Source organism: Coregonus clupeaformis, unplaced genomic scaffold (assembly GCF_020615455.1).
Source record: "Coregonus clupeaformis isolate EN_2021a unplaced genomic scaffold, ASM2061545v1 scaf0551, whole genome shotgun sequence".
NCBI classification, from domain to species: Eukaryota; Metazoa; Chordata; class Actinopteri; order Salmoniformes; family Salmonidae; genus Coregonus; species Coregonus clupeaformis.
Window position 1 is genome coordinate 22,475 of NW_025534006.1, and position 288,358 is coordinate 310,832.

General features: G+C 44.1%; 1 protein-coding gene, 1 non-coding gene and 1 pseudogene across 3 annotated transcripts in view; 1 reads left to right on the plus strand and 2 right to left on the minus strand.

Moving 5' to 3' along the window:
• Positions 1-8,077: 8,077 nt before the first annotated feature.
• LOC123485055 lies at positions 8,078-160,303 on the minus strand (annotated as a pseudogene).
• A 3,974-nt stretch (positions 160,304-164,277) lies between these two features.
• trnaa-cgc lies at positions 164,278-164,353 on the minus strand. Its single transcript has one exon. It is a non-coding gene; the product is annotated as a tRNA-Ala (tRNA).
• A 119,394-nt stretch (positions 164,354-283,747) lies between these two features.
• LOC123485054 (soluble guanylate cyclase 88E-like) overlaps positions 283,748-288,358 on the plus strand; it is a 7,319-nt gene continuing 2,708 nt past the window's right edge. For both annotated transcript variants that reach the window (XM_045215911.1, XM_045215910.1), the window contains exons 1-6: positions 283,748-283,818; positions 285,534-285,709; positions 286,013-286,145; positions 286,272-286,446; positions 286,587-286,678; positions 286,922-287,179. In XM_045215911.1, coding sequence (XP_045071846.1) covers positions 285,582-285,709; positions 286,013-286,145; positions 286,272-286,446; positions 286,587-286,678; positions 286,922-287,179 — 786 coding nt within the window. In that variant the 5' untranslated portion in view covers positions 283,748-283,818; positions 285,534-285,581. The remainder of the gene's footprint in view (positions 283,819-285,533; positions 285,710-286,012; positions 286,146-286,271; positions 286,447-286,586; positions 286,679-286,921; positions 287,180-288,358) is intronic.

Below are 288,358 nucleotides of genomic sequence, written 5' to 3' on the forward strand. Positions count from 1 at the left end.
CCACACATGGGTGGAGGAGCTTTCAACGTTGTTAGTTGTAGATCTTAACTTTTAGGATAATAATGATATAATTCCCTTGCTTTACATCCTGCAAGTCACATATGCCATTTACGTGACTCAGTGAACTTTACATACACGTGCACTTTACATACACCTGTAATTTACATACTGCGTGAACTTTACATACATGTGAACTTTACATACACACTCCTTTTTTATGTCAAGAATTCAGACGGTGTGGTATTCCTGAAGAGCTATAACCACATAGCTGCTAGACAAGTTACCCACTGAGCTGGAAGTGGAAACCAATTTCATCATCCATTCCACTTCATCATCCACAACTGGGCAGGACGTATATCTCTGCATTCAGCATTTCAGTGCACAGGGAGAGCCTGTTTTATTGCACCTATCATCTTCAGAGCCAAGTTGAGAATGGGCTCTGTTTAGCACTAGGCTAACGGGGCGCGCTGTGACCACCACTAACGGCCCATGATGAGAACACTCAACCTGTCACTTCCGGTTTCCTCTGGCTCTGATCACCTCTCTGTTTACGCTCCCCGGCCCCTCACAGCACAGAGGCTTTAATGGGGCACCACAGAACCAACCAAACATACAATAATCACGCTGTCAGGTGTCATTATAGGTGTCAAAACCCGGAGTTGTTCACCACATCGCAAGGCAAGACGCTCAACATATTTTCCCTAAAGACATCGATAGTTGATGTCGTGGTATTGGTGTCGGGATCATCGATTTTGGTCCGCTCTCGCCTGCAACAGAAAGCCTTGGGTTTGTCTGAGGACACAGTCTAAATATAGGAGTAGCCTCTGGGGCAGCTGTGGTTGGGGTTATATGTTATGAGTGTGTTTTTCTTTGATAGGTATCAGTGTGGACTGGACTGGATGAAGGCTGTTTAGACTGGTTGTGCTGGGGGACTTCCAGTTGGCTGACAATACTCTGGCAGGTCTGAGGCCAGCAAGTGGTGTGTGTTGGGGGTTGTAACTTTAGCGGGATGTCCTGGTCTGGACAGGTGCAGGGTGAACAGGTTGAGACAGGCAGGGAACATGGGAACAAATGGGAGGGGGCACGAAGGGCGAGGGGTGGGTGGTGAAGGAGGGGAGGGGCAGAGGAGACTCATGGAAACGGACAAGCACAAGTGGCTCCTTGTCTCCGGGTGAAAGTGTCAGAAGTGCTGAGTTGATACCTCTACTGTGCCGTAACGGTCCGGATTGAACCGGCACCAGTCCCCTCCGCCCTCTGCCAACTGTAGCATTGGGGGTGTGCTGCGGGCCACGGGCGCCGGATGTGCCAGGCATGCCAAGCATACCGCATAGCTCTTTACTGACCTAAACCCTTATTGTGGCTGAGCCCAGCGCGACAAGCCTCCTCACCCCACAGTGTATGGGCTACGAAGCGGAACAGAGAGTGTAGCGCTGTGGATATGGGCATATGCTTCACATTCCCCATGGAACAACATACACACAGTCTGTGACTTTCTCAATGGCTAGCTAACAAAGGATGAATGAATAAGCCAGTGAACTTAGCTAAACATAATAACTTTCCTGTAAGCTCATTTTATCCAAGACCATTTTAAATGTGTCTTTACAGTATTATACTGTATGTTCTATGTCCAGGAAATAGGATCTTGTTTTAGGCAATAGTTGAAAATGTTGAAATAGCCCTTGAGGTCAGATTTGTGGGCAGAAAAAAAGGAAAACAATTTAGAAAACCCTGAAGAGAATTATCCAATCAATCACAAAACATGCAGAAACAGAAACAGAGAAACGGTCTGGTAAACCAATACATTTCAGAGGGAGACTTGATGGTACGTGGTTGACTGCTTTGCAGTGGTAGGAGGACAGAGGGTAAGAGAGGACAAGGTTAGTGTGATTGTGTTGGGCAAGCTACTGTAAGACCTGCATGAGTCCAGAGTCAGATCAATGCTGAACAGGGGCCATAAGAGGCCACTATATGGTTAGTATTAGCTCTTTAAAAAGCCTCACCCCATGAGACCTATAGCTTAGCTGATTTCACCCATAATCCATTATAGGTATGCCTGTCAATTACCTTTGCACAACACATTTGTGTTGGTGATAATGAATTTTGAACAGAGAATGGATCCTATAATATCTATGTGGTGTAGACGAAATACTATTACAGCAATTTCCCCCCACATTCTTTTCAGCATGAAAGGGTCTTTCATGAAAAGGCAATAAAGGAAGAAGGAGAGCATGAAAGAGAAATGTACAATTTTTCAGTCAAATTAAATGGTTTTCACCCTAGTAGGAGGGAGACTAGAGGCTGCTTGTCTCTATGTGCTGTTGAAGCTTTGTGTTTCTCCACCAGTATTTATGGGCCATTTAAAAGGCTCCAAATGCGGTGTGGTTTGTGGCCTACTAGTCCTTCCCAACTCCTCTCTGGGAGCGAGGCCAAACTGGGCCTACTGTAAAAACAAATACTGTATAGTGAGGAGTCTGAGTTATGGACACTAGTTTTGTGGAGAGAGAGTTTTTGGCTTATATGTCTGTAAGCGCTTCCATCGTTCTGGCATCCATTTGTACTTGACTGAGTATAGCTTCTACAGAGCTTAGCAATGATCTGGTCAATAAATGTTTAGATTTTTCTGAAGGAAACAATTCTGAGAGCATCTATTGCACATACTCAAGCGCAAGACCAAAACAAGATATTTGAGGATGTGTCCCTCTTCTTCTCAAGCAAATAAAAAAATACTATTCTTATCAAAGAGGAACATGATTAATTATGTAGTTTAAGCTATCTTTACAAAGACGAACATTTTGCATCGAAGACATTTTATATTTTAGTAATTTAGCAGACGCTCTTATCCAGAGTGCATACATTTTTTATACAGGCCCCCCGTTGGAATCGAACCCACAATCCTGGCGTTGCAAGCACCATGCTCTAACAACTGAGCTCCAGAAGACCAACCTATAATAACAAGCATCATAGGGTACTGGACCAAAGTAGTCATTTCAATAACCCCCCTATCTGATCAGATGTAGACACATACTACTAATGCCCTTCAAAGTTAATTCAAAACAGACTTGAAAAAAACGTAACCATGGTTTCCTCATCCCCTTGTGATACATACTGACAGAAGATAGTATGCCGCTGACTTTTAAGTGAAAACTTCTTTACTGTCAACTTCAGCAAGATGTTTCTGACGCCAAATGAGATGAAAGCCTTGGTGGTGGGGTGTAAAACAAGCTAAAATTAATATCCAATTTAATGAGGAGCTTCCTTAGATCATTTCCATCGAGTCTTGGGGGTATTCATAAATGAAGTCCTTGCATTCTACTCTCTAGAAAAAGCACAGCGTTGAGGTTAGCGCTTTTACAGTATTTATCATTCATCAAATAATGTGCAATCAAATAAACTGTGTTAATATTGTAAAGCCTACATTCACATTAGTTGACAACTCAATCAAACGTAAAACAAAACTAGACGTTGAACTGACGTCTGTGTCCAGCGGGAAAAGACTAAACTGTATTTCTTTATTCTGTGGTCATATTTGTTCTATGGACTGTCAAACAGCAATGCTGTGTTCTGTATAGTGACAGCCAGGTGCAGTGAGGGCTCCTTCTTTGTTTAAGGCCAGTGACAGTGATGAATGGGACTATATGAAAGGGCCACAGAAAAACACAAGAAAGGTTGATGGAGGGAAAAGTATGAATACAAGGAAGGGACAAGCAGCATTACATGTGTCCTGAAACCTGGATCAATGTTCTCAGCATCGCCTTTTTTTTGCAGGCAAAACCCTGTCAACTTTTCAGTGACAGTGATTATTTCACTGACAGGTCTCGCTGGTAAAAAATGGCGACTGCGTCTGCCCAGCCTTTCAGACGTTCCATTGGGAGACATTTAATGAATTCTGATGCCAGCTGTCAGTGTGCTTTCGCTAGGGTGGACACATTGGGAATAGGAAGTCATTTTAAGGCGGCGGGGGGGGGGGTGCAGGTAGGTCACGATGGAATAGCTGACAGCATATAAACCTATTTAGGAGGAGAAAAATACATGGTTTGTGAAGTCAACAGTCAGGCGGATTAAGGGAGGTGTGGGACCATGCAAGGTAATTGGAAAATGTATTTTTCTGTCAATCATATGTGGTGTTTTCTTACATCAGTATTCTATTAGTTTTTCTTCGATGTAGAAAGCTGAAGGACCAATCTAGTTCTGGAATTTGCCAGACAGTGACTTATTTCAGGGAATTAGATTTTTCTGATCAGAAGAAAAAGTGTAGGTGGTGTTCTGATCGAATTTGTTTCACATGAACTTCCAGGGATGAAATTCCTTTATTTGAGGCCAGAGGGCTTTCTCATACACCTCAATTCAAAGACTAGACACACAAAAAAACTGTCTTCCCATATGAATTCAAGTCACACAGGTGTAGGCCTGCTTTGTGTCAGATAAACTAGCTTTCTGCGTAATAAACTGCAATTGAATATACTCTTTAGTTTCCCAAAGTAAAATCTTTGCAGTTAAAAGCACCAAAATGTTTATACATTTGAAAGGACTGCTCTTTCATTAAGGTGCAAAGTGGTTTAAGTGATACGTCTCTGATAAGACAAAAAGCCATCATAAGTTATTTCAAGGGCCGTCTACTTATTTGACCACAGCAGTAGACTCCTATTAAATAAATAAACGCCTCACCTCTGTGTGAGTGGGGACTTTTGACTCCGTACCCACACCTCACTCCCCCCACGCTAATGCAGTCATGATTACCCAATAGGCACTGAGGATAATTATATACGCTAATCAATACAGGCTTGTCAGGAGGAGCCAAAGTCAAGCAATTGCAGCACAGCCTTATTGTACCTCATCAACAACATGGAGAAGGTTACAGCCAAGAGGTCAATCCCAGGTCACATCAACACATGTAAACAGTCCTCTTGACTAGGGTTGAATATTTTCCCGGTATTTTACAATGTTCCATCCCTAGAATAAATAACTTTTCTCCTGGGTAACCTGGTATTTCCCGCCAAACAGGAAGTGTCATTCTAAAGCAGGGTTGCCCAACCCTGTTCCTGGAGAGCTACCCTCCTGTAGGTTTTCGCTCCAACCCCAGGTGTTACTAACCTGATTCATCTTATCAACCTGCTATTAGAATCAGGTGTGCTAGATTAGGGTTGGCGCAAAAACCTACAGGACGGTGGCTCTCCAGGAACAGGGTTGGGCAGTCCTGTTCTAAAGCATACAAATACTGTATGTCTGGATTTGATTTGAACTTTGATCGGCATGAAAATTCAAGCCGGATGCTGCCTGATGAACCATACACTAGGGACATTTTATGAGCCCTACATTAAAGACATTTTATGAGCCCAAGCCCAAAGAAGCCCAAGTGATTGTGCAGTCATCCAATACATAACCTATGGTGACTCCATGCTTAAATAAAGGTAAAATAAAATATATAGGTTACCTCACATTACGAACGACAGAAAAACATAAAAGCCCATAGATGTAGCTATTCTGTCTTGGGTAAATAAATGAAACACGCTCCAGTAAGCTACTCTTTGTGTGTGGACTGTATTACTGTACTGTATTGTATTATACGGACTGGAATACGCACCTTGTTCAAACCATGAAGATTGGAGAGAACATGCGATGCTGGTGCAGTACATGCGGCCTACAAAGTTACAATTATAGGCTAGCGAGTTTGATTTTAATTTTGAAATATAATAGGGCCTATTTTACATTTTTATAATTAGTAGGCAGACGCAACGTGTGTATTAGCCTACCTCCTCTTTCTCTCTATTGTTGCTTCATTGCTTTCAACAGTTAAATGAAATATGTTTCTTTGTCCTTATCGTCATCATTTTAATGACATGCTTGAATAATATAGGACTAGAATAGGATACAGATGGCGTTCTTTCACTTCTCTTCCAGATTGGATGGTGAATAAATAACTGCTATAGCCTACCACCATCACGCGTTCTCTCTTCTTTTCTTTCTATTGGCTGCTGCATTTAACATTCAGCAAACAAGAGCTTGCATTCTTCTTCAAATAGTCTATTACTATAAAAAAACAAGCTATTCTAGTCTAGCTTTTCCTGGGACTCCAAGAGCTAAGGAGTGTTTTTTAAGGATAGAGGCCAGCGGAGCACAGGTGCGTATTGAGCAAGAGGATATAAATTTGAAACATATGCATAACCCATCATTCATAAGCTAAAAGGTTATACTGTATGACATTTATTACCTGAAAAGGGTAGGCTAGGACATCTATCTATCTATATATCTATCCATCTATCTATAACATACACTGAACAAAAATATAAACGCAACATGTAAAGTGTTGGTCCCATGTTTCATGAGCTGAAGTGAAAGATCCCAGAAATTTTCCATAAACACAAAAGCTTATTTCTCAAAAATGTTCGGCACAAATTTGTTTACATCCCTGTTAGTGAGCACCTTGTGCTGGGGACAATAAAAGGCCACTCTAAAATGTGCAGTTTTGTCACACAACACAATGCCACAGATGTCTCAAGCTTTGCGGGAGTGTGCAAATGGCATGCTGACTGCAGGAATGTCCACCAGAGCTGTTGCCAGAGAATTTAATGTTAATTTCTCTACCATAAGCCACCTCCAACGTTGTTTTAGAGAATTTGTCAGTATGTCCAACCGGCATCACAACCACAGACCACGTGTATGGCATTGTGTGGGCGAGCGGTTTGCTGATGTCAACGTTGTGAACAGAGTGCCCCATGGTGGCGGTGGAGTTATTGTATGGGCAGGCATAAGCTATGAACAACGAACACAATTGCATTTTATCGATGGCAATTTGAATGCACTGAGATACCGTGACGAGATCCTGAGGCCCATTGTTGTGCCATTCATCCGCCGCCATCACCTCATGTTTCAGCATGATATCATGTTTCAGCATGATAATTCAGCATGATAATACACGGCCCCAATGTCTCAAGGATCTGTACACAATTCCTGGAAGCTGAAAATGTCCCAGTTCTTCCACGGCCTGCATACTCACCAGACATGTCACCCATTGAGCATGTTTGGGAAGCTCTGGATCGACGTGTACGACAGCATGTTCCAGCGCCAGCCGATATCCAGCAACTTCGCACAGCCATTGAAGAGGAGTGGGACAACATTCCACAGGCCACAATCAACAGCCTGATCAACTCTATACGAAGGAGATGTGTCGCGCTGCAAATGGTGGTCACACCAGATACTGACTGGTTTTCTGATCCACGCCCATACTTTTTTTTTAAGGTATCTGCGACCAACAGATGCATATCTGTATTCCCAGTCATGTGAAATCCATAGATTAGGGCCTAATGAATTTATTTCAATTGACTGATTTCCTTATATGAACTGTAACTCAGTAAAATCTTAGAAATTGTTGCATGTTGCGTTTATATTTTTGTTCAGTAGGGGTATATATACATCTTGAACAGGATGATCTATTTGGGATGCAATTTGAATGAAATTGATGGAGGGCGAAAAACACGGAGTGCTCAAGTATCCACTGATTTAAAGCAATTATATTCGAGTGATAGGCTGTTTAAAAACTCAAAAAAATGAATAATCTTTACAATTAAAAAGTAAGGTGAACACCGAAAGATGGAGATATGTAAATTAGACACACATTCAGTCCTTATATTATCCTACTGTAGCATAGGCTATGCTGCAGCAAATGTAGACCTACCTATCACAAGAAAAAAAGTTACCATGATAAGATGATGCATTGTAGACTGCGCTCCATAGCCTACTGAGATGCGCTCTGTCCCCACCCTGAGCGTTGATGATTGATTATGCAGATAGCAGAGACAAGGCCGTAGAGAAGCCAGATTTAGCCAGATATAATTTAACTGTTCCATTTCACGTCATGGTGTTCATAGAAATAATATATTATAATTTACTGCTTTCTCGCATTTATATATCCCGGGGAAAAGGGAGTGGGTTTAGGCGGGAAATCTCAGTAACCCTGTTCCTGCTATTCAACCCTACTCTTGACAATGGTTTATAAAGTTGTTAAATACTTGTGTAATAAAACACAGGTAACTTCTATGTAAGAATAATGTGACACACCAGAGTCAATAACACACTTGCAATGTATTTTCATTTATTTCTATTATAAGAGACATACAATGGTATTCTGTGAGACCAAATTCATAAGAGCCCAGGAGCTTCAGCCCAGAGAAAGAAAACATACTGAATCAACGAGAGCCCACCCCCCCAAGATAATGTATTTACACTCTGTGCAATACTGATAGCTATTAGAAGTAAAACAGACCATTCCCTTTCCCATACAATCTCAATGCAAACTCAAATAACCTTCACTTCAACTCACCAATAAGTACCGTAGCTGCCCTTTTCCTGTTATGAGATATGGTCACATTCAAAATCAAATACTGGTTTCATGTGTAATGGGAGTGATCCATATGGTCTGTGAGGATTCTACTTATGCGTGTGTTGCATCCAAACAACAAGTTTGCCTAAAACGCAAGAATGTAGCCATCTATAACTCATGTTGTAGTTCAGGCTCATGTATCTATCGGTCAGCCCAAGGTGAATTCAAGTGGGAATGGTAAACTTGAGGTCAGACCAGCTTCAGGAATCTAGGGCATAAATACTATTTTCAGATACAGTAATAGTGTTTTTTCTCTCTCAAAGAATTGACCATGAAACCAGCAACCCATGAAGTAGACCAGAAAGTGCATCAGCAGAGAGTTCCAGAGGGAGTAGTATTTCTGAGGCCGATCTGACTGCTTTCCCTCTCTCTCCCTGAGGAGAACGCCCGGCGGACGCTCCGGGGAACACTGGCACCCCGGGCGACTCTTCCCAATGCTCCGAGAGCGTTGATCCAAGGACACGGCCGGCGCCGAGACTTCCGATCCCTTCCAGTCTATGCTCATCGGATCAGGGCGTCCCTTTTCCGCTACCTGTGGTGTTGAGGTTGAGACCAAGTGATATGTTGGGAGTATCAGAGAGCCCGAATAATCTTAACATCTGAGGGACTGATGTCCCCCCCCTTTTAATCTATTGAGTAGCCTGCTATCCATCAAACAATCAAAAGGTAAAGTTAGCAATCAGGGAAAAAGCAAACCCAGTGAATACACATGAAAATATGCAGCCTGAAGCTGTGGAAGTCACTATGCCAGTGCTGGCAGGCTCACAGTTCAGGGATATTAAAAACCCTAGTTAGAAATACAAATCTACAATAGATATGACACATACCGACGACCATTAAAAAAAAAATAACACCTATTATATAGCATCTTGGCGCCTTGCATTTACCCCTACACCCCATACCACATACTATATTAAATAAGGCACACATTTACACATACAATTAACATTTGGCTAGTATTATTCCTTTATTTACAACCAATAGCCACAAAGTTAATAATTATAATAACTGCAGTAAGTACCATGTTAAGAGTGTTTTTTGGGGGGGGATGGCATTGTCTGATTTTGATCCCGATTCTTTGGGGGTTGAGTGTCTGGTCCTCTTTGGGTATGATATATGATAATTGTATTATAATTCATGAGGATCAACTAAGCACCAATGTGATAAAAACATTATTTAGGAATTGTTGTAGACCCTAGTTCATAGACCAGCTGTATTAATGCCTTTCATCTGTTTCTCAGGACTTGGCAGGATAGTAGGGTCTCCATTTTCCAAAAAAGAGAAACGCCTAGCATAGTTGCTTTGAGTAGTTTCCTTTGCTTGTCAGTATCCACCAGCTTGGCTCTCTTTTTGAATGTGAGTAGTAAATTCACCATGAACGTGTTAATATGGTAAATGATTCTGTATTCACCCAGTCCACATACTAACCATGCTGAAACAGGGGCAGGCAGGTCCTTGCCTCATTTGGGGAACTTATTTTTGAGATGCCAAACACCAACCAGTAATGTATTTCAACAGAATGGGTTCAGTTTCAAAGTAAGGCAAAAAGACAGAGCTACCTTTAAAGGAGTTTTGTTGAGGTCGCTCCACAGGATACATATACTGCATATGTATATGTATACATATACGGTGTAGATATAAACACTCATATATATACACACACATGCATATATATAAACACGTTAGGGGGATCAGGACTGTTTGTCAACACTATATAAGAAAAGGTAAGCAAAAGCAAGTTTCATAGGCATCGCAAGAAGCTCTAGATTCAATCTTAAAATGTCAGATGCCAAACCCTTCCATAACTAAGTTGCATTGTAAATCCACACTGAGGACATTGGCAGCATAATATAACGGGGTCACGTTTCACCAACCCCAGTCCCTCACCTTCTATAAGCAAGTAGCTGAGCAATACCAATATGGTACAAAGATATTCATTGGACAAAAAGGGGGAAATAACAAGTTTGTTTGAGGTTTGTCGACAGCAACACGGCTGCCGCATAATCCAGGGCACGCCTTTTCATGAAGGTCTTTCACTTTTCACTCATTGAGAGGAGAGGACGAGGCACTCTTGTCCTGTTCTCCTCCTCTCCTCTTTCTCCTCAGTAGTTGAAGTTTCCCTGTTGGTTGACGGGAGAGGAGGCGGGGATGAAGAGGGGTTTGGGAGGGACGTCGGGTTTGAGGGAAGTGGTCCGGCGGACTATGGCCCCCGGTGGAGGTATCCTCCGGTATCCTCCTGCTGCTCTCCGTTGTAGCTCTGCTGGCGCGTCAGGTACCCATTGGGGATGAGCGGGTAGTGGATCTCGCAGGGCGCTGCCGGTGGAGTTCATTCGAGCCAGCATAGGGGGCGGTTGGTGCTGGTGGCCGTTACGCTGGCTGAAGCTTTGCTGCCGGTGGACCATCCCTCCACCACCCCCTCCGTTGGCAATCTTAGTGGCAGCGGTAATCAGTGAGTGTCTCTGGGAAGAGTGCCTCCGCTCCAGGGTGGACTGGTGGTGAGGGGGCATGTCCGGAGGTACATCCATGCGGCGGGTCAGGCTGTCTCGGGGCAGGGTGGATGAGCTGTAGTAAGGTGCTGACTCCGTCTCGGGGATGTGCGGCTGGACGCGGTTGGAAAAGGCTAGTTGACCCCCATGGCACCCGCCACTGGCTGACAGGCCGGATGAGGTCATGACCTGGGCGTTCTTGCTGGTGTTGGCCTCGTGGATGTGTTTGAGCAGCTCGTCCAGCGACGTGACCTCCATCACCTTCTGCGGGTAGCAGGGGTAAGGCTGCTGGACCAACATGCGCTCGGCATTGTGGATCTTGCGTTCCTCCAGGAGCTGGGGTCCACCAACCAGGGCATGCCCATTAGCCAGAGCTTGCCCATTGGAGAAGCTGTGAGAGTAGGGGTAGATCTGCTGGTGGAGCAGGCCTGAGCTGGGCCTGGAGCCTTGTCCAATGTTGTGGGACTTGGGCTCCTTGGCATTGTTGCAGTTCTGGTTCTTCTCCCACTGGTTCTTGAAAGCCTTCATGTTCTTGATGGGCAGTTCAGGGGTGGAGTCTGGGGTGGGCAGACCCGAGAGCTCCGAAGAGTGGTGTAGGTGATGGGGTGGACCAGGTCTCCCATGGTCATCCCTGGGTGGTGACCACCGTTCCGTCTGGGTGCTCCTTGATGATGCTCCTTCCCGTTCTGGAAGAAGGAGTTGTAGAGCTTGGGCGAGGACACCTCCATCTTATCCTCCTTGTTCTGGCTGTCCAGCAGGCCATTGAGCTTGGCCAAGCTGCGTAGGGACAGGGCGTGAGGGATGGGGGCCTCCGGGTCCTTGGCCAGCCTCTTGGTCTTGTGGCCGGTGTGGTTGCAGTAGCAGGAGACCAGAAAGCCTGAGAGGAAGGCTCCAAGGACAAAGGCCACCAGCACACAGGCGATCAGCAGGGTGTAGTGGACACTGTGGTTGGTCTTCTCCATCTCGGGAGGCCGTCGGACACCTTCACAGAAAAAGAGAGAGAGAACAAAATGGTCTTTAGTGTAATGAAACCAGAGACCTAGAAGAGACTATAATTTATATAAGGTCAAGCAGGCAGCAGCTGGAATAGACTGGTTGTGTTTACAGGAGCTCTACTATGTGGGATGCAGCATTGCAGAGGTGTTAGAACTAGCCTCTTGGCTTGCCTCCCTCTCTGTTAATGAATCAATAAAGTATTATTGCCAAGACCTCAGCTTTCGTCTCCAACTGCAAAGAGTGGCAGAGGGCAAGAGCTTCCCAGTCAGTGAGAAATCAACTCCAAAATGAGTTTGGGCTTTAAATATTGATGGGTGCACTGGCAGAGGTCTGATGTCATTCACACTGGCTGTGCTTTCAAATGCATGGATCAGGGTGAGTGCACCTGCGATGAACTTAACCAAAAATAACCAACTCGACCAACCAGCTCGTAGAATACATCACTCTTTGATTCAAATGGTTGTTTGGGAAAACATCTGAACTGCCACAACTAAGCACCTCAAAATCTCAAGGTTGTTGTGACAAAACACTATGAAAACGCCCTTGGATGGTGTGACCCTGCCACTATATTTGCCTAATGGCATCTGAGATTCGACAGGAGGAGTGATACTTGCCACCTCTCTCGCAATCAGAGCTCAATTACAAAGGCTGCTGCCATCTGTGGTGTCAGGCCCTTCTCCAACCTTAATGATAGTCTCTGTGAAATTGATAAGTCTGGGGAGGGGAATTGGCCCGCACTGGGAGGGGAAATGCAGGTGTTCCAAACAGGCTAATTTTATCCCGTAATGAGAGCTCAGGTTAGGCAGTAATGGGCAATGATAGTGCCAGATTAGACGTAATGGTGGTGATGGAATGTTGAAGATGATGATGATGAGGAGGAGGATGGGGGGTTGAAATGATTGGGCCTAAGAGAGACTTGTCAAGGGTTTTTCTCTTTCGATGAAATTACAAAGAGCTGCCACATGCTTCAGCTTTAACAGAGTGAAGGCACTTGAATAGAAGGGAATTTCACTGAGGGAATTTACAATTAGGCGTTTAGCGGAATTAAACATCTCGTACAAAATGTTTAATGACAGCAGTGTCTTACACTTCATAACTTTTTAAAATGGGTTTTGTTCAAACAGGTTGCCAATACATTATTCTGTCTGAATAAGAAAAATATTGCTGGGCCTTAAACTGGAGTCTGTGAGGGTAAATGCAGGCAGCATACCAATACCATTTGAAAGAAAGATATTAATGAATTTATAAGGGAAAGGGAGATGTGAATAATAACTCACATTAATCTACAGTACATGCAGAACACAGCACATTTTTTAAAAATGCTCTTAGGTCAAGTGTGTGTGTGTGCCTTTAGGTATATATGTGGAGAACAGGTATGCAGTGCACACACACACTGTAGGCTGAAGAAATGAGTAGCAAAGCTCCACTGCAGCTTCAAGCACAAACTCATCATGAATCTATAAAAGTAACAAAAGCACAAACGGGAAAATCTCGATGTGTCAATAGAGGAGCATAGGCATCAGCCTTGAAGCTCCTGGCACTTTGCTAGTAACTCTAAAGGGTACTTGTAACCATTACCGTTTTTCTTTGACAGCCTTAATACAAACAGAGAGAAGATGGGGCAGAATTAGCATCAAACAAGGCTCGGTTCTTTGGTCTTGAAGGAGCTGCCGACACGAGTGTCTCTTTGCCTGGCGTTGATGGAAAGTTATATGTAGGTCACAAAGTTACCGGAGAAGTGTCTGCTCCCTGTCTCTCTCCCAGCGCTATCAGGAAGTAAAGGGTTTTCGAGCACTGCAAAGCTCTCTATCACTATCCATTGGACCATTTGCTCTACATCAGTGAGTAGAATACTGGGTGCCATTCCGCTATAGAGAGATGCAATATACTGTACTATCACATTCTCCTGTCGATAATGTTAAATTCACAGAATAAGTCAGACGTGCTGCTTTGAAATCGCGAGTTCTACCCATTCAAGTGCTATATCCATTGTATTCTATGGCGTTGGTATGGCTGTGCTTCGTTTATCCCATCTGTCCTAGGCCAGTGTGTCAGAGTGAGCCGAGGCAGTGTGGCAGCATGGGGTTTTATGAATAATACAGGTCAGGATGCCCATATCTCTGTGTGGCTTCCCCCAGCCTCCCTGTGGCTCCCAGCTCCCAGTCCTGTGACTCATCTGGGGCCTCTGACCAGGACCCTTGGGGGCCCCTATGACTATTGAAGGGTTCCACATGGCCGAGGAGCTATGAGTCAAGCGTCACAGTGGGGAAATGCACAGCGGAGGTACACAGATCTCCAACCCCACGCACAACCTGTCACAACACGTTTGGGGCTGGGGTGGATGACTCAATTGGGCCGTATGCGTGACATATTGTGGCATGGTCACAGTGAAATTAATACCCACAATCATGGCATGGGGGAGACTGGTGTGCTGCTAGATGGCGCACAGGAGGCAGAGCATGCAGGCAAACAGTATACTGCCAGTTGAGGCTAATGCATTGCCTCAACACAGTGTTGAAAGAAAATACATTTAAAAAGGGTCAAATGAATTATTTTATGATCCAATGTCGTATGACACCTCTGATAAAGAGGTGAGACAAAAATGTTTGAGAGCTTTGCTTTAATGTAACATGTGACCATTAATTGGAGTTGTCCGCACCTGTGTAGTGGTAGAGTTACATCAAAAATGTTAGTAAAATATAGGTGTGTTATATAAAGATATGTGGTGCTGCAGGATAATTGAAGCTACTCAAAGCAACAACAATAACCTCCTCTCAATGTTTATATAATATTAATAAGTGTTGTTCCATGTTTATTTTTCTCTGTTGTCACACTATCTTTAGGCAAAGTGTGGGTTCAGAATGGTCTCTGCTGAACAGAGGCATAATATAACTAATGTGTGAAGAACAGGAACACACACTCACACTCACACATTAAGGACTCTCAGGTCTTCTAAAAGGTAAACACACATATGGTTGAGAGAGGACAGGAGGAAAGGAGGAGAGGGAGGGGGGGGGGGGACAGCTGGAAGTATTCATGCTCGAGAGGGAGAGAGAGAGAGACAAAGAGAGAGAAAATATAACTTTAGTAAGAAACTGCCAGGCAATGGAAAAGAGAGAGAGAGAGAGGAATAGGACAGAAAAGAGACAAGCAAGAGAACTAGAGAAAATAAAATGAAATAGAATGTGGCAGAAAGCTGGGGACAAAAAGTGACAGAAATAGAGTGTGAGAAAGAATGTGCAGGGAGCAGATTGTAAGGGGGAGGCTGGGGGAAGATGATGGAGAGAGAGATGTGTCAAAGTGAGTGACAGATTGTCAGCCTGGTGGGTTTTGAAACCTCGCTCTCAGAAGCAGCTGTGTTTTGGTACGTAGAAGACCCCCGCTTGACGCTTTCATAGCACTGCATGAGAGAAACACTGAGCGATTATATCCATAAAGGCTGTGCATTATGTAACCAAGCTAAAGCTATACGTAACCTGGAGTCTGTTCTGTGTTTCTCTAATTGGGGATGGGTTGCGCGAGGAGCCAAAGTTGAGAATGTGTCGTTTCTGGAGTGTGAAGTGCTATTACGGCAGGTGATAAAATGGCTCCAAAACAAATAAAAACAAAAGCAGTGAAACACAAACAACGCAAGCAGAGGTTTTCACCTTTGACTCACGTCTAACCCTTCTCTGAGATGCTTAAAACCGATAGTTAATGAAACATACAGATTCAATTAGCTCCATAAACGCCCAACTGACCTACTACTGTACATACCTTAGAAGTGTATCAGAGTCTAGCTGTTTTTATATTCTACTGCATGTGCACCATAGAATCAGCTAGCCATCTGCAGTGTTGATGGCCAAATGGATGGTCTTGAGAATCAGGGATGTAGGATAAGCTAGACATCAACTGATTATTTAGCTGGGATACTACGGTGCTTTTGGTAATCCTGATTGCTGATGGCTAACGATGTTGTGGAATGGTGAAATATAGACAGCTCGACTTTGGGACAATTCCAAGGTACAGTATGCAAATGTTGTTTTCAGAGTGAACTATCCCTTTAAAGAGATAACTTTTCCATTGTGTGTCAGTACACTGCTCAAGATCGCACTTACAGTGCCTTCAGAAAGTATTTATACCCCTTGACTTATTGTTATAGCCTGAATTCAAAATGGATTAAATTGACTTTTTCTTACCCATCTACACACAATACCCCATAAAGACAAAGTGGAAACATGTTTTTAGACATTTTTGCAAATATATTGAAAATGAAATACAGAAATATCTAATTTACTTAAGTATTCACACCCCTGAGTCAATACTTCGTAGAAGCACCTTTGGCAGCAATTACAGTCTTTCTGGGTAAGTTCAACACCATCAGCTCAGCGTCCAACACCATAGTGCCCTCAAAGCTCATCACTAAGCTTATGACCCTGGGACTAAACACCTCCCTCTGCAACTGGATCCTGGACTTCCTGACGGGCCACCCCCAGGTGGTAAGGGTAGGCAACAACACATCTGCCACGCTGATCCTCAACACTGGGGCCCCTCAGGGGTGCATGCTTAGTCCCCTCCTGTACTCCCTTTTCACCCACGACTGCATGGCCAAGCACGACTCCAACACCATCATGACGTTTGCTGATGACACAACAGTGGTAGGCCTGATCACCGACAACGATGAGACAGCCTATAGGGAAGAGGTCAAAGACCTGGCAGTGTGGTGCCAGGACAACAACCTCTCCCTCAATGTGAGCAAGACAAAGGAGCTGATCGTGGACTACATGAAAAGGAGGGCTGAACTGGTGCTGTAGTGGAGCGGGTCGAGAGTTTCAAGTTCCTTGGTGTCCACATCACCAACAAACTATCATGGTCCAAACACACCAAGACAGTCGTGAAGAGGGCATGACAACACCTTTTCCCCTCAGGAGACTGAAAATATTTGGCATAGGTCCCCAGATCCTCAAAAAATTATACAGCTGCACCATCGAGAGCATCCTGAACGGTTGCATCACTGCCTGGGTATGGCAACTGCTCGGCATCCGACCGTAAGGCTCTACAGAGAGTAGTGCGTACGGCCCAGTACATCACTGGGGCCAAGCTTCCTGCCATCCAGGACCTATATACTAGGCGGTGTCAGAGGAAGGCCAAAAAAATTGTCAAAGACTCCAGTTACCCAAGTCATAGACTGTTCTCTCTGCTACCGCACGGCAAGCAGTACCGGAGCACCAAGTCTAGGTCCAAAAGGCTCCTTAACAGCTTCTACCCCCAAGCCATAAGACTGTTGAACAATTAATCAAATGGCCACCCGTACTATTTACATTGACACCCCCCCACCCCCGCTACTCGCTGTTTATTATCTATGCATAGTCACTTTACCCCTACCTACATGTACAAATTACCTTGACTAACCTGTACCCCCGCACATTGACTCGGTACCGGTACCCCCTGTATATAGCCTCGTTATTGTTATTTTATTGTGTTACTTTTTATTTTATTTTTTACTTTAGTATATTTAGTAAATATTTCAGTGTTCTGCCATGGCCAGCAAAGAGCCTGGATCTCAATCCTATTGAGCACATCTGGGACCTGTTGGATCAGAGGGTAAGGGCTAGGGCCATTCCCCCCAGAAATGTCCGGGAATTTGCAGGTGCCTTGGTGGAAGAGTGGGGTAACATCTCACAGCAAGAACTGGCAAATCTGGTGCAGTCCATGAGGAGGAGATGCACTGCAGTACTTAAATGCAGCTGGTGGCCATACCAGATACTGACTGTTACTTTTGTTCAGGGACACATTATTCCATTTCTGTCTGTGGAACTTGTTCAGTTTATGTCTCAGTTGTTGAATCTTGTTATGTTCATACAAATATTTACACATTTAAGTTTACTGAAAATAAACGCAGTTGACAGTGAGATGACGTTTCTTTTTTTGCTGAGTTTCGATTGTAGAGCATCAAGAGGTATCACTGAGACTTGGGTTGAAATAAAACATTCAAGTAATTTAGGGAGCGATCGAAATTTACACAATAGTTACCTGGAGGAAAATGGGGGAGGGTCGTGCTTTTTCAATTTCAGTCAGGGGGAGGGTTTAGTATTTTACAAATTTAGTCCAGGAGAGGGTCATGTAATTTGTAATAAATTAAATGTCATATTGCTCAGGGTTTGAGAATTTGTTGCTTATTATAGTATCTCATTTGTGCCCGATGATGCCCCTCATCCCTGATTCTCTACTGGGTGCGCAATATCAAGTGTGCCTAGTGTGGTCTCAATAAAATGATTCATAGCCTATACCCCTCAAACTCAACTCTGGACCTCGAAGCCAGTTCCACTGCATTTTTTAATTGTTCCCCTCTAATCAGGGACTGATTTAGACCTGGGACACCAGGTGTGTGCAATTAATTATCAGGTAGAACAGAAAACCAGCAGGCTCCGGACCTCGTAGGGTAAGAGTTGAGTGCGATGGAGGGCCTAGTGTCCGCAAGTTTTTGGTTTTTACTTCAATGAAGCCCGAGACAACCAGGTGTGGGGAGTTCCTTACTAATTAGTGACCTTAATTAATCAATCAAGTACAAGGGAGGAGCGAAAACCTGCAGAAACTCGGCGCTCCGTGTAATGAGTTTGACACAAGCTATAGGCCTAGGCTATACGAAGTGCATGCTCGGAGAAGCACAGAGCAAAGTTATATTTATAAGAAAATGTACTGCCTTCCCAAGTGTTTGTGCTGCTGGGATGGTATATAAAACTAGGCTACACTGCATTACACACTGCAATGGATAGGCTAGCCCAATCATGAGCCCTGGCCTGCCCTGCTTTTACTGATATAAATAAACCCTTTTGTGCTGCCTAACCAATGACTGTGTTGTGTACGGTGGCACTTCAGGAGGCGAGTCAATTTGTCCCCAAAATTCAATATCTGTGCACCTACTGATGTCGAGGTATTTAGAAAAAAAGTATTCCGGATACCCATTAGCTGCTGCCAAGGCAGCAGCTACTCTTCCTGGGGTCCAAAGCTTGCTACTGATATAATTGATTTTAATACATATTAAATGAACCCAATTATATACAACGATTTAGTCCGCAATGCTTTATGCTAGAAACAAGCTGTAAAATGCCGGGGAAAGACGTGAGTCCGTTGCATATGGGATATCTTTGGTTTGTCTCTGACATTCAGAGGCTGCACTACAACCTTCTATAGCCGAGGAGCATTGGGGTAGTGCTATTTTCTTTAGGAGAGGGAGCGCAAAAATAAGAATTAAATGACATCATTTCTCAATCAGTTTGTACCGACAGATATATCATTATAGAATAGGTGCAGAAAATGCATCCTCCAATTGCAACGTCTGCCTATATGCCCACACATCTTGCCTCAAGAACATTTTCTATTTTTAATACCCTCAAACACCAAGTTAGGCATATCTAATTTCAAAGTAGGCCATTCTCACTGTCCATCGTGAATGACAATTATTCGCATTTTACCACTGCATGCCAATCATTTGATCTCAATCAGTTTCATTGGAAGATACATTTAACTCTTCTTGAATAGATTATTTCACTTATAATTCACTGTATCACAATTCCAGTGGGTCAGAAGTTTACATACACTAAGTTGACAGTGCCTTTAAACAGCTTGGAAAATTCCAGAAAATTATATCATGGCTTTAGAAGCTTCTGATGGAGGTTCTGTTGGAGGTGTACCTGTGGATGTACAGTGGGGAAAAAAAGTATTTAGTCAGCCACCAATTGTGCAAGTTCTCCCACTTAAAAAGATGAGAGAGGCCTGTAATTTTCATCATAGGTACACGTCAACTATGACAGACAAAATGAGAGAAAAAAATCCAGAAAATCACATTGTAGGATTTTTTATGAATTTATTTGCAAATTATGGTGGAAAATAAGTATTTGGTCAATAACAAAAGTTTCTCAATACTTTGTTATATACCCTTTGTTGGCAATGACACAGGTCAAACGTTTTCTGTAAGTCTTCACAAGGTTTCCACACACTGTTGCTGGTATTTTGGCCCATTCCTCCATGCAGATCTCCTCTAGAGCAGTGATGTTTTGGGGCTGTCGCTGGGCAACACAGACTTTCAACTCCCTCCAAAGATTTTCTATGGGGTTGAGATCTGGAGACTGGCTCGGCCACTCCAGGACCTTGAAATGCTTCTTACGAAGCCACTCCTTCGTTGCCCGGGCGGTGTGTTTGGGATCATTGTCATGCTGAAAGACCCAGCCACGTTTCATCTTCAATGATGATGGGTGAGATCTTGCGTGGAGCCCCAGATCGAGGGAGATTATCAGTGGTCTTGTATGTCTTCCATTTCCTAATAATTGCTCCCACAGTTGATTTCTTCAAACCAAGCTGCTTACCTATTGCAGATTCAGTCTTCCCAGCCTGGTGCAGGTCTACAATTTTGTTTCTGGTGTCCTTTGACAGCTCTTTGGTCTTGGCCATAGTGGAGTTTGGAGTGTGACTGAGGTTGTGGACAGGTGTCTTTTATACTGATAACAAGTTCAAACAGGTGCCATTAATACAGGTAACGAGTGGAGGACAGAGGATCCTCTTAAAGAAGAAGTTACAGGTCTGTGAGAGCCAGAAATCTTGCTTGTTTGTAGGTGACCAAATACTTATTTTCCACCATAATTTGCAAATAAATTCATTAAAAATCCTACAATGTGATTTTCTGGAGAAAATAAATTCTCATTTTGTCTGTCATAGTTGACGTGTACCTATGATGAAAATTACAGGCCTCTCTCATATTTTTAAGTGGGAGAACTTGCACAATTGGTGGCTGACTAAATACTTTTTCCCCCCACTGTATTTCAAGGCCTACCTTCAAACTCAGTGCCTCTTTGCTTGACATCATGGGAAAATCAAAAGGAATCAGCAAAGATATCAGAAAAAAAAAAACTGCATAAAAACTGCACATTGGGACAAAGATTGTACTTTTTAGAGAAATGTCCTCTGGTTTGATGAAACAGAAATAGAACTGTTTGGCCATAATGACCATTGTTATGTTTGGAGGAAAAAGGGGAATGCTTGCAAGCCGAAGAACACCATCCCAAACCTGAAGCACGGGGGTGGCAGCATTATGCTGTGGGAGTGCTTTGCTGCAGGAGGGACTGGTGCACTTCACAAAATAGATGGCATCATGAGGAAGGAAAATTATGTGGATATATTGAAGCAACATCTCAAGACATCAGTCAGGAAGTTAAAGCTTGGTCGCAAATGTGTCTTCCAAATGGACAATGACCCCAAGCATACTTCCAAAGTTGTGGCAAAATGGCTTAAGGAAAACAAAGTCAAAGTATTGGAGTGGCCATTACAAAGCCCTGACCTCAATCCTATAGAAAATTTGTGGGCAGAACTGAAAAAGCGTGTGCGAGCCTACAAACCTGACTCAGTTACACCAGCTCTGTCAGGAGGAATAGGCCAGAATTCACCCAACTTACTGTGGGAAGCTTGTGGAAGGCTACCTGAAACGTTTGACCCAAGTTAAACAATTTAAAGGTAATGCTACCAAATACTAATTGAGTGTATGTAAACTTCTGACCCACTGGGAATGTGATGAAAGAAATAAAAGCTGAAAGAAATGATTCTCTCTACTATTATTCTGACATTTCACATTCTTAAAATAAAGTGGTGATCCTAAAACAGGGAATTTTTACTAGGATTAAATGTCAGGAATTGTGAAAAACTGAGTTTAAATTTATTTGGCTAAGGTGTATGTAAACTTCCGACTTCAACTGTATATGCCATTATACTGAACAAAAATAAACACAACATGTAAAGTGTTTGTCCCATGTTTCATGAGCTGAAATAAAAGATCCCAGAAATGTTCATATTTTGTGCACAAATTTGTTTACATCCCCGTTAGTGAGCATTTCTCCTTTGTCAAGATAATCCATCCACCTGACAGGTGTAGCATATCAAGAAGCTGATTAAACAGCATGATCATAACACAGGTGCACCTTGTGCTGGGGACAATAAAAGGCCACTCTAAAATGTGCAGTTTTGTCACACGACACAATGCCAGAGATGTCTCAGCGTGCAATTGGCATGCTGACTACAGGAATGTCCACCAGAGCTGTTGCCAGAGAATTTAGTATGTTCATTTCTCTACCATAAGCCGCCCCCAACGTTGTTTTAGAGAATTTGGCAGTATGGCCTCACAACCACAGACCATGTGTAACCACGCCAGCCCAGTACCTCAACATCCGGCTTCTTCACCTGCGGCATCGTCTGAGACCAGCCACCCGGACAGCTGATGAAACTGTGGGTTTGCACAACAGAATAATTTCTGCACAAACTGTCAGAAACCATCTCTGGGACGCTCATCTGCATGCTCGTCGTCCTCACCAGACTGCAGTTTGGCGTCGTAACCGACTTCAGAGGGCAAATGCTCACCTTCTATGGCCACTGGCACGCTGGAGAAGAGTGCTCTTCATGAATCCCGGTTTCAACTATACCGGGCAGATGGCAGATGGCGTGTGGGCGAGCAGTTTGTGGATATCAACTTTGTGAAAAGAGTGCCCCATGGTGGGTGTGGGGTTATGGTATGGGCAGGCATAAGCTACGGACAACAAACACAATTGCATTTTATCAATGACAATTTGAATTCATAGGAGATACCGTGACGAAATCCTGAGGCCCATTGTCGTGCCATTCATCCGCCACCATTACCTCATGTTTCAGCATGAAAATACACGACCCCATATCGAAAGGATCTGTACACAATTCCTGGAAGATGAAAATGTCCCAGTTCACCAGACATGTCACTCGTTGAGCATGTTTGGAATGCTCTGGATCGACCTGCACGACAGCGTGTTCCAGTTCCCGCCAATATCCAGCAACTTCGCACAGCCATTGAAGAGGAGTGGGACAACATTCCACAGGCCACAATCAACAGCTTGAACAACTCGATGCGAAGGAGATGTGTCGCGCTGCATGAGGCAAATGGTGGTCACACCAGATACTGACTGATTTTCTGATCCACGGCCCTACTTTTTTTTTTAAAGGTATCTGTTACCAACAGATGCATATCTGTAGTCCCAGTCATGTGAAATCCATAGATCAGGGCCTAATTTATTTATTTCAATTGACTGATTTCCTTATAATGAACTGTAACTCAGTAAAATCTTAGAAAATTGTTGCATGTTGCGTTTATATTTTCGTTCAGTGTAGTTTGTCATTCTATAGTTTTCATGGAATTTAAGTGGTAATTAGGCATAAATATAATTGATTTACAATTTATCCTAATTAATTTTCCAGAAATAATTTTACCATGCAGCCTGGTGTATTCTCAATGTGAAAAAAGTGAGGGAGCACTGCAACAGGCTATTAAACAACATACTACCTCGAAATCAGTCAGGACCAAGCCAGGTAGCCTGAGAAGGAATTAAAATGAATTATTTAGGCTATATTGTTATTATTTCAAGGCTATAGCCAGCCATTTAAGAAATCAATTGTGAAGCATTTGTGACATGCTACAGGCTGGCAGGAGCACTCAGCATTTCAACAACACACCAACAACAGCACTTCAACAACATGCCTATGAATTTAGCGTTTAGGCTGTATTAAATTAAATAAAAGAAAATATGACTTAGAATTAAATAATAATTAAAGGAAAAATGCCTTATTACACGAGTTTGGTCAGTCTTTGGTTTGAGGATCATGCTTTGAGCTATGCATGCGTAGTTTTAATTTTCCGCTTAGCATGCCCTAATCACAGTCAACACACATCTATTTTGTAACAACAATATCATGGAATAAAATATAATAAATTATAAAAATGTTAGTTTCCCCAGTCTTTTTTTTTTTACAAGTGCATATAGGCCAACCTGTTTATATGTGGCTGCAGTGTTAAACAATTAATGGATTTTTCTCGAATTCACTGATGGTCAGATACTTTACATTTTAAATTTTTAGTCATTTAGCAGACGCTCTTATCCAGAGCGACTTACAGGAGCAATTAGGGTTAAGTGCCTTGCTCAAGGGCACAGACAGATTTTTCACCTAGTCTGCTCGGGGATTAGAACCAGCGACCTTTCGGTTACTGGCACAACACTCTTAACCACTAAGCTACCTGCCGCCCCACTAAGCTACTTCAGTTGTAACTGGTTCTGTTGCACTACATTTTTACAGTTGATAGACTACTTTAGCAGTGTTCCAAACTTAGACTATCCTCTTTTTTAACAGTAGCCTGTATAGAAATCTAAATGCATCCGGTGCTGCAGCATGCACTCATTCTTTGTCATGTTCTGTTGTGGTATTAAAAAATATTTTACATGACTGGAGACAGTGATGTAGAAATGACGTAGAATTGCGTAGAAATGTGTTTATAAAAGGCACTTTTTTCTCGGACCGCAAATAAGTTGATCATTTCATGCAGTGCTTTTATTATAATTGATATCTTTTCACCCCCTCTTGTCCGCGGTGGTCTGTGAATCCACAACCTTCTGGCTACTTTGCCATGTAATGCTTACAAAATGAAGAACAGTTTCTAACACTGCATATATAAGGCTCCTGTCTGTCCTAGGAGTGAGGGTAAACAGTAGGCATGTTCTCTGCTATCCACTTTATGTTTTAATTATTATTTTGGGTATGGAGGAGTGCGAGGGACATTTTTATTGTCTGAAGACATAGCCTTGAATTGTACACATCATCTCCTCTCACTCTATCTTGGTTCGTGCAGGTGACTGTGACCTCTTCCTCAGACCAATTGGCAGTACGCCCAGAACATTGCTCTGGGAACCACAAGGAGTATCTCAGTTTCAAGGTCCCAGCTTTGAGAGAAGAAACCTCGTGAAGTATCAGTCAGTCACATGCAGGAACCAATGTTAATAATAAATAATTAATAATGTAAATCATGCTTCTATGACTTGTTTGTGTAGCAGTATATAAGGACTGAAAGGGAACGCCCTTTTCAGAGTTTTCATCAAGATTGGATTGAGTTTGTGAACCTCTCCGGCAGTGATAATAAAGGACGAGGAACCGCCTGTAACAGACCTCCACTGTGGGACGCGTCTGGGAGGAAACACCATCTACGAAACCTAAAGGGACAACACAACTGATTTCACTTTTTTTTTTAAGCGTTCGGGGAGGGTCGGTTAAAAATATATTTTACTAAGGGAAGACCATCCATTTTAATTTCAGAGATCCAATTTTCTCCAGGTATCCCTCATTATAAATAATGTACAATCCCTTAGAACCTGGCAAGTAGAGACCAATTTTCCATAATATCTCAGTACAGTATATCACTCAACCCTGACTTTGAAAACCAATATATTATTTGTCAAACCATTAGCGGTAATACAGTACAAAGACAGATTTTCCATTTCAAACAGCTTTGGAACAGACATAGTTCAAGTAGTGTATGATTGCCTCATCATACACCATCAAATCAAGCATGGCACTACATGCATTGTGGGACACATTTTACATGCAGTTGCATCAGAAATAAAATAAAGAAAATAAAGAGGGCATTCACCAATCAGCACCTGGTAAAGCTACTTTATTCCAGAGCCATTCCCTACCTTAACTCCCTAAACAAACAGATTAACTGTGTGGATAGAAAAGCAGCTCTGGAAGAACCATAGCTTTACCAAACAGTGGCCTGAAAGCAGGCCTAAAGCCATAAACAACTGCTTGTAGGCAACAAAATCACACAAAGCACAGTTTCAGTCATAGGCTTTGAAACTGGGTAGAGAGGTCATAGGGAGAAAAGGGGAAGAGAAGCAGAGGAGGGTTCAACAAAGGAGGCAGATAAGGGTTAGTCAGTCCAACCGAAAAACAGGCAGGTTAATAGAGAATTATTCCCCATGGGGTCAGGGGTCGAGGAGACAGAAAGGGGTAAGGTGTTGGGGTTTGGAGTCAGGACAACTGCGTGTGTGGATCTGTACACTGTGGGCCCAAATGTCACTGGGACACTCAACACTCTGATGTTGACTAACACTCTGGTCTCCATGGTGTTAACATGACAATAAGAATGTCATGGTGACACTAAGCACTCTGAACCCGATGGTGACAGTAAACATATAGGAACAGTTTCCCAAACACAGATTAAGCCTGGTACTCGATTAAAAAGCATGCTCAATGGAGAATCACCATTAGCTTTTTTGTCCAGTACTAGGGTTAATCTGGGTATGGGAAACCAGCCCCTAATGTTGACAGACAGGTAAGGATATGTTGTGAACAACATTATTATAGTGAATGTTATAGTTGGGTCTGTTTTTTGTTGCATATGGAAAGATGTAGTATTGTGCACGTACTGTATATGATCCGTGGGGAGGTGTACAGTACAGAGCCCTACAGTGTGTGTTTTCATAGTAAAACCTGATGTCATTCATAGCTGTCATAAAGAGCGAGTGATTCGGGCACAGGAATTAAAGGAAAAAGTGATCTAGTTAAAGTGGCCTTTATTAAGTGTCATTACGACATGACTAAATAGTGACACTAAATTGGCTGTAACAGCTGTGAGTGAGGTGGGCATCATTTTCCTAGTTATGATGAACAGCTTAATGTACACACCCAGCTTGAGGAGGGTGCTGTATGGGATTATTGGTATGCCTAAATGTATATGCCTAAGTTATCCAAGTTATTTGAGTTTATAATGCACAACTTAAAACGAACTTAGCGACATAGGATGACAAATGATGTCGTAATCAAGAAGAGAGGTGATATGAGAGAGTAGTTGTATTTATGGCTAGATGGGAAGTGATGTAACCTGGTGTCTATATTCCTCGGTCCACTGAGATATAAATAAGAGTAAGGATCTGGCACCGTCCCCCCCAGGACACCAACCCCTCTTCAGCAGCAAAGAGAAGTTCAGCCTAAGTTCAATCTCTGCTCTTCTCCTCGTGCTTTAATGAGTTTCAGAGCCCTGCTTGCTTGCCTCTATTATCGAGTTGTCTCCCTGTGATAGCGAGGGTTTTTTCGCGGTACCCACACAGGTTCATTTGAATATGCGGACGACCCCGGAGGAGGTCTGTTTAAAATAAAGCTAAGCAGGAAATAACACTGGAAAAACAAACAGTGAGGTCTAAAAGCTGGGTCTAAATAATGTACTTTTGCAAATGCGTAGGTTGAAGCATTCTGACACTATAGAGAGGTATCCTTGATGGAAACACAGGGTCTAACCGCAGCTGAATGATTGCTGGAAATGTTCATAACAGCGAGGTCTCAAAAGGGGTGCTTGTACTTGTATTTTGGTCGGTCCTAGTCTTTATATAATATATTGCTTCTATCCGTAGCTGGATGAATCATGTCACCTTGTATTTGTATGTGTGTAGGCCTTATATAAAATATAAACAAAAGTATTTGGGACGCAATTCTAGAGGGCTTCAGAATTGCTATTACTGTAGCTTGCGGTAAATTGTTTTTGTTTATTGTGCCAAAGATGTTTCAAACCTGCCTCAAGGCTAGCCTTAAACTTACATCAGAGCTATCTCTTCTCAAATTAACCTCAGTTTACAGAAGTACATTATCAGTTGTGTTGGTGCTGAGCTAGAACAAAACCCCTGTTCTACCTATACTGTATCTCATCTAAAGTTTTTCCATGATGTTCCTTAACTGAAACCAATAGCATCCAATATATATATATATATATATATATATATATATATATATATATATATATATATATATATATATATATATAAATATGTGTGTCCTATAGCTAGTACAGTTTGTGGGTGCATCAGAGAGAGAGAGAGTCCTTTCTGGAACTGCCACGCTGTTACTTCCAGAACAGTTCCTCTCTCGCCTTATCAGCCGGGTCCCCCGTGCTTTTGATTGAACCGGCAGCCAGGCGACACTAGCCCAGGCTGAAATAGATTGTGTCGCCCAAGTTTCTATTACGGTTTCCCCTTGTCCATGCGCTGGCTGCTGGTTATTTATTTGTTACAGGCTTTTCTCATTTGAGCCTGAGTGGCTCATCATTGCAGCCGGAGACTCTGTCGGCCTGAATGGAACCCATCACTACCAAGGATTTATGGACTCCTGACAAGGCGCCAGAGGAGCGCAGTAAGGAGAGCCTGGGCTAAAGGAAATAGCATCAATGAACAGTCTTCCCATCCTGCTGAATATTAAGAGCTCCGGTTGGTTTCCTATTGGGAGTAATCTGGGAATGACATTTAGGAAGCAGCGCTCTAGACAGCGTGAGAAGAGAAGACGTGCTTGGTCGTGTGTGATTGTTAAAGTGTGTCCCACTGGAGAGCGGAGAGGAAGTTACCCTAGTAGATGGACTAAATAAGAGATGAAAGGAGACATGCAGGAGTCATTTTGTTTGGACATTGATTTGAAGAGTTAATTGAAGAGTTAATTGGATCCAATGCAGTATCTATTTAAGTGATTAAGCCTCTCTAACTCATGGTTGCTTCATTAAGTGAGTGGATATATGGTTAAATGTTCAGTGTCATACACAGAGATTAGAGTGTTAGTCCTCAGCCTGATTAGCAGTGTACAGTTAAGCTGCAGGGCCCATAAATGCAATCCAGTGCAGGTCAAAGTTCAGCAGACACAGACACCCCACCCCCTTACCCTCCATCTCCACACTGATTGGTTCCGAGTCAGGTGACCCCTGGTCCCCAACTGGGACTGGAGGACCGCCATCAGGACCTGTACCTCTTTCAGAGTCACCTGCCACCTTTGGGAATGGGGCCACCTGATTGGTTGTGCTGGCGGTTGTTGTGGGTGTGGTCTTCCCTGTTGTTGTGCAGGTGGGGGAGGGGTAACAAAGTAACCCGTTAGTGAAATGGAAAATGCAGCACACAAAAATACCTAAATATGTTGTTTTATGACAAGGGAAGGATTCTTAGTACCTTGGAGAAAAAAATACCTAAATCCAGCATGAAAAAAATATCACTGTCATAATTACTGTTAAGCTGTTGTGCATAAAGTCTTGATGACAGTGAGGACATTAACATAAAGAGTGCATTGAAGAGAATTCAACTTAACCCATGACTGCAATAAATAAAGTAGGTAGCCTATACGTTACAACAAGTAAAGCACTCCTCCATAGCTGCAAGTTTTTCCCACTGTTTAATGACCTTAATAGATAAAACATTCAGGAGTTTCAGCAATTACGAGTCATTGGAGGAATACGCTCAGGCCCAATATGGTCATGATTTGGCTGCAGTATCGGCCTTAGATTTCCAAACCTGCTGCCTTTGTTACCAAACCAGTAAGGAATCTCTTACCCCCGGCACTGCAGCACGTTCTACACAGCAAAACCCTGTTGTTGTGGACGCGACCAGCTGGTGCATGAATGACTCTTCCAGCACATACAAACTCTGTTATACAGTTACCTTCCAAGTCTGATCTTCTTTACTAAGTGGTTTGACAGATGAGTTGAAATAGATACCAGTAGCTGAGGTAATGATTTACAGCAACTTTCGGTTCTCTGCGTCACTAAACTGTTTTACAGGTAGTTACCGTCTAACCTACACAGGGAATGGTCTATGGAAAATGTGACAATGGCAACATATTCAATTAGGATCTGTACTGGTACTGTGGAGGTATGTGGGGTCTGAGTCTGTGGATCTGTACTGTGAGAGACCTGGCAGATGAAAGCATTGTCATCTTCACAACAACCATCATAAGTGTCTTCCTAATTCTCTGACAGTGGATGTCCTTGAGGCCTTGTGTACAGCACGCTGCTATTGACGTGGACATTTCGCTAATATGCCGGCCATAATGTTAGCATACTGGAGGGTGCCAGCCCAGATTGAAAGCGAAAGGCCCGCTCTCGATGCCAGTTGATAGTTTTCACTCCGAATAAGGTGCCCTGTCAGAGCACCATCTGCGCCAGGCAAATTAAAACGGCACACCGGGGGAGTTCAGCCTTGGCATGACAGACAACAGCTCCAAGGCTGCATTATTTGTTCAGTTTATCAACATTGTGTGTGTGCCTGTGCACTGTTCTCTCCTTTACAGTGAGAAAAAAAAGGAGAAAAGCACAATTCGCAAATGTGAATGGTTTGATTGTCCACACTGCTGGGTGTTTGTCTTTCACTGCTCTCTCTATGGGATGGGATTGTTCACTGCCGGGGATTAGTAAGAAAGAGGACTTAGGAACCAATGCACACCAGCGAGAATAGCATTATTCAACATTATGGGGTGTTTTATTGTGGGGAAACCTTGATCTTCAGTTTGGACTCAAAGGCTTTTGTCATTCTGCAAGTTTGAGTCTGGAGTGAAGTACTTCAAACAGAGTACAGAGGCATGGATGGAGTAACCGCCTGGTGGAATTAGCCAGTGGGGTTGCTCATCTAGTCTGAGGCTATGCCGCCGTGCAGACAGTATTGCTTTTGTTCTGAAATAGATGGAAGGGCTGGACACTGGATGGATGGTATTGTTGAGATATAATGGCCAGCAACTCTCACTAAGATGGTCTCAATCACTTCCAAGGATAAGCAGCCACCATCAGTACCCATGGATAATTTTGTAAGGTGACAAAGGGATATATATATATATATATATATATATATATATATATATATATATATATATATATATATATATATATATATATATATATATATATATATATATATATAGTAACGACCTGGTATTGTGTTCTGTGTTCGTGGGTGTGTTATTGTTCTCATGGGTGCTAGCAGGGGTTAAATATGCCAGGACAGATGGAAAGGTTGGGGGGGTATAATGGGTAATCCCGCAGGGTTTTGAAATGCATAAATAGGGGTTACTGTCTCATCTCTCTCTCTTCTGTTCGGGACCCTTAACTTGACATTTTATATTTGTGTACGTTCGGGATTTAGCGGCGTGGGGTGTGGCCTGAACAATAGCCCATTTAGGAATAAACCTGTGTTCTGCCTGTACACCTGGTGCCCATCTTTCTTTTCCTTTATGACCCAGCTGGGTCATTACATTGGTGTCAGAAGTGCTTTCGAACTACGGGATAGATCGAGATTAGGCGAGTTAGCCGTTTCAGTATAGGCCGTGGTTGGCTTTAGCGTAACTCGCATCTACGGTCATGATGCTCGGGGCGAGGCGGAAGATTAAGGAAGAGTCGGACAAAGTGTCCGTTGTGGGCTCGGGGGTACCCGGTCGGGAGGGTCAGGCGACGACTGCTGTAGAAGAGCTGGAGAGCCACATGGTGGAAGTTAAATTGTCAGTCAGCAAGATGGCAGAACTGGCGGGTTTTCCTTCACACCGCTCGACCAGAACAGACGTCACGGCGACGGGGATGTCGACGTCACCGCGTGCGGAAATGGCTGGGCCTGCTTATGTAAACAGAGATGGCAGCGCCCTATTGCCATTGGCCACGGTAGCGGCTAAACTTCCAGAGTTCAATGGACAAGGTAAATGGGAAGTTTTTTTCACTCAATTCGAGTTGTTGGCTAGAGCCGGGAGGTGGTCTGATGAGATGAAAGCGTTACAGCTTGCCCTGAGCCTGGCAGAGGAGGCGTTGGAATGCCTGCTAACGCTAGCCCCGGACAAGAGGGGCAACTACGGTGCGCTAGTGGAGGCATTGGGGGGCCGTTTCGGCAGCGATGCGCAGCCCAACATGCTGCGGATTGAACTGAGTAACAAAAAGAGACTTCAGGGGGAATCATTAAAGGCGTTGGCAAGTGGTATTCTGAGCCTGACCAGGCGGGCTTATGCAACTATGCCGACTGGGGTGCAAGACGAGCTGGCACGGGACAGTTTTATTAGAGCGCTCTCTTCCACCGAACTGGGTAAGCATGTTCAGATGGCGGACCCACCATCTCTGCGGGCTGCAGTGGAGATAGCCAGGAAGAGGGAGCTGATCTGGGGTGAGGGAGTGGAGGTTGCCAATCAACCAGAGGTGAGAGCAGCGGCAGCCGGGGGTCACCAAACCAGAGTGGGTCGACGAGTTGGGCGGGTCAGTCAAGTCCGCTTTGCTTGTCATTGAGAGGGGCTCCAGGCAACATCACAGTGTCAGCTCAACTCCCATTGTCTGCTGGGGTTGTGGCCAGCCTGGCCACATTCAGCGGGAGTGTGGCAGATTCTCCCATCACCAGGGAAACAACAGCGGGTTCTCGCGCAGGGGGCAGCGCAGCCCACCCCCCCGCCACCGAACCCACAGTAAGCAGAAGAGGTACCCAGCAGCGCAGGCAAGAGGGTGGGGACCTGCTTCCCCAGGGTGTAGCTGCCGCCGTGTTTCCTAGTCCGGTAGTTGTGGTGGGACGTACCACCATTGGGGACTTCTGCAATGTCATCGTCAAGGTAGGGGGGGTGGAATGTTTGGCCCTGGTCGACACGGGCTCTACAGTAACCCTGGTGAGACTAGACATACTACCTGTTGGGGTGCGGGTGGAGCCGACCCTTGTCTAGCTACGGACTGTCATGGGGGAGCTAGCCCCCATGTTAGGGAAGTGTCAGCTGTCTGTGACTGTGGGGGGGGGGGGAGAACTGTGGGGTGTCCGGTGTGGGTAGCAGTGGTACAGGACCCCTGTATACTGGGAATGGACTTTTTGAAAAACTGTGGGGCTCAGTTGGACCTAGCTTAGGGCACTTTGAGGCTGTCGGGGGGGCCCACAGTGGGAATGTCGCCTTTGGGAGGGCCAGCAGGGGGCAGGGCTGTCCCTCAGTCTTCCTCCAAGCTGGCCGAAACTCCACTGGCCGTCCCGGCTGCTCCCTTGATCGTTGTGCCATCCCAGCAGCTGTCTCCGGCGGCAACAACCTTCACTGCCCATAATGGTGCAAGCACAGGCAGCCCAGTAGCCCAAAACACACTGGCTCCTTCACCCCATCAGCCCGACGGGGGGGAAGGAGGAAGTTATCGACGCCGTTGAGGCTGTGTGGCTGAAAAACTGTCAAGGTCTGGATGAGAGACAACAGAGACAGTTAAAGCAGCTGCTGTTTGACTTTAAAGATAGCTTCGCTTGGGGGGAAGATGAGGTAGGGCAAACGCACCTGGTTCAGCACGACATCGACACTGGGGACACCCGACCATTAAAATTCGGCCCGTCGTATTCCCCTTGCCAAGAGGGAAGCAGCAGACACAGCTATTGCTGACATGTTGCGGGCTGATTTCATTGAGCCATCAGATAGCCCATGGTCCGTGCCGGTCGTCATGGTGCCTAAGAAAGGGGGGAAACTTAGGTTTTGTGCTGACTACAGGGGCCTAAATTCTGTCACCACTAAAGACTCTTACCCCCTACCGAGGATCGATGAGTCGCTAGACCACGTCAGAGGGTCCTCGTGGTTCTCCTCACTTGATCTGCGCAGTGGCTACTGGCAGGTGCCCCTCTCGCCTGGGGCACGTGAAAAAACTGCCTTCTCCACGGATAGGGGCCATTGGCAGTTCAAGGTGCTGTGCTTCGGGCTCTGTAATGCTCCTGCCACCTTTGAGAGGCTCATGGACAGAGTGCTGGCGGGGGTTCCGAGAGACGAGTGTGTTGTGTACCTAGACGACATATTGGTGCACGGCACATCGTTTGAGGGGGCACTGGGGGCACTTAGGCGAGTGTTGGAGAGGATTTCGGGGGCGGGGCTAAAGTTACACCCGGAAAAGTGCCATTTCATGCAAAGGGAGGTGGCGTTCCTGGGTCATCAGGGCATCAGCACGATGCCAGACAAAGTGGAGGCTGTGAGGGGGTGGCCAGTTCCAGGGAGAGAAAAAGAGGTTAAGAGCTTCCTGGGTCTGGCATCCTACTATCGTAGGTTTGTGAAGGGGTTTGCGGGGGTAGCAGCCCCTTTGAACCACCTTCTCAAGGAGGACACTGTTTTTCAGTGGACCGAAGAGCACCAGCGGGCGTTTGAGGCCCTTAAACGTGCCCTGGTGGAGGCCCCTGTCCTGGCCTCACCAGACCCGAACGTCCGTTTATCCTGGACACCAACACAAGCAATGAGGGCTTGGGGGCTGTGCTGTCTCAGCGTGGTTCTGACGGGGAGCACGTAGTAGCTTATTACAGCAGAACTTTTGATAAGGCTGAAAAACGCTACTGCGTGACAAGGAGAGAGCTTTTGGCTGTCGTGGCAGCAGTACGCCATTTCAAGTACTACCTGGGGGGCCTGCCGATTGTGGTCCGGACGGATCACTCCGCCCTGCAGTGGCTTCTCTGGAGGCGTCGCCAGGAGGAGGACGCAGAGCTGCGTCCTGTGCTGGGGTGGGTGGAAGAGAGAAGACGACCGCCGTGGGGGGAAGTAGCCCCTCTATCACCAGTCACCAAAGGACTGTGGGCTAAATTCTCAGTCCTTAGAGTGGCTGAGGGAGTGCTCCAGAGGGGGTGGAAAAAGCCAGCTACTGGAGAAATTACGTGGCAGGTAGTGGTTCCCAAAAGGCTGCAAGGGAGCGTGTTACAGCAGCTTCACGGGGGAGTAGGCACAGGGCATTTTGGGGTCTCCAAAACGTTAAAGCGCGTACGTAAAGGCTTCTATTGGGCCAGGCACAGGAGGGATGTGGAGGACTTTTGTAGGCAGTGCGACGAGTGTGCTGCTAAGAAAGGACCTCCAGGTCAGTCACACACCCTCCTACAACAATTCCCAGTAGGGGAGCCCATGGCGAGACTGGGGGTAGACATAGTGGGGCCGTTTCCAACCACAGACAGCGGTAACAGGTGGATTCTAACTGCTATGGACTACTTCACCAAGTGGCCAGAGGCTTACGCTCTCCCAGACCAGGAGGCAGAAACAGTAGCTGATGCGTTGGTAGGGGGAATAATCAGTCAGTTTGGGGTGCCACAGTCTATACACAGCGACCAGGGGAGAAACTTTGAGTCACGGGTATTCTCAGAGTTGTGTAGACGGTTAGGCGCGGAGAAGACGTGAACTACTCCGCTTCACCCCAGAGTGATGGGCTGGTGGAAAGATTTAACAGAACATTAGCACAACAGCTGGCCATCGTTACCTCAAAACACCAGAGAGATTGGGACACCCACTTACCGTTTATTCTTATGGCATGTAGGTCGGCTGTTCAAGAATCGACTGCGTGCTCCCCAGCGCTACTAATGTTAGGTCGTGAGTTGCGCACCACAGCCGAACTGACGTTTGGCCACCCTCCTGATAACGACGACGGGGTTTTGCCTGGCCCGAACTATGTTCGTCGTCTGCAGAACCGGTTAGAAGCGGCTCACACCTTCGCAAGAGAGCAACTCGAGAACGCAGGGATGCGCCAAAAGCGGCACTATGACTCACGCGCTAGGGGGAGGCACTTTGGAGCGGGAGAACGCGTGTGGCTTCACAACCCCGTACCGGGTGGAGGTTCCCCCACGGAGCAGGAAGGTGGTGGTCCACCGGGACCGATTGGCGCCCTACAGAGGGAGGAAAACGGTAGGGAATGGAAGTGAGGACTCTGATGTGAGCCCACGGGAACAGTCTAGCGAGGAGACCCTAGCGCAACCTGAGCCTGGGGCGGGGGCTGCCTCTTTGGAGGGCGCTGGAAATGACATTGGGGCAGATGAGTGTTCTGGGGGTCCGCTGGTGAGAGCCACGGGGAGGCACAAGAGACTGATGCGACCTCCGGGTCGTTTTAAGGATTTTGTTTTGTAACACTAGGGGGCTAGGGTTTAGAAATGGGGGGGCTATGTAACGACCCGGTATTGTTTTCTGTGTTCGTGGGTGTGTTATTGTTCTCATGGGTGCTAGCAGGGGTTAAATATGCCATGACAGATGGAAAGGTTGGGGGGGGGGGTATGACAGGTAATCCCGCTGGGTTTTGAAATGCATAAATAGGGGTTACTGTCTCATCTCTCTCTCTTCTGTTCGGGACCCTTAACTTTACATGTTATATTTGTGTACGTTCGGGATTTAGTGGCGTGGGCTGTGGCCTGAACAATAGCCCATTTAGGAATAAACCTGTGTTCTGCCTGTACACCTGGTGCCCATCTTTCTTTTCCTTAATGACCCAGCTGGGTCATTACAATATATATATATATATATATATATTGTAATTCTGCTCTCTGACAAAAAACAATCGTTACGACACGGCCCATGGATGACTTTACCATAATTCATGGATTCATTACCATAATTCATGATTATCATTACCATACTTCATGAGTGACATTACCATAATTCGGAAATAATTATACAGTAATTGTCTAGTAATGCTACGTTAGGCTACATCTCAGCTGAGAGCTAGCGCTAGCACTACGCTTTAGCGCCTGCTGCCAGCCACTGAGCTCTGTAGCCACCGTGCTCTATGGGCAGGCTGTGGGGAGTAATGGAATGTTACAGGGATGATGATCCTCCTTGATTAAGGGAAGTAGGCAGCTTGGCCACTGGAGCTGCTAGCCTGTCAAATATCCATGCTGGTGCTGCTGCAGCGACTAGCTTTGGACAATAGCTCCAATGTTAAAGCTAGCTGTTTGTGTGAGAGAGGTGGTGTTACTGTTCTCTGCAACAAACACTCCCGAACTGCTAAAAAAAGGGGAACAGAGATGCTTACCGGGCTTTGCTAGCATTAGCCTGTTCGCTAACAACCTCAGACAGTTCGGACAAGCTTTAAAAATAGAGGATAAAGAAATGTCAACTGACCATATGCTGAATCAGAAAGAGTGTTTTGCTTGCGTGTGGTCGCCAGGACGTCTAGAGAAGAAAAGGGAAAGCAACAGACATATTGACAGAACAGTACATCGTGTAAGTCTGAGTAGTGGTTAAATACTTAAACTGTGCTTAGTTAAATGTATAATTGACTGCTTGTTTAACATGTGCCCATGTGCAAGGGAAAATTGGGAGAAAAATTCCCATTGGGGTACTCTCTTCAGCTAGGAAATTACAGGCTACTTCAACTTGTATTGAGTTGCTGACACAGTTTATGAAATGAATTAATTTCAATGTACTATCATTCCCCAAGTATGGCAATCACTTTTTCTGTATCATTTGGGACAATTAAAAGCACTTGTTAAGCTTTGCTTGTTATGAAATAGCTTTTATGATGGCTCTGTGCATCTAGTGGAGAGCCATTAAGGACAGATGATTGTTCCACCTTACCGTGGCAGCTATCTGGGTAGTGAGGGTAGCCATTCTCCACATCCTGCTCAAATCCGCCCCTGAGGAAAAACAAAACAGAAGAGGACAAAACGGCCTGTCAGCGTGTATGCGTCATTCCTCTTTCACCATTTAAACACAACCTCCGCTTTCATTAATTGGGTACATTGTCAAGCTTTCCAAAATGGCTCTGTTGATGACAAAGACTTAAATAAATGGTGCTGCAAAAGAAAACCATTTAATTGGTTTTGTCTCTGCAAGGTCAGGCTGACTGTTTTGTTAATGCACTGGAGTCCAAATTCAAATGGATGTTTCGAGGTGCTATCACCTAGCTAGCATAATGTTTCACCACCAGTTGCATCCATGCTGATACTCCATTCTCTGGTTCTCCACTTTTTCTCTTATACAGCAAAAGAAACACTGCATTCTTGTAAGACATTTAGTACCTCTAGTATTAAACATATTTATTTAGGTTTGGTTGTGCTCCAGTGCATTGGACACGTCATCTTTCTTCTATGAATCAAAGGCTTGTACACATTCAGAAATCATACATTCCCCCTGGTGAGTAATGTGATTGCGTTGATGCACAGTGGAGCGAATGGCCCCTTAGTCAAGCAGAACATAACATCAATGACACTGAATCTTCTACGATGCAGTATCGACTGTGCAGGCAATCAAAGAAAATAACAGATATAAATACTCATGAACATTCACACACACATATGCAAACACACATGCACACGCACGCACGCACACACACACACACGTATAGCAGTCACGCACTGGCAATCAAACACACACATCTACACACAGACTTTCCAGGCGCGGCCAAAAACAAATTACATCTAAATGAAAAGCAGGCCTAGATGAGTGAATACAGACCCAGTGAGCAAATCAAGAGTGAAAAAATAAAACAGGGAATTCAGAGGGGAGAAATAATAAACTCAATGAAATAATATCTTCACTTATCTTTCTATGCTCATCAGTGGGCCCACTGACAGCCAATAGCATTATTTGTATTACCACAGCAGAGTGGGTTTGTTTGTGAGTGAATAGGTCGGCCTGGGGGATTTTGTGCGAATGTGTGTCTGTGTTTGTGGACTACAACTAGTAACCAGTATTACCATATGCCTCCATTTCCTTTCTGTCTGTTATATAAACGTATGTATTTCTTCTTAGAGTGTGAGAGAGAAAGAGCCAAGGAGAGAGTCTTAGACTGGCCTCTTTGGCACGCCATGTCCCCAAGCGCTGACGGTGATGGGAGAGAGACAGGAAACCATGGAAACGCTTCACCTCTGGCTCAACCCCCCCAAAGCAGCCGGCAGAATTTATGCCACCTCTGGAGCGAGAGAGTAAGGGAGGAGAGAGTAGAGGTGGATGTGTCCCCTGTTGCTCTCCGGTCCAGCCCCATCACAGCCTTTATGAGCTGTTGCATCTGTTCTGGAGGCATGGCCATGCTCGGGTTCTGCCTATTTCACCTCTCTCTCTCTCTGACGTGGACAGAGCAGGCACAGTGTAATAGCTCTACTGACTGCATGTATAATATTTGCCAATCTCTTCGGTTCCACTCCATTGGCTTGCTGCATGGCACTGTCCCACTGGTTAAAAACGTGATAAATCAAGCCTCAGTCCAATTCTGATTACTTGCCCAGCACGTACGCACCGCCACACGCACATACGCACTTTTTGAATATTCCATTAACCTCTGGCTGTGAAGCTATGGCAAATATAACCCATGGGTGGCCAACCACAGGATATGCAATAAGTCAACCCCCACAGAATAATCCATTTGAAGCAGTCCATATGACTATCAGGACAGTGGCAGCTGCCTTTACTGTGATGTCTGTCCACCTATCCACACTAAGTTTACAGCCCATGTTTGCAGAAGGAAATACCTACAGCAGGTGATTTAAGGCCACACTGAAAATCAGTGGAACAGCGACAGCCCAGTCCCTGAGTGTCAGGAGGCAACATTGGAGGTGAAATAGTACCTTCTACTGCTTCTCCTCTTCTACCTCTCTCTTTCCCTCCCTCACTCCCTCCGTTCGGCAGACAGTGAGGTACACACGACATGATTGAAATCCACCCAGCTGAACATTACTTTCGATTCCATGCGACAGTGCAGAAAGAGAAAGACAGTGGGTCAGGGGGGGAGGAGTCTCAGACAGTGGAATTGATTGGCCTTTTGCTTGCACACACACACCCTGCTTGGCGCTGATGCTGAGCCAGTCGATAGCTCTAGGTGTCAAATGGCTTCCTTCCAGTTCATCAGAATGGATCAGTCAATTACACCGAGGTCATTTTGATCGATGCCTCTCAGTTCTACCCCAGAGTGACCCACGACCCCTCCAAGCGGGTATCTGGGGTTTAATTTCCGAGTGATTGCAGATGTGATGTATGTCCGCCACTTAGAAATAAACAAGATGGATGCTCATCCTATATGTGAAATGGAGCCGACAGACCAATGTTTTTACTGTAATTTAGAGGCCGTATTCTTCACGTTGACAATCTGGGCAAGTCAAACTCCAGATTAGGTATCGATTATTGAAAGCATACAAGGAAGTGGTTTGCAGAGTACTATGAAGCTACTGCTACTTCATTCATTTAGTGTATGTTTCATGCAAGGTCATGTCTATGGCAATTTGATGTTGATAAATTGTCAGTAAAATTTTATTTTTCTGATCGAAGACTCAACAGTAATATTTGACACATAGTACTCAACAAAACAAGGACCAAAGAGTAGGGGCTAGGGATGGTTTGGTACTTGGCCTCTAAACCTGCTCTCTTATGATTGGCTGCGTGGTGGGGTGGTCCGTATGCGACATCTGTGACTCACCTGAATCCGGGCACCACCGTGGCACAGCTCCCCGTCCTCTGCCACACGCAGTAAGGGTCCCTCGAGGACAGACAGCTCCTGCGAGACAGACAGTCAGAGTTCGGTGTGTGAACACTATCAAAAAGTAGTAGAGACCAAATACATATTTTAATGACGACTCTTTCGTGAGGCATGACCTAAAGTGATATGTGATATCTATTCACCTATCAACACCCCCATATTCTGGAGTGTCTCATTAACATCACAGGCCACAGTCACACCAGACTGTCATTTTACCTAACAGAAAAACCTCAACTGCCAGGTGAGCCTAGCTTGTAACTCTCCTATCTAGGAGCTCAGAAAGAGGCAGAGATGAATATGAGAGATGGTCAATGTAGTGTGACTGGCTGTCGGTCTGTTAGGCTACAGACAGCAGTGTTTGTTGAGAGCCCCCAGGGTGTCTGGTAGCCAGAGGCAGTCTTGGACAGAGACTCAGTGACACAGCCCAACTAACAGGCCAGTACGTAGAAGAGATGTAGGGAGCCAGAGAGGAGGACTGAGAGTTAGGTCAGTCATGCTTACAATACGTTAGGTCAGTCATGCTCAGCATGGTTTACAATACAGAGGGCCGTGTAGAGTGGGAGGGCGGAGGGGTCTCCACCAGACCAGCATTGACAACATGTCAGAGTTAAAGGTAATGACCCCCATCTGCAGGGGAGACTTGAAGCATCCCCGCTGGCTCCTTTTCTCTGTGCCTGTCAGGACATGATGAAGACACAGGTGTTCCTCTCACCTATGGGACCACCAGAGCTCTATGTGTGTGTATATATATATATATATATATATACATACACACACACACACACACACACACACACACACACACACACATATATATATATATACACAGTGGGGGAAAAAAGTATTTAGTCAGCCACCAATTGTGCAAGTTCTCCCACTTAAAAAGATGAGAGGCGCCTGTAATTTTCATCATAGGTACACGTCAACTATGACAGACAAATTGAGGAAAAAAAACCAGAAAATCACATTGTAGGATTTTTTATGAATTTATTTGCAAAGTATGGTGGAAAATAAGTATTTGGTCACCTACAAACAAGCAAGAATTCTGGCTCTCACAGACCTGTAACTTCTTCTTTAAGAGGCTCCTCTGTCCTCCACTTGTTACCTGTATTAATGGCACCTGTTTGAACTTGTTATCAGTATAAAAGACACCTGTCCACAACCTCAAACAGTCACACTCCAAACTCCACTATGGCCAAGACCAAAGAGCTGTCAAAGGACACCAGAAACAAAATTGTAGACCTGCACCAGGCTGGGAAGACTGAATCTGCAATAGGTAAGCAGCTTGGTTTGAAGAAATCAACTGTGGGAGCAATTATTAGGAAATGGAAGACATACAAGACCACTGATAATCTCCCTCGATCTGGGGCTCCACGCAAGATCTCACCCCGTGGGGTCAAAATGATCACAAGAACGGTGAGCAAAAATCCCAGAACCACACGGGGGACCTAGTGAATGACCTGCAGAGAGCTGGGACCAAAGTAACAAAGCCTACCATCAGTAACACACTACGCCGCCAGGGACTCAAATCCTGCAGTGCTAGACGTGTCCCCCTGCTTAAGCCAGTACATGTCCAGGCCCGTCTGAAGTTTGCTAGAGTGCATTTGGATGATCCAGAAGAGGATTGGGAGAATGTTATATGGTCAGATGAAACCAAAATAGAACTTTTTGGTAAAAACTCAACTCGTCGTGTTTGGAGGACAAAGAATGCTGAGTTGCATCGAAAGAACACCATACCTTCTGTGAAGCATGGGGGTGGAAACATCATGCTTTGGGGCTGTTTTTCTGCAAAGGGACCAGGACGACTGATCCGTGTAAAGGAAAGAATGAATGGGTCCATGTATCGTGAGATTTTGAGTGAAAACCTCCTTCCATCAGCAAGGGCATTGAAGATGAAACGTGGCTGGGTCTTTCAGCATGACAATGATCCCAAACACACCGCCCGGGCAACGAAGGAGTGGCTTCGTAAGAAGCATTTCAAGGTCCTGGAGTGGCCTAGCCAGTCTCCAGATCTCAACCCCATAGAAAATCTTTGGAGGGAGTTGAAAGTCTGTGTTGCCCAGCGACAGCCCCAAAACATCACTGCTCTAGAGGAGATCTGCATGGAGGAATGGGCCAAAATACCAGCAACATTGTGTGGAAACCTTGTGAAGACTTACAGAAAACGTTTGACCTGTGTCATTGCCAACAAAGGGTATATAACAAAGTATTGAGAAACTTTTGTTATTGACCAAATACTTATTTTCCACCATACTTTGCAAATAAATTCATTAAAAATCCTACAATGTGATTTTCTGGATTATTTTTTCTCATTTTGTCTGTCATAGTTGACGTGTACCTATGATGAAAATTACAGGCCTCTCTCATCTTTTTAAGTGGGAGAATTTGCACAATTGGTGGCTGACTAAATACTTTTTTTCCCCACTGTGTGTGTGTATATATATATACACCATGTCTAATCTCTCCTCTTTCTGTGGTGTAAATTCATTATGTCTCTTCCCCACCTGTGGCTTGTCAGTTTTGCTGACGTACTGTTCTTTACTGAGAATATCACCCCTGGTCTGGGGGTTCTCATTAACCCAGCACTGTGAGGCAAAACAGATGCAAATGTGACAACTTTTTGAAACCTTTGTGCTTTAATAACTAAAAAGAAATAAAAAATGTATAAACATTTTGTGTGGGCCAGAGAGTTGAGAATTTCACACAACTTTTGATATCTCTCTTCGCCATCTTTTTCACAAAATCTATTTTCTCTATATATTTCATTCAATGTGTTTCTGCTGTCTGAACCATATCAATTTCTGAAACCTAATAGAAACAGCAGCGGCAGCGAGAGATAGCGATAGAAAACCGCTTTTTCTTTGTGCAAGATAGAGGCTACAGTAAGGGGGGAGAGAGAGACCAAACCAACCAAACCTAATTTGGAGGCAGACAGATGGGGAGAGTGTGGAGAGGAGGATATGGGCCTGACACCTGACTCCTGCAAAGCATCATGGAGCTTAAGGGGCCCCTAATCCCTGGTTGAGGTGCGCTGGGCTGTTTCAGAGGCATCCAGCGATGGAGGGGCTAAAGTGAGACAGGCCCTATCCACTTTCTCCTCGCCGCGTTGAAACCCTGGCCGTGGGTTGGCCTACCGCCAATCAGCTGGTTCCAATTTGTGCATAAATGCTGTTGAGCACTTCTCTAAGGCTCGCAATGAGGGTTTAGCATGCTATGGGGTATACACGTCCCTGTTCAAATTTTATACAAAATGTTTTTCTTGGTGTTGGGGTGGGGGAGGGGACTTTCCTCCACAATCCCAAAATAGGACAAAATTGTAGAGTACACTAGCTCGGACAAAAACATCAACTCCAGCAGTAGCTCTGACTACAAGGAAGCTATTTTCACTGCCCTCATAACAACAACGTCAGCTTCTAAATTCTTGGTGATTCATATTTTGAAAATAGTCCGTTGCATACAGTATATTTACAACTTGACATAAACGATAGCAACAACATGATTGATTGTAAGTCACATTGTAACTACACATCACCACAGTAGCACTGGGGGAAGGAAGCCTAGAATTCCACTGCAATTCCACTGCAATATTAACACACACTTGGCAACTGTTAACAGTGCAGTAATAGCTTTATATAATAGATGGGGTGTCACTTACTTCTTGCAGGAGCCATAGTCATTGCAGCGGCTCAGAGGTACTCGGATCACACAGCTGGAGAAGGCCACAAACAGGGCGTGATGTTCCCTGTCCAGCTCCAATCCCAGAACCCGTCTGTCCTCTCCGCGGACGTTACATCTAGGAAAGGGGAAACATCAAACACGACTCATTATTTTCCGAAAATTATGCTGATGGGTGGTGACAACAACAGCATCCTGGGAGACTGTATGCAAATGAGAGTGGAGTTGAAAAGCTGTGCAGGACACATACTAACAGCACCACAACACATATCTCTGTCTTACTACAGCGGACTCGGATTGGAAGCATCACATACAATAATCATCCTCTTACAGTGGTAAAAACATTAGGGACTTTTTTTTGTTGCTGAACCAATAGATGTGAATGTTATGAGAGGAGTGCGCTGTATTATAAAACAGATCGTTTGTATCATATAGCTGAAAGAGAATTGAGAAAGGGAGGCTGACTTGGTGGGGTTGTAGACATCGATGTCCTCCAGTAGCTGTGTGCTGAAGGAGGCGTTGGGCTGGGTGCTGGCCAGGATCTTCAGTACCCTGCCGTCCTCGCTCCCCAGGAACAGCACTGTGTGGTTCTTATAGGGCCCAGCTGACGTATCCACTGCTAGCTGGGTCAACTTGAACCTGGATGGACACAACAGGGTTGTGGTTCGGGTTAACATGATGATATCTCCGAAGAGAAAGCATCTGCAATTAAATATGTGAATTATTATCAGAGTGTGTGCATGCACTGCAATGTGACAACACTGTGTAAGATTATGCAGGACACTATTGTTAGTAAAACCATTGTACAGCTGCTCTCAACTTTCCTTCAGTCCCATACAAGTTGGCGACATGTTGTTGTTTACTCAAAACATCACACTGACTGGCACTACACTAGCTAAATGACTCAACAACGTGATGTATTCATCGTTAAAGTTCCGTTCAGCTCGTCTCTGGAGAGTTCTGAAGCAGATGTGACGTTTGAAGGCAGATGTGAGACAGACCGCGTACCCTCCCTCCGCTGTGTGAAGACGCCTGGTTGTCTGTCAGACTGGCTCGACTTCACCATGTAAATCACAGCAGGGGTCCAAGCTAGGGGGCTGTCTGGCCCTCTGACACCTACTCTACCTTCAGCACCACTACATGGCTGGGCTTCTAAATGAGCCGCTGGCGCTATTGCCTGTGTTAGTCTGGTGGACCCCTTCCGGACGTTGTCTTAAATTGATGTGCTTTTCAGCTTTTCACAGACCCCTTTCTGGTTAGATCTATAATTTGGGGAGGCCCTATCCTGCTTGGGTCTATATTTGATGTGGTGTTTTGGAAGACCCCATCCTGACTGCGTCTAACTTTTATATTTAATGGGCTTTTCATGTTGAGACAAGGGACCAACTGTTATCCATTTCCCCAAGGAGATCGATGAAATAGTTTTCCACCCATCAATTTCCCCTTTTATCTATCCATCTTTTCATCCCTCCATCCACCCTGCTGCTGTAGCTACCTGCTGGTTGTGCGTGTGAAGTAGGGCCGGTGGTTGACGGAGGGAACTGCCTCGTCCATCAGGGGGTGGTTCTTGATGAAGGTCAGGGTGTCGTCGGGGAAGGTCGTGGACGACTTGTAGGCAGCGGCAGAGCCGTCGCCGGCACAGCAGCCTGGTCTGTGGGACCGAGAGGAGGGGCAGAAGTTAGTCAGTGGAGTTTCAAAAAGTCAGTGGGATAGATTTGCTAAGCATTCACTCTGAGGGAATATAATATTGTAGATGCAAACTTTTGTTGACAGTGTTGACACTGGAATAAAGTAAATATGTCTGGACTGAGGCTGTCAAAGGTCCCACTCATATGTGTCGGTCTTACCTGGGCTTGGGCACTTGGTCCTCAGGCACGGGCGTCCAGGCTGACTCACTGTTCCTCTGCTCCTTGAACTTCCCGTTGAAGGCCTTCTCAATGTCATCCATGTAGAATGCACACACTGCTGAGCCTGTGATACTGATGAGGAAAACAACAGAGACATCTGTCATGGGAAAGGCCATTATTAGCCCAGGTTATAATGGAATGTATAGCTATAAAAGCTATAAAAGCATTCAAGACTGCTGCCCAAGGTTGTAAAGGACATTAAACAACAATCTTATAAAATAGGCTTTTAATCAAGGGGTATGATTTGCAAATGTGAGCATTATCTTCTGTAAAAGCTTTTGGCTGTTTTTTTCTTTATATTTTCTATAAAAAGAGGTACAGTAAAATCTCATTATACTCATTGTATGAGTATGTACTGTATATCTGTATGGCCGTCTGTAATGTTGCCGCCTGGTACTGTGACTGACCTGTTGGCCTGTGTAGTGAAGACTCCCAGCACGGCTGGTCTGTGATTGATCTGCAGCACGTTGGTCAACGACTGCAGAACGTCAAAGTAGAAGAAGGAATCGCCCGGCACCGAGCAGTTGAGCCGCGCTTTGAGGAACGACGTCCAGTAACGCTCTAGAACCCTGGGAGAACCTCCGTTGTCATTCTTACATACACGAGCCACTCTGGAGAACACAACCTGAGGGGGAGAGAGAGAATGGGGAAAGGTTAGAGGAAGATTTATAGGATTTTCAAACTAATTATTTGATGAAAAATTGAATTTGGCCTTACTGCTATTAGCCCATACAAACACATTGAATTACAGATTCACTACATGGAACAACAGATAGTCCCAAAAAAATAGCAAAATAAAGCTTGCTCTGAAGTGTCTGTCCTATATCTGAGAGGGATAAGAAAGATCAGGAAACCATATATATTTTTTAAAACATGTATTTGACCCCTTCTTTTGGCACTAAACTATCTCCACATACAGTGCTATGAAAAAGTATTTGCCCCCTTTCTAATTTCCTCTACATTTGCATATTTGTGATACTGAATGTTATCAGATCTTCAACCAAAACCTAATATTAGATAAAGGGAACATAAGTGAACAAATAACACAACAATTACATATTTATTTCATAAACAAAGTTATGCAACACCCAATTCCCCTGTGTGAAAAAGTAATTGCCCCCTTACACTCAATAACTGGTTGTGCCACCTTTAGCTGCAATGACTCCAACCAAATGCTTCCTGTAGTTGTTGATCAGTCTCTCACGTCGCTGTGGAGGAATTTTGGCCCACTCTTCCATGCAGAACTGCTTTAACTCAGTGACGTGTGGGTTTTCAAGCATGAACTGCTCGTTTCAAGTCCTGCCACAACATCTCAATTGGGATTAGGTCTGGACTTTGACTAGGCCATTCCAAAACTTCCAATTTGTTGCTTTTTAGCAATTTTCATGTAGACTTGATTGTGTGTTTTGGATCATTGTCTTGCTGCATGACCCAGCTGTGCTTCAGCTTCAGCTCACAGACGGATGGTCTGACATTCTCCTGTAGAATTCTCTGATACAGAGCAGAATTCATGGTTCCTTCTATTAAGGCAAGTCGTCCAGGTCCTGAGGCAGCAAAGCATCCCCAAACCATCACACCACCACCACCATCACCATGCTTGACCTTTGGTATGATGTTCTTACTGTGGAATGCAGTGTTTGGTTTTCGCCAGGCATAATGGGACCTATCTCATCCAAAAGGTTGACTCAAGTTTGCCAAAAAGCACCTGGATGATCATCAAGACTCTTGGAAGAACGTTCTATGGACAGATGATTTAAAAGTATAACTTTTTGGACAACATGGTTCCAGTAATGCCTGGCGAAAACCAAACTCTGCATTCCACAGTAAGTAACATCATACCAAAGGTCAAGCATGGTGGTGGTGGTGTGATGGGTGGGGCTAAAGCTTAAAAGGGTGTGAACGATGCTGAATGGGTGTAGACAAAGAAGAGCTCTCCAGTAGGTACCAAAACATTCAAAGGCCATTTTCTCAAAAGTGAGATTACAAGTTTATCAACTTTCAAAGCAGATTTACTTTTCCATTGTTCCTCAAATGCAGTGTATGATATACCATTTTGTAGCTCTGTGTCTCTGCTTTTAGCCAATGTAAAAAACAAAATTTCAAATTTTGCTACATAAGACCGAATCAAGACAAACACCGCACTAGCTCTGCCACCTTTCACTGCAGATGCGGAAGTGCGACATCAGCGGATACAGTGGATTGAGACGCACGAAATGCAAAAAAAACATATCTCTAGCTTAAACTGACGGATTTGGATGGATATTTTTTTATTATGGTAATTAGTTTTCAGCGGGGCCACAGAAATGGACTCTAGGGGGTTAAGGGCCTTGCTCAAGGGCCCAATGGTAGGGGATTGTCTTGAGGATGTGAACCCAGCAGCCCTCCAGTTGCCAGATCAATTCTGCCCTATTTTCCAGCGCCCGGCTAACGAACCGGCCACCTTTCGGCTACAGGTCCTTAGCCGCTGGGCTACCTACCGCCCCATTCTGTGATATTGAATTACAACTCTCTTACCTTGCCAAGTGTGGTGTACTCCACAGCAATCTCACTGAAGAAGAAGTACACGTAGTTCCCGTACTCAATGGCATGGAGGAAATGAGGCTCTGAGGAGACAAAGGGAGAAATATGAAACAGTAACACTGACTATTTGGTATTCACAACAATATTGCATTAGGCAGTCAGTGTTTTGGTAGGAAACATCACTCAAGTAGGTACCACACACTGATTTAGAATGAGATACCTCTCTAATATGTAACGTACTGCATACAAATAGATAATGATATTTGGCAATGCAAAAGTGAGAAGATTTCAGAAGGAAGATTCTGAGGAAGATTCAAAAGGTAAATTCACAAGTTGGTTCAAATTAAGACCTGAGGCAAAGGCCAGGGGCTCACCTCGTAGCCATTTGGAGTCGTACTTCACGGTACGAAGCACCGGGCTGCTCTCTCCCAGACTACGGTAAATCACTGCATCACTCGCCAGGAAGTCTGTCATGGTGGCCGAGTAGAAATCGCCACCTGAGAGGAACAAAATAACTAACTTAAGAAAGGCGTGCTTTTTTAAAATGAACACAATTGCAATGAAGATTAGGAACCGATGCCACCCAATGTGTATTTTTATCTCATGGCTACACTTGATGTAGGGGCTGTGCTGCTCTCAATAACACTCTGTGAACTACGTCTAAATGTCACTGGCAAATTGGCAAGATTGAGGGCAGGTTTATTGATCAAGTTGCTGCCCCCAGCTGACATTTCGCTCTGTCTCTGTCCAAAGCAACTCACCAGCGAAGAGGCCGACGTTGGATTGGCGAGACTCAAAGGGACAGCGGGCCTGACCCACCACCTCCTCACCATCCTGTTCCAGTGTGGACATCTGGGAGAGAGAGGGAAGAAAGAAGAGAGGGAAGGGGATACTTAATAAAGCTATTTATAGGAGTGTAACTCAAATGCAATTCAATTATATTGAAAAACCTCAACTAAAATAACTAAGTCAGTGTTTGCAGTTGTTAAGTTTACTATTTTCCCCTTACTGAAAAATCGATTTCAGTCCAAACTTGAGTATTGTTCTGTTTTATATCATTTTAGCTTTACTGCTAACTGCCAAGATATAAAGTCGACCCCTTAAAGTCATGGACAGAATATGCCTCTAGTCAATCCTGTTGAATAAATAGGAACACTTGTCATAAAGATACCTTTTATTTGATACGTTTTACATTGCATTGTAACAACAGTGAGGTCAAACGGTCAGGAGTAACACTCCTGTCAGCCTGTGGTATGGCTGCTACACTGGCGGCACTGTGAGGATACAGTATCTCTTAACCACAGATCTTTAGCAGCTATTCCTGCCCCACCGTTAACAAGGTCGTAAAACCTAGGCTCAGACAATACGTGTGAATCCCGCCGGGGTGGGGGCAGAATGCGACCCAGAGGAGAGGTCATGCTCAGCACCTCCAGCACACAGCTGCCTTCACAAACACACACAGTGACAGCCCGTCAACATGTGTGTTTATATTTAATGCTGTGTCACTGCTCATTTTCCCTATGGGTACACTCTCTAAGTGAGAAATCCACCATTGTTACTGTGGTTGTTACCGTTACATCTCTCATCTGTCTGCTAAACCATGGTTCTGGGGCTTCAGTACTACAGTACAGTGTGATTTAGACTAGAGGTTACAGGTTTTCACCTCCTGGTCTAGCTACCACCTGGTCACACAACCTCTGTCTTTGATCAGCTGGCTCATTGGGCAGAGTGTTTTGTGGTGATGAATTTACATGGAAAATGTGCAAACATCTTCCACCCGTCCACACCCACAATCCAATCCCCTTCACCCTAACACCCTCTCCTGACCCCACTGCCCTCCTCAGTATTTCCAAGGAATGATGCAGACAGATTGCGTGATATGATTTACACTTCAGCACACTCTTCCCAGTTCTCCGGGCAGTCATCGCTCCCGGTTTTTCAGAGCCAGGAGGGAACGGGACAGGGAGAGGAATTTGTTCTGGATAAAGTGTAAATCAACGTCTTCCATTGGGAGTCTATGGCGGAAAAGGTAAAGCCTCTGCCGTGGTCTGTATGGATTTAGCCAGCTCCCCGTTGGACTTCTCAGACAGTAGACGTTACGTCCCCTTATCCAAAAAGCACACTGTGAATCATTGCCCAGAACCGTGATGTCATCTCTCCTCAGCTCAATCTGACTTCTTTTGTACTGGTATACATCCTGGAGAGTGAGAGTCTATCTGCGCACCGTTGTCACGATTAACGTATCGCTATTTTCCTATTGTATGTTTCCACTTAGCCGACAGCTCTCTCTGGCACACTTTGGGTTGTTAATCATTTGAGCAGTCAGAAAGCCATGGAGAGTAGGTGGCGTGAGTTACTTTATGGAACTAAAGTAGTGGCTCCCCTGGGATTCTGACTCTAGTGTTCTGGCATGTTTTGTTCTCGCTCTCCCCTCCCCAACTCTCTTTCCCCCACTCTCTTTCCCCCACTCTCTTCCTCGGAGGATGACATGATCTCAAATCATCTGCGGTTGCAGTTTATTCCTCAGATGTGTGAATAAAGACTTATTATCATGCTGGATCTGTGTTCAGTCAACAGACCGCTGCCAACCTCTTGAGTCAACATGTTTCTCCATCAACATCCAGTATAGCAGCACTACTTTGAAGTGGTTCTGCAATCTGGAGTCCTATAGGGGTCCATCTGTGCACATCAATGTCAACTTGATGATTTTATACTGTAAATAAAGAGAGGACACTTTTTCCTCTGAAAGAAGTTAAGAGAAAGTCAGGACGCCCACACCAATACCTGTAGGCATATGCTCTGAAGGCACAACCCTTAACCGCTAAACCGCCCCAGGCTGCAGAAAATAACACTTTGACATTGGTCCAACACTTTTTTAAACTAAGCTTATTTACTCCATTTGTTTCAGAACAGTGCTGGGTATGGGGCTGGAGGCTTTAGATGAAAAGGTGACTGAGGTGTAGTGTCCTACCTTGTAGTTGCGGCAGGTCGGGTTAAAGGCGTTGGTACCGCAGGCAAATAGCGTCTCGTCGTTGCGTGGGACCAGAACTTTGATGTAGTTGTAGCACTCATCCTGTCAAAGGGAAACAGCTGGGTTTCAGGGGACGGCAATGTGACTCCTGGCGTTATCACCCCACCTGCAGTGTCATTGCACAGCTTATTATGCACGGAATGGCATTTTGCTAAGGGTGCACACACACACACCTCTCTGTCATACTTCTGGTTCTATTCTCGTCATTACCATAATCCCTGTGCTGATCTCTATGGTTTCACTAGAGCTCTGGGAGGCTGACGCTGCCTGTGCCAGAGACTGGTTCTGGAACTACAGATACCTGTGGTGCTGATTTTGATAAGCAATCTGTGCTATTGTTAGTGCTACCCTCCCACATCGCAGAACAGACAGTGGGAGAGTGGGAGAGAAACAGAGAGAGAGAAAGGGAGAGAGATACTCACACTGTTCTTCCCCCTCACTGTGCATTTGTCCACGTCCTTTGTCTTCCAAGTCAATTTCTGGAACACACAGACAGACAACCAACTGTCAGAGCAAGAAAGAGACACTTTTTTCACCCAGCCATTCAAGTGCTATTAGCAGACAGCTGTGATGAAAATCTCATCACGTTCAATAAAGCTTCTGACAAACAAACAAAAACATCTGAAACACCTGAGGAGCTGTGTCTAACTCTGTCAGCGTGCAACTAAAGACTGTTGTTCCTCTACAATCCATCTCCCATACAATTCATCACAATCCACCTGTACTTAACAATAATACATCTCTATGGTTAATTAGACCAACAAGAAGATCAAGGAATCAGAAAGGAATCTGCAATGCATTCCTATGGGAAGTGGATTGGCCTGATACTAGCTATCTATGGTCCTCCTGGTCCTCCTCAACGTCCTTATCTCCTAGCATTGGTCCCCCAGTGGGCCTCCGCTAGTTGAGTGAATAGGAAGAGATCCATCAACTTGTTAACAAGGTTGCCTGGTTGAAGGTTTAATGCACTGCCCACCAGTGCAGAGCCACTGTTCCACTACCGACTGACTGGGAGGGTGATTTACTGACTCCGCTGTCCACCCTGCAGGAGCACCAAACTCATCAACACCATGGGGCATGCTGGGAAATAAGATTTCTCCAGAGACTAAGGCGAAATCCCTCTTTTGGCTCAAGACTCAACCGTTACCCTTCTGGGCCTTAAAGTGGAGTGAAATGTCCCCCCCCCCAGCTCTTCACTTCCCTCTTGAAGATCCACCATGATAGGATAGATAGGACGTCAGCAATATGCTAATAGTTCCCCCTTGCCCTCTGGCAGAGTGAGCTGGAGTTAGCTATTTATTGCTTATACCCATCCAGGACTTTGATATACAGTATCTCTGAATGGGGGATCATGATGTGCCTGGTGAGGAGACTGGGGATTAGAACTGAAACTGGGCCAGAGAAAAGGAATAGATCCATGATGAAGCAGACCCTAGGTTTTTGATTATGACTCAGGCGCACACTAATGATCTCACTGAGACATAAGAAGCATGGGAAAGTGAGAAAGCCAGGTTGGTATTATGGCTGATGACCAATGCACTATGTACTTTGCAATGCACATATTCTTAGTTCTCCTAACTTCAAGTTTTTTTTTGAAAATACAGACTTTCTCTTCCAACAATTCTCTGCACTACACATCATTCTTCTCATGTATTTCCACTGCAATCAAATACAAGTCAATAACGTTAGATCTCATTGATGTTGAGTGGGTCCCTTATGGGGATGACTCATGCTGTAAATTAATCTAAATACGATAGGGACAAGCAAACACAAACACAGGCCTTAAAGTGCTTTTTATTTAAGCGCAATCGAGTTTGACAAATGGGATTCAGATGGGAGAGAGAGAGCACAGCACTTCAAAACCAGGAGTGCACGACATAACTTCTATTGGATATCTGTCTGAAGTGAAATGGCTTCGTATCTGCATGAGTGAAGAGACCGGCTGAGTAAGAAGAAAACAACACAAATAAACTATTTTAAAAGATTAGCAGAAAAAGAGGAGCCATTGAACCACCAGTAATGCTCTTAGGTCCAGCCAGCTGCAATGATACACTTAACCAATATACCACAGCTAAGGGCTGTTCTTAAGCACGACACAACGCGGAGTGCCTGGACACAGCCCTTACCCGTGGTATTTTGGCCATATATCCCAAACCCCCGAGGTGCCTTATTGCTATTATAAACTGGTTACCAACGTAATTAGAGCAGTAAAAATAAATGTTTTGTCATACCCATGGTATACGGTCTGATATCAAATCAAATTTGATTTGTCACATGGGCCGAATACAAAAAAGCACACAAAAAAATACAATATAAAATAATACGAAATAAAGGTAACAAGGCTATATACAGGGGTTACTGGTACCCAGTCAATGTGCGGGGGCACCGGTTAGTCGAGGTAATTGAGGTAATATATACATGTAGGTAGAGTAATTAAAGTTACTATGCATAGGCTTTTGGACCTAGACTTGGCGCTCCGGTACCGCTTTCCATGCGGTAGCAGAGAGAACAATTTATGACTAGGGTGGCTGGAGTCTTTGACAATTCTTAGGGCCTTCCTTTGACACCGCCTGGTATAGAGGTCCTGGATGGCAGGAAGCTTGGCCCCAGTGATGTACTGGGCCGTATGCACTACCCTCTGTAGTGCCTTGCGGTCGGAGGCCGAGCAGTTGCCATACCAGGCAGTGATGCAACCAGTCAGGATGCTCTCGATGGTGCAGCAGTAGAACCTTTTGAGGATCTGAGGACCCATGCCAAATCTTTTCAGTCTCCTAAGGGGGAATAGGTTTTGTCGTGCCGTCTTCACGACTGTCTTGGTGTGCTTGGACCATGTTAGTTTGTTGGTAAAAATGTATGCACATATGACTGTAAGTCGCTTTGGTTAAAAGCGTCTGCTAAATGGCATATTATATTATATTATTGGTGATGTGGACACCAAGGAACTTGACGCTCTCAACCTGCTCCACTACAGCCCCGTCGATGAGAATGGGGGCGTGCTCGGTCCTCTTCTTTTTATTGTAGTCCACAATCATCTCCTTTGTCTTGATCACGTTGAGGGAGAGGTTGTTATCCTGGCACCACACGGCCAGGTCTCTGACCTCCCTATAGGCTGTGTCATCTTTGTCATCAGGCCAACCACTGTTGTGTCGTCGGCAAACTTAATGATGGTGTTGGAGTCGTGCCTGGCCATGCAGTCATGAGTGAACAGGGAGTACAGTAGGGGACTGAGCACGCACCCCTGAGGGGCCCCCGTGTTGAGGATCAGCGTGGCGGATGTGTTGTTACCTAACCTTACCACCTGGGGGCGGCCCGTCAGGAAGTCCATGATCCAGTTGCAGAGGGAGGTGTTTAGTCCCAGGGTCCTTAGCTATGGTGTTGAATGCTGAGCTGTAGTCAATGAATAGCATTCTCACATAGGTGTTCCATTTGTCCAGGTGTGAAAGGGCAGTGTGGAGCGCAATAGAGATTGCATCATCTGTGGATCTGTTTGGGCGGTATGCATATTGGAGTGGATCTAGAGTTTCTGGGATAATGGTGTTGATGTGAGCCATGACCAGCCTTTCAAAGCACTTCATGGCTACAGATGTGAGTGCTATGGGTCGGTAGTCATTTAGGCAGGTTACCTTAGTATTCTTGGGCACAAGGACTGCTTAAAACATGTTGGTATTACAGACTCAGACAGGGAGAGGTTGAAAATGTCAGTGAAGACACTTGCCAGTTGGTCAGCGCATGCTCGGTGTACACGTCCTGGTAATCCGTCTGGCCCTGCGGCCTTGTGAATGTTGACCTGTTTAAAGGTCTTACTCACAATGGCTACGGAGAGCGTGATCACACAGTCGTCCAGAACAGCTGATGCTCTCATGCATGTTTCAGTGTTACTTGCCTCGAAGTAATTTAGCTCATCTGGTAGGCTTGTGTCACTGGGCAGCTCGCAGCTGTGCTTCCCTTTGTAGTCTGTAATAGTTTGCAAGCCCTGCCACATCCAACGAGCGTCGGACCCGGTGTAGTATGATTCGATCTTAGTCCTGTATTGACGCTTTGCCTATTTGATGGTTTGTCGTGGGCTTAGCGGGATTTCTTATAAGCTTCCGGGTAAGAGTCCTGCTCCTTGAAAGCGGCAGCTCTACCCTTTAGCTCAGTGCGGATGTTGCCTGTAATCCATGGCTTCTGGTTGGGGTACGTACAGTTACTGTGGGGACGACAACATCAATGCACTTATTGATGAAGCCAATTGGCTGTCAGCCAATCAGCATTCAGGGCTCGAACCACACAATTTATAATAGTCTATGACCCATGAGATCCTGACTCATGTAAACGATGTGTTTGTGAGACAACATAAGGCTTACCTGTTGTGGGACGATCTGCTCAGAGGAGGCGCTGAGACTGACAGCAAACACATGATCCCTGTAAGAGGTCAAAGGTCAGAAAACATTTGAAGATTTCTCGTCTCTGCCTGAAACCCAACCCCACCACACCACACTTAACACCCAAGCTGCCTGTTCTTAGCCTAAATTAGATTGATTAGGGTCAGTCACACAGCTCTTTAACGCAGGCTTATTGATGTAGAATGGCTTCTTGCTGAGCCTGAGGAACCTTTTACATAATGAACCTATAGTATGACAATATGAATGTAAGGGGAGCTATGCAATAAGGTTGATTGATACAATGACAGAAATACTACAAAGGGATTCAAGGAAGAGTTGTCAATACAGGGTTAATGTAAGGCAGTCCAGTGCATAATAATGAGAGGCATGTTGACTGACCTGGCTGCGATGTAGAGCATGTGGTTGATCCGGAGCATCCTCTGGAAGTCCAGGCCCAGTCGTACTGTATCGTTGTCTGACATGAGGCCCTGGAAGCTGGGGTACAGGTAGGAGTCTGCATTGGGAGGGGGAAAGAGTAGCAAGCTGAGTTCCGGGAAAAACTAAACCAGGCACTAAAGAAATCAAGTGTGTGAATCTGGAAATAGGGTGTATTCAAGCACAAAAATAGAGATTGTTTGAGAGCGTGAGTACTTGAGAGCGTGAGTACGTGAGAGAGAGAAAGAGAGAGAAAGAGAAAATACAGTGGGGAAAAAAAGTATTTAGTCAGCCACCAATTGTGCAAGTTCTCCCACTTAAAAAGATGAGAGAGGCCTGTAATTTTCATCATAGGTACACGTCAACTATGACAGACAAAATGAGAAAAAATAATCCAGAAAATCACATTGTAGGATTTTTTATGAATTTATTTGCAAATTATGGTGGAAAATAAGTATTTGGTCAATAACAAAAGTTTCTCAATACTTTGTTTTATACCCTTTGTTGGCAATGACACAGGTCAAACGTTTTCTGTAAGTCTTCACAAGGTTTCCACACACTGTTGCTGGTATTTTGGCCCATTCCTCCATGCAGATCTCCTCTAGAGCAGTGATGTTTTGGGGCTGTCGCTGGGCAACACAGACTTTCAACTCCCTCCAAATATTTTCTATGGGGTTGAGATCTGGAGACTGGCTAGGCCACTCCAGGACCTTGAAATGCTTCTTACGAAGCCACTCCTTCGTTGCCCGGGCGGTGTGTTTGGGATCATTGTCATGCTGAAAGACCCAGCCACGTTTCATCTTCAATGCCCTTGCTGATGGAAGGAGGTTTTCACTCAAAATCTCACTATACATGGCCCCATTCATTCTTTCCTTTACACGGATCAGTCGTCCTGGTCCCTTTGCAGAAAAACAGCCCCAAAGCATGATGTTTCCACCCCCATGCCTTCCACCCCCATGCCCACAGGGTGAGATCTTGCGTGGAGCCCCAGATCGAGGGAGATTATCAGTGGTCTTGTATGTCTTCCATTTCCTAATAATTGCTCCCACAGTTGATTTCTTCAAACCAAGCTGCTTACCTATTGCAGATTCAGTCTTCCCAGCCTGGTGCAGGTCTACAATTTTGTTTCTGGTGTCCTTTGACAGCTCTTTGGTCTTGGCCATAGTGGAGTTTGGAGTGTGACTGTTTGAGGTTGTGGACAGGTGTCTTTTATACTGATAACAAGTTCAAACAGGTGCCATTAATACAGGTAACGAGTGGACAGAGGAGCCTCTTTTTGAAGAAGTTACAGGTCTGTGAGAGCCAGAAATCTTGCTTGTTTGTAGGTGACCAAATACTTATTTTCCACCATAATTTGCAAATAAATTCATAGAAAATCCTACAATGTGATTTTCTGGATTTTTTCCCCTCAATTTCTCTGTCATAGTTGACGTGTACCTATGATGAAAATTAAAGGCCTCTCTCATCTTTTTAAGTGGGAGAACTTGCACAATTGGTGGCTGACTAAATACTTTTTTTCCCCACTGTAGGTGGTTGACTTGATATAACCCTCTGATTGCAGTATGCTTTCTCAGTTTCTTAAAAAAGAAGTTTTTTCCTTTGCCCCACATTTGCTGCAGATGCCCAGATTGCAATTTGTTCTAACTGTCAGCTGGTTGTTATTGTACGCTATCCCATGACTCCATGCTGTGCTGCTAGAGATAATACACTTAATTGTATAACTTTAGATGGGGGAGCGGGAAGCATCTCTAGACCCTAAGTTTATCACAAGATCTAGACAAAACAAAAACACTGCAACAAAATCAACCCGTCGAGGCTGGCCTCTAGACCATCATCTCTCCCATAGTGCTGCATTAACTGCTCAGGCCAGGGGTATCAAACATATGGCCCGTGGGTCGGAGGGGGTCCAATCCGGCCCGTGGTTGGTTTGAATTGGGGGGAAGGGGGGTTGGGGGTGAAACAAACTCAATATACTTTGAAATTACTAAAAACAAATCCAAACTGTATACAAATGATAATGGACCTATATTCATACAGTTTCTTGACTGTCCAGCTCTCTAATAATCACTGCAGTCAATAGACCTACATCCATACACTTTCTTGTCTGTCCAGCTCGGTAATAATCACTAGACAGTCATGGAGCATCGAAAATTTAAAAAACTATGGATAGACTAATTTTTGCATATTTTTACGGATAGGAAATATAACACAAATGAGTTTGACACCCCTGGCTTAGGCCCTCCCGTCCAACTTGGCAGGTGTAGCTGAATTAGAAGACCTCTAAAATGGGGCACTATCTGAAATTACAATCTCCTCGGAGGAAACATCTTTCCCCCAACCAAGCAAATCCGACTCGACTGTTTAAAGATTTTAACTCAGGGGCGATTGGACTGAGTCAAGCAGAGCAGTGATTCGCTGTGGGGCAGAAAGGGAGAGGGATAAGTTCCCCCTAGCGACCACTCAGCCCTTTTATTACTCCTCAGCACTTTCACTTCCTTTAAAGTTTTGGGCGCCGCATTGCCACGGAAACCTCTAACACAGTTCCTCCAATTAGCCTCGGCGAGGGAGATGATTCCGGCGATGGAGCTGGGCACTGGATGTATTACCATACATAATGGACATCCTGGGGAGTTGTGAGGGGTTCTGACGCCCTGTCACCTACAGACCTGCTGACAAATGGCCCTCATTACACCTGAGATGGGCTCCACATATAGAACTATTAGCATGGCTATTTATGCTAATGGCCATGTTACACTCCTCCAGATAGATCAATTAAAGCGCCAGGCCTCGGTCTCAGTCACCTCTTAAATAAATTAATGGGGCTGGCGACTGTAACCGCCAGGACCTCCTCACCACACCTCCTATTGATTAGGTGCCACTGATGGGATGCCCAAGGGGAGGCAACAGGTACCCAATCAGATGCTGTATTATGTCATATAGCTGAAGTCAAGTGTATAGCTATTTTATTTCGATAGTGGTAATTATGTATTAGAAGAAGTCATCCTATTATTGACATAGATCTGTAAGAAGACTGACAAAATATGTGTACATACAACTGACAAGATGCTGCCCTTTAACGGTATATCAGAACTTCAAGCCCCCCTGAACTAAGGACCAACATTGCATCATGACGGGCTTGCACTCACGTTCTCTTCCCACAATGCTGATTGGCTCCAGGTCCTGGGGGAAGGGTGTGGCTCCCATGGCCAGGTGAGGTAAGAGAGCTGTGAGGGCTAGAGCCAGGCCCACCGCCAGAAGGGGGAGGGGCCGAGGCGACCCGGGCACCAGCCTCATGTTGGCAGGGGTTCACCACACCTCACCAGAACAGCATGGCCAACAGCGGGCACATCACCACCTAGAAGAGGCGAGAGAGTGAGACACAGTTTAACATGGCTACAACAAAAGTTAGCTGTACCTCTATCTACATTTTCGTCATTTAGAAGTTGCTCTTATCCAGAGCGACTTAAAACAGTCATACGCTAATGTGAATGACAACAACAGCAGCATCGGCTTAATGCTCCCTATAATTCTGCTATCAAGTTCTACAGTAGCTGTTGGAACTTTCTGAATTTGGATGCTAAGCTCTCATTAGCATGCGATGCTTACTGCCGGTGCGGCATTGTGATTGAGTGTTAGCTGAACTGTGATGGCAGTCTGTGAACACACACACAGAGAGAGAGAGAGAGAGACAGAGAGACAGAGAGACACAGAGAGAGAGAGAGAGAGAGGTGAGGCCACAAGGGCCCTGACTGGGACACCTGGCTCATTTACTCCCAGCCTTCAGTCTTTCACAGGTGACTTCACACAATTAACCACCGCCCACACAGGGGAACGCGACTCCCTCTGTCTGCACCAAGACACCATGCCCAAGGGGAGGCAACAGGTACCCACTTTCACCTAATATACAAAACAAACTATGAATTGTTTGACTAGATGGGAAAAACGAGCGGCTCCTGTAAGGTCAGACTATTCAAGTTCGAGCAAAGTTTGCTCTCTGCATTATTAAATCACTCAGGTAAGCTATGCGTCAGACCTGAATTGTCTCAAAATGCTAATTTCCACATCTGCTTGATTTCTGAGATGAGAGACCGGGACAGATGGATGCGGATGGCGCAGGGATTTGTTAAACTAAATCTCCAGAATGCCGTGACCGGTGTTTTGGCACCAACTTAATAAGGGCAGCGTGTCCTCTAAGGGTTTCAACTCAGCACAGCCCAGATTGATGTACTGTACCAATGAGATCCTGCCACACTGCTGTTAAATGGGGAGCTGAAAACAAAGTCAACAGAGATATGAACCGCCATCAATATTGATAACGGGCTGCCTCATTCTGATTCAGAGGAGACGGTTGCATTTAGCGATGAGATCAAGCGATGATCACGGTGTCATAAATCGAGGGGAGGCGGTGTCTGCTCCTGTTTACTTCATGAATTACTGCCTCCTGCGTGTCCTGCCTGGGCGATATATGAGGACATTACTCCCGATGGATTAACTCACAGGCTTTTCGGCTTCTCAGATGAGGCAGACAGCTTGAGCAAACAGGATATGATGCGGTGGCTTCCTGCCTGAGCAGGACAAACAGCAGGTCCCCCAAACACCACTGTCACCCGATCTAACCTGAATCTATCATTGAAGATCTAAGATCTTTGTACATGCTCTGATGGTTGAGCAATGCCTTCAAGTTAAAAGAGTAGGCTCACATTTATGCTGCTTATGTAAATGCTTGAGGGATCTTGAAATAAATAAAAAAACACTAGGTAAAGTTGCAGTTAAAAATATGCTAAATAAACTCAATAAAACTATGACATTATTTGCATAACTGGCTCTCTGCTCTCATGAATATGCATAGACTAGGCCGACGATCATAAACATGTAGAGTGTGAAAATCAAATCAAAGGTTATGGAGACGGGGCAGAGATCAAATATCGACAAGTGCAGAGTATTTATCCAATGGCTATAAAGCCAGGAAAATGCAAAGATGACTCACAACAAGACAAGCACAGTGCCTGCAGGAGCTTATGCAAGACCGACCACCAGATGAACTGACCCTACAGACCCTCTGAGGCCTCTGGACCTTCCACAGATTTCCACACAAAGGCACTGAGTGGATGAGCTTCTTGGCGTGTTTATCAGCAGCACCCTGAACAGTTGCTGTTTCTGTTTGTGAAGTTCTCCACATGTTGACGAGCCTCACAGCTGGGGATGGATGTGGAGCTTGTGGAAGTGGAAAATGCGACGAAGTGCCCAACGTAATCCAATTCAGTCCTAGCTACAGTAATGTAATGTAAACCAGCATAAATCCCTTTGATCTGCTGCATACACTGTTGTCCTGGGGTTCCCTTCGAGACGTGTGCTGGTGGTGGGGATTTGGCAAGGAGCCTTTATCCAGGGCTTGATGACAGTGACATGGTAGAAAGAACCCTATCATGTAGACTTCCAGGGTACTGTATGTGGAGGCACGTCCAGTCTTTCATGCTGAGTGAGTGACAGATGAGATGGTAAGCATCACTGCTAGAGTAGGGGCTGACTTCTGCCTCTTTAAAATACATTTATAGACAGTCCACAGTGACAAAGTGAACTTCTTTGGAAGTTGCAAAAAGGAACAGACGCTCAGAACCTCACTATGCTCAATCCCCATAAAGCCAATGCAATGGCTTAATTTAACAGTCTTTTAAGATGTGGTTTTACAAATATCTTTAGGGCCTGCCTTCAAATTGCCCTGCATGTAGTGCATCTAATGTGTTCATGTTGTTTATCGCCTCAACCCGTAAATTCTTCAGCTTCTTCTCAATGGGATATTTCCATAGTGACAGGGGCATGATCTAAAACCTGATACCAGGGTCCAGCTGCTACCGCCACATTGAATGCCGCCCGCCAAAACTTGCTATGTCACAAACACACCGCACCCTCCCCATAAACGATGCAGCACCCATTAGGAATATGTGGCTCTTCATTTTCTTCTCTAATCAATCGCCTTTTACAGAGCGAATGGAGAGGCAGGCTGATGAGCTGACAGCTGTCGATGGGAAATAAGCCACTGCTTATCCCGACCCACACTCTCTCTCTGTGTTCTATTTTGGATGGGAGGTGTGGGATCATTTTGTTTTTAATGAACTGGACTTGTCAAGCCATCTGGGAGATACTGGCAGTTGGATCTCTTTGTAGGGTAAGGAATTGAGGGCCGCTGGGGCTGCACATTGATTATCTGACATTCATTTGGATTAGTCCACAGTGCTGGTTCTGTGGTTTGATGAGATGTCCTCAGTCTGGCGGTTTGAGGGCTTTTCACAGCATTGTGCGAAAAGGACACATAATGATGAGGAAATGGGAGCCTTTGTGAGGGGTGGGTGTCATCTTTAAAAAGGATCCATTTTAATTCATACATAAACCTTCACAAGTAAATCTTTATGACCCAGCTTCAGTTTGGCTATGGGACCACTGTTCCATAAAAATATGCACTTAAATCTTAAATGCCAATTGTATCCTCAAATCAACCGCTTTATGCACCTGTCTGCTACGGGGACGTTTATTTTCTGCCAACACCTGTCGTACAAACTAAAAAGAGGCGCATTATCCTAATGCAGACCTATCCCTCTGATATGCTGTGACCTCACAAACTGAACACCGCTGCCGTTTCACTGGGGTGGAGGCTAATCCCTTCATTGTTTTGGATAACAGGGGAATAGCTAGCGACCACCTCTCACATCTGCGCCTTGGGACGCCACAGGGCCCCAGAGAAATAGGAATTGAATGAGCCCACCCCCAGTATACATGGGCCTACATAATGAGGGTGCATGTCCCTGGCCCCCTCTGTCATTTCAGACACGATTAGGCACATTACCCCCTGCTCTCCACGGACCATTACCCACCCGGGGCTCTGCTGGGGACTGGGGACTATCACATCACCATGGCGATGAGCAGGGACAGGGGGCCAGATGATTTGCCACAGAATGTGTGTGTGGTCGGAGTGTGTAGGCCTTTGTGGATGTGTGTCTACCTCATTTGGGAAGGGGAGCACTGCGATGCCTGTTTAGCTCTCTAAGCATTTATCCCCTAGCTATTGTGACTTTTCTTTGGTCATTGATCCAATGATTATTACTGTGAAATGACCATTGTTCTGCCTGATAAAGAGCCAGAAAGTCGTCCATGTGCATGGAGTACACTGTACAGCACATTCATTGATCAATAACAGTTCTGTGTGAAAATCTACAAGTTGGATAGAAGACCGATGCAGTTATAATTTCTCATATTATATTTACTCAATAGACTGATTAATGAAATTATAACTTCACAAATCATAGCTGAGGAAGCACATTGTTTATTCAAGACTGAGGTTACCTCAGGAATTGGCACTCAGTTTTCTTTTCTGACAAACAAGTTTGACCAACACCTTATACATTTTCTGCTGTGCAAAAACAACTTAATTGGAAGAAAACTAACCCGAGACATGCATCTTGTGAGTGACCTGGAGCTACAAAAGATCCCATTGTTAAGCCTGGGCAACATCGTCCTTACCCTACTCTCTGAGAGTTCATTTGACTGTCGATATCTGAACACTGTCCCATGATGCCCCCTCACAAGGCTGACGATTAGCTGCTGCACAGAGACCGTTTTCTAGTCACACACAACTCTCCTCTTACCTCGAGTCATCCACTCCCCCACAGAGTCCTCACAGTGTGGCAGCACTGTATGCAGCTGATGATTCACATAAGGTTTTCAGGAAGTATGATGCTCCTCTTATCACTCTGAATTCTCAACTCCTAGCCTTCAGTAGACTTTGTGTTAGATGCTACTTCTCAACAAGCCCCTCTTCTGCCCGGGGGCCTTTTCAACTCTCTACACGACCCCCTCAGACAGAGGAACTTCGCTAATTAGATTTCCAATGGCTAACCACACAGACGCCGCCGAGGCAAATTGGAATTGGAAACAAGGAGCATTGGGCAATAATTGGGGAACAGCACCCGCAGGATACGGAGGAGATTTCTATGGGTGATTTTCAGACGACTACTACATGCTGGTGGTGCTAGGAGTTCATCCTACTGTTGCTCATAAATTACCTTAGTTTAAGCCCGGAGTCTTTGAAAGCACCTCTACAAGTTCAACCACATCCAGCAAGGCCAGCAGGCTTCAGGCCGTTTATAGCCTCTGCTGGTGTAACTACTTTCACAGTAGTTTTAAACACTTCTTTATCAGTTACTTCTAAATTCTACTTTCAGTTGGGGCAGGAGTGCAACAACGTTCAATGTCAGAGTCAGAGTTGCAATATTGGCAGGCTTTGACAGGCCAAGTTCTGTGAATGAAGTCAACACTTGATCTAGATGAGGGCCAGAAACTTAAACTTGCTGTTGAATAACAACATGTCAGTTGAAGTTGATGGGGAATTTCAGAGGCCCTACCGTAGCAACATGAGAGCGGCTCAAGGGGGGCCTCAGTGACAACATTCTGAAAACTCTATTAGTATGCCGGGTCAAGAGGGAGCGACGGCTGGCTGCTTTCCTTTTGCCCCCCATAGTCCCTTAGTTCTGGGATTTGCATTTCAAACTGATGGTGGCAGTGTCGTGGAATCTCTCCATAGTCTTTATCTGAACAGTTGCATGGGCAGGAGAAAATAGTTTGGGGGAGGGGAGGGGAGATGGGGGCACCATGTCATCCAGGGTGAGATGTGTCTGTCAGCGGAGGTCAGGACCCTCCCTGCCATCACTGCCACTCAACTTGTCCCAAAGGGATGCTGTGATGCCCTCCTCGCCCATAGGGTTCAGACAAAGTGACGGGTCGTCCTGTGAGATGGGCCATCTATTGTCACCCTACGTAAGAGTGCTCTACCCCTTCCACATGGAAGGGTCCCCACAGATTAAAGCCTGTTTGTCAGCCATGGGCAGCCCATCAAGCCCCCAACTCATCCCCACCAGCTCCTCTCTCTAGGAATGATGTTGGGCTGAATCAAGTTGACAGTGAGAGTCAACTAATGTTGTACTGTAAGAAGTTGTGATACTGTTCAAAGTCAGTGCAAAATCAGGTTCAGGAACCCTGGGCTGAGGGCTCTCTAAAAATGAGACTGAAAGGGAGCATCTAAACAGCGGTTTGAAATATCGCACCAGTGTTCAAGGACCGAGAGATGTTGACAACTTAAACAAAAAATAACTGGCACCCATTGCTTTCTCTTTACTGGTATCAATCTCTGAGAAAAGTGCCTCTGCCTCCAGTCTGGGCCTAAACCTGTAAGGCATCCCCGCCACAGTGGGCGAGCTGGCCAGACTTCAGAGAGGGATCTATGCGAGACACAGACACTGAGACGGTCCTCCAATCGATCGGGAGAACCGCAGAGAGCGTTATCCATCGTCTTTGTGTCTACTTGAGATGAAAAAAGCCCCAAAGGCTATCAGTGAGAGAGGGATCAGACACACACTAATGTTATCCTCTTCATTTGTCTGCCTCACCTTCATTATATATTTTCATCTTCAGACAAGCCCTGTAATTCACTGGCAAATCCCTCTCTCTGTCTATCCCTCTCTCTATCCATCGTATCTATCTATCTCAAGTTTCTTCTTCTGTTTCTAGTGTGACATCTTCGGATGAGTGTAACCCCGGGTCACCTCAGACATACTGACAGGAATATACAGATGTTGTTCAAGCTCCCTCTTCAACCCTCCTCCCTTTGCCTCCACCTCATAACTAAAACTGAATGGTATCTACCTCCTCCTCTCAATCGCCCCATCATCAATAATTCAAAGTGTTGTTGAGAAACACTACCTGAACCTCTATTGACAGAAACTCAAGCACTGTCATTCCCTCAAGGGCATCATAATTGGATACCCGAAGTCTGCTGCTGCAGACCCAGGCGGGGGAACAGGAGTCTGTGTTTATGTTTTTTTGTTGAGGCGTCATTGTGTGTGTGTGGTGTGTTTGTTTCTATTTTTACATATTTATTTCAGTACTTCAAACCGGCTGCCTCCAGACCCAACAGCACACAGCAGGAGCCATCCCGTGCATAGAGTGAATCGGCCAGTCTTAGGAACATTCCCCTCAGAGATGTTTTAAAGGTGGGCGGGAAAGTGTTTGGTTATCTAGCACCGTGGAGAAAGGATTGTGGAGGGATTGCGGATGAGTCAGATTGGGAAGGGCAGTGAAGCTCTTTATCAATTGCAGTAGTGCACTTTCTCAAACCTGGAGAGTGCAGTTGTTTGGCACAAGTCAAAAGGTGAGGAGAGGTGCATTGCATGCAGGAGTGGCAGCTTTTGAGAAGGTTAAAATGATGAGAGTTGGATTTCACAAAGAAACCTTCTAACTCCCACAGTACATACTTAAAAATAACAGGCTCACCAGTATGACATACAATGGTATCATAACATGCAGTATGTCAACAGCTTCAATATTTCAGTGTTGAAGTGGGTGGTAGAACAAAAAATGATTCAGCATTCATAGAGCTAGATTAAAGTTTAAACAATAGCAAAACTGTCAAAAACGGAACTACAGTATTCACAGTAAACATATCTTCTACGTCAAAATCAGTGGTACTCAAAGCCTCGCTTTTATGCACAATATAGAAATATGGCTAACTCAACGCTGCTGTCGTGCAGTGTTCTCTCCTCTGACTGCTAAACAATAGGAACAGAGATAGTGCTCCCTCCCCCTACGCTTTGCAGACTATAGTACCAGCATAGCCTATCATTATTTCACCAGAACTGCCGACCGCCCGGAGGGGAGAGGAGAGAGGAGCGAGCAGCCAGATGAAGACGATATTCACCACACTCCTGCTGGGAAAGATGAAACGCGCTGCACCGATAGACAGTGCGAGGGAGAGATGGAACGAAGGAGAAGAGGATGAGGTGAATAAGCAGCGCTGTCAGTGCTCATCAGGCTGCTGTTCGCTCAGCATTCTCCAGTGGCTCTTTATTACCACCGGGGGGGAGGGGGGGCTAGCCCTGGACCCTCCTATCACTTAAGACCCACTGAGTTCAACCTAGGAGGTACAGTACAGTGCAGCAGCGGGGTGGAGATGTGTGTTCCTGCTGGTGTCAGGGCCCCTTGGGTGGTGATGTAAGCTAATGGGCGGGGGGACCGAGCTAAGCGGCTGGTCTGACTCCCTGTGATTAGATTTGGGCTCGTTGAGAGTGAGAGTGAGAGAGGGAGAGAGAGGGTGTGTGTGTGTGTGTGTGGTGCTGATTCCCCTCATTACACTGCTCTGATTAGGCACTGCGGTGCTTCTCTGGCTTGGCCAGTCCTCGTTCTGCTGCCAATGCAGAAAGCGAGCGCCCAAAATAAAGCCCGTCTATCAGCGCATCAGAGCCAGGCTGATTCTGAAGGACAACAGTAATTATGCACACTGCAGAGCGATGAGAAATATAATAAAGTTTACTGTTATGGCCCACCTTGGACTGTTAAGTAGGTTTAATAACCAATGATCTAACATGAAGCAATTCATGAAGGAGACTGCGTGTTCTTTGATATTATTATTTCTGTAACATGGCCTTACAAGGAGAGGTATTGAGACTGAGCCCCATAGAAACAGGGACAATTAAGTAAATAAAATGTTTTAAAACATGTGGAGAGCAACCTGTCTTTACCGCCCTGAAGGGTGCTTGAGCTGAGGACTGCTGAGATGATGGTCTCATGACACCTTTGTATCCATCTCTGTATTTAAGGTGGGGAACAATGAGAGAGTGCGACATCTCTATTAACAAAAAGCTCTTTGATCTCCATCTCTCGCCATGCTCTCCAGCAAATGGAACCTCCCTAGGCACCAATTAGATGGGTGCACTGTTTGCACTTCAAATCTCCGCGTTCCAATTCTGAAAGTTGGAAGACACATTAATTATCGATGTTGCAGAACTTTTGTTCCCCCTTGATAAAAAAGTGCATTTGGAGTGTCACGGTGTTCCGGAGTTAGGTTTCATTTGCAAGTGAACTTTAGAGATAGTGAAGGAAGATAAGTCAAACCCCTCAAGTTACTCATCTCATCCACATCGTGCCCATTGAATATCTTTCTTTCATTATGTTTGAAGGACCTGTATCATGTTCGTCAGAGCCATAGATAGAGCCCTTATGACGCAGGACAAGCACACAATAATATGTGTGAAAACATGTAGAAAGCACCTAGTCAAGGACTCAGGCGTCACATTAGAGACAGAATAGTTGTGAATTTATCAAAGGAAGATAAATGTCGGAGAGGATCTTTCCATTGCCTTTTATCCCTGTTTAGCGTCTGCAATCACGCTGCCGTCACCCACTAGATCCATCCTTGTCACATTACCCAAAAATATAATTTAAAAAAAGGTAGCGGGCACGCAAGACGGGTTGGTGACAGCAGTATGTTCCCAGCATCTTTAGCAGCCGGTGCACAAAATGGCCGACCTCTTTAATAAATGAATGATTTTCCAATCTGAGAAGTCGATGCTGATGAAGGGACATATAAATCAGGTGAGGAGCAGTGGAGGGGTTCTGGAGAACGCTCCTCGCAGTAATGGTATTATCATGCCCTCGTGCTTCACTGTTCCTGTGGAGATTAAACGCTTTATCATTGTCTTGGCTACAAACAGTCCCCATTCCCAACATACATCCCATAATCAAACACCTTCCCATTCAGACCCACCAGGCTGCCGCTCTTAACAGCACAATCACACACTGCCTGAGGGAGAGTCAGGAGAGAAAGAGAGCAAGAGAGAGCACTGGTTTATCAGGGCATCCCTACGTTCGGGTTATGGCCTAGTGGATGAACCTGACATCATTAGCGCCGTCTCACAACTGATGACATCATCGAGAGGCATCTGAGTCCCCGGGGGCTTTTTGCTCCATTTATCTCATGTTATTGCTGTGGCACTTCTTTCTCAGCTCAAGAAAGTCCATGACCATGGGCTGCTCGTACACAGAATGTGAAGTGAGGCTCTTCTCGGTGTGCTGAAGGCTACATTGTGTCAGTCTGAAGTACTATCAAATTGCTGGGGTTGGTAGCGCAGGCCTGTCTGACTAGACTATGTCCTGGGGACATGTAGTCTAGCCGTGTTGTGCTGAGAAAGAACCAGTTGCTGTAAATGAGGATGATGTCTGTGACCTCGCAGTGCACTGATCTGGAATCAGCCAGGAAATCAATCCTCCCACTCATTCTCAGTCCAGCAGATCTACTGACAGCTCCACACAATATTGAGACATTAAGGTGTCAAAACAACAACGGCTAACAAAACAAGCACACTAGAATAACACTACTTGCTGAACAAAATCTATAATATTTATTTCAGGACATATTTTATATTTTATGTATTACACAAAACAATGGATCTCATTTCTCTATGAGCAGACCAGAGCTAGAGGTGCACCAGACCAGAGCTAGAGGTGCACCAGACCAGAGCTAGAGGTGCACTGGAAGACAAAGGAGTCATTGAGGAGCAGGACTGGCTTCTCCATGAAAACACACTGAGCCCTCTGACCCCATTCCTCCTCCATTAGGTGTCAGAGTGACCAATGTGATCCTCCTGACCTTGACGCGTCACAGGGCACTGGTCGCTGTGCTCTGTAAGTGAATGGGGCCATGTTGCCAACACTAGTTGCTAGGGCCGGGACGATACCAGTATCGCGATACTCGTTAGTATCGTGGCAAGGAAACAAAACATGAAGCGGATTTAACTTCTTTAGGAAAACAGCCCTAATGTTGAAAACAAACATCATTATGTTGTCATCTAGAGTCACATTTATTTATTTCCCAAGCTATAGCACACGTTTTACATACAGCAGGTTTTTAAAGGACCAAAGAGTTTGGTCTGCTTGGTGTTTTCATTTTTGCCATGTAAAAAATATTGCGATACTGGTATCGTCCCGGCCCTACTAGTTGGTGCCAACAATGCTCTCTCTAGTCTACAGATTGTTGACCAAGGTTAAGTATGTGTATGGAGACTGACGGTTGGAGTGTGTGTGTGTGAATGTGTGTCTGTGTGTGTGTGTGTGTGTGTGTCTGAGCTGTTAAAGTGAGTCTCTGATCACAGTGCAGATACTGTAGATCCTGCAGCCCTTAGGGAGGATAAGCTCTTATCTTTCGGCTAAATCCCAAAAGTCGTTAAGGGGCTCCGGAGCTGCTTAGAAGTCCAACTAATTAGAGTTCAAATAATTTTTTATAATAATTCTTTACTTGACACCCAGCGTCATAACACGTTATGACACGGCCATAACCATGTCATAATAGCTGACATAACCTGTCATAATATGGACATTACACTGTCATGACACATATTTGGACTGGTGACATATATTGCGTTATTTTATGGCTGGCTATGACACCTACATAACAAGGCAAAACATTCCATTACACCATAGCCTACTTGTCAACAGTATGTTAATGTCATATACAATTTTCAGAAATTGACCATATTAAATTATCATTGTAATTGCGCACACATTGATGTCAGACATGCACCTAGCCCAATACGCTGTTGCTGATGACTGGGATGAATGCAGGAGTAGGTTTCAGGAGCAGGACAAGACACCCTCTTTTTGACTGATGACTGACATAAGGGCATGCACGTGATAGGCCTTTCTGGCTTATAGGATTATGATGGTCATAATGCTTCTTGACAGTGTCATAAAGTGTATTTTCTACAAGTTAATTAAAATATGATGGAAAAAATGACTGTAAAGAATTCATTACAACAACAAAGGATTTAAGAAACAAACTTTCAAATGAAAGGACACTTCTTGGCAGGGAAAAAACACATTTTAATAAATGTGTGTTTTGACACTTATGTAGATGTCATAACCTGCCATAAAATAATGCAATATGTCACAACAGGTGTAAATATATGGGTCATGACAGTGTTATGACCATATTATGACAGGTTATGACAAGTTATGTCAGCTGTTATGACATAGTTATGACCATGTCATAACGTGTTGACACTGTGTGTCAAGTAAAGTGTTACCAAATGTTCTCCTCCTAGATTGATTTCTATGATGGACATACAGTATAATACAGCTAGTGTATCCAGCCATTCTACCATTCTGTTGAGACACTGACTGTAGTTCACAAAGCACGATCAATTAGTTATCAAGCTAGCTAAATACTGTACACTGCAGAAACCCTTTGTTTCAAATGTATTCAACTAACTGGCTGAATAAGTTGACGACGGACTCGCTCAAGCTGTCGGGACTAACCCACAACGTTAGACATGGACACGAATGATCTGCTTGGCGTGTTGACACACTGGTGGTTTGTTGTGGCCGAGTATTGGTGCTAAACTGTGTTGTTGGAGCCCGGCATGCTAGTTGGCTGTGGCGTCATGACTAGGTGCCCTGGACGGTTTTCACGAAAGAATACTGAAAACTAGCTGAATAAACTAAGTTAGTCTATTCCTAGAAAACATTGAACCGCTGTAGTTTACAACAATTATAGTTTCCGAGGTGGAAGTTGGAGAGTTATATTTGGGTGTTTCAGTGAAACGTAAGTGAGGGAGGCCCCGCTTTCTCGCTTTCCCAGATGTTTAGTTCATTTCATTCCGATCTCCTTTGCATTATTGTAGCCATTTTCTGTAGCCTGTCAACTATGCATCTGTCTATCCCTGTTCTCTCCTCTCCGCACAGGCTATACAAACGCCTCACACCGCATGGCTGCTGCCTCTAACCTGGTGGTCCCTGCACGCACGACCCACGTGGAGTTCCAGGTCTCCGGCAGCCTCTGGAACTGCCGTTCTGCGGCCAACAAGGCAGAGTTCATCTCAGTCTATGCTACCCTCCAGTCCCTCGACTTCTTGGCGCTGACGGAAACATGGATTACCACTGAAAACACTGCTACTCCTACTGCTCTCTCCTCGTCTGACCATGTGTTCTCGCATACCCGAGAGCATCTGGTCAGCGGGGTGGTGGCACAGGAATCCTCATCTCTCCCAAGTGGACATTCTCTCTTTTTCCCCTGACCCATCTGTCTATCTCCTCATTTGAATTCCATGCTGTCACAGTCACTAGCCCATTCAAGCTTAACATCCTTGTCATTTATCGCCCTCCAGGTTCCCTTGGAGAGTTCATCAATGAGCTTGACGCCTTGATAAGTTCCTTTCCTGAGGGATCACCCCTCACAATTCTGGGTGACTTCAACCTCCCTATGTCTACCTTTGACTCATTTCTCTCTGCCTCCTTCTTTCCACTCCTCTCCTCTTTTGACCTCACCCTCTCACCGTCCCCCCCTACTCACAAGGCAGGCAATACGCTTGACCTCATCTTTACTAGATGCTGTTCTTCTACTAATCTCACTGCAACTCCCCTCCATGTCTCCGACCACTACTTTGTATCCTTTTCTCTCTCGCTCTCCTCCAACACTACTCACTCTGCCCCTACTCAGATGGTAATGCGCCGTCGCAACCTTCGCTCTCTCTCTCCCGCTACTCTCTCCTCTTCCATCCTATCATCTCTTCCCTCTGCTCAATCCTTCTCCCTCCAATCTCCTGATTCTGCCTCCTCAACCCTCCTCTCCTCCCTTTCTGCATCCTTTGACTCTCTATGTCCCCTATCCTCCCGGCCGGCTCGGTCCTCCCCTCCTGCTCCGTGGCTTGACGACTCATTGCGAGCTCACAGAACAGGGCTCCGGGCAGCCGAGCGGAAATGGAGGAAAACTAGACTCCCTGCGGACCTGGCATCTTTTCACTCCCTCCTCTCTACATTTTCTTCATCTGTTTCTGCTGTTAAAGCCACTTTCTACCACTCTAAATTCCAAGCATCTGCCTCTAACCCTAGGAAGCTCTTTGCCACCTTCTCCTCCCTGCTGAATCCTCCTCCCCCTCCTCCCTCTCTGTGGATGACTTCGTCAACCATTTTGAAAAGAAGATTGACGACATCCGATCCTCGTTTGTTAAGTCAAATGACACTGCTGGTCCTGCTCACACTGCCCTACCCTATGCTTTGACATCTTTCTCCCCTCTCTCTCCAGATGAAATCTTGCGACTTGTGACGGCCGGCCGCCCAACAACCTGCCCGCTTGATCCTATCCCCTCCTCTCTTCTCCAGACCATCTCTGGTGACCTTCTCCCTTACCTCACCTCACTCATCAACTCATCCTTGACCGCTGGCTATGTCCCTTCCGTCTTCAAGAGAGCGAGAGTTGCACCCCTTCTCAAAAAACCAACACTCGATCCCTCCGATGTCAACAACTACAGACCAGTATCCCTTCTTTCTTTTCTCTCCAAAACTCTTGAGCGTGCCGTCTTTAGCCAACTCTCTTGCTATCTCTCTCAGAATGACCTTCTTGATCCATTCAACTGAGACTGCTCTTCTCTGTGTCACGGAGGCTCTCCGCACTGCTAAAGCTAACTCTCTCTCCTCTGCTCTTGTCCTTCTAGACCAGTCTGCTGCCTTTGATACTGTGAACCATCAGATCCTCCTCTCCACCCTCTCCGAGTAGGGCATCTCCGGCGCGGCTCACTCTTGGAATGCGTCCTACCTGACCGGTCGCTCCTACCAAGTGGCATGGCGAGAATCTGTCTCCGCACCACGTGCTCTCACCACTGGTGTCCCCCAGGGCTCAGTTCTAGGCCCTCTCCTATTCTCGCTATACACCAAGTCACTTGGCTCTGTCATATCCTCACATGGCATCTCCTATCATTGTTATGCAGACGACACACAACTAAATCTTCCCCTTTCCCCCTTCTGATAACCAGGTGGCGAATCGCATCTCTGCATGTCTGGCAGACATATCAGTGTGGATGACGGATCACCACCTCAAGCTGAACCTCGACAAGACAGAGCTGCTCTTCCTCCCGGGGAAGGACTGCCTGTTCCATGATCTCGCCAATCACGGTTGACAACTCCGTTGTGTCCTCCTCCCAGAGTGCGAAGAGCCTTGGCGTGACCCTGGACAACACCCTGTCGTTCTCCGCTAACAACAAGGCGGTGACCCGATCCTGTAGGTTCATGCTCTACAACATTCGGAGAGTACGACCCTGCCTTACACAGGAAGCGGCACAGGTCCTAATCCAGGCACTTGTCAGCTCCCGTCTGGATTACTGCAACTCGCTGTTGGCTGGGCTCCCTGCCTGTGCCATTAAACCCCTACAACTCATCCAGAATGCCGCAGCCCGTCTGGTGTTCAACCTTCCCAAGTTCTCTCACGTCACCCCGCTCCTCCGCACACTCCACTGGCTTCCAGTTGAAGCTTGCATCTGCTACAAGACCATGGTGCTTGCCTACGGAGCTGTGAGGGGAACGGCACCTCCGTACCTTCAGGCTCTGATCAGTCCCTACACCCAAACGAGGGCATTGCGTTCATCCACCTCTGGCCTGCTGGCCCCCCTACTTCTGTGGAAGCACAGTTCCCGCTCAGCCCAGTCAAAACTGTTCGCTGCTCTGGCACCCCAATGGTGGAACAAGCTCCCTCACGACGCCAGGACAGCGGAGTCACTCACCACCTTCCGGAGACACTTGAAACCCCACCTCTTTAAGGAATACCTGGGATAGGATAAAGTAATCCTTCTACCCCCCCTTACCCCACCCCGAGAGAAAGAAAAAAAACATATTGTAAAGTGGTTATCCCACTGGCTATAAGGTGAATGCACCAATTTGTAAGTCGCTTTGGATAAGAGCGTCTGCTAAATGATGTAAATATAAATGTAAATGTATAGAAAACAATAAACCACCCTGGTCATTCTTGACAGACATTTCGTTAGGGTCGAGATCCGTTGTAAAGAACGCTGCCCACTCTCAAACAAAACAACAGTCACAGTGTGGATCAAAGCAGCGCATTTAGTATTTATCTGTCAAGTCTCCCACTGTTCCTCCGTCGATGCACAAACACTCATCTGCATTTGTTGTCCTGAAGTCAAAAAGCAAAACGCGGCAGGCACAAGGAGAATCAGAGAGAGACTAGACGAATCCACAGGGCGAGGATGAAAGATGGACAGAAAAAGAGAGAGGGAGAAAAACAAAAGCTGTCTGTTGCTTCCAGCATCCCCCCGACTTACCACCACCCACTACTCACTTCTCCTTCTCTTCCTCCTCTCCCTCAGCAGCCCTGGGAAGCACAGGAGGTTGGTGGCACCTTAATTGGGGAAGACAGGCTTGTGGTAATGGCTGGAGCGGAATTAGTGGAATGGAATCAAATATATCAAACACGTGTTCCATGTGTTTGACGCCATTCCATCCGCTCCTTTACAGCCATTATTATGAGCCGTTCTTCCCTCAGCAGCCTCCAGCAGCCGTAATGGAAAAGAGAGGAGACAAACAGGCCCATCTTTAACAGGCTAGATAGTGGTGTATGGGTGCTGTTAAGCCTGGGCGATGGTGTCATTAAGTGTGAGTGCGTGATAAATGCACTCTGCTTGTCGTATTTGAGATTCTCATTAGTCTGTGTGCAGGAGGGAACTGGAGGCTATTGCTCTTGTGGCTGCGGTGACACCACGCCGAGTGTGTGTGTCTGTGTTTCTGTATCTAGTGTTTGTGTTTTGTTGTGTACTGTACGTGTGTACGAAGGGAATGTGTGTTTCATGTGTGTGGCAATGTACAACTGTGTGGGTGTGTAAAAGAGTTTGATAATAATCTGCTTCTGTGTCATGATGAAATGCTCTGTAGGTGTGTACATACACTGAGCATACAAGAAAACCTGCTCTTTCCATGACAGACTGACCAGGTGAATGCTATGATCCCTAATTGATGTCACTTCAAATCAGTGTAGATGAAGGGGAGGAGACAGGTTAAAGAAGGATTAAGCCTTGAGACAATTGTGAAATAGATTGTGTGTGTGCCATTCAGAGGGTGAATGGGCAAGACAAAACATTGAAGTGCCTTTGAACAGGGTATGGTAGTAGGTGCCAGGCGGTTTGGGTCAAGAACTGCAATGCTGCTAGGTTTTTGACGCTGAACAGTTTTCTGTGTGTATTTAAGAATGGTCCACCACCCAAAGGACCTCCAGCCAACTTGACACAACTGTGGGAAGCATTCGAGTCAACATGGGCCAGCATCCCTATGAAAAATGTATGCACTCACTAACTGTAAGTCGCTCTGGATAAGAGCGTCTGCTAAATGACTAAAATGTAAATGAAAGCTTTCGGCACCCTGTAGAGTCCATGCCCAACGAATTGAGGCTGTTCTGTGGGCAAAAGGGGGTGGGGAGTGCAACTCAATATTAGGAAGGTGTTTCTAATGTTTGGTATACTCAGTGTACATAGGAAGTGAACGTGTGTTTTTGCTTTGTGTGTTGTGTCAGGTTTCTTAAATGCTCCCTTCAAGGTATAGACAGCCACAGCTATAGCAGCAGCCAGCCGCAGAACGACCTGTGTCAGTAACTGAGTCGTCTGGACGTCTGCTCTGCTCCAATCAATACTTGGAGAGAGTGTCTGGCCGGGTGTCCTGTTACCCTGTCGTCCCTAAGCCTCCTCTCCCCCCTGCTCAACGGGCAGGCAGCCCTTTGTTGGCAGTCGTTCATATCAGCGCTGGCTTATCATAGAACATCATAGGAAATGTGAGAACAGCCACGTACAGGTCGGTGACACTTTTAATTTGTCTCGGGTGATATGGTTTGTCAAACTATTCCTGGGCCGCCTCATCATCACCGACCTTATTTGGTCACTTAGAAGTTGACTTTCGCCCTCTTGAGAAATGTGGCGTCTCTACCGCTATCTTGACCTTGAATAGCATCATGTTTTGAATTGTATTTATTTTCCGCATAACAACTGAGAAGAGTTTTAAAGAGTTTTTAATATAGATGCCGTTTGCAGTATCTGCTCTTCAAATCATCACGTTACAAAAAAAACTAGCTAAATCTAAATGGAGTGAGATATTTTAAAAGCTATAAGACGACACCCTATAAACAGGTCCCTGCTTTGTGATTGCAGATGTCTAGGGATTCAAATGAACCAATATGGTACTGGGGTACAAATGAACTTTTCCTAAATAGGTGTTCCAAATAAAGGAGTGCGCTAGGATATTATATTTTCAGGTTGTCATTAAGGTGGCATTAAAATAGCTTTTAATGGATTGTGTACTTGAAATAACTTTCTAAATATCATTTTCACGGTTTACTTTTCAATCTGACCCAGGTCTTACATTGAATTACCAAGATAACATGCTATTAGTTATAAGGATGGTTGATTTTACTTTGAAACAAGGGAAATATTATTAGAAAACAACTGAAGCATGAAAAGCTGAGGCGAACTCTGCATGCTATAAAACAGCTCCTTCTGATCGTTTTGTTTATTTACACACCTTTGTCCAAAGTCTACATGTGTAAACACGCAATAAAATGTACATTTCATGACTGCTCCTCCTTTTTTCCCCCTCTTAAACCTTTCAAATTTGTGGTCTGGCATTCATCCAAATCAAAACAATTTTTGTGTAAATTGAAACAAGGAGCAAGGACCCCACCCCCTACTTTCACTAGAAACTGTGCATACATACTTTTAAAAGGACCCGTCAAAACATTCCATACAGTGCAACGCCTGGGCGTTAGGGTTAATAAAAGTGATGCCTTGTAAAGCGAAGGTCGACTTTGCAAGTCAGGTCTCTTACACCATAACCCTACGAGACGTTAAGTGTCAATCAAAACACACTGGCATCGCTAACGAGGCCCACGTATAGTTACAGCCCAAATATAAATGATCTAATGTTCAAATTGTCTTCCAGAGTAAAAACTATAGCAATATTACTTATTTTGGGAGAGGGTACAATTACATTTGAGTCTATCCTATTAAATGACTAATCATACAGTAAAGAGGCAAAAGTAGCTTCCTTTGTGTTGAAATGCCATGCCAATTAAAAAGTCTGGCAGCAGCAACAGTGACGACTACCTTCCGTTACATTACATCCCTGTGCCATCTAAAATTAGCCATGCTCATGGATTTAGTCTCTCGCCCGGGTAGAGATCCACTTTAATCTTTGTTATTTTTTCTTCATTCCTGGGATTGGCGGTGCAGATGTCTTTTCTGTGTGCTAAAGCTCCACAGCCATATGTCGCCGCTGCCCTGTCCGTGACACGCACACTTTTAATCAGCGCTCTGTGATGGAGCACATCATGTCCTTTATGCCCGGAGCTTTGAGTCCTGGACTGATACAGCCGTGCTCTGAGCCTGTTGGCTGCCTGCATTCAGTGCTGAGCTTCAATACACACATTCCTGGGTAGCAAAAAGTTTACAATAATGAATAACTGTGAGTTACTCTGACCCATAGGAGTTTCATTATATTTACACCTTTTAGTGGCTGGCATTTAACAAACATGAATATATAGAGTAGATAATGATAGAGGGAAAGTCCTCTATCCCAGGGATCATCAACTAGATTCAGCCGCGGCCCGATTTTTTCTTCAGGGGATGGTCAGGGGGCCAGAACATAATTACAAATAATTTGTAGATAGCAAATTGACCACAAGAAGTGCAAACAGATACACTACATGACCAAAAGTATGTGGACACCTGCTCGAACATATAATTCCATTAATATGGAGTTGGTCCCCCCTTTGCTGCTATAACAGCCTCCACTCTTCTGGGAAGGCTTTCCACTAGATGTTGGAACATTGCTGCGGGGACCTGCTTCCATTCAGCCACAAGAGCATTAGTAAGGTCGGGCACTGATGTTGGGCGATTAGGCCTCGCAGTCGAATTTCCAATTCATCCCAAAGGTGTTCGATGGGGTTGAGGTCAGGGCTCTGTGCAGGCCTGTCAAGTTTTTCCACACCGATCTCGACAAACCATTTCTGTATGGACTTCACTTTGTGCATGGGGGATTGTCATGCTGAAACAGAAAAGGGCCTTCCCCAAACTGTTGCCACAAAGTTGGAAACACAGAATCGTCTACAATGTCACTGTATGCTGTAGCGTTAAGATTTCCCTTCACTGGAACTAAGGGGCCAAGCCCGAACCATGAAAAATTGCCCAAGACCATTATTCCTCCTTCACCAAATTTTACAGTTGGCACTACGCATTGAGGCAGGTAGCGTTCTCCTGGCATCCGCTAAACCCAGATTCATCCGTCGGACTGCCAGATGGTGAAGCGTGATTCATCACTCCAGAGAACGCGTTTCCACTGCTCCAGAGTCGAATGGCGTCGAGCTTTATACCACTCCAGCTGATGCTTGGCATTGTGCATGGTGCTCTTAGGCTTGTGTGCGGTGCTCAGCCATGGAAACCCATTTCATGAAGCTCCCGACGAACAGTTATTGTGCTGACATTGCTTCCAGAAGCAATTTGGAACGCGGTAGTGAGTGTTGCAACTGAGGACAGACGATTTTTACGCACTACACGCGTCAGCACTCCCATTCTGTGAGCTTGTCTGGCCTACCACTTTGCGGCTGAGCCATTGTTGCTCCTAGATGTTTCCACTTCACAATAACAGTACTTACAGTTGACCGGGGCAGCTCTAGCAGAGCAGAAATTTGACGAACTGACTTGTTGAAAAGGTGGCATCCTATGACGGAGCCACGTTGAAAGTCACTGAGCTCTTCAGTGAGGCCACTCTACTGCCAATGATTGTCTATGGAGATGGCTGTGTGCTCGTTTTCATACATAGCCGAATCCACTAATTTCAAGGGGTGTCCACATTCATTTGTGTATATATAGTGTATAGGGGTGTAACGATCCATCTACTACATCGATGTATCGATTTATATTCCTATGATCCAACTACATCGATCTGTGCTCGGCGAGTTGGCCTTTTGGACAACATATATCAATCTAACATCGTTTTAAAATGTAATAAATCGATTGTATCGATACTAGGAAATAACCCATTGGATTTAAGCACGTCAGACTTTATATGGATGTTTTTTCTTAGCACTTTTAATGATAAAGGCTTTAAACATTACTCGATTCAGTCTGCCTATCCGTGACGTCATCGCCCCGCGCCAGCAGCAGCGCAAAGACAACAAAACATAGCATGGCGGACGACAGAGGAGAAGCCGATGAGCGAGAAATTATCAAGCCACCATTGCGGTCCTTACAAGAAACAGGAATCTAGGAAACTTCACCTGCACTGTCCAGTATCCAGGTATTTATTTCAGTCACACTGGTTGAATTTTTGGCTAAAAGGTTACTGAATCGATTTCAAGTCACTGAATCGTTTCGGATCGTATCGTTCTAAATGAACCAATATCGTCCTTGAATCGTATCGACAACTACGAATCGTGATACAAATCGAATCGTTGTTAAAACGAATCGTTACACCCCTAATAGTGTATAACTTTTGACTAAAATATAATCATTTCAAACCTTGCTTACATTTGTATAGGATCACATGTTTCTCTCTATTATGCAATGGGAATACTTGGTAACAGATTTCTTAAATTAAAATCACTTGGAGCTGATTTCCTTGTGTTTTTAGTCTATTATGTCCAAAATAAAAAAAGAAAGTGTTTACATATTATTATCTATTTATTTTTTGAAAACTTGGGGGGCCAAATAAAACCACCCATGTGCCAAATGTGGCCCGCGGGCCACCAGTTGGGGAACCCTGCTCTAGCTTCTTAGGCTCTTCACAGCCAACGGGGTATGTAGTCAAGTCAATCAGGAAAGGTAAAGTTTTTTTAAATGCTGATGCGGATGAATGTCTACAACATTGACATGTTAATGCAGATGACAACTGAAAGACCTCACCCACACTCATGTTCCACTGTACAACATCAAATCATAATTCCTACTCCCTGAGAATCTACTGTACTTTAAGGACAGTGCAAGGTGTTGGGAAAAGGTGAGTGCGTGCATGTGTGCGCCCACCAATTATGTAGATTTTAAAAGCATTCTAGGTTCACCTCGGTGCCCTGCACTGAAAAAGCACAGACAAGGGGCAATGTCAAGACGACAAGTGCAAACAGCCAAAAGCTAAAAAAAGGACTTCCTATTAAAACTAAAGTAGCTATTTTGGATGACAGCCAACTGTCCAAGTAAATCAATTTTAATTTGTTCAGGAGTTATCTGAAGGGTGAAAGTGATGTAATTTGAATAAGCAAATATGAACTTTAAGATGATTAAATGAATTTATATTTTTCCCTCAAAGTTAACATTATTCAATAGCTGAACACATTTACATACATTAAGTTACGTTCCAAGAAAGCTCAGTAAATGTCTTAAGTCAAACGGCAAAAACAAGCAAGTCCCATTAGCTTACAGTACATAGTTAAAGTCACACCGCATTTATTAATCTACCAAATTTTCTTTCATTAGCTTATCGTAAAACATCACAAAGGCTTTAGGACTTTCTAAATCTGCAACAAAACCAGGACTGCTACTTTTAGAGCCAACTAGCATCATATATCCTTCACCTTCTGAAATGAGAGCACTTTTAGTATTTATTTAGGCCTCAAACCAAGATGCTGGCAAAGAATCACCCTGGGAGGTGGTTTAGTGGGGTATAGCAACACACAATCAGAAAACCTGAAACTCCTTCCTGACTGATGTCTTCATCTAGACCAGACAGTGGGGAGAGGAGAGGGAGAGGAGGAGGACAGAGGGTAGTGGAGGTCAGATAGGTCATACAAAATCAACCTTACTGTTGACATTGTAGAACTCATTCTGTGGTTTTAGAGGCATTTGGTGAGAGGATTTATTTACAGGTCTCTGCCTGCAGCTTTCATTTGGCTAGATTTTACAGAGTGAGACAGTCCAAGGTCTGCAGATAGTCTGTGCTGACAGTAGAGCTGTTATCACAGAGTGAGAGCTGCTTGTCTCCTCACAGCTTAAGTACTTGAGGGTATTTTTGTGTGTGTGTGTGTGTGTGTGTGTGTGTGTGTGTGTGTGTGTGTGTGTGTGAGAGGTTTGGATCGAACCCTACATCCTGGAGTGTCTGAGAGGACACCTCATAAAACATTCCATGCTGTGTGAAGTTCATATTTTTTTCAGAGGAACGTTAACTGGCTGAAGAAGTTGCATCACTTATTTGGCCCCTTTAACTTTCCATGTGGAAGGAAAATGGCCTCCAAGTTACTTCGAACTCAGCAAAGTACAAAAGCAGAGCATGGCCTTAACTACATACGAGGACACCGAGGTCTGGACCTCAATAATTTTTTATAATAAAATAAAATATTTTGTACACAATAAATAAAATCAATTTCGGGTCAACATCTAAATATTGCTCCCAGCGTTGATGGTCCTCTGTAGCTCAATGGTAGAGCATGGCGCTTGTAACGCCAGGGTAGTGGGTTCGATCCCCGGGACCACCCATATGTAAAAATTTATGCACACATGACTGTAAGTCGCTTTGGATAAAAGCGTCTGCTAAATGGCATATTATTATTATTATCAACGCTTATATTCATTATTTGACCGTTCTAATCCCGCCTTCCTTTGCGAACGAGTGGAATCATGAACAGTGGTTTGTTCGTTATGTTCGCCTGCATCCCTCTGATTTGCCTCCCAGATTTGCCTTTTTAGCAGCACATTCACCACTCTCTCAAATGGCTAACTTCGCCCTCTCGCGGCACAGGCCGAGGGGCTGAGTTATTTGACTTATTCCACATTTTGTTGTGTTACAGCCCAAATTAAAAATGGAGTAAATATAAAAAAAAATCTTTCACCCATCTACACACAATACCCCATAATGAAAAAGTGAAAACATGCTTTTAGAGATTTTAGCAAATGTATTGAAAATGAATACAAAAATCTCATTTACATAAGTATTCACACCCCTGAGTAAATATTTTGTAGAAGCACCGTTGGCAGCGATTACAGCTGTAAGTCTTTCTGGGTAAGTCTCTAAGAGCTAGACAACCATTTTCAGGTCTTGCCATAGATTTTCAAGCAGATTTAAGTCAAAATTGTAACTCAGCCACTCAGGAACATTCATTGTCTTTTTTGGTAAGCAAATCCAGTGTAGATTTGGCCTTGTGCTTTTGTTTATTGTCCCGCTGAAAGATGAATTAATATCCACCTGTCTGATGGAAAGCAAACTGAACCAGGTTTTCCTCTAGGATTTTGCCTGTGCTTAGCTAGCTCCATTCCATTTCTTTTTTATCGTGAAAAACTCCCCAGTCCTTAACGATTACAAGCATACCCATAACATGATGGGTCCTCCCGAGTGGCGCAGTGGTCTAAGGCACTGCATCGCAGTGCTAGCTGTGCCACTAGAGATCCTGGTTCGAATCCAGCCTCTGTCGTAGCCGGCCGCGACCGGGAGACCCATGGGGCGGTGCACAATTGGCCCAGCGTCGTCCAGGGTAGGGAAGGGAATGGCCGGCAGGGATGTAGCTCAGTTGGTAGAGCATGGCGTTTGCAACGCCAGGGTTGTGGGTTCGATTTCCACGGGGGGCCAGTATGCACTCACTAACTGTAAGTCGCTCTGAATAAGAGTGTCTGCTAAAATGAATAAAATGTAAAAAAAATAAAAAATAATGATGCCGCCACCACTATGCTTCAAAATATGGAGAGTGGTACTCAGTAATGTGTTGTATTGGATTTGCCCCAAACATAACACTTTGTATTCAGGACAAAAAGTGAATTGCTTTGCCACATTTTTTGCAGTATTACTTTAGTGCCTTGTTGTAAATGGGAAAGGGGGATACCTAGTCAATTGTACAACTGAATGAATTCAACTGAAATGTGTCTTCCGCATTTAACCCAGCCCCTCTGAATCAGAGAGGTGCGGGGGGGCTGCCTTAAAATCGACATCCACGTCATCGGCACCCGGGGAACAGTGGGTTAACTGCCACAACAGGATGCATGTTTTGTAAAATGTGTATTCTGTCCAGGCTTCCTTCTTTTCACTCTGTCAATTAGGTTTTTTCCGATCACAGCCATTAAACTCTGTAACTGGTTTAAAGTCACCATTGACCTCATGGTGAAATCCCTGAGTGGTTTCCTTCCTCTCCGGCAACTGAGTAAGTAAGGACGCCTGTATCCTTGTAGGATGTATTGATACACCATTCAAAGTGTAATTAATAACTTCAACTGTTATTTTTTCTATATATTTATTTTCATCTACCAATAGGTGCCCTTCCTTGTGAGGCATTGGAAAACCTCCCTGGTCTTTGTGGTTGAATCTGTGTTTGCAATTCACTGCTCGACTAAGGGACCTTACAGATAATTGTATGTGTGGGGTACAGAGATGAGGCAGTCATTCAAAAATCATGTTAAACAATATTATTGCACACAGACTGAGTCCATGCAACTTATTACATGACTTGTTAAGCACATTTTTACTCCTGAACGTACAGTATTTAGGCTTGCCATAACAAAGGGGTTGAATACTTATTGACTAAAGACATTTCAGCTTTTAATTTATATTTGTAAACATTTTGAAAAACATATACTGAACAAAAATAAACGCAACATGCAACAATTTCAAAGATTTTAATGAGTTACAGTTCATATAAGGAAATCAGTCAATTGAAATAAATAAATGTGTCCCTAATCTATGGAATTCTCATGACTGGGAATACAGATATGCATCTGTTGGTCACAGATACCTTAAAAAAGGTAAGGGCGTGGATCAGAAAACCAGACAGTATCTGTTATGACCACCATTTGCCTAATGCAGTGCAACACATTTCCTTTCACATAGAGTTGATCAGGCTGTTGATTGTGGCCTGTGGAATGTTGACCCACCCCTCTTCATTGGTTGTGCGATGTTGCTGGATACTGGCGGGAGCTGAAACACGCTGTCGTACACGTCGATCCAGAGCATTCCAAACATGCTCAATAGGTGACATGTCTGGTGAGTACGCAGACCATGGAAGAACTGGGACATTTTCAGCTTCCAGGAATTGTGTACAGATCTTTGCAACATGGGGCCGTGCATTATCATGCTGAAACATGAGGTGATGGCGGGCGGATTAATGGCACGACAATGGGCCTCAGGATCTCGTCACGGTATCTCTGTGCATTCAAATTGCCATAGATAAAATGCAATTGTGTTCGTTGTCTGTAGCTTATGCCTGCCAATACCATAACCCCACCGCCACCATGGGGCACTCTGTTCACAACGTTGACATTAGCAAACCACTCGCCCATGCGACGCCATACACGTAGTCTGCGGTTGTGAGGCCGGTTGGGCGTACAAATTCTCTAAAACAACGCTTATGCTGGACATTCCTGTAGTCAGCATTCCATTTGCACGCTCCCTTAACTTGAGACATCTGTGGCATTGTGTTGTGTGACAAAACTACATATTTTAGAGTGGCCTTTTATTGTCACCAGCAGAAGGTGCACCTCTGTAATGATCATGCTATTTAATCAGCTTCTTGATATGCCACACCTGTCAGGTGGCTGGATTATATTGGCAAAGGAGAAATGCTCACTAACAGGGATGTAAACAAATTTGTGCCCAAAATTTGAGAGAAATACGTTTTTTGTGCGTATGGAACATTTCTGGGATCTTTTATTTCAGCTCATGAAACATGGGACCAACAACTTTACATGTTGCGATTATATTTTTGTTCAGTGTACTTCCACATTATGGGGTATTGTGTGTAGGCAAGTGACCAAAAATCTCAATTTAATCAATTTTAAATTCAGGCTGTAACACAACAAAATGTGGAAAAAGTCAAGGGGTGTGAAAACTTCTGAAGGCACTGTATGTCAGTCAGTCAGGCGGCTAGCTGCCGGCAGAGACTTCTATTGAAGTAACGTTGAAGGGCTCTGGTCTGGCTAGTATTACTTAGCCAGCTAGAAGGATGAAGTAAGAACGTAACGTTAAACGGAGCATACCTCAGCAGGAGAAGAGAATACGCTACTAAGTTCTCATATTAACTTTGCTTTACAGAGAGTAGGCTGAGACAGACAGTGATGTGGCGCTCAGTGGTGAAGCTGAGGCAGGCTGCAATGCTTGCAGGAGGAAGCAGAGGAGACAGAGAGAGAAAGGAAGCAAGCAGAGAGAGGTTAGTACAGTGGCTCCCAAACTTGAGGAAATCTGTACTAATCTCATCAAAAAAGTTAGGAACTTAAAAAAAGAGGATATGTTTCAATATGAACATCTCCACATGGCCTATCTTCCCTATAGGCCTACATTAAAATGCAATCAAAATGCAAACAATACCGTTTTTAAAATGGCATACGTTTTCGTTTCGTCGCTCTTTAATTCCTTGAGAGGAAGAACACACAGAGGAGATATTGTGAACAGTTCTCCAGCCTAGCTCGTTTCTTTCTCATTCATCTCCACCGTGTTGCCTCCCATGGTCTCTAAGGACCACCCGAGGTTGGGGTGCATTAGCATCTTCCCACACAGAAGATCCCAAAGATGCTCAGGGGAAAGTCCCACAGGATGCAAGGATCTGTGGATCAATATCCGGAGCTTAATGCAGTGTGTTCACAGAATATTAAGTCATCGTGGGAAAGTTATCCCATCACGCTCCAGGTGAAAAGAGCCAAAGCCCACAATTATCCTAAGCCAGCCACCCACCCCACAACGCTACAGTTTGAGATTATCAAATGCAAATCGTATCAAAACTACATTCAGGTAAGAGTCTGTCGATTTACAAAATACGAGATCTACATCTGTAAGCAAAATATTGATGCATAAATCAAAAGTAAGCAACATGCATCAACCTGCGTTAAAACATAGAAACTGGATTTATTTGAAGTGTCCACAGGGACTTCGGGCATTCAGACACAAACTCGTTGCTCAAATGTCGACAATGGCAACTGTGTAAACAGAACATCTCGTTGCTGACATCCTATATTCCTATATTGCTGTAAACCCCGGAGTCTCCTAGGCCTGCCATTAGTCTCTCTTGTCTCTGTCAAATCCCTCCTTGTCCCTCGCTTCTTTTCCAGGGGAGCGGAGCGGAGAGCCTGTGACAGCTTACGCACGCATCCACTGCACACATCATTGATAGTAATGGGGAGGGAAAGTAGGCAGGGAGGGGTGTGTGTGAGAAAGTGTGTATGCAGGAGGGTTAGCAAGTCAGGAGTACACAAGCGGAACAAGTGTGCCGCTCCGCGAGATGAATTCATGTCACCATGGCAAACGGCGTGACAACCAGTCCCCTCCCAGTCCCCATCTGCCTTGTCCCCAAGCCAATTTGTCACAGCACATTCATGTGTGGCGATGCCCTCCTTTAACATTGAGGAAGATGGCTGTGGGAAAAAGGAAGGAAGGAAGGAAGGAAGGAAGGAAGGAAGGAAGGAAGGAAGGAAGGAGAGAGAAAATAGCATTGGCAGAGGGTTTAAGCTTGAGCCCTGGAAACCAAGTGTTCAGAACAGGAGTTCAGAACAGTGGGCAAAGGCAAACTGCCTTAGGGATCTTTTGGGAACCACTGGCAGCACACTTATTGAGATACTACTGGTTTGGACTGGTGTCAGAACTTAGTTTGCACCCAACTGAATTAGAATGACCTAATTGAGGTGAACACCCTCCAGCATTGTCTCACGTAAGATGGCATCATTCTAACGTGACACACAGTTGCCAGGAGCCATCTGCCTAAACAAACGTGGAACTCATCTCTAAGAATCATGATTTTGCTAATCCGCCTAACACTAGTTCCTAATTCTGAAAATCACTCCACTCTCCGTAGCTATGACGCATTGGCTACTACGGCAAACCATGCTCGATCAGCTGAGCAAACTAGTGCTACCCTGTTTGAATGGCCATTACGGTAGGTAGTTTGCCAGCTTACTAATGAAGTTGTATGGCACCAGAGTTATGGGACTGTTCTAAGAAATCAGCACGTGTCTGACTCTGACAGCTGGTACTGTGCCTCGCCACTTTGTATCATTTGGCCAATGCCATAACGCCGCAGAGAGCAGTCAGCTGTGCTGCAGAACTCGGCGCACTAATCACGGCAGAACAGAAACTGCCTTATCATGAAAACTCATTAGTGCTATTAGCTAGAATTTCACTACACTAGCTAGCGGGAGTATTCAGCATTGAGTTGTGTCAACTTGTTAGCATCCCTTTAATTTCATATGGATTGATTTGAGACTGCTTCAGCCAGCAAGTATGTCACTAGTTAGCTAGCAAATGTTTGTGCACATTTCGATTTTCATACTGATTCTACAACCACAAAACACCTTAGCTAGATGTAGAATTAGGTTGAGAAAATCCATCAATATTAGCTCCAGGTTTATAGTTTTTGGTAAGATTAACTGACTCGAGGATGAAAGGGGGTTCAGTTGAGAATGAAATGAGTGTTTGCGAGTTATCAGAGATCAGTGAAGACCCTCCAGTGGCAATGGAAACAGTTGGTTTAATGTCTTATATGAGCCGTTATAGAGTAGTGAGGTTTGGGACAGGGCAATAAACTGCTGACAACCAAGGCATTAAAGGAGTGTACACACTACAAATCTGAGCTTATTTCCTACTATCTTTCACTAGAAAAAGCAGTGAAATAACCTTTGCAGCTATGCATCGAAGATATGAATAGAATTTCACACATTTGTGCCAGTATGTGAGGCCAGTGGGACGGGGACAGTGCTTTATTGTGAAGCGAGTGGGTGACAAGGTATGAAAGCAATGCGGGACACAGTCCTCTCATATACACACACACACTGTTTGCTGTGACAATTCCTCCATTCAGTGTTCAGTCTGATCACATTTCATGCCTATGCTCCCACTGACTGGTGTTCATTCCCATTTTACCCTTTGTGGCAGCCATAATGAAAAGCAGAAAATGTCTAACTATATCAGGGCCAGCTGTAGACACCCAACTACTCTGCCAGTGACCAATTGAGCAAAACACCTATATCCTCTTTCTACATGTCCTGCACACCAAACCCTAATGCATTGTTTACCTGCTAACATATTTGACAACAATGCAAGTGGCTGGCTTGCACTGCAACACAATTGCCCGTGGTGTTTGTATACATAGCCGGCCAAGAGGGATAACAGTACAAAGCCAATGCGCATAAAGGAGTATGAAAGCAGAGGTGTCCAATGTGAACCCTCGTCCCGTCAAAAGGCTGAAAATACGGGCAACAGGGAGTGAAAAGGGTGACAGAGACAGAATAGCAGCTGTGTTGTTGTTGTTATATAAAGCATTGAGGGCGGTGGTCCGTCAAAGCCGGGCCTATACAGGTAAGGTTTAAATGAAAGTCCTGAAAGGGCCATTTCCACAGTGGACAACAATCACTTCATGACATGAGGGCTTACATAATCAGCTACGGTTGTCATGCGGAAGGCCATTGAAACATCTACTACAGGCATCATAGCACACCACTCCTGATCATCATGATCATCCATCAAGCTTCCGGGTTGTGACCTTTGAGTTATAGAACACCCATTAGATACGAGTCAGCATTTATTACACCCCACCCAGCATGTTTGACGTCATACTCCATCTAAACCCATGGGTTAGACTACTTGGATCCTGTTTTCAAGCCAAGTTTCTAAAACTTAAGACATGGAGAGAGAAGAATAATGGTGACAGTACTCACTCTCTGTATCAGTACAGATGGATGGTTATTGGTTACACCGTCAAATGGCCCAGTCGATCTTTGGTTCCTCCCAACAGAGGTGAAGAATTCAGAGGGTCTGATCCGATAAGTACGGATGGGGAGGGGTTGTGCAGTTGGGAGAGTCAGGGGGTGGAACCCCCCTCAGATTTCTACCCACAAAAAAAATGCAATCCTCAGCAAACTTCCTGTGAGAGAAAGAAAACAAGAGATGAACAACATGAGCGATGCGCTGCAGCGTTGATGGCCCAGTATGTAAAACAATGGGAGGCAGATTCTCAAAGCACAGCTGCGCTGCAAACACACAGGCTAATAACCTCTGCCTTTTCAACGCACAGCATCGGCAGGATACGGCAACGGGCCGCTGACCCATGACTGAGAAAGAAGTGCGGGGGGCCAAACGCCCTCTTAGCATAATCTCCTCAGTCGCTTTACTGTCATAACATAGCGGCATAACACAAGCAGATGAGCTCTAAATAGAACCAGATGCGTGGGGCTCCTCAGGGGTAGAGGCGGTGAGGCGACAGAGAAGCTGCGGAGCTGCAGTATAGTGTGAGAACTTATCTCTATACTTATCCCTTTCTTAAATAGCCTGTTCCCCCATAGTCCCAAGTTAGTTTGATTATTCAAACAGCCTATTATGGATGTGTAATATAGCCACTAATGAAAAAAGAGCTGTCAATAAACTAAGCTTGTTTATTACAAAGTAATGCTAACAGCCTAATGGTACTTCATACAAAGTTGCTGCTAACAACTATGCTACAAATGGTTATTCCACTAAAGCTCGTTTATGAGCTCCAGAGCTTCACCGGTTCCGAACCATCTGGGGGTTTGAATTATAACCGGCCTTGTCAGCTAACTGTATTGTCATGGTTTTACCATCTCTCCTAAACAAACACCCTCGCAGTGATGGGAACCCGTGACAGATGAACTTCCCTCCAATCCATTCCAGAAAGGTCAGCACCCTGACTGGCCCATCGCTAACGACCAGCGCTGACTAATGGCATGTGGTCGATGCGTCTTGCGCCCGCAAATACGCCCCCGCCGCACATCCATTCACACGCAATCGCACAGTCGCACACAAATGGCTGTGGATTGCAGGCCGTGACCGTGGAGCTATCCCCTACATCCTCAGTGATTACTAAAGTATGTCCACTCACTGAACTGACTCACACCGCCCAGCGGATGGAAGACATCCGTCTCTCTGACCCCCCTGGATATTAACCCAGCTGACTGCAGTTGCTATAGACTGGAGAGTGACTCAGGAGGCTAACCAACAATGGTCTAATGCACCCATGAATAAGGCTATAAACCCAGAACCACCCCAGCATTCTCCATATTAACTAGGCCAGCGTGGGTTCCTTGGCATAATGACCCACAGTGACTAAACCTATGTGGTGAAGAGGGGGACTCACACGGTGTGGGTCAGTAAGTGGATGCATTTTGGTCTACATGCCAAATGACACAGGGTCCCAGACATGGGAAACAGAAGTTTGCTGTATAGGATTGATGTCAGTGCTCAACATTTTTTTAAGACCACCAGGCTCAAATACAAATATCCTCTCCCACTCATTTCCCTTTACACATACTTAAGACCTAAGACCACAGTGGTCACATTTGGCACAGAGCAGCCATTTTGGAGTCACATACACTAAACCATCGCAGAGGCCCTGTCAACATGTGTTGAAAGATGACAACAACAACCATCCTTGATAGCGAGATTAGCAGCCTCTGGCACACATGATAGCTCAAATTAAGGTCAGCTGATTTTGTTGACACACAATGTGTCTTTTCAGAGTAGAGGCTATGAGAAGGCATGAGCGAGGGGTTTTGTTGTTTTTGCACGCTTGTTTTCCCCAGCCCAACATGGAATGACTTGCAGTATTATTGATTTCACAAAACGAAGACTTCTAGAACAACCATACCATGCCCTGGAACCAAAGTTGAGTGAATTCGTTTTGGTGCACACATGATATGGTATAAATAGGGAGAATATAAAGTATTGAGCACGTTTTTACTATTCTGATTTTGTCCAATCATTTCTAAATCTTATTTGCCTGGATTGGCCCCACTGAGCCTCACTTTCCCCTGCCTTGGGGACAGCTTGTCTAACTTGGTGTCATTAGAAGAAAAAAAAAGGAATATTTTCACATGACCCTCCCCTTGTACTGTAAAAGAAAATGTTGCACACCCTCAACATAATTACCTCAAAATAATGTTTACGACCACAAATAACTGTAGTGACCCTGTGTTTATTAACGTGGATATTGACTTTGCCACATCAGCATGCTTTTGTGGCACAGTCGATGCCAAGCAGGGCTACAGGCCAGAAAGTTAAGGGTTTGCCGACCACAACGGACGAGCTCACTTTCCCTGCCTTTCTCATTACACCTACACTACGATCATAGCCGGCTGCAGATAATGATCAGCTTGGTGGAAATCAGATTTTCAACATTTCTATGCTATATTTATAAAATCATATAAAATATATGCAACACATTTTCCACCAACAGGTTTCTGTGCCAATGCACCACAACCAATAAGCAAAGAATGCTTACTTTTGGCGATTCAATGTCATGGTTTGCGATTTCAACACCACAATCTGCAGTTTGGAGGCTGGAATTATATTTTGGACGAACGTGCGCAGGTAGCCTACAGGAGATTTTTTAAGTAGTTTAATCAGATTAAAACATTGTGACTAGGGATGTGATGATACCAGTATCGCATAATTTTTTCCATGGCAAAAATGAAAACATGAAGCAGTCCAAACTATTTGGTCCTTTAAAAATCTGCTGTATGTAAAATACTGTGTGCTATAGTTAGAAAAATAAATAAATGTGACTCTGGATGACAACATAATGATCCCAATGGGCACAGACGTCAGTTCAACATTTAGTTTTGATTTATATTTGGTTGAGTTTTCAACTAATGTGAATTCAACGTGAAATCAACAACCAATATCATCTTGTCATTGGATTTTGGGTATAAAAAGAAAGACAAAATGTTGTTGACTTTTTTGCAAATCCAATCAGTTTTCCACGTTGATTCAACAGCATCCCTTTTAACTCTGCATTGTTGTAAAATGACCCGTAAGTAAGCATTTCACTGTTCGGCTACATCAGTTGTTTATGAAGCATGTTCGAGTACTCACATAATCTTTTGGGGCGTACTCGAGTCAGCTGGTTAAATTATATTGTGGAACACAATCTTCAAAAAGGCACTAACCTTAGCAGTGGCACTAGCTTGTAGAAACCTATGATCGCGATGGTATAGCTTTGCTTTGTTACTTTAGCAAACAAGACGGTTTTAGAGTAAAATAGGCAAGGAATGTAGCTTGTGTATTCCATCAGTTAAATACGTTTTTATAGGCATTTATTTCTGTAGGCCTAACGGGAGCTTGTGTGTGCAATCAGCAGGCATGTGTTTAGGGAGCGGTCGGAACACAATTGAGTGAATAAGACATGGAGGGGGAAAGGGAATTTAGGGAGAAGAACTGTGATGCTTGGCTTGGTTTCGTTTTTGTTGTGCCCTGCAAATGCCCATGTACAAATGTAACACTAGAGTCAAAGCAAATGAACGTAGTCAAGACAAAATTTCACTTGCCATTTTGGGCAGCCACAAAGCACATTCCATCAAATAGTTTTATAGTATTTGATAATTTGTTTTATCTCTGATTAAAGATTGAGCTTTGACGTCCATTCGAGTCCTCACGTACTTGCGTACTCGATTACTCATGCCCATCCCTAGTGGAAACAACGTTGATTCTACCAGTTTTTGCCCAGTGGGAAGTTTGTTTTCCTAAAGAAGTTAAATCCACTTTGTGTTTTGTTTCCTTGCCATGATACGAACGAGTATCGCGATACTGGTATCGTCCCGGCCCTAATTGTGACTGGTTGTGTTTATGCCACACATAAAAGGTAATACATTTTAAAAGTTAAATGACTAATAGTTAGGGTATATTGAAGCTTTATTGGTTCTAGTGCGTAAGGAATATCAGATCGGAGAGGAGGCAGAGCGCGGGTTAAGCTTTCCTGAATAACTGGGCCTGCTGGGAGCATATGTGGCCACATTATTATAGGACGACTTGAGAGAATGATGATTCATAACAGACAGCGCATCTCAGTATCAGAACTTAAACTACAGCCAGACTGGCCTGCTACTGTGCCTTTCTATACCTTTTAAAGTGTTGAGTAGAGCCCTGATCCAAATGGAATGAAATATTCAAATCACAGGGCGCCGTTATTCAAATGACATTTTCACTGCAGTTTACAGCCTACAGTAGAATTTTGTACTCACTTGACAACAATAATGGAATTATTAATTGTAATGTGGTGTTGTAGGCTAGTCTAGGTAGGATAATTATATTGTCCCTAAACAAGATCAATAAGGGAGCTGCGTGTCTCATGTCTTCACTGTTCTTTCCGCTTATATAGAAAATGAGTGCAGCTTTGAATGATTTTGTGTGTGGTATGATTGCTAGTTTGCATATTGCAGATCTGGACAAACTATCCACCTACCAAGATTGTCACTATGAATGGTGGATAGAGGGCAGGATAGACAGACTGGTAGACTATTGACCTGTGTGGTATAGTTAGTGCGGGAAGTACCAAAACACCTTGATATAGGGGAGGCGCATGCAAGCAGATGAGGAAATTTGGCTAGGATGGAAGAAATTATAATAGTAAAACCTGCAAAAGGGCGAATGTAAACCCGGGAAAAAAAGGCACTACCCTCCCCCCGTGCCCAGTTCATCTCTGCCCTCAAATCCCTCCTTTTCTTTCCCTTGCAGGCTCCTCACCTCTCGCCCCCTTTCTCTATTTTTAAGTATTAGCCCTCTCTCTACCACTTTCAACCTTCACCTCCTACCATTTATGTGCAATTCCTCCACCTTCCAAAAAAAGCCTCCAGTGTCCTCCTTAAAAGTCTTTGCAAACCCTCCATCCCTCCTCCACACCTTCCCTCCATCTCTCAGATCATTCTTCCCTCCAGATATTTCCCAGCAGGCATTGCGCAGTGCGCTGGTTCGCTCTGCTGCAGAGGTGATCAATGGCCCCTGGCCGTGGGCGCCTCGGGGCCCCTGAAATTGAGGTATTAATAATGCAGGGCCCGGCTGTCATATCCTCCATTAGCGTGGGGGAGACATGGGGCCCGGACAGCTGATTGATTACTAATTGGATTAATTGCCATATTTTAGGGGAGGAGAATGTAATAGTTTGGAAGCCTAGCTGGCGACTGAGAGGGGAGTGCATTTGGCATGCTGGAATTCAGAGATAGGGATACCGAATGCTGAAACGGGTAGCGTAAACTGTGAGGGGGTTAGGTAGACTGGGGTTGCCTGTTCAGTTTCTTTGGTTTGACGCCAGGGTTGAGAGAGTATGTCATTTGAGATACCGTAACATTTGTGCAACATGCACTTGATAGAAACAAGGAATTTATTAAGCAGCTTATCAATATAGGCTTTCTCCATTATTGCAGTGTGTGTCTGCTGAACTAAATGAACCTAAATGGAATCGACACACTGTTTACCAAATCACCCATCTTGATGATATTGTTACTTTCATTTGCTAGCCATTTCCTCCTCCTATTTCCTTTGGAGGTATCTTGTTAGCCATCGACATCTGGCAACACACTTTGATAAGACAGATATAGATTTGGTATAATACGTGTAATGATAGCATTGTTCATCAGAAACATTCTGTAATCTTCTAACCATCCTTTGAGATAAAGTAAATAAACCACATCACAGCCATGGCACACTGAGATCTGAGCCTCCGAAAAAAAAAAAAACGTATTCTCCATAAGGGCCCATTCACCGCATTGGCAAAGCACAAAACATGCAGTCATGTCAATGCCTTTCCATATAGGATTCTAATTGTTGACCTATCCATCACACTGACCGCAGACGTACAAATCAACGTTTATTTGTCGCATACACAGTTTAGCAGATGATATAGCGGGTGCAGCGAAATGCTTAATTTACTAGCTCCTAACAATGCAGTGAAATGTCAAACAAGTACACAAATAATAGTTTCTCGTGTGTATCAAGAATGGTCTACCACCCAGAGGACATCCAGCCAACTTGACACAACTGTGGGCTAAATGGGGTATACTCTGTGTATACCGGATGAATTTACACAATATATGCTAAGAATGATATGTATAGCAGTGTCAATAATCCAGTATATAAATAAATATGCTGTGTGTATAAACTGTGTAACTACAATGCAATGTACAGTAGTAGAAATGTTAAAATGAACCATGTTGAGAATACAGTATTTAAAACACAGTACGAAACCCCATGGCAAAATGGATAGAATTGCAGGAAATTAGCTTCTGGACCAGATTCCGGAGATATAAATATATACACTCAGTGGCCAGATATTAGGTACACTCATCTAGTACTGGGTCTGACCCCTCTTTGCCTCCAGAACAGCCTGAATTCTTCGGGCATGGAAACGTTGCTCAATTGGTATCAAGGGACCTAACGTGTGCCAGGAAAACATTCTCCACCCCATTACACCACCGCGAACAGCCTGTACCGTTTACACCAGGAAGGATGGGGCCATGGACTCATGCTGCTTATACCAAATCCTGACTCTGCCATTAGCATGACGCAACAGGAACTGGGATTCGTCGGACCAAGCAATGTCTTTCCACTCCTCAATTGTCCAGTGTTGGTGATTGCGTGCCCACTGGAGCTGCTTTTTGTTTTTAGCTGATAGGAGTGGAACCCTGTGTGGTCGTCTGCTGCAATAGCCCATCCGTGACAAGGACCAACGAGTTGTGCGTCCAGAGATGCCTTTCTGCACTGTTATTTACCTGTGTGAACCGCCTGTTAGCTTGCACCATTCTTGCCATTCTCCTTCCACCTTTGAGCTGCTTTTGCCCACAGGACTGCCACTGACTGGATATTTTTTGTTTGTTGCACCATTCTCGGCAAACCGTAGACACTGTCGTGCGTGAAAATCCCAGGATGCCGGCCGTTTTTGAAATACTGGAACCGGCACACCTCGCACCGATGACCATACCACGCTCAAAGTCTCTTAGGTCACTAGTTTTACCCATTCTAACATTCAATTGAAACAGTAATTGAATGCCTAGATGCCTGTCTGCCTGCTTTATATAGCAAGCCACGGCTACGTGACTCACTCTCTGTAGGAGAGAACAATTTTCATGAATGGGACCCTAACCTAATAAACTTCCCACTGAGGGTATGTATGTGAATGGTGTGTATAGACAGTATGGACAGTATGTGAATAGAAAGTGTGTATAGCAGTAGTTATATAGGATGAGCCATGACTAGAATAGAGTATATACACTGTACATAGAAAGTGGGTAAAAAAATATGTTAACATTATTAAAGTGACCAGTCTCTTTTTGGAATTTTTTTATTTAACCTTTATTTAACTAGGCAAGTCAGTTAAGAACAAATTCTTATTTACAATGATGGCCTACCCCGGCCAAACCCTCCCCTAACCCGGACGACGCTGGGCAGTGTAGAGAACCGGGTGGTAGCCGGCTAGTGACAGTGTCTAAGATTCAGGGCAAGGTACTGGGCGGAGGCCGGCTAGTAGTGACTGTTTAACAGTCTGATGGCCTGCAGATAAACAGCTTCTACCAGTCTCTCGGTCCCAGCTTTGATGCACCTGTACTGTCTCCGCCTTCTAGATGGTAGCGGGGTGAACAGGGCGAGGTTTGGGCGGCTAAGGACCTTGATGATCTTCTTGGCCTTCCTGTGACACCGGTTGCTGTAGATGTCCTGGAGGGCAGGCAGTGTGCCGATGATGCGTTGGGCTGACCGTATCACCCTCTGGAGAGCCTTGCGGTGCACTGTTTGCATGTATGTGCATATTAATGCGTCCAATGCTGTGCTTATGTGTGTTTGTATGCATCAGCCCTACGTGTTGCCCTTGGTAACTGGTGGTCAGGCATAGATCATGAGTGGAATAACTAGTGTGTGTATTTGTGTGCGCACACACTGGGGGAGGGAGTGTGTGTGTGTGTGTGTGTGTGTGTGTGTGTGTGTGTGTGTGTGTGTGTGTGTGTGTGTGTGTGTGTATATACTGTATGTTTTGGCTGGTATGACCAAACTTATTACGACACACCAACACCCACAATAGAAACTAATCAATTTCTGCCCCGACACACATCGTGTGTGTGCGCGCGCGCGTGTCCACATTAAAGCATAACAAGTCATATCCTGCCAGCTGGGGCACAGAAACCTCAGGAGTGTGTATACAGTGTGTGAAACAACATACTGCAGTGTCCTACTTCCAAACTCATCAGGTTATTTTGTAGGGAAAATACACATTTATTGGCCAATCCAGGAATCACAAAGGCAACTCATTATTCCTGAATACAGTACAGCCACACTGCCTCATCCTTTCCCCAGTACAGAATGTCAGAGTGATACACTACTGTAATGGGATTTATAGAGGTCGACCTCTGTCTGATCCTTCCTCTTCTCCTCTCGGTCTTATGAATAATTAGAAGACCCTCATCCTTTATCAGGATTTTTGACAGTAACGAGGTGTTTTCAGGATTCCATCCTGGTTTCGAACAGTAAGCCTATCTAAACATCCATCTCTACATTTCACTCTCGAAGCGCATACACACACACACACACACACACACACACACACACACACACTTTGCTTCCAGGCATGCAAAAGCGTTCTTCCTTGGGCAGTTGGGGACAAGCACGACTCTCTCTCTCTCTCTCTCACGCTGTGCTGCGCTGCACCTGCTCCCCCACCCTCTGCTCCCCCATCCTCTCCTCTCCTCACCCCTCAGCCGCCCCGCCACCTCCTCCCGGCCCCTGTGGCTAGCTGCAGTGATGGCACGCTGCGCTAATTGAAAGCGACCCTGACTCGTCCTTTTCCCCAGGCGCTCCAGCCGATGCCCCATTGTTTTCTTTCACTGGTGGTTGACAACTGGCCTTTCAGCCACGGCGCGCTGCAGTGCAAACTCTGACCCTAGCGCTCTGTCCTCTCTATCTAACCCCTCTCCCCCCACATCCCCTGTTCAGGCCCATGGTGAAATGGAGAAACTGCAGAGTTGCAGATTTGGTTGTTGTTCTTCTTCTGTTTCTAAGGTAAGAATGGTTTGTCAAAATTAGACACAATTGCACATAAGTGGATTAAGTCATTTTGATTATGGTCCACTTACTGGAGCCAGCAAGCCAAGAGGTGAAAATGAGATGAGTGCTGATGATGATAATTCATTACACATCTGCCACACTGATCCTCAACACTGGGGCCCCTCAGGGGTGCGTGCTCAGTCCCCTCCTGTACTCTCTGTTCACCCATGACTGCATGGCCAGGCACGACTCCAACACCATCATTAAGTTTGCCGACGACACAACAGTGGTAGGCCTGATCACCGACAACGATGAGACAGCCTATAGGGAGGAGGTCAGAGACCTGGCCGTGTGGTGCCAGGACAACAACCTCTCCCTCAACGTGACCAAGACAAAGGAGATGATTGTGGACTACAGGGGAAAAAAAGAGGACTGAGCACGCCCCCATTCTCATCGACGGGGCTGTAGTGGAACAGGTTGAGAGCTTCAAGTTCCTTGGTGTCCACATCACCAACGAACTATCATGGTTCAAACACACCAAGACAGTCGTGAAGAGGGCACGACAAAGCCTATTCCCCCTCAGGAGACTGAAAAGATTTGGCATGGGTCCTCAGATCCTCAAAAAATTCTACAGCTGCACCATCGAGAGCATCCTGACTGGTTGCATCACCGCCTGGTATGGCAACTGCTTGGCCTCCGACCGCAAGGCACTACAGAGGGTAGTGCGTACGGCCCAGTACATCACTGGGGCCAAGCTTCCTGCCATCCAGGACCTCTATACCAGGCGGTGTCAGAGGAAGGCCCTCAAAATTGTAAAAGACTCCAGCCACCCTAGTCATAGACTGTTCTCTCTGCTACCGCACGGCAAGCGGTACCGGAGTGCCAAGTCTAGGTCCAAAAGACTTCTCAACAGCTTTTGAGAGCTTCAAGTTCCTTGGTGTCCACATCACCAACGAACTATCATGGTCCAAACACACCAAGACAGTCGTGAAGAGGGCACGACAAAGCCTATTCCCCCTCAGGAGACTAAAAAGATTTGGCATGGGTCCTCAGATCCTCAAAAAATTCTACAGCTGCACCATCGAGAGCATCCTGACTGGTTGCATCACCGCCTGGTATGGCAACTGCTTGGCCTCTGACCGCAAGGCACTACAGAGGGTAGTGCGTACGGCCCAGTACATCACTGGGGCAAAGCTCCCTGCCATCCAGGACCTCTATACCAGGCGGTGTCAGAGGAAGGCCCTCAAAATTGTCAAAGACTCCAGTCACCCTAGTCATAGACTGTTCTCTCTGCTACCGCACGGCAAGCGGTACCGGAGTGCCAAGTCTAGGTCCAAAAGACTTCTCAACAGCTTCTACCCCCAAGCCATAAGACTCCTGAACAGCTAATCATGGCTACCCGGACTATTTGCACTGCCCCCCACCCCATCCTTTTTACGCTGCTGCTACTCTGTTAAGTATTTATGCATAGTCACTTTAACTCTACCCACATGTACATATTACCTCAACTACCTCAACTAGCCGGTGCCCCCGCACATTGACTATGCAACGGTACCCCCCTGTATATATAGCCTCCCTACTGTCACTTTATTTTATTGTATATATAGCCTCCCTACTGTCACTTTATTTTACTTCTGCTCTTTTTTTCTCAACACTTTTTTGTTGTTTTATTCTTACTTTTTTATTTAAAATAAATGCACTGTTGGTTAAGGGCTGTAAGTAAGCATTTCACTGTAATGTCTGCACCTGTTGTATTCGGCGCATGTGACCAATAAAATTTGATTTGATTTGATTTACCCCCAAGCCATAAGACTCCTGAACAGCTAATCATGGCTACCCGGACTATTTGCACTGCCCCCCCACCCCATCCTTTTTACGCTGCTGCTACTCTGTTAATTATTTATGCATAGTCACTTTAACTCTACCCACATGTACATATTACCTCAACTAGCCGGTGCCCCCGCACATTGACTCTGCAACGGTACCCCCCTGTATATATAGCCTCCCTACTGTTATTTTATTTTACTTCTGCTCTTTTTTTCCTCAACACTTTTTTTGTTGTTTTATTTTTACTTTTTTGTTAAAAATAAATGCACTGTTGGTTAAGGGCTGCAAGTAAGCATTTCACTGTGATGTCTGCACCTGTTGTATTCGGCGCATGTGACCAATAAAATTTGATTTGATTTGATTTGATTCCCCTTTCTTAGCGAGACTCCCCAAACTTTTAAAGGATAAAACATTAATTGGAACGCTGATACACCCACAACACAGGCAATGTGCTTAGATTAGATTTCCTTCATATGGTACCTTCTGAAAAACCCAGCCATGTCCCCATGAAATGAGGCACGTGAACAGGGAGTTTTCCCATGGTGGTGGGCTGTTCTTATCACCCACACGGAGCAGAGCTGAAGCCCATAATCTAATAGCCTAACAGCACAGCCATAAATCACCCTGAGAGACTGCATGCTGCAACACACTGACACTTCCAATTTGGCAACCTGTGTCTTTATTAAAGACTACATTATAGAGGGGAGACCCCATCTTCTCCCTCCAAACCTCCTCCATTGGAAAAGCATACATCCTGTACACACACACATAAGAACGTTAACACACAAACGCACACAGATGCCATACATGCCGTGTAAATGTATGACCCGCGGATTGAGAGGGGAGGGTGATGAATGCTAGAGTGATGGCTGTAGTTAAGAAGCACATTTCAGTGCATGTGTGTTTTTGTATGTGTAGAAATGCACACAGTGTGTGGTTTGGTGTCGTCCTGGTTGCCTGCCTGCGAGGGTCCATGTATGCATTTGTTTCCTTTCAGTCATTTTGACAACTTCATTGGAAAATGTCAATGTCAACATGCCTTCTGACAAAGAGTAGCAATGTACGATCTAAGAAAGAAATCTTAGGCTCTCTCGTTTCATTTTTTAAGATAATTATAGCACAGTCACACAGAGAAATTACAACATAGTACATCCAAAATGAAGAGAGAACATTGGCCCTGGGACATTATAAAACTAAATTAACTGGCAATTATAAGCCATCCCAACCCACAGGTCTAGCTTATCGAACCTGAAAGACCAGTAGGCCTATTATAAAAACATTCACATTTTGAGAAGGAGACAATGATTTCGGTAACAAGTTCCCAGCTATTCTGTGCTCTTTCTATCTATGGAAGTTCTCTTTAAAGTTCACAGAAACACTTTACTGTAGACACACTGAATCTTTGTCAAGACACTAGATCCATCGCTCATTGGGGCAAATAAAGCTTCCTGTACCTTTACCAACCCCTCACTGAGTACAAGTCGCTCAAGCTGACAAAGTTACATTTTGAGTTGAACAAACTTTGGTAGAGAAGTCTATTAGTCAGTGTCTAATTTTAGAGGCAAAGCCGTTGACTGTATGCACCAACCAAATCAGCTTTCGCTGCCTGCCTCAGTACTCTCAACCAAAATAGTGCACATTTCGAAAGGAGAGAACTCCCAAATACCCTTTTTTCCCCCCAATCTGTGTGCACACATTAAGTGCCCCTCTGTAAACATAACCTCCAAACCGAGCCTTACTGTGGAAAGACATTACTGAAGACCTGATATTTAAAAATGGCAGTTGTTATTCTGTAGCAATACACCGTTGAGGAAGTGGATTCTACAAAGACACGAGTCAGGGCTGTTCTTGGGGTTTTCTTGTAATCCATTCCACTGTAATGTGACCTGTAGTTCTGAACCACAAGAGACAAGTCTCAGAGGACCTCTCTCACACACAGAGCTGCAGTGTAGATCTTTATCACACCCTGACGTGTTTCAGAACCAGACACCCCCCGTCTCTCTGGCAGCAGACACCCAGACAGCAGCCCCCTAACCTGTGTCAATACCACACATCCTCCCAGACCCACTGTGGAAACCTGGGCACTGTGCAGGCTGGGCTTGATGGGCAAATCACAACCAACTACCACTGCTGTGCAGATGTTGCAGAGCCATATCACAGAGACAAACACTCACACAGTGAGTCAAAGTCTGGGCCGGTGTCGTGATCTCTGCTGACGTGGATCGTAGACACAGACGACAGAATCGGACAGGTAATCCTGGATTACGGTCCAGTCGTATCCTATCCTGGATGCCCTTTAGACGTGGGTGTAACCTCATCCACCCTTCCATCCTCTCCTCTGGTGCCCATCAACAGAGCGCCGTGCCCTTGCATAGATGGAGAAATAATGAGCTCTAGTTGCCTTGTCAACGCTGTCCTTTCTACCGCCATGCTCTAAGCTCCCGTTCGCCCATTCCCTCCCCACCAGGCTCTTTCGTAATCATGGGGATCCAGGAGGCAGATGAGATTTCATATTGTCTGAAATCCCTCAATCTCTGATTGGAATCCAGGAATGGACCATGCATCTCCTGGCTACATAACTACGCGTGTAGATTACTTCCACGCAGGTGATGATTTTAAGGGGATAATGTAAAATGCTCCTCAAGGAAAAGGTCATGCTTTGCCTCAGATCTCAAAGCCATCAACCTGGTAATAACAATGATGATAGATGGGGTGTTTTATATCGGAGGATTTAATAGCCCTTTATATTGGGTGGAACGAACTCAACCCGAGCGACAAAAATGATCTCGTGCCCAATTGGGTGACTCACTACAGCCAGTTTACACCAGTAAGCTCACCGCACAATTATCGCTATAGGGTATCCAACAAACTTCTCCTAAAGTCATACATCAAAGGGAAGAGAGCATTGGCTTGTAATTATGTAGGTTGGCTTCTGGTTAGGAGAAGTGGTTGACTTTCTGGTTTTGCTTCAAGCCCTCTTAGGTTCATCACTCTACAACATGACTTGAGAAGACACAGTATACTATGACATTTCCTGTGGGGGAGCATTCTGCTCCTTGCCCATGTAACAACATGGTGTCAACCACACTCCAAAACAAAACTTCAAATTCAGACAAACGGAAAAGTTGTGTTTCCTCATGATGTAGGCAGTCTGCCATGACTAAACAAATGCCTTGAAATATATGTAGAATCAAATGCGTTTGATGTGTTGGTATTACGGTTCAGAGAAAAAAAATTCAGCATCCTCAACCTCTAGGGAACACAAAACGTCCTCACACCTCAGGTTAACGGTCTACCTTTTAACTCAGCTTCTCTTAAGTATTTCATATGCATGACAGACCATTTTTCAGACTAGCTTTTCATATATTCATTGCTTAAGTGATTCTTACTTCTAAACTGCCTTCACCTTGTGAATAAAACATTACTTTAAAAAGGTCAAACAGGAATAACTAGTATGGACTTTCTCAATATTTACTCAACCTATTTGTCTTTTAAAATACTTTTAGAAAGGGAAGTTCTACTAAACCCAAGGGTGTAACTTCATCTACAGTCCCAAAAAGTTATTAGGCTACTTCATACTCTTCATCCCTTCAAACATCCATTGGTGCTTAATGTACAGCTAAGTTAACAGTTACTGTAGCAGAGAAAGACTTCCAGTTCTGGCAGCAGGTTTGAATTTGCTCATGTTTCTCTCCCCATAACTGACTCATTATTTATATTTGAACAAAAAAAGTGATATTTTTTCCTCAACAAAAGCAGCTGCTTCAACAAAGAGGAAAAACACATGCTGACATTCAGAATAACAAAATGTCTCTTTACAGAGCTTGGTTAACTAATGCAGGCAAGCTAACCTCTCACCCAGTAGAGAAACAGTTAAAAGAGAGGACTTGCTGAGCAGTGAAATTCCTACTCAAAATCAATGTAATTGTCTGCATCACTTCCAATCCCCGATGTTATATATATATATATATATATATATATATATATATATATATATATATATATATATATATATATATATATAAAAATACACATACACACACACACACACATATACACATACACACACATATACACATACATATCCTTAAAAAATATATATATTCCCCTTTATTACTTTCCAACCCCGCCACCCTTTCACCACTTGGAGTAAACTAGTGAACAACAACGCCTAGGCCTCTACTTCCAGCCCATACCCACTATACTCAATTTTACAGTAATTACATTTTGTTTGTTCTTTCTCCTGAACTTCTTCTACTCTCAACCTCTCCGATCATTTTCATGATGTCCATCCGGTTTGCTTCTATGCCATATCTTTCTAACTGTGCTCCTTCACAAAAGCTCCCAACCTACAACCCATACACTTATTATGGACACAGCGTGCCTACATTATTAGTTATCTTGTTATTGTTTGTTGTTAGTTGTTATTAGTCCCATCCTTCAATTCCATTTAACACCTCCCATCCATCTTTTAACACCATCCATATAGGATTTCTATTTGCCATATATATTTCAACTGTACTGTGATGTCTTACAAAAGTTCTGAACCTTTCTATTCTCATTGTTTCTACAGATTGTGAATTGAAAATAAACATTTTTGCTAATAATATTATTATGTTATTGATCGATTGACTATGACTTTTCAGATCACCCAGTAGTGCTATCTGCAGGGTTAGTATGAAAAATGTATGCACTCACTAACTGTAAGTCACTCTGGATAAGAGCGTCTGCTAAATTACGTAAATGTAAAATTCTGAAAGCAGAAGAGGACGAGAGGGTTTAGGGCCCCCGCCTTGTTTGTGGTCCTCTGTAGCTCAGCTGGTAGAGCACGGCGCTTGTAACGCCAAGGTAGTGGGTTCGATACCCGGGACCACCCATACACAAAAATGTATGCACGCATGACTGTAAGTCGCTTTGGATAAAAGCGTCTGCTAAATGGCATATTATATTATTATATTATTATTAGCTCCAGGTAAATATTGCAATCCTTTAGGCATTCCTGGACCTGTGTCCAAAAACAAGCTACAAATGGACAGTACCAAAACAAATGATCTAATGATTCTCTTCGCAGCAAAATCTGCAGAGCTGGGAAGATTTATATGGGGGATACAATAACATTCTATTGGTAGCAATAATTTTATATAATAATTTAAATTGAAAGATTCTAAGTTTAGAATCCGGTGTCGTTTTGCGTATCAGTTCATAAACACTATGCCATGGGATTGGTACGTCAAAAATCTCTTCCCAACTATTTTGCAATCTATATGGGACGGCTGTCAATCCTTTGGTCCTTAAATGAAACTGATATACTTTTTTATTTATCACAGTTTTCCTTAACCAATTATGTTCTTTAATGCAAGGCCGACAGACAAGTTCCTTACTTTCTCCTCCTTCCACTTTCCTCTTCCATCTTTGCGGTAAGGCTGCAATTATTTGGTTGTAATTTTGGGTAGAGCAGACATTTCCATATGTTTTTGTTAGCTGCATGTGTGACATAACTCCACCAGTCCTACCGATGATATCATTTACAAAGATTATACCTTTTTTAAATGTTGTCCCCAAAAAGTTTTTTTGTCAATTTGTATATTTGAGTTTAACCACAATATTTGTTGCATTATTTGTTCTGTCGTTTCTGGAGGATTCAATTGAAATTGCAACCAACTTTCTATGGCTAGTTTTAGAAATAGTGATATCTGGGAGATGATTTCCTTTTCAAAAAATTGAAAGTGAGTGGTTGTAATCTGAATAAAGGGAAAAAGGCCATTCTTGAAAATTGGGTGAGACAATCTTACTAATTTGCTAGAGAACCAGTTCGGATTTAAGTATAACTTTTACATTTACATTTCAGTCATTTAGCAGACGCTCTTATCCAGAGCCGGCCAAACCCTTCCCTACCTTGGACGACGCTGGACCAATTGTGCGCCGCCCATGGTTCTCCCGGTTGCGGCCGGCTGCGACAGAGCCTGGACTCGAACCAGGATCTCTAGTGGCACAGCTAGCACTGCGATGCAGTGCCTTAGACCACTGTGCCACTCGGGAGTCCTTTTGTATGACTGAAGCTTTTAGTGATAGATCTAATGCTTTAATAGTTAATCATTTCTGTCCTCCGAATTCATATTCATTATATAAATAGGCCCGTTTAATTTTGTCTGGCTTGCCGTTCAAAATAAAATGGAATATTTTTTCCTCATATAATTTAAAAAACTGTTCGCTAGGCGTAGGCAAGACCATAAGCAAATAGGTAAACAGGGATAATAATAAAGAGTTAAATCAGGGTGATTTTTCCACAAATTGACAGGCACCCACCTTTCCATGGTAGCAAGATCTTATCTATTTTTGCTAACTTTCTATTATAATTTATTGAAGTGAGATCATTTATTTCCTTTGGGATATGTATTCCGAGTATATCCACATCACCATCAGACCATTTTATTGGTAAACTACATGGCAATGTAAAAATTGTATTTTTTATTGATCCAATACGTAATATAGTACATTTGTCATAATTTGGTTGTAATCCAGAGGTTAGAAAATTTATCTAGATCCTCTATGAGGCTGTGGAGTGATTCTAGTTGTGGATTTAAAAGAAAACATGAATCATCAGCGTACAATGACACCTTTGTTTTTAAGCCCTGGATTTCTAATCCCCTGATATTATTGTTGGATCTGATTTTAATAGCTAACATCTCGATGGCCACAATAAATAGATATGCCGATAGTGGACAACCTTGTTTCACTCCTCTTGACAGTTTAAAACTTTCTGAGAAATAGCCATTATTTACTATTTTACACCTAGAGTTACTATACATGATTTTGACCCATTTTATAAGAGATTCACCAAAATTGAAATGCTGCAGGCATTTATATATAAACCCCAGTTGTACTTTATCAAATGCCTTTTCGAAGTCTGCTATGTATAGCAGGCCTGGTTTCTCCGATTTTCCATAATGTTCTATTGTTTCCAATACTTGCCTTATATTATCTCCAATGTATCTTCCATGTAAAAAACCTGTCTGATTAGAATGAATAATATCTGACAATGCCTTTTTAATTCTATGCGCTATACATTTTGCTAGAATTTTTGCATCACAGCCACTGAGTTACTATAAACCATTACTCAAGAAATGGTTCAGAAAAGACTAAATAAACTCTGACCCTAATGTTCTTGAACCATTGGAGGGTGCACATTAATGACCACACTACTGTATGTCAACATGCTGTTTGGATGAATGGATGTAGTGAGGGCCAGGGGGCAGGGGGGTGCCCATATACACTGACATGTCATGGCCTGGCACGAGCCAGTGTTTGGAAGGAGACTCATGGAAACCAGTGGGACATGGTCTGCCAGGCAGGCCCGCTACAGTACTACTCTGGTCTGCTAATGGGCCTCAGGGTTTGGGGCTGCCAATGTCGGCCCCACTGATGTGAGTGCCAGAAGGACCAGCCTCTTTCCATCGCTCCACCAGAGGGAAAATACTGCACTCCCACTGGCCAGCACTGTACAAACACACACCCACTCATAATGATCAAACATATGAATACACAGGCATATACATGGAATACTGTACACAAACGGTGGTGTAGATGTATTGCACATGGAGGAACAGATTTGCAGCAGAACTGTACTCAAACACAAACTAACCCGCATACAAAGACAAAAGCAACTTGGCAAACTCACCCCATACCTGATACTTCAACAGCAGACACAGCCCAAAAAAACAGAAAGCAAGATGGTCTGTTGAGATGGCCTGTTCCGATTCTTGGCGTGTTCCCAGCGCTTTATGAAAAATGGGTCTCTCTCTTTCGACTGATTCGTATTCAAGCCAGGCAAACGGGATCCAAACTGGAAACACTAAACCTCCCGTGAAGAAAAAGGGGGACAGAGAAACAAGAGTGCAAGAGAGGGAGCTAGCTAAAGAGAAATAAAAGGAGAAAGCTAAAGAATAGTGGGGCCCCGAGCGTGCCCCGTGGTGGGCCTTTTCACAGTCCCACAGACTGACTAACACTGACAGGTCAGCTGGAAGACTCGCTGCCAAGAGAAACCCAAAGCAGAAAGAGCCAGGCACCAGGCTGCACACACAGACCACACCTCCCAGCACAGCAAAACAATTTCCTTTTCAATCTGCCACACAATAACTGGGCCGCTGTTTATTGACCTTTTGCATGGGCTTTCATCAGGCAATCAGTTCCCTGCTCCAGGTACAGAAATATAATCTAGGCCCTCTGCCCTCGGCTGTGAACTCGCCACCTTCCAGTTGGATGGAGCTGCTAACCCTGCTTCTCCATTCACATCAGGGTAGGTACGTCAGGGACATGTGGCTTCGAGCGCCTATGGGACTGTGTGTCTCACTACTGCCAGCTGTCACTCCTTTCAGAGTTGATAAAATCATCATGGTGACAATGACATACCATTTCGCAATAATTAGTGGAATAAAAAACCAATTAACTGTAATAATGGAGCTGAAAGCCTCCATACACAAGGGGGTCTGAGAGACAATGTTTGTGAATGCAGTGCACACTGTTTGAGTACTCATATCATGTCCCTTTGATAGGAACACACATAATTAATTTATAGGGTGGATGTCAACATTGCATATTATGACATATTGTGAAATTGCAAGCCACTTTCTGGTCTATGGGATACTGAATCCTTATAAAAACATACCATCAAAAAAAAATACAATAGGACAGAATTTTCCTAATTATAGAACTACAGCGTTTCAGCATCAGCCCTTCTAAGCGTCAAACTTTTGGCAAAGTTTTGACCACAAGCTTTTGGTTTGATAGTTGACAGCAACACAAGCAAGTCCAAATAAATGACAGAATTATTATCATTCAGAAAGTTCTGTCCTATTGTTTAAAGACTCTTAGCAACACAAGCTACTTCGAACATACTATTGCTGTGATTCATAGGATCTTCAGCCATGTGGACAAGGGTTTTATATTTTCTGTTCATTATTTCCATTATCGTCACTGTCTGTGTAGCTGGAGGAGGAGCTGCTCTGTTGATTTGGACTCTCGCCATCTTTCTCTGGGACAGGGGATTAGGCGATGGTTGGTGATGGGGGCTCCTTCGCAGTAGAAACCTGCCTGTCCCGCGTGAATAACGGTGACAGTGCGAGTCCCGTTCGACTGACGAGCGGCAGGAAGCCGGGCGGGCAGGGAGCGGCTTATCTGCCAAAACAGCTGGAGTGCTCCGCATCTCCAGCTGTGAGCGCCGCCGCGACTGAACGACCCCATGCAGAGAGAGAGAGAGCAAGAGAGTGGAAAAGAAAGAGAGAGAGTGGGAAACAGTATAAAAAGAGGAAATTGGAAAGAGTGGTAGAGGGAGAGAAAAACTAGGTGGGAGAAATCACACTTTCTCTCTACTTTTTGCGCTCCCTCACCTGGAGATTAACTAGCCTTGTTCCGCTGTTCACTCTCGGCTCGTTCCACGTCCTCTGCTGCCATTTCAATATAGTCAGCCCGCTCCCAATGTAACACATCCGGAACGCACAGGAATTCCATTTGGGGCAGCACTCTGTGCCAAACTCATCTCCGGAGCCTGTGAAGTGTTGACTAAGCAGTGTGGGGCCGCTGTCGGGGAGCTGTACTGGGCTTTGTGGAAGGTGTGAATGTGAGACCCAGGTATCACTTTAATTGAGACTGAGATATCGCTGTAGGAGCAATACAACTGAATTGTGGGTGGACATTTTAACTTTGCAACAATGTATAACCTTACCGAGATAGTGGAGCGAATAGCTTTTGCCTCCAAATAAACTGAATGTGTCTCATCCCCAGTCACAGCCATAGTCCCAGAGAGGGTTAAGTCCCCAAACAGCAAAAGGAAAACAGCGTCTGTCTAGGAGTCTGTCTGCTGCATCGGCACTCTGGCTCCTCTTTCTGCCATTGTAATGAAATTACAGTGGGCCCCATCTGATTGATGAAAGCGTCATGTTTGCGAGCGCCTCTTTTACATAAAGGAGAGGCTCTCCCGCAGACTGCAATTCATCATCCGACAGTCGGATGGATCCATTCGTCTTAATTCACGCCAGACCTAAAAGCAAGGGCCCGGGTTGTGCAGCCCTGCGTCAACCTCCCTGCTCGCGTTGGGGAGGGGTTGGCGGGGCTATCAAAGGAGTTTAACCTTGTTATTTACTGCCACTCAGCCTCCCTTAAGACAGCTCAAAGAGTGTATGCATTTTTCTGGGTCCAGTAAAAGAAGAGACAATACAAACACATTATTACTCAGATCCTGTGCTTTCTATGTATTCCTATAGCAGTCCCTCCAATATATATGAAGATAGGCCTACACTGTCCAAGGGTCGTGATGAGGGGTCATTGTAATTGAGGCCTATTCATCACTCAGGACCACCCAGACTGCAAGGAACTTTCCCCCAACATCTACCCATAACTCCCCCACTTTTTACCACCACCACACTATACACAGAAATGTACCCTCACCAAATAAACTGCCACAACTGCAAGTGAATCCTGATCCAAATACTCACCGGCAGATAGAGGGTAATATGGTGTGATTACACACTACAGTGAGTCCTGCTATCCAGCGTGAAGAAAAACCCTACCAGCCCGAAAAGAGGAACGTCTCATCTCTCTAACTCTGACGGCAAACTGCCTGTCAGCGCCATCAAGAATCCTTGGGACGTCCTTACCCTAAACCCTACCCTTAACCATTTTAACTTCAATGGGGTAGGGACGTCCCAAGGATCCCGGATAGCATGGACCATAAACTGCCAGCCTTATGCAGTTAGGCCAAGCCACATGTGAAAGAAACAAAGACTATGCATGCAGTCCATAATCTACCATGAAAAAACAAGGTCATTTGAAACATCATTACATTGTGTGACTGTTTCTTGTGACTCATGTAGTGAATAGAAATGGTGCTTTAGAAATCTGTTTTCCTCAGCAAGTGAGCAAATAGCTCTATGTTTTTTCTTTCTCTCTTTCATTCTTCTTGGCAAGTCAGCAGGGGTAATTGGCATGCATGCCCTGGCAGTGCACTAGACGAGCCGGGTCTTGAGTTTGGGCATGGAGCACAACGGCTTCGCTATGCCCACGTAATTTGTTTAAAGCTATGATTCAGCTACAGGCAGCGTCCTATAGGGCTCAACTGATGCAATCCATCACTGCAAATCCATTTCTCTGGGAGAAAACAACCGATCCACACCGCTCTCTCACCACACAACCCCCTGCAGCCAGTTACCACTCCTTACCACTCCTTCAGAGTAAACAGCAGGAATGAGGCGAAGCTAAAGAGGGCTGGGAGGTGGCTAACCAGCCACTACCCCTACAGCCATAAGTCAAGCAGCCATGAGAGAAAACAGTGGCGGTGAAAGGAGGTGGGGATGAGGGGGAGGGTTTCAAGGGGATCGAATCTTCTCATTAACTTTGGCCAGGCCTGGGGAGAGTTGGAGGATGAGGTGGAGGGAGGGATTGGTTTAATGAAGTCTCCTGCCGTGAGGGTCCGTCTCCCAACTGTGCTGCCCTGCGAGTAAGCTTGGCAGACAGATGGGCTGGGGAATTGATCAGTAGAGACTGTCCACAGAGACCTGAGCGGACAGAGACGCTATATATAGGAGTTCATCCACGGTTATAGATACGAAAACAATGGTTTCAGGATCTGCTAATCAAGAGGAAAGGTTGTATTTGAAGTGGATGCACAGCTGAACTTGAGGGATGAGATGTTTACTCAAGGTGCACCACATCAGTAACACTTCTAATTATTTATCAAAACAGAACAACATTGCAACACCCCAGAGCGCAGGAGACTGATGAATAAATATCTCTGTGCAGGTGTACTCAGGTCAATATTCCCAACGAATTAAGAAAGAACTGGCTGCCATTAGTTATCATCCCTGCCCTGGCACTGTCGCGCCACTATCCTTCTGAGAGCTGTCCTAGTTTCAGCCTCTGTGTGACATCCATCTTTCACATAAATTACATCCCCCCCCCTCCCTCACCGCCAGTCTCATTCTTTAGCCGAGATGGAGCCCGGCAATTCTGTCATCTGCAGAAGCTCAATACCAATAGCAGACAGGTGCTAATCGAGGCAGAATTCTACATATGCAGTCACAGGGAGGACTCCTATTTGTTCTATATAACCCAAGCCGAGCATTTTGATTCAAGCCCCGAGGACAGGGAATATGGCTTTTCTTTGATGCGGCCCAGATTTCAAACCCTGCGTGAGTGACCTCTCAGGCTAAAGCGTCCCATATCCCCCCGTGTTATTGCAAATCTCATGCCAAAGGGATATAAGGACAGTTAGGAGAAAGTAGAGCATCTTAAAATGTTCATTTCGTTTAACCTATTGGTCATCTCATTGTAGGTATAATTATAGTGTCCCCTGGACAGTGAGCAGGTGAGATATGCATGCACTCTCACGTCTGTCACTGTTTAAAACACAGGCAAACACAATTAGCATAGCACAGATGGATAAACGTGCTATCGCACTGCTAATTTGCCCTGTATTGTGCGCTTTTGTCAGTGCAGACAGTGTGCTGGTACCTCATTCTTTGTCTGGACTAGCAACTATGAGATGAAAATGTATTTTCTATTGATGTCAGTAGATCCTTTTTCTTACATCTCTACGACCCTTTAAAAAAGTCATTGCAAGGAAACAAGGGCTGCTAGGCGCCCAGATTCAGATAGCTCAGTGGTCCTCCCTGGGGGCTCTAACACATCTAGCTCTTCAGAGCACCGTCACCATAGTTACCACTGCTTGACGCTGATGGCAAATAGACTGACCACAATGGGGCACACGGGAGGGCACTGCCAAACACGCTAAGGGTCTTCACACACAAAAAGCGAGAGGGGACCAGAATCGCCCTTCTAATGCCAATCAGGGAATGCCAGTTAAGGTTAGTACTTTCAGGAAGTTGCCTGAATGCTCTTTTAGGGGAAATGGACAACTACAGGGGAAGGACTTGCAGGCTGGGTGCCTCTGTCTGTTGGCACAACGTGGAATGTTTAATTAGGCCTTGAAAAACAGGACATCACCCTCTTAAATGTCACATCCTGGTGAGGAGAACGGGGACGGTGGCGAGTTAGATTGATGCCAGTATTTATTTACCTTTCCCTTGGCAATTCATGCTCCCCATCCCTGCCTCTCCCCCCCCGCCTCACTCTTTCAGCTCGCTCTTTCAGCTCTCTCTCTCACTCCCTCTCTCCCTCTGCCTTTCAGTTCCGCTGTTTACTCTGATGTATGGCTTCATTTCAAATTGGGCTTTTTTGCCAGAATGAGATTACAATCTATGCAATTGTGCGGAAACAAGATTGATTTTAAAAGTGGAGTTTCTGATAAGATGTCCTACAGACCAGACAGTGCTTAAAACTGAGACCATGGAAGAAGGTAGGAGGAGAGAAGAAACAAATATCAGAGTGGTTTGAAATGAGAGGCGACACTTGAAGAATGCAGCCGGCAGCAGCCTTTTAAATGGCAGGCCTCGTTACCGGGCTGGTTTCATACCGTCAGAAGGGCAGAGACAAAGATAAAGGGAACATCGTTAATGGATGGGGAACACTAAGGGCTGACATGCAGCGACTTGAACTTGCCAAACTCGCAATGTCGCGGAGGATGCCTGACAAAATACAACACAGTCCATGGATATGTAGGCTATTTGCATTCATTTCCTGGTTCTGTCCTTGACATTGCTTTGTAATGGCTCTACTTTTCTTGAGTAATGTCTAAAGTGATACAGTATCAAAAGAGTAGCTTGGGGTCATCATTGAATAATTAAGCAATGCAAAGAAAATACTTGAAATAATAATTGCCTCCCTCTCAATTCCAACCAAATTAATCAAACAGGCACCAAAAAGATTGAAAAATTTACCATTTCTTAGCAGAGGTGAAAAGAGTATAACTGACTCACAGCAATGATCTGGGGGCAATTTAGCTGTCATAATGGTTAATGCTTGGGTGGGGAAACCATTATTTTGGACTAACTTTGAAGAGGCAAATTCATCCCAGAGGTGAGATTCCAGATTGTATGCAATGGCTTTTCATTAAGTGATTACAGGAGTGGAGCAAAGGTAAAAAGCCTGTCAAAGCAATGACTCAGGAGTATGTTCCCAACCCTCCTACCCCTCCCAACAGAGGGAGCTCAGCAATTTACACACACCGAAAACAATGCTTTAACATTCTCAACTAAATGTCATAGAGAGAATCTGAAAAGATAGGGAATGAGAAAAAAAACCCTGTCGAAGCTCTGAGGAGTTGAATGGTTTACATGCTGGCTGCCAGCTTGCGTTTCGTCTTAGTGTCACAATTTGTTTGGAGAGAGTCACGGACATGCTAAAAAGAGAGGGCCCTCTCCGAAAGCCTTCCCAACGGCTGCAGAGTTACTAAACGTCACTCACAATCTTTCAGCCACCAGGGAGGAAGAAAGGGAGAGTACAAGAGAGGGGGAGAGAAGGAGAGAGGCAGATAGAGACAGAGAGACACAGAGAGAGGCTCATGCATCCTAATCCGTGCCTCCTGTGGTGCTTGCGGTATAATCTGAGAAGACTGTAGAGTTCAGGTTTCAAATCTGGGAGATGTTGAGGGATTGGACCCATTTTCCATTCCAGCCAGGCACACAAAAATAACAAGAAAACAGAAGACAAGTGTTATAGAAGTCTCCTAATGTTCACTTTGTTGTTGTAGGTAGTCGATGAGGGGTTTGTGTTGTTGTGGAGGCCTGGTTTGGTTTCTTTAGATTGATTCAGTCTAAACCCTGCTTATCTCCATCTCACCTCCACCAGCAGTGAGGAGCGTGGGAAATTCTTTCCAAACGTTCAGTGGAGCTGGTAGAATGACCCAGAATTATCAACCAGTGCTTCAACCACGTATCTGCATGTCTGCCATGGCCGGCTGCCAGAGAGCTGACGGTTCAGAAGCAGAATCTTTTGACTACAAGTTGTCTCGTCTTTCGCTCTATCCGAACGGATCCCACAGGTGCTGAAAACCACTCTAAATGCTAGACGATGTTCTTCTGTATCGGCGAGTCCACAGAATTGTTTATTTTGATAGTGGATGTTCCCTTCCCTTTGTGGTTGCAATTTTACTTATTCTAATTTTGAATCTAATTGGCTTACATTAATCTTGCATTGCCTAGCCCACGCTGGTATAAGAGCAAGAACCAATGACTGTTGCAAAGTTATCCCTATCTCAGATAAATATCAATCAGCTCTTGGTGGCATTCAGCTGGATCCTATTATTTCAGCTGGTCCTGTAAAAACAGTTTCTGCAGGTGTTTTGGCTCGCTCAAGAACCAGGAGCTAATGTTGAACATGCAATCAAACGTCAATGTGCTTTAAGCATCAAACTCTGTGAATGACAGCACGGTGAAGAGCCCCTTCTCTTCGCTGACATGGCTGATTTAAATATCAAAACATGATGTAAAACAGTGATTAAAACTCAATTACAGCGCACACCGAAGAAAAGTCAATTAGCGCTTCAGAGGCTGGGAACAGGCAGCTGCCAAGGTGAGGATAGAGGGAGAAGAGAAAGAAAACAGGAGAGAGATAAAGAGAGAAGGGCTGGAGGAGTGAGTCGGAGAGAAGAAAAACCAAGAGACAGATACAGCCGCTGAGGGAGCGACGGAGAGCGCAGCAGTGAATGAGTCAGATAAACACAGGCTCTTGAATTCTGGAGTCAGACTGAAGGCACATTTTACAGCAGAAAATGATTTCTGTCAGTCCCTTCACAAACCATCCATAAATTATGACCAATTTGCATTAGGAGGCATTCAATTAAGAGTCCGATCCATTGTGGGACAAGCGGGCCCTTTTCTGATTAGGCCCCCAAAAAACAAAGCCCCCTTATTCAAATAACTCCATGATATAGTCCCTGAGCTTCCCTCCAGGCCAAGTTCCTTCTATTGATCCTGCATTACTTATTTATGCACCCGTAATGACTGTTGAATATAAAAAAGGAAGGGATGGAGAGAGGGAGAGGGGAGGGGGGGGAAAGCTCAGGCATGGTGCCGTGCTGGGCTTGTTGATCACAAGTCTGGAGCCCGCAAGGGAGCGGTGTTTAAATACAGTAGTGGTGACACACCGTCGCAGGAGCCGCACCGCCATGGGAGAGCAGGCTGAGGTGTAACAGCATGTGACACAAATCAGCCGTTACATAGAGCCCCTTTCATGACAAACCAGCCTGGGTCCCCATGAACTGCCCCACCGGAAAATAAATACATAAATGAATATGTAGCAGTAGTGCTGCTTAACCCGTCACATTAATTATTGAAATATGGCTGAAATTAGTGATACACACAAGGCTCTCATGCGGAGGGGTTTTTTAAGAGGGTAATGAGAGGGTTAGGGCAAGAGGAGATCATTTCAGAGCTGCCAACCTGGGGCTGACATGCTTCAAGTGGATATCTTTTGAAGTGTTTGGCTGCCTTTTAAACAGTTCATGGAGTGGAGGAATATTTCAGGAAAGTGTAGAAAAACACAAGAGATAGAATAGCAAGAGAAAGTAAGGGCCTGGTCTTTAAACGCATTGCATTTGCTTGTTACTCAAGATATATGGCAGAATCCTAGACCGCATACACACATACATGCACACAAACAAAGTCCACACAGGGCAATCAACTGAAGCACGCAACCCCAGCAGGACTCCGGCACGCACGCACACACACTCACTCCTCTCCCAGTGAAAACAACCACAGAGTGAAATGTTTACTCTGAGCATTTTTCCCAAGATCTGAGGCCTGGAAAGGTCTGGGAATTCAGACCAGTGTTATCTGAAGAAAAAGTCTACAGGATATCAGTTAGGGTCACAGACAGCCAGCAGTTTCAACTGTACTCTCGCCAACAGCACATCTGTGTGTGTGTGGTTAATAGAGAATGAAACACTCAATGGGCATGAATCAAAAATAGAGCAAGCCTCAAAAGCTGTCCTCCCTCCACATTAGTGTGTGATTGTTTTCTTGTAATGCTGGGATTATTCTTTGCTTCTCTTAGTAGTGTGGGTGTGTATAAGACATGGGAGTGTATTTACATGCAAATGAGTTATTCCCTCCACTCTGTTTTTGTGTGCGCGCACATTTTAAGCCACCACCCAATTACCTCAGGGGATCAGACTTGATGGAGCTCAAAATGGCTGGCTATTGACAAAGTCCATCCTCAAGGAAGAGTCATCCAAGGATTCGAGCTGTTTATATTACTCCACAGAAAATTGCATCAGCTTAATTTGTCATGGTTTGGGCATTAGTCAAGGCAATACCAGCAGAAAGCTGGTATTGCATCAGCTGAATAAGATTCATGGCTTATCTGGATTCTCCTAAATGGGGGTGAGTGCATAGAGGACAACACTGTGCACATGTTTTTATTCAGCCTTCACTTCATTACCGCAATAACAATAATCATAATCATAAACCCTAGGTGCTGTGGTGAAAAGCTGGGGCCATTGCTCGAATGATTCAGCAGAGACCAGATTCTCGGCAAATGGCGGTCAATGCCTTGGAAACCCTGCGTGAGCGTCCATAAAGGAAAGCTTTTAGGAGTAGAGTCAATTCTCGGCCAGGGCGCTCCAACATGTTCCTGCAGCATTACCATTTGAAAGGGAGGAGAGGAACACACCAGTGGAGAAAGAAAATGACATAATAAAAGAGAAAGAGAGACGGAGAAAAGTGTGAGGGGAGAGGGATAAACAGTGTTCTTCATCCCACTGACTTCTGGGAACGTATAGAATACAGGCCCAGTCCAATCAGACATTTTTTACTGTACCTTGTGTGCGTTTCAAAGTTCCGGTTTTAACCCTTTGATACGTACGAACAAACAGGTGTGATCGTTCTACAGTGATCCTTGCAGCGTACGTTCAAACCGGTGTGATTAGAACACTTCTTTAGAACGTCCAGTTACGATTGACGTGACAGTCAGCGTTTTAGCTGGCCACACTTTTTTCACAGAAACATTTTGCACACAGTTTTTACAATGTTATGTCCTCAATGTGAGAAGTTTATTTTTGGATGCAATGTTCATACATTCACAGAAGTAGTGACAGCATAACACAATTCTCATCCAAACCGAAAAATGTAGGCTACATTAGTCCTAGTGCTGAGGAAAGAGTGACCTAACACAAGCGGTTATATTTAGCTAAATCTCGGCTGACAGAAACCATAATATTAATTAGTTAATAGTAATTACTATTTACAATTCATCACGGGTGAGCTCACCAGTGCTCGAAATAATTGAGTAAAACACTTTCTAAAAGTCCAAAGTAATCTGACGATAGGTAGTTTGAGCGCGCCGCCATGTTTTTTTCCCTTCGTGTCGTCTACCATCATTCACTTACGGAAGTTTACTCGAAAGACAAGTGAACTATCCCTTCACCTCATTTTGTTATAACATCTTTAGTCTGACAGACGTTTACGTGACAACCAGAATCCATTGTATGATGTCAACAAACACGGCGCCACACATAGCTGGCAATTAGATTAGCATTATCTCATCATAATCAGTACAACCTTCAAAAAAGTATGCAAGAATCGGAATGCATGATTTGTTACCAGTAATTGAAAACGTGAATTAAACAGTAAATGCATTATGCTCCATATGTAAATACGGTGTGTTACAGTAGAAACAACAACACGATATACAGAAATATAACGATAATGTAATAAGGCACTTACAGTTGAAGTCGGAAGTTTACATACAACTTAGCCAAATACATTTAAACTCAGTTTTTCACAATTTCTGACGTTTAATCCTAGTAAAGATTCCCTGTCTTAGGTCAGTTAGGATCACCACTTTATTTTAAGAATGTGAAATGTCAGAATAATAGTAGAGAGAATTATTTATTTCAGCTTTTATTTCTTTCATCACATTCCCAGTGGGTCAGAAGTTTACATACGCTCAATTAGTATTTGGTAGCATTGCCATTAAATTGTTTAACTTGTGTCAAACGTTTCAAGTAGCCTTCCACAAGCTTCCCACAGTAAATTGGGTGAATTCTGGCCTATTCCCGCTGACAGAGCTGGTGTAACTGAGTCAGGTTTGTAGGCCTCCTTGCTCGCACACGCTTTTTCAGTTCTGCCCACACATTTTCTATAGGATTGTGGTCAGGGCTTTGTGATGGCCACTCCAATACCTTGACTTTGATGTCCTTAAGCCATTTTGCCACAACTTTGGAAGTATGCTTGGGGTCATTGTCCATTTGGAAGACCCATTTGCGACCAAGCTTTAACTTCCTGACTGATGTCTTGAGATGTTGCTTCAATATATCCACATAATTTTCCTTCCTCATGATGCCATCTATTTTGTGAAGTGCACCTGTCCCTCCTGCAGCAAAGCATGATGCTGCCACCTCCGTGCTTCACGGTTGGGATGGTGTCCATCGGCTTGCAAGCTTTCCCCTTTTTCCTCCTAACATAACGATGGTCATTATGGCCAAACAGTTCTATTTTTGTTTCATCAGACCAGAGGACATTTCTCAAAAAAGTACGATCTTTGTCCCCATGTGCAGTTGCAAACCATAGTCTGGCTTTTTTATGGCGGTTTTGGAGCAGTGGCTTCTTCCTTGCTGAGCGGCCTTTCAGGTTATGTCGATATAGGACTCGTTTTACTGTGGATATAGATACTTTTGTACCTGTTTCCTCCAGCATCTTCACAGGGTGCTTTGCTGTTGTTCTGGGATTGATTTGCACTTTTCGCACCAAAGTAAGTTCATCTCGAGGAGACAGAACGCGTCTCCTTCCTGAGCGGTATGACGGCTGCGTGGTCCCATGGTGTTTATACTTGCATACTATTGTTTGTACAGATGAACGTGGTACCTTCAGGCGTTTGGTGATTGCTCCCAAGGATGAACCAGACTTGTGGAGGTCTACAATTTTTTTCTGAGGTCTTGGCTGATTTATTTTGATTTTCCCATGATGTCAAGCAAAGAGGCACTAAGTTTGAAGGTAGGCCTTGAAATACATCCACAGGTACACCTCCAATTGACTCAAATGATGTCAATTAGCCTATCAGAAGCTTCTAAAGCCATGACATCATTTTCTGGAATTTTCCTAGCGGTTTAAAAGGCACAGTGAACTTAGTGTATGTAAACTTCTGACCTACTGGAATTGTGATACAGTGAATTATAAGTGAAATAATCTGTCTGTAAACAATTGTTGGAAAAATTACTGGTGTTATGCACAAAGTAGATGTCCTAACCGACTTCCAAAACTATAGTTTGTAAACAAGAAATTTGTGGAGTGGTTGAAAAACAAGTTTTAATGACTCCAACCTAAGTGTATGTAAACTTCCGACTTCAACTGTACTTTGATAGGAATGCACACATGTCCAAAGTTATTATTAGTAAGGAAAACAACAATGAAGGCCACGCGGGCGCCAGGGGGAAAAATTTTCTGTTCTGACTGGAGATGCGCAAATGTCTGCATACTTGATCTGGGGAAACACTGGGATGTGCATGGGCTCTTGTTGAAGAAAGAAGTTTGTCCGGCTCAGTAATGCCTCAATTGTACGCAACAGTGAAATGGGCTACTTCTATGTGAATTAATGAGGTGGAACACACCTCAATTCAAACTATTATTAAAAAATAAAAGCAGTTAGAAAATCATTTAAAATTGACAAGTTGAAACATAGCCCATAGATAATTAGCAGGCAGCGTGCCTTGGTTTGAGGGCAGCGCAGGTTAACTGTCCTGTTGCGTAACAATCACATTTTGGAACAGTGAGTGCATTCTGACATCACGCACATAAAAAAAAACTCACGCTGGGGCGACCGTTAGAGATATTTGGAACTCACATGTGAAAAGGTGCATTCAAACATTTGACTGGAAATTATGGAGGGCAAATTCAGAGATCTGTAGCTGAACCATTTAAACTGGCTCTCAAACATTCATTGCCTGGTTGAAATGGCACTGTTAGCTGAGCTCTGTTCTGTTCTCCCAATCCAATCTTTACACCGTTCACCACTGCATTGTAGCCAGGGTTGGTGGGAAGTGTTTTGAGATGGAGGTGTGAAGAGTCCTGCATCCGCAGTAGACGAGTGTTATGGATTTCTCTACCTCTTCACCCTCTCTAAGAGACACTGGGAAGGGCGAAACGATGAGAGGAGGGAACTCAGAGTCACACATCTTTGTGTTGGTGTCATCGTTTAGCTAGTTTTTCTGAGAACTGGTTGGTCTCCTCCACCCCAGGGCAGGTGACTGCAAGCAGGTAGTGACACCTGTTTCCACTTGTTTTTGTTGAGCGTTCTCCACCAGCAGTTACACCCGCTTTTCTTTTTAGTTGTTGAATGAGTTCCACCCATTCAACAGCCAGATGCAGGCACCCACACATACACACACTCACACTGACCGATCTAGAACAGCTATTTCACGGCACACTTAAGCACAAACAGTGGCCACAAAGCCATATAGACTGAGTAATGCTGTGGCTAATTATTTCAATGGTCTAAGCTAAACAACTTTGCCTGTTTTTTCCCTTACTGCATATGGTTCTAATCCCTTGGGATGCAGTTCTGGGTACGGCTGCAATGGAAGAATGTGACGTTTCTCACATACAGTAAATAAATACCATTACCCATTCTATTGAATAAGCACAAGAGACATTTCTCAGAAATCATTACAGGGAATCACCTAACCTTGGAGAAAGTGTCCCCTGTCTACCTGCTCTGCCCAATTGCCAACTCTTGACAGCTTGATCCCATGTTCTATAGCCCCATGCGCTGGAGTAGGCCAGGAGTCAAAGACAGAACAAAACCTCTGCAAAAGTGTGCTTGACAGGGCAATCTGAGAGTAATGGAATTTAAGTTCTCCACTTAGAGCACGGAGAGTGCAGAATCACCATGGAAACCCAGATGGTGTCTTGGCAGTTTTGAGCTTTCTGCAATTGAAACCCTTTTGTTTGGAGGACCTTAGGTATGGTGCCATTATGGAAGTGATTTCCTTCAGAAGTGTGAAAAACCCTGCTTACATACTGTACAGTGGGGGTAAAAAGTATTTAGTCAGCCACCAATTGTGCAAGTTCTCCCACTTAAAAAGATGAGAGAGGCCTGTAATGTTCATCATAGGTACACGTCAACTATGACAGACAAATTGAGGAAAACAATTCCAGAAAATCACATTGTAGGATTTTTAATGAATTTATTTGCAAATTATGGTGGAAAATAAGTATTTGGTCATCTACAAACAAGGAACATTTCTGGCTCTCCAGACCTGTAACTTCTTCTTTAAGAGGCTCCTCTGTCCTCCACTGAATCTGCAATAGGTAAGCAGCTTGGTTTGAAGAAATCAACTGTGGGAGCAATTATTAGGAAATGGAAGACATACAAGACCACTGATAATCTCCCTGGATCTGGGGCTCCACGCAAGATCTCACCCCGTGGGGTCAAAATGATCACAAGAACGGTGAGCAAAAATCCCAGAACCACACGGGGGGACCTAGTGAATGACCTGCAGAGAGCTGGGACCAAAGTAACAAAGCCTACCATCAGTAACACACTACGCCGCCAGGGACTCAAATCCTGCAGTGCCAGACGTGTCCCCCCTGCTTAAGCCAGTACATGTCCAGGCCCGTCTGAAGTTTGCTAGAGTGCATTTGGATGATCCAGAAGAGGATTGGGAGAATGTCATATGGTCAGATGAAACCAAAATAGAACTTTTTGGTAAAAACTCAACTCGATCGTGTTTGGAGGACAAAGAATGCTGAGTTGCATCCAAAGAACACCATACCTACTGTGAATCATGGGGGTGGAAACATCATGCTTTGGGGGCTGTTTTTCTGCAAAGGGACCAGGACGACTGATCCGTGTAGAGGAAAGAATGAATGGGGCCATGTATCGTGAGATTTTGAGTGAAAACCTCCTTCCATCAGCAAGGGCATTGAAGATGAAACGTGGCTGGGTCTTTCAGCATGACAATGATCCCAAACACACCGCCCGGGCAACGAAGGAGTGGCTTCGTAAGAAGCATTTCAAGGTCCTGGAGTGGCCTAGCCAGTCTCCAGATCTCAACCCCATAGAAAATCTTTGGAGGGAGTTGAAAGTCCGTGTTGCCCAGCGACAGCCCCAAAACATCACTGCTCTAGAGGAGATCTGCATGGAGGAATGGGCCAAAATACCAGCAACAGTGTGTGAAAACCTTGTGAAGACTTACAGAAAACGTTTGACCTGTGTCATTGCCAACAAAGGGTATATAACAAAGTATTGAGAAACTTTTGTTATTGACCAAATACTTATTTTCCACCATAATTTGCATATAAATTCATAAAAAATCCTACAATGTGATTTTCTGGATTTTTTTTCTTCTCATTTTGTCTGTCATAGTTGACGTGTACCTATGATGAAATATACAGGCCTCTCTCATCTTTTAAGTGGGAGAACTTGCACAATTGGTGGCTGACTAAATACTTTTTTCCCCACTGTACCTCACTTACATACTCTGCTCTGCAAGGTAATCATGGCAGCCACACAGTGAGAGAAAGCCTTAGCGGTGGGTGATAAAGGCTGGGAGATTGTCAGTAGACAGCGTAACTTCCCCGAGCTGCTTGTTTCAGCAGTAATTATGGAAAGTGAATGGTACACTGTGGCTGGTGCTAAAGAGCTCACAAAGCATTTCGCTTGTGATGCAATGTCAACGAACTACTGGAGGGAAGTCAATCGAATAAGTAAAAGTGACTATAAAGCCAAACAAAATGTCTTAAACAAAGACATAAGAAGTGGAAAGTGGCAAGTGTGTTGGAGGGATGCAGAGGGAGGGAGGGAGGGAGGGGAAAGAGATGTGTTCAGAAGACTATGAATAGGGATGAGATTGGAGAGCACACCGCATCAGTGAACCAATCACAGGCATATTGAAAAATCTGGAGAGAGTGAAGATAAGGAAGGAGGAAAAGAAAGGAAGAGAAGATGGGAATAAATAATGGAGTGGATGAGAGGGCTAGCATAGCCACAGGAGCAGGTGATTGAAAATAACCACCAACAGGATGAACAGATTGATAGAGATGGAGAGCAAGTGTGTGTGTGTGTGTGTGTGTGTGTGTGTGTGTGTGTGTGTGTGGAGGGGGTTTCAGGTTGCTCCATCCTAATACCCATCACAAAGTACATGGCATCTATCACCTCCCTCACCCCCCTGGTCTGCCCTAAGTAATCTCCTTTTCCCTCCACCTCTTCATCTGCCCTCCTTGTCCTCGTCTCAGTCTGCTCTCATCCGCCTCTCTCTGTGTCATAAAGGTGCTCGTAAGGAGGGCGCTTAACCCCTCTCTCAGGCTTGACCTGGCAGATATGGAAGGAGGGTGCCGGTGGAGCATGGTAGCAGCGGTAGGTACACAGTGTGCCTATAGAAAGTCTACACACCCCTTGGATTTCTTCACATTTTGTGTTACAAAGTGGGATAAAAATAGATGTAATTGAAAAAAAATTGTCAACGATCTACACAAGACTCTAATGTCAAAGTTTTTAGATTAATTAAAAATAAAACTAATTTGCCTTGATTAGATAAGTATTCACCCCTGAGTCAATACATGTTAGAAACACATTGGCAGCAATTACAGCTGTGAGCGTTCTTGGGTAAGTCTCATAAGAGCTTTGCACACCTGTATTGTGCAATATTTGGCCATTATTATTTCAAAATTCTTCAAGCTCTGTCAAGGTGTTGGGGATCATGGCTAGACAGCAATTTTCAAGTCTTGCCATAGATTTTCAAGCAGATTTATGTCAAAACTGTAACTTGGCAACTCAGGAACATTCACGGTCTGGTGCAGGCTTTCCTCTGGGATTTTGCCTGTGCTTAGCCTCATCCCGTTTCTTTTCATCTGGAAAAACTCCCCAGTCTTTGCTGATGTCAAGCATAACCATCCCAAAATGCAGCCACCACCAGGCAGTTACTCATTGATGTGTTGTGTTGGATTTGACCCAAACATAAGGCTTTGCATTTAGGCCCAAAAGTGCATTCTGTATATTTGTATTCTTCTTTTCACCCTGTCATTTAGGTCATTATTGTGGAGTCACTACAATGTTGTTGATCCATCCTCAGTTTTCTGGAAGGGGGTAGTCATTCAAAAATCATATCAACCCCTATTATTATTAGTCCATATAACTATGTGATTTGTTAAGCCACATTTGACTTCTGAACTCATTTAGGCTTGCCTAAACAGAGGGGGTGAATACTTATGCAACGACTATATTTTAATTATTGAATGTTTATTAATTAGTTTTAAAAAATGAATTGTCTTTTCACTGACATTATGGAGTATTGTGTAGATCAATGGCAAAAAAGTACAGTTAAATCTATTTCAATCCCACTTTGTAATGCAACAAAATATGAAAAAAGTTCAAGGGGGTGTAGACTTTCTATAGGCACTGTACATAATCTGGGAGAAATTGGATATTGAATGGAGGAAGGGACGAAGGCCCTGGTGGAAGATGAATGAAGATGAACTAATTTCGCTCACCCACACATATGCAAGCCGATAATATTGAGAATGGGGAGGGGACTCAGGACCAAGAGGTTTAATGACCATGTCCAATCCACCGGTGTCGGCATCCATAGAGAGGTCATTCATCATGGGACAGACAAACGGCAGTGGGGAAGGGAAGGTTTGTAATAAGAAAGGGGGGTTAAATCTAGGAAGCTCCGGATTGCACTACAAACTCAATTGGCTGCAAAAATGCAAAGTCACGGTTCGGGAGAAAAGGTAAGATAATCACATACATTATAAACACGGAAATAGGAAATGTGAAATGTCCTGGGAAATGTCCTTGAAATGCACAGCCATGTACTAATGGAAATGAATGGGAGGAGTCAAAGAAATGTGGAGAGGTCAAGTAAGGGAAAGCAACTATTTTAGTGTCTGTATTTATTAATGAAATGGGCCTGTAGTACTTCCATATTAATAAACTCCATTAAACACAAGCAGAGTGCATTTATATTCCAGCAAACTGCTTGCAATTACCTATTCAGAAGACGTTGGCAATTAATACTGCAATCCCCGTAATGCTGTACCTAGAGAATTTGTAAACATCAATTATATGAAATAGGAGAGTCAATGAGATAGAACTTGTAGCGTGCTGCAGCAGTCACAGCAGGATACCACTACCAGCAAACATCCCCCTCAACGCTAACAAATGCTTCACTGGACAAAACCATCCAACTCCACCATATAATTTCCAAGCGAAAGCAAGAGAAATTCTGATTGGGGGTTTTGTGTTCTACTGCAAATACTAACAGTCTCCACATTGTAATAACCCAGAAGTCCCTTGACAGATAAAGAAGGGATGAAGGAGGAGGAAAAACAACACAGCTCAGTGGAAAACATGCCACTGTAAATCTCCAAGCCCTGCTCCACTGTCAATATCGCTGATCAGACTGGTTCTTCCACATTATGCAGACAACTCAAAGTCCATGGCTGCTTACAGTACCAATCTTTCACATAAACCATCCGTCTCATGGCCAGATCAATACAATCTGTCTCTCCAGCTCCCTGCAAAGGGTAGGCACTGTTTTTGTGGACGCTGGACAAAATACACTCCAAAACACAGGGCTCTAGAGTGCGACCATTTAACTTGCATATGCGCCTAAATATTTTGCTGTGCGACCTGGAATTTCTATTTAGGAGCACCAGTGCGCCTAGAATAAAAATCACCCAGATGATAATTTTATTTTTATTTTTTATCTCTTTTTTAATCTTTTTATTTTATTTTATTTTTTGGGGGGGATGGATCAGCTTAATATTGCAGATAGATTGTATCTTCTATCAATGTAATTGTCTGCATCACTTCCAATCCCCCATGTTTATTTTTATATATATATTCCCCTTTATTACTTTTCAACCCCACCATCCTTTCCCTACTTGGAGTAAATTAGTGAACAACAACGCCCAGGCCTCTACTTCCGGTCTATACTTACTATCTACACCTTATGGACAGAGTTAATTTTACAATAATTATATATATATATATATATTCATTTATTTTTTTGCTCCTGAACCTCTTCTACTCTCAACCTCTCCGATCATTTTCATGATGTCCATCCGGTTTGCTTCTAAATGCCATATCTTTCTAACTGTGCTCTTTCCCAAAAGCTCCCAACATACAACCTATATACTTATTATGGACACAGTATGCTTACATTATTAGCTATCTTTGTTATTATTTGTTGTTATTTGTTATTAGTCCCATCCTTCTACTCTATTCAATACCTACCATCTATCTCTTAACACCATCCATATAGGATTTCTATTTGCCATATATATTTCAACCGTACTGTGATGTTTTACAAAAGTTCTGAACCTTTCTATTCTCATTGCTTCTACAGATTGTGAATTAAAAATAAAAAATTTTGCTAAAAGTATTATTATATTATTGATTGATTGACTATGACTTTTCAGATCACCCAGTAATGGTATCTGCAAGGTTAGTTCCAGGTAAATATTGCAATCCTTTAGCCATTCCTGGACCTGTGTCCAAAAACAAGCTACAAATGGACAGAACCAAAACAAATGATCTAATGATTCTCTCTCTTCACAGCAAAATCTGCAGAGCTGGGAAGATTGTATCCCCCATATAAATAACATTCTATTGGTAGCAAGAATTTTATATAATAATTTAAATTGAAAGATTCTAATTTTTGAATCCGGTGTCGTTTTGCGTGTCAGTTCATAAACACTATGCCATGGGATCGGTACGTCAAAGATCTCTTCCCAACTATTTTGCAATCTATATGGGACGGCTGTCAATCCTTTGGTCCTTAAGTGAAACTGATATACTTTTTTATTTATCACAGTTTTCCCTTAACCAATTATGTTCTTTAATGCAAGGCCGACAGACAAGTTCCTTACTTTCTCCCCCTTCAACTTTCCTCTTCCACTTTTGCGGTAAGGCTGCAATTATTTGGTTGTAATTTTGGGTAGAGCAGACATTTCCATATGTTTTTGTTAGCTGCATGTGCGACATAACTCCACCAGTCCTACCGATGATATCATTTACGAAGATTATACCTTTTTTAAACATTCTGTCAAAAATAAAGTTTTTTTGTCAATTAGTATATTTGAATTTAACCACAATATTTGTTGCATTATTTGTTCTGTCGTTTCTGGAGGATTAAATTGAAATTGCAACCAACTTTCTATGGCCTGTTTTAGAAATAGTGACATTTGGGAGATTATTTCCTTTTCAAATAACTGAAAGTGAGAGGTTGTAATCTGAATAAAGGGAAAAAGGCCTTTCTTGAACAGTGGGTGAGACAATCTTACTAATTTGCTTGAGAACCAGTTCGGATTTAAGTATAACTTTTGGATGACTGAAGATTTTAGTGATAGGTCTAATGCTTTAATATTTAATAATTTCTGTCCTCCGAATTCATATTCATTATATAAATATGCTCTTTTAATTTTGTCTGGCTTGCCGTTCCAAATAAAATTGAATATTTTTTTCTCATATAATTTAAAAAACTGTTTGCTAGGCGTAGGCAAGACCATAAGCAAATAGGTAAACTGGGATAATACTAAAGAGTTAATCAGGGTGATTTTTCCACAAATTGACAGGTATTTTCCTTTCCATGGTAGTAAGATCTTATCTATTTTTGCTAACTTTCTATTAAAATTTATTGAAGTGAGATCATTTATTTCCTTTGGGATATGTATTCCGAGTATATCCACATCACCATCAGACCATTTTATTGGTAAACTACATGGTAATGTAAAAATTGTATTTTTTAGTGATCCAATACGTAATATAGTACATTTGTCATAATTTGGTTTTAATCCAGAGAGGTTAGAAAATGTATCTAGATCCTCTATGAGGCTGTGGAGGGATTCTAGTTGTGGATCTAAAAGAAAACATGAATCATCTGCGTACAATGACACCTTTGTTTTTAAGCCCTGTATTTCTAATCCTCTGATATTATTATTGGATCTGATTTTAATAGCCAACATCTCGATGGCCACAATAAATAGATATGCCGATAGTGGACAACCTTGTTTCACTCCTCTTGACAGTTTAAAACTTTCTGAGAAATAGCCATTATTTACTATTTTACACCTAGGGTTACTATACATGATTTTGACCCATTTTATAAGAGATTCTCCAAAATTGAAATGCTCCAGGCATTTATATATAAATTCCAGTCGAACTTTATCAAATGCCTTTTCGAAGTCTGCTATGATGATAATTGTTGCAATGATTACTTCACTGTACCGCAGCCCCTGAGTGCCACTGAGAATACACGAGCGCAGATTCATGACAGTCTTGATTGCACCATTACTACAAAGAAAATATTTTGTTACTTCAAATATTTTTCATTGTGCTCCTAAATTTCTTTGTGTGCTCCTAGATTTTTCAATCTAGGCGCACACATGCTCCTTGTTAAAAAAGGTAAGCTTAGAGCCCTGATACAGAATACACCATAGTAACTCTACTCGCTGTTTATTATCTATGCATAGTCACTTTACCCCTACCTACATGTACATATTACCTCAACTAATCTGTACCCCCGCACATTGACTCGGTACCGGTACCCCCTGTATATAGCCTTGTTATTGTTATTTTATTGTGTTACTTTATTTCCCTTTTTAATTTTTTTTAGCAAATATTTTCTTACTTACTTAAAAAAAAAAAAAAATGCATTGTTGGTTATGGGCTTGTAAGTAAGCATGTCACGGTAAGGTCTACACCTGTTGTATTAGGTGCATGTGACAAATACAATTTGATTTTGAGATGTTTCAAGTCATATTTCTGAAATTTCAAAGCTGACCTAGACATCAAGTATTCTTGTCACCCTTCTAACAAAGAGGTAAAAGGTATGTAAATCAATCTGTAGAGAAAGATCTGCACTAAAGAATAGGCTAGGGTTTGCTAATTGAATAAGCTCAATGAATTGCAACATCACATCTACTAATGTATCCGTAGGTAACAGAAAATCCTCATTATTCTACTAAACCTTGCTGACCTCTTATGCAGGGTTAGCCTAGGGCAAAGCTGTCTCAGTGACATGTTTAGCTGGGTTCAGCAAATGGCAGAGAGCATTATGGCTGAATCCCACTCGCCACACATCCCAGCACTTTACTGGTCAAGGAAGGCAAAAAGCATAATCTGGAGCCCGGGGAGTCCACTTAAGCTAATTACCAGGTTGCACGGACATGCTGCATTCGTTAAACAAGCGAGCAGGCAAGTTATCATCAGGAGTAAGGAGTCCTTCACTGTAATTATTCCTTTATTCTAATCAAGGGTTTAAATTGAGTGAGCCCTCTGAACCGTCCAAGCAACAAAGACTTCTGATTAAATTTAAATAACGAGACAAATAACTCAAGAGGAAGACACAAAACGAGGACAAATATTTTAGATAGTTTGACCAAATGGAATGGAAATCAAGCTAACAAGCACATGGGCACAAACATTTGTACTTAAATGCTTTGTATTTGAAGCCCACAAGATTAGTCATGCCAATTGGAATAACCAGTATGTTATTGTGTTAAATCATTTCTAAGAAAGAGCGACAGATGCTGAATATAAAACTATGAAATATTTAAAAAATTACTATCACAGGCTTGTTAAGACAGTAAACTATTGTTGATCACAAAAAATAGAAAGTGCAATGATCCTGAAAATCCTACTCAGCTGGCATGAATCCTTGCTGCTCCAATCAAGCTAATTGTTATCTGAGAATCTAACTGGGTATGAGGACCCAAAAAGAATGTACATGGTAGTAATTGGAGTGATTCTTGGCAAAGGAGCAGCAGTATTCTGTAGAATTATAAACAGTGAGATGTCTCACAATTAACACACCCAGAGCCAAAATCCTGACTCACGATACAGCCTGTACATAGATAGACTTGTTATGACAGTTCATTTAACATGATCTGACAGGATTGGCACAAGGCAAAGGTATCATTATTACTATAAATGATGAGGATCAATCAAAACTTCACATATTCAGAATTAGGAGTTTGTCAGTTCAATAATTAAAAAGACTTAAAGGAAGGGAGGGAGGGGTTTTCAATTAATTTTTTCCCCTGCAATTCACTTGAAATGGTACCTTTCAATTTGGCTGCAGCTCTTCAAATTGGGATAAATAGCTTCACAGGCCCACCATCCTTCTGTCAGGTTTCACAGGTTATGGCCAGAGAAAGCCTCCACACACATCTGCCAAACCAGCTATCCCCTACCCAGTACCCCAATCAACAAAACTATCCCCTCGAGACTGTGAACGCCTCTGTGTTGCCTTGGGGAAAGTGCATAGGTAACGTTTGAGGTGACCCTCGGAGCGGGTTTGCTCACAGCGGACCTCATTCACCCAGCCCACTTTCTCAAGCCTTGTATCGCTGTGACTTTGAAGTCTGGCCAGAGACGGGTTTTGAAAATTCCAGCAATCTCCCCACCATGACCAGGCACAGGATTAGCAAGCCCCTGTAGGATTGGGTAGGAGGACAGGGGGTCGTTTTTTCGGGGTAGTGTGTGCGCAAGCATTTCCCCTCCGGCCAGAGCTGGGGATTAACAAGCTACTAAGGAAGCAGAGAACACAAGGAGCCAGTCTCTTTCTTGAGTTCCTCGGAAACCAATTTGTGGTGGGAGAAACTGAGGGAGGCAGCTAATTCTGCCCGTGACCTCTCTGCATCAACTTTCTCTTGTTTTGCTGTTCAGAGTCTAAACAATTTTCTCAGGAAAAGAGAGCTGTGTCCAGGCTGTCAGTGTCCCTCTCCTTCACAGTGGCTTTGAAAACAAGCCTCTACAGGGCACCGCAGAATAAGAGCCTGAGCGAAGGGGGGACTTCAATGACAGAGTATTAACAATTTAGCATTTACTGTGTGAGAAAATGAAAAACACATTTCTGCACTACATCAAGGTAGTGCAGAACCCCATCACTTAAAAAAGGGTCGCGTCAAACTGGTTTTGAAACAAATAAAAAAGCCCTGAAACTACTGAACACACTTGCATTTAACTAATCAGTCCTTAAACAGAACTAGACAGTAGCATATATTTTCAACTGGAACTGTGTCAGAGGAGCAGACAACCATTTGGACACAGGAACATAGATAGCCTTCCCACTAGCATTTGTAGATTAATTAGGTCTTTGTCTTATCTCTGATTGAAAGGAGCCTGAGGAGTTTGCCCTCTACGCCTTTGTTGAACAGAGTCTCTTGTGGAAATGGAAGATTGGCCTTTATGTGTGGGTGTGTGGGAAAGCGAGGTGGACGGGCCACATCCGAGTTCAACTGACTTAATAAAGCTTCTCTCTATCTACCCCGAGATCTCCTCACCCCAATTATATGCCTGACACCTCTAACCTCACCCCCGGTCCCAATCCGACATCCAGCTCTTGTCATGCCCCTCCCTTCACTGCTCTTAAATCACTCTGCAGGGCTGGTAGGGCTGATGGTGGCAGTCATTCCCCAGGCTCCTCCTGTTTTCTGGATCTGGCTGTTTGAATTGGGTCAGGGTTGGGGCATCTCCTCTGAGAGCCCTGGATGGTCAAGTGGCAGGTGAGATGCGAATTATTGAGAAGAGACAAACTGTTGTTTAAGCGATAGAGGGACACACTCCCCAAAGACTGCATATTTTCAGAAATTGCTATAATGATGCCTCTGTATGTCCTCAAAATGCAAAATAATGTAAATCACTCACTAACAGACACCAAACAATAACAAAGTACTGTAAAATGGGTCTTCGACTGATATTATGGACATGTTTTTTTAAGACATTTGCACTGGTTCTACCCTCAGATTGGTCCAAGGTCACAGCTAGATTGCATCTGGCCAACCATCTGTTTAGACCCATCCCGTGAGATGGCCTGTCACCAGCACACCTTGACCCTGTCCTCTACTGTCCATGGTCATGGTGGCCAGGGACTGTCAGACCAGACAGGATGCCTCTTCATCTAGGCTACGGTCACTAGGGGAATCTATGCAGTTGTTTTTTCAATGACTGGCGGGATGGCCATAATGCAATCTGAGCCACTTTCCACCACGGCCTACACATCAATATGCTATTGTCATGCTAATAAACGTATAACATGATAATATAAGTCTAATCTACTTCTACAAAAACAAAATGAGAGGATAATTCAAAGTTATGCTCATGAAAATTACTCAGCTCTGTAGATTAGATTTGATAAAATATTTTAATCAATGAATAATATAGGTCATTAAAGGAATTAAAAAAGTGGCTAAATAACCTTTCCACGGCTTCCATTTATCAATCTGTCACTGGGTGCCTCCAGCCACCCGACCTTGCACCTATCCTATCAAACCACTCTTATTCATAATTGTTAAAGATTAAACAATAAGAAGAAAGTTCATAGCCAGAGCTACAACTCCCAATCAACATTCATCTCACTGCAATTAATATTCACTGCATTCTTACCTTAACTTTCGACAAATTTGACTGCAGAGATTCAGCCAGCTGACACGGATAGATTATTGGCACTAGCTGGTTAGGATCGCCACCCCGAGTGAAGACATCCACAATCTAAACAAAAACAAAAATAGGAATTATTTAAACAGGGACAAATTCAAGAGTGACGTACAGTTAGACATTCACAATATGTAATGGTCTAGCCAAGAAAAAGAACCTCTGCTCTATGTGGTCATTTTAATCAAAATCGGGCTTTTAGGGCAAATTTTCACACCTCAGAGGTCCTGCATGTCACATCATTTAAATCCCTCTACCTCTGTCATGCAGCAATTCATATATTGTGAAGCAGGGTTCCCATCTAGTACATAAAGTTCCTTAACGAGTGGACTATTTCTTAAAAACAAAATGCAGCAGGTCAATAATATGAGAAGGCGATATGTACCAACCCTGCATAATAATTATGTGTCTGTCAACTTTTTCCTCGCCGTCAAAATTGCAAAAACACTGTCCTCTATAAATATAATTTTCTATGCGCCCTGACTGACTACAAGTATATTATTATAAAAGAATAATGTTTTACTCAAACCATCCGCGGGCCGGATTCGTATGTTTGATACCCCTGCTCTATACTATAGCCAGGTTTATAGTAAAGGAAAGACCCAGACAAACAATAAAATGGCAATGTACTCTGGAAATAACAAGAGCAGCAATGGACAATTGAAGTAGTCAACTCTGGTCAGTGAAAAAAAAGCAAGACATTTAAAATGTCCTGTGCTTAAGATGTCAGAACAGAAATTCCATTGACTAACAAAGCAGAAGAGGACAAGTTTCTTTGCAGGTTCTTCTCTATTCAGAGAAAGGAAGTTAACAAAAGTGCACTTAGTTTACATTGATAATGGGCAGCTTATGAAGAAAATCTGTTGACAAATCCTAGAGAGTTGGAGCTCGCCAAATCACAGGGCATCTCAGAACACAATCTGTTCTGGCAATCTGCTTCAAGAGAATTAGGCTTCACTTTGCCAGTTCCCCTTTCAGCACAGAGTGGTTTGAGAAAGCTTTTTTGAATTCTCCACTCTCTGACAATATGGCAAAGAGATCTTTCAAACAATGAAAAAGAACAATCTGTGGGTTTCGTAAGTGATTTTGTTCCTCTGGATAGCCTGACACCTAGATTTAGGTCCATTTTTTTAAATGGATGTCCATGCTCTTGCCGTGCATGCTTCATGTTGGGAATTATAGCATATTATGAGGGTTATCCAAGTCCTTGGCCAAAAAATGTACACTACAGAAATCCCAAATCGCAACAAGGCCTTGCTTAACATGAGGGCCATCAATCACAATTAACATTTTGGAAACACATTAACATGGTCATTGTTCTGGAAAATTCCTTCTGCCAGTCGATTCAGCAGAGCCTCAAGAAAGTGCATCCCCCCCAATTTATAGTTAGACTGAACTTGGTCGGTCAAAATCATCTGTGATTGAACGTTTTTGGGGCCATGATTAGAGACCATTGACCTAGATCCAACACTAGGTCCTTATCTATTCTAGACAAAGCTAATTGTGACAAATGGTCAAGGTCGGGTATGTGACCTAGTTCTTCGAAAACCCAGCAGGTAGTTCAACCTGTAAAGACTTGTTAAAAAAAGAAGCCCCTGGATTAAAACAAAAAAATGACATGCTGGCAGCCACATGCGAACGCTGGTTCAGTTAAGGTCAAGGCGAACAGACTCTCCATCTTATTTCTTCTTCATTGTCTAAAATTTTATAATAGCTCTGTTTATTTGTACTTTGTTCTAGTTTCACTCTGCCCCCAGTTTGAGTGAAAAAGGCCAAGAGCACAAAGAGAGAAAATCTAAACTACAGTGTATCAATAACAGCCTATTTGTGGATTGCGTGATATGCGTGGGCTTCTGGCCAATATACTATTGTTTTGCTATTTTTTGGTCTGTAGCAAAATGTTGATCGATGAATGCTGGTACTTGCCATCTGTAAGAGCTGTAATGGATCAGTTCAGAATTCAAAGCACAGCCTGGGGAAGAACAACACAAAATAATAACATATTCAACGCTTGTGTGCAGTGGAAACCAAATTCCATTTCAAGTTCAACAGCAAAACATTATTACCAAGGCACTAAAAGGTCCCAGACTTCAAATTGCTCCCAAATGCCCAGTACATTCATTTTTGAGGGTAGGGCTATGTGTTTTATTTTCCTTCAGGAAAGAGGGGAAGGTTGCACAGTTTAATCAACACCACAAATCAATAAGCCACCTGTTAGGATCATGCTCGTACTATCTGATTGGTGCACTGCGATCAACTCGTCAATGCAATTTCAAAAGATATTTGGCTGGAGTAAGGGAAAAGGCAAGCATCTGCTGGGCTCAATAAGCTTTCAAGGCTCTTAACATATTGAATGTGGAGAACAATCTTATTTTCCTTAAAAAATAAGAAACTTGCCTCACTCTAAAAGTATGATACCCAAGCCAAGGCAGCATAAGTGTAGCATAAGACCTAAAAACACCTGAAAAAGGAAAAACATAAATGTAAATTGGAAGGAAAAAATATCTGAGAGGGCTTTGAGATAACGGTGCCAGCATAATCTCTTCTGATTGGGTAACGTGAGTAGAGGGGAATGATTCCACCACCAGAGCTAAGGCAACAAAACTGGCCAGCCTGGGCTTCCTCTAAACTCTGAGTTAACATATAAACACCATTACACAATCCACTGCTCGTAATCACAACGTGGTACTTAATCAAGTACAACTCTGGCCGCTGAAACATTTTTCAGGATTTTTTGTTTTATTTGCAACTTTATTCTACTCTTTTCAGAAGCTTCCATATATGGTTGGAAGGACAAACAAGCAGCTCACACACTTGCATGTTAACATGTGTTGACATGCGCATGTGCAATTCTGCATCGATTCTGAATATGGATCTTCAACAGTGAAATACCACAACATCTCCAAAGAAACCAGAAAAGCTCCATTAAGCAAAATAACACAAATGACAACAACCACAGATCTCAGATCTCGCCACGTGGAGGAAGAGATGAAGGATAGGGTTGGAGGTTAGGAGAGGACAGATTTCTTCCAAACCCTGTGTCCTCTCCACTGACCTTGCAGCAGTTTGATTAATCACAGAGACTAAGGCGGGAAGACTTAGCTGCTCATTATCCTGGATGAAGCCCCAGGGTGCAGGATCAGGACCAGGGCTCGGCATTAAGATATTGGGATCATCTACAGCTGTGGACCACCATGTCACTGCCCGAAGGTTTAATGCAGTCTCCAAAATGGTCGTTGTTCAAGCGTATGTTTGCTCCCCAAATTTCAGTTACAGTCAATATTAGCAAAGATGTAGTAACAACGGTTTGCGGTTCAATGTCATGGACTACCGAGACCGAGAGTGCCAGAATTTCTGGTTTGACAATGTTGATATCTCTGATTACTTGAGGAGACATTTAAATTGTCAACTACAATGTAGACTTTGGAAAGGGACTAACTTTGTGCACATAACTGAGCCCTTTCTTTAAAAATGCATCGAGAACCATCCATGTGAGCTACAAATTGCCACTCAAAGATCATCAAAATATCATCAGTTTAGCTCAAGCTAAACCCTAGAGCTCTCTTGTGCATGTCATTGTCAAAACACAACTTTACTAGGAGAAAATGCAAGGCTAGCAAGGGAGTTTTTCAGCTCTACATAAAATGTTAAAAGAACAGACCACAGAGAGGAGCATATTTATGCAATACTAAGAATGTGTTCATCGGGCACAGAGTACCCAGTAACTGTCTTTCCTCCTCTCAGCTGTCTATTGTGGGTCAGTGTAGTGCTGTGGGTCAGTGTAGTGCTGTGGGTCAGTGTAGTGCTGTGGGTCAGTGAGATCGAAAGCACAAGGAGCACACACACAGTCCAGCAGAAGGGAGAGGCATGTTGTGACCACTCGTCTCTCGCCATTCCTTCACCACATTCCCATACGCTACGTCTTAACAGTGGGTAAAAGACTTGACCCCCCTCACATGGCCCCCTTCCCCAGACAGCCACAAAGAAAATCAATCCGTATTCAGGTCAAGCCACAACTCCACCTTAACTCCTGACCCCTGACCTCACCCGGCTCTCCTCAGACCATGACAGGGGTTTGTCTGTGCTGCCTGTTTCAGGCTTTAACAAAGTCCTTGTGTCAAGGGGAGGAGCAGCGGTCTAACCCTGTCAAGGCCAACACAATCACTCCAGCGGAGGAGTTCAAGGTGGTCTGACCCACACCTGACCCTGATGCTGAAACCATGGCGACAAGCTCAGCCAATGATTTTCCAGTCAAACCCCCACCGCCACAGAGAGCGTCTGAGAAACAGTCCAGGATATGCTCATGTTTCAGGGGTGGCACTGGAGGACTTTTTATTTATTTAAATTATCTACAACAACGTGACATAGCACAGTCTAATTTGGAAGTCTGAACAACCCTGCTGCTGGTATAACTGGGGACCAGGGGGAGGATATTAGCATAGCATAATTACACTGGGGGAAAGATCCATGGAACAATATTGTGGACACCAGGGAGCAAGACATAGCCCACAATTTGCCATTGTTCTCCTTCCCCCTTTCTTAACCCATTGGTATTGGAGAATAATGCCGGAATTCCGACTGTTAGTTTAACCGATGGTGCATTTAGTATAATAATAACTGATCTGATTAGCAACCCTGTGCTGACACCTCACCATCCATCCCCCCGTGGGGTATTATCATGCTAATCTAAAAGAGAAAAAAATTTTTTTTGACTGAATGGAAAATATAGTAGGAGGCAGGGACCTAGTCTGCCAAGGCGAGCGGGTAGACAAATGGACATAGACATAATGCTAGCTGGTTAATTAAAAGAACATAATTAAAAAGGTATTCTGTGTGAATGGTAGCCTCAATGCAATCACTGACCTGAGTGTCCGATACATGTTCCTCAGAGCTCAGTCAGTCTCTCTCCATTACCGACTCCATTAGCACCTCAGAAGTGTTCCTACTGAGAAGAGGGAAAGACGAAATGGGACAAACTACGGGAGATGTGGGGGGCCTGGCTAGTTAGATGAGACATGATTTCCATTAGCCTGGGTCAGGTAATGACACATAGAACTCCCTCATCTCAAATAACTTTTCTTATCAGACAAACGTCTTGAGATTCTGTTTGTTAGAACATTTTGGTGACCATCTAGTCACGGACACTGACTGTGATTATAGTAGTAGGTATGGGAACCATGTTTAGAGTGTGACAGTGGGGGGGGGTAGGGGTCATTTCCGCTGTGGTGGCTATTTGGGTCCTTTCAAATTAGGTGACTAAAGATATACTCTGTTTACTGTGCTTGCTCTCTCTCACTCATGAGGTATTAAAGCAATATCAGGCTCTGCAGTTGGAGACTTGTTTACCTTGAGTTGTTTTTCATACAGTCAGTCACCAGTGATTGCCCCTCAGGGAGAGACTGTCGAGGCAGAGCGATAATGTGGGAAAGGAGTAAAGGAGGATCAAATGAAGCCGCCTAGGATGCACTGGACAGGAGAAAGACAACCTGTGGGAGTGTGTCAACACAAATATGTTTACTATATCTGTGTAAAAGACGAAACATGGTAAACATCGTAACAGCCGATATAACACACAAAACACCCACCACGCACACGCAAGCACACACACGCACACCTGCGTGGATGAGTCACCGCATGGTTAACTGACACAGACCCGTGGAATGGGACGATAGCAGTGAGAAGGGGGGGTGCCCAGGGTAGAATTATATGACACTAACCCCCTGGATCTCTCCCCCCACAGACCGGTTTAAAAATAACTGATTCAGCCAAAAGGGTCTGGAGTTCTGAGAAACCCAGGAAAATAACCGTGCTAGGAGTTTGTTACTGAACTAATCTTGCACCTCGTCCAAACCAAACGACTGATATCATTATCACCACCCAGAGATGTAGACCTATACTGTAAAAACCAGCACATACACCCACACTCACACTCACACATGCACAAATACACACACATCGAAGTTAAACAAAGCGAAGACTAGCAGAGACTTGAATGCGATCCATTGTCACCCATACATGTACAGTACATGCTACAAGTCTTGATAGACTCCAGCTAAGTTTCCAGTAACAAGGTCGAACAAGACTGCTATTTATGGATAGTTGGGAAATTGGATGCAGGGTTTTGAACAAGCTAATAAAAACCCAATTGGCAGTATGCATGTCATATTACACCAATGTGTGACAGACTAGCATATTTATTTTTCAATAGTCGCATGATACCATTCCAAAAAAAAAAAAGCGGTTTAATCAAAACACTTTGTGTAAATGAATACCAGTCACTTTTTGAGTGCGTGCAGAGCCTGAATCGGGTATGATGAGGCATTACTGCATGAAGCAACGGCTTTAAGGGGGGAAAACAATCTTATCTTAGGTTTTTAATTTCCTGCTTCATTTCACGTTTCGGGCCCATAAAAATCCAAAATTTCCAAAAACTGCAATAAGCTACTTTGAGACATGATCATAACTCAGAATAAATTCTGGCGTAGCTAAACTCTAAATACATTTTTTGCACATGCAGTTATTGCTTTACAGTATAGGCTATATCTGTGATAAGACAATAACTGTGCCACAGATATGAAGAACAAAGACTAATAGGGGTAAATTCCGACCAAAGTTAAGCGTGCGTAAATGGAATGGAATTTCCTTTTGATGCACTTTTCTCTCTACGCGTATTCTGACGTTACGCATGAGAATAGCATACTATTCAGCCACTATTCGTTTGGGGTAGAGATCAAAGAAATGAAGATGTGGCGGAGGTGTCCACAGACACACTGTATACTGACCTTGACTTAATTCCGTCATAATTCCAACACCTTTAAGCGCAATGAAATGATGAATAAGGTCGAGCAACCTGTCGGTTCCAAGTGGAACAATATCTTTATTCCCCCCGATAGAAATAACACCATTCTCCAAGCACTGAAATTTACAAATTTACAGAGCTATTTGAGTAATCTGTTTGGATAAGGGAATTGTACATATAAATTACAATTGTTTTAGATTTATTTTATCTTATGATCGCTGGAGAGATATGTGAAACCAGTCATATTTCAGCAAACTGAAAAGCATGTCAACATGACAGATATTTCGGGCTCTTTTCCACAGTGAAGTATAAATATCTGTGCCGTTATTCAGAATTCCAATTGTAGGCCTATGGCTTCATAATTTGTGGGGACGAAATTTGGAGACCCAAGCCGAGGCTGTAGCCTATGGAAACCTGTGCGCACTGACAGTAGCGGTGAACCTACCGAGTTGATGTATGCACTTTAGAATGATATGGCCGGACTTATCCACATAAATAGGGCAGCAGTGCCTTCAGAAAGTATTCACACCCCTTGACTTTTTCTAAATGTTGTGTTACAGCCTGAATTTTAAATGGATTAAATTGTCACTGGCCTACACACACACACACACAAAACCCCATTATATCAAAGTGGAATTATGTTTTTAGAAATGTATAAAAATGTTAAACAAAGTATTCAAACCCTTTGTTATGGCAAGCCTAAATAAGTTCAGGAGTAGAAATGTGCTTAACAAGTCACATAAGTTGCATGGATTCACTATGTGCAATAATAATAATAATGTGTTTAACATGATTTTTGAATGACTACCTCATCTCTGTACGCCACACATACAATTATCTGTAAGGTCCCTCAGTCAAGCAGTGAATTTCAAAAACAGATTCAACCACAAAGACCAGGGAGGTTTTCCAATGCGTCGCAAAGAAGGGCTATTGGTTAGATGGGTAAAACATTTAAAAACAGACAATGAATATCCCCATTGAGCATGGTGAAGTTATTAATTACACTTTGGATGGTGTATCAACACACCCAGTCACTAAAAAGATACAGTGGGGAGAACAAGTATTTGATACACTGCCGATTTTGCAGGTTTTCCTACTTACAAAGGATGTAGAGGTCTGTAATTTTGATCATAGGTACACTTCAACTGTGAGAGACAGAATCTAAAACAAAAATCCAGAAAATCACATTGTATGATTTTTAAATAATTAATTTGATCACCTACCAACCAGTAAGAATTCCGGCTCTTAGCGATTGCTGGCAGGGGACAGGGAGTGGGCGTAGACAAGATGGCGTATTGAATAGAAATCGGTACGAAACACCTCAAGATAAAAACATAATATTCAAAATCAATAAGTTAGACTAAATATTAGCATTTCATATATTCGCAGTTAATATAATTCAATCTGGATAATAACATAAAACAGATCATAAGGCTAGAGAAATATATCGACAAATATTACATCAACACGCAACACCCAAACATGGCGGAAGATAAGCGAGAGAGCCGATCCCCAAAAGAAAACGCGACTCTTCAACTGATACGGATGACATATGCTTTTCACCACTAGGTATGGTAAGTGTGGAAAGCGACCTGTTGAAGTCGATAAATGACAAATTGGGCATACTAGAACTGGTCAGTAAAGACGTAAAAGAGTTGAAAGCGAGTCTTCAAATGAGTGACGAAAAAGCTTTGGTAATGGAGAAAGAAACCAAAGAATTAAAAGTGACAGTCTCTAAAATAGAAACGAACGTTAGGGAACTAAAAAAGGAGAACAATCTTCTGAAAGCAGCCTTACTAGACATCCAAACTAGATCGATGAGGGAAAATCTAGTACTTACCGGTATTCAGGAAAAGGAGGGAGAAATAACAGAGAATGTTATGAAGGACTTCCTGCATACAGCGCTACAAATCCCACTCGAGGCTGTCGATAAAATCCAACTCGAACGTGTACATCGTTTAGGAAAAAGAGGACAGAAATATGAGCGCCCAATCGTTGCCAAATTTGCGTTTTTTAAGGAGAAAGCTATGGTGAAGAGCCTGGGAAAAGACTTGCTGGCACAAAAATAGGCATGAATGATCAGTTCCCGAGGGAGATTGTAGAAAGGCGCAAAGTTCTGTATCCAATCTTCAAGGAAAACAGATTAAAAGGGAAACGTGTTGCATTAGTGGTGGATAAATTATATATTGACAACCAAATGTTCAGAGACACAAAGACTACTCCATGGCTATTCTAAGTGGTAATAGAGGAGTCAAATATTGGAGCACCTGATAGGGATTGTAATATTAAATGACATTTATAGTAAGTATAGTATTGTATAAAACGATATAACAAGCAGAATAATACATATTTAAATACAAATAATTAGAACATGGCTTTTTTTGGCGGGAGGTTGTTGTTTTGGCGGATGGTTGTTGTGGTTGGTCCTGTGTTCTCTCTGGCGTCCTTTCCCCCTTGCGGCAGATGTGGATGCGGGTGCGTTTGCACGCTCGGCCCATTTCTTCCCCAGTCAACCATGTGGTATGCATTTTTGTGTTTGAAAAGGTGCGGCGTTAAATGAGTGAGAGGGGAAATGGTTGCATATCCCGGAGCCGACCGGGGGTCTGGGAGCAGGGGTACAGAGAGAGAGCTGTCAATTTTGTGTGGATGAGGGATATACATTTTTAAATATAGTATACATCTAATCTAATTTTCCATTGTCCTATCATGATGGAAAGATCCCTAACCCTATAACCTTGACACCCACCTGAGCGACCTATACACCAAAGAGAAGTTCCCATCTCTTTTTGGACCTGCTGTGAATATGCAGCCTAAACAGAGAAATAAATACGGTCAGAGACCTACTTGAGCAGCACCGCCCCCTCAAGATTCTGAGCCTGCCTGGCAGGGTTGGTCATACAAAGCCAGAGCCCCTGATGGGGAGAGCATAATAAACAAGGAAATTCTCAAAGCTGCTAATGAGAACCTTGACGACCTTTTACCTAGCCGGTGGGGATTCCGGTGGGGTACGCCCACCCAGGTAGTGGCAGTGCTGGCAACACTGGCTGCAGTAACCCATGGGGAGGGGTCACACTCGGACAATCAGAGAGGGGGTTTATCATTGTAGCCCAGGTGGCACAAAATAATCAAAGGTCTGATCGCATGGAGATGCTTGGGAAAATGGTTAAAACAGGGGATCAGAGTGTTTGTGTCTCAGGTGAAGAGGGTGATCTGATCTCCATCACCTAGGACTGGACATAGATTAAGTAGATTAATCAAATCTCACATTGTTATCAATTTCTACTCAATCTGCATGCTTTCTCAGTCAGCTTTAACTGTATCTGCACTCGTAGATCAAGTTATTTCTCGAGTTGGGCTCTGGGATATAACAGCTGTTGAGTATCTGTTTTTATGGTGGACTGTGGAGGGGAGGGGTTGAGTGTGTTGGAGTATGTGAGTATGTGCGTGTGTGCTTGTCTGACGTCTGTTGTGGGGGTGGGGATGTTGGGGGGGAGGGTATGGGATGGACCGCGGGAATTATTTGCTGGGATAATAATTACTTGTCAATGAATTAAATGTAATACAATGGCAATCCGGGTTATATGTTAGAATCCTACGCGTGAACTGCCGACATTATTACGCATATTAATTGATAATGATGAAAAATAGAATATGCATAATTAAAAAATAAATAAATAGATATATATATATATAGAGGTGAAAGCATTGGAAATGCTTTTGGCGGTTGACCTGCTTTTGTTTTGTGGGTGGCACTATGTGCTGTTTTCGATGGATGGGTCCTGGCCTCTCGGGGCCTTAGGGATACGGAGGGACGTGGGTGGGATGCTGATCACGGCGATGACGGCTCAACTTGGGATGGGAAGGGGCTTTAGCGGGGGAATTAGTGGAGAACAATTGAAGGGCTACTCCGTAGCAATGCAAATATCACGGTACAGCTATATGGACACTCAATCATTACGCTATTTTTTATTGGTAAATTTACAAACATATATAATGATAAATAGAATTGAAACTTGTATCTCATTATGGTGTATGGTGAAATAAGTATAGCCAGTTATAATTGTAATGGCTTAGCTGATAATAACAAAAGAAGAACAATATTTACATGGCTCAAAGAGAAGGAATATAATATCTATTGTATACAGGAAACTCATTCAACAATTCGAGATGAAGTAGCGTGGAAAAAAGAATGGGGGGGGGAAATATACTTCTCCCATGGGCAAAGAAATTCAAAAGGGGTGATGATATTAATTAATAGTAATTTCGATCCAAATGTGCAAATTGTACAAATAGATACACAAGGTAGATGGATTATTTTAAATATGTTATTGGACCATAAACAGATATGGCTCATTAACCTTTACGGACCAAATAATGATGATCCACAATTCTTTGACAATATATATAATAAATTATCAAGCCTGCAAGCAACTCAAGACAATATTATTATGGTGGGGGATTATAATACTGTTTTAAATAGCTCAATGGACCGTAAAGGAAATCACACCACAAACAATCACCCACATGCTCTTAAGGAAATTGTGAATGTCATGGATACATTAGAACTAGTAGATATATGGAGGCTTAAATATACTGATCTAGTGAGATATACATGGCGGAGACTGAATCAAGCTAGTCGTCTTGACTTCTTTCTTATCTCATTCTCGTTGGCACCAAAAGTAAAAAAAGTGTTGATAGGGGACAGAATGCGGTCAGACCATCATGTAATAGGCATATATATTACTCTTACTGAATTTCCACGTGGGCGAGGATATTGGAAATTTAATCAAAGCCTATTGGATGATAATTTATTTATAATTAGAACAAAGGAATTTATAACTGATTTTTTCCAACATAACATAGGTACAGCGAATCCCCTTATTGTATGGGACACCTTTAAATGTGCCTTTAGAGGCCATGCAATTCAGTACTCATCTCGAAAACAAAAGCAATTTAGGTCAAAAGAGTTTATACTAAGAAAGGAAATAGAAAGTCTAACAGAACAGATAGATGGCAATAAAAACTGTAACATAGAGGCTCAGAATAAATTAGAGGAAAAACAAAAAGAAATGGAGAAACTTATTCAAGAAAGATCAAGTGTAACATATTATAAAAATAAAGCAAACTGGATGGAATATGGGGAAAAATGCACAAAATTCTTTTTTAATCTTCAACATAGGAATGCTACCAAAAAGAACTTAATGAAACTGGTTACAATTGACGGAGTCACCCATGATTCACCAAATGACATTTTGAAGGAAGAAACAAAGTACTTTAAGCATATGTTTTCTTTTCAGTCGCCTCCATCTCCTCTAACTGAAGCTAATTGTAGAGATTTTTTTTCTATTGATAATGTCAAATTAACAGCCACACAGAAAGACTCATGTGAAGGTGAAATTACAGAGGAGGAACTTCTGGATGCAATTAAAGACTTTAAGTCTGGGAAAACTCCAGGGTTGGATGGCATACCAGTCGAGGTATACCAAACCTTTTTTGATATACTAAGAGGACCGTTATTAGCATGTTTTAACCACTCCTATGTAAATGGTAGATTATCTGACACTCAAGAAGAAGGACTGATCTCATTATTACTGAAACAGGATACAAGTGGAACATATAAAGATCCAGTCCATTTACAAAATTGGAGGCCCCTTACACTTCAATGTTGTGATGCAAAAATCCTAGCAAAATGTATAGCGCATAGAATTAAAAAGGTATTGCCGGATATTATTCATTCTAATCAGACAGGTTTTTTACATGGAAGATACATTGGAGATAATATAAGGCAAGTATTGGAAACATTAGAACACTATGGAAAATATGGGAAACCAGGCCTGCTATTCATAGCAGACTTTGAAAAAGGCATTTGATAAAGTTCGACTGGGGTTTATATATAAATGCCTGGAGCATTTCAATTTTGGAGAATCTCTTATAAAATGGGTCAAAATCATGTATAGTAACCCTAGGTGTAAAATAGTAAATAATGGCTATTTCTCTGAAAGTTTTAAACTGTCAAGAGGAGTGAAACAAGGTTGTCCACTATCGGCATATCTATTTATTGTGGCCATCGAGATGTTAGCGATTAAAATCAGATCTAATAATAATATCAGAGGATTAGAAATAAAGACCTTAAAAACAAAGGTGTCATTGTACGCTGATGATTCATGTTTTTTTTTAAATCCACAACTAGAATCCCTCCACAGCCTCATAGAGGATCTAGATACATTTTCTAACCTCTCTGGATTACAACCAAATTATGACAAATGTACTATATTACGTATTGGATCACTAAAAAATACAATTTTTACATTACCATGTAGTTTACCAATAAAATGGTCTGATGGTGATGTGGATATACTCGGAATACATATCCCAAAGGAAATAAATGATCTCACTTCAATAAATTTTTATAGAAAATTAGCAAAAATAGATAAGATCTTACTACCATGGAAAGGAAAATACCTGTCAATTTGTGGAAAAATCACCCTGATTAACTCATTAGTATTATCACAGTTTACCTATTTGCTTATGGTCTTGCCTACGCCTAGCGAACAGTTTTTTAAATTATATGAGAAAAAAATATTCAATTTTATTTGGAACGGCAAGCCAGACAAAATTAAAAGAGCATATTTATATAATGAATATGAATTCGGAGGACAGAAATTATTAAATATTAAAGCATTAGACCTATCACTAAAAGCTTCAGTCTTACAAAAGTTATACTTAAATCCGAACTGGTTCTCAAGCAAATTAGTAAGATTGTCTCACCCAATGTTCAAGAAAGGCCTTTTTCCCTTTATTCAGATTACAACCTCACACTTTCAGTTATTTGAAAAGGAAATAATCTCCCAAATGTCACTATTTCTAAAACAAGCCATAGAAAGTTGGTTGCAATTTCAATTTAATCCTCCAGAAACGACAGAACAAATAATGCAACAAATATTGTGGTTAAATTCAAATATACTAATTGACAAAAAACCTTTATTTTTTGACAGAATGTTTAAAAAAGGTATAATCTTTGTAAATGATATCATCGGTAGGACTGGTGGAGTTATGACGCACATGCAGCTAACAAAAACATATGGAAATGTCTGCTCTACCCAAAATTACAACCAAATAATGGCAGCTTTACCGCAAAAATGGAAGAGGAAAGTGGAAGGGGGGAGAAAGTAAGGAACTTGTCTGTCGGCCTTGCATTAAAGAACATAATTGGTTAAGGAAAACTGTGATAAATAAAAAAATATATCAGTTTCACTTAAGGACCAAAGGATTGACAGCCGTCCCATATAGATTGCAAAATAGTTGGGAAGAGATCTTTGATGTACCGATCCCATGGCATAGTGTTTATGAACTGACACGCAAAACGACACCGGATTCAAAAATTAGAATCTTTCAATTTAAATTATTATATAAAATCCTTGCTACCAATAGAATGTTATTTATATGGGGGATACAATCTTCCCAGCTCTGCAGATTTTGCTGTGAAGAGACGGAATCATTGGACCATTTGTTTTGGTTCTGTCCATTTGTAGCTTGTTTTTGGACACTGGTCCAGGAATGGCTAAAGGATTGCAATATTTACCTGGAACTAACCTTGCAGATAGCATTACTGGGTGATCTGAAAAGCCATAGTCAATCAATCAATAATATAATAATACTTTTAGCAAAGCTGTTTATTTTTAACTCTCAATCTGTAGAAGCAATGAGAATAGAAAGGTTCAGAAATTTTGTAAAACATCACAGTACGGTTGAAATATATATGGCAAATAGAAATCCGATATGGATGGTGTTAAGAGATAGATGGGAGGTATTGAATAGAGTTGAAGGATGGGACTAATAACAAATAACAACAAATAATAACAAAGATAGCTAATAATGTAAAGCATACTGTGTCCATAATAAGTATATAGGCTGTATGTTGGGAGCTTTTGGGAAAGAGCACAGTTAGAAAGATATGGCATATAGAAGCAAACCGGATGGACATCATGAAAACGATCGGAGAGGTTGAGAGTAGAAGTAGTTCAGGAGCAAAAAATAAATAAATAATAATAATAATAATAATAATGATATGTATGTATGTATGTATGTATGTATGTATGTATGTATGTATGTATATATATATGTATATATATAATAGAATTATTGTAAAATTAACTGTGTCCATAAGGTGTAGATAGTAAGTATAGACCGGAAGTAGAGGCCTGGGAATTGTTGTTCACTAATTTACTCCAAGTAGGGAAAGGATGGTGGGGTTGAAAAGTAATAAAGGGGAGTATATATATAAAAAAATATATATATATAAAAAAAAAAAAAAAAAAAACATGGGGGATTGGAAGTGATGCAGACAATTACATTGATAGAAGATACAATCTATCTGCAATATTAAGCTGATCCATTCCCCCACAAAAAAATAAAAAAATAAAAAAAAAATAAGAATTCCGGCTCTCACAGACCTGTTAGTTTTTCTTTAAGAAGCCCTCCTGTTCTCCACTCATTACCTGTATTAACTGCATCTGTTTGAACTCGTTACCTGTATAAAAGACACCTGTCCACACACTCCAACCTCTCCACAATGGCCAAGACCAGAGAGCTGTGTAAGGACATCAGGGATAAAATTGTAGACCTGCACAAGGCTGGGATGGTCTACAGGACAATAGGCAAGCAGCTTGGTGAGAAGGCAACAACTGTTGGCGCAATTATTAGAAAATGGAAGAAGTTCAAGATGACTGTCAATCACCCTCGGTCTGGGGCGCCATGCAAGATCTCACCTCGTGGGGCATCAATGATCATAAGGAAGGTGAGGGATCATCCCAGAACTACACGGCAGGACCTGGTCTATGACCTGAAGAGAGCTGGGACCACAGTCTCAAAGAAAACCATTAGTAACACACTACGCCGTCATGGATTAAAATCCTGCAGCGCACGCAAGGTCCCCCTGCTCAAGCCAGCGCATGTCCAGGCCCGTCTGAAGTTTGCCAATGACCATCTGGATGATCCAGAGGAGGAATGGGAGAAGGTCATGTGGTCTGATGAGACAAAAATAGAGCTTTTTGGTCTAAACTCCACTCGCCGTGTTTGGAGGAAGAAGAAGGATGAGTACAACCCCAAGAACACCATCCCAACCGTGAAGCATGGAGGTGGAAACATCATTCTTTGGGGATGCTTTTCTGCAAAGGGGACAGGACGACTGGACCGTATTGAGGGGAGGATGGATGGGGCCATGTATCGCAAGATCTTGGCCAACAACCTCCTTCCCTCAGTAAGAGCATTGAAGATGGGTTGTGGCTGGGTCTTCCAGCATGACAACGACCCGAAACACACAGCCAGGGCAACTAAGGAGTGGCTCCGTAAGAAGCATCTCAAGGTCCTGGAGTGGCCTAGCCAGTCTCCAGACCTGAACCCAATAGAAAATCTTTGGAGGGAGCTGAAAGTCCGTATTGCCCAGCGACAGCACCGAAACCTGAAGGATCTGGAGAAGGTCTGTATGGAGGAGTGGGCCAAAATCCCTGCTGCAGTGTGTGTAAACCTGGTCAAGACCTACAGGAAACGTATGATCTCTGTAATTGTACCAAATATTAAGTTCTGCTTTTCTGATGTATCAAATACTTATGTCATGCAATAAAATGCAAATTAATTACTTAAAAATCATACAATGTGATTTTCTGGATTTTTGTTTTAGATTCCGTCTCTCACAGTTGAAGTGTACCTATGATAAAAATTACAGACCTCTACATGCTGTGTAAGTAGGAAAACCTGCAAAATCGGCAGTGTATCAAATACTTGTTCTCCTCACTGTACAGGCGTCCTTCCTAACTCATTTGCCGGAGAGGAAGGAAACCGCTCAGGGATTTCACCATCAGGCCAATGCGGACTTTAAAACAGTTAGTTTAAATGGCTGTGATAGGAGAAAACTGAGGATGGATCAACAACATTGTAGTTACTCCACAATACTAACCTAAATGTCAGAGTGAAAAGAAGGAAGCCTGTATAGAATACAAACATTCCAAAACATATATCCTGTTTGCAATAAGGCACTAAAGTAGAACTGCAATTTTGAATACAAAGCATTATGTTTGGGGCAAATCCAACACAACATGTCAGTGAGTACCACTCCTCATATATTCAAGCATGGTAGTGGTTGCATCATGTTATGGGTATGCTTGTCATTGACAAGGACTAAGGTGTTTTTTTAGGATAAAAAGAAAAGGAATAGAGCCAAGCAGGCAAAATCCTAGAGGAAAACCTGGTTCAGTCTGCTTTCCAACAGACATTGGGAGACACATTCACCTTTCAGCAGGACAATAACCTATAACACAAGGACAAATTTACACTGGAGTTGCTTACCAAGACGACACTAATTGTTCCTATGTGGCCTAGTTACAGTTTTGACTTAAAATCGGCTTGAAAATCTATGGCAAGACTTGAAAGTGGCTGTCTAGCAACGATCAACAACCAACTTGAGAGAGCTTGACGAATTTTTACAAGAACGCAAATATTGTACAATCCAGGTGTGCAAAGCTCTTTGAAACTTACCCAGAAAGACTCACAGCTGTAATCGCTGCGAAAGGTGATTCTAACATGTATTGACTCAGGGGGTTGAATAGTTCTCTAATCAAGATATATTAGTGTTTTATTTTGTATACATTTTTTACAAATGACACATTTTGCATTGTTCCCTTACATTGTTAGTTTACCTTTCTTTCCTCTGTCAAGTCCGTGTGGTTGTTCCTGAGGGTCACTAGCAATAGTGTTTTACATTAGGCTAACATATTACAAGTTGTGCAATCATTTGGGACATGTAGCCTATTTGAATCATTATGGAACACAGACAATACATAGCGGTTTAAACCTGGAGCCTTGCGCACATTGTCATCACAGTTCCGGGATTAGTGAGGATTATTAGGGTAGATTTATAGGACTACTGTTCAACCCCTATTGTACCCATTTCTCACCTTCCAATATTTCATGGATCGAACAATTGAATATGGAAACTTTCATGATGAATCAAACCGCTGTTGACTCCAATGCTTCCCACAGTTTGTGTCAAATTGGCTGGTAGTGGATCTGCTCTGAATAGCTCATTCCATCTCATCCCACAGATGCTCAATTGGATTGAGATCTGGTGACTGGGCAGGCCACTGCAGTAAACTGAATTGACCAGCATGCTCTTGGAACCATTTCTGGACAATCCTAGCCTTGTGGCATGAGGCATTATCCTGCTGAAAAAAATGAAGGGATGCACCTGATTGGCAATGATGTTCAGATATCCTGTGACATTCAAATGTTGCTCCACTTTATCAAGGGGCCCAATATGTGCCATGAAAACACACCCCACACCATCACAACCAGCCTACAATGTTGACACGTGGCATGATGGATGCATGTACTCATTTGTTTTTTCCATGCCCTAGTCCTCCCATCAGCATGAAACAGCAGGAACCGGGATTCATCAGACCAGGCCATGTTTTTCCAATTTCCCAGTGTTCAGTATTTTCTCTACTTAGCCCACCACAACTGCAGTTTCTTGTTTTTTGCTGGAAGAAGTGGAACTCTGTAAGATCGTCGGCTGCCATACCACATTCGTGTCAAGGTACGATGAGTTGTGCAGTCTTTTATTGGTCTTTGGGCACCAATGTTGTACTGGACTGTTATAGTTGACTAACTGTAGCCCGTCTGTTGCTCTGCACATTTTGCGTCAGCCGCCTTTGTCCTCTTTCATCAATTACCCATTTTTCGACCACTGGCCTGCCGTTGACTGGATGTCCTTTGAGTGGGAGACCATTCTGGATGCACACGGGAAACTGTTGAGCATGAAAAACCCATCAGTTGCAGTTCTTTACACACTCAAACTGGTGCGCCTGGCACCTACTACCATACCCCGTTCAAAAGGCACTTAAATCTTTTGTCTTGCCCATTCACCCTCTGAATGGCACAGATACACAATCCATGTCTCAATTGTCTCAAGGCTTAAAAATCATTCTGTAATCTGTCTCCTCCCCTTCATCTACACTGATTTAAGTGTATTTAACAGATTACATCAATAAAGGATCATAGCTCTCACTGGTCAGTCTATGTCACGGAAAGAGCATGTACACTGAGTGTACATTTACATTTCAGTAATTTAGCAGACGCTCTTATCCAGAGCGACTTACAGTTAGTGAGTGCATAAATTTTTCATACTGGCCCCCCGTGGGAAACGAACCCACAACCCTGGCGTTGCAAGCGCCATGTTCTACCAACTGAGCTACAGGAGGCCAATGTTTCGTACACTGTCGAGAAAATTATAATTAAACATACACTGCATTTAAAGGGATGGCTTTAGGTAAATGTACTGAAAACGTTATTGAATGAAAACTCCACAAGAAAATCTGTTGGCCAGCAAGTGGGAGGGTTTTCAGAGATTTAATTAGATTTATTCAGCGCCCGCAAGGGAACCACAGCTGCTAAGCCCGTTACGCACCTGCATAAGGTAAGTCTGAATACCAACTACTGAAAAGTGCCTAGGAAATGCATGCGTAAGAAAGGCGTACATTTCCTAAGTCTGAATCGGGCCCTAAATGCATAAGGATTACATGTATTATGTGGCATGAATGATGGATTTTAAGATGATCAAATTACATTTTTGTTGATGTTATTCTCCTACTTCCTCTGCCTATTTCCCAATCTCTCTCGCTCTCTCCCTCTTTTACTAACGTCCTCCTCTCACACATTTTCTCTCTACAGAACATGTCTTTCCTGCATGCTAAGAAATTGTGGGTCGATTTCCAAGAACAACACATTCCAGCATGCTCCCACATTTAAATTCCTGGAACGTGGTTAGTAGAGAATTTTTCTAGCAGATTCGGTTTTGTACTTTAATTTTAGCCTAAAAATAAATAACAAATATACAGTGGGGAAAAAAAGTATTTAGTCAGCCACCAATTGTGCAAGTTCTCCCACTTAAAAAGATGAGAGGCCTGTAATTTTCATCATAGGTACACGTCAACTATGACAGACAAATAGAGGAAAAAAAATCCAGAAAATCACATTGTAGGATTTTTAATGAACTTATTTGCAAATTATGGTGGAAAATAAGTATTTGGTCACCTACAAACAAGCAAGATTTCTGGCTCTCACAGACCTGTAACTTCTTCTTTAAGAGGCTCCTCTGTCCTCCACTCGTTACCTGTATTAATGGCACCTGTTTGAACTTGTTATCAGTATAAAAGACACCTGTCCACAACCTCAAACAGTCACACTCCAAACTCCACTATGGCCAAGACCAAAGAGCTGTCAAAGGACACCAGAAACAAAATTGTAGACCGGCACCAGGCTGGGAAGACTGAATCTGCAATAGGTAAGCAGCTTGGTTTGAAGAAATCAACTGTGGGAGCAATTATTAGGAAATGGAAGACATACAAGACCACTGATAATCTCCCTCGATCTGGGGCTCCACGCAAGATCTCACCCCGTGGGGTCAAAATGATCACAAGAACGGTGAGCAAAAATCCCAGAACCACACGGGGGGACCTAGTGAATGACCTGCAGAGAGCTGGGACCAAAGTAACAAAGCCTACCATCAGTAACACACTACGCCGCCAGGGACTCAAATCCTGCAGTGCCAGACGTGTCCCCCTGCTTAAGTCAGTACATGTCCAGGCCCGTCTGAAGTTTGCTAGAGTGCATTTGGGTGATCCGGAAGAGGATTGTGAGAATGTCATATGGTCAGATGAAACCAAAATAGAACTTTTTGGTAAAAACTCAACTCGTCGTGTTTGGAGGACAAAGAATGCTGAGTTGCATCCAAAGAACACCATGCCTACTGTGAAGCATGGGGGTGGAAACATCATGCTTTGGGGCTGTTTTTCTGCAGAGTGACCAGGACGACTGATCCGTGTAAAGGAAAGAATGAATGGGGCCATGTATCGTGAGATTTTGAGTGAAAACCTCCTTCCATCAGCAAGGGCATTGAAGATGAAACGTGGCTGGGTCTTTCAGCATGACAATGACCCAAACACACCGCCCGGGCAACGAAGGAGTGGCTTCGTAAGACACATTTCAAGGTCCTGGAGTGGCCTAGCCAGTCTCCAGATCTCAACCCCATAGAAAATCTTTGGAGGGAGTTGAAAGTCTGTGTTGCCCAGCGACAGCCCCAAAACATCACTGCTCTAGAGGAGATCTGCATGGAGGAATTGGCCAAAATACCAGCAACAGTGTGTGAAAACCTTGTGAAGACTTACAGAAAACGTTTGACCTGTGTCATTGCCAACAAAGGGTATATAACAAAGTATTGAGAAACTTTTGTTATTGACCAAATACTTATTTTCCACCATAATTTGCAAATAAATTCATTAAAAATCCTACAATGTGATTTTCTTCCCTCCTTTTGTCTGTCATAGTTGACGTGTACCTATGATGAAAATTACAGGCCTCTCTCGTCTTTTTAAGTGGGAGAACTTGCACAATTGGTGGCTGACTAAATACTTTTTTTCCCCACTGTATATTTTGAAATCATACAGGAACTAGGTGGTTTTCAGCTATAGTCAAATCCTTTGCATGATGACAAAAATAGACTATAGAAAAACAGTATGAATGCGCCACCAGAAACAAAATCAACTTAAACCCAATATAAGGATTTTGGATACAGCTAAGCCCAAACACCAGCGAATCCAAAGTAAACATTCAGTGAAGTGAAGTGAAGGGACGCATTGCTTCAGTTTCAGCATGAGCAGCTAATCAATGAGGCAGGATGTAGGGGGGCTGCCCTCATTATGAAGTGATTAAGCGATAATTTGGAACACAAACCACTGCACCTTTAGCCCCACTAAGACTGCACCAATCAATAATGTGTATGTATGGCCAGCAGCAATTTACGGGAGGGCTTGTTTCGTTAACTTGTATTCTATGAGAAGATGAGCAATGGAGTTACAAGATTGTGGCAAAATATGTTGCTTCCTGCATTAAGTAACCAATGAGAAAGTGTTTTGATTCAAGTTTACTGATACCTATTGATACTGTATGCATATAATGGTATCTCAATGCCTGAATATTGCCATATAGGCCCTTGAGTTTGTTATGGTACATTGGGGGCTCTGGGGGATTGTGGGTATCGTCGTTGAATTAGAGTTTTAAAAAGGCAATGGTCTTAGTCATCGCTCAGTAATCCTCAGTGATGATGAGACTCAATATGTAAATGAAGAAGTAGCTACCTCCTCAGATGAAATATGCATGAAAGGGGAAGAAGTTTCATCAACACAATGTATTTCTTCCTCAAAACTCTTCTCCCTTACCAGCCCTGAGGGTACCGAGCAAAATCTTCCCGTCACACTAATCAAACAGCCGTGTGTGTGTGGCCAATCTCTTTTGAGGAAGACAAAAGGTAGTGGAATCTACAAGGATTACTCAAATGCAGATTGTAATTCTGTGATTTGGGAAGGTGCTTCAAACAAACATAGACAAGCCACTCTGACAGCATGATTGACATACTAATAGAACACAAATAAAGGATGAATAAACATTTTCACACAAAAACTATTTTAAGGGTTGGGAAACCTTTACTGACCTGAATACATAAATATGATACTCTCTGCTGACACAGGGGTTTACAGGTTATATTCCCCTGTAATTGCTGGAACCCTTCCACTTCAGTTCATGGAGCTTAACCAGACAGTTACCCAGCATTCTCGGCCCGTGGCTGCTGCGGGTTAGCTGAGCAGCCTAAGACCATGTTTGACAAGGGGTTAAAACTGCTGAAAAACGCTTTATAAAACCACAGGAAAACAGCCAGACTGGAAAGGAGGACCGAGGCCTGTCACTTGTCCAGAGTGTGGTCTGCAACCTTTTTTTTCATTCTACCCTTTGGTTGAACTCAGCTCTTTTTCCTCCCAAATTTACACTCATCAGCTCTGGTATAATTACCCATACTGTGCTAACCGCGGCGGTGTGACAGGAGGGCAGCCATCGCTCGCCTGTTTTTAGAATCAGAGCTAATTACTGCCCTGTCAAGGACTCTATTTAAATGACTGCTACTGATGTGGCTAATAGGATAAAACAGTGTCAATATTGAACACAGTCAATTAAATCAGACATTTATTTTGGGCATCCAGGTCCTGGTGTGAGTGCTGAAATGAACACAGTAAAAAAAAATTGAAAAATAAAAAAAACGACAGACGTTTTGAAAATATGTAATATTCAAACCAATAATAGAATATGCATTAAATCATGCGCAATCTATGATGACCAAATACAGTGAAGCTTAGCATTGTGATGAGGACTCAGTAAAACAAGCTTCTGCATTGTGAAAAGCAAACAGCTGAAATACAGTACAGTACATTCCCCCTACTGGTCCCAGACAATGATTGAAGACCCCCTTCAGCAGCCATGCCAAAGCCACGAGGCAGAAATTCTCACTTTCCTCAACCCTCCATTTGTAATGCTTGATGCAACATGTTAATGTGACTTTCTCCCACTGTCCGTTGGTGGGGCCAGACCTAAAGGCCAAGGCCTGGTGGTCTCAGCAGATAACTGGAACAAGCCTGTCCCGTGTCAGCCTTGGGTTATGGATGATGGGGAGGCTCTGGAGCTGACAGGTAATAATTCACTCCCCAGGGTTCCGGGACCTGTCGCTGAACAGAGGCAGGCAGGCAGGGAGGGAGGGTGGGTGGAAGACTACGCGGCCTTGCAACCCCCTCCTTTCCTTACTTTCCCCCCTTACTTTCCCCCCTTCCCACTCCCCCCATCTCCCTGCCTAAGTCAGATGTGGGGTTCCCATTGGCTGCCCAGTTACCATGGGTAACAAACTACCATCAATATGAAATATGAGGTGCCATAGTCCAGTGCTTCTCTCAGGTGCAGGGCCAAACAAAGTCCCATATGCTGGGGGTGGGAGGCGAAGATTAACTGTTGCTTCTTCAAGCCAAACACAGTCACACTGCCCATTTTTTAAACTCCAGGAGCCCTCCAGAGCCGTTGGTAGTACTTCAGAGTCACCTCAGACAGATGGTTACTGTCAATGCTCCACACTTACAATGCCTTTAAAAAAGATACTAGAAAAGTAATATTGATCTCAAAATGGAAGTTAACACAGAAGGGACGGATTGCAGTAATTTAGCCACTGCAATTGATATGTGCCAGGGCGTCTGGCCTCTGTTTCCCAACCGAAACCATTCAGTATAGTATTATGGATAGTATTATGGTACCACAGTCTTCTGCGGAAGACAGTTGCCTCCTAAGACAGTTGCCTCCCAAGACAGTTGCTTCTCTAAACAGTACAGTAACTTGAGTCTGGGCCAGTTCTGAAGTGTGTTGGAACAGTTGGAGACACAGCAGAGTTCGATGAGGGAATATCTGCATCACAGGGGTGACCGTGGGCTGGGAGGTATAGGCTGTACTGGACGACCCACAGGACCATAGTCCTGGGCCCCTGGGACGGAGCCTATTTCTGCCCTCATTACTCCGTGGACCATTAGGGAGACACAGCCATCCACATGTCACAGCCCAGCACAGCCCTGCAGCAGACCTCCCGTCATTTAATACAAAAACTACAGCGCCATCGGAAATTGGAAATAAAATTACACCCTGGTCTAAATGCACCATTAGCCATGCTAACCGAGCGCCGGCTCTTTCAGGGCTGAAATGAGAGCCGGACAGCATGCAATTTGGGAGCCGACGGAGAGGGAATGGGCCGCCGACACTCGCCTCTCTCAGCTCCAGTCACCCACCAGCCGGCAAGACCTGAGTTACTTATTGAATGGGGTTGGGTAATAAGAAAGCGGAGGTGTGTGTTTATGTGGGTAGGAAATATATATATATATATATATGAGAGCGAGAGAGTGCGAGAGAGCGATAGAGAGCTCAGAGGGGGCATACTGGTTGGTTAGGAGTTACAAATAATATGATAAACATATTATTCAAAAACGATAAATCCAGAAAAAGCAACAAACCAGTGGGATATTCCAACTCTGTTGAAGGGAAGCAATATCACCACTTGTTGATTAGGCTATGACATCTAAACCACCTATAACAGTGTTGTCCTTTTCTCTGACAGATCAACCTTGAGGACGAAGCACCAGTGAACAAATATGATACCAACTGCAACTTTGATTTCCTTTTTAATATGTAAAAGATGGGGGTGAATATTGTTTTTAATAAAATACCTGCGGCAAGAAGCATTTAAAAAGGAGAAAAACAACCTTGCTTGTACTGTAAGATAATCATACCCTGGAGCTGGTGAGTTTTGCACCAAATTAACATGAATATTTAAATTCCGTCTAAACTTCGGAATATAGACACAGTAATCACACATCAACATCACCAACATTATTGTGGAGGGGAAACAGTGGCAATAAAGATATGTCTTTATGTTAGTTGTGCATGCTGCCAGTGGCGTCATGCCCATAGAGGGCACAAAAGGCACGTGCCCCCCCCAGCAAGTGGTTGCTTCCAAGGAGCACGGAGCAAAGAGATGCCTAGGCAGGACACTATACTCTGGTGTGTATCGTCAGTGGAGGAGGAGAGAGTGTAGAGTGACACACAGCGTTTGATTTGATTTTAGCTGCTGGTGCTGGGCAGGAGGTATGTTTGGAAATGAATGTGATCAACCTATGTAGCCTATTGATTTCTTCTTCATGAATAAATAAATCAAAAATGTTATGTTGTTTGTCTGTAAAACTAGCCACCTAGCAATTTTATGAAGTTGGCATTAGCTAGCCAGCTAGATACCCAATCTCCCACTCTCATAACTAGCTACCAAGCCATTTCAGGCTATCAATCAAGTTAGATTAGCTTGTCTAACCTGCCTGCTGGCAAGGTTGCTAGACTTTAGAAAAGCAAGCAATTACTAAATGTACTGAATAAGACTTCCATTCCTTTACCCAGATTTGAGCAGAGATGCATTTTTTCTTTTTTAAGAACCACCTGTCAGGAGGATACTGACAGCTCAAGGGGTATGCTTAAACCCCCCCCCCGACATTATTCTCGCTACTTCCACACAATATTGGCTATTATATTTTGGCTAGAGTTTATCAAAACGCATTAAAAACTGCATGAAAAAACTAATATCAACATGTAGCGAGAATCACTTTTATTGATAGCCTCTAGCTGTCTTTTCAGGCTATAAATATAGCATCAGTGCACAAACTCAAAAACCATAAAACAATTTAAGAATCAAGTTTATCAGCCTAAACATACAATCAAAGGCATCATCATTTGTTTCATTGCATTAGGACAGATAACCAGCAGGACACAGGCTGCAAATTCAAAGTTATCCACAACTAAAATCACCCAATGCGCATTTTAATTAAGCAGCTGTCAAAATGACAAGAGATTGGTCTATAATGTAAAGCTGGTGAACCAAATAAGGTAAATCTAGGTATACAACAAGTTTTTGTCACAGCACACAAAGGACTGCGCGCATGCGATTCTGTGAAATCACCCAACTTTATACATCTTGGCGGACGCAGATATGCATTTCAACTGACTCTTTAACTGGCAACAATTTTCTACAAACGCGATCTTGTATTCACACTGTTCAAGATGGCCCAGTAAGATTCTATGACAGTGTTTGAAAGACATGTATGGTTGCAGGTCTATTATATAGCCTATTCAAGTCTCATTTTAATTTCTGTAAACTATAGCCTACACAAAAATACACAGACGTCCGTCTGCACAACGACAAAACAGTCATATCGCCTATCCAAAAACGGATGGAATATTCCTAGTATACAATTTTTTCATATTTCTTTGCTGACAAATGCTCTTATCCCATGCATTTAGCTGAAAAGACGATCGAGCTGTAGCCGATGGTTTAGGACAGGGTTAACCCTGGTACACGTTTGGGTTTTTGCCCTAGCACTACACAGCTGATTCAAATAACCAACTCTTTTTCAAGCGTTGATTATTTGAATCCGTTGTGTAGTACTAGGGCAAAAACCAAAACAGGGGGGCTGGAGGTAGGTGGTCTAAACTTGCCAAACATGTTATGAGTGGTAGGCCTTCCTATAAGTAACGTTACCTACTTAGAACTAGAAGACGACATCGTTTTGTTTTGAATAGCCCAATGTCCTCTATGTACGATGTAGATCCTGGGGCAAACTTCTCCAAATGCGCAAGTTAAATGTTGGTGCAGCAACCGAGGCAGTCGGCTACTGAAGGAGAAAGTGTCGTAGTAGAATTCTTACCTTTTTCTTTCGTTAACAATAATTGGATTCTTGCAGGACAGAGACCAGTGTTACAGAAGCGTTGAGACAAGATTTGTTATTTTTTCCAAAAAGGCTTGTATTCCCAGAGCGCGAAAGAGCGTCCCTCGTCATGACAGAGACCCACGCACGCTCGAGCTGGACTGCAATCACAACATACTTCACCCAGCGAAGAGCAGAAGCGGAGAATACACGCCCTAGTGTGTTGAATTGGCAGGCAGTCGGTCCAATGGCAGGGGAGGGATAGTACCATACCTTGTTTGAGACGTTTTTTATTTTTTAACTTTGTTTGAGACGTGTTTTGTTCAAACCTTTTCGTTTGACTCCTCCCTCCACATCTCACTTTTGTCCAGTTGTAGGATGCCTACACATCTGGATCCTTGAAACCCGAGCCTGCAGCCAGTCTCTCGGCCAATGAGATTTCAGACACGGGCATTTCAATTGAGATATGATTGAGCTTCTTTCTGAAGGGGGTTACTTTGCTCCAAATATAAGATCACTGAACAAAATACTTTCATTCTGTCAACAAGGTTCTCTGTTGCCTTCAGTTATTAATATTGTGGTCCAAATATTAAATTACATGGACCTAACTTACTCCATGTTTTGCTTATACATCCCTTTAATTACATGCATCATGCCATTATAATAGCATTTTCAGTTTTCACATTAAATATGTTTAATAGCGTCCTTTGTATTGTAATAATGGTTAAACAATGAAACTTTTCTTCTTCAGATTATCAACAAAAACAAGCTGAGCACTTAGTGTAGGCTTCCCAGAGCCAATAGCCTATGCATTTCATGTATGTTTTCAGTAGGCCTTTTAGGTTCAAAATGTATGCAGCCCAGCGTACAGTATGTCAAGGTGCTAAGTAGATTTGTCCTATCTATGTTGACAGGCAGGGAATTATACCGGAGGAAGACAGAGCATAATGAGGGAACCAGTAGGGTTAATTGGTGAAGGTAGTTCTACTGTATGAAGCTATTGCTCCCTTACTGGGAGATTCTAATGAGATACAGTGGGGAAAAAAAGTATTTAGTCAGCCACCAATTGTGCAAGTTCTCCCACTTAAAAATATGAGAGAGGCCTGTAATTTTCATCATAGGTACATGTCAACTATGACAGACAAAATTAGAAGAAAAAAAATCCAGAAAATCACATTGTAGGATTTTTTATGAATTTATTTGCAAATTATGGTGGAAAATAAGTATTTGGTCAATAACAAAAGTTTCTCAATACTTTGTTATATACCCTTTGTTGGCAATGACACAGGTCAAACGTTTTCTGTAAGTCTTCACAAGGTTTTCACACACTGTTGCTGGTATTTTGGCCCATTCCTCCATGCAGATCTCCTCTAGAGCAGTGATGTTTTGGGGCTGTCGCTGGGCAACACAGACTTTCAACTCCTTCCAAAGATTTTCTATGGGGTTGAGATCTGGAGACTGGCTAGGCCACTCCAGGACCTTGAAATGCTTCTTACGAAGCCACTCCTTCGTTGCCCGGGTGGTGTGTTTGGGATCATTGTCATGCTGAAAGACCCAGCCACGTTTCATCTTCAATGCCCTTGCTGATGGAAGGAGGTTTTCACTCAAAATCTCACGATACATGGCCCCATTCATTCTTTCCTTTACACGGATCAGTCGTCCTGGTCCCTTTGCAGAAAAACAGCCCCAAAGCATGATGTTTCCACCCCCATGCTTCACAGTAGGTATGGTGTTCTTTGGATGCAACTCAGCATTCTTTGTCCTCCAAACACGACGAGTTGAGTTTTTACCAAAAAGTTCTATTTTGGTTTCATCTGACCATATGACATTCTCCCAATCCTCTTCTGGATCATCCAAATGCACTCTAGCAAACTTCAGACGGGCCTGGACATGTACTCGCTTAAGCAGGGGGACACGTCTGTCTCTGCAGGATTTGAGTCCCTGGCGGCGTAGTGTGTTACTGATGGTAGGCTTTGTTACTTTGGTCCCAGCTCTCTGCAGGTCATTCACTAGGTCCCCCCGTGTGGTTCTGGGATTTTTGCTCACCGTTCTTGTGATCATTTTGACCCCACGGGGTGAGATCTTGCGTGGAGCCCCAGATCGAGGGAGATTATCAGTGGTCTTGTATGTCTTCCATTTCCTAATAATTGCTCCCACAGTTGATTTCTTCAAACCAAGCTGCTTACCTATTGCAGATTCAGTCTTCCCAGCCTGGTGCAGGTCTACAATTTTGTTTCTGGTGTCCTTTGACAGCTCTTTGGTCTTGGCCATAGTGGAGTTTGGAGTGTGACTGTTTGAGGTTGTGGACAGGTGTCTTTTATACTGATAACAAGTTCAAACAGGTGCCATTAATACAGTTAACGAGTGGAGGACAGAGGAGCCTCTTAAAGAAGAAGTTACAGGTCTGTGAGAGCCAGAAATCTTGCTTGTTTTTAGGTGACCAAATACTTATTTTCCACCATAATTTGCAAATAAATTCATTAAAAATCCTACAATGTGATTATCTGGATTTTATTTTCTCAATTTGTCTTTCATAGTTGACGTGTACCTATGATGAAAATTACAGGCATCTCTCATCTTTTTAAGTGGGAGAACTTGCACAATTGGTGGCTGACTAAATACTTTTTTCCCCCACTGTATCTGCATAGGAGAGCCTTGCTGAGCATTAGAAATGTTCCAACTGCAAATCACTGTCTAGTGGAGATAGTAATCATGTAGATAGACATGGATATACTACTGATTAAATAGCTAGTTATCTGTCATTTGTTATCTACCACAGATGTCAGCTGTTAATTACATTGTATATTGTATAGCTTGCCAATCATTTTAGGTGAGTTTAGGGTCAATGCTGATAGATTTACTCCAGTAATTTCTCTTGGCAGTGAAATAGAGTCTGTGAGCCCAGCCAGTGAAATAGAGTCTGTGAGCCCGGCCATTGTGGTAAGGTGCCTTCAGGAGTAAGGAGAGGACAAGCTCCCAAGTCCACAATCTGAGTGGACACAATAAATCTCAGTAGGCGTGTGTTCAGTCAGCTTTGCCAGTAGGGGTTTCCTGGTTTTGGCAGGCTGAAATAAAAGAACTGTTCCACTTCGTTTTCTCATTTTTAAGTTCAATAGGGCACCAGCTGAGTTTCATACGAGTGTGTAATACACATATCCTAAATATCTCCAGAGCAGGACAAAATGTACATGTAAAATAACAAATGATTACCTGCTCACTGACACAGTTTTCAACCCAAACCAACTCACTTTCTTACATGAGTAGGTGACATATTCTGGGTAAGGTTATTAGAGAACTGGGTTAAAGAGATTCAATTAATGATATCATGCTATCTTGCCACACCATGGACTTGCAGAAAACAGACACTGTATTTATCCTATGCCAACAAGCGAAATAAAATAAACTAAATGCCAAGAAGCACTGGCTGTTGTCAAAAAGACAAGCATTCTTAAACTGGTCCAGCAACATATTGACTCTTTTTTTCTCACAATTGCATTGCAGTGAGCCAATGGGTGCTAAGTGAGGAGAAAGCATGTGAGGCCATCAGCACAATAGCTTAATTAATCAAGACTTGTTAGTCCATGGGAATGACTAGAGGACTCTTGTCACCATGCGATGTATCCATATTACCATGAGGCTCTTTCAGAGGGTTGAGAAAGCAAATGGCATTGAAAGTAAAAGTAAAGGGTAAAGCATCTTGAATAATGCTGATAATGATACTCCGAAAGGACACGGTGTTTGCATGCTGTGACGACTGAACACCTAAGGGTCTTCAAATCTGCCAAGGAACAAAGCCATTGGAGTGTCAACTCTGTCGTTAACAGGAAATGGGTGTAATGCAAGCTAGCTTATACTGTCCAGAGCATGTGACAGCAGTGCAAATGGACTGGGTCTCTCTCTCGCTCCCCCCCCCGGAGTATATATAACACATCCTGTTAACACAGGATATACCCTGTTTGTAACACATGACAGGAACATACACACGCACACACACTCCAATCAATCCTCCTGTGGACGTCATGCCTTGCTGTGTGAGTGTCATCATCTTCTCCTGTGCATCATGTGCTCACCCTTCCAGGAGCCTGGTTGCAGTAAACAGCAAGGGACATTGTTGTCAGAGTAGGGAGTGAAAACAAGAGGAAAATACTATCTTTCCTCGTTTACATTTTTGTCATTTAGCAGACGCTCTTATCCAGAGCGACTTACAGTTAGTGAGTGCATGCATTTTTTTTTTCTTCATACTGGTCCCCCGTGGGAAACAAACCCACAACCCTGGCGTTGCGAACGCCATGCTCTACCAACTGAGCTACACGGGACCTCGTTTGTGTCCAATCATCAGAAAAGAGCCAAAACGTATAGTGTCTGTCACAAATATTTTCTCCAGATTTTTAAAGTGAACATGAGCTAAATGAATGTAGTATACGGCCAAACATCTTCACAAACTCACATGTTAAGATGAAAAGCTACAGCCACTGAACATCTATTTAGAGTGTTTACCTACAGAATGCAGTGGTGTAAAGTACTTAAGTAAAAGTCCTACTTAAGTCGTTTTTAGGGGTATCTGTACTTAACTTTACTATTTATATTTTGACTACTTTTACTTCACTACATTCCTAAGGAAAATAATGTACATTTACTCCATACATTCGTGGTCAAAAGTTATGAGAATGACACATATATTAATTTTCACAAAGTCTGCTGCCTCAGTTTTTATGATGTCAATTTGCATATACTCCAGAATGTTATGAAGAGTGATCAGATGAATTGCAATTAATTGCAAAGTCCCTCTTTGCCATGAAAATGAACTTAATCCCCAAAAAACATTTCCACTGCATTTCAGCCCTGCCACAAAAGGACCAGCTGCCATCATGTCAGTGATTCTCTCGTTAACACAGGTGAGAGTGTTGACGAGTTAGAATAACAGACTGGAACCTTGAAAAGGAGGGCGGGTGCTTGAAATCATTGTTCTTCCTCTGTTAACAATGGTTACCTGCAAGGAAAAACGTGCCATCATCATTGCTTTGCACAAAAAGGGCTTCACAGGCAAGGATATTGCTGCTAGTAAGATTGCACCTAAATCAACCATTTATCGGATCATCAAGAACTTCAAGGATAGAGGTTCAATTGTTGTGAAGAAGGCTTCAGGGCGCCCAAGAAAGTCCAGCAAGCGCCAGGACCGTCTCCTAAAGTTGATTCAGCTGCGGGATCGGGGCACCACCAGAGCAGAGCTTGCTCAGGAATGGCAGCAGGCAGGTGTGAGTGCATCTGCACGCACAGTGAGGCGAAGACTTTTGGAGGATGGCCTGGTGTCAAGAAGGGGAGCGAGGAAGCCACTTCTCTCCAGGAAAAACATCAGGGACAGACTGATATTCTGCAAAAGGTACAGGGATTGGACTGCTGAGGACTGGGGTAAAGTCATTTTCTCTGATGAATCCCCTTTCCGATTGTTTGGGGCATCCGGAAAAAAGCTTGTCCGGAGAAGACAAGGTGAGCGCTACCATCAGTCCTGTGTCATGCCAACAGTAAAGCATCATGAGAACATTCATGTGTGGGGTTGCTTCTCAGCCAAGGGAGTGGGCTCACTCACAATTTTGCCTAAGAACACAGCCATGAATAAAGAATGGTACCTCCGAGAGCAACTTCTCCCAACTATCCAAGAACAGTTTGGTGACGAACAATGCTTTTTCCAGCATGATGGAGCACCTTGCCATAAGGCAAAAGTGATAACTAAGTGTCTCTGGGAACAAAACATCGACATTTTGGGTCCATGGCCAGGAAACTCCCCAGACCTTAATCCCATTGAGAACGTGTGGTCAATCCTCAAGAGGCGGGTGGACAAACAAAAACCCACATATTCTGACAAACTCCAAGCATTGATTATGCAATAATGGGCTGCCATCAGTCAGGATGTGGCCCAGAAGTTATTTGACAGCATGCCAGGGCGGATTGCAGAGGTCTTGAAAAAGAAGCGTCAACACTGCAAATATTGACTCTTTGCATAAACGTAATGTAATTGTCAAGAAAAGCCTTTGACACTTATGGAATGCTTGTAATTATACTTCAGTATACCATAGTAACATCTGACAAAAATATCTAAAAACACTGAAGCAGCAAACTTTGTGAAGACCAATACTTGTGTCATTCTCAAAACTTTTGACCACGACTAAATTTTCCCTGACACCCAAAAGTACTTGTTACATTTTGAATGCTTAGCAGGACAGGAAAATGGTCAAATTCAAGCACTTATCAAGAGAACATCCCTGGTCATCCCTACTGCCTCTAATCTGGCGGACTCACTAAACACAAATGCATAGATTGTGAATGATGTCTGAGTGATAAAGTGTGCCCCTGGCTATCCGTAAATAAATAACAAGAAAATTGTGCAGTCTGGTTTGGTTAAAGATGCACCACAGAGTTTCTAAACCCAGAGACACAACATGGCGAGACTTCTGGGAATGCTTGCAAAGCAGACCAAGCAGACCAGGGCCCAGATTCAGAAAACACTTCTTACGCAAAAACAATAAGAAGCTGCTTAAGAAAAAAAATATGAAGTGCAATTCCTCAACAATATCTTAAGATTTAATGATTTTCTTACGAACTCCTCAAATATCTTTCAATGGCAATCATGTTAGCATATTTCCAACTGAGATTACGGTTCTAAAACATGTTCTTGGGTTTAAAATAATCAATACTGAAACTTTCAGATGAAGTTTGTGAGTGAATTAAACATGTTCAATTGCTTTCATGAGCTTATTCTCTCACTGCCCAAAGTTTAAGACAAGGGTTTAGCTATTTTGGAATTAAGAACAAATCCCAAAAGTTTATTTTCAAGAATCTAATTTCTTCTTAACTTTTTGCTTAAGGAGAAACATAAGAAATAGCGCAATAACTTTTCCAAGAACCTTTTTGAGGAATAGCAACTTTGTTTAACTTTCTTCATAAGTCTTTAGTTAAGGACAAAATGGCAGTTAAAAGAACATTTCTTCTTAAGAAGGTTTTGTGAATCTGTGCCCTGGGCCCAGGCCGGGGTTTTAGAAGTCAATGAGAGAAGTGAACAATTCTTCCTTGGCTGTTAATTTTCTCGAAATCTAAAGGCACAACCTAGATTCGAAACAACGTCTTAAGTGTCATGTTATTACTCCAACCTCGTGAAAGTGACAAACTGACAGGTCAAAACCAACTTTATATCGAAGGAGTGCCTTTGATTTGACGGCCTGCACATGCGCAGTTCGGTGCGAGACGACTGTTAGACCCAATGACTTGTTTCTACACATGAGTTTAGCTAGCCAACGTCACCATGACATCACCTACACGTGTGATCGGGAATTTCTATTGGAGAAGCAGTTTTAGCCTATCTTCATACTGTACTGTCTTTGTCTGCACATGCAGAAATCGCTCTGCCATTACCTGGTTGCTAAAATTTCATTTTATGTGACAAAACAAGCAGTCATCATGTAGAGAATCATTGTACCATCTAAACCGCTGTGAAATATTGTATTTTCAGCTGTTTGAATCTGTTGTACAAAACTGAAAGTAAAAGATGCAAAAACAAAAAACGTATGAACGGATACGGGAAGCATAGAAATAGCGCACATAGAATATATCTACCGCTTCTTAGACGTGCTTTCAATGAGAATGAAAGATCTATAACTCACATTTCTATGTGAATTTGGTCAGCCGCCCAAGTTACATATCGTAGCTTAAAAATAAGGAATTTGAAATGATTTACACTTTTACTTTTGATACTTAACGTAATTGCTCAAATCTGCTTAACTTTTTATACTTAAGTATATTTAAAACCAAATACTTTTAGACTTTTACTCAAGTAAAAGTGACTTTCACTTTTACTAGTGTCATTTTCTATTAATGTATCTTTACTTTTACTCAAGTATGACAATTGGGTACTTTTTCCACCACTGACAGAATGACGTACGTATTGAGGTCTTTGGATATCATTTTGCCTGCTCAAAAACCGATGTGATAGCTGTGAACAATCACAATGATCCAGCACTAGAAAACTATTTGGATTGGAAGCACATCGATTGTCATGTTACAATCATATAACTGGGTTATAATCACATGTTCTCTCACTGATTATTTCGCTGAGTAAACATCTCTGGAAAATTGTGGTCCCTTCCTAATGTCCAATTAATTTGCTGAAAAAGCAAATTAGAGGAAAGCAACCAAAAATGTTATTTTGGGGAGAAAAGCACAATGAGAGAATTTGACAATAATCTTGGTGAAAAGTATAATGCCAATTATGCCATTATTGACGGAATAGAATATATGGATACAAACTGAGGATATGGGATGATCTCTGAAATGTCAATGCTTCAGAAAAACATCCACTTTGCAACCAAGAGCCAATTTACGGCTAGAGGTAGAACAGGGATTATAAACCCAGCATCAAGCCTTTTTGTGGCAGAGTAGCCAAGATCACCCTCCACACAGCACAATTACCTTGAGATGAAGGAAGAGTCAGGCCACTGAGGAGAAAGGAGAGGAGGGAGGAGGGGAGAATGAGTAACCAGCTCAGTAAGGACCTGTCTATGATTATGTCTCTAATAGCTGAGATTCATGTGATTTCACTCTACTGCCATTTATTTCGGGACCATTTAGAAAGTTTCAATCGAAAGTGGGCAAAAGTTGTTGGCGCCTTTAGAGAAAATGACCTATTCATATTTGTTAAACCACCCACCCGCTCTGCTCACCACCATGATGGTAGCTGGCTCAGAGGACAACGGAGCAGTCTCCATAGGGCATGTGAATAACAATTAGGGAGGATTTTTTTGGAGGTTGGTGGGAGGTTAAGTCAGATCAGTTGGGCTGCTGAGCCGTGCCATGTGGGCGAAGGTCATAGCTGGGTGAGCACCCTGGATTCCCTGCCCTGGGGTACTACTGGCCAGGCTCCGCTGCTAACTTTGGGCTGACCTTCGCCTGTCTGTTGGCTCCTCTGCTCTTTCACTGGTGGGCAGTTAAAACGCTGAGTCATATTACAAAGCTAGCCTGAGACCCCCTTGGCCCTGGGTGGATGAAGGGCGGTAGTTTAAACAGATCAGGTCACACCACAGCCCTCTGTGGTATTCAGTGAATAAATCTGGGCCTTTTAAAGATCGGTGATTACATGTTTTACTGGGTCCATCTGCCACGACTCAGGAATGGGGACTGGTTTAGTTCAGAGAAATTAATAAAATCCTGGTTTTACTCAGCATTGTATAATGGCTTACAATGTTGATGGCTTTTTACGCTGCAGGTGTCCTCCTGAGATGTCCTCCTGAGATATCCTGAGTCAGTTATTGGCCATGATATTAAAGCCTAATTCCTCCAACCTTCATTGTCTGTTTGTCTTGGAAAGGTTAGCTAAAAGCTCCTATCTGTATAGAACTAAGAGAAGTCCTTGCAGATGAGCAGGGGAAAGTGCTTATTTTTTTTTATGTCAAGAGAACATCGTTTAATAATTTAGAGGACTCCATGGGATTTTACAAAAGATAAATGCCTCATACCCTACAACATGCACTTTTCTCTACTTGCAGCAGCTAAACAGTAGGATGTTTACAGGGAGCAGACAGCAGGAAACAAACAGCAGTTGGTGTGGAATGAGAGAGAGGGCTGTAGATGGCATCGTTAGAGCAACAGTGGCTTGGGCTGGGAGCGGCTGGTGACATGGTGTTAATCAAACCAAGGTGGCAGTATGGGAGCAGGGGGAAAGAGGGGGGAGAGTTAGGGAGGGACAGAGGGTGATTAGTAAGAGGCAGGGCGTTGATGACCCATAACTCAGGAGGGCATTTCCCACTCCCCACCCCATTCTAAGAACACACACACACACACACACACACGTCTGGGTGTTTACTGCTCAGAGCTTGTACTAAATAAGACTAATTAGACTGTCAGAGGGACAAGAGGGGGGCTATACCCCACCCCCCTCCTCCCCCCAGTGAAGTGACAGCAATTAATTTGGTGCTGAATGTGGTTGTGATGGCAGCCTCCCTCCTGGAGGTGACAGGCACACTGACACCTCACTGTACCCAAAGTCTGTTCTGTCGCCCATTGTGTAAAACAACAATAACAACAACAATAAACAGGAAGAGAGAGACTGGGAATGAGGCGTTCTAGGTGCTACATATTCCACTGCTGTAAATATGGTACACTGAATGAGTCCACCCTAATGGAATCGAATTCAAACACCCCACAGACAAAATCTGTGCAATCTGACAAATGATCTGAAATTAGTGTCGCCTGCCAAATGATTATGAATGTCCATACAGTAAATCTAACATAAATCCACACTGTTAAAACAGCTATCATAAAATCTGACAAATAGTCTAACGGCAGCATATTCAGACAAACTGAAATAATTGGATTCTAATTATAACATACTAAAAGATAAATGTAACCTCATCATCTTAAAAAGGTTGGCAGATGAAAACGGCTCGCACATCCACCAGTATACAGTATCTTGACTGGTGCCCTATTCTACTGATCTCCTCTCAGTGCTCCATTGAGAGGCGTCGCACGTATCTTTCCACCCTGTTGTACCTATCGTCTCGTATAATACCTCAGTGACTGTATTACAGCGGGTGCCCTGTGTATCCTATATATCTGCATAACAATATGGGGGCTGTTATATTGCTGTGTAATTTCCGTCAGATCCCTGACCTGATTCATCTAGCGAGTTCGCTGTTTTCCGTAATTGTCGTCCTTGTAACAATTACCTTGCATGAGCTAACAAGTGTAGATAAAATAAAGGTTAGAGAGGAGAGAGGGAGAGAGGAGGGATGGAGGAAGAAATAGGGCAGGCCTACTGTTCATCTCAGCAGGCTCCATCATTGTAATGATAATCAATGCAATCCTATCACGTCCTTTAACTGTAATATTACATCATAAGATGTACTTACTGCAAGGTTTCAAAGCAAAACAACAGTAAGACCTCACCCAGCATTCACACTCATACTATCTAAAGCGCTTGATGGCTGAGAGCATGTAGCTTCCTGTCGAGGCATAATTCAATAATATCGACACAGCAACATGCTACGGCCAGTCGGCCACTCAATCCCCTGCTGCCCATTCTCATTGGGAGATGAGAGATGGTGATTGCACTCTGTCACTTCCAGTTTTGCTCTCTGGAGAATTACAGAGGGCCAGCCAGATGTCTGCGTTTGATCAAATCAGACTCTCGCAATATCCCCGCGCCGCTGGCATTTGAATATTTCAGACATGATGAGGAGGAAAGGGAAGAGGAGTGTCAAAATGGTGACATTTCACTAGTGAAGGTGACGTCCCTCTGCTCACAGCTTTCCTTTCAACTTTCCTGAGGGAATGAGGTGGGGAAGGTAGGAGATATATCATCCACCAGAACAGAAATCAGGTCAGGTAAAGCAGGTTTAACCATAACACTCCTTCCACCTCCACAAACTTGCTAGATTCAGGAAGACAGCAAGTTGAGCCATGATCCCCCCACCTTCACCTCCCTCTGGTACCCTGCTTTGGCCGGTAAGACCCAGGTCAGGTAATGACCTGCTAGGTGTATGTAGAAATATGGATAGAGGAAGATGGCAACAATGACCATTTTATCCAGGAGCCTCTAAAGGCACCCAGGGGGAGAGATAATGACCTGCTAGTCTTATTCTAAATAATAAGGGGGGATTCTGCAGTGAGATTTAAAGACAGGACTTAGACCTGTCTGCATAGGTAAACCTTAGATAAAACCCTATATTGCTATATTCAGCTTTCTATTAATGGTGTATCTAACCGGAGTAACCCAGCAAACAGCTAACGTTCCTGTAAGGTTTCGTGAAGGCAAACAGCTAACGTGGCTGGAAAGTTCTGTGACAGCAAACAGCTAACGTTCTTGGGCCCGGTTTCTCAAAAGTATATTAAGGCTACGTTCATCGTTAGAACCTTCGTAAGAGCATCGTTAGATCTCCGAGCTGTTTCCCAAAACCATTGTTACTAAAGTTGGTCTTGAAAACACTTGTTATTTAACAACTGCCTCAGACCACTCATAGAACAGCTAAGTGCGTCGTTAGATGCTTTAGACACAGAAGATATCCGCAAAACACAATATCAAGATGTTTATCTGTCTTTCTGTGACCCCGATAACTTCAGAACGAATGTGACAGTGACTACAAATACAAAGCTGCCCATTTCTTTGCATAACAAGCGAAGGATATAAAGACTCTTCCAATGAAAACCCAGATGACTGTATTAAAAGATACATACATTATAGGCTACATAGACCCTATATACTTGAATGATATTGAAATTAAATTCATGATACTTCAATTGAGTTTTATTCAGCTATTTGTACGCTACTGTCTGTCGTTTTTGTCTCAATATATGTTGATGTGTAACATGTGCACAATGATGTGCCAAATCTTGATTTAGTGCATTATTATAGCGTAAGCATTAGAATAAGCCGCCTCAATATTTGCAGCCATAGGTGATAATATATCTCTAGGAGCTGATCCGTCATCAGTATTATGGAATAATTCTAATGTTAAAAGTAAGATTGGAAAGGGAGAACGCTGATTCAAGAGCAGTGCTTCCTTTCTTTCAATCCTATCAGTATCGCTACATGCCTCAACGACACACTTAGCAAACGTTCTCTCTACGTGGTGTTTTGGGAAACGCATGTTGCATCTTTGGCCGCTGTAGGAAAGATGCATAATTAAAACAAACGTAAGCCTAAGTTCCCAGCGCTATTGGGAAACCGGGCCCTGGACAGTTCCGTGACAGCAATCAGCTAACGTTCCTGAAATGTTTCTTTACAGAAGTCAGCTCCCATATAACTTCCTGGTCATGTAGGAAATCTAACAGAGGGAAACGATGCCGGTGCAAATGATTATGGGCTTTTGTCTGACCTTTAAGCCTACTGCTCCTGTGTAGCGCAATGAGGATCCCAGAGCAGAGTAGGAGACTGTAGCCAGACTGGCAACGTTCAACACATTACCAATATCCATATTCATAAAGGCGTTCAACCATCACCTGTTTTCCATTGATCTACATTTGTATGTGGGAAGCTGACAGATGTATGAGGATGCGTTTAGTCTTCAAACGACACTATGCTGCCCTGAGGAGGCGCAGCGAGTAGAGAGCAAAACTCTGTCAGTCTCTGTCTGGGCCACTCACCTGGATGTCAGTGATCACTAAACAATGTCTCCACCTGAACATTCATTGAAGTGCTCATTTGGAATGGCTGTATTGTATTGGTGTGTGTTTAGATGAATATCCTATGATTCAAACGCAATCCAGTGATCCTCTGTGGCTAGGATAGTAAGCCACAGTGAAGCTGTTAGATGTTTGACTATTCACCTTCCTGTAATTAGCGATTCTGAAAGTAAATGGGAATGGTTTGATTTATTGCATCCATAGTGATGACAGTCGGACATTTTGACTCTTCTCATGTTCAACCAACAGTGCCTTTGCCTCTGAACTTCGAGCATATGACAAACCACCACCCCGCCCCCTTGCCATCTTTCAACGTCTAGACACCCGCTTCACCTTAGCGGTGATAAAAGTCTGATTAGTAATTACGAACAGGGCCCCATGTATTTGGCCTTAATTAAGAAGAACATACTGTAAGAGGAAGAAGGCAGTGGAAGAGGAAATCATCCCTTCTTGATTGGCTTTTAAGGGCCAATCAGCTGTTGAAACAATAACAAAGCATACTCCCCGCCACTGTTTTGTTAAAAAGCTGAGGGAGAAAATTTACATGATATCAAAATAATATTTTAATTTTTTTGTTTGTTTACATTTACGTTGTATACAAACATTGGAGTAAAACCATCTCATATATTTGGGGTTCTGATGGGGTATGACAGTTGAACTAAGCTCATGAGGCATTTATATGTTTCTTCAAGAATGAATGGGTACATATAGTTAATTTATAAGTCCAAAAATGGATGTAGCAAGTGTAGATTGCCCCTTTAAGTATTTAAAAACTTTAGGCTGTGACTGAGTCTGAGTCATGGCAAACTTAGTGACACTTTACGGTTACTTAATTTTAGCCTGAGGACCGTTTCCTGACAGACATCAATGAGAGTTGGCAGAAAAGCTCTCCCCAACTTCAAGGGTTCACCGGAAGGTCAAATATCATGTTAAATGGTGTACTGGCCTTGGGCAACATTACTGGAAAAAAATCCCTAATTTAACCTTCTGTCAGAATCTGAATCTTTTCAACTCCCCAAATGTGGAAGTGATCAGACAACATCGTATGTGAATCTGCTAACCCCAACTAGACCCTCTCAAATATTACTGGCTTCAAAGAGGATTTGAACTGAAGACATGAGAAGAGAAGAGGGCTCATATCTAATTCACAAACCCAGAAACATACTCAGGGTGTGAGGTTAACAAGAGCCTCGCATGTGTTTTGCTCAGAATAATGAATTCATATCACCCACGCCAACCAAGGTTATAGGGGTGGAATCATTTAAAAAACTATCCAGAGAGTTGGAATACTACATGTACATTGGTACAGTGAACTTTGATACTTTCAATTGATAAAGTACTTGAAGGACATTAAATAATCAAATATTGGGCTTACTTAGTACTCCTTGGTTTTATTCCACATCCTAGTACTGTAGGTGTCGAGACTGATGATTTGGAGACCTGAGATCAACTTTGAAGTAAAAAAAAAAAAAGATATTGCCTTTAGAGAACTTTACCGTTATGTGAATCTCTTCTCTGTTTCATCAATAAATCACTGTTTGGAGAAAATCAGAGTTGATGAAATAATGGGATGTGCATATTATATCATACCGAGCTAATAAAAAGTTACCTACATAAACCAATGTGTCTGACGGTCATATCGGAGCTTTTTGTGATGAATAATCTAATGGTTTGACCTTATTCTTTCCCTTTCAATGTCACTGAAGGCAATAAAAGCAACACTTCAACAACAGACATTCATTTGTTGGTGAAGCAGTGAAATATGTTAATGCTGTTTGTGTTTATGCCGTATGGATGCACTAACCTTTTTCCGCCCACGCAAAGGCTGTTTCTCCCAGCTAATGTGCTTAGTGAGCGCTGCTGTTTATGTTTTTAACCTGCAGGTTCTCATCTCTATATTAAATGGTCTCCATTTATAAAAGAACAAGTAACATTCTTTTAAATGGCAGGATACAGCCTTTGATTTTCAGAAATAGCAACTGATCTATTGACATGCATGTACGAGTGTGCCAAATCCAGCGACACTGAAGTGATAGAGATAGAGAGAGAGGAAACAGTCTTCTCTACCTTTTTTATTTCAACCTTTGAATGAGTTTGAGGTTTGAAGAGTGAAGCCATCATTTATTATACATAGACTGTTTTATTTGATTTTGCGAGGTCACATTTCATTTCATGGTCAAATGTTGATATAGAAAGGATGGTATTACTTTGGGAAATAGAAGTGGAGGAAGTGATTGTTTCAATGGCCAAAAAAAGCCAAGGGATATTTCATAATAGAAGAATGATACAGTGGACTCTCTAAACTGGTAACTAGAATTTACCTATTATACACACTGATTCTTACACACAAGACCCAGTTCAACTCCCAATATCTCCTTCTCCCTCCATAGCTCTCTATCTGTCTGCATCTCTCTCTCACTCCTCTCTGTCTCGCTCTCCCATGGTTGACCACCGTTGCATGTGAATGAGCTGAAGGTGGCATTAGCTTAAATCTTTCCCGGAGACGCCGCTGGTTCCTATTAGAGAGAACATAAATCAGGCTGGCGCTGCATGGCGTGGTACGGAGCCCCTGCGGGCATGGTGCCAGGCTCACGTGGCAGTGGCACCCACACTCTGTGCTCATTACGGTCACCATACAAGCTGTCCTAGAGGGTTCCTGTCTGGAGACAGCTAGGCTGGAACGATGCTGTTAGTCTATTCCCTGACATGACCAAAACTGTGCCTAGGAAACCACTGCAGGCATTATGGTGTAATGTTGGATTGTCACCAGACTCTGTCCACCTTTCAATACCTGGGCATCAGCTTTGATGTTTATCTCCCTTGGATAATATGCACTCAATAACACAAACCTGTAGAAACAGATTTGAGCACATCTGTGCGTGTATGAGACAACATTCCTAAGGAAAGAAAATAATTAGAATTGGAACAGTCTTCTCTGCCTGAGAGGACAAACTGAGATTAAAAGTCAAAATGTCTGAATTAAGATATATAAAATCTATTTTTTCTGCTATGGGCCACATCACCCTGTATCCCTCCGCTGGCTTTCATCTGAAGCTTAGCAAGGTTAGACCAAGCCAACAGTTGGATGGTAGACCACCTGGGAAAATGAGGTTGCTGCTGAAAATGGTGTTGGAGGGTGAGTAAAGGTCAGTAGAGGTTACTCATCAGACTGGTCTGAAGGAAACCCTGAATCACCCAGGGAAGTGATGAGGACCCTGTCCTGCAAAGAACTTTCAGGTCCTGTTCCCAGCCTTGACAAGTCTTGTTGCACATAAAATAGGCTATAGTCCTAGTCAAAATGAGGAGGGTGCATTTTCAGACAGAAAAGTAATGTGGTGTTGAAAGTTCAGCAGACCATACCAAAGCAATGAACCAGTCTCTTTATCACGTAACCTATAGAACTAACCTGAGTAAATTGCTAGGATAATTAATACTAATGCTGTCACTTCTACTGCTGCTGCTAATGTTGATGATGATCATTATTGATGAGAGGCAACACTTTGAAGATGACATGTCTTTAATCAAGAATTTGAGCTGATCCTGCAACTTCTGGGCTAAGTGCACGAACACGAGGGTGATTAAGGCCAAAAGTGAACATCTTAAAAACACTTAGTCTGACTTGTCACCCCTCCAAGTCCCTGCGGAGACTTCCTGGTGAAATATATATATTTTTTTTTTGTCATTTAGCAGACACTCTTATCCAGAGCGACGTACAGTTAGTGAGTGCATACATTTCATACTGGCCCCCCGTGGGAATCGAACCCACAACCCTGGCGTTGCAAATGCCATGCTCTACCAACTGAGCTACACGAGGCCCTAAAAGGTTAAATTGCTAAAGTAAGTAAATAAAAGCCAGTGGTGCTTGGTTTTAACAGGAGGCTACTGCCATTGGCTGTAAACTACGAAAGCTTTTAAACTCTACCCCCTCTAAACCCCTCTCTGGTGCCCCTCTTCTCGAAACTGGGTTTGATTTATAGAAGCAGGGCATTTCTCTCCACAACCCCCTCCTATAACCCTACCACACACTTTTCCTGCCTTACTCTCCCACTGTCAAGTCCCATTAGCAGTGGGGCTTGTGTATCTGTACAGCCCCAGGCCCACCAGTACATTTCTAAATGAAGACCAAATGTTGGTTTAGGGGGTAGGAGGGGGACGGCACAGAAAGAGTGGGACTTGGTAGTTCATTTGGGGAAATAAGCTTGGTGTGAGGGTTAGGGGAGGTGGGGAGACCCAGGGGGTGATTATATAGATTTGGGGATATCGTGGGAGTGCAGGGTGAGGGATTATAGCTCCTAAGTGTTGACACACTGAGAGGCGGGTCATGGGGAGAGAAAAATGTGCCTCTTGTTCAACATAGACGTGTATGTGCTAATTATTCTAAAAGCTGTGTGTGTGTTGCTATGAATGTCTATCTATCTATAGTGTATTCTACATCAATGTATTCTACACATTTATTCAATACACATGATACTTTATCTAAATGTATGTTTCCCCTGTAAATCGTTAGTTGGAGGTAGTTCCCAGAAAATATTTAAGATGGGAAGCTTCATTGCATGCAATCTGCAATGAAGTGTAGAAATTCAATGTGGTCTCATGGGTCCACTTTTATTGAATCGAAAGTTGCCTGCTATATTAAAGAAAAAATGAAGGATCTTGAAACAATTACCGGACCACAACAATATACTGTATGTACATGGTCATCATAATTCATCCTAATTTGTTAGTAGACATAGAACTTCTGTGAAGACATTTTCACTGGAAAAACTGTGCGGAAAAACAACAATTAAATATAATAATACATTAATATCCAGGCATTCCACAAAAAGGAACAAGTATATGTTAAAAAGTATAATTCCTAAGACAGTCAGTAATGAAAAATAGTTTAAATTGGAAGAGATGAACAGTAATGCTCGCGTCGTCAAAGTCACACCACAATTCAGTGCTAATATCTTCATGCCAGCGGGGATGTATCTCTCAGAGGGGCTCCATCTCTGCATGAAATGTAAACTGTGATGACTTCTCTGCTCAGCTTGGGACTGGGGACTGAGCCAGACACCAGACGCTCTGCCTACAGGTTTATCAACCCCGACTATCCAACTCAGTATTTTATTCAATATTATTCAGCAATACAATCCTGCTTCAGGGGAAACACTTAACTCAAATAAGCTCTCTTGCACATTATGGTAACGATAGCTCTAATAACTGACTTTACATAGTCCTGAATGCAAACTAATCAATAGACCATTATATACCAGCCAAGTTCATCAAGTTCTTTGAAAAGCAACCAATTATAATCTCTGCTATTGGTCTAAAGTTCTAAGGAGATGTACAAGAAACCACAAGTATACTTGTAAACTTCTACTTCAGTTACCCGAAATCTGAATGAATGGGCGATGTCACTCTGTCTCACCGTTCCCTGACAGCTTAATCAGATCCACCCCCCCCCCAAAAAAAAAGAATCCTCCATCCGCTGGTCTTTTTGCTGCTCTATCACACCCAGGGCCATTTCCACAATAAGCCACTTTTGTGCTCATGTCAGACTGGGAGCGATAAAGAGTCATTTCTCAGAGCTTCTAGGGAGAGAGAGCAATGAATAGGGGTGACTAGCTGAGCTGAGGGAGAGGCTGCCTCAGAAAGAGAAAGAGTGCATGAATCAGAGAGCACCCTGGGATAGATAGGGAGACATTAGATGGTTGTGGGTGGCGACCGTGCCAGGCTGTCAATTGGTCCACTGGTGTATAATGAAGTCTTGCTGATAAAAAAAAATAATCACACCAGGAAGGAAGTGACACCTACCTGTCATGACAAATTTTCAAACCATGGTTGTCACCGAACCTGGGGCGGTCTAATTTAATGGCGAGTGGCTGGCAATGTGATTCGGAGGGAATTCAATGAGATTGTCCTGACCTTGCAGAGGCTGTGTGTGGTTTCATAGTTGCGTCACTGAGGGAACATGACAGGATTAGTGTCCTAGCGAAACGCAGGAGTCTGTCGGCAGAATGTAAACAGTCTTACCCTCTGTTGGCTACTTAGCCTGCATGACAGCAGTATAGGAGAGGGAGAGACTCATGTGGTAACACATTGAGCCATGAGCTGAATGCACTGCAATTGAAGATTAACTTTCTCATTCAAAGGCAATCAAAGCTTGAGCAAAATATCCACATTTGTAAATTGTGAATGAAACAACGGCCGCTGCCTGGTTTCAGGCAATGAAACATCAAGTAAATAAAACTAAAACTCAAGAATAGGGTCAGCACACATAACAAAACGTGACTTTATTCAAGGTGTCCACACACCACATCTCCAAGGTCACGTGACAGGCATCATAATTCTCAACTTCTGTACTCTAACACTAAGTTAGACTTTAGTTGAGAATCCTGTTACATGTGGCTGAACAGGCAAACATTACAATGACAAAGGTTAACCTGGTCAGTCATTCATCTGTATGGTAGAAACCATCAAAATATTATTTCACACACAACTCATTACAGCTATCCTTTAAATGTCACAATTATCTACACTACCGGTCAAAAGTTTTAGAACACCTACTCATTCAAGGGTTTTTCTTTATTTTTACTATTTTCTACATTGTAGAATAATAGTGAAGACATCAAAACTATGAAATAGCACATATGGAATTATGTAGTATCCCAAGAAGTGTTAAACAAATATGTTATATCTGAGATTCTTCAAATAGCCACCCTTTGCTTTGATGACAGCTTTGCACACTCTTGGCATTCTCTCAAACAGCTTCATGAGGTAGTCACCTGGAATGGATTTCAATTAACAGGTGTCTTCTTAAAAGTTAATTTGTTGAATTTCTTTCCTTCTTAATGCGTTTGAGCCAATCAGTTGTGTTGTGACAAGGTATGGGTGGTATACAGAAGATAGCCCTATTTGGTAAAAGACCAAGTCCATATTATTGCAAGAACAGCTCAAATAAGCAAAGAGAAACGACAGTCCAACATTACTTTAAGACATGAAGGTCAGTCAATACGGAACATTTCAAGAACTTTGAACGTTTCTTTAAGTGCAGTCGCAAAAAACATAAAGTGGTATGATGAAACTGGCTCTCATGAGGACCACTGTAAGGGTAGGTGTGAGGTGTGACCAAGGTGCGGTGCAGGTTAGACAGTAGGCAGAGATGGTGAAACAAGGCAGACAGCCAAAAATACAAAATACAAACTATGACTGAAATAATAAGAGAACCCTTCTCACGTACCTGTCCATACTTCCCGTGATCAGACACTGATTAGTACTGCTTGGCACAGTGAAACTAGTAGAGAAAACTGAGCAAGAGAACACAGGGAAGTGAGGGCATAAATACACAGGTGAATCAGATAGACACAGGTGACACCAATAGGAAGATGATTAGTCCCGACTGTGAGTGAGGAGGTGCCTAAGGTTGTCGGAGATTGACACCTAGTGGGTCGCTCCGGAACTGCGACACACTCCTGTAACAGACCACCACAGGAATGGAAGACCCAGAGTTACCTCTGCTGCAGAGGATACGTTCATTAGAGTTACCAGCCTCAGAAATTGCAGCCCAAATAAATGCTTCACAGAGTTCAAGTAACAGACACATCTCAACATCAACTGTTCAGAGGACACAGTGTGAATTAGGCCTTCATGGTCGAATTGCTGCAAAGAAACCATTACCAAAGGACACCAATAAGAAGAAGAGACTTGCTTGGGCCAAGAAACCCGAGCAATGGACATTAGACCGGTTGAAATGTGTCCTTTGGTCTGGAGTCCAAATTGGAGATGTATGGATCCAACCACCGTGTCTTTGTGAGACGCGGTGTGGGTGAACAGATGATCTCTGCATGTGTATTTCCCACCGTAAAGCATGTAGGAGGAGGTGTTATGGTGTGGGGGTGCTTTGCCGGTGACACTGTCTGTGATTTATTTATAACTCAAAGCACACTTAACCAGCATGTCTACCACAGCATTCTGCAGTGATACAACATCCCATCTGGTTTGGGCATAGTGGGACTATCATTTGTTTTTCAACAGGACAATGACCCAACACACCTCCAGGCTGTGTAAGGGCTATTTTACCAAGAAGGAGATGGAGTGCTGTATCAGATGACCTGGCCTCCACAATCCCCCGACCTCAACCAAATTGAGATGTTTGGGATGAGTCGGACCGCAGAGTGAAGGAAAAGCAGCCAACAAGTGCTCAGCATATGTGGGCACTGCATCAAGACTGTTGGGAAAGCATTCCAGGTGAAGCTGGTTGAGAGAATGCCAAGAGTGTGCAAAGCTGTCATCAAGGCAGTACCTTCCGGTACTCTTCGTTCTCTTTCTCCTTTCTACGCTCCCTCTCTTCACAACACACACAAGATGAAGTGGCAAGTTTCTATCTGTCAGAAATATTTCCTAAATAAGGGTCCTTGACTCTTTCAATGGCATCCTTCAGCCTTTGAAATGGCTTTGATTATCTCACTATAAAGCTCAAGAGATGGTATGATTGCAGTGCAGGTAGGAACCATCCTCTTCACTCTTGATAATCTAAAGGAGATCTCAGGAAGTGAACATTTCCATGGTGTGAATGTACGGTGTCAATGCCAAAGCATGTGTTTGTGCATGTGGTTGTGGGTGGATAGTATATTTGTGTGAGTGTGTGTGTGTGCGTGATTGCACACATTTGCGCGCGGATGTGTGTGTGAGACAACTTTAACATAGTTGTAGAAAGCCAACCCCCACCACCCTCCATCTCCTACCACATCCCCTTCAATGACAGAGGCCATTACTAACATAGAGAGGGTGACAGGAACAAAGAGCAGGATAGAGAGGGAGAGAGAGATTAAGGGGATGAGGAAGCAAGAGAGACAGCAGGAGAAAGAGAGAAGAAAGGAAAGAGTGAAGATGAGGGTGACAGAGTGTGAAGGACAGAAAATGGAGGCAGACTTCAGGAGTGATGATGACTGGGAAATAAAGAGAGGAAGGAAGAAACAAAATGGTGGTGACCTTTTACCCACGCCCAACCATTAACCTCATCAGGCCCAAGGACCCCAGCAAATATCTGCGTTTTTTTCACTACTTTCATTTATCTGCATGTCCAGCATTTATATTTAGCATCACAATTAAGTGTTTTACAATTTTCTTTTCAGGACAACCAGTGCTACAAGTAGGAAACAAAACAATTTGACATAAACAGTTGTTTTACAATTTTATTTTCAGGACAACCAGGGCTACAAGTACAACACAAAACTATTTGACATAAACAGTTGGAGTGTTTCAGGGCTCTACACTGACATTTTTTACAAGGAGCATGTGTGTGCCTAAGATGTAAAATGTAGGTGCACACAAAGACATTTAGGAGCACAATGCTAAATATTTGAGGTAATAATTTGTGGTGCTCCTAAAGAAAAATTCCAGGTCGCACAGCAAAATATTTTGTTTGATTTTAACGAGCATTACTGTTCATCTCTCCCAATTTAAACTCTTTGTCATTACTGACTGTCTTACGCGTTATACTTTTTAACATATAATTGTTCAATTTTGTGGAATGGCTGGATATTAATATATTATAATATTTAACAGTTGTTTTTCCGCACAGTTTTTCCAGTGAAAATGAATGCTGTAGGTACAGAAATTGTTTCCTCAGTAGGAAATGAAAATCCAACTAATTAGTGACAACTGTGTGGAGTTTGGAGTTTGTGACTGCAACTATGTGAGCTTATTACATTATTATAGACACTAATGTATGTCCTGGGATTTCCTGTGATCTTCTATGTAGAAGAACTCCTTACCTTCTAACTACTCGTGTAGCTTGTGAGCTTCATAGAGCAAAACAGATTACATGTATGTATTTGTGAGAGTCTCAGCTTTGTACCTCAAACCATTCAGACTTAATATGTTTTTGTGAGAAGACCCTAGCACTGAGAGATTACCCCCCCCCAAAAAAAATTTTTTTAAAAAAATGGTTGGTTTCTAAAAAACTAATTGACTGACATCGGTTAAATTATTTGAATTCCATTTAGTAAAACATTTTCTGTGAGCTCAATGCACGGTTTCTCTAGATATAAATCAGATCATGCCCGAACTGTGCGATGTTGTAGGGAATTGTAGTTTTCAACAGGACAAGTCACATAAGTTGCATGGACTCACTCTGTGTGCAATAATAGTGTTTAACATGAGTTTTGAACGAGTACCTAATCTCTGTACCTCACACATATAATGATGTGTAAGGTCCCTCAGTCGAGCAGTGAATTTCCAACACAGATTCAACCACAAAGACCAGGGAGGTTTTCCAATGCCTCGCAATGGGCATCTATTGGTAGATGGGTAAAAAAAAAAAAGCAGACATTGAATATCCCTTTGAGCATGGTGAAGTTATTAATTACACTTTAAATGGTGTATCAATACACCCAGTTACTAAAAAGAAACAGGCGTCCTTCCTAAATCAGTTGCCGGAGAGGAAGGAAACCGCCAGGGATTTCACCAATATATTTTTTTTTACAATAAGGCACTAAAGTAAAACTGCAAAAAAATGTGGAAAAGAAACTAACTTTATGCCCTGAATACAAAGCGTTATTTCTGGGGCAAGTCCAACACAACACATCACAGAGTACCGTTCTTCATATTTTCAAGCTTGGTGGTGGCTGCATTGTGTTATGAGTATGCTTGTCATCGGCAAGAGCTAAGCACTGGCAAAATCCTAGAGGAAAACCTGGTTTAGTCTGTTTTCCAACAGACACTGGGAGACAAATTCACCTTTCAGCAGGACAATAACCTAAAACACAAGGCCAAATATACACTGGAGTTGCTTACCAAGATGACATTGAATGTTCATGAGTGGACTAGTTACAGTTTATACTTAAATCGGCTTGAAAATCTATGGCAAGACTTGAAAATGGCTGCCTAGCAATGATCAACAACCAACTTGACAAAGCTTGAAGAATGTTACAAATAATAAGGTGCAAATATTGTACATGTGAACCCGATGTGCAAAGCTCTTAGAGACTTAACCAGAAAGACTCACAGCTGTAATCACTGCCAAAGGTGATTCTAACATGTATTGACTCAGGGGGTTGAATAATTATCTAATCAAGATATATTAGTGTTTTATTTGTCATACTTTTTGTTTTTTTTACCAAAAAATAGTTTTTCTTCCACTGACATTAGAGTATTTTGTGTAGATTGTTGACAAAAAAAGACAATTAAATCAATTTTAATCCCACTTTGTAAGACAACAAAATGTGGAAAAATTCAAGGGGTGTGAATACTTTCTGAAGGCACTGTACATGATCTAAGCCAGGGCAGCCCAACCCTCTTCCTGGAGATCCGCTGTCCTGTAGGTTTTCAGTCCAACCCTAATTTAGCATATCTGATTCAACTAGTTAAGGTCTTGTTGAGCAGCTAATAAGTAGAATCAGGTGTGTTAAATTAGGGTTGGACTGAAAACCCACAGGACGGTAGATCTCCAGGAAGAGGGTTGGGCAGCCCTGATCTAAGCGATTGATAGTTGATATTCAGCAGTTATAAAAGTAGCAGGTTAGTGTTTTTCATCATGAATCTTGTTCTGGAGGCAGCTCTGCAAAGTGGTCACTAGCTGGCACAGCTACAAAGTCATAAAATCAGATTTTAAACCTAACCGTCTCGGATGGTTGAGGAGCAGCTCTCGGGGGAATTGTGGAGGGATCTTGGATGGTTGGGAGCTTGGGCCGGTGGCCGAGAGGTCACTAGTTTGGGTCCCCGATTTGACTTGGTGGGAGATCTGTCGATGTGCCCTTGGGCAGGACGCTTGACCCTGGTTGCTCCTGTGGGTCGCTCTGGATGGGAGTGTGTCTGCTAGATGACTGAATGTAACATAAATGTTGAGCGGCTACACTGCAGGTAGATTCAATTAAAAAATATATCCATATATTTGTAAAAAATAACATCTTTGCTACATTGAACTAACAGAGAGAGGCACTCATCTCCTCCTAAAATGGTGTCTAGGAACATTTACCCGAACAAAGCCCCCACATTGCTACTCAACCATTTAGAAACCCACTCACTCCAAACTCCCCATACTTGGACAGGGAGTGGGAGGACGCATGTAATTGGTTATTAGATAGATTCCCACTAGGTCGGCTCATTACAAGGGGAAATGGATGAACCTAAATGGGCTACCTTCTCGCCCATTCCACAACCCTAAAGAGCTGCTACAAATGCTGCAATTCCAACAACTGGCAATCACAGATGCCTGTCAACATCTAATGGCTAGGGTGCTGTGTGTGGGTGGGTGACTTCTTTTTTTAAACCTACCTAGTGGGGAAAATGTTGTTGTTGCTGGGGTGCTTTTAGAAACCATATCCATAATATGCAAATACTGTAGGTTGTGTCAAATGCATAGTGACCAGGGTACTAATTGCAGCAATTTCACCAACACAATAATGATACTATGATGCCACTCAAAGAATATCATTTGAACAGTAAACAGGGTCTGAAATTATACTAATTACAGCCTGTGGCGGCTTGACAAGTAGCAGGGTTATTTCCTTTACTATACAGTATGTGTGCTTCTGGCTGTGGTCGACTTTAATTCAAATGACTGGCACCAGGTTGTTGCTGGAGGTAGTCGAGACCAGTGTCCAGTACCAGTAAATTAGCATTGATTCATGCACCAAAGATGGGGTGAGCATGCAATACATCAAGCACTTCTCAACACCACTTTAAAAACAAAAATATACCAATCAATCTGTGTTAGGGAACATACTGTAAGGCAAGTTTGCAGCACCACAATCGCACTCCACAAAACATCTATTTACGATAGCACTCGCTTTCTCACACCCACTACAGTTGGTCTGCTCAGGCCTTGGACAAAATATTATTGTGGACAATGTTAGAAAACAGAGAATGTGAATCGTTTCAGTGGCAAACATCCTTCAATGGTCCTAATTCAATTGTTTGTCCTGGCTAATAAACATTTTCAGCTATTTCATTTTATTAGTGGCAATGAAAGCATAATCCTTCTTCATCCTCAGCCTGGACAATTTACTTGTTTCTTTGTTTTATCAATTTATTTGGAATTTACCAGGTAATCTTGCCAGTGTGAAGGATAGAACATGGCAGTGTTTGTGAAGATCTGTTTTTATGGGGCAAGGGGGAATGTTTGTCCGTGTGTGAGTGTGTGTGCGTGCGTGCTTTTATAAATATTGTGATGTCACGAGAGGCTGTGTCCTGGAGGGACGGTACATCCCCCTGAGGTGGCTGCAAACCCAGACAGCTATGGCTCCATCTGCTGGTATGGTCGGGAACTCCACCCCTCTATGGCCAATCTTCCCACGCAGCTGAAACAAATGAGGAGCTGATGAGCTGAAGGTTTGGGAAGGGAAGAGACACACTGAGGGAGTGTGTGGGGGGTGAAGAGACACAGTCTCCAACGTGGGCTCTCTGGAGGACAAGAGTGCTGCACGTCCACTTCCATGAGGAATATAAGGATTTGGAGATACTTACCTTTGGGAAATACTCACCTTTGGATATATGCACCTGTGGGAAATACGTGAGGGACATTTGGAAGGACTTTTTGCTGGGTTGGCCACTAGCTGCAACGTGGACTACAGTAAGGCTGGGGAAAAGTTATCTGAGCGAGTGAGAATTATGATTTTGGATGTGGAAGAGACATCCCTGAACTGTTAACCCTTAAAGAGCCACAAGAGAACAGAATTTTGTTATATTTTCGTTAATTTCCCAAGATCTATAATAAAATCCTTGTTTTGTTTGAACCTTGTCTCCTTGCACTACTTGAGCAATCCCGCTGAAAGCTGTGTAGCCTCTCGTGACGTCACAGATGGTGGAGAATACGGGCACGCTCAAGCGTTAATAGTGCATGTCAGAGGAGGATACCGAAGGTTTGATCACCCAGTTTTCCAAGTTGGCCGTAGGCTCCCCGCCGACTGAAATGGAGGACATATTGAAAGCCCTTGTTGCTGGCCAGCAAGCCCAGATGCAAGCAAACGTGGCTCTCTTGGAGGAGCAAAAGAAAGCCAACCTTCTGAAGGCAGAGGAATTGCAGTTGCAGAGACAGAGGGTTGTCCAAAATACCCGCCCAATAAAGGCAAGTGACTTTATATCTAAGAGGGGAGCTACCGATGACATTGAGGCATACCTGCATGCATTTGAGGCCACGGCCACTAGGGAAGCCTGGCCCAAGCAACAGTGGGTTGGTCTGTTAGCCCCCCTTTCTAACCGGGGAATCGCTGAATGCTGTCCGGGACCTGGGCCCTGACCAGGTTACTGACTATGATGCCCTGAAGTCTGAGATCCTCAGCAGATATGGACTCACAAAGTTTGGTATGGCCCAGCGCTTTCACAGCTGGACCTTCCAACCAGACCAACCTCCTCGGGCGCAGATGCATGAACTTGTCCGAATCGCAAGGAAATGGCTGGATCCGCAGAGGAATACAGCAGCGGCGGTGGTGGAGGCCGTTGTGGTGGATCGTTACCTACGCGCCCTGCCTTATGAGGCAAAACGGTTCATCAGTCAACAGGCCTTGACCACGGCTGATCTGACCGTGGAAGCTGTGGAAAAGTACCAGGCCACAGCGGAGATGCTGAATGCTTCTCGAAAAGACCCCAGGAGTGCGGCCCCACCACAAATGGGAAGAACCCGTCCAAAGGACCCCAAGGTCTCGAACCCAGCCACGTCAGGACTTATCCCGGCTCCAGGGGGAGCCAGAAACCAGGCGGGTCCAAGAAGAGTACACCAGGAGGGGGAAACTCGACAGTGTTACCGGTGTGGGGAGATGGGACATATCTCCTGGCAGTGTGGGAAACCAGCCGATGAACCTATGCCCACTGCGGAGTCCTCCAGCTCAGCACCCACACACCGTTTTGCCTCGCTCTTGGGAGTCGTAGATGGCGGCCCAGATCGACCCCCCACCTGCCCGGTAACTGTGAATCACCATGATGTGGAGGCCTTACTGGATTCTGGTAGCCGGGCCACCCTGGTGCGTAAGGATTTGGTGGGCCCAACGTGTCTGACCCCGGGGAAAGTCCTCCCAGTTTCCTGTGTCCATGGGGACACCAGAGAATACCCCATTACTGAACTTACAATGACCAGCACACGGGGAACCATACACACGACGGCGGGGGTGGTTGATTCCCTCCCCGTCCCTGTCCTAATTGGACGAGACTGCCCAGCCTTTTACCCACTCTGGAGAGAGTCTCAGGAGAGGATAACCCGAGTACCTCGGAAACGGAGAGGCAAGACTCATCCTGGGAAGGCTCCGGTGCAATCCTCCGAGTTACTCACTCCCGCCCGGGCTCTGATAGGGATGGCAGGTGCCCAGACCGACACAGAGACGGAGCTACAGAATCTGGACAAAGAACTGTCTGGTCTGAAGGGGACCGCTGAGAGGTATCGTTTGTTAAAGCAACAGTTAGACATGAAGACAGAAGAGTTAGATATCCTCCAGGCTAAACTCCAACAGAGCTCCTTCCATAAGCAACAGGAGGAGCTGGAGAGGCTGCGCAGGACCATCGAGGAGTGTGAGGAGACCCTGTGCAGTAGTAAGGAGGTCCAGAAGAAGGCAGAGGAGAAGTACAAGGTGTTGGAGAACAAGATGAAGAATGCGGAGGCAGAGAGAGAGAAGGAACTGAAAGCTGCTCAACAGAAGCTAAACTCTGCTAAAACCAAGGCTGATGCGTTCAGTAAGAAACTCAAGGAGAGACAACAGGAGGCTGAGTCCCTGGTCCTAGAGTTGGAGGAGTTGAAGAGAGAGCAGGCTGGCAAGCACCACGGCAATGCGGACGCCCTCTCCCGGCGTGATGCCTTCTTCGCTGCCTTTACCCCGACGAGGACGTCGGTCCCGAGGAGGGGGATGTGTGATGTCACGAGAGGCTGTGTCCTGGAGGGACGGTACATCCCCCTGAGGTGGCTGCAAACCCAGACAGCTATGGCTCCATCTGCTGGTATGGTCGGGAACTCCACCCCTCTATGGCCAATCTTCCCACGCAGCTGAAACAAATGAGGAGCTGATGAGCTGAAGGTTTGGGAAGGGAAGAGACACACTGAGGGAGTGTGTGGGTGGTGAAGAGACACAGTCTCCAACGTGGGCTCTCTGGAGGACAAGAGTGCTGCACGTCCACTTCCATGAGGAATATAAGGATTTGGAGATACTTACCTTTGGGAAATACTCACCTTTGGATATATGCACCTGTGGAAATACGTGAGGGACATTTGGAAGGACTTTTTGCTGGGTTGGCCACTAGCTGCAACGTGGACTACAGTAAGGCTGGGGAAAAGTTATCTGAGCGAGTGAGAATTATGATTTTGGATGTGGAAGAGACATCCCTGAACTGTTAACCCTTAAAGAGCCACAAGAGAACAGAATTTTGTTATATTTTCGTTAATTTCCCAAGACCTATAATAAAATCCTTGTTTTGTTTGAACCTTGTCTCCTTGCACTACTTGAGCAATCCCGCTGAAAGCTGTGTAGCCTCTCGTGACGTCACAATATGTATGTTTGCGGCAAGTCACTGGGGAATTTGGGGACAAGCCTGTCTGTGTTTCACCTGACTATTTCATTTCCTAATCACGGCTTATCGATTGCTTGGCTGCTCAATCAATATTTGTTATCCATGACGTTTTTTCCCCAAGTAAGCATTTCAAGCCATCGGATATGATTTCACTGGGGTTACATCTGCCAAGCAAAGGATTTCTTGTCAAAACTCTAGGAGACATTGGAGAGCAAATTTGTATACATCTGCATTGCTTGCTTGTTGGGGTTTTAGGCTGGGTTTCTGTATAAGCACTTTGTGACATCTGCTGATGTAAAAGGGCTTTATAAATACATTTGATTGATTGATTGATTGATTGATATAGGGAATCACTACTCTGGAACATGGGCAATATCTCCTTCTCAAAGTTGGGTCCTCAAATATCTGCAACTGTTTGGTCATAAATAATGTGATCACAGGTTTGTGTAAGCAGTAATATTTGTCTCAACATCATCCTAAAATAATATTTTTGAGCTGCTTTTATGTTGACAGAGAATCAAGGCCAGGCTAGCTTTTTGGATATCCCACAGAGAACAAAATTACCTATTTTTAGCTCCTGTTCTCCATAGTGGCTCCATAATTTTACTCCTGTGCATTTTCCTACTGACATAACAGAGAGAATAATTACTACACAACGCAATGTCTATAATGCATTATGAAATTATCTGGCTGCATTTGTAAAGTTGCACATCATTTCAAACTGCTGAGTTGTACTGAGCTCTAAATGATCGAGATAAGTTCCTCATTATCAGCAGGGTATCCCGGGTTCTACTATTCCTAGGGGACGGTACTGCTAAATACAGTATAGGTCATTAACATTCCGCCCCCTCCCTATTTCAATATAAGAGGCATCGTCTTGGTTTTCTACAAAACACATTCCCCACTAATCTGTCTCCTGAGCAAATCTTTAGAACTGTCAACAACAACAACCAAATCTTTAATGATGACTAATTGCATCCAAAACTCATATCCGTTTTGCCCCCAAATGAATAGACAAAAGAAACCTTCAGAACAACAAAATTATGATATGCCGCTAATCATTTAGTAATTAGGCAAGATGGATTAATTATAGTACCTGCTGAGAGGGTGAGAATACTAATGTTTCAGAAGAAATCCCAATGCTGTGTTAATCTAGCCACAACAGGTGCTCCAAACTTTGATCCACAGATATCTCTGTGCTTATGGGTTATAGGCCATGGGCTAGATTGAAAGGAAACACCTAAAGGCTTACAGAATAACAGAGAAAAGTGGTGTGGTTAAAACAGCGATTTTCTACAGTACTCCTACATAGAATTCTGGAAGAAAACGGTATCAGAAACAACAGACATTAAATAATTGTATTACAAATCACTTAAATATAATTAAAAGACTGTGAAGACCCTTTCACTGAAATGGTGGTTCAGAAAAATGACTAACCATACTACAAAATATAACATTTATATAGATGTGATATTGACTTGCTGGCTGCACATGGCCCACTCACCACCTTCATAACCACATCAAGCTCTTCAGTATAGCTCCACAACACATTGTATTACTCTACCATTATCTGACAGGAGGCCTTAGAAAAGGGATGGGAGACGTAGTCAGTGACTTTTCCATTTGAAAAGCCTGACATATGACCCAGCATAGCTAGCCCCATATCAAAGAAAATACGATATGATTAATTCTTGAAACTGACAAAGGACCTGAAGAGTAAGGACATGCCACTGTAGCTGTACGCATGTGAATGCAGACAATACCCGCTTTGACCATGGGGAAAACATGGGACAGCTGTTAAAAAGGTATGTCAAGTCATAATCCTCTGCTTACAGTCAGGAAAAATGTACAGCGTTTCTAAGGACTGTAATTTAAGGCTAATGTAGCTTACAGTATAATAATAGGCCTATTCATGAAATTGTCGGCTATGCAGTCCACTATGATTATTTAACTGTGAAATATGCCATGGAACTTCCAAACTATTTAAGATTATGAATAAACTTTTGACTTTTCCATGGAAGCTCCATCAGTACATTGAGAAGGAAGGATTAGAACATAGTAACTTTGCATTACAGTGAAAATAGTATGTACTTAAATCATAGTGCTAGGCTACCACTAATACCAATGGTTTCCTGGACATAGAAGCACATTCAATTCAGTCGGTCAGTCAGTCAGTCAGTCAATCCATTACTAACTCACTCAATCCATCACTTACTCACTGACATAGCACAATAACTCTCCACTAACTTCTGAGCTCATTTCTCCCCTGAGTCGTATGGTTGGCAGGGCATGGTGTGTCAGACAGTGTGGCAGGGGCATGCCCCAGACTGTCACCAGCCTGCATGGCAGTCCCAAGGGACAGAGCCCGAGCTGGAGGGAGAGTGTGTAAGTAAAACGCCCTTCAAAGTCTGTCTGATGATACAGACATACAACACCTCACTACACTCTGTCTCAGAGCCTCCCTGATGACCTGCAGCACCAGATTTACGTACAGTATGGGAGAGTAAGCACAGAGAAACCGTATCAGACTATTGTGATTTGGAATTTTCAGTTAGTGTCATGATAGATTTTATTGTGCTCTTTTACATCTTTGCTTAGTTTGCATGTTATATTGATTAAATGTCAGCCATAGTGTAAACACAAGCAGCCTGGTATCATAGACTAGACGTAACATAGTATGGGAGAGTAAGCACAGAGAAACCGTATCAGACTATTGTGATCTGGAATTTTCTGTTTGTGACATGCTAGATTTTATTGTGCTCTTTTACATCTTTGCTTAGTTTGCATGTTACATTGATAAAATGTCAGCCATAGTGTAAACACAAGGAGCCTGGTATCATAGACTAGACGTAACATAGTGAACAAAAATCCGGGACACTCAAATTAGTATAATATAAAACCATATCAAACGTAACATAAGACAGAAGGTTACTTAAGGCAAAAACAAAAGGAGGGTGGTTGGTCTGAGTAGATGGGTAGGTGTATAACGTGAACATCTAGCAACCCAAAGGTTGCGTGTTCGAATCTCATCACGGACAACTTGAGCATTTTAGCTAATTAGCTACTTACTACTTTTGAGCTACTTTGCAGCTACTTAGCATTTTAGTTAACCCTTCCCCTAATGCTAACCCTAACTTATAACCTAACTCCTAACCCTAACCTTAACCCTTAACCTAGCTAACATTAGCCACCTAGCTAACGTTAGTGTTAGCCACCTAGCTAAATAGCTAACGTTAGTGTTAGCCACCTAGCTAAAGTTAGCCAAAACAAATTGTAATTCGTAACATATCACACGTATTATACATTCGTAACATACTGTATGAATTACAATTCGGAACATATCATACAAATTGTAATTCCTAACATATCATACGAATTGTAATTCGCAACATATCCTAGGAAATGAATGATGGACATCCACAAATTAACACATTCGATACTAAACGTAACATATCATACTAATTTGCGTTTACTATGTTACGTCTAACCCTAGTCCAGGTTGACACAAGATATGCTCCAGGTAATTCAGTGGTGTTCCACTGTTATATCTCTGAAGCATTTAGCTGTATAAAATCAATATGCTCTTGAACCGCAAGTTACCGCTTACTGCAAAGTAAAGTTCATGAATGGGGCTGTTGTTACCATGAGGGAATGAGTTAGGTGACATAAGTAGCTATTAGAGGTATTTAAACAAAATGCTGTAATCTAAAAGACTATTCGGGTTCTTCTGCCCTTTGGCTGTGAACCACTTGGGGTCCCAATTAATTGCTGGATGCCTTGAAATGGGTGTAGCTATGATGTTATGAGAAGAGTAGGTACTGAGAGAGCAGACGTATCAGGGAAATAGCTGGCCCGAGGCTAGATAACACAATTGCAGCACTCTCATTCTCTCCACAGCTGATAAAGGCTTGGGCTGTCTGTGTCTACATAGAGGAGTGTAGCTGCCTCGTCAGAATGGGAGAGATTCTCTGGCATGCAGGCAGGAAGCTGTTCATTAAAAACCATGCAGAATGTAACACAAAGCAGGAAGCTAAATGTGCCCCAGTGGATGGGTGTTGACAATTGAACAGCTGTTAGCTTCATCGTACAATACCAATCGATTAGATGACAGGATATGAATCCCTGTGCCTGGCAACGCTAGGTGTGTATTTTCTCCTGTCTGGTTGAAATTGGATTAGCATTTTTGGAAAACAAGAGTTTCCTGTGTGTGTGTGTGTGTGTGTGTGTTTGAGAGAGGTGTGTGCAATGCATTAGATTAGATGTTGCCCCAGTAACAGCAGGAGTTTTAGCCCTGGCCCTTGCACATCATTGTTCCAATGTAACATTATGGGATGTTATTCCTCCTTTGCTCAGCTGTTGCTCTCTTTTTTACTCAACTGTAAAAGCACTTTAAAATCACTCCATTAAGCTGAACTAAACCCACAGACTATAACAGGGACTTGTATTATCTGTATGATAATTCTGGACTCCCGAAGCGACACACTATGTCACTTGAAATCACTGTAGCATCTCCGGAATACCAACCAGAGGATTAGGATGGGAGAGACAATGACTTTTAATAAATCGATTCATATTTTCCACCCAAAAAGAACAAGTGCTGCAAAAAATCGTCTCAAATCTCCTCTCTCGTCAAGCAATCCACAAGCCCCACAAGATGCGATTACACCAGAGATAAGAGGATTTGGGCTATTATTCACAACGATATTGTGCCTTTTTTGGACTGCAAAAATCAAAATGGGTCTGCTGATCAGAATCCCCTACGTGTGTCTCAGTGGTTGCTAATCCATGATGATACTGAAGATTGCACACTCAGGTGATCTTGAATATATTTCAGAGAACAATGTCAATTAACCATGGGACCACGCGTAAACATGGGGGAAATGTTAAAATGCCTATTGCTTTGTGATCCTGTCTAAATGAATCCCAGTAGGGTTGGCCAGTTCTAAGACAGATGCACTACTAGTTGTCACCACACTGATAAACTGTCTCTGAAACATTCAGCCAAACACTGCCACGTTCACAATCCATCAGTGCTATTTAAAGGCTGAATAAATGACCATGTCTAATGCCTAAGACAACCTCAAGGACTCAGAGCATCCTCAGAGATACAAGCATATTCTAATAAGCACCCAGACCGACAGTCAGGGATAAAATTATAATCATCTGGCCATTTCCATATCTGTCTCCTCATTCTCCATTCATTTTTCTTATGACTGGCCCTGTTTTCTGAATTTGTTTCAGCGATATGAGACAGCCAAAGGACAGACAGTCTTTGAGAGCTCTCTTAGGGTTCCTGCTGCAGACAGAGAAGCAGTCACAATACGGCCATTTTCTTACTGTAGACACTTAACTCAAGTCTAAGGGTGAACAGTTGATTGTGTCTATGGAAAGAGGGGAGGGAAGGGAACGAGGGATGGAGGGAGGGAGGGAAGGAGTAAGGGAAAATGAAGGTGAAAATTAGAGCAGTAAGGAGAGAGGATTGGCAGACGTATTCCTGTAAAATAATTTAACAATGGTGATCGTGGTACGTATCATATTAACAAGAATATGAGGAAAATGTAATTTCCTCCTCTCTGTCAAACCCTGGCCGTGAGAGGCCTGTTGTCTTTAGTTGGTTTGGTCAGGGCGTGAGTTTCTATGTTATATATTCTATGTTTACGTTCTAGTTAGTCTATTTCTATGTTTCAGTTCTAGATTGTGTGTCTATGTTTGGCCGGGTGTGATTCCCAATCAGAGGCAGCTGTCGCTCGTTGTCTCTGATTGGGGATCATACTTTAGTAGCCTGTTTGCCTACCTTAGTTGTGGGATCTTGTTCCGGATAGGCTTGTATGTGTATACCCTGAGGACTTCATGTTACGTTGTTTCTTGTTTTGTTTGTATTGTTTATTTGGGTGAATAAACATGTACGCATATCACGCTGCACCTTGGTCTGACCCGTCTCTCAACGATCGTGACACTCTCTCTGAATGTGTGTGTTTTGGCAAATAATGTTCCCTAAAGACCAGCAACCACTTAACTTTAAACATACTAGGGTCATTCCACCAAATCGGTGCCTTCTGAGATGTGTACTTTGGTGAAAAAAACCCGTCTGACTTCACCAATTTCTTTAATTCTATCATAAAGAGCACGTTCAACAGAATTTTGTGAGTTTAGCAAGTCTTTATTCAAATATAAAATTAGATTTATTGAATTCTCCATGTGGTTTATTTTACTTCATTGACTATAACAGGCTTTTAAAATGCAAGGGGTACTCATTTCGTGGAATGACACAGTAATGTAAAATACATGTTGGGTATTGGTTTCTATTCAGCTCCGATATTCCCTCATACGGAATAGGCGACAGTCAAGACAAATTACTGGCAATTTTATGCTCAAAACACTGGAATGCCGTTCAAAACCAACATTAACAAACACTGCATGCATGTAAAACTGACAGCCATCTAAGCTGAACCCACAATTCCATCAACGCTGGCCTGCTTTCACCACTGAGCTGAGGCAGTATACACCCAGTATCAGACTCCAGTCTGAAGCCAGTAATAGTGGCCATCAAACCACCCGTAAAAAAGAAAGTATCACCAGGCTTATGGTGACACATTGGAGTTTTGAAGCCCAGTTGTGGTTGACTGGATCTGTGTGTAAAGTCAGGAAATCACTCCAAGCTGGTGCTGAGGCTCCATAATGATATAATGGGGCTCTGGTGCATTCAACAGAGACGTTTTGGGCCATGATACAGAGGAATGGAGCCATAAAACCTGGCTCATCGGCTTAACGTACCGGACCAAAGCTATACACTACTTAATCTGAGGAGAACTTGGCTATCACTGTTATGGAGTAGTAGACCTTACAATACTTTGTAAGAGTATAAATCTGGCTGTTTTTCTTTCAAAGAAAAAGCACCTAAAGATACTATGTTACTACAGTACACTCAGAGTCACAATATACAAATCTACCCTATATTATGCAGTCAGGCTTTTGCTTTGCTGTTGTTGAATTAACAGATGTATATTGCGAATAATCATGCACAAATGATATCAGTACTCCATACTGCTACAGTGTGACTAATTACAAAGGTGCACCATGACAGAAGAATACTTGATACAGAAGCTACCCTGCTGCCATTGAAGTAAAATCAAATCAAATCAAATTGTATTTGTCACATGCGCCGAATACAACAGGTGTAGACCTTACCGTGAAATGCTTACTTACAAGCCCTTAACCAACAATGCAGTTCAAGAAGTTAAGAAAAGATTTACTAAATAAACTAAAGTAAAAAATAAAATAAAAAGTAACACAATAAAATTACATAACATTAACGAGGCTATATACAAGGGGTACCGGTACCGGTACCGAGTCAATGTGCAGGGGTACAGGTTAGTCGAGGTAATTTGTACATGTAGGTAGGGGTAAAGTGGGGGGGGTCAATGTAAATAGTCCGGGTGGCCATTTTATTAATTGTTCAGCTTGGGGGTAGAAGTTGTTAAGGAGCCTTTTGGACCTAGACTTGGCGCTCTAGTACCACTTGCTGTGTGGTAGCAGAGAGAACAGTCTATGACTTGGGTGACTGGAGTCTTTGACAATTTTTGGGGCCTTCCTCTGACACCGCCTAGTATATAGGTCCTGGATGGCAGGAAGCTTGGCCCAAGTGATGTATTGGGCCGTACGCACTACCCTCTGTAGCGCCTTACAGTCGGATGCCAAGCAGTTGCCATACCAGGCGGTGATGCAACCGGTCAGGATGCTCTCGATGGTGCAGCTGTAGAACTTTTTGACAATCTGGGGACCCATGCCAAATCTTTTCAGTCTCCTGAGGGGGAAAATGTGTTGTCGTGCCCTCTTCATGACTGTCTTGGTGTGTTTGACCATGATAGTTTGTTGGTGATGTGGACACCAAGGAACTTGAAACTCTCGACCCGCTCCACTAGTGCAGAGGACATGAAGTGTAGTCATCCATATTGTTCCCCGTAAGTGAGGGTTTCATCTCGCTGGGCTGATGACAGGTGGCTGCAGGGAGCTGTTTCCCTGTGAAAGGTCAGGAACTCTCCAGATCTCATATGTGGTGTAGACTCTTCATGTCACAGGGGGCAGCACATAGACATGAGAGGGGAGAGATGTGATGCTATCAAATACAGCCTAGCTTTATGTGATGTTTACTAAAGAAACGTTGTATAATATAAAATGGAATTTATAGTTTAGATACAGTATGTTTCTAAGATGGGGTAATAACCTAATATTGGAGAATGACTCATGTTTATGTAGCCAATACATTTCGCTACATAAGACCGAATCGAGCCGGTCGGTCACAATTGGTCGGTCTCGTAAGCTATCCTATTGCATAATGGAACCCTTCTCTCTCCTGTGCACCCCGTGAACACCATCAGAACCCCTTACCGCCTCACCCAAGCCGAGAGACACTAATTAAAAAAACAGGTATGGAGGGTGGCGTCGCCGCCGAGCGCAACACAGTCACAGCCGTCAAAAACCTCATCTTGGTAATTACAACCCTCAGTTCCGTAACATTGACAGCGTGGCACTAATTGCTTTCTCTGTAATTGTGTTACTTTTTTATTTATTTTTCTGTGAGAGATAATGAAGGAGAAGTCATTGGCCATCTGCGCCAGAGGTACCTAATAGAGCCTGGTAGAGATGTGAGGATCAACACTGTATGTGTTTATAATACATTGACAAATATGGGACCATTTAGCAATGCTAAGCAGCTGAGAAATGACTACTTTATTATGATGACAAGGCGCACAGGTGAATTATGGGTGTTTAGCGCAGCACGCCATGGGTGCGGTGCCTGGAGCATAATTTTTTACACTCGCAATTTAATTACATCCCTGTAATCAATACAGGACTTTTGATGAATGGTTTAATAAGAGAGTAACTTCAGTCACATGCACACGGACGTGCGCACATACACACACACAAGCGCCCTAATACGTTGTTGAGTTCCTTCATACTGAAGTGACATTGAAACGGAAATGTGTAATTGCGAATCACTTTCCTGATAACATCTTTGAAGTGATAAAAGTTCAAAGGGTTTCATAGCAATAAGAGAGGAGCATCTGAACTGAATAAACAGTTCCTTTATATATATTTATAACTCAAATATAAAGTGCTAAATCTGAATGAATATGAGCTAAAAATGAATAATATTTGGAATTCTACCCTTCACGGACAGAATTATTTGGAGTAATTTAGACTTGGGTTTCTTTCATGTTTTGTGGTCATGTCCCTTTTCTTCCTATTCTTCCTATGTGACCATTACAAAATGTGCTGATAAGGCTCTGGCTCTGTGAGCTTATTAAATCGTTAATATTTCAAAAAAGAATCTTAGAGCTTTCCTTGGATATTAAGCATTTCATATTAATGGGAATATCCCACATCAAAGTTATTTTTGGATTGGGGACAGAAATGACTGTCGCACAAGTGAGGTGCAAAGTGTAAGTGAAGTTTGGCTTACATCCTGCAACCATATCCCTCCATATAAAGAATAAGCTGACGGATCATAAAAGGGAGAGGGATTTTAAAGTTCTGGAGCATATCCAGTCCAGGGATTGGAACTGATAAATTAAGTTATAATAAGGTCTTTGAATCCCCTATGGGTCAGGCTCTCTCTCTCTCTCTCTCTCTCTCTCTCTCTCTCTTTCTCTCTCTCTCTCTCGTGTTATGGGACAGTGCTCAGTGTTTTGTGCGGACTGCTGTCTCAACAAAACATTATGCTCAACTCAAATGCATTGTCAGCCTGTGTCAGGCGTAGGGGGGTAAATCACAGAATAACAGGATTTATTTAGAAAACACAGAGTTACGCAGTAATGCGTCAAAACACTCCAGTGCGCAAAACAGACGCACTGGAAACAACAAGGCACACGGGGAAATATCCCGGCGATACAAAATACAAGGAGCTCCACCGAGCTTCTCTAACCTCCACAATAAACAATCACACACAAAGACAAGGGGACAGAGGGAACACTTATACAGGTACTGATGAGGGGATATGAACCAGGTGTGTGTAATAAACAAGACAAAACAAATGGACTGATGAGATGAGGAGCGGCAGTGGCTAGAAGGCCAGTGACGACAAACGCCGAAGCCTGCCCGAACAAGAAGAGGAGGCAGCTTCAGAGGAAGTCGTGACACAGCCCAATAACTCGCACTGATTTTTTACTCAACAAAGACAAGGATTAAACTCATCCAGCGCTTGGCACAAGATGTCAATTTCATCATATACTATAACATACAGTAGCCCACTGTATGTTTATTTGCCATCAAAATATCCATGGTTTAGCTTTCTCACCACTGCACCTGTCACGATGTTGTGATGTAATTTATCACATGATAGAAATTCCAGTTGATGTGCCATATTCTGAGTACTATTCTGTGGATATTTGAAAGCGGACTTTCAACATAAATCCAGTGACATAAATCCTGTGACTGAAAATCATGTGACCTCCACAGAGGTCAAACCGATCTGGAGCGGAGTTTTATCTCCAGTACTAACGGTCAATGGCTTGCGACCAGCAGAGTTGCCATGGAAATAAGGCAGCCTTCCAAAACCTAACGGCTGTTAAGAAGGTCATTGCTTCACACCAAATCCATGTGAAGTCACACTTGAATGTTTGATCTCATTAACCACAATGCATTGCATACCTCATTGCTGGTTTAATGTACCTCAGCTTTTCCTCCTACACATCACTCTCTAGGTAATTGCCGTAGGGAATACAAAATCTGACAAATCCTCCAATGACACAATTAGCGTTGAAGTATTTCTCCCTCTAGAAGGACAGAAGAGCATGTCTGGTAACAGCAACTCAAGGTGATCAGTTACTGATCTTAAACTGTACCATTACATTTGTTGACATGCCAATGAATGCTAATGGCATCCTTACTTCTAGAATTGCCAAAGTTATCGGGAAGAACTGAATTACTACACACATATTTTAATATGTTGCATGTACATTAGGAATAATGGAATTGTTATCATATATAGCCTTGCTGTTTAAGGTATGTTTTATTGTCAATGCTGCAAGGTCTGTACCAGATGTACTTGCAGACAGCCAATTTGTCACCTGTTCTACAGTGATTCAATGGTACTTACCATCTGTGCAGCCAACTTTGTGACAGCCAGTTCTCAGTCAATCTCTTTCTCATAAACAACCAAATAAAATGACCCAGATACATCTAGCATTTAACTTTAGGCGCTTTTGAAAATCAACAAGGAAAGTAGTCTTGAGACTACTGTTAAGAGGCTCATGCTAAGCTGAGAGAGCACTTACAACACTTCTGCTGGATCGCCTCCATTTAATAAACTAGTCTCACCATGGAAACCACAGCACCATACTATAGACCTATTACTGTGCTGAACATTGATATCAATGATAGAGGAGCCAATAAAAACATTACCACAGAACATTTCAAGCGAGAGCTAGCTCTCTGCACCCTTTGTATATAATAAGGTTTTGCCTTTGACTGGTGTAATCATAGAGCACTCTGTAGTGGAGTCTTGACACAGGCGGTGGGCAGGAATCATTATGCCATCTCATCAGGGATTACCCATTTTAATTACTTCCCCCTCTCAGCTATTGACTTCTGCCTCAGTCTGGATGGGCCTCCTCAATCGACATGCTATTCAAATCAATTGCTGAGATCTGCACAATGTTTGCATGATAAGCTACATTGAGGTATTTTCTGGGCTTTGTAATCCAGTTTGCATTGAATAGATAAGGTTTACTGCTTGCCGGATAATCTTTTGATGTCTGGCACCATTCCGATTTATTCCAATTAGTTTGCTACCGAAAGAGCCCAATACAACAAGACCAAGGGATAGAGCAAATAATTAGCGTGTCTTGATATACATGCTAATAATTGTCACACCCTGGCTCTGGGACTCTATATGTTGAGCCAGGGTGTGTATATTCTAGGTGTTGTATTTCTGTGTTGGCCAGAGTGGTTCCCAATCAGAGGCAACGAGTGTCAGCTGTTGCTGGTTGTCTCTGATTGGGAGCCATACTTATAGAGGCTGTTTTCCCACATTAGTTGTGGGATCTTGTTCCTTTTGGTGTGTTCCTTTTGGTTTACATAGGACGTCACGGTATCGTTTATTGTTTTGTTGTTCGTGCATTCATTAAATAAAGAAGTATGTTCGTTCATCACGCTGCGCCTTGGTCCACTCACTCTGACGATCGTGACAATAATATAATGTAATTTTGAGTTACTCTACAATACCAGGTTGAATCATTACACAATTGTATTTTACCCCATTTTATATGCAAAGGACTAAATCAAGAATCTCTATTGACTCTGGGTTTAGAGAGTGGTCACGATAATCTTTTTCAACCATATTTACCGCAATTGATTGACTAAATGATGTCGGCCACAAGCAATCAATCCAATCATTGGCTCAAGGCAGCAATTACTGACGCTAGTGGTAGATTCCACGGGCAGAAAATGTAAGAAAACAAGGCTATTGACAAGCACATGCCCAATGCAAGATGTACTGTAGAAATGCTGAACAGAAGATTTAGATTTTTTAGATTTAGATTTAGAAGAAGAAGAAAGAGGATGAGGAATAAGGAGGAAGAAAGAAGGACGAAGGAAGAAGAAGAACAAGAAGAAGAACAAGAAGAAGAGATAAATAGAGAGAGGGTGAGACAGAAAGTTAGCTTTAAAAAGTGTCAACGAGGTCTAGAGAGTGAGGGAGAATGAGAGAGAAGCTCATCAGTGTTAAGGGTGTTAGGGGAGCGTTATTGAGGGTCACAGCAAAGAGACTCCAGCATGCTAACATCGCGGCTGTGCATTAGTCCAGAGATGGCCTTATTTAAGCAGCAGACAGGATCAATTGGACTCCCTAATGCAGCACAACGAGATGGCCGCCTCCAGCAAGACAGGGTCAAGCACTTACCGCAAGTCTGGCGAGCACGTCTTAATTTGAGTGAATAATGTAGTATGGAGCTGGACGATGTGGAGCCTACTCCATCCACAGATAAAAGCCTATTTGTCTTTGAGCAGTGTTGTCGTTAAGCACAGAGGCTGTTTTCTCAATAAAACACCACTCCATATTAGTCACCATGGAGGTGGGTGCCAGGCAACTGTGACCATACTCGAACATTTACAAATGTGTCCCTTCAGTGTGTGGTTTGACAGATATGCTTTGTTCGTTGACAATTGTAGAGCTCAAGCTAAAAGTGCCAACGTTAGGAATGAGTCACAAAACCTCAAGGTGCCAGGTTCATCGTTACCGATCAGACACAAGTCTACTGTAAGATAACGTCATTACAGTTCCTTCAGGGAACTTAAGAGAATAGTCAGGCTCATTTGCGGCATGCTTTGCTTTGGTCTGCGTGATTTGTGAATGCGATCACTTAGCCTGTGCCTTTACAAGAGCTCCTCACACGACTCAGTGGCTATGATGTCATTGATGACCCATGAGACACATCCGCTGTCTAATTTTCCAATCAAAGCAAAGGCAATGGAACAAAGGACAGTGATTATCATTTTCTTACTAGAATATTGTGCTTCTTTGGTGAACATCAAACAAACAACCTGTACAGCAAATTAGAAGGATTTCACTAGATCTGAATCCCCATCCATTAATGTGACACGAAATTAACAAATTATAAGTGCAGCTTATTCAAATATTTAGACTTTGTTTAAGCATAAATCTATAGTAATTATGTCTACATTAATGTCGTGGGGATTTGCAACTATTTTATCTGTTTCTTAGAAGAGTAGGCCAAAAGCCAAACCCAAAGTTTTTACATGCCTTTCTTGTGTAACTTAATTGTCTGTTATTAAATCTATTTTCTCATCTTTAGTCATACTAGGCCCGCCAAATTGCTTTTGGATATTGTCTTCTCTGATATATGACCCTCATAAGAAAATAGTTGTTTATCCGGTGGTGGGTGATGGTAACTTCATGTAGTGATAATTAATAGATTGTTCTCAACATCTAACATTTAGATATTAAACAAGAAATGAGGCATTACACAATCAATCAACTGATGTAATGCTGACAAATGAAATGTCACAGAAATGCCAGCGAGTAAATATGTAATAGCCACTAAGCCAAATCACAAATAATTCACAAACAAAAGACACCTTTTCATCGTCTGTTTTAAGCACAGACTCCAGTCCAGTATCGGGCTGAAACTGTTTCATGTCACTTAATAATGTCTCCAATAAATCCCTTTGATTAAGGAACATGATTCACAAAATGATTCACAAAGTCTGGCCGATGTCCACAAAACACGACAGGGAACTTACTGGAAGAAGTTCTATCCATATCAGCCCCTCATTTGGTTTCCCAGAATTCACCACTTTTATGACAGCGAGAAGCCTGAGTTAGCGCTTTCACAGAATCTGTCATAATCTTTCAGCAGTAAACAGAACATGAATGAGACAGGTCTCAAAAGCTAGCGATGACAGTGCATTAGAACAGGATAAACCAGATCCTCTGTGGCAGAATGGCCCTGTTGGATTGAATAGATGCCATTGCAGAACAGCGGGATCCAAACCATTACATGTAAGGGGATTTTCTATGTTTCATCTATATGGGGCCTTGATCTAATTCTGTGTTCCAAGGAGGTTGACAATCCAATTACTGAGAAGGGATTCAGAGGAGAAGTGCAGGGATAGTTGGTTATCGCAATAAATAAATATTTAAGGCAGCATTTCAGTTACCGTACAAGGAGTCAAGATTTCACAATGGAGTCAGATTGAACAACTACCATATCTCTGTCTCATATCTATGTTGGATGTTTTCATCTTCTGCACAACGATCATTATGTCTTCCTCAGAGGGACCATTTTGAGCGGTGTGGGGGCGTAATATAATATTTGGAGATATTGAAAAATATTTCCTGGGTCTTGAATTGGGAGGGAAATGTGATCATGGCTCCCTGTTGATGGTCTAACCCCCCTGCCTATCTGAATCTCTGCAGTCGACTACATTAAAAAACAATTTGGTTGCACGGATACACTAAATGTTTATCCCAGTGCGACTCAGCAGCTACCTACACAGTCCAGCTTGGCGAAAAAAACATGCTGCTTTCTGAGGAGAGAGAAACTTCCGTCTGATTGAAGTGGAAGACAAAATGAAGTGGGGTGGTTTTTAATTGCCTAATGGTGACGGCAAAGGTGTTCATGTGTTACAAATCCCGTCGGGAAGGTTATGTAGCTGTAGGTTGTCTAATGATGAAGCCAAGCAGGGAGGGCGACAGACAGACTAGAGAGGCTTGGCTACTGCACTCAGAGGGCTGGTGTAAAGGGTGCCCAACTCAATATTGATTTAAGGGCATCAGAACATTCCCAGAACGTTTGAAAATGTTTTAAGTAAGATAAAGGAAACTTCCTCAATGCAGGTGTTAGAGCTGTTAGAAGGTAATGTTTTCAGAGCAGGAAGAGTGAAGAACAGTGATTTATGTCCGAGTGGCGCAGTGGTCTAAGGCACTGCATCGCAGTGCTAGCTGTGCCACTAGAGATCCTGGTTCGAATCCAGGCTCTGTCGTAGCCGGCCGTGACCGGGAGACCAATGGGGCGGCGCACAATTGGCCCAGCGTCGTCTAGGGTAGGGGAGGGAATGGCCGGCAGGGATGTAGCTCAGTTGGTAGAGCATGGCGTTTGCAACGCCAGGGTTGTGGGTTCGATTCCCACGGGGGTATAAAAAAATAAAAATAAAAAAAAACTATAATAATAATGTAAGTCGCTCTGGATAAGAGCGTCTGCTAAATGACGTAAATGTAATGTCCTGACTGAAGTTTGTACTGCAACTGATGGAACTTAATAGGAACTTTACCTTATGGGAATGTTTGGGGGGTACTTCAGCGCCAACTCTATTCTGCCTCAGTCGTGTTCCTCCATCAGTGGCTGGCCTGGCTGGATAATCCCCACCAATCAATTACCCTTCACGGGCAAAGTCAATCAGGCAACCCCAGCAAGGCTTATTTAGAAAATGAGGGAAGCATTTAAGTGCAACAAACTCATTCCCCAAAGCTGTATAGCTTGCTAATGGAGCTTCGAATACCGCTGAATCCCATGTGACCCTCGCTCAGGAAGTGATGGATTCAGGTGGTTTAATGGTGGTCTCCTGCTTTCATTTGTTCTGTTTTGGCCACTTCTATCCTAAATCGGGCTATTTATTATAAGTGGATGTCAGGCTCGATGCTGTGAAAAAGGAGAGCTATTGCATAGGCTTGGAATAGCAACTCACAAATGGCTGATATTGTCCTCAGTTTTTGGTCCCGGCCTCAGAAGTTTGTGAAGAACTAGTAAATTGTGATTATTACATGTGACTACATCACACTTGATCTTCCTTTAAGTTAACCAGCATCAAAGCCAGTTACTTTTTAAATACAAGAGTTCACTTGCACTATTTGTCTTATCTTCTAAATCCAAAACAAATCCCCCAGTATTCTAGTGGAGTCTACAGGGCTTAAGGCAACACACCACCATAGAAATCTAATGGCGATAACATCTGAGGACTGTGCTCCTTCAGGCCTAGTCGCTCTGTATTTCATAACCATTAAGAAAAAGGATGTGTATTACCCCCATTGTTGGTGTTCAATGCAATCTCTGCCAGTTTAATCTACAGATGATACAAGCACTAATCTAATAATGACAAGAATGGGAAATTGCTACTCTCAAAGACTCTGTTACAGTGACCCCCAAGGATGTGTGTGTGTGTGTGTGTGTGTGTGTTGTTTGTGTTGTGTGTGTGTGTGTGTGTGTGTGTGTGTGTGTGTGTGTGTGTGTGTGTGTGTGTGTGTGTGTGTGTGTGTCATTAATACTGATCATTATGTGAATGGGTGAACTGTGCTCTGAAGGGTAATGAGGAGGAATATACAGTTGGGTCTGAAATTATTGGCACCCTTGATAAAGATGAGCAAAAATGACTGTATCAAATAAATAATTCAAATACTGAGCTATATTGTATGCAAAAAAAAATGTGGAAATGATATTGTGTTATACAAATACAACTGCTCAGAAAAATTGTTCAATTTTTTTCTCAAAAAGATAGGGCTCAAAATGATTGACACCCCTGTTTTCAATACCTTTCAATGCCTCACCTTGCGAGGATAACGGCACTGAGATATATTTAATGAGTTGGAGAAAACATTGGGAGGGATCTTAGACCATTCCTCAATACAGAATCTTTACAGATCCTTGATATTGTTCGTCTTATGGACTGCCCCCTTCAATTCAAACCACAGGTTTGCAAATGTTGATGTTGTGGTCAATTAACCATTTCTTTGTGGATTTTGCTGTGTGCTTGTGGTTATTATCTTGCTGGAAGATCCACTTGCGGCCAAGTTTCAGCCTCCAGGTAGAGACAACCAGGTTTTTGGCTAAAATGTCCTGGTACTGGTTAAAAGTTCATGATGCCGTTGACCTTAACAAGGGCCCTAGGACCAGTGTAAGCAAAACAGCCCCATACCATCAAAGATCCACCACCATATTTTACAGTAGTTACGGGTTATTTATCTGCTTATGCACTCTAATTTCAAAGCCAAACCCACCACTGAGCTCTATTTTCATGTCATCCAAGAAATGTAAACGCCTGGAGTTTGCTAAATGGAATTGGCACTTGGATTGAAGCCGGTGCTGTGGTCAGATAGATTACAGGAAAATAGAGCTCTTTGGCCATGCACACCAGCGGTGAGTTTAGTGTCGATGCATAAGGAGAATAAATATATAATCATCTGATTATATTTGTATTTATTTTATTTTTATTTAACCTTTATTTAACTAGGCAAGTCAGTTAAGAACAAATTCTTATTTACAATGACGGCCTACCCTGGCCAAACCAAACGACACTGGGCCAATTGTGCGCCGCCCTATGGGATTCCCAATCACAGCCGGGTGGTGATACAGCCTGGAATCGAACCAGGGTCTGTAGTGACGCCTCTAGCACTGAGATGCAGTGTCTTAGACCGCTGCACACACACAATATTTGAATCATTTATTTTATACAGTAATATTTTTTAAGGGTGCCAATCATTTCAGACCACACTGTACATTACTTAGAATTACTTAGAATTATACAGTATTGGACCTTTCATCTGTGTCCCACTGTTTACATTACAGTGGAGTGAGTCAGTGATTTCTGTAAAATGGTGCCTTCCACCACATTGCTTATCGTTTTCCCTTGATACACTGCAATCCTGTAAAATCATGTCAAGCAGACTCTCTGTCCTCATGACAAATTATTGATTATGTGTGAATGTGTTCGTGCATGTGAGCCACATGAATGTCTGTGCGAGACATAGCATATGAAATTGTGCGGTGTCCAAAACACCCCTGCTCCCTAGGGCAGAGCCAACATCGCTTCACTAACACCCCCCTGAACCTGCCTGAATGGACCGGACTGCTCCAATGAGGCAGGAAGAGGAGACAAAGCACTCATGTGGGTTGGGAGCAGAGGGATGGAAGGGGTGTGTCACTCTCCTCCGCAAGGGACAACGAGGCGTTTTGTGGGGGCCGGAGGCTAAGAGACAAGCCATTGACCCGCTATAGTCGGTCACTGAGAAACCAGAACTATTGTTCCCAGGTTCGTTTTGGGACGTTTTGTCAGAAAAAGGGATGAGAAGCTCTGTAACAATGAGCTTGATGGATGTCCAGGTCTCTGCCCCTGACAACTGTGGTAAATTATTCTTTTTACAGGGGCTCATGGTTTTGTTGGATAGTGACAGAAAGGAAAGGGTTGATCCTCAGCCAGATACTCCTATTGTACAGAATAAAGTTCCCCAAAAAGTTCTCACAATTAATGGAAAAGCTCAGGATATTTCAACATTGTCATCCTCTTCGTGGCGTTTCAACTTACTGCTTTCAAAACGACAGCATACCAACTAGTCTGGCACAGTAACATTAATAATAAAGCATGTCCTAATTTCACCTCCAAATATCTGAAGTGTTGGTGCTGCCTGCCTCAAGCCAGTATTGGTAACTTTAATTGGTCTACTCTTTGAGATATGCTAATCAGACCAGAGCCATTAATTTAATCAACCATGCTGATGGTTGTGATTGGGCCTACACTCCAACTGATTATGGGTCTGATTGGACAAAAACAAGAGTAGACTTACCGATAGCATAAAAGAGGTAAACATATGTTAATCATACTTTCTGAAATGTGGAACAATGCCTTTGCCCTTGTAATCCACTCTGTCTCTGTCTTTATATCATGAAAGTGCCTTCATGATGTAACAGGTCATCACTGGCCATGTCCAGTTTGTCGTCAAAGGATATATGACTGATATCTAAATCATAAAGATAGGAAGCATATCAAACCTCTTCCAGCCTACTTGAATTGACGAGTGGGTGTCAGGCAGAGACACAATGGCACAACAAGGTGACAAACAACGTCATTGCCTTTGTGACACATCTTACTGAGATGGAAAGTGCTGAATAGGACTTTGTCAGCTCTCCCTTTGTTCTCAAGCAAGTCCAAGTATATGTTAACCCTTTCTTACTCCTTTTTGTATGGTTTTCCCCACTAGCTTGTATTATTAGCATACTGTGTTATATGTATTTTATGAAGTTCTTTACATGTTTGTAAAGCCTTTAGAATTGCTTTAAAGGCACCAATAAATCAAATTTTAGAGATCCTTGGAGATTATTCCACAAGTAAGGTGCAAAAAAACTAAAAGCAGATTCACCTAAATCAGTGGAGATTGAAGGGATCTCCAAATCAAATCAAATCACATTTTATTGGTCACATACACATATTGCAGGTGTAGCGAAATTAGCCATCCCTGAGACCGGCTCTGCTATCTTGTACGTCTGTCTATAAGTTAACAGTGAAGTAAGGTATGTAGGAGGGCTAAACGAAAGAGTGCAATGCATCGATCTATGAGATTTGAAAGAGGGCCAGCATATTCTTGATACAGAATACAGTGATGCGCACTGAGCCTATCGCCCATAATAAAGCGCAGTGCGCTATGATAAACTGCGTCCAATGGCTTCAATACAGTGGCAGCTGCATTTAGGATTCAATTAAAGCTGTACTAGCAGTTCATAAAGTTGCACAGGTCTCATTGTATATTTGTTGAGTTGAGCTTAATATACAGGCCTGAGGAAAGTATACGAAAACAACTATATACAACTTGGCCAAGTTGGTAAAGTTAGAAAGGTTTACGATTGAACAATATAAGTAATCTGTTATGTGCCACATGCCCTGCAACGTACCCTAAATGCATTATCATAAAGATGTATGCATGCATTCTGCTTTGCATTGCAATCTCATTAGCGTCGCAGTAAGACGCGGACATTACCTTCATGCTCCATCGGTGGTGAATGCCACCACACTTAAAGCTAATTGTTTCTTATGCATGTGTTTTGGTTTATTCATCATTTTCAGAGAAACAACACATTATGCAAATGAGGCCAAAAGGATCCATTCAGCAGATTCCCAAAAGCCTTTTCCTGTTCTTTATTCACTGTCCGTTGTTGTGCGTTGTTTTGTGTTTTGATGAATCAAGTGAAGCCACAGGCTATACATCACTCCATGTCTGACAGCAGGAAATGAATGGTTATTTGTAGCTGTACTTAAAGCTTTTGTCTCCCATTTGATCAGTGATATTACAATTAAATGTGCTTTAACACATGGCTGTGACTGTGTATGGCAGTAAAGAATACACTTACATTGTTCGAGGAAATTGTCTACGGAAAAGGTACCACGAGGATAAATCAACTGAGACCACTGAGGTCAGTAACAAATTAATAAGTGCCGAAATAAATGACAAGCTAATTTATTGTGCACTTCTACTGTAGACAGGAAAAACGATCAAACAAAACCATCAGTGTAAATCTATGCTGGGTTTGGACCTATTTTGAGTGCTATATTCCCATCCCTAACGCCACCTTGTCGTTGTCTTCCACACTCTCTTCCTGAAGGTCAGATGTTCCTTGTGTCCATCCCTCCTCCCCAACCCTCCCCACCACACCTCCCCTGTCTCCATCTTGCTAATCTGAGAGTCAACATTAGATGTACAGCCCCTACCGTCTACCTAGAACACAAACACACACACTGGAAGCTGAGAAAGTCCTTCTGAAATGGGAGTGCGACTGCACATGTCTGTAAATATACATTGGGAATTGGGGAGAGATTGTGATGGGAGACAGTTGAGTCCCCTCTCTGCTGCTCTCAATCAAACTTCACTGATGACACGTGGCAACAATCCCAGACGAACAGACAGGCAGTGTATGTGCAACAGTTTCTCAGGCTATTAGGTTGCTAAACAACATTGATATGCTCTTGTTACTCCCCACCAGTATATAAATGAAAGCAAACCTTTATTGTTCTGGATATACCTGTTTTGTTGTGTATTATTATAGAGTGAACATATTGGAATTAACCCAAATCACCTCTGTATTCTCATGTTGCTCTTATTGTAGGACCAGTGGCCTGGATACTATATAATGCAGCAAACATGTAGGCTGCCAGTCCAATGTCAGTCTGACAATGTGTGACACATACAGACTTACCCTGGCTTCACACTGCCACTATGCATAATCAATACATGATATGAAACACAAACAACCATTAATATAATTTCACACAGTCACAGTCACAATATCGTTCGCCTTCTGTCTCACATCAGAACAGATATCAGAGCTTCAAGGTCTCGAGAACGGAATTTCATACATACATAAAATATGAGTACTAATGACTATTCCCTTATTACTGCAATGTTCAATTAGCATTATAATGATTTGCCATTTATTTGCTTTTACAGCGATGTGAAAGAATTGGGTTTCATTAATAATTTGTGAATGTGAAATTAATTGAAAGATACTGCCATAGCAGCTGTGTGTGTCCTGTTTTGCAAAGGGGGGCACAATTAAATGACGCTTCTCTGTGACCTGGGTTTGAAGACCAAGGAGGAGGTGCCGGGATGGAGGGGGGGGTCTTGGAACAGACAAACAACTCACACTGATAGACTAATGTGGCCTGTTAGGGTTGGCTACTGTCATTGTGTCATCTCTCACAGAACCTTTCTGTTGTTTCCCACCACGGTGCTGCATACTGATTGCCTCTCCTGGCTCCCAGAGAGAGAGAGAGAGATAAGGTAAAGTAAAGGAATCACCTGTCCTCTACAACACTGCTGACAGCTGTCTCCGCAAAGACAATCTGTTCCTGTTTTCATTGTGTATTTCTGAGTCTTTCCCTTTAAAATGCCATAGAAACGGCCCCTCTGAACATAGATTGATTGCCAATATAGGCAATGAAAGCCAAGGATCTGGAGATATAAATGATGAAGGCTCCGGCACCTCTCAGATTTGACTTTATTAGTTCCGGCACCTATTTGCCCGGATCCGGAACCTCTCGCGGCCTGATTTATTAATTATTTCACTGTTCGCACTGTAAACATTCTAATAAAAGCGATCAGTGTTAAATCAAGTTTCTCTTCGTTATTTCTCCCGCCCCCAGAAAGACAATGATGTAAAAGCGTGTGATCCTTCTGTGTAATCATGCTATCCTGCCACACTGATTCCAGACCTGCTCTCTTATTTGTACATATAGGTTATGGGGAGGGCCGGTGGGGTAAGTAACTGATCAGGTCTTGGTAGTGGTGGTCAGCTAGTGAAGAGATCCCTATGTAATCATGTCACGTAGCCTAGGCTAGTCGTCTCCCTACGGAATTTGAAACGTGGGAAAGCCAAATAAAAAATGTACAAGAAAAGACTATTGAGTTTGATGAAATGTTTCAAGTCCAGAGAACAGTCAGTGCCGGAGGAGACGAGTGAGGGGCAAACTGTTCCTGATGGCGATGCCTTAGCTAGCAGCACTGCTAATCCCGCCAGTTCAGCATCACCACCGACACCACCACTATACAGTAGACCTACTAGCGAGTCAGACTCAGCGGGAAAGGGAGATGGGGAGCTAGGGGGGGGGACAGTGCATCCACCGACGAAGTGCTCGGAACAGGTGCAATTTGCAGTTCAAGAACAAGCAAACGTATAAGCCCTGGCTTGTCATGCAGAATTCAAAGTTGGGCTGTACAACATACAAAAAGGTAGGGAACTTGGGTCTAGAAATGACTTGAGGGATTAAACTAACAAAAGAGTGGGTGGAATGTACAGTAAGTTAACATCCTCTGCCTCAGACGTAAAAAACAACAATAAAGGTTTTTGAACATGCCCGAACATAGGCGCATTTGTTTGCAGCAAGCCTTGTAGACAAGGCTAAAGAGGACACCCAGGTTACATACTGAACAAAAATATAAACGCAACATGCAACAATTTCAAAGATTTTACTGAGTTACAGTTCATATGAGGAAATCAGTCAATTGAAATAAATTAATTAGGCCCTGATCTATGGATTTCACATGACTGGGAATACAGATGGTATCTGTTGGTCATCCACCGCAAGAGACTCGGTCTGGCTCTGATGCCATGGTGGCTGATAACCTAAAACACATTGAAATGGCGTTAGGTTAGTGGAGGAGTGGCGGAGAGAGTTCTGGGCATATTCGGCCCATGGCAAGAACACCAACCACTCCCCCGGCCGGTCCTGTCAGTAGGACTGCAGGAACCTACCCACATCCTTGATTCACCCGTTCTACCTGCCCATTAGACTCGGGGTGAAAACCTGAGGTCAGGCTGACCGAGACCCCCAGACGTTCCATGAACGCCTTCCAGATCCTGGATGTGAAGTGGGGACCCTGGTCAGACACTATGTCCTCTGGCACCCCGTAGTGCCGTAAGATGTGTGTAAACAGCGCCTCCGCAGTCTGCAGGGCCGTGGGGAGACCGGGCAGAGGAAGGAGGCGGCAGGCTTTGGAACAGTGGTCCACAACGACCAGGATGGTGGTGTTACCTTGAAAGAGGGGAAGATCAGTAAGGAAGTCAATACACAAGTGGGACCATGGCCGTTGTGGAACTGGTAAGGGATGTAACTTACCCACTGGATGGTGCCTAGGTGCCTTATTCTGGGCGCACACCGAGCAGGAGGAGACATACACCCTCACGTCCTTAGCCAAGGTAGGCCACCAGGCAGCGCACTGTACGACCGATACCTGGGTGACCAGAGGAGGGGGACGTGTGTGCCCAATAGATCAGACGGTCTCGGACAAGAGAAGGCACGTACTGCAGCCCAGCTGGACACTGAGGTGGAGATGGCTCTGTGCGTAACGCCCACTCTATGTCCGCGTCCATCGACCATACTACCGGCGCCACAATGCAGGAGGCCGGGAGTATGGGGGTGTTGTCTATGGGCCTCTCCTCTGGGCCGTACAGCCATGACAGTGCGTCTGCCTTCACGTTCTTCGTACCCGGGATGTAAGATAGTGTAAAGTCAAACCGGGTGAAGAATAGGGCCCACCTGGCCTGGCGAGGGTTCAGGGTGTTTCGCCCCCTTGAGCCAGTGCCTCCACACGGTCAGGGCTCGGACAACAGCCAACAGCTCCCGATCACCAACGTCGTAGTTCTGCTCCGCCGGGCTGAGCTTCTTGGAGAAGAAGGCACAGGGGCGGAGCTTGGGTGGTGTGCCCGAGCATTGAGATAGGACAGTGCCTATCCCTACCTCGGACGCATCACTTCCACTACGAACGGTAGTGATGGATCGGGATGGGCCAGTACCAGGGCTGAGGTAAACAGAACCCTCAGGTTACTGAAGGCCCTGTCAGCCTCAGCAGGCCAGCGGAGCCGGGACGGCCCACACTTCAACTGTGATGTGATGGGAGCTGCGACCTTGCCAAAGCCCCGGATAAACCTCCAATAGTAGTTAGCAAAGCCAATAAAGCGCTGCACCTCTTTTACCATGGTTGGAGTCAGCCAATTACGCATGGCTGAAATGCGATCTCCCTCCATCTCCACACCTGAGGTGGTAATGCGGTATCCGAAGAAGGAGACGGGCTGTTGGAAAAACAGACACTTTTCTGCCTTGGCATAAAGGTCATGTTCCAACAGTCAGGCCAGCACTTTGCGAACCAGGGACACATGCTCGGCGCACGTAGCGGAATACACCAAAATGTCATCGATGTAGACCACTACACCGCGACCAAGCATGTCCCGAAACACCTCGTTCACAAAGGACTGGAAGACGGATGGAGCATTCATCAAACCGTAAGGCATCACCAGGTATTTGTAACGCTCCGTGGTGGAGCTGAATGCTGTCTTCCACTCGTCCCCCTCTCGGACACGCACCAGGTTGTACGCACTCCGGAGATCTAACTTTGTGAAGAAGTGCGCACCATGCATTGACTCGATCACAGATGGAATGATGGGTAGAGGATAACCATAACGTATCGTCCCCTTGTTCAGTGCTCGGTAATCAATGCAAGGGCGCAGACCGTCTTTCTTCTTCACAAAAAATAAACTTGAGGAGGCGGGTGAAGTGGAGGGACGTATGAACCCCTGGCGCAGGGACTCGGAGACGTGTGTCTCTATAGCCTCCGTTTCAATCTGTGACAGGGGATACACATGACTCCTGGGAAGCACAGCGTCTACCCGGAGGTTTATCGCGCAATCTCCCGCCCGATGAGGTGGTAATTTGTTCGCCTACATTTTGGAAAACGCGTGCGGAATGGATAGGGGAACCAATGTAATGGCTAGACTATGTGAAAATGACCTGTCCATAAAAGTTCCCAGCTGCGCCTGAATCGACCAGCGCCTTACACTGGGGAACTACAATGTAATCAGGAAAGTGGATAGGTAGGGTACAGTGCGCAGCAGAGGGCTCTGAACGAGTGTGGGTGCTTGATACCTAGGGTGACGCGAGAGTGCCCTGCCTGCCGCCTCCAGACCAAAAAGAATGCTGAAGACATTGTGAAGGAGAATGTCCTCTCGCGCCACGAGAGTGACACTGGCGCTGTCGTCCTCTGCTCTCCCGGATCGCCGCTCCATCATCTCGTGATCCGGGTTGGGGGGTGGGGGGTGGAATGGGCAGGCCCCTTCCAGGACATCCTCTAGCAGCCAGCAGGTTGTCCAACCAGATGGCCATGTCCATCAGTTGGTTGAAGGGCAACATGGTTTCCCGGCAGGCTAGCTCCCTTCGGACGTCCTCTCGCAGATGGCACCGGAAGGGGTCGATGAGGGCCCGCTCGTTCCACCCGGACCCAGCCGCTAGAGTCCGAAACTCCAGGGCGAAGTCATGCGCAGTCCTCGTCCCCTTTCTCAGGTGGACCAGCCGCTCGCCCGCCTCTCTACCCTCGGGCGGGTGGTCGAAGACTGCCCGGAAGAGGTGAGCGAACTCCCCGTAGTTGTCCAACGCGGCTCCTCCTTCACTCCAAACCGCGTTGGCCCACTCCAGGGCTTTCTTCGAGAGACAGGAGACGAGGGCAGCCACCTTCTCCCGCTCCGATGGAGCCGGGCTGATGTTTGATTAATATAGCTCCAGTTGTAGGAGGAATCCTTGGCAGAGAGCAGCTGCCCCGTCGAAATCCCGTGGTCAGGAGATATGGATCCCTCTGGGTGCTGGGGTGTGGGTGGCTGGATCCGGTCGCCCAGCTGGTCCCAACAGATCGGGTCCTCTCCTCTCCAGGCGTTGGACGACCTGGAGAACCCGATCCATCGCTTCTCCCAAGCTGGCTAGCATCGTCAAATGCTCCCGGAACCGTGCCACGACTCCAGGCATGTGCTCCTCTCCTGCTGACTCCATGGCGGGTGTGTGGTTCTGTTATGAGGTGATTTGAAGGAGTCAGGCACAGGAGGGTAAATCACATAATAACAGGATTTATTCCAGAATACAGAGTTACGCAATAAAGCGTCAAAACAGTCCAGTTCGCAAAACAGGCACACTGAAACCAAGAAGGCACACAGGGAAAATAACCCGGTGATACAAAATACAAGGAGCTCCACCGAGCATCACTAATCTCACAACACTTATACAGGTACTGATGAGGGGATATGAACCAGGTGTGTGTAATAAACAAGACAAAAACAAATGGAATGATGAGATGAGGAGCGGCAGTGGCTAGAAGGCCGGTGACGACGAATGCCGAAGCCTGCCCGAACAAGGAGAGGAGGCAGGCTCGGAGGAAGTCATGACCTGTAGCCTACATTGATTTATTTTATTTGAAGTTATATTCCGATATTGTGATAGTAGTTCTACTGCTACATTGATGGCTTGACAATTATATGAAATGTGGGTCTCGTAAGCCCCACAGTAAATAGTTGAAGTCAGAGTCTGTATAAAATGTTAGCAATGCGCTCGTTAGCATTTAGTTAGCATTTTCTATGGGATTTTACATGTACTGTACTTGTTAGCATTGCTAACCTTCATATTATGGTTTGGAAATAGCACCACTTGGGTTCAGTGCCGGTATTATCAAATATCCCGGTAATGCACAAGGTCCGCATGATGGTATGACAATCTGGATACCGCCCAAGCCTACACTGCATCGCCCTCCTCCAGAGGAGATAAATAACCACCCTTTTCCAGTGTACCTTCTCTCTCTCCCTCTCTTTCTCAGGGGTCATATGTCAAGGGCATACACACAGTACAAGCCAGCCCATATATTGCACAAAGATCCCTTGACACAGCAGAAAAAAAAAACAAGACTCTGGGAAAAAAGGAGTTAGCAAAGGGAGAGATCCAAGATGGCTGTCATGAACACTGCATCCTGAGTCGGTTCCTGCCTGTGTTGCCATTTTTCTGCTCGGAATCTCCAGTTTCCTGAGGGTTCGTGAACGCTCCCGGCCTGGTTGCCGGGCGACGTTGCTAGGCGGGAGATCTCCCGATTAACCGCACCTGCATCTCATCAGCGGTCTGCACACCTGGTCCTGATCATCACCCTTCTTAAGCCCTGACCTGACATCCATTCCCTGCCGGATCGTTAGCCATGAACAGTATGTTTGTCAGTGTATCAGCCTTGGAGTTTCTAGCGTTAGTTTTGTTGTTTTGCACCTTGTTGGCTTGCCGTGTACTTACCTCCGTTTTGTTTCTATCTGCAGTCAATCTCCCGGAACCTTCACCCAACCCCTGCCTGGTTGTCGGCGGCTGCCGAGCCATTCTTGGATCTGCCACTGCACCTCCACCAACTCATCTCCGCCGCCCGCTCTGTCCCCTGGATTATTCTACATCGTTTTTTGAATCTGTTAAATAAATACTCACCTTCGTTTCAACTCACCTTGTCCTGGTCTGCTTCTGGGTTCTGGCTTAGTAAACCGTGACAGAACGATCCGGCCAGAAATGAACCCAGCGGACCTGGACTCTGTTCGCCATGCCATTACCCATCAGGAGAAGATGTTGGGACAACATAGCACGGCACTACAGGAGATAGCATTGTCCGTTCGGAACTTTTCTACCAGTCTGACGAAGATCCAGGCTCAGCTCAGTTTGCCGGTGGAGAATCCACGACCGGTTTCACCCATCTCGCCTGCCGCTTCTAGAGCTGTGCCCTTCCGTGAGCCCAAGGTTCCGACGCCTGATAAATATGAGGGGGAGTTGGGAAGATGCCGTTCTTTCCTTATGCAGTGTGGATTAGTGTTCGATCTACAGCCCCACTCTTATGCCACAGACAAGGCTAGGATAGCCTTTGTCATTGAGTTGCTGCGTGGTCGAGCTCTGGAGTGGGCTTCAGCCGTTTGGGAACGACAGGAGACCTGCATGGCTTCATACCAGGAGTTCACGGCCGAGATGAGGAAGCTATTTGACCATCCCGTCCGAGGTATGGACGCAGCTAGGCGCCTGTTTTCGCTTCGCCAGGGAACTCGCAGCGTTGCCGACTTCGTGATCGAGTTCAGGACTTTGGCTGTGGAGAGTGGGTGGAATGAGGAGTCTCTACAAGCGGCCTTTTACCAGGGGCTGTCGGAGCAGCTCAAGGATGAGTTGATCTCCTATCCGGAGCCTAGTGACCTGGACAGCTTGGTAGCCTTGTCTATTCGGGTGGATAACAGAGTTCGAGAGAGAAGGAGGGAGAAGCAATGGGGCCCGTCCAATCAATCAGCTTCTCAGTTCCCAGTCGGGTCAGGGGGTGGACCAGAATACGTCGATCATTGTCCACCACACAGGATTAGTGGAGAGGTCCTGCCTCCAGATTCTGAACCCATGCAAGTGGGGCGGCACGGGTTAACCAAGGAGGAGCGCCAACATAGACGTAAGACCAACTGCTGCCTCTACTGTGGTAGTTCGGGACATTACATCTCCACTTGTTCCCGGCGGTCGTCAAACTGCTCGGCTCGCTAAAGTTGGGAGGACTTTTAGCGAGCCAGTTTCAACCTCTCAATACCTCTGTCAGACCCCGTTTCCCGGCTACCCTCATTAACAGGAATCAGAGTTTAGCGATTAACGCTTTCGTCGATTCAGGTGCCGATGGAAGCTTTATTGATGCCGAAGTGGTGGAACAGCTGGGGCTTTCCAAGGAGCGATTACCGGAAGCCATTGAAGCTACCACTCTGAACGGCAGTAGTCTGGCACGTATCACGATGAGGACTGAACCGGTTAAGATGCTGTTGTCAGGGAATCATTCTGAGGTGATCTCATTCTTCATTCTGCCTTCTTCCCATGTTCCTCTGGACCTTGGATACCCCTGGCTGAAAGAACACAATCCCACGTTCGATTGGGTGACTGGCAAGGTAACTAGTTGGAGCCTTGATTGTCATGCTAACTGCCTCAAGACTGCCTGTTCCCATTCTGTTCCCAGTCAGGTGATTGAGGCTAAACCCCCAGATTTGTCCCTGGTTCCCGAGACATATCACGATTTGGGGGAAGTGTTCAGTAAGCAGAGGGCTCTGTCACTCCCTCCCCACCGACCATATGATTGTGCCATAAACCTGTTCCCTGGAGCTGTTTATCCCAAGGGACGGTTATACAGCATCTCCCGACCTGAACGTGAGGCTTTGGAGACCTACATCAAGGAGTCCCTAGCTGCTGGTCTCATTCGTCCCTCGTCATCACCCCTGGGGGCAGGATTCTTCTTTGTGGGTAAGAAGGATGGCTCTCTTCGACCGTGTATTGATTATCGGGGGTTGAATGATATCACGGTCAAGAACAAGTATCCCCTGCCCTTGATGAGCTCTGCCTTCGACTCCTTACAGGGGGCTACTGTGTTCACCAAGCTAGACCTACGCAATGCGTATCACCTGGTCCGGATCAGAGAGGGGGACGAGTGGTTGACGGGTTTCAATACACCGATGGGTCACTTCGAGTATCAGGTGATGCCGTTTGGACTGACCAATGCTCCAGCAGTGTTCCAGAGTATGGTGAATGATGTCCTGAGAGATATGATCGGTCTCTTTATGTTTGTTTACCTGGATGACATTCTTATCTTCTCGAAGGAACCTTCCAGCCACGTTCAGCATGTCAGGCAGGTTCTGCAGCGATTGTTGGAGAATCGCCTGTTCGTGAAGGCCGAGAAGTGCGAATTTCACGCCCACACTACATCCTTCCTCGGGTACATCATCTCCAGGGGAGAGATTAGGATGGACCAGGAGAAGGTTAGGGCGGTTCTGGAATGGGCCCAGCCCGGTACGAGATTGCAGCTCCAGAGGTTTCTGGGGTTTGCGAATTTCTATCGCAGATTCATCCGGGATTACAGCCGGGTGGCCGCTCCTTTAACTGCCCTGACTTCCAGTACCAGGACCTTCAGTTGGAATCCTGAGGCGGACCGACCGTTCCTGGATTTGAAGAGGCGATTCACCAACGCACCGATTCTCTCTCAACCGGACACGGCCCGTCAGTTCGTCGTGGAAGTGGATGCGTCTGATGTGGGGGTTGGCGCCATCCTGTCCCAGCGATGCTCCACTGACGGGAAACTCCATCCCTGCGCCTACTACTCTCGTCGTCTTTCGTCTGCGGAGAGGAACTACGATGTGGGTAACCGGGAGCTTCTCGCGGTGAAGCTTGCCTTGGAGGAGTGGCGCCACTGGTTGGAGGGGGCGGAGCAACCGTTTATTGTCTGGACCGACCACAAGAATCTTGCTTACGTGCAATCGGCTAGACGTCTCAACTCCCGTCAGGCCAGGTGGGCTTTGTTTTTCGGACGCTTTAATTTTTCCCTGACGTTCCGACCTGGGTCTAAGAACGGCAAGGCGGACGCCTTGTCCCGGATGTTCTCCAAGACGAAGGAGAGTGGGGCCAAGACCGAGACGATTCTTCCCCGGAACTGTGTCGTGGGAGCAGTTATGTGGAGGATTGAGGAGGAGGTTATGGCGGCCCTTCGGACGCAGCCCGGTCCCGGTAACGGTCCACCCGGTCGTTTGTTTGTGCCTGAGTCGGTTCGTTCTGCTGTCCTCCAATGGTCCCACGCCAGCAAGATGGCTTGTCACCCTGGCGTGGCTCGGACGATGGCGTTGCCGCAGACGATTTTGGTGGCCGGCCATGGGAGAAGATACTCGGAGGTTTGTTGCTGCCTGTCCAGTGTGTGCGCAGAATAAGAGTGCCAACCGGCCCAGCTCTGGACTACTTCACCCCCTCCCTATTCCCCGGCGACCATGGTCGCATCTGGCCCTGGACTTTGTCACTGGGTTGCCCTCTTCTGAGGGGAACACGGTCATTCTGACTATCGTGGACAGATTCAGCAAGTTCGCCCACTTTGTGCCCATTTCCAAGCTTCCCTCGGCCTCTGAGACGTCCGAGATCCTGGTTAGGGAGGTTTTCAGGGTCCACGGGTTGCCCAGTGACATAGTTTCCGACCGTGGCCCTCAGTTTACCTCTGCTGTCTGGAAGTCTTTCTGTTTGGCCATTGGAGCTACAGTCAGTCTCACATCTGGTTTTCACCCCCAATCTAATGGTCAGGCGGAGAAAGCCAACCAGAAGATGGAATCCATGCTACGCTGCCTTGTCTCCTCCAACCCCACCTCCTGGGTCTCTCAGTTGCCTTGGGTTGAGTATGCCCACAATACTCTCCCTACATCTGCCACTGGGATGTCTCCCTTCCAGTGCCTGTATGGCTACCAACCTCCCTTGTTTCCTTCTCAGGAGAAGGATCTCTCAGTGCCCTCTGTTCAGGCCCACATTCGTCGTTGCCACCGGACCTGGCATCGGGCCAGAAAGGCCCTCCTTAGAGTTTCTGACCGGTATCAGCTCCAGGCGAATCGTCGCGGATTCCCGCCCCCACCTATACCATCGGAGATAGGGTCTGGTTGGCCACACGGGATCTTCCTCTGCGGACTGAGTCTAAGAAACTGTCACCGAAGTTCATTGGTCCGTTTGTGGTGGAGAAGGTGATCAACCCTGTGGCGGTTCGACTCAAGTTACCTAGAACGCTCAGAGTCCATCCCACCTTTCATGTCTCCTGCCTCAAGCCTGTTCTCCTCAGTCCTCTGTTACCCCCTCCGCCTCCTCCTCCTCCCCCTCGGATGATCGGAGGTGGTCCTGCCTACACGGTGCGCCGCATTATGGATTCCAGACGGCGGGGCCGGGGTTTCCAGTATCTCGTGGACTGGGAGGGGTATGGTCCTGAAGAGAGGAGTTGGATTCCTCTGCGCCAGATCCTGGATGCTGACCTCCTTCGTGACTTCTACCGCCTCCATCCTGGCGCTCCGGGTAGTCCGCCCGGTGGCGTTCGTCGGAGGGGGGGTACTGTCATGAACCCTGCATCCTGAGTCGGTTCCTGCCTGTGTTGCCATTTTTCTGCTCGGAATCTCCAGTTTCCTGAGGGTTCGTGAACGCTCCCGGCCTGGTTGCCGGGCGACGTTGCTAGGCGGGAGATCTCCCGATTAACCGCACCTGCATCTCATCAGCGGTCTGCACACCTGGTCCTGATCATCACCCTTCTTAAGGCCCTGACCTGACATCCATTCCCTGCCGGATCGTTAGCCATGAACAGTATGTTTGTCAGTGTATCAGCCTTGGAGTTTCTAGCGTTAGTTTTGTTGTTTTGCACCTTGTTGGCTTGCCGTGTACTTACCTCCGTTTTGTTTCTATCTGCAGTCAATCTCCCGGAACCTTCACCCAACCCCTGCCTGGTTGTCGGCGGCTGCCGAGCCATTCTTGGATCTGCCACTGCACCTCCACCAACTCATCTCCGCCGCCCGCTCTGTCCCCTGGATTATTCTACATCGTTTTTTGAATCTGTTAAATAAATACTCACCTTCGTTTCAACTCACCTTGTCCTGGTCTGCTTCTGGGTTCTGGCTTAGTAAACCGTGACAATGGCGTAGCAGTGCGGTCGTGTTCTTTGTTGTGTGTCCGTGTAAATAACCAGTTTTTTGTGTTTTTCGTACATATTTCCCTATCACACTTTTCATCCTTCTACTAAATATACTTTCCTGCAACCCGCCTCACTCAATGTGGAACGGATTCTATTATTTACTCACATTTATCTAGAATCTCCAGTTGAAACTAGCTAGACAGCTAACTAGCTACTTGCTATTAGCCACCGTTAGCGGTTTTCACCCAGAACATTGGATTTTCTGCCGGAATAACTGAATCACTGGACCCTAACACCGGATCGCAACTAGCTAGACGCAACCGAATGGATGTTGCTGTAGGCTAATCACCACTGCCCCCGAAGCAAGCACCAGTTAGCCTTGAGCCAGGCCCATATCCCGGCTATCTACCTCTTTGTCTACCGGACGGGATTAGGCAGCTAACTAGCTACTTGCTATTAGCCACGGTTAGCAGTTTTTCACCATTGTCCGTGGCCTGCACTACCTACCAGCCAGCTCTAGCCTGGACTATTATTGGCCAGTCTGCACTGTCTGCAAAGCGCGTTATCGACCCAGAACATTTCGGATTTTCTGCCGGAATCACTAAATCACTGGATCTTTAACACCTGATCATCGCAACTAGCTAGCTGAAACCAAATGGATGTTGTTGTTGGCTAATCAGCCTTGAGCTAGCCTCGAGTTAGGCACATCTCCTGGCTATCTACCTCTCTGTCAACCGGACGGGACCTCCTAGAGTCGACACGGAGCCCCGCCGATCCATCACGACTGGTTTGCCGACGTAATCGTCTGTGGTTTCAACAGGCTTCCCGTTGCCATGTAATCGTCTGTGGTTTCAACAGGCTTCCCGTTACCCCATATGTAACTCTGTGTTGTTGTTTTTATCGCACTGCTTTGCTTTATCTTGGCCAGGTCGCAGTTGTAAATGAGAACTTGTTCTCAACTGGCTTACCTGGTTAAATAAAGGTGGGAAAAAAAATGGAAAAATTAAAGAAAAGAGATCAGTCTTTCAGTGGTGATGTCCAGTGACATGTTGGGATTTGTGCTGTAGCAGTGGTCAGAGCAAGATGGTGGTGAATGTCCAGTGACATGTTGGGATTTGTGCTGTAGCAGTGGTCATAGCAAGATGTGGTGATGTCCAGTGACATGTTGGGATTTGTGCTGTAGCAGTGGTCAGAGCAAGATGTGGTGAATGTCCAGTGACATGTTTGGATTTGTGCTGTAGCAGTGGTCAGAGCAAGATGGTGGTGAATGTCCAGTGACATGTTGGGATTTGTGCTGTACCAGTGGTCAGAGCAAGATGTGGTGATGTCCAGTGACATGTTGGGATTTGAGCTGTAGCAGTGGTCAGAGCAAGATGGTGGTGAATGTCCAGTGACATGTTGGGATTTGTGCTGTAGCAGTGGTCAGAGCAAGATGTGGTGATGTCCAGTGACATGTTGGGATTTGTGCTGTAGCAGTGATCAGAGCAAGATGTGGTGAATGTCCAGTGACATGTTGGGATTTGTGCTGTAGCAGTGGTCAGAGCAAGATGTGGTGATGTCCAGTGACATGTTGGGATTTGTGCTGTAGCAGTGGTCAGAGCAAGATGTGGTGATATCCAGTGACATGTTGGGATTTGTGCTGTAGCAGTGGTCAGAGAAAGATGTGGTGATGTCCAGTGACATGTTGGGATTTGTGCTGTAGCAGTGGTCAGAGCAAGATGTGGTGATGTCCAGTGACATGTTGGGATTTGTGCTGTAGCAGTGGTCAGAGCAAGATGTGGTGAATGTCCAGTGACATGTTGGGATTTGTGCTGTAGCAGTGGTCAGAGCAAGATGTGGTGAATGTCCAGTGACATGTTGGGATTTGTGCTGTAGCAGTGGTCAGAGCAAGATGTGGTGAATGTCCAGTGACATGTTGGGATTTGTGCTGTAGCAGTGGTCAGAGCAAGATGTGGTGATGTCCAGTGACATGTTGGGATTTGTGCTGTAGCAGTGGTCAGAGCAAGATGTGGTGAATGTCCAGTGACATGTTGGGATTTGTGCTGTAGCAGTGGTCAGAGCAAGATGTGGTGAATGTCCAGTGACATGTTGGGATTTGTGCTGTAGCAGTGGTCAGAGCAAGATGTGGTGAATGTCCAGTGACATGTTGGGATTTGTGCTGTAGCAGTGGTCAGAGCAAGATGTGGTGATGTCCAGTGACATGTTGGGATTTGTGCTGTAGCAGTGGTCAGAGCAAGATGTGGTGAATGTCCAGTGACATGTTGGGATTTGTGCTGTAGCAGTGGTCAGAGCAAGATGTGGTGATGTCCAGTGACATGTTGGGATTTGTGCTGTAGCAGTGGTCAGAGCAAGATGTGGTGATGTCCAGTGACATGTTGGGATTTGTGCTGTAGCAGTGATCAGAGCAAGATGTGGTGAATGTCCAGTGACATGTTGGGATTTGTGCTGTAGCAGTGGTCAGAGCAAGATGTGGTGAATGTCCAGTGACATGTTGGGATTTGTGCTGTAGCAGTGGTCAGAGCAAGATGTGGTGATGTCCAGTGACATGTTGGGATTTGTGCTGTAGCAGTGGTCAGAGCAAGATGTGGTGAATGTCCAGTGACATGTTGGGATTTGTGCTGTAGCAGTGGTCAGAGCAAGATGTGGTGATGTCCAGTGACATGTTGGGATTTGTGCTGTAGCAGTGGTCAGAGCAAGATGTGGTGAATGTCCAGTGACATGTTGGGATTTGTGCTGTAGCAGTGGTCAGAGCAAGATGGTGGTGAATGCAGACACACTGGTGAATTTTGTGTTTATTGTTTGAATTCGCCCCTGGTCAAAGATAAAGCACATGCTCAGAGTCTGATATCAACTAGAAGGGATTATGTATACTACACTCTATAATCCATAAAAGGACAAAATACCTGAGGCACTAGCTACGCCTCCACAAAGTCCATAAAGATGAGAATATTTACAATGCTGACTGTCAGTGTGCTCATTGTTTGCAACATAAAAGCTATTTTTTTTTATCTTGTATCTTTCTCAAGGTCGGACATCTCCTCATGGGGAAACAACAGTAACAGTGTTATGGTGAAATAAGTCTAGACCTCCTCCTTAGCCAAACACACAGACAGTTATTTGCATCCAGGCCCAACCTTCTTGGAACAGCATAAAACTTCGATATAAAATGATTTTTTTTACAAAAAGCTTGTTTACTTATTTTTCCTGTTTTTATAGCTTTCTATGTTCTTGAGTGAAATAATTTGACTAGACTCATGTTCATGACATGGTTATTTTTATCTGGTCCTTTTCTCTCTCATTAGCAGTAATAGCAGTAATAGTTGCATTTCAGTTCCAGGCAATATTCTTCCGTTTCTGAGAGGTGGGCATTAGTATTAACCCTGTTAAAGGACATTGATTATTTGGTCCTCTACTAAGATACAGTATTGGATTGGCTCTAAAACCCACAGGCTTACCAAGAATACAAATGACAAAACACGAAAACGCCTCAATCAGACAAGTAGCAAACCCAGTCATTTAATTTAATTCATTTTACACTATTAATTCCCCTGTTTGGGCCAGATGAACCCCTTTCACCTAGATCTGTTCCATTCACTAACACCAGCCCATTAATAATGATTAGATGCTGCCATTTCCATCAGGGCTCTCAGGAGAGACGTGCAGAGAAAGAAATGCTATCTTGCCATGATGATATTTGAGGAAAAGGTTACTGTTATTGCACAAGACAGAACAGGGAAATGGAAGGGGGCGTCACCAAGCTCTCTACTAAGGAACAAGCTAATAAGATGGTCGCAGCTGGTATTTTCTGAATGAAATAAATACAAAGGTCACTTGTCTGAGCCAACCGTGCAAGGCTTCATTGTCCAAAGACTTTTCCATTCTGATGTTGTAAGATGGTGTCCTATGAAGCTTTTGGCATATTTCCAGGTAACATATATGACACATAGGCCTAATGGTTCTCAAAACAATCAGATAAATATCTGTTTTTTAAATTGCTCAATTACTGCCAGGACACAGTCACTTTTCCCCACAATAGTCTAAGGCTAAAGTCTAAGTGCCCCATTTTGACAACACAAAAAAGTGACACTATGTCCAAGATACCATAATACTCCTAAATCCCTAATTGTTCAATCATCCATAGAGGCTGGTAATAATGTATGCACACAATACAACCACAAAACCTAGAATAAATGCTGGTCCGACTATTTGAAGATAGACAGCTTATTTTGATAACAGTGCTACATTGTCAAAATGTAATCTAGTTAAAAACACAGGGGTAAAGAGGAAGTCTCACTCAGCATCCAGATGGCTTTGGAATCACACCCGCTGCTCTCATTTGCTTTTTCATTATCCCTGGACAGCAACACCCTCAGGCCAAAGGCTGCTGCACTCATGCACTATGTTCACCCTCCTAAGATAGACATCATTCTGGGTAAAAGTGGAATAATGTTATCCCTTGCCCATGTGTTTATTACTAAAGAACATGTGTTGTGTCTTTTTGGACACTCAGGTGAGTTCAAAGACTATACCTGGAAATTGGCATTGAAGTAGTGCATGTTCTTTGAAGTAGAAATAATATACCTTTTCAAGGACGTTCCTGGGTGGGAAGTTCACTGATTCATCAGTTGATGTTGATGTTTCAGAGGAGGATGCAGGAGAATAATGCTAGGTTAGAACAAGGCTGTCTTTACCATCCATCGATGAACCAATCATCCCTTTCAGTGTATGCTGTGCTGCTCTGCAGTTTGTTCCAAACAAGCCAAGTTCACCATGTTATTTGTCTTCTGTCACTAAGGTCAATTGGACTTCGGGGAGCAACAGATCTTTATGGACTCAGAGAGGAGGCTGGGAATTGAGGAAACAACATTCCTGTTGCTGCTCTATTGCGATGAAAAGGTGTCTATTTACTTACTCAAAAGTATACTGTAATTTAACACTTTTCTGAGCCTTTGACCACATCATCAAATGAGGTCCAACTTAGAGGGAAGCAAAAAGAAGGAAGGTAATCATTATAACTCTTACTCTGATGGGTTAGTGACAGCCATACAATATGAAATGCTTTGAAACCTACTGAGAGCTGCTAGTTTGAATTCATTAGCATTAGTATCATTTCTCACCAAGGCTCCCTCACTATCAGCCCCCGTCGCCTCACACCAGGCTTACATCCCTCTGTGCATCTATTTATCCATACGTATGGAGGAATGAGCTGGAGCACACTGCCACATAGAGCCCATCCATCCGTAGCCCATCTCCATAGGCCAGTGATGGATGGAAGTCAGCAGATTGTTGCAGCCTTAACCAATTTATCCAGGAATGCTGTGACATCTTTTTCTAATAACTTCTGCGTTCCCTGAGAATCAGCCTAACACACTCTGACAGACACATATGTCAATATTGTGCTTGTGCGATTTCTACTCTCCTAAACCCAACTGTAATCTCAAGAATGAGAAAGAAAGTTGCCCAATGATATTGTAAATTGGGTAAATGGACAGATGAAACACAGATACAAGACATCTACAGTATGGACAGTAAAGTTGTAATGAGTTATTGTGATAATTAAGGAGCGTTATTTCATCAATCTGGGTCAAAAGTTGGCCTTGTAGTGTAATAAAAGGAGCAGACTAATCAACATTTTCACAATAGTTTTGATATCAAGTGAACCGGTAGCAGTGGCGTGTATTCATGGATGCCAAGGGAAGACAGGCTTTCCCAAAGAATTGATAAAAATGGACAAAAAAACATACAAAATAATGTCTCTTTAGTCTCTTTGTGTTTCATACATTTCCTTCAATTCGCAAGAGGCTGAATATATCTCACCGGAGAAAGCATCTGAGCGGACGAAACAGCACCCCTCTGTCTCAGTATGTGTAGCATATCTATCTGATGCTGTCTGGTCAGAAAGAGTATGACATTGTTGCTGCCTGTAGCACTGAATGCAAGGGAAGCCACAGAGCATTTGGCCTCCCTTGATTATTAAAAAAATATAATAATAGCCAATCAGTGTTGAGCTAAAATGAGTGAGCTCAACTGTGAATGATCCTGGCTCACCCAAAAAATGTGTCAAGGGAAGCCAGTTTGATTTGGCTTCAGACCAATCACATCTCAAGCCAAACGTCATTATTGACAGAAAAAAACTTGAATTGGTTCATTTCGTTGTGTTGTTGTCCTCCAGCGGCTAGCTAGCTAGCTAAAATCTGCCCTTTCCTACAGTAAATTAGCCATGGATGGCGATAGGGATTTGGACTTGTGGTTTTACTTAATTCTCTGTACTGGCCAATGATTATAACGGTGATTCTGATCCAACCATAAATTCATACATTGTGCCCCTGGCCTGAGAGGATGGAAGTTCAACATGTAGCTAGATGTAGTAACATTAGGCTAATGTTAACTAGCTGGCCTGGCACATCGTTGCCCATGAAAGGAAGTTAGGCTAGAGAGCAAGTCTTTTAGCCAGTTAGCCTAGGACAACAAAAACAAAAAAAAGTGTGCTGTATGACAGAGTCATAGACCGTTTAGGCAACATGAATGAGGAGGATGGCATTGACGTTTCTCCACAAGTATGGTGAGTCAATATGTTTTTTCTACTTGCACAGATGCATGCACACACACACACATAAATCAGCACCATGGACAGCCACATCATATTTAGCTTACGTTGATTGGACTAAATAGTTTTTGGAATGTTTTAGTTGTCACTGTATTAGACTAAGCAGAGGTGATTTGATGATGTTGTAATGTTGAAGTTGAAATGGTGCTGGAATAGGGGAGGCAGCTCCTGTTTTCTTTGCAACTTCCGGTAATTCTCAGTGGTTCTAAATCAATAGTTGTTTAGTAGTCCGAAAATGTCGGAAACATTACCTTGCTTGACCATGCTGTAGGTCATGTAACTGTTTGTTACATGCAATATGTTTTGTGGACTTCACCGGACAGATGTTGCTCTACGGTTTTGTAATGAAACAAATGTGTGGTCAATTGTATTCTGCCACTGTGTCTTCTTATTGTCTCGGCCTTAGGCCTATATAGTACGGTGCAAAGGCATATTAACAAACAGCTTATAGTGTAAACAACACAATTATCACAACACATAAGTTGTAATATGGCTTTTTTTTCTGTATTGGTTTCCCCAGTGATTTTACCCACGCACAGCTACTGACTGGTAGACACATGAGACTAACCCAGTTAGATAGTGACCATACTGGGGCTTCTCCTTTGACAAGGTCTATGAATGAACTGAAAGGTGTTTCAAAATTAGAGTCTGCACATTTTATGCTTATTCTGTCCAATTCCAAAGCAAAATACATCTCTGGGTCATAATTTTTTTAATCAAAGATTAAATGAAAATCACAGCTCTGGTCAAAGCACATTTAATCACTTTTTTGTCTCTCTTCCTCTACAGTTCTCATTATTGGTGAATAACGCATTTGAGATCAGTCTCAACACTTCCTGCCTCTGAAAAGCTCTTTATTAATTCAGTCCAGAGCCAGCCCCATGCTCCGACTTTCCCCTGACTCGGCAAGGCCGTGTGAAATAACACTGTTTCAATTTAGACCGCTCCTCCAATAACGAGATGGAGTTCAAAAGGTGCTTAATCTCACCTGCCACTCAAGAGACTTGGCAGGAATACTGACAAGAATGGAGCGCAAAATGGTGGCCGGTGTGGACACTAGCAAGAGTGCTTTTTGATGAAACATCTTAAAAGACAGTTTGTGGATTCACTGCAGTCTTGCAGGAACAACATTTTTTTACTACTTCAGTGGTGGTCTAAGCTACTACAGTATACTCTTGATTGGTCTGATCAAATGTAAGCCTTAATGGGACAGGTATCATATGAACAACAACAACACTACAGTGCAACCATGGATAGGTATGGATAAGTATGAACTACAGACGTTGTATTTCAAATGTATCGAGATTGACAAATATAAAAAAAAGTGCTTTCACATGATCAGGCACAGTATGGAATCCATAATGTAGTCCTTATATATCCAAATGGATGGCCCATTATACAGTATATTTCAGGTCTGCACTACATTTCAAGGGAGCCATACATCTAGTGTGACTCGGCTCCTAAAGGCCCATCATTCTCTTTTGTCGTCGATAAATCAGAGCTCGTAATCAGTGTATAAATATGCATGAGTCGTGCTCCAAGTGCTTCTGGAGGTGTAACTCTTCACAATGGAACAGACCTCAGACCTGCCACAAATCCTGGCCAGAAGTCAGCAAGCTGTTAGGTGGTGAAGAAATATGTTTTTGACATGAGGAATTATGCACAAAATAATATGTTAAGCACCTGACCCACTTCTTTAGCATTCCACAAACAACCTAATGTATTTTTTCTCATTCATTTACAAGGGATGAAATATGGGATGCCAGAATGTGAACAATTATGGAAAACTATAAATGTTTGACCAATTTGGACAAGGGTATGAGCATGTCAGGGACCTGAGATGAATGCCTTTTCAATTTGGCGTCTCTTAGTGGCTGCCAGGTTCTCTCTCCCTGCGGTAAAGTGCCATTTCTCCGTGTACTAATTGAATACTCCCCCCGCTCCTCCCACACCATCATGTATTGCTCATCTATCATTGTTTGTTGGGAGCCAGTGTGGCGTCCTTTCCCCTGACTTTGAGAGAGCACTTCATCTTATTTGTTTGTTCCTTGACACAGCCATGATGCACTCGACCAGGCTGGCCATTTAGAAGCTGGGTAGCGTTCAAGAATGGAATACTTAATCATAGAACACAACCAAAGTGTGGTAGCTTTATAGAGGTTATTTTTCAAACAAGTAAACAAAAGCCATACATAATGGATTCGCTTTGGAAACTATAGTTCACTGATAGTGGTGGTACTTGTAAGAAACAAACTTGTAACAGATGGTCATACAGAGAACAATATTGCCAAGAGTACTTATTCATAAATTGATGTAATCAATAGTCTAGCCAATGCCAGAGACTATCCCAAACCCACAAAATCCTTAAATCAGTCAACAATATCAACTGAAAACCAGCAGACACTGCAGGCCTTAAAGACTGAAGCTCCTGAGCTATTATATGAAAGTCACTGCAGCCTCAACATGAGCACACAAGCAGAACCCCTAGGGACCCTGACAACACAGTGTAAATATGATGAATATGTAGAGAGGAGAATCAGGGGGTGGTGAGGACTGGAGGCTTCTGGGGGAGTATGGTTCTGTGTAGTAAACCTCAGGTATAGTAGAGCGATACGAAGGACATGATTTCCCTAGATATGAGGTAACGTTTATTTGCAGTGTGTTTGCCATCACAGAGCCTTCAATTAGATGCAAGTCACTCTCTGGTTTAATCTATTTCCCTGCAGCCCACCTCCGACATCGATCACCCCGCAGTGCAAACTCTGACCGATAAAAACAGAATGAGAGGTAGGTGATTTCAATATGGCCGCCAGCGCTGTTTTCAGAATCCACTTCACACAATTTTGTACCCTCACTCAAAGCTATTTTTCTATTAATTAACTAATGGAGAAGACAAACAACAAGACTCCATATGCTATCAACATATTGGTCCAGCTCTAAATTTGTGACGAGTACTGAGGATACGAAGAGGCAGGACGCAGACGCAGGAATCAACAATGTAAATGTTTACTTAACACTGAGCAAGAGAACAACAAAGAGCGAGTACACAACAAGACACTAACAAACACACAACACAACACTGAACAGTCCAGGGTTATATAGGGGTGGTGATGAGATGAGGTGCAGGTGCGCTGGAGGTGATTAGGGTGCGTTGGGTTTCCATTCCGGTGTTGCCGAGGTGGTGTGCTCAGACCGGTGGCTCAGTAGACCGGCGAATCAGAGCGCTGGAGGGGAGCAACGAGAGGAGACGTGACAAAATTGTGGATTCATATAAGCTTTGATTGTCCTGATAAGGATTAGAGGTCCCACTTATCTCATTTATAATGATGACCTTTATAGGGCTAATGATGATTTTGCTATCACGTCGGGGTCACCAAACTGATGTGGGGAAAACCTTGACATCTATTTGGGCTCTTTTTTTAAAACCTATGTACAGTATGCCCTTCGTGTGCCAAAACCAGCATGTCAACCCCATAAACTAAAGTATTGACAAACCACTGGGTATTGTGATGATAGCCTGGTGTCTTTTTCTACCACTGTGAAAGAGCCCAGCATGATAAAGCACTGAGTAACCTTCCTGTAGCTTAAAACCCACAAATATTTGTACATTAAGAAAAGTTGAAAGAAATGATTTACTTTCTTTGCCTATTTCCAGTTCAACTGAGGCTCTAGCTCCAGGTCCCTCACATGGGAAGTGTATTCAGTCGCTCTATCTCTTTTTATTTCTCTCTCTCTGTTTTTCTCCTTCTCTACTCTCTGATGATATTCATTGTTGCTGCTGGAGGACGGTGGTTTTTCAGGGAGCCGTGGTTTGTTTCTCCACACCACCGGTCTAATTATACCCTTCTTAGGATGGGTTGAGTAGGTAGAGCCGTCTCTAATAAAAACCACAGGGCAGCTTTTTGCTCAGCCCGACTGAGCCTCTCTGGGATGGAGGCCGTATGACCTCAGATGAATCCAGTTCGACCCCTAGCTGTGTCTTACTTTAGATGGTAGTGGGAAATGGACCCACATCAAGAGCAGCAATATATAGTCCGATAAACACTCTGGTGCTAATTCAGAGGTTCACTGCTGTTTAGAAGGAATGGACAGCAAAAGTAAAACAGTTGCATATTTGAAATTAAATAATGATTTAGTCTAAACAGCATTCAGTTTGACAGGCCTTGCATGCATCTTCATTTAGAATTCAAATCAACATCTGTTCGGTACAGTAATTTAAATTTAGTTTAATTTGTGTGCTTGGATAGACCGATGCAGGGATATGACAACTCTCTTTGTGGCAACTTTAAATGTTTGTAAATAATGAGTAGGCTTAGGCTTAGTATTTTCAGGCAAGTAATTCCAATTAAAATGTTGTTTGCTTATACAATCACAGAGATAGACAATGCTGTGAACAATCTCTCTTAAATGAGAGGAAGCAGATCTAGGCAAGATCTAGGCTATGTATATTCTGACGGGTAAACCGGGGACTTTGCTAAGGTTATATGCTTAGGCATTTGGCATATGAAAATCTGTCAACCATTTAATTTCATTTGATTGAATTTCCATAATGCTCAGACAAGTGAAATGTCCTACTTAAACATAAACTCAAAACCCCCTAGAATAATTGTGTTCTACTTAGCTACCCCCCTGTCACACACTCTCACTCGATTGCTGATAATATATCTTAAAGGATGAAAAATACAAATACATTCGTCACTTACCGTAATCTGTGCCTATATGAAAAGAGCGAAAAAGTTACAGGGAAAAAAGTAATTTCCTTTTCTTTTCCTGCACCACACAATCAAAATACAGTGCTATCATAAGAGGCCTACTTAGACTGAAGTCAAAGCGGCATACAACAACCTAGTCTACGACATAGGCCTGTGTCTCATATATTTAAAATCACATGAGCTAATAACATATTTGAAAAAAATATGAAATGATGTCATTGGGCTAGGTCTTTCTTGTGTTTTCTGTTACTCTACTTCGAGCCAGGTTGTGTGTATAAGGACAATATAAATATGACATGCTTGGGAGCCCACCTTTGAGGGTGGCATTTAGGAACACTGTTGATTTAGGATCTTAATTTGAGCCAGTTTGCAACAGGAAATGTGCATTATTATGTGGATGATAATTAATGTACATTTTTGTAGGGAAAATCAAGTCTGAGATTTTTTTGTGGAAATTACAAACTTCAGAAGTCTTTGGAAACCTCAAATACACAAGTAAAAAATGTCCTGCATTGCAGGAAAGTTCTCCTGCAACAGGGTGATGAAATTAAGATCCTACATCTGTATAATGCTATATGAAACGCTGCTTAGGCCTAATGCCAGCACGCCACTCCCTCTGGCATGAGCATAGTTCAAAGGGAGTCCACATAGTCCTCTGACATGTCTACGGTTTGGTTTGTTTATCCTATAATGCTTTATCCACCTCGGGGAAAACAAGATAGGGCATCATAATCAAGTGACTGATGAAGCTTCGAAGAGAGTTTGGGGTGAATTTGGTTGGTAAGTGGAAATTCCAAGACAAGAGTTTACAAAGGTGAGTTTGCCTTGGGTACAGGTATATATTTACATCATATGGTAATGTATATTATGGGCCAATGACTCTACAACAGGGGTGTCAAACTCATTTTGCCCTGGGGGCTGAATTCTGGCTTCAACGAGGTCAGTGTCACCCATTCCTGTATAATTTCAGCCCATTAGCACCGGTCATATGCAGTCAATCACCTGCTGTTAGTAGAAAGTATATACATTTTAGCAATACCATTTATAACCATTACCTTGAATTTGGGATTTAGCTCAATTTCAGTTTTCAAAAACAAGTGTTTGTGCTACTGTTACAGTATGTGTGCTGATATGTCACTAATTGACTATATTCTCTTGGCAGCCAGTTACTTCAGAGAGGCCGTTGTGTGGAGTGCCGTGCACAGATGTGGAGTAGACGGCAATTGCACGTTTGCAAAGTGCTGTGTTAGCATTCCATTTAAAGCTAAGGCGCCAGACGGTGTGGTTTGCTGCTAACTATGTCGATAGTGCTGACACAAGAGAGCTGCAAGACGGCAATAAGAAAACAACAATAACAACTACGGACACTGTCAAAGTTCATGGGGGCAGGGCTAATATCAAACCCTCACTTTACACATGATCTCTGTCTATGCGCAACAAATCCTAACTGAATGTACCCAAATCAATCAAACTCCAATTCAAATCACAACATTCTAAAGACAACAGCAATTTTGGTCATGATGATTGGATATCCCTGTGGAGGGCAGCAATTGTAATCAAATCAAATCAAATTGTATTTGTCACATACACGTGTTGAGCAGATGTTATTGCGGGTGTAGCGAAATGCTTGTGCTTCTAGCTCCGACAGTGCAGTAATATCTAACAAGTAATACAGTGGGGGAAAAAAGTATTTAGTCAGCCACCAATTGTGCATGTTCTCCCACTTAAAAAGATGAGAGAGGCCTGTAATTTTCATCATAGGTACACGTCAACTATGACAGACAAAATGAGAAAAGAAATTGAGAAAATCACATTGTAGGATTTTTAATGAATTTATTTGCAAATTATGGTGGAAAATAAGTATTTGGTCAATAACAAAAGTTTCTCAATACTTTGTTATATACCCTTTGTTGGCAATGACACATGTCAAACGTTTTCTGTAAGTCTTCACAAGGTTTTCACACACTGTTGCTGGTATTTTGGCCCATTCCTCCATGCAGATCTCCTCTAGAGCAGTGATGTTTTGGGGCTGTCGCTGGGCAACACGGACTTTCAACTCCCCTCCAAAGATTTTCTATGGGGTTGAGATCTGGAGACTGGCTAGGCCACTCCAGGACCTTGAAATGCTTCTTACGAAGCCACTCCTTCGTTGCCCGGGCGGTGTGTTCGGGATCATTGTCATGCTGAAAGACCCAGCCACGTTTCATCTTCAATGCCCTTGCTGATGGAAGGAGGTTTTCACTCAAAATCTCACGATACATGGCCCCATTCATTCTTTCCTTTACACGGATCAGTCGTCCTGGTCCCTTTGCAGAAAAACAGCCCCAAAGCATGATGTTTCCACCCCCATGCTTCACAGTAGGTATGGTGTTCTTTGGATGCAACTCAGCATTCTTTGTCCTCCAAACACGATCGAGTTGAGTTTTTACCAAAAAGTTATATTTTGGTTTCATCTGACCATATGACATTCTCCCAATCCTCTTCTGGATCATCCAAATGCACTCTAGCAAATTTCAGACGGGCCTGGACATGTACTGGCTTAAGCAGGGGGACACGTCTGGCACTGCAGGATTTGAGTCCCTGGCGGCGTAGTGTGTTACTGATGGTAGGCTTTGTTACTTTGGTCCCAGCTCTCTGCAGGTCATTCACTATGCCCCCCGTGTGGTTCTGGGATTTTTGTTCACCGTTCTTGTGATCATTTTGACCCCATGGGGTGAGATCTTGTGTGGAGCCCCAGATCGAGGGAGATTATCAGTGGTCTTGTATGTCTTCCATTTCCTAATAATTGCTCCCACAGTTGATTTCTTCAAACCAAGCTGCTTACCTATTGCAGATTCAGTCTTCCCAGCCTGGTGCAGGTCTACAATTTTGTTTCTGGTGTCCTTTGACAGCTCTTTGGTCTTGGCCATAGTGGAGTTTGGAGTGTGACTGTTTGAGGTTGTGGACAGGTGTCTTTTATACTGATAACAAGTTCAAACGGGTGCCATTAATACAGGTAACGAGTGGAGGACAGAGGAGCCTCTTAAAGAAGAAGTTACAGGTCTGTGAGAGCCAGAAATCTTGCTTGTTTGTAGGTGACCAAATACTTTTTTCCACCATAATTTGCAAATAAATTCATTAAAAATCCTACAATGTGATTTTCCGGATTTTTTTTTCTTAATTTGTCTGTCACAGTTGACGTGTACCTATGATGAAAATTACAGGCCTCTCTCATATTTTTAAGTGGGAGAACTTGCACAATTGGTGGCTGACTAAATACTTTTTTCCCCCACTGTATCTAACAATTTCACAACATATACCCAATACATACAAATCTAGTAAGGAATGGAATTTAAGAATATATACATATATGGACAAGCAATGACAGAGCGGCATGGACTAAGATACAGTAGAATATTATAGAATAGAATACAGTTTATACATATGAGATGAGTAGTGCAAGATATGTAAACATTATTAAAGTGACAAGGGTTCCATTTCTTAAAGTGGCCATTGATTTCAATAGGCAGCAGCAGCCTCTAATGTGCTAGTGATGGCTATTTAACAGTCTGATGGCCTTGAGATAGAAGCTGTTTTTCATTCTCTCGGTCCCAGCTTTGATGCACCTGTACTGACCTCGCCTTCTGGATGATAACGGGGTGAACAGGCAGTGGCTCAGGTGGTTGATGTCCTTGATGATTTTTTGGCCTTCCTGTGACATCGGGTGCTTTAGGTGTCCTGGAGGGCGGGTAGCTTGCCCCCGGTAATGCGTTCGGCAGACTGCACCACCCTCTGGAGAGCCCTGCGGTTGCGGGTGGTGCAGTTGCCGTACCAGGTGGTGATACAGCCCGACAGGATGCTCTCAATTGTGCATCTGTAAAAGTTTGTGAGGGTTTTAGGTGCCAAGCCAAATTTCTTCAACCTCCTGAGGTTGAAGAGGCTCTGTTGTGCCTTCTTCACCACACTGTCTGCATGGGTGGACCATTTCAGTTTGTCAGTGATGTGTACGACAAGGAACTTTAAGCTTTCCACCTTCTCCACTGCGGTCCCGTCGATGTGGATAGGGGGGTGCACCCTCTGCTGTTTCCTGAAGTCCACGATTATCTCCTTTGTTTTGTTGACGTTGAATGAGAGGTTATTTTCCTGGCACCACACTCCCAGAGCCCTCACCTCCTCCCTGTAGGCGGTCTCGTCATTGTTGGTAATCAAGCCTACTACTGTTGTGTCGTCTGCAAACTTGATGATTGAGTTGGAGGCGTGCTTGGCCACGCAGTCATGGGTGAACAGGGAGTACAGGAGGGGCTGAGCACGCACCCTGTGGGGCCCCAGTGTTGAGGATCAGCAAAGTGGAGATGTTGTCTCCTACCTTCACCACCTGGGGGCAGCCCGTCAGGAAGTCCAGGACCCAGTTGGACAGGGCGGGGTTCAGACCCAGGAACTCAAGCTTAATGATGAGCTTGGAGGGTACTATGGTGTTGAATGCTGAGCTATAGTCAATGAACAGCATTCTTACATAGGTATTCCTCTTGTCCAGATGGGATAGGGCAGTGTGCAGTGTGATGGCGATTGCATCGTCTGTGGATCTATTGGGGCAGTAAGCAAATTGAAGTGGGTCTAGGGTGACAGGTAAGGTAGAGGTGATATGATCCTTGACTAATCTCTCAAAGCACTTCATGATGACAGAGGTGATTGCTACGGGGCGATAGTCATTTAGATCAGTTACCTTTGCTTTCTTCTGCGCATGCTCTGAGGACGCAGCTAGGGATTCCGTCTGGGCCGGCAGCCTTGTGGGGGTTAACATGCTTAAATGTCTTACTCATGTCAGCCACGGAGAAGGAGAGGCCACAGTCCTTGGTAGTGGGCCTCATCGGTGGCACTGTGTTATCCTCAAAGCAGGCGAAGAAGGTGTTTAGCTTGTCTGGAAGCGAGATGTAGGTGTCGGCGATGTGGCTGGTTTTCCTTTTGTAGTCCGTGATTGTCTGTAGTCCCTGCCACATACGTCTCGTGTCTGAGACGTTTAATTGCAACTCCACTTTGTTTCTATACTGATATTTTGCCAGCTTAATTGCCTTGCGGAGTGAGTAGCTACACTATTTGTATTCTGCCATATTCCCAGTCACCTTGCCATGGTTAAATGCGGTGGTTCGTGCTTTCAGTTTTGCGCGAATGCTGCCATCTATCCACGGTTTCTGGGTAGGGTAGGTTTTAATAGTCACAGTTGGCACAACATCACCAATACACTTCCTGATAAACTCAGTCACCGTTTCAATGTATTCGTCTAAATTATCTTTGCAAGCTACCCGGAACGTATCCCAGTCCGAGTGATCAAAACAATCTTGAAGTGTGGATTCCGATTGGTCAGACCAGTGTTGAATAGTCCTTAGCACGGGTACTTCCTGTTTGAGTTTCTGCCTATAGTAAGGGAGGAGCAAAATGGAGTCGTGGTCAGATTTGCCGAAAGGAGGGCAGGGGAGGGCCTTCTAACCATCCCGGAAGTTCGAATAGCAATGGTCGAGGATTTTAGCAGTGCGAGTACAACAGTCGATATGTTGATAAAACTTCAGCAGCCTAGTCCTCAAATTTGCTTTGTTAAAATCCCCGGCTACAATAAATGCAGCCTCAGGATATGTGGTTTCCAGTATGCATAAAGTCCAGTGATGTTCTTTGATGGCCGTCGTGGTATCGGCTTGAGGGGGGATATACACTGCCATGACTATAACTGAAGAAAATTATCTTGGGAGATAATACGGTCGGTATTTGATTGTGAGGTATTCTAGGTCGGGTGAACAGAAGGACTTGAGTTCCTGTTTGTTACTACAATTACACCATCAGTCGTTAATCATGAAACACACACCTCCGCCCTTCTGCTTCCCGAAGATATATTTATTCCTGTCTGCGCGATGAACTGAGAACCCATCTGGCTGGACCGATTTCGACAGAATATCCCCAGAGAGCCATGTTTCCGTGAAACAAAGTATGTTACAGGCCTTGATGTCTCTCTGGAAATAAATCCTTGCCCGGAGCTCGTCGAGCTTGTTAACCAGAGTGTCACGATCGTGGGAAGGAGTAGTAGACCAAGGCGCAGCGTGTGAAAGAAACATGACTTTATTTAATTAAAGTACTAACAAACAAACAAAACACGACTCGTGAAGTCCAACGGTTAACATACCGACACGGAACAAAAACCCACAACCCCAAGGTGAAAACAGACAGTATAAATATGGCTCCCAATCAGAGACAACGAGCCAACAGCTGACACTCGTTACCTCTGATTGGGAGTCACTCATCCAAACAAAGAAATACAACCACATAGAACAACCCAACCAAACAGAACACCACGAAACGAACACACCCTGGCTCAACATACAAAGTCCCGGAGCCAGAGCGTGACAGTACCCCCCCCTAAAGGCGCGGACTGCGACCGCGCCTCAAAACCCCAAAACAGGGGAGGGCTGGGTGGGCATTTCTCCTCGGAGGCGGCTCCGGCTCGGGCTTGACCACCACCCTTCCACAATCCCCCCGTAGCGCCCCGGTCCGGTCTGACCCCGCTGGCTGGATCTGGACCGGACATAGACGGAGCGGATTGCTCAAACTCCGTAGTGGAGTAGCTGACCTGATCAGGCACCGGACTGACGACGCGCACCCCCTGGCTTGGCGCGTGAGGCAGGAACGGACCGGACCTGGCTGACGATACGCACCCTTGGCTTGGTGCGTGGGCGGAACGGACCTCACCAGGCTGACGACTCGCATCCTTGGCTTGAGTGCGAGTAGCAGGAATGGGCTGGATCAGGCTGACGACTCGCACCCCTTGGCTTGGTGCGAGTAGCAGGAACGAGCTGGACCAGGCCGACGACGCACCCCGTAGGCTTGGTGCGTGGAGCAGGAACAGGCCGGGCAGGGCTGTCGACGCACACCGTAGACTTGGTGCGTGGAGCAGGAACAGGCCGGGCAGGGCTGTCGACGCACACCGTAGACTTGGTGCGTGGAGCAGGAACAGGCCGGGCAGGGCTGTCGACGCACACCGTAGACTTGGTGCGTGGAGCAGGAACAGGCCGGGCAGGGCTGTCGACGCACACCGTAGACTTGGTGCGTGGAGCAGGAACAGGCCGGGCAGGGCTGTCGACGCACACCGTAGACTTAGTGCGTGGAGCAGGAACAGGCCGGACAGGGCTGGCGACGCACACCGTAGGTTTGGTGCGTGGAGCAGGGACAGGCCGGGCCGGGCTGACGACGCACCCCGTAGGCTTGGTGCGTGGAGCAGGAACAGGCCGGGCCGGGCTGACGACGCACCCCGTAGGCTTGGTGCGTGGAGCAGGAACAGGCCGGGCTGGGCTGGCGACGCACACCGTAGGCTTCGTGCGTGGAGCAGGAACAGGCCGGGCAGGGCTGTCGACGCACACCGTAGACTTAGTGCGTGGAGCAGGAACAGGCCGGACAGGGCTGGCGACGCACACCGTAGACTTGGTGCGTGGAGCAGGAACGAGCTGGACCAGGCCGACGACGCACCCCGTAGGCTTGGTGCGTGGAGCAGGAACAGGCCGGGCAGGGCTGTCGACGCACACCGTAGACTTGGTGCGTGGAGCAGGAACAGGCCGGGCAGGGCTGTCGACGCACACCGTAGACTTGGTGCGTGGAGCAGGAACAGGCCGGGCAGGGCTGTCGACGCACACCGTAGACTTGGTGCGTGGAGCAGGAACAGGCCAGGCAGGGCTGTCGACGCACACCGTAGACTTGGTGCGTGGAGCAGGAACAGGCCGGACAGGGCTGGCGACGCACACCGTAGGTTTGGTGCGTGGAGCAGGGACAGGCCGGGCCGGGCTGACGACGCACCCCGTAGGCTTGGTGCGTGGAGCAGGAACAGGCCGGGCTGGGCTGGCGGCGCACACCGTAGGCTTCGTGCGTGGAGCAGGAACAGGCCGGGCAGGGCTGTCGACGCACACTGTAGACTTGGTGCGTGGAGCAGGAACAGGCCGGGCAGGGCTGTCGACGCACACCGTAGACTTGGTGCGTGGAGCAGGAACAGGCCGGGCAGGGCTGTCGACGCACACCGTAGACTTAGTGCGTGGAGCAGGAACAGGCCGGACAGGGCTGGCGACGCACACCGTAGGTTTGGTGCGTGGAGCAGGGACAGGCCGGGCCGGGCTGACGACGCACCCCGTAGGCTTGGTGCGTGGAGCAGGAACAGGCCGGGCCGGGCTGACGACGCACCCCGTAGGCTTGGTGCGTGGAGCAGGAACAGGCCGGGCTGGGCTGGCGACGCACACCGTAGGCTTCGTGCGTGGAGCAGGAACAGGCCGGGCAGGGCTGTCGACGCACACCGTAGACTTAGTGCGTGGAGCAGGAACAGGCCGGACAGGGCTGGCGACGCACACCGTAGACTTGGTGCGTGGAGCAGGAACGAGCTGGACCAGGCCGACGACGCACCCCGTAGGCTTGGTGCGTGGAGCAGGAACAGGCCGGGCAGGGCTGTCGACGCACACCGTAGACTTGGTGCGTGGAGCAGGAACAGGCCGGGCAGGGCTGTCGACGCACACCGTAGTCTTGGTGCGTGGAGCAGGAACAGGCCGGGCAGGGCTGTCGACGCACACCGTAGACTTGGTGCGTGGAGCAGGAACAGGCCGGGCAGGGCTGTCGACGCACACCGTAGACTTGGTGTGTGGAGCAGGAACAGGCCGGGCAGGGCTGTCGACGCACACCGTAGACTTAGTGCGTGGAGCAGGAACAGGCCGGACAGGGCTGGCGACGCACACCGTAGGTTTGGTGCGTGGAGCAGGGACAGGCCGGGCCGGGCTGACGACGCACCCCGTAGGCTTGGTGCGTGGAGCAGGAACAGGCCGGGCTGGGCTGGCGACGCACACCGTAGGCTTCTTGCGTGGAGCAGGAACAGGCCGGGCAGGGCTGTCGACGCACACCGTAGACTTAGTGCGTGGAGCAGGAACAGGCCGGACAGGGCTGGCGACGCACACCCTAGACTTGGTGCGTGGAGCAGGAACAGGCCGGCCAGGGCTGTCGACGCACACCGTAGACTTGGTGCGTGGAGCAGGAACAGGCCGGGCAGGGCTGTCGACGCACACCGTAGACTTGGTGCGTGGAGCAGGAACAGGCCGGGCTGGGCTGGCGACGCACACCGTAGGCTTCGTGCGTGGAGCAGGAACAGGCCGGGCAGGGCTGTCGACGCACACCGTAGACTTAGTGCGTGGAGCAGGAACAGGCCGGGCAGGGCTGTCGACGCACACCGTAGACTTGGTGCGTGGAGCAGGAACAGGCCGGACAGGGCTGGCGACGCACACCGTAGGTTTGGTGCGTGGAGCAGGGACAGGCCGGGCCGGGCTGACGACGCACCCCGTAGGCTTGGTGCGTGGAGCAGGAACAGGCCGGGCTGGGCTGGCGACGCACACCGTAGGCTTCGTGCGTGGAGCAGGAACGGGCCGGACCGGACTGGTGACGCACACCACTTGCTTGGTGTGAGGAGCGGGACTGGGTTTCTTCATAACCCTCCGCTCCCTCAGCTGCCTACACAGTTCCTCTCGCCGTGCCTCTACTCTCACCCTCTCCCTTATCGCCTCCAGTACCCACGTCGTCCATGCCCTGTGCCCCCCCCTAAAAATTTATTGGGGTTGCCTCTCGACCTTCCGACTTTGACCCGTTTGCCGCCGCTGCTCCTCTCTACGGCGCGCCTCCCATGTCCAGGCTGCCTGCTCCTGGACACGCTGCTTGGTCCTTTTATGGTGGGTTTTTCTGTCACGATCGTGGGAAGGAGTAGTAGACCAAGGCGCAGCGTGTGAAAGAAACATGACTTTATTTAATTAAAGTACTAACAAACAAACAAAACACGACTCGTGAAGTCCAACGGTTAACATACCGACACGGAACAAAAACCCACAACCCCAAGGTGAAAACAGACAGTATAAATATGGCTCCCAATCAGAGACAACGAGCCAACAGCTGACACTCGTTACCTCTGATTGGGAGTCACTCATCCAAACAAAGAAATACAACCACATAGAACAACCCAACCAAACAGAACACCACGAAACGAACACACCCTGGCTCAACATACAAAGTCCCGGAGCCAGAGCGTGACACAGAGACTGAACATTAGAGAGTAGTATACTTGGAAGCGGTGGGTGGTGTGTGCGCCTCCTAAGTCGAACCAGCAGGCCGCTCCGAGTGCCTCTCCTCTGCCGCCGATGTTTTGGGTCAGCCGCTGGAATCAGTTCAATTGCCCTGGGGAGAGCAAACAAAGGATCTGCTTCGGGAAAGTCGTATTCCTGGTAGTAATGCTGGTGAGTTACCGTTGCTCCGATATCCAATAGTTTTTCCATGCAGTATGTAATGATACAAAACACTTTCTAAGCTAATAATGTAAAAAAGAATACATAAAAAACAAAATACTGCAAAGTTTCCTAAGAGCAGGTTGCGAGGCCGCCATCCTCATCGGCGCCAAGCCTTTATTATACTAGAATGGATTGTGACATTTTGGTTGTTCAGGGACTAGGAAGCATACATGCCTGCACCCTATCCTGTGAACCGTACATCCAGAACCACCCTCTGGGTCAGACGAACAAACGTCTGAGAAGAAAAGGGACAAGGAACAGTTTGAAGAAACCCTGTCACATCCCAATGTTTTGAATCTCTCCTGTGCCAGTGGGAGGTAGGAGCTGTCTGTCGGTGGTGGAGAGGTGACCTTGATCAGAAGGGAACGAGGCGTTTGGGGGTGCGTGGGGGGGATTGATGCCAGGCCTCGGCCCGCTGTGGTCTGTCAGACTGTTATCAATACGATTGAGCTCTGACGGTGGGAGGGGGGTGAGCAGGGAAAGGAGAGACAGTGACAGAATAACTAGAATCAGAGGGAAATGCAGGGCTGAAGGTAAGGACGGATGGATGGAGGGGAGGGGAGGGGAGGAGGGATGTGCAGGAGATGGTACGGGGTCTGGGGCGTTGTTTGTTCCCTTGCTGGCTGTCAGCCGGCGGTAATGAAGTTAAATGAGGGCAGCAGCTCCGTGGAGAGACGTGGAGGGGGGGATCACCGCTGGGCAGAAGAAAGGAATGTGGAGGAGAAGGAATGGAGGTGATTGACCGTGGGAGGGAGGAGAGAAGGCGGTGCGGTACTGGTTCAGTCAATCAATATCTCCTTTTCTATCCAACTAACCACCTCCACCTCCGCCCACCACCCCCCGTCTCTCCTGACCTGACAGGGGAGGCTCTTTGTGTGTCTGCATGTGTCACCAGGCTGAAAGGGAAAGTCACCTTCTCCTGTCGTTTAATGGGAATCTTTAACAAAAGAAGCCTCCCTCTCTGGCTCTAATGCAGTTCTCCATGTGCTGGGAGCCAGGTGGTTCAAAGTCAGGGAGGACTTTTCTTTTTAGATCATCTCTCAAATGTAGAGACACAGCCCACAGACAATTGCAAAGTGGCTATTGTGTTGTTCACGTCAAACCAAACAGCACTCAGTAAAACAGTATCTACACTTAATAAGCCCATGTACTACATTGATAAGAAGACCAATATCTCAATATACAATAAACATATTTATCATACAAAAGAGGCCAAACTCTGAGTGAAGTTCAAAATGTTTACTCAGCGAAGATGTCCAGCTGAATATATCCATTCAATACAGTGCAGTGTCCTCTTATACCCTTAGCTCTCGCCCCCTCCCTTCCACAAAGATGTACTTCAGTACATTTCCATCACCCAGGATATCTCCGTGCTCCTCCATGCATATCACAGGACTTCTTATCAGTCAGGAGTAGGGCTGTTGTGGTTACCTAATTACCGCCACACCAGCAGTCATGAGTCATGACCGCTGTAAAATTCTATGTGACCGTTGAGTCAAGGTAATCTCCTCTTATGCACTCTGGACATGCTTTGGTAGTACCCAACTTGCTAACGATCATCAGGTCGCCAATGGCCTGGTACTCAGGGCTCTATTGTCCCTCTAACCACTCTGACATCAATGCAAATGATATCGAAAATTACATCCAGCACTTATCATCAAAACAGTATTGCGCTTTTAAAACTCACCTCACTCTGATTGATCTATATATACAGTGGGGAGAACAAGTATTTGATACACTGCCGATTTTGCAGGTTTTCCTACTAGAGGTCTGTCATTTTTATCATAGGTACACTTCAACTGTGAGAGACGGAATCTAAAACAAAAATCCAGAAAATCACATTGTATGATTTTTAAGTAATTAATTAAAAACACCCATTTATATATTAAAACTTATGCATACTCATAGGCCTATATATTAGCCCAAGCCCCCCCAAAAAATTGATTTCAAATAATGATTGTTCCATTATACAATACATAGCCTACTGCATATTATACATACCAATTGTTTAAATGTTTTTTAATAAGATGTCTTTGGTACATAATTGGTCTAGCCTATACTCCAAAATTAAACAAATTCAGAGTTAGCCTACAATTATAGTGAATTTGTATTTGATTTTGAATAGCCTAGTAATAGGGAATTGTTTTATATTTTCATAACTAATAGACTGACACATTACTTTTAGCTACAGAATATCTCACCTCCATGCGTTTCCATCTCCTCCCCACTCTCCTTCATTCCTTTCTCGAGCACATAGAAAGAGGGGCTGTCAACAGTTTATTGAAATACGTTTTGTTGTGAAAACATGTTACTATTGATGTTCCCAAACAGATTTAACTTGGTTTCCCAAATTAAGCACTGGGTAGCTGCAGGAACAGGGTTGGAGAGCCCATGGTACACAGAGTTTGGGCAGAATATCACCTGTTGTGCAGCGAGAGGCTGCATGCTCCTCAAACAGTGGTTAATGTGTGGAGTGAAATAACCGGAGTAGCAAAAAATATCCTTCCTTTTAAGTTCAATTATATTTTTCTTAATATAAAATCATACAGTATAATATAAAATAAGGGCACGGGACTTATAAGCATATCTTGTCTGCTAAATGAAGATGCCTACAGCCTATGGCATGGGCGCATAGCCAGATAACATACAGTAGGCCAACTCATATTCTGTTCTTCTGAAATACATTTTATTCATATCATAATGTTTCTTTAGACCTGCCTAAAATAAATAATGGATTTATTGTGATGGTGTATATTTAATTGATTTATTGGACTTTTTTAAATGTAAATGTGTGGAGGCCTGGAGATGCTAAGTGTTAATGAATGGTCAATTACCGTTAGACAGTCTTTTGCATGACAATAACTGGCTGACAAAATTTCATGACTGCCACAGCCCTAGTCAGGAGGCCTTGAGTTATTGGAAGTACACATTCCTACAGTCCACTGCAGTCCACTATATAATTACACTCTTCAAATACACAAAGAGCTTGAACCTAACACTACTTTCTATCTTTAAGGATATAAAAACAATCTATTCATACTAAGAGGATATAATGATATAAAACAGTAAAGATATAAAACAGTAATATAAAACAGTAATTTACAATCTATCAACATGAATAAGTTAAAATGTCCACCTTGCAGAAGAGCATATTCTTACTCCATCTTGGTCCTAATAACACACCAATTCAATAAAGGGCTGTAACCTTAGGCTTGGAGCTCAGGGTCAGTTTTTCAAAAGTTATCTATCTGGATTTTGGCTATCGGATAGGATTAAATGCATACAAATAGAATGATAGAACAGACAAATCATTGACTTGAATGGGGACTCCCGTTCTATTCATTCTATTTCTATGTATTTAATCCTATCCGATAGACGAAATACAAATAGATCATTTTTGAAAAACTGGACCCAGGTGTTACTTCTAACTCGCTCTGGTTTTGTAACAATGCTACCAGGTTGACATGGCTGTGTGGTATACACGGCTATGCAGGACCTTGGCATCAAGGAACGTTTGTCTATCTGATCAATTTAGCAACAGCGGTCACAAGCCCTGTCATTCCTTCTGTATGGTATTTTTCAATCCAATTAGTGGAACAGGAGATTAGTTTTACAACCTTGTGAAGGTGTAAGACAGAGAAACGGAGCCAGTGGGGGACAGAGTGTACTGCCGGTAGGCTACTCAGCATTCTTCCGATCACGATGGCATTGCAACTTGTGATACACTCCAGAATGACTCAACAGCACACTCTAATCAGAGAGATACTGGAGCTTGTGTTGTTGCTGTAAGAATAGTACTATCACAGCCCTGAATTTAAGGTCCTGAAGTCCTACCATAACGATTGCCAATGACATGTACAGTGGGGGAAAAAAGTATTTAGTCAGCCACCAATTGTGCAAGTTCTCCCACTTAAAAAGATGAGAGAGGCCTGTAATATTTATCATAGGTACACGTCAACTATGACAGACAAAATGAGAATTTTCTTCTCCAGAAAATCACATTGTAGGATTTTTAATGAATTTATTTGCAAATTATGGTGGAAAATAAGTATTTCGTCACCTACAAACAAGCAAGATTTCTGGCTCTTACAGACCTGTAACTTCTTCTTTAAGAGGCTCCTCTGTCCTCCACTCGTTACCTGTATTAATGGCACCTGTTTGAACTTGTTATCAGTATAAAAGACACCTGTCCACAACCTCAAACAGTCAAACTCCAAACTCCACAATGGCCAAGACCAAAGAGCTGTCAAAGGACACCAGAAACAAAATTGTAGACCTGCACCAGGCTGGGATGACTGAATCTGCAATAGGTAAGCAGCTTGGTTTGAAGAAATCAACTGTGGGAGCAATTATTAGGAAATGGAAGACATACAAGACCACTGATAATCTCCCTCGATCTGGGGCTCCACGCAAGATCTCACCCCGTGGGGTCAAAATGATCACAAGAATGGTGAGCAAAAATCCCAGAACGACACAGGGGGACCTAGTGAATGACCTGCAGAGAGCTGGGACCAAAGTAACAAAGCCTACCATCAGTAACACACTACGCCGCCAGGGACTCAAATCCTGCAGTGCCAGACGTGTCCCCCTGCTTAAGCCAGTACATGTCCAGGCCCGTCTGAAGTTTGCTAGAGTGCATTTGGATGATCCAGAAGAGGATTGGGAGAATGTCATATGGTCAGATGAAACCAAAATATAACTTTTTGGTAAAAACTCAACTCGTCGTGTTTGGAGGACAAAGAATGCTGAGTTGCATCCAAAGAACACCATACCTACTGTGAAGCATGGGGGTGGAAACATCATGCTTTGGGGCTGTTTTTCTGCAAAGGGACCAGGACGACTGATCCGTGTAAAGGAAAGAATGAATGGGGCCATGTATCGTGAGATTTTGAGTGAAAACCTCCTTCCATCAGCAAGGGCATTGAAAATGAAACGTGGCTGGGTCTTTCAGCATGACAATGATCCCAAACACACCGCCCGGGCAATGAAGGAGTGGCTTCGTAAGAAGCATTTCAAGGTCCTGGAGTGGCCTAGCCAGTCTCCAGATCTCAACCCCATAGAAAATCTTTGAAGGGAGTGGAAAGTCTGTGTTGCCCAGCGACAGCCCCAAAACATCACTGCTCTAGAGGAGATCTGCATGGAGGAATGGGCCAAAATACCAGCAACAGTGTGTGAAAACCTTGTGAAGACTTACAGAAAACGTTTGACCTGTGTCATTGCCAACAAAGGGTATATAACACAGTATTGAGAAACTTTTGTTATTGACCAAATACTTATTTTCCACCATAATTTGCAAATAAATTCATTAAAAATCCTACAATGTGATTTTCTGGAGAAAAAAAATCTCAGTTTGTCTGTCATAGTTGACGTGTACCTATGATGAAGATTACAGGCCTCTCTCATCTTTTTAAGTGGGAGAACTTGCACAATTGGTGGCTGACTAAATACTTTTATCCCCCACTGTACTTGTAAGGGATCGGGGTTGGCTGGGTCTAGACAGAGTCTGACACTTCCCCGATCTACAGAGAGGGGGAGTCATCAGACTCGATCTGGTTCACCTGAGTTCTGAGCACACCTGTCCGTAATTAGGGTAGGATATAAGGTGTGCTCAGAGGTTCAGTCAGTGCGAGGTATTGTTCCTTTGTGACTTGCTAAGCGTTTTGTTCCGAGAGAGAGAGAGAGAGAGAGAGAGAGAGTTTGTTGTTTTGTTTACCCGTGTATCCGACCTGTGCCTGGCTGTTTGACTCCCCGTATTGCTTAATCCTCTGCTTGTCTGCCCCAGTGATTACCGTTCTCTGATCCTGTGCCTGTGACCTCGACTACGACTAAGCCCGCTCCTTTGGTACCTCTGCCTGTCTATGCCTGGCCCGGTTTTGACCACAGCCCGCCCGACCACGATTAAGCTATTCCCTTGTCTGTACTCTAATAAAGCATCGCTATTCTGCGATTGGATCTTACCACTCTGTCCGAGTATTCATTACAGAATACCTCGCCCTTACCATGGATCCAGCGGAATTACAGAGGCGATGGGAGATACAGGAGAAACGCATGGATGAACTCCTACAGCTACTCAACGCTGGTGCAGCGGAAGGCACCACCCCGAGTACGGTCAGTCCTCGTCATGCACCTCCGATTTCTATACCGACAAGGTACGACGGGGAACCTGGCAAATGTCAGGGGTTTCTACTCCAGATGTCCCTGTATATGTCGTATAATAGTACTATGTTTTCCGATGACCGTAGCAGGGTGGATTTCATTATTTCTCTGCTAACGGGAAGAGCACTGGATTGGGCTACTGCGCTTTGGGCAGCTGAGGTCCCCGAGTTGAATGCGGAAGTTCAGTTCAAGAGACTGTTTCAAGAGGTGTTCGACCACCCAGTATCTGGGCGTAGTGTGGGAGACCAACTATGCGAACTTCAGCAGGGCCGTCGCACAGTAGCCGACTACGCTTTAGAGTTCCGTACTATAGCAGCCGGTAGCGGATGGAGCGAAACTGCTTTGCTCACAGTTTTCCGAAGAGGGCTGCGCAAAGACGTACAGACTGAGTTGGCTTGTCGAGGAGATATCACTGCGCTACATGAGTTTATCAAAATAGCCATCTCTATTGATAATCTTATAGTGCAACACAAGGCATCCACAGTCCGGGAGCCCTCGATCACTGGTCCTATGCAATCGACAGAGCGGAGGAGAGAATCTGAGGAGGAACCTATGCAACTGGGACGGTCACCTCTACAAGGTTCGGTGAGACAACAACGTCGGCAAGACGGACTATGCCTGTATTGTGGTCAGGCGGGTCATTTCGTTCGTCAATGTCCGGTACGACCTAACCGTATCCTAGGATATCGCCTCGGAACTGCTAAACCGGTGAGTGAGACTCCAGTGTTGAACATTACATCTAAACAAATGTATGTGCCTGTTACCTTATCTGTCGGAGAGAAAGTGCGCAGGTTGGAAGGACTTATTGATTCCGGAGCGGCTGCCAGCTTTCTGGATATGGGTCTTGCTGAGGAGTTGGGAGTTCAACTTATCCCAATTCAACCTCCCCTGCGAGTCAACGCGCTAGACGGTGAGCCCATGGGCACTGGGTTCATTACGCACCGTACCCGGGAAATCAAGTTACAAGTGGGCTCCCTGCACCATGAGAACATCATTCTGTTCGTCATCTCCGCTCCACGGGAGCCGCTAGTCCTCGGCCACCCCTGGCTCGTTACCCATGATCCGGTCATCTCCTGGAAATCTGGCGATATCACGGCTTGGAGTGAGGTATGTAGGGCTGAGTGCCTCATTTTACCTTGCAAAACGTCTACTGTGGAGGATGCGAAGGGTGCGGTGTCTACTGTTGCTCCTACAGAGTACCAGGATTACGCGCAGGTGTTCTCCAAGGAGAGGGCTACCGTGTTACCACCGCATCGGGCCTGGGATTGTGCAATTGATCTGCTATCCGGGGCTACCCCTCCTCGCGGACGAATCTACCCTTTGTCTCAGCCGGAACGGGAATCAATGAGCCAGTATATTGATGAGGCACTTCAGCAAGGGGCCATTCGCCCATCTACGTCTCCCGCCGCATCCAGTTTTTTCTTTGTTAAGAAAAAGGATGGCGGACTTCGTCCTTGCATAGACTATCGAGGTTTGAACGATATCACCATAAAAAATCGTTACCCCCTTCCTTTGATTCCAGCGGCCCTCGAGCATGTGGGGCAAGCCTCCATCTACCGTAAACTGGACCTCAGGAGTGCGTACAATCTGGTGCGCATTAGAGAGGGGGATGAATGGAAGACCGCCTTCATCACCCATCGATGACATTATGAATATTGTGTTATGCCCTATGGACTTACTAACGCACCCTCTGTGTTCCTGTTAGGCCTACTGCTGCTAGGTAGCTCTCTCTCTGCTCTCTCCCTCCCCTCTGTCTGTCCTTGATTGCAGGAGTGAAGTCTGGTGTGTGGGAGTCAGGGTTCCAGCTGCAGCTCATTCACCATAATCACCTCAGCCTTTAAGACCCGGTCAAACTTGCCACTCATCGTCAGATCATAGTCAAGACTACCATATTATTGGAACCTGACTCCTGCCTCTGCTTCACTCCTGCCACCACCATCCTGCTTACCACTACCGGACCTTCCTTTTGGACTCACCACGGACACTAGGACGTTACGGTACCACTCCTGCTCTGAACCTGGATCTGTTACCCTCCCTGTTAACCTGGACTTGCTCTTCCCCTATTATTGGAAACCTGGACAAATTGAACTTTTGTAAATAAACCTGTTAAACCTTCTCTGGCTCGGTGTAGTTGTCTGCATTTGGGTTCATATCTAGTTAAATCGTGACAGTATGATCTGACCAACATGAACCCAGCAGACAGTAGCTCGGATACCACCCCAGAGTGCACTCAGATTCGGACTGCCATAGCCAATCAGGGCATTTTACTTGGCCAACATGATACCTTGTTTAAGACTATTTCTGAGAACAGTCAGGTGCTGCTTAATCAGGTTCAATTACTCACCAATCAAGTGTCTGCCCTTACTACTCAAGTTAATAATACACCCCTCGTGCATGGCATACAAACTGCTCCTTCTCCTGCGCCGCCTGTTTTTCTTGCCCCTCCAGCCCAGATCAGAGAGCCTTTTGTTCCTGCTCCAGAGCGCTATGACGGGAACATGGGAACCTGTGGTGATTTTTTGACTCAGTGCTCGTTGGTGTTTGAACAACAGCCCCTCACCTACGCCTCCGAAAGAGCCCGTATTGCCTACCTTATCAACTCTACTAGCGGTTCCGCTCGTTCCTGGGGATCCGCGGTCTGGGAGAGCCAGTCGGACATTTGCAACGCTTACGTTGCCTTCACCTCTGAGATGAGGAAGGTTTTCGACCACCCCGTATGGGGCAAGGAGGCTGCTAAACGTTTGTTGTCTCTTCGGCAGGGGTCTCGCAGTGTGGCGGAGATGGCAGTGGAGTTTCGAACTTTAGCGGCAGTGAGTGGTTGGAATGACGAGGCATTACAAGGAGTGTTCATTAATGCTTTGGCTGAGACCTTGAAGGATGAATTGGTGTCATATGATGAATCGCCTACGCTGGATAATCTTATTTCACTCACCATCAGGTTGGATAATCGGATTCGGGAGCGCCGCCGGGAGAGGAGTGGTAGTTCCAAGCAACCTGTCTGTCGTCAACCAACTCCTCCCCGCCTCTTCCCTAAGGAGAGGGCCGAGTCTTCCCGAGTCGATACTAGGAGCACTGAATCCGAAGCCATGGAGGTGGGTCGTGCACGGTTGTCCTCAGAGGAGCGGGCACGTCGTATTCAGGCTCGGGTCTGCCTGTATTGTGGAGAAGCTGGTCATTTCGTTCCTTCCTGCCCAGTTCGTCCGGGAAAAGGGCCGGCTCATCATTAATGGGAGAAGTTTTGGTGAGCCGAGCAGCGGATTCTTCCTCTTCTCCCCGCATTCTGCTCCAGGCATCCCTCCAGTGGCAGTCCCAGGATTTCCCTGTTAGTGCGCTGGTTGACTCTGGTGCCGATGAAAGCTTTTTGGATCGAGAGTTGGCTCAACAAATGGATTTAGAGACTGTACCTATGGACCATCCGCTGCAGGCTAAGGGTCTAAATGGACAATTGTTGACCCGTATTACTCATCAGACTGTGCCTGTTTGTCTCAGAGTGTCGGGTAATCATCAGGAGAACATTCAGTTTCACATCATTGACTGCCCTCAGACTCCCCTGGTCCTTGGTATCCCCTGGCTCATAAGACACAATCCACACATTGATTGGGTGACAGGTAGAATTGTTTCATGGAGCACATTTTGTCATGTGAATTGTTTGTGTTCTGCTCAGACCCCTGCCAGCACTGTGCCTCAACCTCCACTGGAGTCCATGGATCTCTCTGCTGTCCCTGACGTGTATCATGACCTGGCATCCGTTTTCTGCAAACACAGAGCTACTTCTCTTCCTCCTCACCGGCCTTACGACTGCGCCATTGACCTCCAGCCAGGAGCCCCTCTCCCCAGCAGTCGCCTGTACAATCTCTCCCGCCCGGAGACGGAGGCTATGGAGAACTACATTCGGGACTCCTTGGCGGCAGGTATTATTCGTCCTTCCTCGTCACCTGTAGGAGCAGGATTCTTTTTTGTTGGAAAGAAGGATAAGACCCTCAGACCCTGTATTGATTTCCGTGGACTTAACAACATCACCATTAAGAACAAATATTCTCTGCCTCTAATTAATTCTGCTTTTCCCCTCCTACGTGGTGCAACTATCTTTACCAAACTGGATCTACGAAATGCGTATCACCTGGTGCGCATTCGTAAAGGTGATGAATGGAAGACTGCCTTCAACACACCCTTGGGACATTTTGAGTATCTGGTCATGCCTTTTGGGTTGTCTAATGCCCCTGCTGTGTTTCAGGCACTAGTGAACGATGTCCTTCGGGACATGTTGAATCGTTTTGTTTTTGTCTATCTGGATGATATCCTGATTTTCTCAGAGTCCTCCCAGGAACATGAACTGCATGTGCGCCAGGTGTTGCAAAGGTTGTTGGAGAACAAGCTATTTGTGAAGATGGAGAAATGTGAGTTTCATGTGTCTGAGACCTCTTTTTTGGGTTACATAATAGCTCAGGGGGAGTTGCGGATGGACCCAGCTAAGATCTCTGCTGTCACGGACTGGCCAGCCCCCTCCACCCGCAAACAACTTCAACGATTCCTGGGGTTTGCGAACTTCTACAGGAGGTTCATCAAGGACTACAGCCGCATTGCGGCGCCACTCACCGCTCTCACCTCCATCTCACGACCGTTCGCTTGGAATGAAGGGGCCGAATCAGCGTTCGAAGAACTGAAACATCGCTTTGCCTCGGCTCCCATTCTGATGCAGCCGGACCCCGACCGCCAGTTTGTCGTAGAGGTGGATGCATCCGACACTGGGGTAGGTGCGGTGTTGTCACAACGTTCTCCTGAAGATAACAAACTGCATCCCTGTGCTTTTCTTTCAAGGAAACTTTCTCAGGCAGAGAGGAATTATGATGTTGGCAATCGTGAACTGCTCGCCGTTAAGCTGGCTCTCGAGGAGTGGCGGCATTGGTTGGGGGGGGCGGAACAACCCTTCATCGTTTGGACGGATCATAAGAATCTGGCATACATCCAGTCAGCGAAGCAGCTCAACCCCCGTCAAGCCAGGTGGGCACTATTTTTTGGGAGATTCAATTTTTCTCTGTCTTACCGTCCTGGGTCACGCAACGTCAAGCCTGACGCCCTGTCTCGTGTTCATTCGGCTGTTGATACTGGTAGTAACCCTGAACCCATCTTGCCTCCTACCTGCAGTATTGCGGCCATCACATGTGACATCGAGGGGATTGTTAGACAGGCTCAACATCATCAAGCTGACCCTGGGAGGGGTCCTCCTAACCGGTTGTTTGTCCCTGAGGCTGTTCGCTCCCAGGTACTTCAGTGGGCTCACTCGTCTCCCCTTACCTGTCACCCTGGAGTTACGCGGACCCTTGACTTTGTGCGACGGAAGTTCTGGTGGCCCAGGATGGAGGCGGACACTCGAGCCTTCATTGCTGCTTGTACGGTATGTGCACGAAGTAAAAACTCCACCCAGGCCAGCGCTGGTCATCTACGACCTCTGCCAATACCCAGCCGGCCCTGGTCGCACATTGCCATGGATTTTGTCACTGGACTTCCCCCCTCGTCCGGAAAGACTGTCATTTTTACTGTGATTGATCGTTTTTCTAAGTTCGCTCATTTTTTGGCTCTACCTAAACTGCCCACGGCCAGAGAGACGGCTGATATGTTGGTTGAACATGTGTTCCGCTCTCATGGTTTACCCTCTGATATTGTCTCTGACAGGGGTCCCCAGTTTGTCTCCCAGGTATGGAAGGCGTTCTGTAAAGCTTTGGGCATCACATCCAGCCTGTCCTCGGGATATCATCCCCAGACCAACGGGCAAGCCGAGAGAGCGAACCAGGAGATGGAGACTGCTCTCCGCTGTGTCACAGGGTCTAACCCTGGGTCATGGAGCTCCATGCTCCCCTGGGTGGAATATGCTCATATCACCTTGACTAACGCTTCCTCTGGTTTGTCTCCCTTTCTGTGTGCTCTGGGTTATCAACCTCCCCTGTTCCCTTCTCAAGAGAGGGAACTGGCGGTACCCTCGGTGCAGTCCCACATGCGCTGCTGCTTCAAGGTCTGGAGGAAGGCCAGGGTAGCTCTGTCCCGAGCTTCGTCATACATGCAGAGGCAAGCCAACCGTCACCGGTCCCAGGCTCCCGGTTACTCTCCTGGTCAAGAGGTATGGCTTAAGTCACGTGATCTTCCATTGAAAGTGGAGTCTAAGAAGATGGCGCCGCGTTTTATAGGACCGTTCAAGATACTGTCTATTGTTAACCCCTGCGCAGTTAAGCTACAGCTTCCTGCCTCCCTACGGGTTCATTCCACTTTTCATGTTTCACAGATTAAGCCTGTGTCTGTTAGCCCTCTGTGCCCGCCCTCTCGTCCCCTCCTCCGCCCAGGATCGTGGGTGGGGGTCCTGTCTACACTGTCCGGCGACTTCTGGATGTTCGCCGCCCGGGGTCGTGGTTTCCAGTACCTGGTGGATTGGGAGGGTTATGGTCCTGAGGAACGTTCCTGGGTGCCCAGGAGCTTCATTGTGGATCCTGCTCTGGTCCATGAATTTCATAGGTTACATCCCGATAAACCCTGTCGGCCGCCAGGTGGCGTCCGTAGAGGGGGTACTGTTAGGCCTACTGCTGCTAGGTAGCTCTCTCTCTGCTCTCTCCCTCCCCTCTGTCTGTCCTTGATTGCAGGAGTGAAGTCTGGTGTGCGGGAGTCAGGGTTCCAGCTGCAGCTCATTCACCATAATCACCTCAGCCTTTAAGACCCGGTCAAACTTGCCACTCATCGTCAGATCATAGTCAAGACTACCATATTATTGGAACCTGACTCCTGCCTCCGCTTCACTCCTGCCACCACCATCCTGCTTACCACTACCGGACCTTCCTTTTGGACTCACCACGGACACTAGGACGTTACGGTACCACTCCTGCTCTGAACCTGGATCTGTTACCCTCCCTGTTAACCTGGACTTGCTCTTCCCCTATTATTGGAAACCTGGACAAATTGAACTTTTGTAAATAAACCTGTTAAACCTTCTCTGGCTCGGTGTAGTTGTCTGCATTTGGGTTCATATCTAGTTAAATCGTGACAGTTCCAGGCGTTCATGAATGACATTTTTAGGGACTTGATTGATCGTTTCGTCATAGTGTACATTGATGACATCCTAATCTACTCTAACTCTCTGAGTGAACATGTGTCCCATGTACGACAGGTTCTGGACCGACTCCGCCAACACTCTCTGTTCGTGAAGGCCGAGAAGAGTGAATTCCATGTCACGACGATTTCCTTCCTTGGGGCCATACTCACTCCCGACGGGTAAGACTGGATGAATCCAAGGTACAAGCTGTACGAGACTGGCCTCAACCCCAGACGGTGAAAGAGCTTCAGAGATTCTTGGGGTTTGCCAATTACTATAGACGGTTCGTGCGTAATTTCAGCACCACCGCAGCTCCCCTGTCGGCGATGTCCAGCCACAAGGCGCGTGGTCTGAAATGGACGGAGGGGGCAGTGCGGGCTTTTGAGACATTGAAACAACGATTTACCACCGTCCCCATTTTGTGTCAGCCGGATCCTACCTTGCCGTTCATCGTGGAGGTGGACGCCTCGGAGGTTGGAGTTGGAGCCGTGCTATCCCAGCGCCAAGGTGAGCCGCCCAAATCACGACCCTGTGCTTTTTTTTCTAAGAAGCTGAATCCGGCTGAGCAGAACTACGACGTGGGAAATCGTGAATTGCTGGCGGTGAAGTTAGCACTGGAGGAGTGGAGACATTGGCTGGAGGGAGCAGCTCATCCGTTCCAAGTGCTCACGGACCACCGCAATCTGGAGTATCTTCACAGTGCTAAACGACTGAACTCCCGACAGGCAAGGTGGTCTTTGTTCTTCAACCGTTTCCAATTCACTGTCTCTTATATTCCCGGGTCCAAGAATTGTAAGGCGGACGCGCTTTCCCGACGGTTCGAGCACGCTGACAGACCGGTTGAACCAGAACCTATCCTCCCCATGAGTTGCCGTGCTGGCCCTGGGAGGTGGGCTATCGATGACACGATTCAGGAGAGCCTACAAGCGGAACCAGCCCCTCCAGAAACCCCGGTGTCGAAGGTGTTTGTACCAGCTCCGCTTCGACCTCAACTGATGGAATGGTGCCACACGTCGCTAGGATCTGGTCATCCCGGAATCACTCGAACTACTCGACTCATCAGTCGAAAATACTGGTGGGATTCCCTCACAGATGACGTCCGAGACTACGTATTATCCTGCCCAGTTTGTGCTCAGTCCAAGACGCCTCGAGCACTACCGGAGGGTAAGCTGATGCCATTGCCAACCCCTCAACGACCCTGGTCGCACATTGCGATGGACTTTGTTACCGACCTACCAGAATCAGAGGGCCATACTGTTATTCTCGTGGTCATCGATCGATTCTCAAAGATGTGTCGGTTAGTACCCATGACCCGTTTACCTAACGCCACTCAGATGGCGGAGACTATGTTTAACCAGGTGTTCCGGCAGTTTGGTGTTCCAGAGGATATTGTTTCCGACCGGGGACCCCAGTTCGTATCCCGGGTTTGGAAGGCCTTCTGCGAATGCTTGGGTATCTCGGTGAGCCTCACCTCCGGATATCATCCCCAGGCCAATGGGCAGACCGAACGGCTCAACCAGGAAATTGGGAAGTATCTACGGCAACAATGTTCGCGGCAGCCGCAAGAGTGGAGCCGATTCCTTCCTTGGGTAGAGTATGCTCAGAACTCACTCATTCACACCTCCCTACGTCTAACGCCCTTTCAGTGTGTTCTAGGGTATCAACCACCCCTGTTTCCGTGGGATACCGCACCCGGGATGGTACCGGCGGTGGACGAGTGGTTCCGTCGGAGTGCGCAGGTCTGGGAGACGGCCCATCAACATCTCAGTCAAGCCTCACAGCAGCAAAAGACCTATGCCGACCGATGCCGGAGACCTACTCCCACTTATCAACCCGGACAACGAGTGTGGCTGTCTACCCGAGACCTGCGGTTCCGACGGAGCTGCAAGAAGCTCCAACCCAGGTACATTGGTCCCTTCAAAGTACAGAGACGTATTAACCCTGTCACCTACCGTCTGTTACTCCCTCGACACTACAGGATAAACCCTACGTTCCACGTCTCCCTGCTGAAACCTGTTCATTATAGCCCGACGTATCCACCAATCGCTCAACAACCTACTACACCACCTTTGGAGGATGAACAGGACACCACCTATACAGTCCACGAGATACTGGAGTCAAGACGGAGACGAGGGGGCATCGAATATCTCGTGGACTGGGAGGGATATGGACCGGAGGAACGGTCCTGGGTTCCTGCTAAGGACATACTAGACCCCGTTCTCAAGGCCACTTTCCACGCTGAACACCCAGATCATCCCGGACCCCGACCCAGAGGAAGACCACCCGGTAGAGGTAGAAGGCCGTCAGGAGCCGGCCCTGGGGAGGGGGATACTGTAAAGGATCATGGGTTGGCTGGGTCTAGACAGAGTCTGACACTTCCCCGATCTACAGAGAGGGGGAGTCATCAGACTCGATCTGGTTCACCTGAGTTCTGAGCACACCTGTCCGTAATTAGGGTAGGATATAAGGTGTGCTCAGAGGTTCAGTCAGTGCGAGGTATTGTTCCTTTGTGACTTGCTAAGCGTTTTGTTCCGAGAGAGAGAGAGAGAGAGAGAGAGTTTGTTGTTTTGTTTACCCGTGTATCCGACCTGTGCCTGGCTGTTTGACTCCCCGTATTGCTTAATCCTCTGCTTGTCTGCCCCAGTGATTACCGTTCTCTGATCCTGTGCCTGTGACCTCGACTACGACTAAGCCCGCTCCTTTGGTACCTCTGCCTGTCTATGCCTGGCCCGGTTTTGACCACAGCCCGCCCGACCACGATTAAGCTATTCCCTTGTCTGTACTCTAATAAAGCATCGCTATTCTGCGATTGGATCTTACCACTCTGTCCGAGTATTCATTACAGTACTCTACAGTCCGACCAAAATATTTTCAATTACCTTTATTGCCGGTGAGTTATTTTGTTCTCGTTAATGTCTAGCCAGCGTTAATTAAATCCTTAATTGCATTTTAATTGGGAACAAGGTGCCATTTGCAATAACAGCAAGGGCAAGAGGCTCAGCCAATGACAGGCGGATGACACAAGGTCGATAATGAATTAAGATCAACAATGAAAAGGTCCATCATAAAGAAACCTTGAAACAATAATTTACAGCTGCCATTTTGTTGAGCTCATGTCCCTCATTGTTGTATTTTCTCCTTAATCTATCATCCATCACATTTTGATGAGGAGTCTCGCTTCACTTATTCCATTAACTTTATTACTAATAATATACTCCATTATGCCCATTATTAAATAGAATTGCAATCTGCTTATGATAGCTCGCGTCCAAACAGTTAATTAACTAAATGAATAGTGAAACACAACTAAAAAAACACAAAAATTTGCATACAGTAATTGAATGTCACTCTTAGTTATTCTGCTTTCTTGAAAGGATGGATGGGCACTATATACACACCATGGTCTTCAATGAAGAATGATACACTCACACACACTTGCATGCACGTAAAACACGCATGCACACACACACCACACACACATGCACAAGCATACACACAGACACACCCTGTCTGCAATGCTAAATACAATTATCTCCATAGACTAATCTATAACATTGACTTCGACAGTTCATGTTACGCTTCTGTCCTTGCGGGCAAATTATAACTAACTCTCTGCCTTGGGGCATATCAGTTGTGGTGCATCGAGTCAATCACATGTCCACAAGCTGAATGGTAACGATTCAATGAAATGTCTCATGAGATTAATTTCATAACCATCCACACTTTTTATACCACAAAAGAAAAAAGACAAATGTTGGGATGAATTCAAAGCAGTAAGCATCGTGTCCTAAAGATACTTCCTGATGTAAGCTTTAGATGCACATCAGCACAATGACACATTCAATATTTAGTTCAGACCCAACCAAGATGGCTTCCACTATAAATATCAAGAAATCATATAATATACCCGCAAGCAAGAAAATAATATGTCATTTTCCCACACTGCTCTTGCTATAGCACCTTTTGTTGAGCATCAATATCTCTGGTGAAGATCACACAGCACATGGCAGGAGTTCCATCACTGCCCTGTGTGCCCGCTGCTCAGTAAGGAGACATATTTCATAGACAAAGGCAGGCAGGAGGTCCAAGAAAGAGGATCTTTGCTCGCTCTTAATGAGGCTAAGAAAAAGGATGGGCCTTTTTCCTCTCCTTTCCCCCCCCCCCTCCTTCAGCTCCTTGAGAAGCCTGGCCAGGCACGATAAAGGGGAAGAAATTGAAATTCTTTATGGAAGTGGCACTAGCTCGAGCTCCGGAGAGATGAGGCAGGACTCCAGAAATAGAGAGGGTTAGATGTGCTAACATCATCCTCTAACGACAAATGTGTTTCAACCCTCTGTCGTTTCATTCCTCTTATCTGACTGAAGAAACTTTCTTTCCTGCCCATTTCTAATTTTGCGTGTCTAGCTAGCTACTTCATTTCCTCATACAGATTTGATCTTTCATCAACCTCTCCTCTCTCGGTCCACTCTGTCTTCATCCGCTTTTGTTCTCAACTCCATGGCCTCCTTTCCCCAACTACCCTGTGCTAAATCCCCACACTTCCCATACACATTAAAACTGCAATTGTACAGGGGGCATCCCCTATCATAAAATCTTTACACATTCCGAAAGAAAAATAAATATACTTTGCCTCAAAATCTAATTCCGAAATCTTGATACATTTCTTCGGCATAATTCTCTTTTGAGGGCTTGTGCTTTGGATGCTATCATACACTTAAGATTCAAACAAAGCATAAAGATGCTTTTATTATGAAGAGATATGATGATGTTTGAAGATAACACGCTGTTTGGTTTCTTTTGTCAGCTAGCTGACGGGGTGAGGAAGGGAACATTTTGTTCCAGATTCTCTGCTCCCTGGGGTTAGACAGACCAGCTTCAGCCATGACTGACTGACCACTTGTCACAGGGAAAACAAAAACACACAATTAAGCAAACCAAATCATAAGTCCAGACGGTGTGGCAAAAATAGCATTATTTAAATCAGACATTCACACTCTGCAACCTCCCAATGTAACCTGTAGCAGCCAGGTTAATGACAGTGGGATGGAGGTTTCATTTAATTTCATCTCCTATTAAACCCTGGGCCCATAAAGACCCTAGCCATCTACAGGTGTTGTCCTGTCACTCTCAATTAAACACCCAGCCATCCAGCCATGGCGCTACCAGACCGAACTACACACAACAAGAGTCAGGGCATCATTAGCCATGGATCAAACTGCATTAGGCTCCAACACCCATACCGTCATGGCTAGGTGCACAGTACATTTCGCAGTTCTAAATCAACACTTAAAGAGTCAATTTTAACACTATCTCAGAGTACATATGGTCCCACTCTACAGAGTGTAAAAAGTACTCTGATTATAGTGTTACATTTTCAGTGTTGACAGTTGAAAACGGCGCCGGAGAAGATGGCTGCCGTTTTACAGCCCTCTAACTAATTGTACTATTATGTGTGTTTTTCCGCGTTATTTGTAATTTATTTTGTACATAATGTTTCTGCCATCGTCTCTTATAACCAAAAAGAGCTTCTGGATATCAGGACAGCGATTACTCACCTCGTATTGGACGAAGATTTTTTCTTCAACGAGGCGGCCGCGAAGGATATCCTACAGACACCCGACAAGGCCCAAATCCCCGTCATTCGCATGAGGAAGAGACGGAGATATCGTGGACAAATACTACGGAAGTCTCTAGGTTTTGCTCGCCTGAGGTAGAGTATCTTATGATAAGCTGTAGACCACACTATTTACCAAGAGAGTTTTCATCTATATTTTTCATAGCTGTCTATTTACCACCACAAACCAATGCTGGCATTAAGATTGCACTGAATGAGCTGTATAAGGCCATAAATCAACAGGTAAATGCTCATCCAGATGCAGCGCTCCTAGTGGCCGGGGACTTTAATGCAGGGAAACTTAAATCCGTTCTACCTAATTTCTACCTAAAATCCCGCTATGCCCTCCGACGAACCATCAAACAGGCAAAGAGTCAATACAGGACTAAGATTGAATCGTACTACACTGGCTCTGACGCTCGTCGGATGTGGCAGGGCTTGAAAACTATTACAGACTACAAAGGGAAGCACAGCCGCGTGAGCTGCCCAGTGACACAAGACTTCCAGACGAGCTAAACCACTTCTATGCTCGCTTCGAGGCAAGCAACACTGAAGCATGCATGAGAGCACCAGCTGTTCCGGATGACTATGTGATCATGCTCTCCGTAGCCGATGTGAGTAAGACTTTTAAGCAGGTCAACATTCACAAGGCCGCAGGGCCAGACGGATTACCAGGACGTGTACTCCAAGCATGTGCTGACCAACTGGCAAGTGTCTTCACTGACATTTTCAACATGTCCCTGACTGAGTCTGTAATACCAACATGTTTTAAGCAGACCACCATAGTCCCCATGCCCAAGGACTCTAAGATAACCTGCCTAAATGACTACCGACCCGTAGCACTGACGTCTGTAGCCATGAAGTGCTTTGAAAGGCTGGTCATGGCTCACATCAACAGCATTATCCCAGAAACCCTAGACCCACTCCAATTTGCATACCGCCCCAACAGATCCACAGATGATGCAATCTCTATTGCACTCTACACTGCCCTTTCCCACCTGGACAAGAGGAACACCTATGTGAGAATGCTATTCATTGACTACAGCTCAGCATTCAACACCATAGTGCCCTCAAAGCTCATCACTAAGCTAAGGATCCTGGGACTAAACACCTCCCTCTGCAACTGGATCCTGGACTTCCTGACGGGCCGCCCCCAGGTGGTAAGGGTAGGTAACAACACATCTGCCACACTGATCCTCAACACAGGGGCCCCTCAGGGGTGCGTGCTCAGTCCCCTCCTGTACTCCCTGTTCACCCATGACTGCATGGCCAGGCATGACTCCAACACCATCATTAAGTTTGCCGACGACACAACAGTGGTAGGCCTGATCACCGACAACGATGAGACAGCCTACAGGGAGGAGGTCAGAGACCTGGCCGTGTGGTGCCAGGATAACAACCTCTCCCTCAACGTGACCAAGACAAAGGAGATGATTGTGGACTACAGGGAAAAAAAGAGGACTGAGCACACCCCCATTCTCATCGACGGGGCTGTAGTGGAACAGGTTGAGAGCTTCAAGTTCCTTGGTGTCCACATCACCAACGAACTATCATGGTCCAAACACACCAAGACAGTCGTGAAGAGGGCATGACAAGCCTATTCCCCCTCAGGAGACTGAAAAGATTTGGCATGGGTCCTCAGTTCCTCAAAAAATTATACAGCTGCACCATCGAGAGCATCCTGACTGGTTGCATCACCGCCTGGTATGGCAACTGCTTGGCCTCCGACCGCAAGGCACTACAGAGGGTAGTGCGTACGGCCCAGTACATCATTGGGGCCAAGCTCCTGCCATCCAGGACCTCTATACCAGGCGGTGTCAGAAGAAGGCCCTCAAAATTGTCAAAGACTCCAGCCACCCTAGTCATAGACTGTTCTCTCTGCTACCGCACGGCAAGCGGTACCGGAGTGCCAAGTCTAGGTCCAAAAGACTTCTCAACAGCTTCTACCCCCAAGCCATAAGACTCCTGAACAGCTAATCATGGCTACCCGGACTATTTGCACTGCCCCCCCCACCCCATCCTTTTACGCTGCTGCTACTCTGTTAATTATTTATGCATAGTCACTTTAACTCTACCCACATGTACATATTACTTCAACTACCTCAACTAGCCGGTGCCCCCCGCACATTGACTCTGCACCGGTACCCCCTGTATATATAGCCTCCCTACTGTTATTTTATTTTACTTCTGCTCTTTTTTTCTCAACACTTTTTTTGTTGTTGTTTTATTTTTACTTTTTTGTTAAAAATAAATGCACTGTTGGTTAAGGGCTGTAAGTAAGCATTTCACTGTAATGTCTGCACCTGTTGTATTCGGCGCATGTGGCCAATAAAATTTGATTTGATTTGATTTGATTTGTTACACAAATATAACACTATGGGGTAATTAACGCTCACAGTGTTATTTCTATTCAACACTAGTGTTAATAGAATTAACTCATATTAGCGTTAAACAAAAACTGTTACAGTAAGGGTGTTTTGGGTATTGTTTTAAAGGTAGACTCAACGAAATGACATTGCCATGAGCAACACCGCAGATATTGAGATGAGCAAGATGCAAGACTTCGCCAGGGCATCAAAACAGCGGAGAAGTTGAGCCTTGTGCTTCAACGATCTTAGTTGTTGCAGAAATTGACTCAGTATACTGTTTATTTTCTGCATCTACGTCATATCGCTGAGTCTACCTTTAAAACTATATGGTGTAGCCTAATTTGCATATTTCCCATGGTGCCTTTTCTTTGAGTGAATTGTAGAGTTACCACCTATGACTGTATTTGTTAGTAACAGTGATATGGTTGTTGAATTATTTCCTTTTAAAGGCCTGTGGCTTTCACCAAATGAGTTGCTAGGCGAATATTATCATTTAAATCTTTTCAGTGAGCTGGCTCACTTGGCTCCGTTCAAGTAAAAGAGCCAGCTCCCAAAGGACTCTTCGTTCAAAATGCTTAAAAATTTACCTAGAACCATGACAAAAATGCAAATCTCCAATGTAAAGCCCTAAAGAAAAAGAAAGGCTACCATTATGTCAGATCGTGAAAAGCACGTTCTAATAAATTTTTACCTGGCCAATTATTAGATGGCCTGCAAAATAAATAATGTTTTTTTAACGCACTGACAATATCTGCGTGGATCAGTTTGACGCACTCTCCCCACTATTTATTGTTTCTGCAGTGAAGATTCGCCCTCGTTACAGAATTATTTTGTGATTTATCTGCTCAAAAAGCAGTAGTAGCAGTATGCAAATCAGGGAGCCAAATGAACGGCTCTTGCGATTCGGTTCCCAAAGTTCACCAAAAAGATCCATTCAAAAAGAGCCCTTTGTTCAAGAACGACCCATCACTAATGACAATACATTACAGACACTGAGTGTACAAAACATTAGGAACATGAGTTGCACCCCCTTTTGTCCTCAGAACAGCCTCAATTTGTCGGGGCATGGACTCTACAAGGTGCCGAAAGCGTTCCACACGGATGCTGGCCTTGTTGACTCCAATGCTTCCCACAGTTGTGTCAAGTTGGCTGGATGTCCTTTGGGTGGTGGACTATTCTTGATACACACGGGAAACTGTTGAGCATGAAAAACCCTGCAGCGTTGCAGTTCTTGACACAATCAAACTGGTGCGCCTGCCTGGCACCTACTACCATACCACATTCAAAGGCACTTAAATATTTTGTCTTGCCCATTCACCATCTGAATGGCACACATACACAATCCATGTCTCAATTGTCTCAAGGCATAAAAATCCTTCTTTGACCTGTCTCCTCCCCACATCAATAAGGGATCATAGCATTCACCTGGATTCACATGGTTAGTCTATGTCATGGAAAGAGCAGGTGTTTCTAATGTTTTGTACACTCAGTGTATATCATGAGGCCTTACTTTGATGGCCTAGTGTATCCTAACACAATGGTGTTAGGAAACTCCTGGTTTACAGGCCACATCAGGCCTGCAAGTCACATTATGATGGCTTGCAAAGTGATGTGTAATTCCTATTGGAATCCAGCCAGAGTTAGGCCATCCAACAGTTTGAATTTTTATTCACCGCATTCAGAATGAAATCCAGGGTTAGGAAACTTGATAACAAAGATTACCTAAACCATTTCAACTGTAACAACCCTTTCAGTAAAGGGTGTTATTTATCTTTGTGTAGCATAAGATTAATCAACCAATCAATGTACATGGAAAAAAACACAGATATTTAAAACAATCCTAAAAAAAAAACTACCTGCAGTAGAGTGTGCTGGGAAATATGAGTGGGTGTGGTTTTGGTGGGACTGTTTCACTCTCCACAGTGTAAAACAATAACTCTGGTTATTAACACCAACACTGGCAGTTCTTTTACACCACTGAGTGTTAATTTCCCTCTTACAGAGCGAATTAACTCCTGAATCAAGACTAGAAATGTTACAAAAAATCAACACTGGCCAATTTGCTGTGTGGGTGGGCACACATCACACTGGTGCACCTAGATATCAGAGCAGGTCAAAATGGATACAACTCAAACAGCCATGCTATCCCAGCCTTACTGTCCAGAAAATAATAAGTAACGCTGTAAACTTGCTGCCTTGAATCAGGTCTGAAGGCGAGGAAGAGCAGTACCAACTCATAATGAAAATAACAACATAATGCTTGGTTGAATTAAATATCATGTTTGGCTGTCTGCCCAGCCTCCATCAGATGAAAAGACTGTTGCTTCTATATCCTAACTATGTGGTTTACAACTGTTTACACCATACTGTATATACTGTATATGTTTTGCAAAGGCTGGTTTATTCAGGGCAAAAAATATCATTTGAACCAAGACGATTATGGAGAATGTAGCTACATTTATGCTTTAGTGTAGATAATTGCAGTGTGGCTGTCAAGACTTCGCATCTGACTAAGAGCATAGAGAACCAAGCTAAAAACAGCCTTGTAAGCTGTTTTAAGCCATTAACCATGAACAGTAAACCTTCTCATTTGAATGTTCTGATTGGTTCCTCACGCTTTCATACGTCTTACTGAAAAATACAAAAAACAACATAATTTCATGCAGTGCAGGAAAATATGATAAATACAATGCATTATTTGTCACAGTGTGCATGCACAACAGAAAATAAAATTCCACAGACTTCATTGATGCACAGTTTGTACTCATAATTCAATCATTTCTTCAAGGGTTGGAAAGCATTTTCCAATCCTACTCATTAAACCTTGCAGAGATAATGGTACAATTACTTAATCTATACGTTTTGCAGTTTTGGAAGCATTTCCTTTCACATACAACAACGTTTAAAAGTTGAATGCAAATCAAAATCCATATTCCTGGGCGACTTCAATTTGAGCAGTCTTTGTATACTGTGGGGGTTAGTTATCGGTTTTGGAAGTCTTGCAAAGCCATTATAGCTGTAGTGACCCAAGAGCATTCTGGGAGCAGAATAGACAGCGACAGTGGTGCTGTCAGAATAGACATGGAGATCCCTTGATGTAGCCAATCAAGCTGCAATACAGTTGTTAGTCCCATTGGAGGATATATCATTTAAAATAATTCAATTTTCATTTAAATGTTCCAAAGAAACCTTTATTTAAAGGATTTCCTTAACAATTCAGTCTAACAACAAAAATACATCAGTATCCACAAGCATACTCTCCAATATCGTTTGACCCTAATAGTACACATTGGAGCACTCCCCCCACCTCGAATGCATTACCCGACTATAGAGATATAGTTTATCATCACAACAGGGTTTGAAACAGCATGATGGGTATCAGCAACAACTTAAGCTACCACACACCTCTCGCTGTTACAAATCATGGGATGGGGCACAGGGTAGGAAGGATGAATGTGCATCTAGCGGTATCTAACCTCCCTCGTCCTTGCAGGGGTTGGTTAGGCTGCCTGGGAGGGAGCAGAGCAGCGGAGGGAATGGGATGAGATGAAAGGGATTCATTTTCCAACAGTTTGAGGTTAACAGCCTGTCATTGGGCTTCCTTATCTGATGCCCAAGATCGATGGCAGAGTGGCCAGTGACCACAAACACATCCGTTCTCTAACCCCCCAACAAACAATCCCGCCAATCCCCAGTATATCGGCAGCAGGGGCAAATGGTGATATAAAATCATTAACCACCCTCCTCCATGGCTGTCCGGGGCCTGTATTCTTGTTTTTCTCCCAATACTGCATAGATGGAGGAAATTCATGGGTTTGGCGGAGGACAAATCCAATTAGAAATCATGTTTTTGTTCGTAATGTACTGAGAAATGAGAAATATCAGCACAATCACAACATAAACAGGCTTTCTTGGATAGTGGGAATGGCTGCTGAATGAGAAAGAAGCAGAAACATGGGATGTGATCTGGACAGTCCAATTCAAAGAGTCATCAACTGGTGAGATGCTTTTTGAAGAAGGTTTGATTGATGGAGTGAATGACTGCATATGTCTTTCATTCTTATGAATATGTTTCTATAGGCTACTACTTTGTTGAGCAGGAGGACAGATAAGCCACTGAAGCAGTGAGTGTGTCCAGGTGTCTGTAGAAAGGTCACCAAGGAGTATTATAGCTGTGGGATATCTTAAAGGTTACCGCCATCATGCTCCATCCAATATTAATAACACCAGACTACCCAGCAAGACCCCCTGCAGATAAACAAGACCGTTTAGAAAAGGAGCTGTCATAAGAAGCCATGTACTTCAAGCCAAACTTCTTCTAGTGTTACCTCTGTCTAGTGTAGGAAACAAGTGAAAGCTAAAGTATACCATTGTATAGAAGTGAATATGCCGTCTTTTCAAACCCAGACATTCTTCAGGATTTCTTAGAAAGGTCACAGTCAGGTAGTCGATGACTCTTTGCCCTTGTGTTTCTAGTGTTGCCATTACTTTATCGATCCAGTGACAACATCAAGGAGAGCTTAAAGGTTATAGTCAACAGGCCATCTTTGGCGTTGCCTCAATACCTGTATGGCTAGGTCCAGGATATTATAATGACTGGCTTTCTTAGCAGCCAAAACACATATTTTGCTATTAAAAATGTTTATAAACACAAGGCCAGTGTCCTCTATAAGAATTTGGCAGTCTTTCTCAGGCTAATATTCTAAAAAGGTGCATTGCTCAAACCCCTCCCAAAACTGAAATATTTGCCTGTTGGAAGGGTGATATAAACAATGATGAAGACAAATATCAGAATGAATCTGTGAGTCACAGACGACAGGCTGTTTAAGACAAAGGTAATGACAGATGTTGGCCAGATGTTCATTTGCATGTAAAATGCAGCCACATTACGTATTGCCAAACTTTTACATAATGAACTGATAGAGAAAGTGATCATTATTCATTTCCAACCTAAACATTTTGGTTGCTACTGCTATATCCTCTTACTGTTAAGTCTCATCCCTGGAATCATTTCCATACAATGACCTGCTGTTTCCGTGCCACACGTGTGGATTAGACCATAAATCTGGTATTCAAAATGGAATGCAAATAAGCCAAACATCAAGCCGTTGCCTGTGGCTTTTTAAATAGGGTAGTTTGTAGTGCTCTCTCCGCCAATGCTTTACCCTCAGGAGCAGAGCGGGTGTCTTTCTTTGTTGTTGTATTTATGCAACAACTTAATCCTATACAGTTCAAGGCCCCGGCCTTCTCCGTAGCACAGAGCCCCGGCTTCTTAGGGTGGGTGTAAGGACTTGACTAAAATCTGAATACCAAATTGTGAAGCACAAATTATCCTGCTTAAATGTGCAGGTCCTCTTTTACAGAGAAAACAAATCAATCCACAAAATAAGAGAATGTTATCTTCCTCTTAGCTTAAGACACAGAGAATAAAGGTATATTGTTGCAGCCAACACACCTCCACGGCTTAAAAAATTGCCTCAGTCTGCTGCTCTTTTGACCTAGCTAAGAGGTCACAAAGTAGAAAGTAACAACAAACTACCATACATTCCAAAGATCATGTGAGTCACACAACCTTGTAGGATGCGAACGTACAATTATTCCTTCCTTCACACTATATGGTATACCTCCAACACAGTTCAGTGAACTGTGCATCCCCCTAAAGCTCTGCAAAGCCCCTCAGACCCCTACCCTCCTGCAGCCTTGATCTTGTGGTTAACAATAGATGGTGGTCAGGCCAGCTAGTTACTGTTTCCTCTCCCTTTATGGAGCCTCCTAGGTCAGGCTACAAGGCCACTGGACCTGCATACCTCAAAGAGGGAATCTGTCTTTGCTGTTGTCAGCAGCAACTTCCCTTTTCTATACTGTGGCAATGTGCTCCATGGTGGTAAGAAAGAGCATTGATGGTATCTTTCTGCAGCTGATATCCTTTCAATGTGAAAATTGGAGGCAAATGAAAGAGTATTTTTCCAAAACTGACAAAGGTCAGTGAGGAAGGATTGTACACTTTCTTCTTAGCTTGTTTGTATAAATCCTGTATTGCCATTGATCAAAACAATAAAGTATGCATGTATTTTCAGGGAGGAGAACTCCATAAGTAAGGAGACAATAGATATCAGACTGTGAATAATGCATACAATCCATCTATTTAATGCAGAATGAGACTGGGCCTAAAACCTCATCTAGATAAGTATCAGAATTGCAGAGCAATACCCCGAAGCTCACTGGTTATATAAAGCGGTTCACTTGCATCAAATATGCACCAGATTACTTATATGGTATACAGTGGGGAGAACAAGTATTTGATACACTGCCAATTTTGCAGGTTTTCCTACTTACAAAGCATGTAGAGGTCTGTAATTTTTATCATAGGTACACTTCAACTGTGAGAGACCTTTGATCACCTACCAACCAGTAAGAATTCCGGCTCTCACAGACCTGTTAGTTTTTCTTTAAGAAGCACTCCTGTTCTCCACTTATTACCTGTATTAACTGCACCTGTTTGAACTCGTTACCTGTATAAAAGACACATGTCCACACACTCAATCAAACAGACTCCAACCTCTCCACAATGGCCAAGACCAGAGAGCTGTGTAATGACATCAGGGATAAAATTGTAGACCTGCACAAGGCTGGGATGGGCTACAGGACAATAGGCAAGCAGCTTGGTGAGAAGGCAACAACTTTTGGCGCAATTATTAGAAAATGGAAGAAGTTCAAGATGACGGTCAATCACCCTCGGTCTGGGGCTCCATGCAAGATTTCACCTCGTGCAGGGTGGCACGTGGCTGCCAGATGCATTCACTGAAGTCTGGTTCTCAGTATAAAAGATTAATCTCAGGAGAGCGAGAGAGAGAGAGAAAGGTAGGGTTAATGCCTGTTCATTTAGCCTACATTGGATATCAATTTGGGGAGTGTTTCTGCGAGCAGCCTCATCGGAGTATTTCGATTTATTGATTTATGAGTTAAGTTGAAACTGCACCATGGGAAAAAGGGCCTCGTTCTGTTCATATGGGAATCGATACTACAACTCTAAATGTTGAGAAACGTGAGAGAGAGAGAGAGAGAGAGAGAGAGAGAGAGAGAGAGAGAGAGAGAGAGAGAGAGAGAGAGAGAGAGAGAGAGAGAGAGAGAGAGAGAGAGCGAGAGATAGAGAGAGATGTTGGAACATTACACAAGGTTACTGCCTAAAGTCTCTGTGATTTAATTTAGGATCACTTTTACCAGATAACAGGCAACAGCCTCTGTTTCCTAAGTGGGAAAACAAGACAAAGGAATAAGAAGGGGAATGAAATAAAGGATTTATTCACAATACCGTATTGCTATTGCATTATATATCAATCACAGTGTATTACTCCTGGGTTATTCAAATATCTGCACCGTTGATATATCAAACCATCTTAGTTCATCATTTCACCTGTCAGTTTTCATGTGAGCGTCGAGGGGAAATAACATTAAATGTATCTATAATATCAATGTGTCACCATAAATATTCATTTTCGATAAGTTATTCCATTCAGGGTCAGATAAAAGCTTGAAATAATATGAGAGAAATCTCATCTAATGACTTTCACAGCTGTGGATGAAATATTAAACAGAGGCCTCCAGGGCACAATAGCTATGTGATTGTTAATAAAAACATTTTAAGTGAAGTTGATTGCTTTAAGAAAGAGGGAGAGAGCAAAATAATTGGATTGCATTATGGTGCATAGGTTTGCATTATGTGTATTGGACTGTATTACTGATGCATTGGAATGAATGCAAGTGTTGCATTAGCTAGAATGAATGGGCCTAAACATAGATACACTAAAAAGACAATGACCAATATAGACATATCACCTGCAAACTTTGAAACGGAGTGGACTGCCTATTTCTGTCACATTTTAAACACAGTATATTTTATGAAGGCTACATAAACTATTCATAAACTCTTCATAGATGCTTAATTTGACCTTCATTTGAAATGAAAGACAATGGACTGTCTGTTATGTAGGCCTACCATTTATGAGTATTGGGGTTTACTTCCAGGCTGTCCAAGTCTTGAAGAATCCCCAGTCTAGACTATCCTTTACCGCTGCAGCCATCTATCTCAGAGACAGTCTTCTGACCCAAGGTCATTCTATTTTTGATCTTCTATTGTCACCAGGCTTGTTCAAATGTACCTCACTCTCTAGAGAAAGAGAGAGAGCGAGAGAAAATAAGAAAAGTCTGCTGTTATACAGATACATTTTCTCTATGGTCGGAATGCAATAGGTCCATTTATAGTGCTTTCAGAAATGTAATCTAGCTTGGCGGTGGAGAAATGTAGCCTGCCTTGGCTTCAGGTGATTCTGATAGCAGACTGATAACAGGTAAAGCCCTAGACGTTCTGCTGAGCATCCTGAACAGTGTTCACTCCCAACTCTTTCCTTTCTGCTGTCTGTGTGTGGCGATGACAATGCAGCCAGGGAGATTTGCCCACCTCCTTTCTGCCAATTTCCTCCCAGGCTGATGAGATGCTTAAGCAATGTTAACAGAATACAGAACGATGGGTGGAGAAGAGTGGGAATTACAAAATGCTGAGCAGCAATTTCCTTTACAGCATTCCTTAGGCGGGCTCTTGGACCCTAAACACATTGACTCTCTCCCTGAGGGTGGAATAGGGTTAGATATGAATGTAAATGGACTGGAAAAAGAGACTGCTGAGTCCACACACAGATGGTTGTTTCAAGCTGGCACTGGCAGGGTGGCACGTGGCTGCCTTGGCACGCCGCAGCATCTGGCACGGGTGGCATGGAGGAAAGCACACCCCGCCAGAGTTGGTTTATCTCACCACCCAGCATTCAGGAAGACAATAGCTGTGGAAATGCAGTTTCCGCCTCCCCGCCCTCCCCTGCTGGGGTGTTGGTTTCGGACGTGCATGGGGAGGGAGGGTTAGGGTTTTATGGTAATCTCATTCTGTGGTTGACAGATTTACTCTGGGCTGGGTGGTCGCTGGGAAGAGAAGAGAGCGTCTTTCACTAAACAAATGAGAGGTTTTACTGACTAACTGACAGGCCGGTTCCTGTGGCAGCACAGCTCTCACTAAACTAAAGCACACTTGAATGAATCGATTGACTTCCCACCTTCTCTGGCTAACAATCACTTCCCAAATATAGTTGTCAGACTGCAATCTCTATGTGATTATGTAATTGGTTTTAAGCTTAGTGTTCTTCTCAGGAACAATGATGGTGATTATGTAACAGACAAATTACATGGCTGCCTAGAGGATGATGGAGGAGAAGCCTGGATGCAGCCTGAAGCCCAGAACAAAGGATTACAGCAAACTCAAGAATAGGTTTTGATTACATTACGAAAATGGCGAAAAATAAACAATGTTATTTTTGAAGTAAGTGATATTCAACTTACTGATCTTTTCTATTGATCTCTTTAGTTTTGAGTAGTTGTCGGTATCGGCAAGATGTTAATAAAGTAGAAAGTTAATGACTGTTTATTTTCTTTTAAGGAAAAAGGCTGAATTTAGAAATAGACAACCAAATCCACCCAAGAATGAAGAGATAACCAGTGTTCCCAGACAATTGACAGCTATCCTTAACTGGGCCATGCTAAATCTTTATAACAACCACAGATATGTAGGCCTATTTTATAGCACAACATATCTACCAGAATTGAAAAGTAACAGAGAATAGGATGGTATCAGTGTTAGTCACAGCTCTAGATTCTCCTGTAAATGTCCTGAAACCAGTGTGTGTTCCTGTTCTACACACAGAGCCACCTCATCCTCCCCTGGATCTGTGTTGTTCCTACCGCAACACAACTCATTACTGGGGCTCACTGTCTGCACACCACTGTGTACCCATATTGTGTGGAGATCCTGCAAAGTCCCCATAATCTGGCACCGATTTTCCATTAAAGCAGCCAAAGCTTAACCACATTGAGACATGTCTAGGGATCCACAATTAAAACACACACACACATGCAAGCAGTGGCACACACACTCACACACACACACACACACACACACACACAGCCAGACAAAATAATCTAAAAAGAGGTGATCCAGAATACATTGTTGTTCCTCTGATTCAAACTACTACTTATATTGTGACACAGACATAAAGGCTATTGATATTTACAGCCATGACCATAAGGAGGCATTACAATAAACCCTCCATGAGTCTCCTGCAAGCTCATAGAAAACAGAACAGAACATTTTATAAATACTTCTAAGTTAATTCCTTGCATTCAAAATTGCTGCCAGAGCCAAGACAGTATAAGAATTTTGAAGGTCTGTCCAGTGCTTGGCTGAGGCTCCAATCGAGAGGAAGGACTTCGAGTGGGATTAGAGGGACATTGGGCTCATCCAGACCCTTCAGAAGGACATAATGGTGCAATAGTCTCCAGCAGAGGGGCATCATTAACTCACCACAGACAGAAGTGCTGCTGGGCTGAGGCTGACAGCTGAGAGGGAGCAGAAGAGTTGCAGTGATTAACTGGGGCCAAAGTTCAATACTACTGTCGGTCATTGAGAAAAAAACATTATGCTTGGTTTTACAATCCACTATCTATATTAGACCAATGTTAAAATGGTAATGACATAATAGCTTCTTTTGGTGTCTTTGGATTTAATGAAACATGATGAACAATGAATTCAGGGATTTTTTGGGGTTTTCTAAGGGAAGAAGTGTTGAATATGAGTAGGAGCAAGAAGGTGGTGTCATACGAGTGAGTCACTATGAGAGAGACTGAAAACAATCACACACAGTGCATACATCACATTTCACACTTTATCTTAAAGACATGGTAATGGTGTTATTGTGTGAATGATTTATGACAGACACACACAGTCACAGACACACATGCTGCAAGCAAAGCGACAGACATGCAGCAGACGCATTCTCTTTTGCACACACTCAATGCTGATAAAGCGGATTCAGCAGTAGTGGGCTTTTACCTCACATCCTCAATCAAACATACACACACACACACACACACACACACAGCGACACCATTCCTTCGCATGCCTTCACACAGAGATAAGCCTCTCAAGTGAGAAAGACTGAGCTGATCAAACACCTCACAAACTCACAAACACACCCTGCCTGTCGCTTCACCACGACCTCTTCTCAGATTACTGCTTTCTGATGCAATTATCGCCCATACAGTGGGGATTATGTGTTCACTTTTGTTTCCCAGTGATCTGTGTCTGCCATCATTCTAATGTGTCCTCTCTGTGCACCCTATTCTCTGGAGTATCCTAACAATGACTAGCTGACCTTGTCTCTATTTAGCTGCTTCCACTCTCTGACGCTAACCCACAGGCGTTACCCGACAGGGAAGGGATTGGAACATGGGGAAATGATTCCCATCGGATGTAAAGGAATACGAATGGGAGATTATGGTTCACTGCTGTGGAAAGTGGTGAGAGTGAGGAAGGGGCATTATCCGCTTTGCACTGTTTGGACTGTTTTTCCAGTCTTTGTATTATGGATCAATCATTAAAAGTACTAGCTGTAATAGCACAAGAACTGCCCAGTTCAGCATTTGCTGAATTAAGACTGGCAAAAAGATGACTACTTGTGCAAGAAATGATATTGTCTTTTGAAAATGCTTCCACAACACTTTGAAAGTCACCTATCTTCAAGTATTTTTATGAAATAATATTGATTACTTGAATCTTCTCTTTGTGCCAGACTGGGTTAAAATGATTTCCGTTTCATTTTTCTGTATTTATTTATCTGTACATTTATGCGGTGCGCACTGCAGAGAACACCGGAAGAATTATCACTGAATTATCACAGTGAATTATTGTAATGTTTATGTGTCAATTAATCCCATAAGGGATGGTTTGCCAACTGGCGATTTGACACGAAAATAAAATGTCATTCATTCATTCAGTCATTCAGATAGGGTGATGGGGAACTCGTAACGCTAACAATGCTGTGTGTGTGTGTGTGTGTGTGTGTGTGTGTGTGTGTGTGTGTGTGTGTGTGTGTGTGTGTGTGTGTGTGAATGAACAGGGAGGGGGAATCAGTATACAAAACCATGCTAGAGCTGTCACAAGCCAAGCCAAAATTGGATTAGGGAAAAAAAAGGAAGAGGGAAAAATTGGAAGAAGGAAACGGCTACTTTTTTTCTCCCCCTTGCAATAATTTCATTTCAAATTCAGGGCAATGAACGCATAAACACACTGTTATAGAGACGGGTAAAGTTAATGGAATATTTATATGCAGACTCCAGGATCTTTCTTTCTTTTTGTCAGCAGTCAGTTTTTTCCTTCGTTTTACCTCTGCCTTTGTTAGGCTTTGACACCATTTCTGCACCTCCAAGAGGACTGTGGTTCCATTGGCGGCTGTTGAAAAATCCTAGTAGAGAGCGCGGAAATGGGAGCTGTGATTTGTCAGGGACTATTAGCTTCTCACCACACCGACTCACATAGAAATCAATGCAAAGGAATAACGGACCGCCCCACACCATGCTTTCTAAACTGTGCAGGAAGATTCAATAAGCTAATGCAGAGAGGGAGGGAACATTGTTGTGCTGGGAAAGCGATGACGGAGGAGATTGAGAGATGGAAGCCGGATAGACTCTTATTAAGTATTCAACTACATGGCACAATAGTTACAGCACATACAGCACAGTAGCTGAGATTTCCATTTGCCCCATACTGTGAATCCTCCATACAGCTATTGTGCAGTCACGGCCCAGTTATACTACAGGATTTACAATTTCATCAGGGGCCAGTGGCAGTGGCAGTATGGAAACGGAGTGTTAGGCTGTACTGTTACTGTCGTGATGTGGCATCTGATAAGTTCAAGTTTAACACAGTGGAAATGTTTTGAATAAGACAACCACCTTTAGCCTATGTGTTTTTATCTGCATGCAAATTACAATAGTGGCATCGAATGTTGATATATGGTCACTATTTCAATGGAGCAGACCAGTGGCGGCTCCTGAAAAAATTCTCAGGAGGGGCAATTTTTCTGATGATTTAGGTGACCTACACACATTTAAAAAAAAGATATGTCCAGCAACAACATGAAGACAGGGGCAGCATATAAGTCAATACCAGAAGCATTTATTGACTGATCTCAAAAGTGTTGGCTTACCAGGGTTGGTGGAGCCCTCAGTTTCATCTTTGCCTCGCAAAGCTAACTCAAACACTCCGCAAAACTTCACACACTGGATTAGCCGGCTGAGGATGTGGCGGTTCTTGCTAATGTCGTAGTAAATATATTTGTTATAGTGAATATGGAATATGATATGTTGAGTAAAATGTTGTGCTAAGATCTATTTAGGTCAGGAGCTGGTTATAAGTTCTGTTCCTATCCAATAACAATGGACAAAAGGGTCCTATCTTGTCAGCCTTGTCAGCAGGTGGCCAAGGACAACACCCACGCCATAGGCCTCTCAGTTCTTCCAACTCACGAGTTCTTGCTCTGAGGACACACACACACACAAACACACACACACACACATCATCACTGTTAAACACACACACACACACACACACACATCATCACTGTTAAACACACACACACACACACACAAAAATCCCCTCTCTTAGGCTGAACATTTGAAGACAGAGAACCCGACTCAGAGCCAATGCAACAGTGACAGTAGCCTGGAGGTGACCTCGCCCAACTCATCAGGACCAATCAGAAGATCAGAACTACTAGATTGAACCTACTTCATTTATTGCATAAAATGTCTGCACACAATGTTTCGGGGCTCTCTTCAGATAATAATAATAATAATAATAATATGCCATTTAGCAGACGCTTTTATCCAAAGCGACTTACAGTCATGCGTGCATACATTTTTGTGTATGGGTGGTCCCGGGGATCGAACCCACTACCTTGGCGTTACAAGCACCATGCTCTACCAGCTGAGCTACAGAAAGTGGATACTCATGGATGCGCATTGCAATTGTAAAATGTCAACACAATTGGAGACACCACGTCATTTTTGGAGACATGTTATTGACAGTAAACTATTGTAGATGCGACTGCTAACTAAATAAAACATTTTAGCTGGCTAGCTAATCATCTTAGCTAAATGTGGGGCAAACAATTCAGTTATTTACCGTTAATTTGAGGGATTGGGGTGAAAGAAATCGAGTTACATAGTGATACTTTACGATATACTGTATTGACAATATCGCAATATTTTAGCGCTAGTTGGCTGTACCTGCACCAAAACACCATTATTGTTCCTTCATAGCTTGTTCTCAATCTTTTCACATTGGGAGCCAATTAGTTTTCAGCACTTTTATTTCCATGACTGATCAAAACTCGTTCTCATGGCTTTCTGATCCCTCTGCAACAGACATATGGTGCGCAATAAAATCACAGTATCGAATCGCAATACGTATAGAATCATGAGACTACGCAATGCTGATGCATATATCTTATCGTGAGGTTCCTGGCAATTCCCAGGCCAAGTTCATTTGCCACAACAAATCTCTTCGCTAGCAAACACGATGTCTTCTCCAAAACGACAATGTGTCTCCAGCAATGTTTACTTTTTTGACGTTCTATGGCATCTCCACTTTCCAAGCATATATGACCACATGTAATATTTTGGTAAGTGATGCAAATAGTGAACTATGTAGGGCCAGGATGTAAAATATATGTAGCTGCAGCAATTTCTCTTATCTGATATGGTAAGTAATGGGGCTTAATTTATAGCTCCCTAAGAGTTTGACGAACGGGTCCGTGAACGCGATTCCAGATATATTTACCTCTGAATAAACTGCCTTTATTACACCATATCCACATCCAGTAAACTTGTGATTATCAACACTAACCTCATCGTTGTGGCGGCGGACAGCTAGCCTGTATCCCTCGTCATCCAGTTGAGTGAGTGGCAATGTCTTTTTTCGTTCGTACCAATTTTTGGAAAATCCTCGGGTGTAGGACTTTCCGCCTTTAGTAGAAACCTGTTGAATTATTAAATTTGGTCTGGGAGGTCCTAATTGTTTCGTTGCCAATTTATCTTAATTTGTTCGCCGACAAAAAGGAACTTCTTTCAAAGACACAATCGAGTTGGACTGAAGCCTAGCCATTTTGATAGTAGTAGTGAATTGATTGAGGCTGCTACCTGGTCTTTTCTTAGTTACGTTCATTCGTGGTTACGTTATGTATGACGAAAGCGTAAGTGCAAGCCCACAGACACCCATAGAGAATGTATTGAAAGCTTTGAAATGTGAAAAAAATAGATTTTACATGACAGGCTATGAGAGACTTCTGGGCGATTTTCAACCTGACTGAAATCGCCCAAAAAACGGGCGGGGCCATTTGAAGCACGACTTTAGCCTGATTTGACATTTAGTGGCTGTCAGATCAGACGTGAACACTGATAACTGCTGTTGCCGTGATATAATTTTTTATAAATTTATAAAAAAAATATATATATTTTTTTTATTTTATTTTTTTTATAATTGATTAGAAAAAAAATCCCTTCCTTTTCCCGTTTGGCAGTGCGTCGCCCATATCGCCCTATTGAACAAGCCGTCCCTGGAGCAGACCATTTATGCAGCTGGGTGTGCTGAATCAGGTATTCACTATGCATGGTCTCCACCTAGCACCCTCATGATCAAATCATCCTCCAGTTAAGCTGGCTGAGGCTGATAACTCCTTCTAAGATAACAAGCATTGAGTGCAGATGACAGGATCAGCGTGTGGTGTTGCACACTACCATTTCAGATATCATTTCAATGGACTGGGCTGCTTTTCAGAAACTATAGTCCTTTTACACAAGTACTACCTGATGTAATATAGCTGAAATCAAAGCAAAATCACATGAGTCATTTCCCCTTTAAAATAATTGCCTTAGGCATCTGTGTGGAGAGATCCTTCTTGGCGCCAACAGCACATTGTTATATTCTTCCATTTCCCAGCTTAGAGACAGCAACAGACCTCCTGGGTCGCTCCTGCACAGTTGTACAGAGGCCATTAAATAAGACAGTAACACCTGGAAGAAAGGGAGAGGCAGCGAGAGAGAGAGAGAGAGAGAGAGAGAGAGAAAGAAAGGGGGGAAATCAAGCTCTGGCAGGAAATGTGGTAGAGGAAGCTTATTATCACACAAAATAAAATAACTACCTCTGGTTCAACACACACCTGTCATATTGTTGTAGAGAGTGGGGGAGGAGGGGCCATTTGTGGTTGGAATAAGTGAAGTAATCTTGTTGAAGAAGTATCACCATGTACCGGAGGATGTGGCTGGCATTATAAGGGCTAATTTCCCTCATTGATTCAGTAAACAATTTGTTAGCCTACATTTGGTTACAGTGCGTGAATAATACTTAAGATCCCTAATTAAAACGCATTTGTCTTTGAGTTTCCTCTTTGTAATAACAGGTAGGCCTAGAAGATCTGTAGGTTATGATGAGAATGGTTGGCAGAGCAGACAGAACTTCTGTGATCAAACAAGTTGGCCTAAGATTATCATAGACAGGAGGATGAAGGATGTGAAGTAATTAGGTGCAGCTACTACGGAAAATCGTGCAAGCAATGGCGAATGGAGGTTCACTTACAGTGGTGGTAGTCAGTGATGGGTCGTTCGCGAACGAACGGCTCTTTTTGAAAATTATATTTTTGGTGAACGTCGGGAGCCGAGTCGCTTCGGAGAAAGAGCCGTTAATTTGGCTCTCTGATTTGCATACTGCACTGCTTTTTGAGCGCAAAACAACGTTTTTCGGCAGATACTGTAAGTTTTTCTCTACAGAGTGTGACTCCACACTGCAGAAACAAATAGTGGGAGAGCGTGTCAATCTGGTCCATGCTTCATTTTTTTTGCAAGCCATATAATAATTTGGCCAGGTAAAAATGTATTTGAACGCGCATTTCACGATCTGACATAATGGTAGCCTACCTTTTGTGCTTTATATTGGATATTTGCAATTTGTTTCATGGTTATAGGTAGATTTTTAAGCATTTTGAACGAAGAGCCGTTTGGGAACCAAATGAGCCGGCTCTTTTACGTGAACGGAGCCAAATGAGCCGGCTCACCGAAAATACTCGGAATGCCCATCAGTTGCGGTAGTATAGTTTCTCTCTCTGGTGATGTCCATTGATGTTCTCATTTGAAGGGAGAGCGTTGTAACGGTGCCCCCTAGCGAATATTTAGAGAAAAGTAGATGAGCGCATTAAAATTCACTCAGTTGTCGGTTCAGCCTATTCTGTCTGTGTGTTGTGTTACAGACCCACGTAATTTATGCCTATCACAGGAGGCTGCTGAGGGGAAAACGGGTCATAATAATGTCCGGAACGACGCAAATGGAATGGCATCAAACACATGGAAACAATGTGTTTGATGCATTTGATACCATTCCACTGATTACCTGAGGGCTATAGAAACTTATTAAAGGCAAGCATACTATCATCATCAAGACAATGTTCACACTCACAGGGCTTTCTCAATCCAACCGGTATGTAGCCTACTTGCAACAGGAGAGATTTTCCAGGGGATTCTGTCATTTCATTATTTTGGATAAAAAAAACGACTACAGGTTACACTTGAACTTCTAAAACCTGGTATATATATATTTATATATCTTTAAATATCTTCCATTTGTCCTGCCTGCAAATTGATTTTGATGAACAAATCAAACCCCCCAAAAATCCATTGAATCCATGACCTTGGCCTATTTTATTTATTTGTATTTTATTTCACCTTTATTTAACCAGGTAAGCCAGTTGAGAACAAGTTCTCATTTACAACTGCGACCTGGCCAAGATAAAACAAAGCAGTGCGATAACAACAACAACAACAACAACACAGAGTTACATATGGGATAAACAGTCCCTCTGTGGTATGTAATAGAGCCTACTGATTAAAAATATATATGTATTTGTGACAATGGACCTCCTAGTCCACAGCCCTATATGTACAACTAGACAGTATATTGATTTATTAAAACATTTAGACTTATATCACAGGGGGGACATGCCCTCTTGAGAGATTCCCCTCAATAAGCTCACACACATTTCCTTTTGGCATTCATAACCAAGATCCAAACCCATACTTACAGCACAGTACACACACACATTGCCTGTTATGTCTTCAGCGAGTTATAAAGTCACCACTATTCCTTTTTCTTTGGTACCTGCCAGAAACATGCCTTGGCGCTCTTATTTTAGGCCCTGCCACCCATTGATCTGACAGAGAAGTGTCTGAAGAGGGTCAGTGTCATGAGCAGCTGTTTGGCCAGTCAGAGCAGGGAGCAGCATTTTGGCATTCGCTCCCGCAGTTGGACCAGCGAATTACATACCATTGAGGGACTGCAGGTAAGGGACCCATTTTTTCACCCTCTTCTTCTGCTTTTTCATTTGGAAAACCTTTGCTATATTATGGGGAAACATTTGTGTTAGCAGGCTAAATGCTGTGGAACCTAGATTCTGGACAATTCTAGGTCTGAGGTGCCATAGACTAGAGGCAATACTGTGCAGTGTAGTGTCTTATTTAAAGATTAGTCTTTAAAGGATCATCTTGTGCTATTGTAAAAGTCTTCTGATCCACACTGACAAAAGAGTATTGTGTAACAGTGTGTAGAGGTAGGGAGGTGTTTGAGGAGGTTACCTGGCACTCAAACCTCATGGTAAGTGTGTAAAGTAAGTCATTGTGCCTGTAAATGTGCGCATGATTTGTGTGCATGTGAAAATTTGTTTGTGATATACAGTTGAAGTCGGAAGTTTACATACACTTAGGTTGGAGTCATTAAAACTCGTTTTTCAACCACTCCACAAATTTCTTGTTAACAAACTATCGTTTTTGCAAGTCGGTTAGGACATCTACTTTGTGCATGACACAAGTAATTTTTCCAACAATTGTTTACAGACAGATTAATTCACTTATAATTCACTGTATCACAATTCCAGTGGGTCAGAAGTTTACATACACTAAGTTGACGGTGCCTTTAAACAGCTTGGAAAATTCCAGAAAATTATGTCATGGCTTTAGAAGCTTCTGATAGGCTAATTGACATAATTTGAGTCAATTGGAGGGTGGCAGCATCATGCTGTGGTGGTGCTTTGCTGCAAGAGGGACTGGTGCACTTCACAAAATAGATGGCATCATGAGGAAGGAAAATTATGTGGATATATTGAAGCAACATCTCAAGACATCAGTCAGGAAGTTAAAGCTTGGTCGCAAATGGGTCTTCCAAATGGACAATGACCCCAAGCATACTTCCAAAGTTGTGGCAAAATGACTTAAGGACAACAAAGTCAAGGTATTGTAGTGGCCATCACAAAGCACTGACCTCAAGCCTATAGAAAATGTGTGGGCAGAACAGAAAAAGCATGAGCGAGCAAGGAGGCCTACAAACCTGACTCAGTTACTCCAGCTCTGTCAGGAGGAATGGGCCAAAATTCACCCAACTTATTGTGGGAAGCTTGTGGAAGGCTACCCGAAATGTTTGACCCAAATTAAACAATTTAAAGGCAATGCTACCAAATACTAATTGAGTGTATGTCAACTTCTGACCCACTGGGAATGTGATGAAAGAAATAAAAGCTGAAATAAATCATTCTCTCTACTATTATTCTGACATTTCACATTCTTAAAATAAAGTGGTGATCATAACTGACCTAAGACAGGGAATTTTTACTAGGATTAAAAGTCAGGAATTGTGAAAATCTGAGTTTAAATGTATTTGGCAAAGGTGTATGTAAACTTCCGACTTCAACTGTAGGGGTGAGATTGATTTTCTCCTTTTTACTCATCGGTTAAATACTACATGTGAAATGCAAGTACTGCACATGTAGAGTAGAGCTGTGAGTAGAGCAAGATTCCAAAGGGGAGAATCTTGCTCTGTCTGAAAACGTCATTCCCAAAAGGGATGATTTATTGATTTTGGAAAATATTTGTGACAATGAATAATGAGGCACTTCATAGCGCCTGGTATGCTCATAACATAGTTTTTAACATCAAGTTCATCCTATATGCAAAATGACTCAGACTGCAGGTGTTTTACACTTCTTCTTTCCTTCCCCTTCCTCAGTAAAGCAGTTAACTTGACAGAAATCTGGAGGTTCCCAACCCCCTTAAGATGTACGGCCTGTACTTGGAAGCGGTGAATGATTATATCAACGAGTCCTACGGAGAGGATGTATGGAGACTGATAGAGGCCCGGGCAGAGATACCACATCTCAAGTTTGTCCGCCATCAGATGTACAAGTACGGTCATATCCCATCTAACTGTCGGGTCTAACTACATATCTGTACCCATCATATGCGTCATATTTACTTTCTATTCTAATTTTACCAGGAAGGGAAGTCACTTGAGGTTTCACTTTAATCTCTTTCCTGACAGACTTGGCAAAAGCACAACAAGTTTACATTGACCATCAATACATAACAACACACACATAGACAACAGGTCAATGAATGCACTAACTGTAAGTCACTCTGGATAAGAGCATCTGCTAAATTACTAAAATGTAAATGTCATATCTAGGTATCCTCCTTTTTCCCCTGCAGTGACAACCTGATCCTGCGGCTGGCCAAGGCAGCAGGTGAGGTCCTGGGGAAGACCCATGATGAGCTCATGTATGCCTTTGGGGTTTACATGGTGAAGAGGATTGGGAACTACGGCTATGAGAGGATTCTCAAGGTAACCTAGTGCCTAGTGGCCCTCCTCAAGTGTCTGAGTTAACACTAGGCATAATTGGCCCTAATCAATGATCAATACACTGGTGTGTGTGTAATGTCATTATTTATCCCTTATCCATTCATCCAGGTGTTGGGTCGTAATGTGCGTGACTTCATCAATGAGCTGGACAACCTGCATGAGTACTTCCGCTTCTCCTTCCCCAAAGTGCAGCCTCCCAGCTTCTGTGTGGAGGAGGAGTGTGAGACCAGCCTCACCCTGCACTACCGCAGCACCCGCAAGGGCTTCACCCAGTTTGTCAAAGGTAGGTAGGAACCACCACAGAGGACAAACATAGCAAACACTATTTTTCTGGAAGCACTATATTTGGTAATACTGTACATAGGGTCCATGTCACACATCCCCAACCTGTAAAAATACTTGTTCTCTCTTCCCATACTGTAGGCCAGCTGTCTCAAGTGGGAAGGCAGTTCTACAACACGGACATTGAAGTTGAGATCCTGTCCAAAGAGGAGACTGAGAAGATGACATATGTGGTATGTACTGTACTGTGGGCATCTACCTATTTGAAGCTACTTCTTAGAACAATGTTATGTACACCCCAACGCACCTGCAAGTAACTCCTCCGACCTAGACCTAGGAGTGCATCACTTTCCAAGTGCAATTGTTTGCCCCATTGTCAAGCAACTTTAGTGTCAGGCCCCATTGTCAAGATCCTCACAACCTTAAGATCCTCAAAGCTGCGTTTCCATGATTACCTTCAAAGTCTCTTTCCGCAGATCTACAAGATGAACTTTGACAACGCTGCCTTCAAGCACCGCATGCCCCAGCAGAAGACGGCCCCGGGGTATGAGAAGCTACCCATGAAGAGGGGCATCTTTTTCGACATGTTCCCCTTTAGCGTGATCTTCCGCCGGGACATGACCATGTACCGCATCGGGGACGGCCTAAAGGAGGTCTTCTCCGACCTGCAGGGCAAGAAGGTCGACGAAGAGTTCACCCTGGTGCGGCCCATGCTGGAGTTCAGCTGGGACAATGTGAGTATAGGAGGGGAGAAGAGAGGGGGATGAGGGTTCTGTTACATTTGGTATGGTTTTTCCACTTCCCTAGGCTATTGTTGTCAATCTAGAGAGTTTGTTAGTGGATATTTGGGTTATTTAGTTACATTCAACAACCCCCTTTAATGGTCCCAAACAGTGAAAATCATGTTTTTCATCACATTGGATGATATTTGGATGAAACCAGTTCAAAGTAGGGTACCCAAGTATGAAAAATGACTGTAGTTGGCACATTGATAAAGTTTGATCATAAAGTTACTGGTCCCCTTCCCCATGTCAAACGCTTGGATTCAGACAGCCATTACCAAGGATTTACTTCCGGCTTTATCCAACGTCACATAAAGCCGGAAATGTAATACACCAATGGTAGCATCTTATTATCTTAACTAATTTAAATATGTACCGCCTTAAACCGTCATTGCATGTGTTCCTACACCTTGCTTTGGCTTTGTTTACAAACCATAGGCAAGCTACTACTAGTAGCTAGCTCAAGCAGAACGTACGACCAAATATATATATATATTTTTTATAAACTGGTAGCCTTTCATCTGTGGTGTGACTGTTAGATAGCAAGCTACTTACCAGCATGCCGGCAAAAAGCTGTGACTGGATGCCATAGTGTAAATTTAACGTTACACTATTTTCCGAAGAATGAAGACAATCCGACAGCAGTGTCTCGTTTTCATTTTGGGTGGACAGGCTGCACCGAAAATTACGATCATGTCACGGGTGTGCAGTGCACATTTCGAGCGAAGTTGCTTTATCAATTGGGGAGAATAATCGATGGGTCTGCCAGGAAGCTAATCCTAAAAACGGATGCAATACCATCATTGACAGTGGAACAGTGGATCTTGCAAGCGCTGACCATAATGTAAGTATCATTATTATTTTCACTTTCCATCTCCTTTTGTCTTTTCACTATCATCAAGCTGTAATGATAGACATTTTAGAAAATTCAACATCTAATTTGTCTGCACAGCTTCCCAGGCAACCACCGCAGCAGGAATGCTGTGATACCAAATCGGCTTTCCCGATTAGGAATGTAGTGAAGTAAGAATTGTCAAAAATATAAATAGTGTAAGTACAGACCCCAAAAAACGACTAAAGTAGTATTTTTACTTAAGTACTTTACACCACTGTTCATTTAGAATCTGCACC